General features: G+C 34.9%; 2 protein-coding genes across 13 annotated transcripts; both read left to right on the forward strand.

Moving 5' to 3' along the window:
* The first annotated feature begins 48489 nt into the window (after positions 1 to 48489).
* Positions 48490 to 196882, forward strand: ANKRD17 (ankyrin repeat domain 17). 7 transcript variants are annotated; one of them, XM_079152680.1, is made up of 34 exons: positions 48490 to 49032; positions 116871 to 117024; positions 123436 to 123592; positions 127239 to 127386; positions 127649 to 127796; positions 128874 to 129107; positions 131305 to 131399; positions 133249 to 133486; positions 135076 to 135267; positions 135630 to 135739; positions 137645 to 137732; positions 139166 to 139293; positions 139535 to 139678; positions 140179 to 140281; positions 141729 to 142481; positions 146698 to 146846; positions 154956 to 155067; positions 155229 to 155374; positions 158749 to 158891; positions 159689 to 159902; positions 160636 to 160811; positions 161900 to 162062; positions 164655 to 164750; positions 166452 to 166568; positions 175572 to 175743; positions 177678 to 178125; positions 178587 to 178742; positions 180073 to 180222; positions 182488 to 184121; positions 188422 to 188619; positions 194478 to 194726; positions 195232 to 195410; positions 195765 to 195929; positions 196763 to 196882. In XM_079152680.1, exons 1-34 carry the CDS (start codon positions 48640 to 48642, stop codon positions 196820 to 196822), a joined length of 7812 nt encoding a protein of 2603 aa, XP_079008806.1. In that variant the 5' UTR covers positions 48490 to 48639; the 3' UTR covers positions 196823 to 196882. The 7 variants fall into 7 exon arrangements, with proteins under 7 accessions (XP_079008806.1, XP_079008808.1, XP_079008807.1 ...); XM_079152682.1 differs by having other exon boundaries at positions 177681 to 178125; XM_079152681.1 differs by having other exon boundaries at positions 146701 to 146846.
* A 5226-nt stretch (positions 196883 to 202108) lies between these two features.
* Positions 202109 to 218305, forward strand: COX18 (cytochrome c oxidase assembly factor COX18). Of its 6 annotated transcripts, none has more exons than XM_079152960.1 (6): positions 202109 to 202625; positions 204428 to 204528; positions 207245 to 207408; positions 207768 to 207892; positions 210014 to 210121; positions 216758 to 218305. In XM_079152960.1, the coding sequence occupies exons 1-6, from the start codon at positions 202200 to 202202 to the stop codon at positions 216806 to 216808; spliced, it is 975 nt and encodes a 324-aa protein (XP_079009086.1). In that variant the 5' UTR covers positions 202109 to 202199; the 3' UTR covers positions 216809 to 218305. The 6 variants fall into 6 exon arrangements, with proteins under 6 accessions (XP_079009086.1, XP_079009085.1, XP_079009083.1 ...); XM_079152959.1 differs by lacking the exon at positions 216758 to 218305 and adding an exon at positions 212876 to 215705 and having other exon boundaries at positions 210014 to 210125; XM_079152957.1 differs by lacking the exon at positions 216758 to 218305 and adding an exon at positions 212876 to 215705.
* The last annotated feature ends 70053 nt before the right edge of the window (positions 218306 to 288358 follow it).

Here is a 288358-nt window from a genome sequence, read left to right on the forward strand (position 1 = left end):
CTTAACCCAATTAATGAATTAATCCATGATGGGATTAATCGAAGTGGTAGGCTGTGGCTGAAGGAGGTGGGAATTGGGGTGTGGCTATGGGGTATATATTTTGTATCTGGAGAGTGGAATCCCCCTCCCCCTCTCTGATCACTGTGATGTGAGCTGCTTCCCTCTGCCGCTCTCTCCTGCCATGATGTTCAGCCTCACCTCAAGCCCTAAGGAATGGAGCTGGCCTTCTATGGACCAAGACCTCTGAAACCATGAGTCCTCAAATAAACATTTTCACTTCTACAAATGTGCTGGTTGGATCATTTAGTCACAGCAACAAAGAAAAGCTGACTAAAATATGTAGTATATGAATTATATTTCAATAAAACCATTATTAAAATTTAGTTATAGGTGATGGTCATTCAGGAATATTTCTCCTTGACACAGAAACAGAGGCAGATGGTGATTCTGAGAGTTATAAATCGGACATCAATGTATAAACTGCAAGTCTCTAACCCTCATGTAGCTGCCTCGTAGAAATGTGCTTAAGATATTATTGGTTTTAAAACCAGGAGAGTTAGTGAACAAATGAGGCAAAGACATATAAAGTAATAAAATTGCTGCAAAGTTTACCTTGATGATATTAAAGACACAAGTTCATGGGAATAAATATAACTGCCATAGATGAAAGGAGCTTATTCTCAGGTTCCCTTTGCCATGGGAAGCTGAGAAAAAGATGAGTCAATGTTCCTGTGCTAATACTAATGAAGTATTGTTAAATTTTGAGACATTTCAACTTCTTTAACCAGAAATGACACCGAAAGAGTCAGGAAATCACATTAATTCAGGAGAATCCCTACTTTCCAAATAATCTTTAGAAATCAGGAACTGTTAAAAAAAATCAGAATTTAGGGTAGACCTGTAATATCTTAATAATAATGAAGAATTACTCTTGAAAAATGCTCATTTTTACTCAGAAGAACCATTCAAGGATTCAAGGTAGAAATTGCAAGGTCAATTTTTTTTTTAATTTTTTTTTAGTCGTAGACGGACACAACACATTTATTTATTTATTTATTTATTTGTTTGTTTGTTTGTTTATTTTGATGTGGTGCCGAGGATGGAACCCAGGGCTTCACTTGTGCTAGCCAAGTGTCTACCACTGAGACACAACCCCTGCCCTGATCTTTTTAATATAAATTCTATACCTATGTTTTATTTTTAAAGTTGCTTTATAATTCATTTGTATAATGATATATATATACACACACATATATAAACTCACATACATATACACATGTGTTTTAAACTAAAATTTAATTGGGGACTATTGCTTTTAAATTTTTTAAGTGTGAACTGATATTCAACTATTGGTGAACCTATATACTAATTAGCTCAACACCTGTCTCTTGAATTGTACTAAAGGGAAATCTGCAAGGAAAATTAATAATAAAATAAATATCTGTATGGGAAGATACTGCCAAGGATTGGGTCAAAGAAGAGGCTCACTGATAACTAAGAAGGAAAGTAGCAAGGGCATAGAGCAGAGATTCTTTTAGGTACACCTGAGATAGGTCTCAATGGGGGTCCCAGATGGCATTTGGAACTACACTGTAATTTGAACAGTCTCCTCAAAGTAACAGGGTTCAGGGAAAAGAAAGAGAGATAAATCAATTTATTCTGGTCTCCCATTTTGAAAGGCAAACTTCAGACTTCTTTCAGGGACTATGAGTTAGTTTTGTATGCTTCCTAAGACTTCAGAGGTCTCACTGACTCCCCTTCTTAATATATTCTTTCTTCTTGTAAATACTTTTTAAATCTACAAATAGTAGGATTTAAATGTAGATGAATGGTCAAAATTCAAATTAGAAATATGGAATCAACCCAGGTGCTCTTCAATGGATGAGTAGATAAGGAAAATGTGTATACATATATATACATATATACAATGGAATATTATTCAGTCACAAAAGAATAAAATAAAATTTACAGTAGTGTAGATGGAACTGGAGGTCAGTATTTAAGTGAAATAACTCAGGAAAAAAAACGCCATATGCTCTGACTCATTTATTGAAACTAGTAAGTCAATCTTATAAAATAGAATGGACTAGTGATCACTAGAGACTAGGGAAAGCAATAGGGAGGGAGCAGAAAGGAGTTTAGTAGAGGGATCAACAATAGTCAGAAAGAAGGAATTACCTCTGGTTCTTCCTTAAAACACTAGAGTAACTATAGGTTAACACAAATCTATGATATAGTTCAGAATGACAAGGAAAAAATAGTACATAAAATGATTACTGTTTGAAGAGACAGAAATGCTTATTACCCTGATTTGATTATTACCCATCATACACACATATTGAATTATCATAAAGATGTACAAACATATGTCTCAATAAAAAGAAATTCAAATTAGCTTCAGATTAAACATAATCAAATGACAATAAATATGAATAATACATTCCCAGACTTTTCCTGGTTTTAATAAGATAAATAGATAAAAAGAAAGCATGAAGAATCTAAGAAGGGAAAAGACAACAAAAAAGAGGAATCTAGGCACAAAACTCTGAGAATTCACATCTTTGACAGAAAAATATCATAGACTAAGATATTTGTGACATAAATGCAACAATAACTTAGGTTATATAAAGTAGGTTTTGTTTTATATCACTTTCTAAGTTGAGAAAATTCCCAAAAAATTTAACTGAGGCATTGAAATGAGTAGATTTTCATTTTTATTCATTTCCACATCAAAATAATGTGTTTTAGTCAGCTATTTCACTGCTGTGATTAAATGATCTGACCAGCACAATTACAGAGGAGGAGGAAAGGCTTATTTGAGGACTCACAGTTTCAGAGGTTTTAGTCCATAAGAAGGCTGACTCCATTCTTCTGGGCTCGAGATGAGGCAGAACATCATGGTGGAAGAGTGTGGTAGAGGGAAGCAACTCACATCATCAGGAAGCAGAGACTCCATTCTCCAAATACAAAATATATACACCATAGCCACATCTCAATTCCTACCTCCTCCAGTCATACCCTACCGCTTCATTTAATCCCTTCAGGGATTAATTCGCTGATTGGGTTAAGTCTCTTACAACCCAATTATTTCTCCTCTGAACTTTTCTACATTGTCTCACATGTGTGCTTTTGGGGGACATATCACATCCAAACCATAACATAATGCATCTATTCTTTCATTTCATAATGTGGTACATGGAAAAAAGAAACATAATATATAGCTTATTGCATCTGAAAGATTAACTTACATATGCAACATAATTTTTTAGATTTCTTGAACAATAAAAGTAACCTTGATAGTTTCAAAAACAAAAAGTAAAGTACTATATCTTAAAACCTCTGGAAAACCCTAGAGTGCATCTAAAGGGAAATTTAAAGTATTAACTGCATTTAAGAGGAGTTTAAAGAGTGAGGGAGAACTAAGTTTGTTAAGTAAGCATACAAATAGAGAAAAAGGAGAGAAAACTAAGTTTCAGTAAGGAAATAATAAAACTGCACCCAGAAACTTAAGAAATATCAAAACAAAACAAACAACAAAATAAATAAATAAATACATAAATAAAAGGGAACAGAATACTGAAAACTAATTGTTTGAAAAAAACCTAAATAAGCTTTTAGTAATCAAAGAAAAAGATGAAAGTCAGACAAATAAGCAGTACTGGGAAAAGACTAGTCATAAATAAGGAGAAAATTTATAAAATCATAAAAAAATGGTTGACGTTTTCACCAATACTTATGCATTTTTTAAAATATTTTCTCCACAGTTTTATTGAGGTAAATTTGAAATACAAAGTATAATAAAATGCATATATTTGAAATATGGAATTTGATTAGTTTTGACATGTATGTAACCAATACAATCAAAATAAAAAGCATCCCATTACTATTTCAAAATTTGAAATCATGCAGACTATGTTTCCTACATGATTTATTACATTAGAAATGAGACAGATATCATTACCCCATGTACATATATGATTACATGAATGGTATGAATCTACATTGTGTGCAACCATAGAAACGAAAAGTTGTACCCCATTTGTGTATAATGAATCAAAATGGGCGATCCAAGATGGCGGACTAGAGGGTAACTGCATCTCCAGTCGCTCCAGAACCCAGGATTCAAGAAGGGGAGGCATTGAGAGACTCAGACTAAAATAGAGCCACGGGGTGAGTCTCACCCACCCGGTGAAGTGCTGCCTGGGAAGCAGGCACGAATTCAGGTGGCTTATTAGAGTAGGGTAGGGCAGCTAGAGTCTTCCCCAGGCAGCCCTGTGCACTCCAGCAGGGGGCTCCTCCCACAGGGCCAGATTCTCCAGCATCCCTGAGCAGGCCCCCCAGTGAGAGCCTTTCTGCACAGAACCAAGCTTCAAGTCCCAGAAGCAGGGCAGCGAGTTCCTGCCTGCAGGTTGCTTCAGGGACCAGGACAGGGCAGCCAGGGACTTCCCCAAGCAGCCCCCAGCCTGGCCCCCTCCAGCGGGAAGCGCCTTTCCAGGCTAGCTTCTCGGAGCAGGCCCCCCAGTGAGAGCCTTTCCACACAGAGCCAGCTCCAAGTCCTGGAAACCAGTAGCGGGCTAGGGGCAGCGTTTCTTGGAAGCACTGCATTATCAAGTTACTCCAAGACTTCAGGCTACTGAAGGCAGGAAGGTGATACACTGGAAATCTACAGGAACACAATAAGCCAATAGAAGAATTCTGCAATATCACAAAGTCCCACTGACATCTGACCAATATGAGAAAACAAGGGAAGAAAATGTCCCAAACAAACCTAGATACTATATCAATCAAACCCAATGACAGCACAGCAGAAGAAATGTCAGAAAGGGAGTTCAGAATGTAAATAATTAAAACAATCAGGGAAGCAAACGAGGAGATGAAAGAGCAAATGCAGGCATTAAATGATCGCACCAATCAACAGTTAAAGGAGCAAATACGGGAAGCAAGAGATCATTTCCATAAGAGTTAGAGATATGGAAAAAAAACAAACAGAAATCATTGAAATGAAATAAACAATAAACCAAGTTTAAAACTCCATAGAAAGCATAACCAATAGGATAGAACACCTGGAAGACAGAACCTCAGATATTGAAGACAAAATATTTCATCTTGAAAACAAAGTTGACCAAACAGAAAAGATGGTAAGAAATCATGAACAGAATCTACAAGAATTATGGGATATCATGAAAAGGCCAAATTTAAGAATTATTGGGATTGAGGAAGGCTTAGAGAAACAAACCAAAGGAATGAACAATCTATTCAATGAAATAATATCAGAAAATTTCCCAAATCTGAAGAATGAAATGGAAAACCAAGTACAAGAGGCTTAAAGGACTCCAAATATACAAAATTACAACAGACCCACACCAAGGCACATTATTATGAAAATACCTAACATACAAAGTAAAGACAGAATTTTAAAAGCCGCAAGAGAAAAGAATCAAATTACATTCAGGGGGAAACCAATAAGAATATCAGCAGATTTTTCAATCCAGACCCTAAAAGCTAGAAGGGCCTGGAACAACATTTACCAAGGCCTGAAAGAAAATGGATGCCAACCAAAACTTACTTTCAGATTTGACGATGAAATAAGATCCTTCCGTGATAAACAAAAGTAAAGGAATTTACAAAAAGAAAGCCAGCATTGCAGAACATTCTCAGCAAAATAGTCCATGAGGAAGAGATGAAAAACAACGATGCAAATCAGCAACGGGAGGAACTAGCCTAAAGGAATAGCCAAATAAACTGGAAACCAAATCATGTCAAAAAACAAAAATGAGTCAAATGACTGGGAATACAAATCATATCCCAATAATAACCCTGAATGTTAATGGCCTGAACTCATCAATCAAAAGACATAGACTGGCAGATTGGATTAAAAAGAAAAATCCAACAATTTGCTGCCTGCAAGAGATGCATCTCATACAAAGAGATACCCATAGACTAAAGGTGAAAGGATGGAAAAAAACAGCATGCACATGGACACAGCAAAAAAGCTGGAGTATCCATCTTCATTTCAGATAATGTGGACTTCAAGCCAAAACTAGTCAGAAGGGATAAAGAAGGACATTACATAATGCTTAAGGGAAGCATAAATCAGCAAGACATAACAATCATAAATATCTATGCCCTGAACATTGGCTCATCCATGTACGTCAAACAAATCCTTCTCAATTCCAGAAATCAAATAGACCACAACACAATAATACTAGGCGATTTTAACACACCTCTCTCACCGGTGGATAGATCGTCCAAACAAAAATTGAAAAAGAAACCATAGATCTCAATAACACAATCAACAATTTAGACTTAACCAACTTATATAGAATACACTATCCAAAAAAGAATGAATACACTTTCTTCTTAGCAGCACATGGATCATTCTCTAAAATAGACCATGTCTTATGCCACAAAGCTACTGTTAGCAAATACAAGAAGATAGAGATACTACCTTGTACTCTATCAGATCATAATGGATTGAAATTAGAAATAAATGACAGAATAAAAAACAGAAACTTCTCCAATACCTGGAGATTAAATAATACACTATTATATGATGAATGGATAACAGAAGACAACAGGAGGGAAATAAAAAAATTCTTAGAAGTAAACGAGAACAAAGACACATCATATCAAAATCTCTGGGACACTATGAAAGCAGTACTTAGAGGAAGATTTATTTCATGGGGTGCATTCAACAAAAGAAGTAGAAATCAACAAACGACTTAACACTACAGCTCAAAGTGCTAGAAAAAGAAGGACAGACCAACACCAAACGTAGTAGAAGACAGGAAGTAGTTAAAATCAGAGCCGAAATCAATGAAATTGAAACAAAAGAAACAATCGGAAAAATTAATAAAATAAAGAGTTGGTTCTTTGAAAAAATAAACAAAATTGATAAACCCTTAGCCACACTAACAAAGAGAAAGAGGGAGAAAACTCACATTACTAAAATTCGGAATGAACAAGGAAATATCACAACAGACACGAGAGAAATACAAAACATAATTAGAAGCTATTTTGAAAATCTATACTCCAACAAAACAGAAAACCTCGAAGACATCAACAAGTTTCTAGAGACATATGAATTACCTAAACTGAACCAGGAGGACATACACAACTTAAATAAATCAATTTCAAGCAATGAAATAGAAGAGGTCATCAAAAGCCTACCAACAAAGAAAAGTCCGGGACCAGATGGATTCTCAGCTGAGTTCTATAAAACCTTTAAAGAAGAGCTCATTCCAATACTTCTCAAAGTATTCCATGAAATAGAAGAAGAGGGAACCCTCCCAAACTCATTCTATGAAGCCAATATCACCCTGATACCTAAACCAGACAGAGACACATCAAGGAAAGAAAATTTCAGACCAATATCCTTAATGAACATTGACGCAAAAATTCTCAACAAAATTATAGCAAATCGCATACAAAAATATATTAAAAAGATAGTGCACCATGATCAAGTGGGTTTTACCCCAGGGACGCAAGGTTGGTTCAACATCCGGAAATCAATATATGTCATTCACCATATCAACAGACTAAAAGTTAAGAATCACATGCTTATTTCAATAGATGCATAAAAAGCATTTGATAAAATACAGCATCCCTTCATGCTCAAACCACTAGAGAAAATTTGGGTATTTGGGTATTCCTTAACATTGTAAAGGCCATCTACGCTAAGCCCATGGCCAATATCATGCTGAATGGTGAAAAACTGAAAGCATTCCCCCTAAAAACTGGAACAAGGCAGGGATGCCCTCTTTCACCACTTCTATTCAATATCATTCTTGAGACTCTAGCCAGAGCAATTAGACAAACCAAAGAAATTAAAGGGATACGAATTGGAAAAGAAGAACTCAGACTATCCCTGTTCGCTGATGACATGATTATATATTTAGAGGAACCTGGAAATTCCACCAGAAAACTCTTAGAACTCATAAGTGAATTCAGTAAAGTAGCAGGTTACAAGATCAATGCTCATAAATCCAATGCATTTTTATACATAAGTGATGAATCTTCAGAAAGAGAAATTAGGAAAACTACCCCATTCACAATAGCATCAAAAAAAATAAAATACTTGGGAATCAATCTCACAAAAGAGGTGAAAGACCTCTACAATGAGAACTACAGAACACTAAAGAAAGAAATTAAAGAAAACTTTAGAAGATGGAAAGATCTCCCATGTTCTTGGATAGGCAGAATTAATATTGTCAAAATGGCCATACTACCAAAAGTGCTATACAGATTCGATGCAATTCCAATTAAAATCCCAATGATGTACCTTACAGAAATAGAGCAAACAGTTATGAAATTCATCTGGAAGAATAAGAAAACCAGTATAGCTAAAGCAATCCTCAGTAGAGTGAAGCAGGGGGTATCGCAATACCAGATCTTCAACTCTATTACAAAGCAATAGTAACAAAAACGGCATGGTATTGGTACCAAAATAGACAGGTAGATCAATGGTACAGAATAGAGGACATGGACACAAACCCAAATAAATACAATTTTCTCATACTAGACAAAGGGGCCAAAAATATGCAATGGAGAAAAGATAGCCTCTTCAACAAATGGTGCTGGGAAAACTAGAAATCCATATGCAACAGAATGAAACTAAATCCCTATCTCTCACCCTGCACAAAACTCAACTCAAAATGGATCAAGGACCTCAGAATCAGACCAGAGACCCTGCATCTTATAGAAGAAAAAGTAGGTCCAAATCTTCAACTTGTTGGCTTAGGATCAGACTTCCTTAACAGGACTCCCATTGCACAAGAAATAAAAGCTAGAATCAACCACTGGGATAGATTCAAACTAAAAAGCTTTCTCTCAGCAAATGAAACTATCAGTAATGTGAAAGGAGAGCCTACAGAGTGGGAGAATATCTTTACCACTCATACTTCAGATAGAGTGCTAATTTCCAGAATATATAAAGAAGTCAAAACACTCTACACCAAGAATACAAATAACCCAATCAACAAATGGGCTAAGGAAATGAACAGACACTTCACAGAAGAAGATCTACAAGCAATCAACAGATATATGAAAAAAGGGAGCTATCAAAATAACCCTACATATGCTAAAAATATATTAAGGTAATATTACAACTGTATGCCAACCTATGTGACAGCTTATACAACATGGTCTTAATTAGAGCAGGATCCTTTTGCTGCTGAGAAGAAAGTATATTCAGTCATTGATGGATGAAATATTCTATATATGTCTGTTAGTCTAAATTATCAATTGTATTTTTTACTTCTATAGCATCTTTATTTAGCTATTGTTTGGAGGATCTTTCCAGTGGTGACAGAGACATGTTAAAGTCACCCAGTGTTATTGTGTGGTGGTCTATTTGATTCTTGAAATTGAGAAGGATTTGTTTGATGTACATAGATGCTCCATTGTTTGGAGCATAAATATTTATGATTGTTATGTCTTGTTGATGTAAAATTCCCTTAAGCAGTATGAAATGTCCTTCTTTGTCCCTTCTGATTAATTTTGACTTGAAGTCCACTTTATCTGATTTGAGGATAGAAACCCCTGCTTGTTTATGCAGTACAAATAAGTGATATTTTCTTTTCCCATGTTTTCACCTTCACTCTGTGGATGGCTTCACTGCTGGGGTCCAGCCCTAGCAGGGGTTGGGGGTCCTCGGTGGATGGGAGGGCATCGGTGCAGTGGAGAAACAGCACACAGAGAGAGACATCAATTGTTCTGAGGCTGAATCTGTCTTTATTTTTTATGCCAGTCTTTTTATAGATATTTTTCTTTACTAATGATTACATCATTTTTGTTTAGTTTAAAACAAGAAAAACCTTCAAAAGTACAATCTATGCTTCTTCTCAAAGTACACATTCTCTCTGTATGACAGTCTAGACCAAAACAATCTTATTCCCCAACTAGATTAAAACAACCTTGTCTCCCAGCTAAACTGAGGGCACCATGATCTGCCTGCCTTAAACCTTCAGAAAAAACACATCAGTAGATTTTCTGAGAAACCACCCCCACCATGAACTTCAGCGTTTAACAGTGAAAAGTTTTTACTATTATTAAAGGGCAAAGAAATCAAATTATGATTAATATTTAGTCTATTTTAATTTCACACAATGACAGACTATAATCTTATTCTGATTCTCAAAGAATTAGACTAAACTTAGGAAAAGCACAAATTATATTTATGACTAACCTAAATGTTTTTATTATGTAAAATATCTCTAGCATCAACTATTGAAACTAAGAAAGCAGCAAAGGCTAAACACTGCATCCAAGCTCAGAGGAATGCCTCTTTATTCATCTATTATTATATTAAAGCAATCACAGGCTCCTTTAAACTCAAGCACAGTCACAAGTGTTTATTTTCATATATTTTATTTATGTACTACTGCCAAATTTTTATTGTGCACTATTTTGTGTCCCAATAAAGTAAAACTTTGCCAATGTTTTTCCAATAAGTTCTAAATGATATATTGATTATGAATATTAAAAGACAACTACACATGGAGACATGCCACACTTATGGCCCCCAAAAGGGAGGACGATCAACAGAACTGTGTCCAGTGTTGAGTTCTTTATTCCAACAGACCGTGTCAAGTGTCGGATCCTCTACTCCAACAGACCGTGTCAAGTGTCGGAGTGGCAGGAAATAGACACAGCACTTCACCTATGAGGTGAGTCTCTTAGAGGCAGCATATTGATGGGTCTTGTTCCAATCTGCCAGTCTATGTCTTTTGATTGATGAGTTTAAGCATTAATGTTCAAGATTATTATTGAGATATGATTTGTGTTCCCTATCATTTTGGTTTATTTCTGGTTTTTAATTTGACTTAGTTTCTCCTCTGCTTGACTATTCCCTCAGTGTAGTTCCTCCCTTTGCCAGTGTTCACTTTTTTTTTTTTCTCATTTCATCTTCATGAAATATTTTGTTGAGAATATTCTGTAGTACAGGCTTTCTGGTTGCAAATTTGTGTTTGTCATGGAAGGTTTTTATTTCATCTTCAAATCTGAAACTTAATTTTGCTGGATATAGGATCCATTTTCCTTCAGAGCTTGGTATATGTTATTCCAGGACCTCCTAGTTTTGAGGGTCTTGGTTGAGAAATCAGCTGAGATCCGTATTGGTTTCCCCCTATATATAATCTGATAGTTTTCTTGCATAGCCTTTAAAATTCTATCCTTATTCTGCGTACTAGGCATTTTCATTATACTGTGACTTGATGTGGGTCTGTTGTAATTTTGCACATTTGGGGTCCAATAAGTCTCTTGTATTTGATTTGCCATTTCATTTTTTAGATTTGGGGAAATTTCTGACATTATTTCATTGAATAGATTGTGCATTCCTTTGGTTCAGATCTCTGTGCCTTCATCTATTTCGATAAATCTTAAATTTGTTCTTTTCATGTTATCCCAAAATTCTTGGAAGTTCTGTTGATGGTTTAACATCTTCTCTCCATGGTCAACTCTATTTTCAAGAATATATATTTTGTCTTCATTGCCTGAAGTTCTGTCTTCCAGGTGATCTGTTGGTGATGCTTTCTATTGAATTTTTAATTTGGTTTATTGTTTCCTTCATTTCAAGAATTTCTGTCTGTTTTCAGAATCTCTATTTCCTTATTGAAGTGATCTTTTGCTACCTGTATTTGCTTTCTCACATCATCTCCTTTACAGATCAGTTTATGTAAATTCTAAACTCCTTCTCTGACATTTCTTCCACTGTGGTGTCAATGAATTCTGTTATTGGAGTATCTTGGTTTGCTTGAGATGATTTGTTCCCCTGCTTTTTCATGTTGTTTGTGTGTCTACCCATCTAACAGTATAGATCTGAGGCAGTAGAGTTTCTGCCCTGTGGACTTATAGTGTCCCTGAAGGTTTTTGGTATCTCACTGGTTAGAGGGAGACAAATAACAACTACCAATTTAAAGCATTAAACCAAACAGTTCCTACTATGATGTCTACAATGTTAATTATGACCAAAAAATTATATGATCAGTTATTGCCTGTAATAAAAATAACAAGTTTGCAAAAGGGCTTATAATTTTAAATGATAAGCAGGAAGAAAACAGAAATGATATAGGATATGATGTTTATGAGGGAGACAGAAGACAGAAGTAAAAGATTAAAGGAAGAATGAAAGAGAACAATACAGATTGGCTGTTAGCAGAAGAAAAGAGAGAATGGAGGGAAACAAATAGGAGAAAAAATATATATAAAGCAAAAATTTTTTTTAAATTAAAAATAAGAAGAATACAACACAAAACTAAAATATACTAGTCAAACATCCTAGTTCACAAAAAATTAATTCATGTGAAAAAACTGGCCTCAAAAATGCTAGAGATTAGAAGAAGAAAAAAAGAAAAAGAAAACTGTATAAATGTCTAAGTATCACTAAGGTCACAATTAAACAGTGAAAAGGAATTGGGATAAAGAAAAGAAAAAAATCTTGATGAAAAGATAAAGAATTTTTTCTTTTGGGGTTTAAAATATTCTCAGCTTCTCTTCTTAGCAGTTTAGTTTTAGGTGGGGTCTTCTGGAGTGTGATGTTCCACCCTCTGGGTTGCTAGAGTGAGAGTGATAATCCCATAGGTGGAGTTCCTAGAAGCATGGTTCAGGTTTAGGTAGGCTTCAGGCTCTTCACTGAATGCTAATTGGTCTGGAGATTTTACACCAGTGCACTTCCAGTGCCCAGTATGTGTTGGTCCACACTGGAGGACTTTACCTCAGGATCTCCCCTGGGTTCCATTCATGTGGTAGGGGACCCAATTCTTAGGGTCCCCTATGTCACCTGCAGACCCCATGTAACCTGGTCTTGGGTTCAGTCTCCAAACAATTTCTCTTGCCCCTGCCCTTCGAAGTTCCCAAACAGATGCATCTCTCCCAGCCAGACCTGCAAGCAGTCGAATTGGAGGGGGAAATATAGTCAGGTTGGTTTCTGCGACCAGTTTTCCCCTGTGTAAACCTCTCTCCACATTTGGTTTTCTTCTGGTCACTTAAGCATACTCTACGTCATGCAGGGTGGTTTACTAGGTCTGTATATCAGGCCTAACACCTGTTTGCCAGGAATCAGCTTCCTCAGTTGCCAGCTCCAGTGCCACAGTTGAAAAAGGTCTCTTTCTTTGTCCTTCACATGCTACCTGGAGAGATGGCAGTTTCTTTCCCCACACTGATATTGTGCAGCATGTCCTTCCTTCAGCTTTGTTGGACAATGTCCTTGGTCTCTAAACATTTTGTACCCAGACACATCTTGGGCCTCACAAAAATGCGGCTTCCTTTAATTCCTTTATCTCTCTACTATACTCAGGGAGGGACCTCCCCCACTGGAGCTTCTGGCCCTGCTGTGGCAGCTGTTATGCCCCTGGGGATTTTTTTCCTTATTTTATTATATCCAATCTCCTGTGTCCCTGGTCTGCTTTAAATGTCCAGTTTTAACTTCCAATAAAGTCCACGCCCCTTTTTTGGTTTATCCACCTTGCAGGGAAGCTGCCTGTCTTCTTTCTTGGTTTTACACCACAGAGCAATCAGGAACATGATTTCCTCTATTCTGCCATCTTGGATCTCTCCTTCTGTTTTTTAATAATTTTAATAAATAGCCCATTCATATGGTTCTAAACTCAAAATACTCCAAATGTACAGTGAAAAAAAGCATTTCTCATACCATGTCCATCTACTACCCAGTATCTCACCCTAGGGCATCCTAACCTGTCATTTGCCCATGAATAATTCCAAAGATGCTTATTAATTTACTAGTTAATAAAAATATAACTTCTCTTGCTCCTTTTCTCACACATAAAATAATTTTAACTTTTTTTTGGTACCAGGAATTAGCTCAGGGGCACTTGACCACTGAGCCACATTCATAGCTCTATTTTGTATTTTATTTAGAGATAGGGTCTCACTGTGTTGCCTAGCATATCAATGTTGCCAAGGTTGGTTTTGAATTCTAGATCCTCCTGCCTCAGCCTCCCAAGCCACTGGGATTACAGGTGTGCACCACTGTGCCCCGCTAACTGGTACATTTAAAAAGATCTCTCTGACAAAAATTTGCAAACATATTTCATACAACCTTCATGAAACAGATAATTCTGGCCTTATACAAGTTGTTTCTGATAATAGAAAACAAGAGAGGATTAGCTTATACAGTACCTGTTCTATCTCCTTAGAGTAGGCAAAGCCATAGAAAACTGCATTTCCCATAATCTCTCTTGCTCTGATACCAGATGTGATTTGGGTTCTGCTATCCAGCTTTATTTATGTGAAACTTTAATTCTGAAGTAAAGCAAAGGGAAGGGAACAGAGAACAGTGCAACCATTTTGCTATAGTAAATTGTAATCAAATTTACTGTGATTCCTGAGCCAATAGCTGAGCAATGCATCCTGACTCTGGATAACTTCCTGATTAGCATAGGTTATGAAATCCGGGGTCTGCCAACCAGCAAAGCTTCTTCGTCCTGATTTGGCAGGGAACTTCCTGATTCAGTGGCTTCCTAATATGGCAGAGATTGCAGCTTCATAATTTTTCAAATGCTTGATTGCAGCACCAGCAATATTTTCCTTAATGACCCAGTTCTGCAATATACATTGGTCACAGTTTTTGAAATTCAAATAAAAATCACTTTTTTAAACTCTTTAAACATATTTCTAATAAGCCATTTAACTTTCCACAGGAAGGGTTTTGCATATATCTCAGTGTCACATTGCATGCTTAGCATGTGGAAGGCCCTGGGTTCAATCCTCAGTATCCCAATTTACCTTAAAACCAAAACTGGAAAAGGATAATACAAGAACAGAAAATTATATATAAATGGCATTTATACATATAGATTTAAAATCCTATAAAATATTAACAAATCAATTCTAACACAGAAGAAAGGATATAGAGGTGATCAAGTCAGTTTTAGTTCAGGAATTCCAAAATGGCTCAATCACAGAAAATCAATTGATGCCATTCACCACATTAATAAATTAAGGGAATGTCTTATGATTATTTTGATTGATGAAAAATGCATTAAAAAATTCAACATGAATTCATGATTAAAAAATAGCAAATAAAGAACAGAAAAAATGTGTATTAACTAAAAGTATTAACTAAAACCTTCCTCAACATCATGCTTAATGTTTAAATATTAGAAATATTTTCTTTAGAGACAGAATACACAGAAACCTACTATAATCTCTGCTTTGCAATAATATGCAGGAGTTCTCAGAAAATAAAATCAGAAAAAAATAAATAAGAATTGTAAATATTGAAGAACTTTATCCATATTCTTCTTTGCCCTCATTGTGTGGCAACAAGCTTATTATCTTTTATAAATAGAATCAATCATGTTTGTTGGCACCTGAATTCCCTTTTTGCTTTGTTTTTCCAGTAGCCTGAATTGTCTTAAATATTGAATTGTCCAAAATAGCCAATTGGCAGAGTCCACTTTCTATACAATTGAATTTTGTGTCCCCTGATGGAAATAGGTAATACCTTTTAGAAATTAATATCTTTTAGATAGTTATCTTTTAGGTAGCAATATTAATACCTATAAAACCTATAAACCAGTAAAAACTGAGATATTAATACCTATAAACCAGCAAAAACTAATGTTTTGAAGACAAGATGTAAAAAATTGATAAGTAGGACATTTGGTGCAATTTTGTGAACCTCCATTGATGGTCATTGCTTCCCAAATTATGCATTCTGGTTAGCAGAAAAAACTTCCTACTTCCTCATTCCTGGTTCAACTATATTATGCACCATATAGAACAAACAACCTGATCGCCCAAGATATTGTTTTCTCACCTAGCCCTATAAGTCTAAGTCCTCAGTAAGAACATTCCGACAACCTATAATGCAGGTGGTAAGGGATCAATTGTAAACTATTAAATCAATTTACTGGAGGCAATACTGTGTGGGATACAATGACTGTGAAAGAGATACTCAAAAATTCAAAGAAAGAGTAGTGCTAGCAAAAGAATAGCAGATAGAGAAATTCAATCTAAATTCTTTCTAACTACTTACTTTCTGATTGTTTTACTTCAATTTATGATGTTGTGACAAAAGGAAAGAGAGAGAAAAGAGAACCCAGGGTGACCCTCATAATCCCTATCTTCTTGTGTTCATATTCTTCTATGATTTTCTTCCCTTGACTGTGAGTGAGACCTATGACTTGCTTTTAACCAATAGATTGCGACATCGTGATGGGATGTCACTCTTTTGATTATATCATATGGGAAAGGTGATGGATGGAATTTGTGATGACATTATGTTATGAAAAGTCTGTATTTTAGTGGGCTGGAGCTATAAACTTTCCTTGCAGATAAACAACTGGCTATAAAATTTGTGAGCCCCAGTAAAAAAGCAACATGCAAAGTCCTTTATTCAAATGTTATTAAGAATTTCAAAACAGAGACAAGAGAACATTAAATCAAGTGTGGACCTTCTAAGCACAGGGACCCTTGCACCAGCATAGAATACATGCCCGTAAAGACAGTTCTGCTTGTGGGTATGATAAAGTATGTGGCCATGTTCAAGAAGACCATGTATGAAGGAACTATGAACAGCTTCCAGACAACAACTAGCAGAACTCCAGTCCCCTGAGTCATACAGATAACAGTGTGACTGAGCTTAGAATTGAATTTGTCCCTAATGGGCCCTCCCTGTGGGAATGCAGTTAGGCCAATGTCTTGATAACAACCTTGTGAAAATCTGAACAAAACACTCAGTTAAGCCATGTCCTGACCCATGACCCATGGAAAATGTGAAATAATAAATGTGTGTTGTTATAAGCTGCTAATTTTGGAGGATTTTTTTAATGTGACAATAGAAAATTAATGGAGATAGCACATAAAAGATTGATATTAGTTCTTGGTGTTGGCAAGTTGGACACTCAGCAGTAATGGTACACAATTTTCATGAGTAAAAATTAATGTTGTTCAATTCTTACAAAGCCTTCATCCCTACAGGACTGCCATTTTATTTATGAAACTAGTTTTGATTTTCATCTTGACTGATTAATAAGAGCCTCCTCTATGATAAGGACCTTGATGGTGGACTTTCATTTGGGACAATATTTTCATGTTCTGAGTCAATCAGAAGAGGTCCATTCATGTATTTGACCAATCGAATCCCTTAATTCTATTAGCCAATAACTATGAATGAGCACTGATTCTTGACTCAGCTACATCTTCCATAAAAACTGGAAAATCACTTGAAATACACTAAATTCTACTCATTAGGAGGTGTTCTTTTTGGGGAAAGGAGGGGTTCTTTCTGACAAACTCTGAGTGGGTTTGTAAAACAGGAGCAGTCCATTTCCACCTGGTGTCAGTAAATCATGTTAACCAGGGTCAGACATTTAGGTCATAAGGAACTCATCATGAGATCATAAATGAGATTGAAAGAAAAATGACAGTGTGGCAGAATAGCATGCTTAGAATGTGAATCATCTGCACATGTGACTTACTTGTGCCTCTAGACATTTTCAGGTTCAGTTTCACATAGCATACTATTTCCATTCGATGATGGAATACTTCTGGGACTAACATTTTGGTAATTTTCATTAATAATATGTGGTTTCTCATGATCAGCTGAGATCAAGTAGTTATCTAGTCTCATGGTCAGATATGTATTGTCCATCATTATAGTAATCATGTAAAGTTACCTCTGTTGATTAAGTGGTTTTCATAACTATTGTCAAGCTTCAATAGTTTCATAACTATTCTCATTTTCACTGAAATCAAGGGATCCTCAAGATGTTGGCATTTTCCTCTCCAGTATTTTTCTAAAGGACTTGGTGAAGAAATATATTCTGGGCTATCTTGAGGTATTTAATTAAAAGTGAGAAGAGCAGAAGGCAGATAACAAATTAACCCAATTACTTCTACCTCCCAAGTCTTTTTTAATTCTTTTGTCTTTTTATAGTAGGTCATTTTCTGTTCATATATGCTATTATCTAGTTTCAGTCGAAAAAAACAAGAAAACAAATCTCCTCCCAGGTGTTTGAGCTGTTGCATTAAAAATCAAATTTATGATGTTTGTTTATATTGGTAAATTCAGTTATATCTTAAATCATATTTTTCCTTTATTTGCTTAATATGCTCAGATCATATGTATTGATCAGATTTATATCTATAAATTAGCCAAGTATTTTTATGAACTAAAAAAAAAATCTTTAAAATTTTTGTAAATTTTGAGCTTTATCATCTTGAGTCCCACCCTTACCAAAAATACAAACAAGAATCTGGCTTTCATTATTAGTTTAGAGAAAACGAAGGTTAGGAGTGGTACAAGAAGAGGGCTTCTTCTCCCAAAATGACTTCCTTAGCCAAGATTGAAACAGTATCTTCAAGCAAAGTAAGAATAATTTCATCAGTCAGATGAAAATAAGCCCTTCCGCAGACAAGAGAGTCTCTTTGGGGTGAAGGAGTCAGCAAAATTAAGTCCTTCCATGTACCTTACTCCAACTTGGGGGATAACAAGGACATTATTTATCAAACTATAACTTTCACAAAAGACACTAGGTAAGACTGAATTCAATTGAGCTGGCATTTGGAGAAATCTAGAAAATTAAACTTTGAGTTTGGTCCTTGGCTCTCTCAATCCTATAGCAACAAAGAAAGGGAGTATTTTTTAAGCTGGTTTTCAGTCTATGCTATAAATTAGACATCTGAGAATGTTGCTCCTGGTTTGTTTTTTTTTTTTAACTGCTGAGCATGTTTAGAAACAAGACCACTAGTTTATTCCCTAAACCAATTGTATCAGTCAACATTTTTAGTTAGAAACAAAAAATAACAAAGAACAACTGATTTGGGAAGAATAGAAAATTATTTTTTAAAGATTTTCAGGTAGCTCATAGCATTATTTGGAGACCTAGCCTATTAGGAACAGGGCTGTGCATGAAAAACCATGCACAAAAATCACACTGTAAGAGTGATCTAACAAAAACTCCACCGTAGCCTTCACCAAACAATAGTCTGCACACAAACAGAGCTGATGCTGGATACTAAATACCAGCATCACAGCAGTCACTACCACTACAATTCTGCTGCAAGCAGCTACACAGCTGTCCACAGTTCCTCTCTTCTGCATTGACTCCCAATTCCAACTACAGAGCCAAGATTCAAGTGCTCACACCCTAGGTGCAAAAGAAGCTGAGAAAACAAGTACTTGACATTTTCAGTGTTTGTAGTGGGAAGCAGGATCTATCTCTCCCATTATACTGATAGTTATGGGGAGTTCCAAAAACAGGAAGGCAAATGAGTTGATGAGTAGCTGAAATGAGAAATGTCATTCATGAATAAGTCTGTGTGTGCCATATGTACCCTATGATTCACAAATTCTACCTCTAGAATTTCTAAAGAAACTTTCAAACATGCACAAAAGAGAAATCAGGATTTTTTGAATCATTATATGTGATAGAAAATGTGAAAAGAATTAAAATGCCTTTGGTAGAAGATTAGATAAGCAGGCTGTACTATGGTGGTGCCATATCATTGTTTTTATTTAGGTCTTGAGAAACTATTGGGTCAGACATCATGCTAAGCACTATAGACAGAGACTGGGATGGGATGGGGAGAGGACTACATATATGAATTTAAAAGGTGCTCCCTTTCAAATATATGTCACTAGGAATATATACTGTATCAAAAACTCAAATGGATCACATACGTGGTGCTGAGATCTAATTGCCTGCATTTGTGGGAGAGACGTCACAGAGGGAAAAGTTATCAATGTAAGTTAGGATTTATAACATAGAGAAGAACTTGACGTAAGGGAAGAGACGTACATTCCAGGCAGTAGGAATTTAATTCGTAAAGTTACTAAAGCTTTCTAGAGAGTGCTATTAAAGTGTTTGCTATGCTTGATGCTAAATAAACATTACTTTGTGACAGAACTGTGGCATGAAGAAAAACCTCTAGGAAAAAAACAAAATAAGTTTCATAGAAACTCATCTTCCACCTCAAACTGAAGTAAAACGCAGAGTAAACAGACACAGCACTTGACACTCCTGTTTTTGTACCACTTAAAAATGCTACAACACTGCTAGGTTACACAGTTATGTTACACCACTGGAAAAGTTTCCTGCAAAGAAAGGGATTATAATTTAGCCAATAAAAGAAATAAATCACTCGTAAAAAAACCAATCAATAATAAAGTTGAGTTACCTTTGTATCTTACAAGATTAAAAAAAACTTGAAAATGTTGCCATCTAGTGGCTTCATGTTTTAAAAAATTAAGTGAAATCCTTCAAACATGTTTCCTAGAAAACATTTCCTTACTAATTGTGCAAGTATTATACTTGCCTCTCTTTAAGAGACAGCATCCTGGATTTAGGGTACTAGGTTTTTTAAAGTTTTGTTTCACCATTTATTAGTTGAATGACCACAGGAATGGTGTTTAGTTTCTCTGTAAAATTCATTTATAATAGTAACTACCTCCTAGAGTCATTAAGATTTATTAATTAAAAGATTCATATAAAGTTGTTTAGCACAGCATTTGGCTCATAGTATACACCAATGGATAATAATTATATTACTTAATAAGAAAAAAGTTGCAAGATATTTGGGCTGTCACTGGGATTGAAGTTTGAGTGATAACAACACTTAAATGGATGGTAGGTATTGGCAGTTATAGTTGAAGAATTATGTTTTTCTTGAATGATTAGAAACTTTGTGTCAGCACATGGCTGCTATTTAGATAGCAGCTATTAATGAATGGTATTCTCTAACTTTGAAAGATCCCTGAATCAAACTATGATTGCAATTTACTGTTACAATATTTATAAAGTCCAATTCATGCCTGATTTGGTCTCTGAGCTATTCTACAAGAAAACACAAATTTTTCTATGAAAGCAGAAAGAAGGAGGGAGCTGCACCACTTGGTAAAAATAGTTGGGGCTCATATAGAAGGCAATGAACTCTAAAACTGTCAGTCATGAAGACAGATGGGTGGAATTCATCTTCTCTATTTCTGACATCCTTTGAGCAATAGTATTGCTGTAACTTATTCTATTCTTTGAGATGGTCCTTGAGGCATAGTTTAACTTGTTTTCGCCTGTCCAGTGAAACAAAAATAGCATTTCTTTAAAAATATAGTTGACAATACATCTCCTAAGGTGCAAGGATATGATGATAAAATATTAGATGACATCATAATTGAGAATTTAATTCAGTAAGCAGCAATAATCATAGTATTAATTCACATACTGGAGTTAATAAGGGGGAGCATGCCACAGAATATCATGAACACCCTTCTTCAATGTTTTTATTAACAACTTGGTTAAATAAAATGTGCTACTTCTAAGTTGCAGAAAATTCTGGGTGAATAGGTATTGTAGGCAGCCTTTAAGATGGCTCCAGTTATTCTTGTCTCTTGATATTCACGCCTTTCCCCTCTTGTGTGAATTGAACCTAGGATTCACTCCTAGTTGATATAATACAGGGAAAATGATGGCAGTCACTTCTGACATTAGGTTATAAAAAGGCTGTGACTTGCATCTTGTGCATTCTTTCTTGATCTGTCTTGCTGGTTCACTCTAATGGAATTTAGTTATTAAGTTTCAGAACTGCCCCATGTGGTAAGGAACTGAAGGAGAACTCTAGCCAACAGAGTTGGCCCTCAGTTGGATAGCCCCTGAGGCATCATGAGCCTCATGTGGCATCATAGCCACATGAGATACTCAGAAGCAGACTCTCTTAGTCTAGCCTTCAGATAAGACCCTAGCCCCAAACAACACCTTCATTACAGCCTGATGAGGACCTTGAGGCAGAGGCACCCAGAAAAGCCATGCCCTGGATTTCTGACCCACAGAAACTGTGAGATAATAATATCTGCTAATTTAAGCTATTGAGTGGTGGGGTAATTTGTTATGCAGAGATAAATAACGAATACAGTTGGTCAGAAGTTGGCTTGTGGGCCAGATCTGCTCTGCAGCCTGTCCTTGCATGGTCTTAAAGCGCAGAATTAATTTTTACACTTAAAAGAGTTTTCTTTCTTTCTTTCTTTTTTATGAAAGAAGTGAAAACACACACACACACACACACACACACACACACACACACACACACACACCATATTATAAAGACCCATGGTCTACAAAGACTAAAATTTTCACTGCTTGGCTTTGTATAGATAAAGTTTGCTAACCTCTGCAGTAAATAATGTGACCAATGACAGAATAAAGATTCAAACAATTGCCAAAACTGCCTAGAATAAAGAAGTGATGTTAATGAGATAAAAAGTCTCTGCAGAATAAAAGGCATCCAGAAATAAACAAAAAGCAGATAATTTTGACTAACTCTGAATTTACATTTTTGTATGTTATGAATGAGGAGCACAGAGACTAACAAATACATTACAATTTATTTGCATTTAAAGTGCTTTGAAGACTGACTAGAGATATTATGTATGCATAGACATAATTATCTCCATTTACTCTTTAATTAGATTAAAATCTACTCTTTTCTCCAGAGAGATCTTTTAGCTTATTTGAACTTTATAGGCCACAATTCCATATTGTTCAGTTTAGTCCCTGAGACATTGTTCTGAATATGGTACACAGTGACTGATAGATCCAGGGGCTCACTTAGCCTTGTGGCCACACCAGCCAGGAGGAGAACAATCAAGGAGAACTAGTGATAAAACGTCTTTGATGTTGAATTTTAAAAAGCAAATCTATGTGGATGCTAAGAAATTTCCTCTTGAGGATTATTTCTGCTTCAAGTGAGTGAAGAATGACTATTTTCATACTCTAGAGGGAGATGCAGACTTCCACAAAGCTGATTCAGTATGGTGAAAAAACAAGAGAGATTGAAAGAAAAGAGAACTAGAGTGATAACACTTTTGCTTATATTAAATTACTACTTGAATAAAATAAAATATTTGAGATTAAGATTTAAATCTCAAACCTATACAGTCCTCCATTATTATCTGACAGTGGGGGTTGGTTCTAAGATTTCTGGATTCCAAAATATATGGATACTCTGGTTCCTTATATAAAATGGTTTAATATTTGCATATAATCTATGCATATCCTCCTACATACTTTAACTTGTCTCTAGATTACTTATAGCACCTACTAGAATTAAATGCTACGTAAATAGTTGTTAAACTTTAATGTTAAGGGAATAATGATAAGAAAAATGTATACATGTTCAGTACAGATGTAATTTTTTTCCCAATATTTTTGATTCAAGTTTGGTTGAATTCATTGGTATGGAACCCAAAGAAATGGAGCACTGACTACTTTGGGGTAATACTTATATTTGAATTTATTTTGCTCCAGAAATACAACACTGGTAGCCCTCAACAATAATTACTCATTTTATACTTAAGTTATAGATCATGATCTACTATAAAAAATCTTTAACTACTAAAGATGCAGGTTGAAATCATCATTGTCTTAATTATGTCCTAATTATGAATATCTCCATAAGAAATTTATTTCTAATATATTTGAATTTGGCCACTGTTTTAGTCAGCTTTTTCACTGCTGTGACTAAAAGACCTGACCAAAACAATTTTAGAGGAGGAAAAGTTTATTTGAGGGCTCACAATTTCAGAGGTCTCAGTCTATAGAAGGTCAGCTCCGTTCCTTGGGGCTCCAGGTGAGGGAGAACGTTATGGTTGAAGAGTATGGTGGAGGGAAGCAACTCACACAATGATGAGGAAACAGAGAGAGAAAGAGATCTCCACTTTCCAGATACAAAATATACGCCAAAGGCACACCCCCAATGACCTACCTCCTCCTGCCACACCCCACTCACCTTCGGTTTCCACTCAGTTAATCCCATCACAGGATTAATTCATTGATTGGGTTAAGGTTCTCACAACCTAATCATTTTTCCTCTAAACCTTCTTGCATTGTCTCACACATGAGCTTGGGGACACCTTACATTCAAACCGTAACAGCTACTAGGGATTGCAAAAGAAATTTAAGTGATTTTAATAACTTAGTAAAAAGAAACAGAAAACCAGAAAGCCAGGAGTAGATCTGCTTATTAGAAGAGAAACCGTAAAGAAGGGCCAATTTGTCTATTGCTATATTTAGTAAAAAGTAATTTCTCAGAGATTATTTGAAATTTTCAATATATTTAGAAAATGACTTTGAATGCTTAACGTTTCTACTTGTCCAAGAATTGGAAAGTCATATCTACAGAAAATACTGTTTTTGGAGTGAGGTAGATAGTTATGTGACCATTGTAGGTTCACTTTGAACTTGAATTTTCTTGGTTGCTATGTGATTGGTAGTACACAGATTTTTGGGCCAATTAGAGATAACACACTTCAACATGTTGTTTCCTTCATCACTTGTTTAGTGACCATGAACTCTGTGATAAATGCTGTATTAAACATTATTAGATTTCTTACCAAGGTGGTACTGTACTAAATTGGTAACAAGTTTGATTGCTTCAGGGATTTGGAAAAACCATTATAGAAGAATCATCATAAAATAGAATTATATTGAAATATAAAAATTGAAGGAAAAAAAGAGAGATAACAAACTTCCAAAATTAGTCTTGCCTAATATATATTTTTTTCCTTCCTTCCTCCATTCTTGCCCCCCCACCCCCATTATGTGTCCTCATCCGCTTATCAACGAGATCATTAGTCCTTTGGTTTTTTTGAGATTGGTTTATCTCACTTAGCATGAGAGTGGTCCTGGGTTCTATCACAAAAACAAACAAAATAGATGCTAAATTCTGTTGTTTATATCAGTTATCAAACTATACTGATGGAAAAGTGGAGGGAGAAAAGGAAAAAGAGAGGGAACTACAGCAAATGAGAATAGAACTTATATATTTTATAGCATATACATGAAAATATAAACTTTTTCTTATAGATAAATGACTGTTGTTTTTACTCTAAGGATACAAGATCCTCTGTCATTCTCAAAAATAAGTTCTGTGACAGGTTCTGATCAGACTTAGACATTCTACAATGTAAGGTAGTCCTTTAGTCCTAAATTCTAAAACGAGAATGTATAGATTTAGATATATGCTGCCAAGGGCAACAAAGAGAGTCACTTATGCAAAGACAAGTCTTTTCCTGTTATTTTGGTCTCTTCTAGAGCCACTAGAACTAGAGTCACTAGAACTCTTATGCTTATCTGAGAGTTGTCACCATAAGCATCAGTGGCATAAATTATGCACACTGAAGAGGGAAATGGAGGAGGGATTGTAGAACAGAAAACAAAAACCTCTGAAATAATTAAGTCACTTTGGGTAAGAACAGCTGGAATTAAAGAAGTAGATATTGTTATGGTTTCTTATCTATTAGAGTAACATGAGTAAAAATTGGGGTTAGGGATTGGGAGGTAAAGGAAGAAGTGCAATGGTGCTTATGATTGTGATCATCTTTACGTTGTCACTCTCATATTCACCCAATACAGTCAAAACACTTTGGAAGACAATTATTTCTAAGTCATTACTACTCTCAACAGGAAAGTCCAAGATAGAATTTCACACTTAGAGATTAACAATACAGATCCTTCAATTTGCTAGTGTGATGACTGGATGTTCAGGCTATTGTGTGAGATGTGCCTTCCTCTAAACCTTGCTATTACCTGTCTGATGTGAAAAAAAAAATACAGTTTTCCAGTTAAGACAGTTAAACCAATAGATGTCTTTGCAACAAAAAATCATGTGCCTTGTGAACATTTAACCATTAGAAAGCACTCAAAGTTATAGATTGTCACAGTTGATTTTAATATTTTGGATTTAACATGAACCCTACAACACTAAAATTAAAAGAGGTTTTCAAAGAGGAATTTGTCAAAAAATATGAACGGTTTTGGTAAGGAGTATAATAACTTAAATTCTGAATAAGACATGATTTATGCCTAAATATTTCATAAAAACTAAGTGGTTTGAAAATATCTATTCTTATTTTAAAGATAAAATCTTAATCATACACTAAAATTAACTGAAAAAGACATACTTTCTGCTTCTTTAAAAATCTACAACTTTTAAAAATATGATTTTCAGTTAAAAAACAAAAACTTTAGCCTTTAAAATTTATGCATTAAATTAATGAATTTTTTCATAAGTGTTTAATCATGGCCCTTCGCTATGGTTGGGATATAGTTTGAGTGTATACCCAATGATTCAAGTGTTGAGATTTAATCTCTATTATGAGGTATTAAGAGCAGAAACTCAAGCCAACTATGGTATTTAGAGATGGGGTCTTTGGGAGGTTGAGGATTAGATAAAGTCATTAGGGGATTAGTGGTATATCTGAAGTGTATGTGGCAAAGATTTTCTCCCACTCTGTAGGCTCTCTCTTAACATTGTTGATTGTTTCCTTTGCTGAGAGAAAGCTTTTTATTTTGACTCTATCCCAATTATTGATTCCTGCTTTTATTTCTTGTGCTTTGGGTGTCATATTAAGGAAGTCTGGTCCTAAAGCTGACACGATGAAGATTTGGGCCTACTTTTTCTTCTGTAGGGTGCAGGGTCTCTGGTCTAATTCCTAGGTCCTTGATCCATTTTCAGTTGAGTTTTGTGCAGGGTGAGAGATAGGGGTTTAGTTTCATTTTGCTGCATATGGATTTCCAGTTTTCCCAGCACCATTTGTTGAAGGAGCTATCTTTTCTCCATTGTATGTTCTCGGCACTTTTGTCTAGTATGAGATAACGATATTTATGTGGGTTTGTCTCTGTGTCTTCTGTTCTGTACCATTGGTCTATCTGTCTATTTTGGTGCCAATACCATGCCATTTTTGTTACTATTGCTCTGTAGTATAGCACTGTAGAGCACTAATCTCCAGAATCTATAAAGAACTCAAAAAACTTTACACCAAGAATACAAATAACCCAATCAAAAAATGCGCTAAGGAAATGAGCACACACTTCACAGAACTCTACAAGCAATCAACAGATATATGAAAAAATGTTCAACCTCTCTAGTTATAAGAGAAATGCAAATCAAAACTACCCTGCGATTTCATCTCACCCTAATTAGATTGTCTATTAACAAGAATACAAGCAACAATAGGTGTTGGTGAGGATGTGGTGAAAAGGTACACTCATACATTACTGGTTAGTTGGCAGCCACTCTGGAAAGCAGTAGGGAGAGTCCTTAGACAATTTGGAATAGAACCACCATTTGACCCAGCTATCCCACTCCTTGTCCTATACCCAAAGGACTTAAAATCAACATACTACAGTGACACAGCCATATCAATGTTTATAGCAGCTGAATTCACAATAGCTACATTGTGGAACCAACCTAGATGCCATTCAACATATGAATGAATAAATAAACTGTGGTATATATACACAATGGAATATTATTCAGCCATAAAGAAGAATACAATTATGGCATTTGCAGGTAAATGGATGGAGTTGGAGAATATCATGCTAAGTGAGATAAGCCAAACCCAAAAAAACCACAGGACGAATGATTTCTCTGATAAGTGGATGATACATAATGGGGGGTGGAGGGGAGGCAAGAATGGAGGAAGGATGGATAGTATACAGGAAAAATAAGGGGTGGGGAGAAGGAAAAATAATAGAATGAGACAAACATCATTACCCTATATACATGTATGATTACACAAATAGTGTGACTATACTTCATGTACAGAGAAACTAAAGTCGTACCCCATTTGTGTACAATGAATCAAAATTTTAAAAATTAAAAAAAAATAAAATAAAGTCATTAGGGTGGAGACCCTGTGACTGAAATCTGGTGGCTTTATAACAAGAGGAAGAGAGACCAAATGAAGCATGCATACACATGTGCTCCCTGTCTCTTGCCATGCAGTGCCCGAGGTTGCCTCGAGACTCTGCCAGCAAGGCTATCACCAGATGTAGTCCCTCAGAACCATGAGCCAAAATTAACCTCCTTTCTTTATAACTCATCTACTCCCTAATACTATATTATTGGCAACATAAAACATACTAATATACCCCTTTCCCTTTGTTAAAACTTCAAGTTGAAGGTTGATATAGAAGGCATTCCTGAGAAATTGTGCAAACTATTGCCAATCTAATCTTCTTTTTAAAATATTTTCAACAATGAGTCTCTATTTCTAAACACTTTCAATCTAAATAATTTCTCAGGGTCCCAGAGTCTCCCTATCTGAGTCTAACTTTCCTTCTTGTTATGATTTGAATGTGTGGTATCCCCAAAAAACCTCACGTGCGAGACAATGCAAGAAGGTTTCAGAGGAGAAATTATTGGATTCTAGCCTTAACCTAATTATTGAATTAATCCCTGATGGGATTAACTGAGTGATAACTGGAGGCAGGTGGGGCATGGCTGGAGGAAGTGGTTCACTGAGGCATGGCTTTGGGTATGTATTTGTATCTGGGGATTGGAGTCATGCTCTCTTACTGGTCACCATGTAAGTGTCTTCCCTCCACCAGAGCCACACTCTCCTACCATGATGTTCTGCCTCACCTACAGCCCCGAGGAATGGAGCCGGCCTTCTACGAACTAAGACCTCTGAAAGGGTGAACCCTCAAATAAACTTCCTCCTCTACCATTATTCTGGTTAGATTCTTTAGTCACAACAGCAAAAAAAGCTGACTAAAACACTACTTTATTCTCGATAATCTTGACTGCTTTACTCTTCTGGTTGAGTAGCATTGGTTCATTTAATAAATGTTTGGTGAATTTATTCTATGCGGCAGACACCACAATGAAGTGATGGTACTGACTGTAGAATCAAATCGACCAGGTTAAAATATGGATTTTACCATTTACTGAGGTCCCTTAACCTTCTCTTTGTCTGTTTCCTTCTCTATCAAAAGGGAATTGTATAGTATATTAGATTTACTATAAAGACTAAGGGAAATGGTACATGTCCAACGCATAGAACAAACATTATTACTGCTATTAGGGAGTTTGCAACTTGGCAAAAAATTAAAACAAAGTTGGGGAAGTACTATTTGAAAAGAAAGGGTATTATAACAGGAACAAACAAGGTGACTGCATTGTTAGGAAAGATTTCCCAGAAGGGTATTAAAGTTGAGTCCTAAAATATAAATAGGAATCAGTTTGGTGATAGGAGAAAGGTCAAGGAAAGGGGAGATATAGGTGGAATGCATTGGCATGGTAGCTTCATAAAAACTTAAATTCAGTAGAGTTGAAAAATGAGAAAAGCCAGAGAAGTGAAGTAGGACCTAGGGTCAAAAGATTATTTAAGGAATTTTTAATGTCAAACCAAGAGTAATGAAGAGCAATGTGGGGATTTTAAAAAGAAAGGTAATCTGGCCAGATTTAGATTTGATAATATGTAGCTGCAGAGTGAGACTGGATTGGAGGACAAAATGATGGACAGGAGTACCTCGTGTCCTACTGTCTTGACTGCTCTGCTATTTTTCAAAGAAAAGATAAATACCATAATTTTTGTTAAGACTTCTTTTACACTTGAGCTCTCAGTCTTTTTGAACTCGAATAGTACTGTTCCAAAAATCTGACAACGTGCCTTTAATTCATAACCTCATCCCAGGTTAGTGCCTGAGGAGAGGAAGGTAAAATGGAGGATTAGTCATCTCTTTACAAGCATAGCTCTAGGAAGGAGTCCTACAAGCTACAAAGGTATTGCAGATGAGATTTTCAGAAATCAGACTCTGAGGTAGAGTTTAGTGTGTCATGGGACTAAGGAATATTCAGGGAATGACATCTGTGGGAGAGGAAGAATATAAAAGTGGGGAGAGAAGTTAGGCAACATTGGCAGCCAACCCCTGAGGAAGCACTGGAGTTAGAATAGCCCTTGAGATGGCAAGGACTTTATGCCTCACATCAATCAGCTATTGACTTCCCATGTGGTTGTCTGAAAATGAGCAATCTCTGAAAGTGCTGATGGTTAGATGTGATCTGGTGATAGATCCTTCAGTAGCTGGAGCCAGATCTTCACTGAAGAGAAATCCAGGTGATTATCACAGTGTCCACCATACTGGAATGAGATAGCTTGAATTGCTCACTGAAGAAACCTGACCAAACTCATCAAAATCCTCAGCAGATTTTACACATAACTGTTTACTCACACCTTCTAGGAGATCTGACCTTCTCAGAAGAGTATGGATGAATTCTCAGTTAGATAGACAAAGGGAAAGGAGAAGGGTAGAAGAGGACGTGGAAATGGAAGTGGAGGAGAAAAAGGAAGAAGAAGAGGAAAAGAAAAAGGAGAATAAGCAGAAGTTCAAACTAGTTAGAACATATCTAGGCATATACTTTAGACAGGCAGCTGCTGTTAAAAGGGCTTTAATCATCAACTACAGCTACATGATGCTGTGAATTCCTGGAACACTTTAATATTGAACTTTACTTGAGCCAAACATTCCATTGAGCCATAAAACAACCACTTTACCTGATATTCCCATTTTTGAGGCTCCTATAAAGTACAGTTGGCCTAGTGAATGTTGTTCTTGAAATGGGAAGCAGATATTAACTATAAATCAATAGTGGACTACATGGTCTCCTTTGCATCAGTGGCTCAAACTTTAAAAAGAGGAATGTACTCGATAGTTAGAAGTTTATTATTCCTTTGAAATTACATAGATTAAATATCTGTGGCAATCTCTTAACCCACTTTGCTTCTTTGCAGGACCCTGGTATTCTTTAAGAGAAGAATGAGAAACTCAAGTTCTTTCAAGAACTATTGTAACAGAAATGCTGTGCTGTTGTGACACTATTCATCCCCAAAGTCTGAGACCAATTCAGAGGGAGCATAAAATCTGATACACATTCAAGGGAACTTTTACCAGGGAACCATCCTTCCAGACTCACTTGGGGCAATTCAAATACATGCAATATTCAGGAGTCTTTTTATTTTTCATGATCTAGACACATTAAAAATTCACTCATATGATTTCCTTCTTTTTGTGACCCTACTACTACTATAGCATTTTCATATCTTAGAAAGCCCCAATAAATGTATATTTGAGAGTTTTGAGTTTAAATGTCTGTGCTAAATTCCCTTTCCTCTATGGTACTAGGTTGGAGTTGGAAAAAAGAGGAACTGCATGAAATTTGGAAGACAAAAGTGAAGCAGAAGCCTGGCACAGTGGCACATACCTGTAATCCCAGTGACTTGGGAGACTGAGGCAGGACAATCTTCACAAGTTCAAGGCCAGCCTGAGCAGTTGAGTGAGACCCTGTCTCAAAATAAAAAAGTAAAACAGATTGGGAATGTAGCTCAGTGGTAAGCAACCCTGGGTTCAATCCCCAATGCCCAAAAAATAAAAAGTGAAACAGAAGTCACTGCTGTCAGAAAGTCAATGTGGTCAGAAATAGTTATTAGATCTCAGTCTGTCCTCCCGTTCTTCTCCTGCATTCAGCTTATCTTCCCAGTTACTGGCCCTGCCTGACAACAGAGGCAGTAGCTACAGATAATAACCTTCCAGAGGTTTCCATAGACCTCACCACACGTTTCCCTTTACTATTGCTGTCTGAAGCAATCTGAAGCATTTGGTTTCTTGCTCTCTGCTGCAAGTAGTCTTGTCCATCAGGTAGTTATTTAGAGAATAAAGATTGATGATGATTTTTCTGAATTTCTGATTATCTTCTCCTAGACCTTCTTTTCCACTGTGGCTCTCACATGTAGTAAATTCTCTTATTCTGATAATGTTTACAGCGGTTCTATTGACCTGATAGAATCCTTAATGATACCTTTTCCAGCGGGTAAGTTAGACAAGCCAGATATTACTGGTCCACAAATGGTACTGATTCAAGAATGGAAAGAGTTTCTTACCTCAACTTTAATCATATCATTTGACCCATCCATCTCCTCCCTTCATGATAAAGAGAAACCTCCATCATCTGTATGGAGGAATCCCTGCCATAAGGGTACTTCGGGTCAAGGTAAACTTGGTCAGTACATTTATTTCTAAGAAAGTTGTCTACAGCAATAATTAATTGCATAAAATGAGACCAAATATGTTCACTGTAAACACTGTTTTTAAAACCTGGATATATTAATTTAAGAGGCTTTAGAAGTCTCTTATGACCTCCACAAGAGAGAGTACAATGACAAGAGAACTAAGTACATTTGAGATACAGTGTGTCATATTCTTTTGAGGAGTAAAATTTCACATCATATGTGCAGCAGATATACATACAAAGAAGGAGGAATCTATGAATTGATTGATTAACAAACCTATTCATACATGAGAGTTTTTACTGAAAGACTGACATAGCCCTAAAACCACAGGTAGAAGTGAAAAAACTTCATCATAGGCACCAAGAGGCAAACACTTGGGAGGGGCAGTGTTTGAGGAAGCTCCAGAATGACTGGAAGGATCCCTGAAACATACAAGTATTGTTTCACTCGAAATGAAGCCGTGACAAATGTGTTATGCTCATGTCAGAACACTGACCTGGCATGTTACTAAGGTCTATTCAAGACCCTGAACATACCCCTCAAGGATGTCTGGCAATTCTTTTTCTGATAAAACTTTATTATCTTAGTGCGGCTTAAAGTATTTGCAAGTAGAACAAAATCAGACCCTAGGAAAAATTATACTTTGATTTCCCAGGGTTTGTTAAGAAGATTTTACTATGGTTTGTCCTAGTCCCTCCCCTTTATAAAGACTTAGCATAATTATTTGAGCTTTCTCTAAGATGTGGCACAAAGTATCCTTTATACTGAATCATATTCTTCATCCCCTGCTGCCCTGCTAATTAAGGAAGTATTCCATCTCTACAAATAACCTGAAAACTTAGAATGAAACCATGTCTTACAACTAATTATTCTTGTGTTTCTAGATTACATCCCTCAAATCCTTCCATGTCTGAATTCACCACTTTCTTACTCACTGTCAATAGATGAGTTTTTAAAAGAATGATCAGCCAAATACAGAAAGACAACTTTCATGACTACATATCAGGTTTAAAAATATAACTAAGTCACTCATCCCAACAGAGAAGTTGACCTTTAACAACTTTTTTATACCCTTTTTACAGAAAATATGGAATTCAATTCCATTGCTTTCCTTCATGCCTAGTACATGGCTACTTTTGCCACAAGTAAATTCCTGGAAGAGACCCAAAACAACCCAAAGGAGTAATGGACATTGCCTGATATAAGTCTTCTGCAATTTTCATATTCACTTCACCCAAGTCCTGTAGTACATAAATCTTCAATTTTTTTTTTTTTTTTTTTTTTGTTATGTAGGTTGCCAATTTCTATGTATAAACACCCTGGTCAAATCTTCTCGTTATCTCCCACTGTCTTCTTCTTTCAAAGAAATTAACTATGGCTTTCACCCATGCTGCCAGTGAATAACAAATTGTATGGGTATCTATCTTTCTATCTCATCATCATCACTCTCTTTCATTTCCTTCCTTCCTTCAGATATGAACCCTCCCCTTCTCTGTCTTCTAAACTTTAGTGAAGAACTGGCACAGTAACTAAGACTTATCTAGAAATTTCCCCTATATCCTTGGAAACCTCTCTGAGCTCTCCCTTCACTCTCTTACTTTGACTGAAATCTGGCTGTCCCCTGAAGAAAGCACTTCCTAAATCCCTTCTTAAGTATATGTTTGATGGCAGATAAGCAAGGACATTCTTGTCTGATTCCATTTTGTTAGTAAAGGAGGAGAGGAGATCAACTAAAGTGATCAAGTAGGTAGGGCATCAGAAAGATAAGTAGTGTTATCTTCTATTTCTGCTTCATCAGGAAACCCTAATACTCATATTTCAAAATTTATCTTGATTTCAACTACTTCTAGCTACCTCCTTTGTTAACAGAGTGGTCTAAGTCAGTATTGTATATTTCCAGGATTTACTAAATCAGTCTTGTGACTAGTCCCCATGCATCCTTTTGAACTATTCCACATAAGCAACTAGGATGATAATTTCAAAACACAAATCATAGTGCTCTCTGGTTTAATACACTTCAATAACCTTCTATCTTTCTTTGGATAAAGACAGAAATCCTTACAAAGGTTCTTTAGGATTAGTTTTTCCTGCTTCTTAGACTCATCTGGCAATACACCTTCCATAGCTCCCTGACACAAGGGCAACAACAGTCTTTTTTCAACTCCTTGAAGCTTTCACAATTCCTATAACCACAGGAACATACAGTAGTTATACTTCATCCTTTCTTTGCCTAGTTAATTCTACTTTCTCTTAAGATCTCAGTTCAACCATAATTTGTGGAAAGTAATATTATACTCTCTCACAGTACCATGTACTTCTTCCTTACAGCACTCAATATAGTTATAATTTTTCATTAATTATATTTATATTAGTATATTCATACTTGGTTATATGACATAGACATTATTATATTAAGTGCAGCATTAATTTCCCTTTAAAAACATTCAGAATAATATATAAATATATTATACATTAATGTATAAGGTCTTTGTCCCACTTAGCTTGGCCATTATTTATTGTTTTCTATTTGTCTTATTGCACTAAATAAACCTTGTTTCTTGAGAAATGGATTGATTGTATATTACCTCTCTAATGCTTCTAGTACTGAATGCCTTATAAACATATTGAATTTGCAAATAATAACAAATTGTTGATGAGGTACATGTGTATGGCAATGTTAACTTAAGTCCAAGAAGTCTTCACAGTTTAGTGCTGTTTGATATGTTTACAATAAAATTTAATGAAATAGTATAAGTCTCAATAAGTAAGATATTTTCAAAATGTTTTAGTTCGTTTTGAGAGTATGTATTATGTCATCTCATAGAAAATTACAAAGACCCTCAGAAAATAACATTACAGAGTGTCTCTTAATGTTAGTGTTCATTTCCAAGTCTATGGAGACAATCATAAAAACATAACTATGATTTCAATATGGTTTGAATTTGTGTCCCAAGTCTTCATGTGTTGCAAGCATGATTCTTAGTGTGATAATATTGGGAGGTAGGACCTTTAAGAGGTGGAACCTAGTGAGAGGTTCATAGGTCAATTGGGGCCTTGCTCTTAAAAGAATTGTGGGATCTCAGAGTCTCTCTGGATTCCTGTTTCATGATGTGATCTCTTGTTCCCACACATGCTCCTACCATGATGCAATCTGCTATGAAGTGAGGCAGCCAAGGGGGCCTTTATCAGAAGCCAAATTGCCTCTAATGGGACTTTCAGATCTTGGACTTTCAGCTTCTAAAACTGTGAGCTAAGTAAACCTGTTTTCTTTGTAAAATTAGCCTGCCTCAAGTATTTCAATATAATAACCAAAAACTGACTGATAGGGCAACTTATGGAGGGAGGCCAAGGATTGTTTCCCAGAAAAATGATGTTCAAAGCATAACAGGTATAAATAATGATGTGAAAGAGGGAGCACAAAGTATGGGGTAAAACCTAGGGGAGGACAGGGAGAAGTGTTTACTGAGTTTGGGCAACTCAAAGAAGGCTTGAGTAACTGAAATAGAGGAAGTGTGGCAGTAAGATGTACAACCATCCGTAAGTTTTGAAGACCTTACTAAAAATTATAGACTTTATCCTAAGAACAGTGAGAAAACAATGACAAGTTTTATGAGAAGCATAACATAAAAAGAACTGTGTTCTTTAAAACGGCACTTTGGACTTTTGTCTCTGGTCAAAATGAGTAACTGAAGACTGGATTTCTCTTTGTGATAACTGAAACAATGAGGAAAAAAAGAGGTAAATTTATAAAACAATAGCTTTCAAAACATCAAATATCAGCAATGAAGAGCAATGATCCCTGTCAAATGAGAACAAAACAAATGAGATGAGATATACCATAACTCCAAAAAATTGTTTGGAAGAAGTTTCTAGGCTACAGTGTTGGAAAAGGAAACCCAGCCTTGAGTGGAGGAGAAGGAGCTGGGAATCTGGAGAAGTTAAAGAAGATAGAGTTGGCAGTGCAAATTCCCAGAAACAGAACTGCAGAAAGAGAACTACAGAGATCTGCAGAGAGTGCCCCTTGAATGGTCATTTGAGTACTGATGAGAGTATACACGTGAGAAAATTACCCAGAGATGGAGAAGAAGGATTAGAAGAAATAGTGCGTGTGGCTCACACACAAGATCAGGGATAGCACCTGTTCTCAGCAGTCAGAGTGGGAAATCTCAGTTTAGAAGATATCAAACAGGGTATTAAAAAGATTTTGCCTCAGTGGGGAGATTTAATCCTAAAATAAATGCTGTGTAACATAAAATCAACAAAAAGAAATTTCATAGAACTAGTGATAAAGAGCAAATCTTAAATCACCCACAGGAAAAGATATTTGATGTAATGAGACCAAAGATAATTTCTCATCAGAAGCAATACAAACTAGAAGGCAGTAGAATGATATTTTAAAAGAACAAAATCCCTATCAACCTAAAATTCTTTACTCATTGAAAATATCCTTCAAAAATACAGCTGGACGAGGTGGCACATGTCTGTAATTCCAGCAGTTTGGGAGGCTGAGGTAGGAGGATTGAGAGTTCAAAGCCGGCCTCAGCAAAAGTGAGGGGCTAAGCAACTCAGTGAGACCCTGTCTCTAAATAAAATGCAAAATAGAACTGGGGAATGTGGTTCAGTAGTCAAGTGCCCCTGAGTTCAATCCCTGGTACCTAAATAAATCTAGATAGATAGATAACAGGGAAGGACTTTTTCAGACAAAGAAAAAAATGTTGAAAGAATTTATTACCAGTGATCCTATACTGTAAGAAATGGTAAAGGAAGTCCTTTGAACAAACCAAAAACAAAACAAAAACAAAAGCCCCCCAAACAAACAAATAAACAAATGGAAGGCTAAATCCACATTAAAGAATGAAGAGCACACAGATGGTAACCCTATAGGCAAATAGAGAAAGTTTTTTACTTAAATGTCTTTAAAAGATAGTTGGCTCTTTAAAGAAAATAAATAAAATAATAATAATGTATTGTGGGGTTTTAAAAATATGTAGAAAGTAAAGTGTAAGACAAATATGGCAAAAGCTAGGAAGGGAAAATAGAATTATTCTACGGTATGGTTCTTATGCTATATATTGAGCAATGTATCACTTGAAAGTAGAAAGTGGTGAAGATGTGTAATATAAACCCTAAATCAACAACAAAAATTTTATAACCTTTTATTGTGAGTTACAAAGACTTATTGCTAATAATCCAACAGAGGAAATAAAGGGGAAAAAGGAAAAAGAATAACAAAGAACAAATGGAACAAATAGAAAACATATAGCAAGACAGAATTAAACCCAAAACACATTAATCATATTAAATGTAAACAATCTAAACTCTGCTTTTTAAAACCTATAGATTAAAAGATTGAATTTTAAAAAGCAAGATTACCCAGCACAGTGGTGCACACTTGTAATCCTAGCAGCTCAGGAATCTAAGGCAGAAGGTTCACAAGTTTGAGGCCAACCTGGGCAACTTAGACTCTGTCTTGAAGTAAAAAATAAAAAGGCTGGGAATATAGCTCAGTGGTAGAGTGCCCCTGGGTTCAATCCCTAGTAGTTAAATAAATAAATAAGTGAGACTCAACTATACCTAACACACAGGTAGAAAGTTAAAGGAGCAGAAAAATATAATATACTGATAATAATCATAAGAAAGCTGGGGAGGTTATATTAATACAAGATAAAACAGATTTTCAAATAGTATTATCGGGGCTGGGGTTGTGGCTCAGTGGTAGAGTGCTTGCCTAGTATGTGTGAGGCCCTGAGTTCAGTTCTCAGCACCACATAAAAATAAATAAATGTCCATTGACAACTAAAAAATAGTTTTAAAAAATAGTATTATCAGAGATGAAGGACATAAAATAAACAACAAATGCATGTGTCTTTGAAAGACACAAACTATTGAATCTCATTAAAAAAATAAATAGATAACCTAATTCTTTAGTTATTAAATAAATTGAATTTATATTTGAAAACATTCTCACAAAGTAAACAGTAGTCAAATAAGAATTCACTGATAAATTTCACTAAACATTGAAGCAAGAAACAATACCAATTAAATACAAACTTCTAAAAGTTGATAAAAGGGATCACTTTCCACTTCATGCAGTGAGGAAGAATTGTTTGATACCCAAATCAAATAGTGATATTATAAGAAGCAAAAACTATAGACTAGTATATTTCATAAACATACATGGAAAAATTTCTAACAAGATTTTAGCAAATCAAATAAAATAATATACAAAAGGATAATACATCACCACCAAGTGGGGTTTAATTTAGGAATGCAAAATTGATTTACTACTCAACAAGTCTATCAATGTAATTCACTGTAATAACAGATATGAAAAATTTTATATTATCTTAATACATACAGGTAAAGTTTTGAAAATACAAAAATCATACATGATAAAAACTCTCAGAAACTGAGAGTAGAAGGGGAATTCCTTATTTTTAGTTTTAAAATTTGAAGATCAGAATCAGAATCTTGTTTTCAAGGAGGATTGCTCTAGACTGAAAAGATGTAAGAGCTCCACTTAGGGTAATTGCAAAAGTTCCCTGAATCTTTCATCATGCCTGCAGTCAGGAATTTAAATACTGAGTATGTCATGGTAAAGCTTCATGTAAGCTTTTTTTCTTTCTTTTTCTTTTCTTATTCTGGTATAATTAAAAGTGAACAGTCCATTCTAGAAACCTTATATTTCTCTTTTTCACTGTTGCCATGTGATTTACTCAAGTCTTCAATTCAGTAGTTACCGTATTCTAAGTGATCATAGTGATCATTTACATAACAGATTTCCTGGGTTAAATCTGCTGATGCTAAAAAGAATTTTGCTTCTATAAGCCCAGCTGGGTTAAATAACCAATCACAAGTTCCCATTTTCTTGAGAGAATATTGTCTATAGGCACTTCTGGTACCACTCTATTGGGGAGAGATTACAGAGAATAAAATACACCCTAATTCAGGCAGAAGGGGTATATTACAAGACCTTGAATGGTTTAAAGAATTATTTTGATTAACAGATGAATTGGATTTTTAGATAAGCTCCCAGAATTAATACCTCAAGTCACATCTCAGAATAGGGTCACCAGGAGAGCTGAGGCTTCTGCCAAGATCAGGAAAGCACCTGCTGACTTTTTTATTGCTAAAGCATCTGACTTCAAAAACCATTGCTCCTTTGTTACTAGAGCTTTTAGGTGAAAAACCATACTATGTTACCTACAACCAGAAAACTTTCTGCCAAATCTTGTTATTAAAAGGAACTTTGTTTTTTAATATGCCTCAAGATTTTTTTTTGTGAAAAGGTGGACATGATGCACTAGTAAAAGAAATTTCAGTAATGTAGTGGTAAGGTAGGGGAAGGGAAACATTCTATAGTTCTGTGATCAGGTCTCAGTCTTTCATTGAGACTGCATTGTGACCATCACCAGTTTTTCAGGATTTTTTCTTATTTGGGATGAATAGAGGGGTCAGGAATTTAATATTTTCCTTCAGCACATGGAAGCCCAGACCCAACTGGATACTTTCCATCCCCCAAGTCAGTTAGGCTTTGATAAAACAGCAAGTTAGGCTGTAGGAAGACAGTTTTTCTTGAGGGCAAACCTTGTTAAGAACAGAATGCTCTGGAATATTTTAAAATGGTCGCCACCTCTCATGCCCCGGTTAGCAGTATGAAGGAATTTTTCTCTAACATTCACCATAATGAAGACCTAGTAGTGCGCAGGGAGGTAAAATGCAGAAAAGTGTGGGACCCACATATGACTGGGTTGCCCTGGGGGTTTTCCACTCTCCAGCTTGTCCACATTGAGCCTCTATCAGTTCATCAATTACGGTTCAGGTTTTCCTGCCCCAACACTGGTTCCCATAGAGGTTTCCGCACCAGTTAAATTATGGTTCTATGTATCTGCCTGTCTGTCTTTCCAACTTGGGGGACAACAATTTTCCCTATGAACTTACTCTTCTGACAGTTCCAAAAAGAGTTATTGACTTGTTCAGCTTTTTACTTGTAATTAGGATGGAGTGGCAACCTCTAAGCTCTTTCTATGCCAGGTTAGAAACTACCTGCTTTTTAAAACTCATTGTTATATGTGAGAATTTTAACGTTTTCTTATACTTTATTTTCTGGGGTAAGTGATATGATAAAAAAATTTGCATATTTGAGGTTCCAGGAGGTTTCTGGGTGACTTCCTATATTTCAGGGTATACTATACTATTGCTTACATGTGATGCATTCACGACTATGCATTTTTAAATAAGCTGTATCTAGTGCCCTAAATAGTGTATAGAATACAGTTTGTTATTTAATATTTGTGGAGTAATCAATAAATAAATGAATGAAAATTTTTGGGGATTCCTTGATTCTTCCTGATATCAGCAGCATACTCCCCAACTTTCCAATGGACTCAGTTTGTCTTGAGAAAGATACAAGCCAGGAATTGTTCTGACTTTTAATATTGTTATTAGTTGTTATTCTAACTTGCTCTGAATCTGAACCCTGAAAATGTTTCTCTTGGTGTTCAACTTGAAAGTTACAAAATTCAGGAACTCACAGATACTCTGCATAGGAGTTCTATGCAATAACCACTTTGTCTTCTAAAAAGACAAGGACAACAATTGCCAAACTAGCAAAGGTAAAATGGAACACCAAACTTAACCATAGGTAGCTTATTTATTAATAACCAAGACTTAGTGTACATTATTTTGTTGTAGATTATCCTTGGAATATTTTTGTTATCAGATTGGCTTTCTTTGCTATCCAGTTTCCCCATTCCTTTATTTCCCTTTTTACCCAACCTAGGAGTACAGCAGAAAAATAATGATGATTTTAATTTTAACCTAAATAAAATTTTAAACAAAATAAAGTTTAACATGAAAATATATTATCCTAACATTTACCTGATTTTAAATTATTTATGGAACAATTCAGTTTTAAAGTGCCCAGCAGTTAATTATAACCTGTGTTAGATTATTATCTTCTTAGCCCTCAGCTTCACTATTACTTGGTTTCCTCTAGTTGCAGAAGAGTGGACTAAGAAAATAATTAATTTTAGAAAACTGTGATAAGATGAAAAGGGAATCACAAAGTCATGTCGTATAAAAAGTGAGTGACTGAAAAGAGAAGGAAGTTTATTTAGGGAAAGGATGAGGGTCATTGGGGACTAAAATTTAGAGGAAGATAGATTCCATATCAACATCTTTGCTAAAATCATTAGCATGGTCCACAGGCCCTGAAAAATTTGTCTTCTGTTTACTTTCCTACCCCCATCTTGCAAATACTTTTCCAGTCACTTTCTGTTTCAGCTCTTTTGACATAGTTTGATGTCTTCTTTAAACAGATATTTTGCACATATACTTCCCCTGGCTAGGAATATTCTTCTCTACTTTTTTTTCCTTTTCCTAATTACTTCCTACTATGGATCTCTATTTAAAGAAAAGTCCATGGTTGATACATCTTAATCTGTTCTCTCAAAGTGTAATTATTATTTCACTGTCCTTAACCTCAGGAAAGGCCCACTCCCAAAAATAAAAGTTCCTAGTTCCTGCTTCTCTTGTAGCAGTCATTCCAGGCATGTGCCTCTCACATCAGATTAGTATTAGTTTCAAAGGACAAGCAAATATACTTTGTTAAAGATTTTCTCACCTAACACAGTGCCTGGCACATAGCACATATGCAACAAATACAAAGCGAGTGAATGAAAATTCATCTTTATTTTTTGGGTTAATTTTTCAAACTTTATGTCCAAAATTAAAACACACAGAAACAATAAGAAAACAAAATAAACACAGGTGGTACAAATAAGTGAATAAGACTAGGCATAAGATAATGGAAATTAGGGTAGACTGGGGAATTGAAGAAAGCATGCCTTGTATAAGGTATTCAAAATTCTAACAACTTTGAAATGTCATGATGACAAAACATAGCATGTTCATATGCCAGATTCAGGTATAGGACAACATTTATTTGAAATGAATTGATATATTCATTACAAATGATATTATAGATGATATTTAATGCCATAAGAAAATGGAAAATACTCATATATATTATTTTTTTAAAAAGCATGCTAAATAGCAGTGGCATTCTCATTTTGCTTAAAATACACAGAAAACACTATAAAGGTTTGTACTAAAATGTCAATAGCAGTTCTCTTTAGTTGATGGAATTGTATGTTCTTGTGGGTGTACTTTTTTGTATTTTTTAATGTTGTACAATGAGACATATTGTTTTTGTATTCAGAAACAAATAATTTTTACAAGGAGAGAAGAGCAACAAAGGTGGCAATGTGGACGGTACAATGGAGAAAAGGATCAGAGGCAGGGAAATAGATTAGTGTAATAGTATGAGTGAAAGGTGGTAGAAACCAAATTAAGGCAGTGACTATGGGGGGGAAGTAAATAAATATTAGTACTTGTAGCAAACAGGATTTGGTAATCTTAGTCTGTTTAGGTTGGAGAAAAAAATTAGGGAAACTTTACATATGGTAATTCCATCGACAGTTCTGAATTTATAATGGTTGGAAATAAAGTTTATGGATTGGAGTATAAATTAAAACAGAGCAAAAGCCTGATTAGAGGGAAATTCCTGAAGTTTAAAAGCCAGGTAGAAGAAAGACCTGTCAGAAAATAATAGGAATTAGGGAGATAAAACCATAACTAGGAGAAGTAGGTTTCAATTAGGAACTAGCCAGTGATACTAGTTGAAAAAAAAGCATCTTGAATGGGTCTGTTTCTTGTGTAAGGACCTCAACTAGTTCCAGGTCTTTCTCTATCCAATCTTACATAGTATCCGGTTAAGCACTGCTAGAAATTCAAGGCATAAATCTGACTAATACTGGGGAGAGTTGGCAGGCCTATTTGGTTTTCACACTCTTATTAGTGACACAAGTAGACATCGGTCAACTTATTTTTACCACTAATAAAGTGAAGGTTTGGCCCCCATTTATTCCCTTATTACCTGAATTGTTGGTAAACTAGGCAAGACAGGGGAATTATTTTATTGGGATTCCCTGGGAAACTGCATAACTGATGTCAAATACTGGAAGGGTCAAGTAAGATAGAGGCTGAAAAATAAATCTGACAATTAAGTAATCACAAAACAGTCTTAATAAAGTCAATTTCTCCAAAGAAAGTATTTGACTAAATATCCATGATGGGATGCTATAGTTTGGATAAAGTCTGAGTGTCCTCACAAAGTTTCGAATGTTAGAGGCTTGGTTCTTATTGTAGTGGTATGGACCTTTAAAAGGAGGGGCCCAGGGGGAGTTCCTTTGCAGGGGTTTCTCCTCTTTACGGCATTGCTGGAGAGGTACCTGGTCTGCATGCTGTCTAGGTCCTTGTGACTTATCTTGCAAACTACTCTCTGAGTGTAATTGGTTTCCCTCTGTCTTTACCTTGGAACTTGGGAATTTTGTTTTAATATTTTTTTTTCAATTGTAGATGGACGCAATACCTTTTTTGATTTTCGTGGTGCTGAGGATTGAAGCCAGCACCTCTTGTATGAGGCAAGCACTCTACTGAGCTACAACCCTAACCTCAGAACTTGGGAATATTAGCATCCTTCAATTCTCAATTAGCATCCTTCATTTTGTAGATTTGTACCATAGATTTTGTTATGGGTTTGGTACCCTCTACTGTTGCATGCTATTGGTAACCAATTGGGTGCTTATCATTAACCAAATTTACATGTCTCTTACAGAATTTTGCACCCTCTTTTATGTACTGTAATTCAAGAAGGTGCAGAAGTGGGAGTGGTTCTGCTTAAACACATTATCCTTCCATTTCTACTTGAAGGTAGCTGTCCATGTTACACAATTTCCAGGTGGAAAGCAGGGCATTAAACCAGGAGCTTCATTTTTTAATTACCAAGTCTTGGCAGTATCTATTCCTTACTGCCTGAGGTTTCAACTCTGAAGGCAAGGAAATATGTCCAGATCCTGGGTTCTTGTACCTTTTGTAATATCACTGAGACTGCCTGCTTTGCTGTGATCATCTAATTTTTAGACAGATTCACTCTAAATCATGACCAAATGTAAGATGCAATTTGAGTTTTTACTTAATTCTAGTTAGGTGCTTCTTTGTCAACATTGTTAGCCAAAATGGTGATACTGGTTAGCTTTGTTTTGTTAATCTGCCCATTCCTGGCCTAACCACTATGAACGAATAGGGCATTTGGCCAGCCTGAATTATGGGCCTACCCATGTGGAACGGGAGTTAGGATTAGGCAATGGATAAATGCTCCTGAGAAAAGGGGGACAAGTCCGTATTAGAACAAATTCTCAAATATTAGTGGCTCAGTCACAAAGGAATATATATGAACTAATACAAAATCAGCATTCCTATAGCAAGAAGATATCCTCCATGTGAAAATTCTGGAAACCAGTCTTGGGAAACCAGTCTTCCATCTGTGGCATAACTATCTTTGACCATGGCTTCCAACGCAAATGTATTCATTTGCCTCAAGTTGGAGGGGTGTGGGGAGATCCCGAAAAACTGTTCATGTGTTTTCATGGGCCAGCACTGAAATAGGAGCTTATGACCTCTGCTCACATTCCACTGGTTAGAACCTAACTGGCTCACCTAACCCACACATACTTACTTGTAAGAGAGGCTGAGAAATATGTAATTATGTGCCCAGAAGAATATAGCATCTGTGAGACTCCATTATTCTGATCTAAATGTGTATTTTACCTCTTTTTCAACTCAAAGAACATATTCCTGAAGAGAGAAAAAGCTGAAGTTCTCTTCAGTCATTGGATCAAGCTCAAAGTCTGATTTTCAAATAATGTGCAGCCCTATTCATTAAGTGTAGATGTGACCTATGAACTAAAAAGACAAATTACCTCTTTAAATCCAATGTACAGTGGTAGATCAGGGAAGGGTAATTATAGTATGTTCCCTCACTTGGAAAAGAGAAACATGTGAGACACTGTGGAATACTGATGCATAAGAATAATGAAATACTACATAAGTATTTTATAATACATCTCTTCTGAGAGTACAGGGAGTTTTGGTGTGATCCCAACTCTAGTCTTTGGGAGGAACTCTCTTGTCCATTATTTTGTATGGCCTGATACCAATCTCTGAAATATCTTTTGTCCATATACTCCAGGGTCATATACTATTGGGTATTGCAGAGCTGTTGAGCTCTTACATTCTACTTCCTACTTATGGGGTTAAACAGTTGCTCCACTGTTTTAACACTTGAACAATGATATATGAGCCAGTTTCATAGTTTATTTAGAAATAAATTTCTTTCAAAAATGGGGCTTCTGGTTTATTTTCCTCTAGTAACTACTACAAAGTTCTTTCTTATATAATTCTCAAGCCTGATTTATTTCTTTGCTTCCTTACCCCATGCCACCTTTTCTAGAACTTTACTACAACTACCTTGAGGTCACTTGACATAAAGGTTTGGAAGGGACAACCAAATCCTTGATCTGATCTTTCTTGCAGGACTAAATCTTAAGGGAATTGTACTGTTTCTTTCTTTCTTCTTTATTATTTCTACTGTTTTAGGTCTTTAGGTCTAGAGAAAGTTTTTCCAAATCTTCCAAATATTCCTACATATCTTTATTTCTGCCAATTATTTCCTGAGTTTCTATGGTAAAACTTCGCTAAATATAAAATGTAAAATCTAACACACACTATTATTTTTAATCTTTTCAACTATTTCCTCTAGATTTAGTCTCAACAGATAGGTAATCTGCTTTTCAATTACTCTGCGACAGTTTTACCAACTACTTTCCACTTCAAATAGGGGTCTTCTTCTAGCCTCTAAATTAATTTCTCTACTTGCTGAATCATTGCTAAGCCAAGGAAACATTTTGTTATTGTCTTGGCAGAACTAAAATTCTGGTACCAATTTCTGGATAACTTATGGTCATTTCAGCTCCTATAACATATACATTTTCAAATCTCATTTTTTTTCCTGACAATTAGTCTAAAAGGGGGTGCTTCTAATTGGGGTGGTTCTTCTGATTCTGGAATCCCCAACCTATGGTCCTCAATGTCATCATGCTCACTGACACAAAGCAAATGGAGAAAGAGGGTGGACAGGAGGACTTCATTTAATTCTGAAAATGAACATATTTCTATTCATATTTCATTGTCTAGAAATCAATCACATGGCCACAATCACAAGGAACTGTGAAATTTAGTTTAGGTATGTACCCAGGAAGAAGAAATAAGTCTCATGAATGTCTAGTCAGTTTCTGCCACAGTGTTCTAAAGGAAAACAAACAAGCAAATGCTATATAACAGAGTCACTCTAGGGTCCTCGTCCATTGTAATAGTTTTGATCTTATCCTACTAGTCCCAATAGGATCATCATTTCCCTACTATACAAAAGAACAAGAATTCATTTTCTTCCAAGCCCTAAGCAACTGAGCAAGACCCTGTATCTAAATAAAATATAAAAAAAGGGCTGGGGATGTGGTTCAGTGGTTGAATGCCTCTGGGTTCAATCCCCAGTACGGGGGAGGCGGGGAGTAGATGGGGGTGCAGGAGGAATTACTTTAAAGAGACCACTTTTGATAGTATAGAAGATAGGTACAGAAGCTTGACTGAAGAGGGCTGACCAGTCAATTTTAGAAAACGAAAAGACACTGAAAGTAGAATACTTTTTAAAGAAAGCTTGATTGTGAAGGAAATACAGAGAAAATTACATACAGATAAGGAACCAGTGGTGAACTAAAGACAGAAAATATAAGTGGAAGTTGGGGGCATGGTGGCGCACATCTGTAATCTCAATTATCTGGGAGCCTGAGGCAGGAGGATCACAAGTTCAAGGCCAGCTTGGGCAACTTAGTGAGACCCTGGTGTCAAAATAAAAATACTAGGGATGCGGCTCAGTTGTAGAGTGCTTGCTACCATCCTTGATGTTCTGGACTCAAAACTCAGCACTGCATAAACAAACAAATAAATAAGAAAGATAGGAACTGGAACTAGAATACGGATGAAGAGTTAATCTTGCACATAAAAAAATAAGTTTCTCATTTTTCTGATACTGGTGAAAAGGAAAGATCAGGAAATTTCAAGCATTTGGAAAACTGAAGGAATCTGTGCTTAATTGTCCCAATCTTTTTGTGAAGTGTGAAGTCGTATAATGGAATTGCGTTGGTATTTAAAGACTGCAAAAAGTATTCAAGTGGAAAGGGAGACAAAAGCCCTGAAGGATAAATAAAATGGGAGGAATCAACCTGACATTATAGACCCTAAATACGTAGTGGTAAGGTACACATAGTAGTGTTCTGTCCTACATTGGAACTCAGAAAACGCTGCAGAGAGGAATAGGCAAATGCTGAGCACTTTGTACACACACACTTACTATAGCACTTATTACACTGTAAAACCCCTGGAAACAGAGGCTTTGATTTCATGAGTAATGCACACAGTAGGCACATGATGAATTTCTGCTTGAATGAATTGATTTAGTCATCGCCAATTGTACTGTGGTACTCTCTAAAGTACTGGCAACTGCCCACATTTCATATGGCATGCTAGTGCTAAAAAGAAGAAAAATGTTAAGAAAAAAAAAAAATCCAGGCACACTTGTCTAAACTTAGCAGTCTTAAAATGGCAACTATGTCAGTTGAGACACACTTTTTATCTTGTGCCAGTACATCTGTCTTTGATGTTTGCTTCATTTTCCTTATACCACTATACTCGTACTAGATCAGAAATGGGTAATTCTGAGCTCATTAAGGTACATTATCATTTTAAAAGTTCTGCAAGTTCTTCAGATACTTAAAAAATGATCTCAGAATCCCCACCACAATATTCTTTCAAAGAGATGTATGGAGACAAACACGATTATTTATGACGCTCAATTCACAGATAAAAGTTGTGTTGCTAAGGAGTGGAACAGCTAGATTAGGGTCAATGGTCTGCACACTTTGACACAGATCCCACATCCTTTCTCCTTTTGGGGGTTGTAAGGATCTTACACATCGCCTAACTTTTTTCACGTTACACGCGTGTAATATTCAGGTCCAGGAAGTCTCTGATTCAAGACTTAAACCTAGGCAAGGAAAACGCTTTTCCTTACACGAAGCCACATCTCAAGATCCAGAGCCCTAATTCTCCATTTGGCAGTGGAAAAAAATGGTCAGAATAAAACTACGTACAGCAGGTCCAGAATGAGGCCCCACCTTCCGGATCTGGAGGACCCGGCCGACAGCTAACAAAGTGTGGGGACCGCGCTTCCGCACTCGGCTATCCCTCGGGGGGCCCGCCCCCGCCCTCACGCCCGGCAACTGCGCGCCCGCGGGCCCGGGTCCGGCCCTCGAAATCTCCCTTTCGACTTTCAGCCACCCGCGCGCTACGGCTCAGGCGACGGCTGATGGCGTCACTTGCGCTTCCGCCTGCGGCTGCGTTCTAATCTCAAGCCAGGAAGGAAGCAGGGAGGGCTGCTGGGCTGAGCGTGGGGGAAGTAGCGGGGAAACAGAAGAAATCCCGGCGCTCGCGGGCGCTCAGGCGGAAACCGCGATCCCTGCTCTGCCCTGCCGTTCCCATCGGAAGCCGCCCTGGGCACGCTTCCTTTGCGTCTTTTTAGTTTGCCCTCCTCGGGTCCTCAGACATCCGTCTCCCTTTACGCCTCGGCCCCCCCTTGCTCCCTCACGCTCCCTTCCTCCCATCGTCAGGCTCCCCGCCCTTAGTATCGCGAGACGAGGTGAGAGCTGGCGGAGCGGCGGCGGCGGCGGCGGCGGCGGCGGCGGCAGTAGAGGTGACCGAGGCGGTGGCGGCGGAGGCGGCACCAAACGCTGTGTCGGCCCCGGTGCGGCCGAAGTCGCTGTAGAGCGTAGCCCCCAGGCCCCTCCCCCGCCTGCGCCCTCCCTTTTTCCCTGGGGATGGAGAAGGCGACGGTTCCGGTGGCGGTGGCGGCGGCTGAGGGAGAAGGGAGCCCCCCGGCGGTGGCGGCGGTGGCGGGCCCCCCCGCGGCGGCGGCGGAGGTCGGCGGCAGCGTTGGCGGCGGCAGCGGGGCTCCCTTGGCCTCGTCTCCTCGTGGGATGGTGCGAGTCTGCGACCTGCTCCTGAAGAAGAAGCCGCCGCAGCAGCAACACCACAAGGCCAAGCGTAACCGGACTTGCCGACCCCCCAGCAGCAGCGAAAGCAGCAGCGACAGCGACAACAGCGGCGGCGGCGGAGGCGGCGGTGGAGGAGGAGGTGGCGGCGGCGGCACCAGCAGCAACAACAGCGAGGAAGAAGAGGACGACGACGACGAGGAAGAGGAGGTTTCTGAGGCAAGGGCCTGGTTTCAAAGGAAGGAGGGAGGAAGGGACTGTAAAAGATAGGGGCCAAAGGTGGGAGGGGACTTGCAGTGGGACAGATTTCTCAGGGTTGGTCTATCTTGGGGACTAGGCTTTCGATTGCCCCCTTTCTTTCCTCGGCCTAAATCGTGAGGTGTGGGAATGTGGGGGAGGGTAGTTGACACGTGGGGGTGGGAGGACCACAGAGTCCACAGAGTTGGTGAACAGCCTGTTATCCTGGGATGGTTCACATGGTAAGGATGGAGGGAGTTGGTTAGATTCCCCGTTTGCACACCCAGGAGAAGGGTGGTCTGCGTGGGGCCAGTAGGGCCACTTATTTCTGAGGCGGGGGCGGAGCTAAAACGGGAGTAAGATAATAGGTAGATGAGTCTTTCTGGGAACCCTAGGAGGCGGTTGATAGATTTCTCCCAGTTGTGAAGTAGGGGGGAGCAGTTTGGGAGGGATTCTAAGATTGTAAATGAACTTGGAGTTAAGTATTTTGTGTGAGAGACACGTGAGAGGCTGTACTTTTCCATACTGTTGTGCTGCAGGCTTTTTTCATGACCCTTGTGGCTGCTGAAGTAACCTTCGCATTTTGAATCTCAAGGATTTTAGATGAACTCATCTTATATCCATACACATTTATAATAACTCTGGATGAAAAATGTATTCGATCTTTACATATACATACCCATACATCGTCAGGTGTTTCCTTAGTGGAAAGAATTAAGCTAGGACCTGTTATTTTTCAAATAATAAGAGGCAGCGAACAGTTGCTTTGGAACTGTGGTGAGTTGAAATAGGAAGGCCTCTGGATTTGTCCTAGTGATCTGGTTTCATAATAACTGTTTATAATTTTTCCTGGGTCCACAGACAGGCGGCGTTGCAGGATCTTATTCTTCAAAGAATGGCTTATAAACCAAAAGCTCAGTACAACATACCACACTGATCAACTAAGAGTCAGCCTTAGTTGTTATCAGCTCTTTTATAACTCTCTTGTTTCCTTCTGAAATAGAAGTTAGAAAATCTTAATCTGGAGAAAGAAGTTAAGGTAGCAGAAGAAAACAGCTTTAAAAGTTGATTAAAACTTAGTTCTAAGAGAACAACAATTATCTTTAAAAAAATTTTCTTTTTAGTTGTCAGTGGATCTTTTACTTTATTTATATGTGGTGTTGAAGGTTGAACTCATGGCCTCACACATGCCAGGGAAGTGCCCTACCACCAAGCCACAACTCCAGCCCAACTTAATTATCTTGAAGTAACACTTGCCACTTTTTCTCTTCTACAAACACAGAGCTTGGTGAAAACAGTTTTCTAAAAATTGCATTTATTGCATACAGGTTCTAGTCAAATAAATATCTTTTTAAAAGTGTTTTGAGACTTCCTGACACCAGATTATTTTTTTAATATCAGAGTGGATGAAATTATATAGGTAGAGTTGGAACATGTATACTAAAAAGATGGACTTCTTGCTATTGTTTGTGTGGCCTATTGGATTCTGAGGATAGGTTTGCCTTTATATATTTTATATTGGCCTAATGGGATGTTTTGGTATAGTGTGTTCAGGTGGCATTTGAAGCAATTAAGAGAAAGGTGTGATAGGATCCTTATCTCTACTTAAATATGTTTCAATACTTAGAATCATTCCGTTTTATGATTCTTCTCATAAGTAAGAAACATTTTAGAAAAAATTTATCCCAGTCTCTTTATTTTATAAATGAGGACAAAATGATTTAGAGGAAACTGGTTGTAGTTGGTAGCAACAAAAATAGAAATCAGTTTTTTAAAGACTCAGACCAGTGCACTTAGAAGTAATTTTATTTCCTTGTATCTTCCTTCTGACCCTTTTTGAAAACATAGGCACTGAATTGAAAGTTAACCCAGTTATGTAGCAATGAGCAAAATAGCTGGGGTATTTTATTAAGATTTAAAATAACAAGCTCTGGTTTAGAACGAGTTCATGATACTTGAATGCAGTTTTTGCTGGAATAGTGTGTTGCAAACTCCGTGTACCTATGTAGTTTTGTCCATTAGAATGTGTTCTAATCATTTCTTAAATCATCAATGACTATAAGTTTGTAGGTATGTTAATTTTGTGGGTCAGGTGTGTTTTCCTTGGAAAATAGAAATGGTATATGTTGACTAGGGGAGTATTGCTTTGTTTTCAGCGTGCTTTGTACTGTATTCTGCAAGTGGTGTAAACAATTTGATTTGTATTTCTTATGAAGATGAGTCAGGAGAAACATGTAAGAAAGTGCAACCATTAAAAAAAAAATCTATACATACACATGATAAGAAAGGAACAGACAGAAGGTAATACAGTTTGCATTGCTGCACTTCCCTCATTCTTTGATCAAGGCAAGGAAATAAACCACATGGTTATTGTACACCCTAGGCTAGATGGGTGAATTGTGCAATGTTTTTCTTTTGATTACTGTTTTCCTGACATGTCAGCAGAAGTTTAACTATCTGGAGTTAGGAAGTCTTGTGGCTGGAATCATAGTATTTAAAAGTTTTTTTTTTTTTTCTAATGTGGATAACATAATCCTTGAGCTAATCCTAGTAAAAATCATCAAAAGATGAAAAAGGTATGAAAGATTATATTTTTGCAGTATTTAATTTGAAAAAGTGAAGGATACATGTATTTAACAAAAATATCCTGGTTCATTATAAAGAAATGATAGCTAAATATTCTTTTTATCTGCTAAAAGGAAAATTGGGAGGAAAGAAGAATCAATAAAAGACTTTAAGTGTTGAAGAACCTAAGTGTAATTCTTATTGAACATTAGAGTAAGTTTTTGAGAATTGGATTTTCCCTAAAGTATTTTACAGAGGATAATCACATTTTATATAATGTGCATATTTCAGATAGATCTGGGAATGAAAATATAAGGCCAAGAGCTGTCCATTTCCTGTTCCTCTTGTATTTGACACAAGACTTTAGATCAAAAAACTGAAAATGCATAATTGACTTTTAGTGGGTGACTGACCAGTATGGAAAAGAGAAATGTATTTCCCAACATAAAAGCCACTATGCACTTCTTTTGAAGTTAGTGGACTAAATTAAATTTCTTACTCAAATATTGCAAAGCAAATGTTGAAGAACTTATACTTCATTTTCAAAAATAACATTGCCTTCTACTGAATGAATTTTTGAGTAATTGAATGACATCAGTGTTTTCTAAAGCAAAATTCAAAGTGGGAAAAACTTGATCTTAAAGGTAGGACTTTATTTTCAAAAGTAATACTTTTGTTAAAGATGCATAAAATGTAAATAGAGTAGGATTTGATCAGGATTCCAGCCTAGAGAGAAACTGTAGACAAGGTAGTGGACAAGTAAATAAATTAGTACTGACTTAGTATTGAAAGGAGTTGCAAGGCTAGGGAAAATCTGTTTATAGACATAATAGAGGTAGGGTTGAGAATGAAGGAGAAATAGGATAATATTTCAGAATTACTCTCTTCGTTTATTTCCCAGTCTTCTGTTTGTTTTTTTAATGTCAGAATGCATAGAACCCCACATTTGGCCATCCCAGAGAAGCTTGCTTGTTCCCAGTTTCATTTGTTAATGAATATAGGAGTATTTGTAAACCAGATGTTAAGATCTTTGAAGAGGTAGTTTTGTCTTATTTTATTCCCTATCCTGTTTCAGCATAGTAATTGATACAAAAACATTATTAGTGAATACCTAGTACCTAGGGAGGATCCAGAGTTCATTTTGGAAACCTGGAGAAGGGATAGAATTTTTGGTTTTCTTGGGCTTGGGGACTCTGAATAGCAGATGTTTGGTTTTCAACATCTTTCAGTTCAAACTAAATAGGCATTGATTGTTGATGCCTGATATGCGCCTTAAGCCTCCTAGATATATTTAGATTTTAAAAACATGTAAAGGTAGTAAGGGTCAGAACAGGATTTAACCTGGATCTTTTTAATTAAAAGCATGCTCCTTTATTTATTTATTAATTCACTTATTCACATGCTCTATCATGCTGTATGATAGAGTGCTGCATCACTAATATTATTAACATTTTCAGATAGTGTTCAAAGAAGTTCATATAGTATGTAGGGGAATGTATTTTTTGGCAGCAAAATAACCAACAGAGACAGACTGGCTACCCCAAACCTTTTTTTCCTTGGTCTAAAAAACACGTTAAAAAAAAATAAAAGGGAAAAGAAATACAAAAAAGCATAGATAAATGCATCTACATATATATTTCCAATATATGTAGCTAACAATTATTAACAAAATGAAAACTATAGTGAAAGCTACCCTCCCTGGGATTATTGCTTCTCCCTGCCTTTCAAGATTTTTACTTCTCAAAATAATCTTTTCTTAACTTAAAAAAAAAAAAAAAAATCCTCTTTAAAATAGGGAATTTTAACTTGTATCCTGGTTAGAATGAATACCATGAAATTAAAGACAAGATTTTGTTGAAGGTGCTTATAAGAATTTTTTTTTTTTCCTTCTTCCTCCCCACCATCCCATAGTATGTGTGGAGATCTTTTATTAGACACCCAGAGACACCTACTACCTTGTAATTTTGAATTATTCTCGCAACTGGGGTAGTAGGGAATCTGGCAGCAATTTATTTGGATTGTTGCAAGTTTGGAAACTGCTTCTAAGAAGGTAGTGTGGTAATAGAGAAGGCCTGTTTGTGAAGAAGTAGATTAAAGATTTCGTAGTTGTTTCTGATAAGCCAGCCCTGCGCCAACTCTCTGTGCTTTTAAGTCTTCAGCCCTTTAATTGATGAAGCAATTTACGTCTAGTGTGCCATGGGTGTCAGATCTGAAGGCAGAAACCTGCCTTTTTCCTACTCTATGTCTTTTTCCATCTCTATGTCTCCTACTGTGTAGTGCTGTGTTACATATGTCACACATCTTACCTCTTTTAACTTTTCATGAAGTCAGATGTATGAAGTAGGATTATTTCATAAGTATATTCCTTTATTAGCCCCTTACTGTGGGAGTTACTTGGAACCCTAGATCTTAAGGTTACAGTACTTGGTTGTAGTTATTTATGGTGGACCCTTGAACCTTACCTGTCTGGTAGAGGTGTGTTTATCAATTTGCTACCCAGAAACAAGATATTCTTCCTGATTTAGGATGCTTAACTACTTTTTTTCTTTAATAGAAACTATTTTTAGTTATGAGGGGAAGTGAAATTGTGGAGCAATATAGGTAGAATTTTATGATTTATAATATTTGATTTTAATTATTGAAAAGGAAAATTTTACTTGAATTGAATTTTCCCCCCAAAAGCTATGAAACTGTAATATAGACCTAATAATTGAAAATACAACTTAGGTTATCTTCCATCATCCTACAAAACTCATAAATATTACATGATCTATTGAGATAAAACAGGGATGTGAAGAGAAAAATATGAAGATGAAAGTCCTTTAGGAATTCCTATGGGAACCAATATTTCTTAGTGTTTTTATAAATAATTATATGTAGTAAAATCTCAGTGCTTGCAGATATATCATACTGAATTGTGCTGATGGAAGTAGACAACATGATTATTGAGAATAACTTGAAAACTGTTTTTATGAGTCAAGAGTTAGAAAATGTGCTTTTTTTGGGTAAATGGTCTGAAGTACAGCATGCTTTTTTTGGTAAAGGTTAGTATGATGTAGAGTGAGGCTAAAAAAGGTACTAGAGATAACCAAAACCATAATTCTTACTTTAAATAATGCTTTGATATATCTATACAACGTAGATTATGTATATTTCTGGTTGTTATACCCTGAAATTGAAGACTAAAACAAGGGAATGTGTAGAGAGGATGTGTAGAGAGGAATAACTTAAAAATGATTGGAGGGTTTAGGGATGGAATCTACCATTGAGGAGGACTGCAAATTTTACCTGATTATATTTCTTATTGGTTAGTACTTAATATTCAAATTAATAAATTACTCAGTCTGAGTTATAAAATGGAGAAAATACTGAGGTATATCAGATAGTGTTATTTTGAAAAAAAAATAAACTCATTTTTCATTTCTTGATTATTTGAAAGTACAGACTAGGGGTGGCGTATTTATGGAAGTAGTTAATAGCTGTGTATCTCCAGCAGAGAATTTTGTGAACCTCCTGCCTTCCCTAAAGACATAGGTGGTCTAATTTAACCTTTCATACCCCACTCCCAAAAAAGAGGAATAGAAAAGTAAAAAACAAACATTGAAGAGATAAGAACCTCTCCTAAAATTAATTCCTCTGCTGCTGCTGCAGATTGAACCCAAGGGCTTTGTACCTGCTAAATATGTGCTCGACCATGGAGCTTCACCCATGTCCCCTCCTGGATCCATCTCCTAAATACTTTAAAAGCATTTGATTGAAAAATATTTCAGAGGGGTCTGTGGAGAGATTGATTTCATTAATTTTGAATTTAGAATAGGTGTGCATTAACTTGGGGATATGATATCCTTTCCCACTGTCACCCTAAGCTTAAAACCTGAGAATAAAAGAAAGTCATCCTGTTCATGTTTTATCAGAGCTCTTTCTAGTTCCTCCTTCGACCCTATTATTGTCTCTTTCTCTGTGCTGTTTCTGTTTCACTTTTATGTGGAATTAATAATGAAAATAGTCCTGTTGCAAAGTTTCTAGTAGAGCTCTTACTAGTGTGAGATGAAATGTAGGAGTTATTTCTTTTATTTGACAAACATTTATTTAGTGTTTCTTATGTGTGGCTGTTTTTAATATCTAATAGTCTCAGCCATTTCCTTCCTGGTGAATATGATAAAATTAGCTCTATATGAAATCATTGCATGTGTTAAATGTGTACAAGTTAAATGAATTTATACATGTTATAGTTAGTAAAATTTACCTCTAAGGGAACTTTGCACAATGATAGAATTTAGTTTTATATATGATTTTTTTTTAGGAGTAAATTACCACTATTAGCATAATTTAAAAATTATATTTATGAAGCATTATTAAGATCTCCCGAAATCAGCTAGGGATATTTAGGGATTTGTACAAAACATGTTTTTCCTAGATTCATAACATTTAAATCTGGTTGAAATGAAACTACTAATAAACTGTGTAGATGATTTTAATCATGTATGGTTACTTTATTTGGAAGTCTGTATTCGTTTTCTGTGTGACTTAGTAATTTGGGGTGTTTAGGATAAGATCTATACCATTTTTCCAAGTTTCCTTGACAACTAAATAACACTTAGGAGTAATCCATTCTAATTGTACCCTGAAGATTTTCTAGTAGCAAAAGGGTATCTGTATCAACATATTTGGTGATTGTTACAGATAGAGATTTGTTAAAATAGGAAATTGAATTACAGGTCTGTGTAAGGTGGAAAAATAATCTTTTAAATTAGATTTTAAATATAGCATTTCGTATTATTAAACATTATTTGTTACATATTATATATACTTGTAGAAACATATTTGTAGAAAATTTGACAAAAATTAAAAAGGTCTAAAAAATAAAAAAATCACCCAAGATTTTGTTATCTAGAAGTAATGATTTTCTGTAATCTGTCTTTTCTTTCTTTTTCCTTGAGTTATATCAGTGAAGTTATATCTATCATGATTAGCAGAATTGTCACTTAGGAATTTTGCTGAAAGCTTCTTTGAGTATTATTCAAATGTCAATCAAAGAGAGTCTTCAGATAGTGATCTTTTACTTATAGAAACTAATGAATGCATTCATACTTAAAAATTTTGTAGTAAATAATGGTTTTTATCCCACTTTCTCAGAGTAAATGCTGTTAACAACTTGGTCCATAATCAGATCTTCTAGTTTTTTTCCATGGAGAGAATGAGAGAATATATGTGTGGTGTTCGTGAGTGCGTGCATGTGTGTTTGAGAGTACGGTGGGATTTGTCACATTCACATTTATTCTGAATGTTCCATAGCATGAATATTCATACTTTATACCTTTTGTGTGGTGGACATTTAGATTGTTTTTATTATGTTGCTATTACAAATATGTTGAAATATATATACTCTTACAGTTATTTTTGAATACAAAAATATTTCTTTGGGATGGGTCTCTGAAATGAAATTGTTGGACTGGGCCAGAGGATATGCACATACTAAATTTGATAAACAACCCCAGGTTGTACACTATGTCACAGTTTGTGAGAATACTCCTAGATATGATCAGTTTTCTTTGTTTAAAAAATGCTTTAAACAAAGGATTGTATTTTGTTGTCATTTTTACTTTCACATTTACTGTCAAAAGTGAGTGAATTTTTATGTTTATCGTTCATTTGGATTTCTTTTGGATTTTTCCTATTTTGTCCTTAACCTTTTATTCTACTAAGTTTGTCTTTTTCTATGTCATTCATTGGTGTTATTTATATTTATGGGTATAATGTTTTATGGTATATTCATTGCATATATTTTTGGTTCATATTCTTTCACAATATAGACAGTATTTTTCTTTTGGTAAATTTTGTTGTTATTCTATGACTTACGGAGATGTTGTTCATCCAGTATGTAAAATTTTTTAGAAAGTTTCTTTTGACACTTCAGTATTTTGTTTCTCAGGGATACCTGGATCTCTTTTTTTGCTTATATTATTGAGTTATTGTGTCCATTCATAATCTACTTTTTTCAGTAGCCATTGACCAGCCCTTGCTTCTTAAAAATTCTTGCTTCTTTGCTTTTGTAATACTACTACTTGTGTTCTTACCTTAGCTGCCTTTCGCTGATCATTTTGCTTCTTCTTATGGCCTTAGTATATGTTCTTTGATTTTTTTTAGCACCTCGTCTCCTTACCCCTTTTTTTCCCTGTCATGTTTCTGTCTCCACTTGGGTGATTTTATTTAGTTTTCTGTTCCATTATCTATTCCCCTAACTCAGATCTACATCTCCAATCTAAACTTGAGCATTGGGTTCAAACTTCTGGCCATGCAGCATTTTATACAAAACACCCTCCCCCACATCCTCTCTTTTCTCAGTAAAATCAATTCAAAATTTCATTTCATTAGTAGTTCAGTGGAAGATGAAAGTCAAGTACATTAATCATCATGCCTTTTCTTTTAATTCAGTACAATAATCTATAATCTTTCCTAACCTATTGTATAGTGGTGAATAGAAATGGGATAACCATAACAAAAGCTTCTTTAGAGAACAGGAAATGTGCAGCAGTCATTGGTCCATGATAATAATGAAATTCTTTTAGGCATAAGTTTGTGATGACTTCACATTAGCAAATTCCTTTCTTATTTTGCTCTATGAAGGGGATGCTCTTTTAATTGCCCTCTGTGTCTTGGCTTTGTTCTTTAGGTGTTTTTACCTGTTTGTTACCTTTCTTGGCCACATCTGAAGTATAGTAGGTATTGGAGAGTAGTATATCCCTAGGAACTGTACAACTTTTGTAGCCTCCTGCCAGTTGGTATATATTGAGGGCTTGTAGGATTTAAGTTTAATCATATGTTTCTTTAGGTCATTATTGTACTTTGGCGGTAAAACTCTTCTCAAAAACTTCATAAATTATTTTTGTTTTCTTAAAACAGGACCATGACAGTAACTATATAGTAAAAGATCTTTCAGTTGTACGTTTTTGAAACCTGCTGATTTATTTACTCAGCTCTGTGCTAGGTTCCACTCTCCCATGTTTCCTGGCTACTTGAAGACATCTAAAATAATAGTTCTGGACGATGTATCTGTCAAGGTTAAACTAGAAGAGAAGCAGAGGATTTTTGTATATTGATAAATGGCATTCAGAAATTTATTACAAGGAGTTGGCTTATGTGATTGTGAAGGCTGATTAGGCAAATCTGAAATCTGTAACGTAGGCAGGCAGAAAGGGATGATTGTGGGCAAGTATAAACTAATGGGCATAGGTGAAACTGTTCTCCACAGACAGTCAAGAAGGCAAGATCAAGTGAAGAGAAGACAGGTGTAGAATTAGCTATTTGGAGTCCCCATATTTGCCAGGAAGAATCTATCTCTTTTAAGAGAACAAATTCAGGCTCACTGATGATGTTCATCCCAAATTCACAGCTGCATCTAGATTAGTTTTTAATTGAATAACTGAGGGAAGATATTTATGCTTCAAATAGCTGCTGCCCTTCCTTCTTTTTTCATAGTTTAGCTGCTATCTTGTAAAGAACCCTAGCTGTCACATAGAGCATTTAGAACACAGAAACAGTTGCCTTTTCTAGCCTAAAGAGATCCAAGTTAACTGAACTCTCAGTAGGTTGAGCTTCTCTTAGTCTTGCTTTCTTATGTCCACTTTTACTTGGAAACTACCTTATTTGTAACTGGATTGATTTTTAACCAATATCCAGCACACAAAAAATAAGTCAGTTTCTCTAACTGACTTTTCTCAGAGCTATAGACTTCGTGGACATGATATATCCTCCCTGTTATTGTAGTCAGGAGTTTTACTAAATATTTTGGAACTGTATAACATGGGTCACTAGCTCTCCAGCTTGAGATTCATTTTCTTGATACCTGTTCTATAAGCTGTATCAAGAATTTTTAGGAGTTTGTTATGGTAACACCTCACTTCTAATTTACTGTATTATATAAGGTATTAGTTGAATTGTTTGAGCAAAAAGACTCTAAAACACATGTGGTTCAGATAGGAGACAAGTATTTTTCTCTCTTTTTTTGATATTCCAGGCATAGTACCAAAGTTCATTCATGGATCTAAGTTCCTGCTATCTTATGACCACTCTCTCCCTTAAAGTGTGCTGTGCTGTCTGGTAGACACTAGCCACATGTGACTCTGAACCCTTAAAATGTGGCTAGTGCATTTGAGAATCTGAATTGTCAATTTAAATTTAAATAGTAATATGACATCTGTCATATTTAGAAATTGTGGATTTAGAACATTTCCATCCATCATCATAGTGTTTCATAGTACAGCTTTACCTTGGGTGTTGACTTCATTTCATCTACAAAGTTTAACCTGGTTGACCAGCACTACATCCATGTTCTAGCTTGTTACGGGTTGAATTATGTACCGTAGTATTCATGAACTACCTCAGAATATGACTGTGTTTGGAGATCAGGTCTTTAAAAAGGTAATTAAAGTTAAATCAGGTTACATGGGTAGGCCCTAATCCAATTTGACTGGTTTCCTTATAACAAGTAGAAATTTGGACACAGAAGGAGACTCCAGGGATACATACACAGAAAAGACTGTGTGAGGATACAGGAAGAAGGTGCCCATCTGCAAGCTAAGAAAAGAGGCTTCAGGAAAAACCATATCTGTAAATACCCTGATCTTGGACTTCTAGCCTCCAGAACTGTGAGAAAATGAAAGTTTGTTGTTTAAAACACCTAGTCTGTGGTATTTTATGACAACCTTAGTAAATAGCCCATGGAAAATAAGAAACAGGTGAGGACAGTTTCCTTTTTAAGGACTTGACGAGGAGTTGCAAACATCACTTCCATTTTATCCCATTAACCAGAACTTTGTTACACAACCACACCTAGAACTTAGCTCTTGCTGCATGGTGGTGCACTCAGGTAAAACATAGAGAAGTAGTCTTTTAACAAAAGAAGGGGTGTAGATATTGCGGGATAATTAATGTCTTGAATAATTCTAGGATTACATTTTCTTTGTGGTTAACAATACAAGAGAATAAATCATTCCTGGTTCCAGAAATAATCTTGTTGGCCTAAGGTTGGTTATGTTTCCATTCTTGAACCATATAGTCATTAAGGAAAAAGATATTTTGTTCAATACTATATCATGTTTTTGTATCCTAGGTAGGCAGTGAACTAGGAGAGGTCATTCCTACCTACACCTTGTAGAATGGTTTCCTAAAGAAAGAGGGTTTCTGTTGCTAAAAAGCTATGTTGGGATAATAGGAAGTGAAAGAATATTGTATTTAAGACCTCCAAGGTATACCCTGAAGTTTTACACTTCTCTCCATTTGTTACCATCACCCTAGCACTGACTGTTATCTTCTTTTGATTTGGTCAAATTTAGTCTTCTAGTTCTCTCACTTCCCCATACTTAGTCTTCATGCCAGAACTAGGCAAATCCAGTCTTCATGCCAGAACTAGACGAATCTTTCTGAAATGTGAATTGTTATTTGACTTTTCATTGCTCATAGGGTAAAATCTAAACTTTTAACTTGGCCCTCAAGACTTTTTATTACTGCTTCTATTGTTCTAGTCTCCTTTTGTATCCTTTTCATTCACTATCTTCTTGTTACACTGACCTTTCTGTTAAGAACATGAAGACTTTCTGGCTTAGTGTTTGATTTTACTGTCTAGGATGTTTTTCTGTTGTTTTGTTTTTTTCTTGTCTTTTAAAGCAGATATCCTTCTCTCCCTAGGATTGTTGGAGAAAACTTAGCCCTCTATATCTCCTCTTCTACCTCACTTTCATTTTTTGTCTGGAACTGGGTAAGATGAACTGGGCTGAGAAAAAGAACACCTGCTAATTTTTGTTCAAACTTTGTTGGTATTAAATACTTTAGTGGACTCACTGAAGTCTGTTTCTTAACTACTTAGAAAGGGGTTTGTGTATGTGGAAGGGTGTGAGGTGGAGAAATTTGAGTGTTTTAACATCCTCAAATTCCTAACATTCTTTTGTTTATTTTTATGTCTGCATCATTTTCACTTATTATTAGTTGAAACTTAGGAAATTGCTTTTTTAATAAGTCAGAAGTCATCCAATGTTTGTGATTTCTTACGATTCATCATGGTACATTAGCATACTTTGATGTCTTAGAAGATCTGTCTTATTTATATTGTTTGTCGGGAGTTTTGATATTGTGCATTTAACTTGTTAGAGGTGCTTTTGAATCATACTTTGTAAATTGCCATAAAATATCCAGATTTATATTTTGGTAAGATATAATTACAATTTGGATTAATTGGGGGACAAGATGTGTAATACTGAATAGTCTCATCCAGAAATATGGCATGCCTCTTGTATTTTTTCAGGCCTGTCACCTGTCTTTACTTAGATTTTATAGTTCTGTATAAGTTTATTTCAGATTATTTCGTAGTCTTAATTGCTATCGTGAATTGTCTTCTCTTCCTTACGTGTTCTAATTAGTCATTGTTTGTGTAGGATCCTATTGATTTTGATATTTTGTTCTTGTGTCTAGCCACTAAACTGATTTTTTATATTAAGGCAGTTGATGCTGTTGAATTTTATGACTAAACTCATTGATTTCAGTGAATTACTTTGTATTTTTTGATACTGATACCCTATGTGTTTCTTCTCTTATTTGATGTTGAATGTCACTGAAGCCTGTCCTTGTCTTTCCTATATTTTAATGGGACTGCTGTTGTGCCACTGTTAAATTTAGTATTTCTTTTAATCAATTTAGTGTATCTTTTCTCTTAGCTCACTAAGTTTTATCAGAAATAATATAATAAATTTTATCACATGTTTTTGGTATCTACTGAGATGATCATTTCTCTCCCTGGCTCCCTCAAGCTATTCATATTGCAGTCGTAGATTACCAAATACTAAATCGTGTTTGGAATACTTGATATTATATGATATTTTCAGTATTGGATTTGATATCAGTAGCATTTTCATTTATATATTTTGTGAAGATTATTTACTGCATGTTAGATTTTCAGATTTGTTAGGAGAAATATTTTCTTTCTTACATTAGTCTTAGGAAGATTTATGTTTTGCAGATGCAGTTTATACATATCCCTTTTCCTTTTACTCTTATATGCTGTTTTTAACCACATTTGCCACTGAATTGCAAGAAAGGAGATTGATCAAGTGCTTTGTTTGAGCTGTATAGTTCAGTAATTTTTTAACGTAACATACAATCTATTGCATACCTCTTTTTAAATAACAAATAAAAAATTTTTAAATAGTGACACACTTAAAACTTACAGTTCTCCTTTTAAGTGTATGTTTCAGTAATGTTAAGTGTGTTCACATTATTCTGCAACAGATACCTAGAACTTTTCATAAAAAACTGACACTATTACTGTGTGCCCATTGGGTAACAAGTCCACATTTTCCCCTCCTCCTACTCCTAGCATCCACCATTCTATTGTCTGTATATTTGTGTACTTTCAGGAACTCATACAGGGAAATCATACAGTATTTGTCTTTTTGTGACTGCCTTATTTGAGTTAAAATAATTTTCTCAAGGTTCATGCACATTGTACCATGTGACAGGATTTCCTTCCTGTTTGAGTCTGAATAATATTCCATTGTATACATATGTCACATTTTGTTTATCTGTTCATCAGTTAATGGACATTTGGGTTGCTTTCACATTTATCTAATTAATTTTAACATTTACCTAATTTATTTCAAATTTATATGGGTACATGAAGGAAGATAGAAACTTAATTTTATATTTCTAAATACTTAATCAGTTGACTAAGCTATTTTGTAGTCTATCATTTCCTTCTATTTGAAATGCTATTTCATATATTTACACAAAAGAGTAATAAATTCTATCTGTTTAGAATATTTATATATGTATTGCATTTGTGTAAGCTGAAGTTCCATGTAAAATTTGTTGTTTGTACTAAGCAATTCCTTTATTATTTGGTAGATTATTTGGTAAACAGGTAACATCTATGTAGGATTTCATGGTTAACAAACTAATTTTTACATATTTTTCAGTTAATCCAGGCAGTGGTCTTTGTTTCATTTTGTTGTACTAGGATTAAACCCAGGAATATTCTAACACTGAGCTACATCTCCAGTCCTTTTTATTTTGCTAAATTGCTGAATCTGACCTCAAAACTTGTGATCCTCCTACCTCAGCCTCCCAAGTTGCCACAATGCCTAGATTCAGACAGTGGTCTTCGGAAGGAGTTTTCTTCCTCCTATTTCTAAGCCTTACACACTTGGAATCTTTTCTTTCCTTCCTTCTTAGAGATTTCTAATAAGAAAGTTAAAGTGCTTTTATGAAGAAAAAAAGAGAAGCACTAGCATCTGCTTAGTATTCTGACCAACTTGGGTGATGTCATTAGTCTTATTTAGCCTATCTTTGGGCTCAAACATCCTCCAGTGCTATTAGTGTTGGACCAACAGACTATAAATGTTTTATAGTTTTCTTGCATTATCTTTCTAGTGCTCTTTTGTTTGTTGTACTGTTCATTTTATATAAATTTCAGATAAACTGGGAATGATTTATTAAAACAAATTGAGGAGCTTCACTAAGATCTAATGTAAATAATTTTAATTCCGTTGGGGAATAGTATAACATTCTTTAAATCCAGCCTGTTTTAAAGTTCATATCAATAATACTACACTGTGAGTAGTATTTTTCATTTTTTTTTATTTGTTTATTTTATCTTGGAGAAATCTCACAGCATCTTTTTCTATTATATTTTAAATATAATATAGTAAATGTACACTATAAATGTTCAAACACTAGAGGAAGATATAAAATAAGTTGAAAATATCCCTCCTTTTATATCCTATATATAAAACTTAAGTATATGTAATTCTATACCTTCCTCTGTACATTTTCACACACATATATACATAAGTATCTATATAAACAAATTTTTATTTTGCCTAAATGGGAACATTATAAAAATATTGTCTGAAATTTTCTTTTCTTTTTTGGTACCAGGGATTGAACTCGGGGGCACTCAACCACTGAGTCACATCCCCAGCCCTATTTTGTATTTTATTTAGAAACAGGGTCTCAATGAGTTGCTTAATGCTTGGCCGTTGCTAAGGCTGACTTTGAACTCAGGATCCTCCTGCCTCAGCCTCCGGAGCTGCTGGGATTACATGTATGTGTCACTGTGCCCGAATGAAATTTTCTTTTAATTAATAGTATCTTTGGACTCTTTCCATGATTAAGATATCATTATTGTAGATCTGTAAAGACCTAGATGCAAAATGGAATAAGTGAGTTCTGCAATTTATAGGACACATATTTCTTGAGTAATTACACTAGAGAGGCCATAAAAGGTAGTAAGGAGGCTCTGGAGTATGAGAATAAGAAAGCTGACTTTGATGTGAGACTGACCATATTCCATTTCCATAATTTACTGACCTTTAGCAAGTAACATCTTCACGTTGATTTTTTTCAACTACAAATTGTGGATAAAATTGTCAACCCCTTAAAGGACTGTGAAGATTAAATGAGATGATAGCCATAAAAGCAGTTAGAACTGTGTCTAGCAAACAGTAAACATTCACTAAGATACTATTGTTATTTATAATTACTCAGTGTTAGGTATTATAAACATGTGCAGAAGTGGTGATATTTGATCTTCTCATTTATGTATAAGGCAGTCAACAGGGACACTCAGGAAGAAAAAAAATGTGTGTGTATATATATACATATATATATATATACACACACATACATACATACATCAAAGATAGTCAACTACAGCATGTTTGTAATGGCAAACCATCAGATGCATTGAATTTTAAATAAATTGGAAAACAGGTCACGATACCTAACAAGGGAATACTCCACAGCCATTAAAAGTAATTTACACAGCTAGCACAGTATACTACCTTACATGTTGGAGGTACTTGTTAACTTATTTTGATATTTCTCTGGATTTAATTCTTAAATAAAATTCTGGAATAAAGTTGTCCGTTCAATCAGAAATAGTTTTCTTTACTATTTATAGGTTATGGACTTCAGTTAGCTTCTGTTGAAAACTATAGACCTATTCTCCCTCAAAACATAATTACATCATACTGCATTATGCAAATTATTCTAGGGGGTTGTAGAGTTTTTGAGGCATAGGTCTGTGAACCATGTATAAATTCTAGGTCAAGAGTACTGGATTTCATTTTTTGTCCATTGAGTAGTTCAATGCCCTTTCCTCCTTTATATCCCCCTAAAATAATAAACAGTCTTTCTCCTATCTCTGTCCCAAATAATCACACTAACAGCTACAGAATTTTTCTTTCATGGTTTCTTTCCATATGATCTTTCAGAGGGTTCTTAAAATTTTTTTTTCCTATTAATCAGTAATAAAATTATAAATAACTACCAGTTATCCTTCCTTCCCTTTTCTTTCTGAAACTATTGGAATCTTGACTTAGGAAAAAAACTAAAGGTTTTTATATCTGTTTCTTTTTTCCCCTAGATATTTGAAGATGGTGTATATGGGAAGATAAGATCCACTTAATAAAGTGTATAGCTATTTCTTTGTTATACGTTTAACAAACTATAAAGCTTGATGTCTTCGTGTTTATATTATAGTTACTGGACTTTTGTTTTAAATAGGTGGGTTCAGCATATTCCTTTTTTTCCTCACAGTGTCCCGCTGATATTGTTTAAAGATTGAAAAGGAGGAACTGACAATATTACATTAATTTAACTCCCCTAAAGAGGAACAGAAGGACTTCCTTACTTTATAATATAACCTTAATGTGTACTCACATGTGTTTGAGGTGGGAAGTAAGAGGATCTAATTTAGGTGTGTGGATGCATCTGGACTTGAATAATGCCATCAAAATGGTTTCTCTCAACATTTTTGGTTTTTCTTCTTTTTAGCTTTATTTTTAGCCAAGATGTCTGTCAGTCAAAGGAGAAGGGAATAGGATTTCTAGGCAGACCTGGGTTTTGAGGTTACCATTTATACAAATCATATGGAATATGTTCCCCACAGAAAAGAAGGATTATGTTATTTGAAAAAGGGGAAAGGGAGAAAACATGTTGAACAGTAAAATTACAGTTCATAGTCCACTACAGGTACCATGAGAGAACCAGAGATTTTGAAGAAGATAGAAGGTTCATGAGATTGGATTGAAAACAAATCTCAGAGGAAACTGGAATCCAAGATACCCAAGGTAAGCCCAGGTTTTCCCAGGCAAACTTCGGAATGGCTCCAACCTGAACTCAACAAATATAAAGAACAGTACTGTACAGTTGAGTAGTAATCAACAATTTTTTGAAGAATTACTTTCCCAAGTGCTGGATCAGCCTTTTTCCTGACCCTTCTCCAGCCTACATAGCCCTAGACAGTGATGTCTGCCTTCAGGCCCCAAGTTTAAGAACTGTTCCCTTAAAAAAGTTGACCTGCATTTCCTCTGATTGTTGCAACCTGAGAGAGAAGTACGCCCTCTAAAGCATGTGCTACACCAGGGAACAACAGTTTTGTCTGTTCCCTGTTAACTGATTTCCTATCCATGTGTTCTGCCTGCTTAAATAATATTGCTTTCCCATTTAAGGGAGAGACTATTTGGAAAAACAAAACTGAACAACCTTAAGAGAACATCCACACACTGTACTCTCTAAAGTAAATCTTTTATTCACCAATGTAAACAGGGATAATCAAATACATGAGGAGAATCAAGAGGATGGAAGAGGATAAGATGAAAAAAAGAAGAGCTGACTTCAGATATCATTCAGAAGAAAACTTCAAAGAAAAACAATTGATATTTAAGATTTAAAAGCACATTGTAATGATTAATCATAGCTGCACTGAAGAAGGGGCAAAGAACAGATAAGGTTTGAATATTATAAAAAAAATTAATGGATAGACCGAATACCAATTTAGCATGAATCAAGACTGAGTTGTGATTTGTAATTAAGAGACAAATTTTGTGCATATATGAAACAAAAAATCTGGAAAAATTTGAGACAAAATTTAAGAGGTTTGGAAAACACAGCACACAGTGTCCACATCCATGAATATGGAGCTTTAAAAGCAGAGCTCAAAAACTAAGGAAAACAGAATAATTTTTAAAAATGAAGAAAATTTCCTAAGTTGGAGAAAAATGAATTTTTAGATTGAAAGAGCCTGTGTAGTACCAAGCAAGATGAATGAGAAAAGATACACCTCTAGACACATCAGCTAACATTTCAGAATAATAATGATAAAAAGAAAATTCCCAAATTACTCACAGGGAGAGGGAATAAAATATAGAAAATCAAGTAATTTTAGTTTTTAGCAGCCACATTGAATGTTTAAGGATAGTAGAATGGTGACTCTTTTGTTCAAGGGAAAATAGATTTGGACTTAAAATTCCTATGCCCAACCACACTGACATATGAGGACAAGTACATTTTTTTCTACCCTATATGAAAGTATTTGAAATACTATATTACAATGAAAAAGATAAGAGAGGATATGGCTGTGGTGGTTGTGGGGAGTGTTAGAGAATAGTGCCTGCAGTGGCAGTCTTGGCCCTTCAAAAATAATTGAAGAAAGCTAGACACTTCAAGACTAATTTTATTTGTCTTAACTATATGAAGAGTTCTTCAACCAGTAATGTATAAATGATAAAATTATATTTGACTTTGGTGACAGATATTTTAAATCATTACAAATGTACTTAATTGATCTTTAGTTTTTAGAATCTGTCTAGAAAAACAAAATGGGCTTAATTATAGTCATGGAGTATCATGTCTGATAAACCTTTAATATATGAAAATAATATCTATAAAATTAGGAGATGGAGGAAAACAAAGGAGAAGACAGTGCTCATTTCTTCAACTCTCAATCAGCAAATAGCAATGTAACAATATTTTTGCCATTTTGATGCAGGAAGATAAAGAAAAAGATCTTTTATTCATGTTATAGCTTTGTCGCACTGTAATTTTTTAAAAACTCACAAGTACATGCACCACACTTATAATATTAAAAAGATTGCAGATTTGGTGCATTTAACATGTCTGCCTACCAGTAGTACTCTTGGTAAACCTAATATATTTCAGGGCCATGTGGTTTTTAGAAACTAGGGTAGAAATAGAGGAAATATAGAGGTTAAATCTAGGAAATAAGCAAGTTATATTAGAATACAAATGTGCCTTTTTATTTAGGGTACAGGATTATTTCTTAACTGACTCTGGAGTGTGAATGTTAATTCCTGATTCCTGTCTGAAATTTAGGAAGAAACTTTTCTTTTTTTTCTGTCTCTTGCTCTCCCCTACCCCCTCACTTACTCACTCTCTCACATACCACACAAACGCAATTGCGAAAAATTTAGAAATATGGGAAAATTCTGAGTCTTCCTTCTCTCTAGTGCCTCTAAATAAAATGACTTTTTCTCTCATGTGTTAAAGACTGTGATTAGAAACCTGGTTTGTCCTTAAGGTAGAAGTAATTGGATCAAGGATAACCATAGCTACTGGGAGTCAGTGTCTTCTGGAAGCTGGAAGAAGTGAGATGGAAATAAAAATTGCCTTTGTACCTTCCCTTCTAAAGAGGAGACTGAGCTTAGTTCCTAGCTCTCCCATCTATACTGAGGCCGTATTGTGTTTCTTTTCCCTCAGACAGTACTTGTTGAAAGAAAGAATCTTATTTTGATGCCACGTTAAAAGTCATGTTTGTATCCTGTTTATGCTTTATGTAGGTAAAATATTTTTCAAAATCTTGGTTTTAGATGTGACATGATCTTTGAGAAGCAGATTTCTAATTTGTATTTTTTTCAGAGTTCATATTAAAAAAAACAAAATCCTATAAGCCTTTAAGGATTGAAAATGAAGACTGCAAAAACTCTGTAAGACCCTTGTATATTCTATGATTCTACTTAAATTTGTACACAGCAATCCAGAGTGTTGAAAAATCAAGTCATATGCATATATTACCTTAAAGTAACTTCATTATGAGAAATACTTTAAGCATTTTACTGGAATTGTGAAATTTGTGTGAGGGGGGATAGTTTCCTCAAACATACAAAAACAAAATAAAGATAAAATTATGTTGTGTAGTTAAGTTATGTTTTTGTTAGCTGTTCTTTGGTGTCTAGCCTTCCAAAAATATAGTTACCTTCATTGAAAGAAAGGGGCCAAAAGATCCAAATGTGGGTCAAATTTGATTTCATAAGGCACACTAGTGAGATAAACACACATAAAGCCTGGTAAATGTCTCTTTCTGTTTTCTTATATGGCATTACTTATTTTGGGAAGTTTCATAATAACTAGATATCAGAAGTTTATGAGGGAAGTTGAAAGAAATTGTAACATTACTTCTAATGTAGCTGTGATCTGAGAGATATCCTCATGATGATCCAAGAGGTAGTTCAGAGATACTACTGATCAAATGAGATCAGTATGCTTTGTTTTTGTTTTGAAATGGAGTCTTGCTATGTTGCCTAAGCTGGTCTGGAACTCCTGGTTCAAGTAGTCCTACCTCAGCCTTCTGAATAGTTGAGACTTCAGGTGCGTCCACCTTGCCCCAGCTGAGATCAGTTTTCTTTCTTTTTTCTTTTCTGTTTTTTTGTTTTTGTTTTTGTTTTGTTTGTTACCTGAGCTTTAGCTTAGGGATGCTTAATCACCCTTTTTACTTTTTATATTTTATTTTTAGACAATGTCTTGATAATTTGCTGAGACTGCCTATGAACTTGTGGTCCTCCTGTCGCAGCCTTCTGAGCTGTTAGATTTCGGGTGCCCAGCTGAGATCAGTATTTCTTTAAGTAAATATGCCTGAGGATAGTGATAGAATCCTGTCTGTATATCCACCTGGGGAACTTTGGAATGTCACAGTCATGTCGAGATTCTCTTTATGTAACAACCCCTAATAATTATGGGTGGTCAGGATCAGGTTAATGGAAAAGGGAATGGTGTCCCAATTTGCAATTTCTAGCCTAACCCTTGATAAATAGACAGTTTAATACATTTTTTAATAGGTGGAATTGAGTTTGAAAGGGTAGTGTTTGGTAATTGAAGCAATTCCTTGCAAACCATTCATGATTGGTTAGGAATAGATTAGTTTAGAAATAAAGTAATAACAGATACCTTGAGACCATACTAATCAGAATTTGATATTAGGGACCCCAGACCATTTAAGATGAGGAAGAGAGAAAGTGACAGTAGTGGGATGCATCAAAACTTGGGTAGTTTTTACAACTCAATTATTGTCCTTGTCTTTGACTTGGGTTTAAATATCTTTTTATAATTTAGATTGCTGTTCCCTGATCTTTTCCTTTGTGTGTGTGTGTGTGTGTGTGTGTGTGTGTGTGTGATTATCTTTGTGTGGCATGCATATCTTTTAGTAGATAACTATTACCTATAGCTTTGTAGCAGAGAACAGTTAATATGTTGCTAACCAGATTGAAAGTTCTATATCTATAGATTTAGCTTATTTAAAAACAAACAAAACCATTGAAATAAATCTTACTATGCATGGACTAGTTTTTATTTTATTTTTTTGAAAATGTACAGTACACAGTGTAAGATGGGGTGGCATTGGTGGCGGCAGTAGATTGGACAACTAGACCTGGAACAGTTGGAGCAACCATTTGCAAAAGGACAACCCAAGAGGGGAAGTGGGCTGCTGAGCCTCGCCAGCTCCTGTGCTAGTAACTGCCCAGCTAGATGTCCTGCCCTTGAGCTGCCTGTCCTTCAGTGAACCTGTGGACCTGTTTTCTTAGGAGCTCAGCCTGGCCTTACTGATAAAAGGAGGAAAGGCTGGCAACAGCAAATATCAATCCAAGATGTCCAGCAAAGACGGTAACACAGATGGCAAAACATACTTAGCTAATGGAAGCCTGTCTCACAATCCAGAGATGTCTAGAGCTGAAGTGGGAAGGGAGACATCCTTTAAAAATAGAGACCTCAGACCAGAGTTTGAGCTTGACTGAGGATGTTGGTGGCCCCAACTGCACCAGCAGAGAAAGTTGGGGCAGAGAGCTCAGGTGAAGAAACAGACTCTGACAGCATGGTGGACAGTATCACTCTTATCAATGATAATAACTGAGTCCATAACTGCTCAGAGGAAAGAAAGAAGGAAGAATAATCATGGCACTGTGTTTAGCACAAGCAAGCTAACCATGAGTATGTGGTCCCTGGAGTCAATAGTCCTGCCCCAACCTCACTACTGGAAAGCCCCGCCTCCCTTCCAGAGCAGGAACTGGGTTAAGATACCTACTTTGTATATGAGGCCTGTGGGGCAAGGTGGAGTCTGTACAGAGTTTCTGCCTGCAGAATAGACTTGAGGGCCATACTTGATTATGTCAATACCCTGTACTAAACTAGTGTGGCAGCTGGCTGGCTAGTGGCAGCAGTGACATGAAGGTGGTGGTTTGGGATTGGGTATGCAGCAGCCAGTATTCAACTTAAAGAGTAGCCACAAAAGTAATATCTTCTAAGCCAAATTCCTTCCTGTTGATTTCACCCTGACCATATGTGCCAGGGATGGGCAGGTTGTGGTAGCAGAACTGTCTGCCACACAGTGCCACACAGTACATACAAAATGTATGGCCCAGCACAAGGGAGCATCCTACAAGTTCGCCCTGGAACCAGACTCTCCCTGTGTGTTCCCTATACATTCCCATCTGTATGTGAAGATACAGTTATCTTTACCATTGACCTGAGACAAAGACTGGCCAGCTTTAAAATTGGTGGTGACGAAAGAAAAAGAGGAAAGTGGTGCAGTATACAAAGGATGTGAATCCTGCCAATACCCACTGATTTTCAGTAGGTAGAGGAGACTGGTTTGTAAGGATTTATGACTAGAGGAAAACTGATGAAAATGAAAAAAATGGAGTACTCAAGAAATTTGTTCTCATCGGAATTTACTTGTAACCAGTGAGTCCAAAGCAGCCATCACCTGTTGTGTGTACAACCATTATGGCACAGAACTCTTGTCCAGGAGCTCTTTATAATGATGAAGAGATTTACCTCTTTCAGCTCCTCTCAAAGTGATGGGGCCCAGTATGTGAAGAGATATAAGGGCCACAGAAATAATGCCAAGGTACCAGGTGTCAGTTTTTGTAGCCCCAAGACTAAGTTTGTGGGAAGTGATAGTGACTGTGGGTACTTCTTTCTCTGGGAGAAATCATTCTGCCTGAGCATTCAGTTCTTGGAGGGGGAAAAGGGAGGTGTGATACATTGTCTTACGCTCCACCCTCACTTGACATTGCTGGCAATCAGGGGCCTAGACCATGATGTGAAGATCTCTGCACCCACAGGTGAAGCTTCCACTGAACTGATAGGGTAGGGTTAAAGGGTGTAATTAAGATGAACAAGTAAGAATGGGATGAAGATAGCTTACAACACACTGACCTGTTTGATAGTCATATGCTCTGGTTCCTTATGTATCACCTGAATCAGAGACACCATCACCAGCACCTGGGGTTGGGGCTGTAGACTCGGATTCCAAAGAATCTCTCAGCTCCTCAGACACATTGAACTAGGAGGAGGGCCCTGATGGGTGCGGTGCGTGCCATCTTGAGACCTCATACCTATGAGGGGCCAGCTGGGGCTCCCAACCTTAGACTGCCTGAGCGCCACTTTCCTCTCCCAGGCCTTTACATCCAGGAGAAACACACTTTGGACTTTATATAAAGACATCCGAGAAGAATGACAGACCAGAGAAGACTGAACCAACAGAGACCACCTAGGAGTGGGAGTTGAGCCCTGGAGTGGGTTCTGTGAAGAGATAAGGACTCAGAAATGGCTTCTCCCTGAAGCCTTTTTTGGGGGGGATTACTGGAATGTTAACTGATTTAGGGGTTAAGGAATGGGACTTCTTTTTCTTTAAATTTCCTGTGTTTCCTTTGTGGGGATAGGATGAGGAACAACTGGCTTTCAGTAACAAAGGGCCAGGGTGAAGAGCAGAAGTGCCACTCCCTCTTAGGTTTAGGTTTTGATCTTTTTTCCTTTGATTTTTAAAGTCTATGACAGTTTCATTGTGTTTTTTTATCCCTGAGCAACCCTATCCCAGGATCCTGTTTTTCTGGGAAGTCTTTAGAGCCACTAACCATTCCACACTTTTCACTTTCTGCCTCATTCATTCTCTGTACTTTGCAGTGTTTTGCACTTGATTATGTATCCTTCAGTCTCTTCTCTTCATCCCATCACCCCATTAGGTAGGTCTGATGAAGGAGGCTGGGGAGATAATTGGAGGAAGAATAGGAAGGATGTTACCTCTTCTGAATATATTTTTTTAAATAAAAGAATTGTTTGATGGTCACAATCTTTCTTCCTTATCACTGTTATAGGCCTAGTTTTATGTATAAAAAAGCAAATCAAACTTGGAAAAATGTACAGTACAGATAAATTGGAGGTGAATATTTTTTCAGTTTTATATACATAAAACCTATTGTGAAATATTGGAAAAATATTGAATTCATGGTGTGATCCCTTATGGTAACCAATACAAATGTCCAACAGATAGAACTGTTACTAGAGATGTGAAAAGAGGGACTAGCTACTTCATTTCTTACTTTGGTTAGTATCTTATTTATATTTGGACAAGACTGGTCATATATTCCATTCCGTATGTAGGATACACCTGGGTGAAATATTTTACATTTAAATATAATTATTCTCTTCTATACTACTCTAAATTGCATTTTAAATTTTATTTGTTAATTGGAGTAGGGAAAAATGGACAGACTGTAATTGATCAGAGAAAAGGGAAAAAAACCTTTGAAGATTTTAAAGTTAAACTTTGTCAGAAGTCATGTTCAAGTTTATATAGATATTTAAAAATAAGAATAATTTTCACCAGAGTCTCAAGAATAATGACAACACATCTCTAGATATGTGGACAATATTTAAAAGGCTTAAATAACAAGCCTTAAATTGGGAATATATAAATTGCAATTCATTTTTTTTTTTAAAGGCCATCCATTAGTATATTGTACATATGAGGAAGGGTATGTACTATTTTGTAATTTTTATTTTAAGGATTTTTAAATATTTTATTGCTGAAATGATTTTTTTTCAACGCTAGATCATTCATTTGTATAAATATTTACTGAGTACTTGCAAGGTGGCACATGTCTGTGATCCCTACAGTTTGTGAGGCTGGAGTAGGAGGATCACAAATTCAAGGCCAGTCTTAGCGATTTAGAGAGGCTTATGCAATTTAGCTGAGACCAAAGGAAAAAAAAAAAGAATCTGTACATGTTCAATACAAATGCAGTTTTTTTGTTATTGAATATTTTTGATTTGTGAGGTAGAATCCATGGAAGCTAAACCATTGAAAAAAAAGCCAACTGTATGCATAGTATGCTTTCATTTGCATAAAATTTAATCTTACACTAAGAAGTGCTTGAAATATGTAGGTTATTACACTACTTAGTTATGTCTCAGGGTTTGGTGAGAGGTTTATTTTTCCCTGCATGTATTTTCTTTTATACGGGACTTGTTTTCTTTGTATAGTGTTTAACCTTATAGGTAAAACTATAGTTAATTAAAAAAAAAAAAAAAACTAGTGATAATAAAAAGAATACTATTCTGCTGCTTTATATATACATCTAGAACCTTTAATCATTTATAGCATAACAAGTTTAGGAGAGCTTCATGTTAATATCGTGGTGATACATTGTTGTTTTAATTAAATGTATGGACATTCCAAAGTTTTTCCAGACTTTATTAGCTTTTTAATTTTAATTCTGTTTATGTCTTTCATTTATGCTTGGTCTAGGCTGTTGCATACCTTCGGTTTTATATTTCTGGTATACCTTACACTGTAGAAAAAAATTTATAATGACAAAATTCATATATTTTAAATTAAAATTTGATTTGTATTTTTTCCCTAGCTTTTAAAATTTTTTTTTTTTTTTTTAACTGTTTTTGGTGGTATGGGGAATAAACCAAGAAGCTTTCTACTTTAGTAGTTTGTTTTTATGTTGGATGATTGGAATCATTACATTTGTCTATCCAGTACTTATCTTTATTCTGTTTGAAATTGTGGGTTTTGAGCCAGGGGTAGTAGGTAACTATAATCCCAATTACTTGGGAACCTGAGGCAGGAGGATTTCAAGTTTGAGGCCAGCCTGGGCAATTTAGGAGACCCTGTCTCAAAATAAAAAAAAAAAAAAAAAAAAAAAAAAAGGTGGGCAGATTTAGCTCAGCGGTAAAGCTCCTGTAGATAAATCTGAGTATGAAAAGAAGTTGATTTTGAAGTCTCTATAGTCCTTAAATAGAAATATATAATTGATGAAAACAGAACTTCTTTACAAGGAATTGTTGATTTTAAAAAGTTTTATATGTGGTGGTGCTTGCCTATAATCCCAGGGGCTCCAGAGGCCGAGGCAGGAGGATTGCAAGTTCAAAGTCAGCCTCAGTAATTTAGCAAGGCCTTAAGCAACTCAGTCAGACCCTTAAATAAAATATAAAAGGGGCCTGGGGATGTGGCTCAGTGGTTAAGTTCCCCTGGGTTCAATCCTTGGCACCAAAAATAAATAAATAAATAAATAAATAAAAGTTTTATGTGGAGGAACAAACTTCAACAAGGTGTTAAGTCATAAAAAATAGGTGCCTGTCAGAACATTTCTACATGTTTTTTATTTTGGTTTCTTTTTCTGTATTCTGTGAGACTAGCCCTGGTTCTAGACATTTATTAAGTTTCTTCTATCCTTTTCCTCCTTTTTAATGTGAAACCTCACTGTGGACATTTGAATCTTAGTTAGTCAATATTTTCAGTTGTGATTTTTACATTATTTTTATGTGGCGGTTCACATTTGTTTTCATATTATTTGTATTTCATATTTAACATTATTATTTACACTTTAATGTCTTTGCCAAAAATGAAAGGTCTTTTGCCATTGAAATTCATTTTAGACAAATGGGAAGGCAATTTTTTTTTTTTTTTTTTTTTTTTAACCTGTAAAGTGAGTTTGAACTGAAGTTGGCTCACTTTTATGATGATGGCTACGACATAGGGTTATGAATCTCCTTTTATACCCTTTTGCCCTGTGCTATGGCACAGGCCATCATATTAACAAAATAGGCCATGATATTAATAATTGCTTTTAGAAAGCACAAGATATAATCAAAGAAAAAATGTTTTTGTCATCAAAAGTTATTACTAGTAGGGTTAGGGTATGCTCAGTGTAGGTAGCATGTTGCTTAGCATACACAAGACTCTGGGTTTTATTTCCCTTTTAAATTATCACTACAACCATAATCATTACTGGTGATAGTGATGATTTAAAAGGGATTAGAATTCATTACTGGACATCAGATGATTTCTTTATTCATGCATTTGTTTATTTGATCAACAGTACTTCACTGCCTGCTCAATCAGACTTCTGGTCCTGGGTATGCATTGTCAGATTGGCAAGCTGTTTTCATCGATCTTCTAGTCTTATGTGGGAGACAGATATCTGTAATAATACAGGTAAACTGTAATCACATACTGTTAATAAAAACTTGGGATTGGGAATGTAACTCAGTAGAAGAGTGTGTGCTCAATCCCCAGCACCACCAACTGAACAAAAATAAATAAAATTTAACAGAAAACTCTCACAAGAGCAGCACCCCATAATCATAACAGAAAGTAGGGGGAAAGTGAATGATTTGATTGACTTGAGTCTTAGGCATCTTCATTTCTTTTCAAAGTCTTTGAAAAGTCTGTTCTTGGCTTATGGGGGAAATGAGTGCTGCATTATGACCTTCTTAAACCTGACTCTGGTTGCTTACATTTAAGGAAGACAGACTCTTGATTACTTAATGAGGAGATGGAAGCAATCTATTTGAAGCATAGAAATAACTGACCTGGAAGGTAGGAAATAATAAAAGGCAGTTTATTAGTTCCTTTTTAAGCCAGGTCTCAACAATAGAAATTACTTTTGAGAAGCCACCAAGTACCAAGCATACCTGTACATAAGTGAAAACAATAGGTATGGTCTGAAGGAAAACACTTATATCGTTACCATTAATTCCACTTATCCTTTTGAGTCACACAATTCTGGATTTGAATCTGAGTTTGACTCTCCTATATAACCGTGTACCCTGTCTGAGTCTTGGTTTCTTTATATGTAAAATGAGAATAGTACCTTACTTACTTTATAAGTAAAATGAGAATATAGTTGGTGTTTCTGATGGTAGAAATCGGAGCTGGCTGCCTAGCTTCAAGTCTTAGCTTCTTAACTGAAGTAGTTTAGCTGGGAATAATTGGGCAAGTTGCCTAGTCTCTTTGTGCCCTAGTTTCCACATGTGTAAATGGTGATAATAATAGCACCTTTTAGGATTAATGTGAGAATTAAATCAGTTAGTATATACAAAGCATTTAAAATGACATATAGTAAGCACAATAATACACTTATTATTTTAAATTATTATACGTAGATTGATTGTTAGGGCTTAATAATATGTCTAAAAATACCTTATATGTTGCCTAGCATAGTCCTAATGCTTCCTAAATACCAGAAACTTAAATAGTAGATACTTTATTTCATATAAACCTGTTTAGAAGAAACCTTGCCTCATTGATTGCATCTATCTTGTTGATAGAGTAGATATCCCAAATTTTTTTATACTACTTATAAGGGAAAGGGAAAAACAGATCATTTATTTGGTTAGTAAATGAAGTTAAAGGTACTACCAGAAAGTAAATGTACCCATGGTTTGTAATTTCTTGTTTTAGTAATCAAATGTCAGTTCAATGTTAATCTCAAAGTATTTACAGATTATTTATTGAAAACCAATTTACTGTTAAAAAAAATCTACATTAAGGTAATTACATCTGATGCTCTCGTCAACAATTGTATGAATTATATAATCCACGTGCTAATATCGCAGATTCCTAGCTTGACATTATCTTCCTTACTTCTTTGCGACTTTAATACAGCCATTAATCTCACTACAAGGCTTCACTAAAGATAAATTGCTGTGTAACCCACTTCGGTCTCTTTTGTTAACCAGGAAGTCAGATGTGTTAAATGGCTTTAAAAAAAATACATACACACACACACACACACACACACACACACACACACAAACACACAAGTATGTATATATACACACACATATGTGTATATATATAATTCTTAGTTGAAATTTTAGTATTTTAAAGTTTGAAATGGCAAAATAAGAGGCTTTATCTATTTTGTCTGTTGAAATTACTTAACATAAGTTTGCTTTGGAATAGAGCTTCTGTATCTTTAAAAAATACACAGTGAGTCACCCCCCTGCTCTTTTGGTAGATGCCTGGCTAGTGAACAGCTAAGCTGCTTTAGGCATGTAATAGAACATTCCATTTCCTGTTCCCTTGCTGACACAGAGGAGTGTTCCTGCTGGCAATGATCTAATCATAGTGCAGTAAGAAACATGGCAGTTTGATAAAACATGGTGGAGACAGCGGCTGAAATGGAAGCATATGTTCTAGAAGACATTCTTGAGGTAGGGTTAGGTTTGTAAATGAAATGAAAGTTGAAATCTGAACAAAGAAATCTTATCTGCTGGAATTATTTTACAGATGAATAGATTAGAGGAGAGAGCAAAAGAGAGGCAGAGCATAAAAGCAGGACACGGTCAGACCTTATTCCGTGTGAGAATGTTGTCAGTCTGGTTCACACTGTTACCAAATAAGTCTAGAATTATTTTATTTAAACTTCATGTTTCCTAAATTATAGATACATGTTTGGTAGGGGAACAAAAAAAAGGAGAGGGCATTTGGACTTAATAAAAAGCCTTGTGCTGGTGGTGACCTTTAGATTAACTCATTAGAAGGTGGGGTCTGCAAAGCAGCTTTGAGTAGGTTTAGTATCTTATGTCTTAGAATTAATTTACATATCTAAGCCTAAAGCTGTGCTTGCAATTAACTCTTTAAAAACGGCTGGTTATTTTATCTTAAAACTAAGTATATAAATCTAATTGCTTAATTTAGGTGGCACACTCTGATCCTAGATTTCTCATGTGACTTTGATTACAATTAAAAGCATTATGAAATTTAAAAATTTTAAAACTAAAATTTTAGGTTATGAATGCTATAGTGCTAGCAATAAAGATTTCCAGTAATTCAGGTTGTGAGGATTTCAAATATTTTTTGATTGCATCAGTTTTATAAAATTTGGAGTATGAATCAAGGAAATACATGTTAAAGTGAAACTATAATTGATTTTGGCCTTGGTTATAGTATATTGCCCAAAATTTGTATTTATAGGTAAAGATAATTAAATCCTATTTTCTTATCTGCTAGGTATAGGTTTTTTTTGTTGTTGTTTGTTTTTGTTTTTGTTTTTCCTCATTAAGGGAAAAAATCTAATTCAGATAGAGGCTTCTTGATGGTGAGTGATATTCCTAATACTTAGACTGCTAGGATAATTTTTATTAACTATTTTGCTGTCTCCAGGAAAAGATTTTATTGCAGGGTCAGGGATTGGGAGAAGCTGCAAAGAGAAGCTAGGCGGGGTTAGTAGGAGAAAAAAGCCTATGCGCATTATAAAGTGCTGCATGATCAATGAGCATTTTCTGGAGTCCCTCAGTGTGTGCCTGGAGCTGACATTGCAGCAAGTCTCACGGTTGTTCTGCAGAATGAAAACTGATTCCGTTGTATTATCTACCTCCTTGCAGACACCTGCCAACATACTCTTTTCCCCCTGTCTTAAAAACTATGTTGTGGTTCATTTCCATTCTTTTCCTCTCCTTTTTTGTTTTCTTTCTTTCCCTCTTTCTTTCTTTCCTTTTTTTTACTTTGACTAGTAGAGAGTTCCCATAAAAATGATGTAAAATTAATCTACTTAGAAATAGTGGTTTACACTTTCAAGAGACTTTTTAGTAATTATGAGTGTTCATGTGACTTTTTTATTGGCTCAGTTTTTAAATTCTAATTAGATTATAAAGTTATAGTGGTACATTTTATTTTGCACTTAAAAATTATGCTCTGGATTTTACGGTGAATCAACAGTTTTCCTTGACCATTTAAAATTTCAGCATGTAATAGGTTTAAGAAGTTTGTTTATTTTTGGTGGAAAAAAAACTACTTGGGCATAGTTTTGTGCTTCAAATTCCGAGTTTTTAAACACTATCTTAATAGCTTTTCATTATTTTCATTAAAATTGGTCAAGATTTTGTATCACCTCATTTATTCGTTATTAGTTATTAAAACAACCTCTGCATTGTTAATTATTTGTCCTAAATTTTCATCTATCTTAATTCACTTGGTATTTTTGTACCTGTTGCATTAAATCAATTGAGTAGTATTCTCTATGTAAGTATTATAATTTAATTAGTGTTAATAATGGGTAGGCTAGCTCTGAAAATTTTCCAAGTAATAATAAGAGGATTATTTTCCAAAACAATAAGTACTTATAATGACCTAATGCTAAAAATAAAAGTGTAGACAATACATTTGATAACCCTAAGGTGAAGTGTACTATTTTCTAAAGTATCTCATATCGTTAGTACATAGATACATATTAAATGAGCTTTCCAGAAAAATAAATTTAAAGGGATATATCTCCTTGTATAAATATCTAAAAATGAATAATGAAGTTTTTGTACATACCACAGTGACACTTTTATTATCACACCTAAATTTGAGCTTTTTAAAAGTTGCTTCCTATAATTTTCACAATGTGAACTTTTATGTAATGAAGTTAAAATAAAGTTGGACTTCTGTTTTTTTCTGTCTTTGTAACTTGATCTTTGAATCACGAATTTTTTTAAAGGTGCTCTCATTAAATCTTGGTAAAAAGGGAACACTGTTCTAAATGAATGTAGTACAAATTAGTTCTCATAATACTGTGGTTTACCTTTTAAACTGATTTGTTATTTTATATTCCCTCATGAATTTAAGTTGTTTTTTAAGTCGAAAAACGATGTTTCTAAATTAAACTAGAAAAGGTTGCTTTCAGCATATGTGATTACTTTTCAACTGTTCAGGGTAATGGATTAAAGAGAATAACGTGGCTAAATTTAATTCTTTTTTTTTAACCCAAGTAGTTAAGGTATTTCTGTTCCTTCACACTCTTTCTGTAAAAGGAACTCTTAATAGGAAAATAAATAAATGAAGATGTTAGAAATAACCCATATACATATCTCTTACAGTGTTTGTTATTTTTCCTGAGACATGATCAAATTTTAACATTTTGATATGTCTTAGATTAATAGGAAGAAAAAGTATTCCAAATTTTTGATTTTTTTTTTTTTTTTTTTGTAAATCCTACCTATGTTTGTATGACCAAGGACTGTGTATATAAACTTGAAGTCTATAAGTACATGCAGAAGGAAACATTTCAGAAACTTGACTACCATATATTCTTATTTATAATTGAACCAGTTTAGTAGTTTCCTATAAAAATTGACTTAGAAATGAGGAATTTTCATAAATACTGTTACTTTTAATTAATTTCAGATGCTTTTCTCAGAATATAGTATTTGATCCTTTTTTACTTTTAAAAATGGCAATTTTGGGCCAGGAATGTGGCTCAGTTGTAGAGCTCTTGCCTGACCTTCAGAAGGCCCTTGGTTGGAATCCCAGTACTGCAAAAACAAAACAAAAAAGTAGTTTTTATGAAAATAAGAGTATTTCTAGTAAGATAAAGCCCCAATTCTGTGGTTGTTTCTTAGGCACAGTGGATTGGAGATTTGACTAACTCTTTAGGTGTGAACTTTGAATAAGGGTCAGATCTGAGCAATTAAACAGGTTTGTTATAGAACTGTTTCTTGCTTTGTAATTATCTTGGTATCAGAGTTCTGTTTTGCTTTTTGATTTTTAAATAAGATTGAAATAGTTACAGTGAAGTTATTGTTTCTTTTTCGTTTGTCAAGGCTATGAACTAATAGTGGTAAAAGGTGGGTAAACAGGGACAATCCACATGCTGTTCACCATTATTTTTTGTAATAATACCAAATCTCCCAAGTAATAAGTAGTCTCTTTTGACAGTTTCTTGGTATATTTCTTTTTATTCTATAAAATATATTAGCTTATGTAATATACACTATTTATATGCTCTACCAATAAATCTTTTGTGGAATCTTAAAGTTATATTTAGTGTAACCATGGTGACATTTTTTACTAGGAAGAGTTGGAGTAACTCTTAAGGGATAAGTATAAGTAGGTCTGGAGATTAAAAAGTTGGTAAAAACACACAAATTATTTGAGTCATTATAGAGAATATTTTCCATTCATTGAAAGGTTTTGGAATTAAGGTGAGACATGTTGGACCATTAAATCTCATAATTTCACTCAAATATTTACTAAGTACCAGCAGTGTGCTAGATGCTTTCGAAATTCAGTGAGGTTAGTCCAGCTAATTTTTGTTTCATAAAGTCAAAGTGCAGAAAAAGAAATGTCTATCATTGGTATTTTAAACAGTCTTGAATGCAGGATGCATACAGATGGATATGTGAATATTGATATTTTACTTCATTGGTTGCATCTGAATAGTTCAGCAGTGCCTTTAGAAAGTCAATATCCTGTCATGTATTATTTTTCTTCACCTTTAGATTCACCTTTAGATTTTCTTTTCTGCCTGTCCATCTGTTACATATACTTTTAAGAATGTGTGGCTGTCAAGAACATTCTCGGAATCTCATTTTCATCTCTTTATTTGAGGATTTTTTTAATCCTTATATAAAACAGTCTATATATGCATATAACACATACATGCTTACATGTATTATACATACATATTTTTACTACTATGTTACATACTATAGATGGTCTTATTTGGAATTTTATCTTGGAAGGATTGGGCAGAAGTTACAACATTACTTTCATGCATCAGCTTTGGGAGAATGCATGGAAGAGTAGCAGAAGGTAGCTAATGTATGCATTTATGTTAATTAATATCCCCCTAAAGAAGAATTATATTTTAGTGGAATATGGAGACACAAACCAGCTTACAGAAAAGGCAGTGTAACTAGGTGTTTGTGAATTAATTTATCATGGATTATCTGCAAATCTGTGTAAAAACATTGACACTTTTCATGATTCTTAATTCATACAATTTTTTTGACACTTAAAGAACTCATTCAGATATGAAATAACTTGATCACTACAAAATTGGTGAACATCAAAGTCCTACTTAACCATTGATTTGGTTTACTATGTATAGCTTCCAAGTCTATCAAAACAAAGGACTATCATGAAGTATTTCTGTTAATGTCTGTGAGATTATAACTTTCAGTTTCATGAGTAGTTAAGTTATTATTGGCTATTAATAATTTGGTCTTGGATGGAATAAGCCTTATAACTAGCTGGATATGTCTCATTAAGTAGGATGTAGGATGCCCACATAGCTGTATGATGGCAATAGTAATTAGCAAATTAGCTACCATGTATAATTTAAGTTATAAATGAATCTGTGTCAAGTGCTTCACAAACACTTGGCTTTATTTCGTCCTCTGGTTCTGCAAGGAGACAGTTTCCTACTTCGTAGAAGGTTTGGAAGGAACAAATGAGGTAATCTATGTAAATGTTTATAGTATAGCACTTAGTAGTTGACCCTTAAATATTCTTTTTTAAAGCAATGATAACCTTTGATAACTATACTTATGTTATCATCACCCCTTTGATGAAAATTTGAGTCTCAGGGATGAGGAAAGCTGTTGCAATATACTGTTTTGGTTGAAGTCTCTGAAAAAAAATCTATTATGAGTATAAAAATGGGAAGAATATGTTCATAGCCCATTGAGATAATTGTGGATATTCTTTAATACCACTTAGGCAGGAGTGGTAATTTCTTAATGATTAGTTGCAATGTGGAATCTGAAACAATATCAGTAAATTTTGTGAACTATGTTAGATTAAAAATCACTGGTTTATGCTGTACTTCGGAAAGCATCAAAACCATGCATGATTTTGTAATATATACTTCATTTGGAAAATATACATATATTTTTTATTCTACAGTATTTTAAAAAAATCACATTTCCTAATATCACTGGTTTTGGAGAATTCAGAAACTGGAAGTTGTGACTTGCATAGTATCAAATATAAGTTTTCAAAAATTCTAATTTTGCCTTAAAACTTGAATTTAATCATTAAAAACAAAGAATGTGGATTTTTTTGAAACGACAGATTTATTTCATTCTTTTTGTAGAAAATGTCTGCCAGATAAGTTTGAATAAATAGTCTGTCTTAAGAAAAAATGGTGTTCTGTGAAAAAGTGTCTTGTTCTGTTCACATTTGCAAGTTTTTCTTGAGATAGCTATCGTACTTAAGTATGCAGCAGAAGTGCTTCCCAGTTTGTCATGCAGAATATTAAGAAGCCATCTACTCAAGGTGAACATTTTAGTAATTAATGCTTTTTACTGCTTCGTAAACTGGTTTTGACCCCCCCCCCCCGCCACTTTGTCACTTTTTAAAGAATTTTAAGTTCATGACAGAGAAGAATCTTTGATTACTAACTAACATAGTTTGGTGTCATGTCTTGATGTGGGTTAAAAAACCAGCAATTTTACCCACCACTGCTTTTTTGTCAGTGGGAATGTCAACATGGTAAAACACACAAATAGCCATTTTTGTATTATAAAAATAATTTTGACTTCACAGCCTCTCTGAAAGAGTCTTGGGGATTGCCATAGATCCTGTAGATCACACTTGAATAACTTTTGGTTACCAGTATATTTCCCAAATTTATAGTTTGTAAGAGGACAATGTTAAGTCTAGTTGATTGAAAGACATTCTTTTACCATGTTGTTTTTAATTTATTACATACTCCCAACTTTATCTCTGACACTGGTATATTTCAGCCTCCTTTCAACTACCATATAGCAAGAAGGGGAAGAAACTTGGCATGGTAGATAGTGGTTTGAATGTTGCTTTAAAATTGTAAGTCCTGTCCTAGTCCTTCAGAAGTTCTAAAAGTAAGGAGCTTGTGGACTCCAGAGTGGAAGGAGAAATTGGAAATAACTAGAAAATTGTTTTGCTTGTGGAACATTAAGTAGCAGTGATGTTTTGATATTAAAGTTAAAAACAAATGAATTTGTAATTTTTTGAGGGGGGAGTGCACTGGGGATTTTACCCAGGCGTGATTTACCATTGAGCTATCTCTCTAGCCCTTTTATTTTTTTATTTTGAGACATGGGTCTTGCTAAATTCTTTTTTTTTTTTTTTTTCCGGTACTGGGGATCGAACTCAGGGCCTTGTGCTTTCGAGGCAAGCAGTCTAGCAGCTGAGCTATATCTCCCCAGCCCCCTGGTCTTGCTCAATTCTGAGCCTGGCCTATAACTTGCTATTCTGCCTCAGTGTCCTGAGTCTCTGGGATTATTGGTGTGTGCCACTGAGCCAGGCATGCATTTGTAAATTCTATTAAATGTCATATGTTACAATTCTGTTGAATGATTAAGAATGGAGTTCATAAATTAAAATTGTTTAATCACTCATTTTGGCAGGCAAAACAAATATATGAAGTATTTGCCAAGTTTGAATATTTTTCATTTTGAAGGCTATAGGTTTCTTTCTTATCTTTCTATTCATTACTGTCATAGGTGCCTCTTTGGTTTCCATCTAGTCAGGAGAAGTTTTATCTCTGAGACTAGTTCAATTTCATATTGTCTATAAAAGTGAAAAATAAGATTCTAATAATATGTACCTTCTTTTATCCAAAACTAAGTTGTTTCAAATTTTTTGTGTAGTAACAAAATAGCCATTTAAAATTTACTTCATACTTTCCTTGTGTTTATTTGTTTATACATACTGTAATTTTATCACAATTTACTTTGAACATTGGTGTTGGAATAAATAATGTGTCTGCTTAAGAAAAGAGAAATATCAGTAAATAACATCTACATCTCTGTTTTTCAACTTTTCAAAGGCCAGTTTTTCTCACTGCCTCCAAATTCCAAAGGACACTTAGATAAGAAACAGTGTTGGACCATTGTTAACCTGCTTTGATGTTTTTGTGTTTGTGTGTGCTACGTGGTCTTTTGTCATTTACTCTCTTTCTTTCAGCTTTGGTACCCACTCTTTTCTTTGCTACAGATTGTCAAGATTTTGATCCCCCACTTGGTGTTTGAATATTGCTGCCAGCCTAATTCAGTTTCACACAGACCTTTTCAGTCTGTTAACCTTTTTCATCTTACTGATATTTATTCTTAACTGGTTTTAACCTTGAATTTGTTCAATTACCATGTCTTCAGTCCTTGTCACATCTTCTGTATTTATTAATTATGACCTCCATCATAAGGTAAACATATTTATATGAAGTATCTAAGCAAGTTTGGAAATATAGTTTCTAAATTTCTTAAGAAAACATTTCTTAAGATTTTCCCAAAGCATGTTCTGCATTTCAGTGATCACACACATTGAAAAATTTCTATCTCAGCTGCTTTGGAAGGGATAAGTAAGGGGGGAGGATCTTAAGTTTGAGGCCAGTCTCAACAATTTAGGGGAGAGCCTATCTCAAAATAAAAAGGCCTGGGGATGTAGCTAAAGTGGTCAGGCACCCTTGGGTTCGATCCCTAGTACCAAGAAAAAGAAGAAAGATTATGTGTTGTATTTGTACAATATTTTGTTATCTTTTTCAAATATTTTTCTCAGTTTGTCTCCTATTATGTTTTTAGTTTTCTTCATGAAATAAAGTAATGGCAAATAATGTTGAATAGAAAAGTACTCTCTTCTATAAACTATATTCTGTGTCCAAAATATTGGTGTGAAATCCATCATTTGTCATTGGAAAACTATTTTGACAGATAATCATTTTATATTTTATGAAGAATTCATATTATGAATTACTGAAGAATATTTATTTTAGAAAGTTGAGTAAATGGGAATGCGAATTATGTTGGCATTAATTTTAAGTACTTCTAGACCAGTGGGCTTTCATTGGGTTGAGTTTATAGTAATATACTCTGATTTTCTGTTAATAGCTTTATTCTTGATGACTACAGTGACCTAGGATCATATTTTGAACATGGTGAATATTTGTTTTTCATTTTAACTTGTTATTCTTGTACAGTGAATACATCCTATCTTTTTTCCTTTGCTTTGGTTACATGAATATATGAAATGATGATGTAGAACTAAAAGTCATTAATATTAATGTAAATCAACCCAGGTGATCCGTTGGTTGAGATTTTTAAAGATTATAAGCTTCTTGTCTATTGTTTCAAAGAAGTTTTTTTAAAATTGCTGTATTTTTAAATCTCAGAGTCTCACTGAGTTGCTTTGGGCCTCAAGACATTCCTGAGGCTGGCTTTGAACTCCCAGTCCTCCTTTAGCCTCAGAGATTCTGGGATTACAGGAGTGCCCCATGGGGCTTGGCTGTGTTTAAATCTCAAAAATTAGTTTGTACCATATAGTTTCTCTGAAACCTCATCTAGTTATTAAATTGTGTCTTCAGTGACTTTTCTAAACAAAAAGTTTGAGATGATGATATGTATTTTATATTTTTTTAAAACCTTAAGAACTTGTTTTACTATGTTATATCACATTTAAGAATCAAATTCAAGCTCAATTTGGCATCTGGGCTATATATATTATTTGACTTCATTCTAACCACCCAACTTTATTTTTACAAGACTTAGTCTAACTGTTTGCATTTTATTTTACCTAATATTCTGTTGCTGTTCTAATTGTCTACCTGCTAACCTCTTTACCATCATCATTATTCTAAGTCCTACTTACATCCCACCCCATTTTCTGTCCCTTTGATGTGCATTATGCCTCATCCTTTTCCATGCTGAGGAAGTAATGAGACCACATACATTTAAAATTTTTTATAGTCTGTATTATATCTTTGATTAAATGATAAATTTTTAAATATAGGAAACTTGGTTCTCTTTAAATTATAAAGATTATTTATATATTTTTATTAAATATACTTAATATACCCTAAAAGAATAATGTAGTTCATAAATACATATTCTATAAAAAGTAAAAATATGAAGACAAAATTAGTAAATTAAGACCAGGGGCAAGCGTAGAATATAGAAAAACATATACAATATACACAGATCTAGTTAACTGGCAACCAAAGTGAAATTGGGAAACTGAGTTTTGAGGTTTGTGTAGTCCATAGCTTCATACATATGCTAGGTGATTTGGAGGACTCATAATCTCTAAAGCGTGGGTCTATAAAAAAAAAATTCTCTTTGGGTCCTATAAAGGAGTTACTTTATGTAGTTGTAGAAAACTTTTCAACATTCCTAAAATAAACAAAAAGCTTCATATTGTTTTTAAAAGCTTTATATTGATTTAAAATACAATTTGGCTTAAAAAAAATTTAAGCACTCAATTTTCTGTTGGACTGGATTGTTGCAAGGTAAAAATTGAGAGCATCTGGAGCAGAGTCTAGACCGCAAACGGATGACTTTTTGGCCTCATACTTAGAAATGTGTTTTGAATATCCCACCTAATTTTGGTCCTTAGAGTGAACATGATAAATTCAAGTGTGTATGTGTGCGCACATGCACACACAACTATTTACATTTTCTTTCTTTCAGCATTGTTACGTAGTCTTCATTGTTTGGGTCTTGCAGATACTTTTCTAAATTTGTCCCTGAGTGTTTTATGTTTTTGGTATTGAAAGTGCTAATTCTTTGTATTTTGCAGTTTGTTGCTGTGTATAAGAAGTATTTGTATATTGACCTTGTATTCTGTAGGCTTACTAAATTCACTTAGTTCTACTCTTGAGTTTTGTTGTTTCTTTGTTTATTATATCTTAGGATTTTCCATGTATCTGACCATATATACAGATAAAGTCAGTTTTTACCCTCCTGGCCATCTCTATTTTGATTTTTTTTTTTTTTTTTTAACTTATTGCCCTAGGTAGTCTACTAGTAAAGTTTAAAATAAAATTCTCGACTGTGGCATCTTTTTTTTCTTCCTGTTCTTAGCAGGAAAAGTATAGTCTTTAACCATTAAATATGAGATTATCTGTTGTTTTTTCTTGATTCTCTTACTTGGTTGGTGATATTCCCTTTAATTCTTAGTTTACTAAAATTCTTAGTTTTTATCCTTAAAGAGCATTGAGTTTTGTCTGGTGCTTTTATCTGTATCTTTCAAGATCAATCCTGACATTTGCCTCCTTTTATTCTGTTATTGTGTGAATAATATTAAATTAATTTTGGATTTGAAACCAACTTTGTATTCTTGGGATAAATACCACTGGTGTTTATCATTCTGATAGATGACTTTTGTATTTGACTGAATTTGATTTACTGGTACCTTATAAAGGATTCTTCTTCTTCTTATTATTATAATTCTTCATTATTTTTCTTTAATTTTCTTATAAAAATGCCCATGATCACTTCTTGTATCAGAGAAATGTTACTATTATAGAATAATATGGGGTATATATCCTTTTTTGCCTCCTTTCTGAAAGTTTATGGTTTTTTTTTTTTTTTTTTTTTAATTCACTAGTGAGACCATTCGCTTCAAGAATTTTTTGGAAGGTTTTAATTAAAAGTTCAGCCTTTAGTACACACAGGAATTTTCTGCCAGTGTTTTTTTTTTTTTTTTTTTATTGTATCGATGATTGAACCCACGTATACTCTACTGTGGAGCTTTATGAAAAATAAATTTTATTTATTTTCATTCATTCTGAGAATTTAACCTAGGTCATTTTACCCCTGAGCTACATCTCCAGCCCTCCTGTCTCACTCTCCCAAGCCACTGGGATTGCAGGTTTGTGCTACCATGCCCAGCTTTATTTTTTTTTTATTTTTGAGACAGGGTTTCACCAAGTTGCTGAGGAACTTGCAGTCCTCCTTGCCTTAAGCCTCCAGAGTACCTGAAATTTCAGGTGTATGCCACTGGGCCTGACTCTTTTATCAGTTTTGATAAGTCATGCCTTACAAAGAATCTGTTTCAATCTAAGTGGTTCAGTTAGTTAACACAGAGTTGGTCATAGTAGTGCTGTACTCTTTTAGTGATGGTAGAATCTTTTTCTTTCCCGATTCTGACAATTTGTACTTTTTCTTCTTACTATAAATCAGTTTTTAATTTATTTTTCTGTTTTGTTCATTTTCTATTGTATTGCTTTCTGCTTATTTTCTTTCTCCTCCTTTACTTTAGATTTGTTTTTGTTTTTCTAACTTCTTTATGTGGAAGCCCAGATTATTATTTTTAACCTTTCTTGCCTACAAGCAATGTTAATAGACTATATATTTCCCTTTGTGGATTACTTTAGGTCTATATCACAAGTTTTTTGTTTGTTTGCTTATTTTTTGATACTGGGGATTGAACTTAGGTACATTTAACCACTGAGCCACATCCCCAATCCTTTTTATTGTTTATATTGAGACTGGATTTTGCTAAGTTTCTTAGAGCCTTGCTAAATTGCTGAGGATGGCTTTGAACTTGAAATCCTCCTGGCTCAGCCTCCCTGGTCTCTGGGATTGCAGGTATGTCCCATCATACCTGGCTACACCACAAATTTCGATATGTTGTCTTTTTATTAGTATGTAGTTCTGAAAGTTTTTAACATCCCTTGTGATTTCCTCTGATTCATTCTGCTTTTCTTAACTAGGATGTAGTTGAAAGTTAAACTGTAGTGCCAATTACTTTTTGTGTCCTGTGCTTTTATTTATTTATTTTTTTTAAGGTATGGGTGATTGAACTCAGGGGCACTCAACCACTGAGCCACATCCCCAGCCCTATTTTGTATCTTATTTAGAGATGGGGTCTCACTGAGTTGCTTAGCGCTTCACCGTTGCTGAAGTTGGCTTTTTACTTGAGATCCTCCTGCTTCAGCCTCCCGAGCTGCTGGGATTATAGGCATATGCCACCTGTCCTGTACTTTGAGATGATTCTATTTATATACCAGCTTTGGGAGAAGTGAGATTGTAAGTTGCTCAGGTCTTTTTTTTTTTGGTACTGAGGCTTGAACCAGGGAAGGTACTTAACCACTGAGCCACATCCCCAGCTTCCTTTTTTTTTTTTTTTTTTAAATATATATATTTAGAGACAGGGTCTTGTTTAATTGCTTAGTGCCTCACTAAGTTACCTGGGCTGGCTTTGAAGTATCCTCCTGCCTCAGTTTCCTAAGCTGGGTAATTGTTTTCTATTTGTCCCATTTGTTATTCATTTTTCTTTGGTCATGCATTTTCTTATATTACCTTATTCAGTGTTTAAAATTTTAATTGACAGATAAAAATTGTACATATTTATGTTGTACAGCATGATGACCAAATCAAACTAATTGACCTGTCCATTGCTTTACATACAACCTATTTGTGAGAACATACAAAATCTACTTTTAGCAGTTTTCAAGTATACAATACATTGTTATTAGCTATAATCATATTGTAAATACATCTCTTCAACTTAATTCTTGTCTAACAGAAATTTTAACACCTCCTCCATTGCTCCCATTGTGCTTCTATTAACTCAATATGGTTTTTTGGGGGGAGGGTTCCTCAAATTAAAGTATATTTGTTTCTCTGTGCTTGTCTTGTTCCCTTAGTGTGATATTCTCCAGATTCATCCATGTTGCCTCAAAGGACAAGATTTCCTTCTTTTAAAAGGTTAATAGTATTTCAATTTGTGTATATATATATATATACACCTTTCTTGCTAACTCATCCATCAGTGGATACTTAGATTGATTCCTACATCTTGGGTTTTGAGAAAAATGCTTCAGTGAGCTTGCAATTGCAGTTATCTTTGTGAAGTACTGATATTATTTGCCTCAGATACCCAGATGTGGGATTTCTGAATCATGTATTAATTCTTTTAGTTTTTTTTCAAGAACTTCCATACTGTTCTTCTTAATGGCTGTGCTAATTTATGTTTCCACCAAAGGTGTATCAGGGTTTCCCTTTCTCTACATTGTTGCCAACACTTAACTTTTGTCTTTTTGTTATCAACTAGCCTAATCGTTGTAGGATATCATATCTTATTGTGTTTTTAATTCACATTTCTCTGAAAATTGATGATATTGAACACTTTTTCTTATGCCTGTTGGCCATTTGTATGCTTTCTTTGGAGAGATGTTTATTCAGGTCCTTTCACCATTTTTAAATTGAATTGTTTTCTTGCTATTGAATTGGGTTCTTATGTTCTTATTTTAGATATTGACCCCTTGTAGATATATAGTTTGGGAGTGTTTCTTCCCATTCTGTAGGTTGTGTTCTCACTGCATTGATGGTTTGCCTGCAAGAAACGTTTTAGTTTGAAGTAAACTCATTCGTTTATTTTTTATTTTTTCCCTGTGCTTTTTGGGTCATATGCAGTAAATCATTGCTTGACCACTGTCATAGAATGTTTTCCCTGTTTTTTCTTCGGGTAGTTTAACAACTCCAGATCTTATGTTTAAGTCTTAAATAAACATTTTGAGTCATTTTTTGGATGTCATGTGAGACAAGGGTATAATTTCCTTCTTATAAATATGAATATCTATCTAGTTCTCCCAGTATTATTTGTTGCAGTGACTGTCCTTTCACTGTTAAATGTTCTTGGGTTCCTTGTTGAAAATCAATCGACTGAAAAGTAGGTAACTATTCTCTTCCAGAGTGTTCTGTGTTTTATGCTGGTATGACCCTGTTTTTATGTTAATACCATATTATTTTGATTATTGTATGTTTGTAATATATTTTGAAATGAGGTGGTATGATTCTTCCAGCTTTGTTCTTTTCTGCTAAAGATTTGTTTGATTATTATGAGTCTTTTGTAGATATTTTTAGTATTCCATTTTATATTTTCATAGGCTTATTATCTCATTTTATTTGTGGTGGTTCTCTTGCTTGCAGTATGTATGTGTTAGTTTATCATTGTCTTTGGATAATATATCATTTCCCATATAATGTTAAGAATATTATACCACTTTTTCTTTCATTTCTTTCCTTATGTGTCTGTTCTGATTATCATGCATTTAACTTCTACGTGTGTTGTCAATCTCCTGAATAGATTGTAATTATTTATTTTCTTAAACAAAGAAAAGTTAAAAGACATGCATGTTTATATAATTTCTGTATTCATTTTCACTGGATCCAGTTTCATCAGATATCATTTTCTATCTACTTTTTGAAAATTTCCTTTTAAAGTTTCTTTTTTTAGTAATGTATATTTGTTGGAACAAATTTAGATTTTGTCTAAAAATGTATTTCTCTTTGATTTTTGCATATTTTTATTATGTATGTATTTTTCATTTGAAGATTTTTTTTTCCTTTAGCATTTTAAAGAGTGTTTCCTTTGTCTTCTGGCTTCCAGTCTTTCTGATGAGAGAACGTCTGTATATAATGTCGTTTTTCCTCTGATCTTTTTTCCTTATTGTTGTCTTTATATGGTTCCAGTGTGATGTAATTTTATTGTGTATTTTTCTTTGTCTTTATCCTTCTTGAAGTTTGTCAGACTTAATGAATTTGTAAGCTTATATTCTGTCAAATTTAGAGTTTTCAGAGTATTAAAATATTTTTTCTATGCTTGCACCTGTGCTTCCCAGAATCCCAGTTACATGCTATTAGATCATTTGATACTGCCCCAAAGATAGTGTTGCCTCTGCTTTTATTTTATTTTATTTTATTTATTTTTTGATCTTTTTCTCTTTGTGCTTAAATTTGAATAACTTTCATTACTATCTTAAAATTATACTGGTCTTTTCTTCTGTATCATCTAATTACCTGTTACAGGCCATTTAGTGAATTTGTATTTCAAATACTGTTTTTCAGCTCTAGAAATTCTGTTTGATCCTTCAGTTTCACAAATTTCATTTCTCTCCACCTTATGTTCTTATTTTCTTTAAATCTTTGAGCACACCTAAAGGAATGTTCTCAAGCCCTTGTTTGCTAATTTATCATTTAATATCTTTCATTGCAAGGTCTGTTTCCACTTAGTTTTTCTCCCCCTTGGTTATGGGACATATTTTCTTGGTTTTTTTTCAATCTAGTAATTTTTATTTGATGTTGGACATTGTGATATTACAGTATTGTTAGAATTTTATTGTCCTCTTTAAAAAGTCTTGAATTTATTTTTAACTGATGATTGGCTTATTTGAGAATTAGCTTCATCCTTTTGAGGCTTGCTTTGAAGCTTTGTTAGAACATTTTTTCTTGTAGTCTGTGAGTGGCCCTGCTCCTTTGGTTGGCCTTTTTTGAGTTCTCTACCAAATAACTCAGGTGTTTAGTGAAATTACTCCTTTTTTTTTTTTGCTTAGTTTGATCTTCTTATTTCCCAAGTAACCTTGTGGAACCTCCTGTACTTGTTTAGCTTACAGCTCCCCAGTAGTTCTTTTTTCAGTCTGTTCTTCATGATTTTCTGCCCCAAGTTATAGCTGCCTCAGCTTTTCCAAACTCTACTGTTTGTCTCGTGTACTAGGTAGTACTTTGGTTCCCTCTCCCTGCCCTGTGTTTGGTAAATACTGCTGGATTCACAGAAAGTGGGGAAGCGACAGATCTCACTTATTTTTTATTGTCTGTGATCACGCCCCTGTTTTGCCTGTTGTCCATTGTCTGAAAGAGATGGGATGTCTACTTGGATACCAGTTAAGTCTGTTGTGACTACAAATACATAGTTACTGTATTTAAACTATTGACTTGTGGAGACAGTTGTCACAAACCCACTGTTCTCTGAAATATCTTTATTGGCTAATTGAGTGCTATGTCTTAAGTCTTTCTAAATCTCTTCTGTTTCCTTATAAAGTCAATTCATTTTGTGTGCATGGAGAGTATACTTAATAGATATGTCAGTGCAGTGCCATTGCAGATGCTACTTGCCATAGTGACCTGCCAGTGTTAACTATTGGTAATGTACCATACCTGTATAGCATCATCTAAGGTACTTTTGTTTCTTCACACATCTTTGGGGAGCTTAATGTATTGAGTGAAAAATTAAAAAAAAAAATTGCTCCAACCAATTTAAAATAAACTGTTTCAGGTATTATTAATAGCAATCATCATATAGTTAGCTCTTTAGGTATGTATTGGATGGAAAACTTTATTAATTAGAAAATATTTTGGAAAACTTGGAAAAATCTATATAGAAAGGTTCAAAGAAAATGAAAATCTCAAGTATAAAAGATGAACATTGTTAAATTTTGATATATTTCCTTTCAGTCCATTATGCAGATATGTACATTTTAATGTATTATGATCATATTATGTAAAAATATTTGTTTTTTTGCTTGTATTGTTTATATTTTTCTGGGTCCTTAGATATCTAATGGAAGTACCACTTTAAATCTGCATGCCAAATATATTTTTATCTTTTATTTTTTCTATTTTAAATCATACTGCAGTATTTTTTTCTAGTCTTCATCTGGTTTTCAGAAAGTTTTTAAAAGGTAGATAACTTTACAATTACAGTTTTCTCCAAATGGAATTCACAAAGATCTTCTGAGCACTCAGCTTTCTACTTAAGTTTGTCATTACTACGTTCTTTATGAACAACAGCCCTTCTTCTCTATCCTCGTCTACCCTATCACCTTAGAATGTTTTACTTTCTTGTCTACTGTATACTGTTGGTCTGCCTCTGTAGTTGATATTTTGAAGGGGGTTGAGAGAAGACAGAATTAATGGGAATATTTTATATAAAGTAGTGGGAAATTGAAAGTGTTTTCCTGAGTTAAGAATTCTTTTTTTTTTTTTTTTAACCAGGAAATTGATGAAGAAAAGAAATGCCTTGAAGCTTGCCTTTTCTTCTATGACTTCCTAGTTGACTTTTTCTTTCTTTTTTACTTTCGTCTTCTGCTTTTCTTGTCTTCTACTCTTATGCCCGTTGTTGTACCTCTGCGTACAGCACGTGTGTGCACGGGCACACACATAAAGAACCAGACTAGATTTTTTAGTCAACCTCTGTAGTATCAGGTATTACTAACCATGTGATGAGGACCCAGGACAAACATGGAGATAACGTCTTTGGCTGTAACATGATTTCTGAGTCTTATCATCTTGAGGCATAATTTAGAGTGATCACTAGATGAGATGAGTTGGAAATTGAATGGAAAATTTTTAGAATTTGAGAAGACTACAACCAGTTTTCTTTCAAATTTATATTCAGGCAAGAGAATTTTTTAAGTTTTGATCTTGAACATTTTGAGGTATCTTTTTATATAAAGTTTTAGATCATATTCCTTAACAGTATACTTCACTTCCACAATTCCTTAACAGTATACTTCACTTCCACAATTCTTGACATTAGTAAATTTTTTTTGCTTGTACTCATCTAATTTAGTGTAGAATTCGTGAAGAATGTATTTGAGTATCAATCTGGAGGAAAAGGATGACATGATTTTGTTGGGATGTGTGTGCAAGCCAGATGTGCAGTGAAAGGAATACTGATAATTTGATTTAATCTACTTTGTGACTTTGAGTGAAGTTGTAATATATTGAAATTATCTTTAAAATTTTTTTCTTTCTGATGCTAGTTTGTACGGAGTTCTGTGGGTTAGTGTTGGTTCATGTGACTGTCAGCATTCATGTTCTTTTTTCTTTGACAAAAATAGGAGTTTGGGTTGAAAATCAAACTTGTATTTTTTGCATATGTGTGTTTCAAAGACATTTTGTAGCATACCATATTGGCAACTTAATCAAATTTCTTGGGGATTCTTAAAATTTTTATCAATTAGACCTATCCTTAAATAATTATCAGTGAAACACTGAGTTGACAGCTATTGAGTACTTTGTGTCTTATACATTTGCAGTATACCAAACATGATTTTTATTTGCATTGAGAAACTAAACAGTTTGGGTAATTTAAGGGTATAAATATAAATTTTTTATTGCTAATTAAATAGTAATTGGTATTTTGTCATTAGGTAATGGATGAAAATCAGTGATATATTAGTATAGGTGTTCCGTTGCATTGAATGTTTCTATAATGTAAACCTCATATACTATTAGCAGGTAGATGAGTGACCGTATATTTTAGTATTCTTGGGACAGTTCTAGTATATGATGATGGTGGTCAAAATCTGAATAAACATTAGTTTGTACACAATAGTTGCCAATATTTTTAATTTTATACTATCAAATAATAGTGGGTGAATTACACAATATACTGTCATGGTTGAATATACCAAGCCATTGACTATATTTAATGCAATGTCTTTTACCTTAATTTCTTCACCTTTACTCAGTTTGTTTTCTCATGAAGTACTTCTTATAGGATTCTCCTTTCTTTTAAAAATCATGACATAGGTTTAATATAGTATTTTATTTGTGGAAATTTAATGACTTTTCAGTTGTGCTAGTATTTTTATTGCTATTTGTTTTAATGTTCTGAATACAGAATTGCTTAGGTATCCTCAGTCCTATTTTCTCCCTTAAACTTGTTATTTTTAGTGTGCTGTTTTACAAAATGTGAAGCTTAATCACAGTATGTTTATTGCATTATATCATGATGGTTTATATTGATGAGTAAGTAACATGTAAACCTGAATTTCCATAATGTAAACAGTATTCATTATATGGCTAGTGATAACTAAGACTTGAATGGTATTTGTGTAGTAACTTGCATTTCCATCTTCTATTACCAGTATCTTTCTCATAGTTAAGAGGTATTTGTACCTACAAGGTATGAGAACAATTTCGGAGCTTTTCAGTTTAGAGTGATTGGGAGTTGTTGGCTTAAGCACCAGCTTAAGTTGAGACAAGTCAGTTAATTCAGACAGACATTAGAGTTAATTGGATAATACTTACTGATCTCTTTCTGAAAATTGAATGTATTAATTTTTTCACATATTTTAATCATGGAAATAAAAAGTGGTACTTATGTTAATTTTAAATAGCATTTTATTTATGACATATGATGTATGAAGTGCTGTGGGGTAAACAAAGATCAGTAAAGATAGGCTCTACCAGTCAGAAGTAACTTTTCTCATCATTGAGACCTATGTCCAAATAATTTAGCTAAACAATATGTACTGGATCACCTAGGAAGATCTTTTTAATAGTGCAAATGATAATTAATTTTTAATCTTTGTAAGTTGAGATATTTCAGTGTTATATTTATTTAAGTCAGTTACAAAATAGTCCTATTTTAGCATGAAGGCAAAATTTTTGTGTAAATACTCGGTGTGACTCAAACTTTGTATGCTGGCTGCTGCTTCTCTGACAGCACATAACAAAAGTAGTAGATTAGAACATAAAACATCATTGGAGAAACCAAAACAGGGCCAGTTAAGATTAATGAGAGTTTTTTTTTCCTCCTTCTTCTTCATGGGCATGGGTTTTTGTGATTGTGAATTCATGTATGTCTAATAAAATTATTTCAAAATAAGAGTTATTTGGGATACCTTGCAAAGTGCAGCTCAGTTTCCAGGAATTGTTTAGTTTGCAGACCTTTTTGGCCATGCCAAAAAATAACCAATAAACAACAAACAACTAAGTTATGGAAATCTTAATATTTCAGCCATGTGAAATTGTTCATGAGGCCAGTTTTTAAGCAAGGAGACCAGTGTCATTGCTACTTAAATATAAATTTTAGAATATAGAGGAGCTACTTAACTGTCTACTTATTTTATAAAGTAATTGTTAAACCAGTCTAACATTTTGTGAAATAATTTTATACAGATTTTTATATGTACCTTTATCATAATGTCTTAAAGTTTTCATCTCATCTGGCACAATTTTCCAGAGCTCATCTTCCCCCTCATTTAAGATTTTTGTAAGGAAGCTCTTTCATAGTTTGTATAATGCTTATATCTCAAGTCAAAAATGACTACTCTTAAAAAAGTAGGCATTAAGACACTTGTGGTTTTCATTTTTCCCCTTATCCTATCTTCATTCTATCTATTCTTCATAACAGAGTCATTTAGGGGGTAATTTTTCAAGTTCTCTTTAAAAGACTTGTTTAATGATACTCAGCACTTAGAATTGACAACCATATTTTCAGGAATAAAGTTTTAATCTTGATACATTTCTTTGCCTTAAAAAATATTGCAAGTGACTTTTAATATTAACTATGTACCAGACTTGAATGGTTTTGGACTACTGTGTCGTTTTCATACAAAGAAGCCAGCAGTCACCTTGAGAGTTTTTTGGTGGTAAGGGAGGAGCATTGATTTACATTTGGTTGTATATGGTATTTGGCATCTTTGTGTATATTCAGCTTTTTAGGAAGTAATTTCTATGCAATATACATTTTATTTTAAACTTAGAAGTTCTTTCTCGAATTTCATCTAGATTGATGCTAATACAAATGTTCAAAAGCCTTGCCTAAAAAGAAGTTCACTATTTTTCCCAATTTTTTAAATTTTAGAATTTAATGGAAATTCCAAGTAAACATAATTATAGTTTATTTTTGTTGCATGACACAAAATATACCTTTTTATATTCTCTTTAGAATCATATAAAGCAAAATTGATGAGTAAAAAGAAATACTAGTTATAATTGATAGCACTGGTCCGTTTGGATAAATACTGAAATTTATTAAATATGGTACATGTATACACATTTGATTTTTAAATTAACAAATAAAACATCAGTAAGAAGCTAGTGTTCTGTGCTACTTCTGTTTACCATTGTTTGATATGCCAAGGATATTCATTTTGTTGGATCTCATCCAAACATTGAAAGTTATTTTAACAATTAAGAGCACCTGTACTGTTCTTGGTGCTTGGACTACATAAATGACCAAACAGATAATAATTCTGGCTATTTGGGGACATTGTAAAGACTTTGGCTTTTTATCTAAGTGAAATAGGAGTCATTAGACAGTTTTTAACAATAATTATAAGATCTGATTTATATTTCAAACAATTAGAATACTTATTAAATCTTACTTTTAGCTATTTGAGCTCAAGTTTTAGGTTACATCTGTGTATGTATGTATGCATGTGATTGTGTGTATATTTATATAATAAACAGTTCTGTAATTTATTTGTCTAATGATAACCTATTAGAAATCCCCTGTTGTTGCTGTACCCTGTGGAGTATTACCTCTGGTTAGTGGAGTCATTGAGGAAATAAAAATAATAAAGGCAAAAGTCTGTTGTTTCCTCTGAGAAAAAATACCGGAGGAAGAAGAACTCTCTTTTGTTGGAGTTGAGGAAGAGGGTACAGAAAGGTTGGAGATATGCTTAATTGAAGTATCTATAATATATCCAGAAGATAACTGTTTAGTGAATAACAGAACTTAACCTCAGCTGAGACTGGGGAGAGAAAAATATTTCAAGTTATTGATGTAGTACTCATGGTTATGGTTAAAACTTCTAAGGATGAAATCACCCCAGTGTATAATTTAACAAACAAAAGAGTCCAAGGTGTTATAGAGGACATGTCAATATTTAAATTAGTTGACCAAAGAATAGTAGCTTATGAAGTTACAGTTTGAGGGAGCTATCCAGAGAATACTCTTGAGTTATGGGCACACTTAACTGTAAACTAGACAAGAAAGAAATGACCCAGAAGAGAGCAGATAGACTGAGTGAAAGAGAAAACATTTAGGTTTCTGGATGCTGTTCAAAGTTCAGATTTAGTAGATACAGCAAATGATAGAATTGAAGTGTAAGACATTTAAATATAGCACTTCAGAGTTAGAAAAAATATACATGTTCAAGAGATAATTGTGAGGATAGGCATTTTCAGTATATGATCTTCAAGAACCTTCTACCTTTAAATGTTTTAGGATTCTTAGAATGGTGCATTTATGTTTTTTTCTATTGAATTTAAAAGAAATACTGGCAATAACTATTTCTTTTAACTTTTAAACCTTTTTCTCATATTTGATAGTTATTGAATAGGAAAATCTTTAAGGATGATTTTTTTTCCTTGTTTTTGCTTTTTTTAAATTGTATTGCAGTATACATAACATAAAATTTACCACAGTATACTTTTTTGTCAGTTATCTTTCCATGAACTTCATTTAAAATTCCTACCATAAAAGTAATTATTTGTTCTAAACAAAATTTCCAGGGTATGTTGACTTCAGTTAAAAGATGGTATGTTCTCTGACCATAATGGAATAAAAATAAAAAGAGAAAGATACTTTGGGAATCTCCAAATATTTGGAAATTACTTACAAGTAAAACATGGGTCAAAGAAGAAGCCACGCAGGAAATTCGACAATATTTTGGATTGAATGAAATACGTCAAGTTTTTTTGTGTATCATTCATGCTATGCATAGAGTGAAATTTATAATAGTAAATACATATTAGAAAATAGGGAAGTTTTAAAATCAGTGATCTAGAGTTCCACATGAAAATAAAAATAAGCAAACATACCAAAACACGACCAGTCATGGTATTACATGCCTGTAATCCCAGTGATATTGGAGGCTGAGGCAGGATTGCAAGTTTGAGATTACCCTCAGCAGTTTAGGCCATAAGAAACTTAGCAAGACCACTGTATCTCAAAGTAAATAATAAAAAGGTTTGGGGATGGTGGCTCAGTGGTAATATGCCCCTGGGCTAAAGCCCCAGTAACTGCCTCCCCCCCCCCCCCCCCCCGCCAAAAAAAAAAAAACACACATCAGAAAAGAAGGGGAAATTAAATCAAAGCAGACAGATGAAGGAAATAATAAAGATAGAAACAGAATCAATAATGCTAAGAACAAAAACAACAAAGGGGAAAAAAACTTCTATGTGTTGGTTCTTTGAAAGAATGATTAAAACTGATAGGGTTCTAATCAGATTAATAGAAAAGATACAGATTGTCACAATCAGCTGTGAAAAAAATGATCTTACTTCAAATCCTATACATATACATTAAAAAGCTAATAAGAGAATAATTCTGTGTAAAAAAGGTTCACTTGGATGAAATGGGCAAATTGCAAGAAAAAACTACCAAATCTCCTTAAAGAATGAATACTCTGAATAATATAATCTTTAGAAAATGTGTTTCTAATTAAAATTCTTTAGCAAAGATAGCTTTAAGTCCAGATGACATCATTCACAAATTATATGAAACATTAAAGGAAGAAATAATACCAGTTCTACACAAACTGTTCTGGAAAATAAGACACTGAGGGTTGACATCCCCTTACTTGAAACCAGCATTATCTTCATACCATAACTAAACAAAGATATTAAAAGAAAATTATAGACCAATATATATCATAAACACAGATACTGAATCCTAGTAAAATATTAGCAAACTACCTAGCAATATGTAAATATGATAATACCTCATGACCGAATGTATCCTAGGAATAGAAACTTGGTTGAATATTTACTGCTTGATCAGTATCATTCATTGTATCAACACAGGAAATAAAGGATTTCATAATCACAATCGATATAGAAAAATAATTTGACAAAATTCACTTCCACTGATAAAATAATTCTCAGCTATGAATATAAGAGAACTTCCTACCTGATAAGGGGCATTTATGGAAAACCCATAGCCGCCATCATACTTACATAGTCAGTTAAGTCAAAATTAAAATTAAAAAAAAAGGAAACAAAAGATTAGAAAGAAACAAAGTATCTTTTTTATGGATAACATGATTGTCTACATAAAGAATCTGATGTAATCTATTAAAAATCTCCTAGAATTAGAGAATTTTAGCAAAGTCTTATATTTCTATATATTAGAAATGAACATTTAGAAAATGAAATTTTAAAACTACCAGTTAAAATAACATCAGAAAATGAGATAGTTAAGGATAAGCTTAATAAATTACACACTTGGTTTACATGTAGGAAACTAAACAGTCATGAGAGAACTCAAAGATGGCCTAAAAATGAAAAAATATAGTGTATTCACAGATTGGAAAATTCAGTACCTCTGAAGATGTCTGTTCTCCCCAGATGGCCTGTACATTGATCATAATTCCAATGAAAATCCCCCCAGTCTTATTTGTGAAGTGGGGGAGGTAGAAATTAATAGGCTTTCTCTTATGTAGAAAAGACCCCAGAATATTCAAAACAATTTTGAAAAATAAGGACTTTGTTGGAGAATTTCAAGACTTGCTGGAAGTGAAGCTTTATTAACCAAGACAGACTATAAAGATATACTAATCAAGGCAGTGTGTTATTGATGAAAGGATAGGTGCATATGTTAATGGAACACTAAAGAAGGTCCATAATACCTGGTCAGTTGACTTGACAAAGATGCCAAGGCATTTCAATAAAGAAAATGTCATTTTCTTATCAAATGATATTGAAATGTTTGTAAGTATCTTTTTACAGAAAGGAATTAACCTTAACCTTGCCCTGTGTGTAAAAATTAACCTAAAACAAATTGTAAACGTAGATGTAAAAGACAAAACAATAAAACCTTTAGAAGAAAACATGAGAAAATCTTTATGATCTTGTATTAGGTTAGAGGATTTTATATAGAGATAAAGAACACAAACCTAAAAAAAATTATTAATGTGAACTTTGTTAAAATTAAAAACTTGTTCCTAAGAAGATACTGAGAAGATGAAAAGACAAGCCACCAGCTTGGAGAAACTATATGTCTAATAAAGGGTTTGTATCAAAAATATATTAAGAATTCAAACAACTCAGTAATGAAAAAGCAACCCAACAAATGAGCAGGTTTTAACAGACACTTTATCAAAGAAGATGTACTGATGGCAAATAAACACAGGAAAAGTTGTTCAACACCATTCATTAGGAAAATGCAGAGTAAAACCATAATGTTATTTTAGTATAATTTTATCCTAAGAGATTAGAAGGGTGTGGAAGGGTGTGGAGATTAGAAGGGAAGGGAGTGGGGTACAGAAAATACCAAATATTAGAGTTTAAAACAGCTAGAAGTTTCATTCATTACAGATGTATGTGAAAAATGATACTCTAATTTAGAAAATTTGAGGAGTTTCTTATAAATATAAACATACACTTGTCCATATGACCTGTCCTTTTCTTATGTATTTTTTCAAGAGAAAGGAAATGAAAACATGCCTATAGGAAGCACTGTGCTCAAAATTCATTAACTGGTAAATAACCTAAACAAATTGTGGTACATCCATATGATGGAGTACCATTCAGCCATAAAAAAGAAATGAACTAATGAATGCAACAACATAGATGAATCTCAGAACATTATGTTTTTGAGAAAGAAAGTACACTCAAAATGTGTATTATTCTATCTCATTCTGAAAAAGATAAAATGCAAATAACAGGAAACAAATCATGATTTTTGTGGACAAAGGGAAGACCTAGATGATAGCCTGCAAAGGGACAAGACAAATTTGAAGTTTGAAATACAGTTCATCATAATTCTAATGATGATTACTTAACTATTTATTAAAATTCACAGATTTGCACAACCAATAAAAAACTCAACTTTACTCTAAATGATACTTAAGTAATACTTTCAAAAAAGTACTGAGAAGGAAAAAGAATGCAAAGTAAAATCAATTTTTAATTTTTGAAAAAAAGCGGTTTAACTGAGTATTATGAGTGGGTATTTTGATGTCAAGACTTTTTATTGAGCTTAAAAATAATTATGTGGCATATGCATAATTACAACTGAGTTACCTATCCCAGCAAGTTATATTCAAAATAGCATATATTTCAAAATAATGCAAATTGATAGCTCTCTTGACATTTTTGTTGGATGTATGGAAATGGTTCGGTGATTATTGATTTTTTTTTTAATAGTCTTTTAAGAAATTTGACTTACCCCTTGATTATTTGCTAAAAGCCACACTGAAGAAAACAAGAGGGTCATCTTTTTTTTTTTTTTTTTTAAGGTAAACAATGTAAAATGGTAAAAGAAAAAATTCCCTTGTTGATTTTCTTCTTTGATTACCACTGTTAATAACTTGGGTTTATTACTCTGGAAATTTTGTGTACAGTCTTGCACATGCATGTTTTGTTTTGCTTTTTAACTCAAATAGGTATATACTCTGTTTTTGCTGCAGCTTGTTTTTTCCACCTAATATATGGAGAGATCTCTCTAAATCAGTATTCATATATTTATCTGGTGATTATTTTAAGTACTTAATATTTGATAATTTTTGATAGTTTTCACTTTTTCTCATTTTCTTTGATGCTGTATTTCCATTTTCTTTGATGCAAGGAGTAAATCAAAAAAGCAAAATAGGGTCTTTTCTATTCATTGTTAAGAAAGATACACAAATTGGAGGAAACTCACTATCAGTGAGTTCATGAAGATAATTCAGGCAAAAGACATGAAGTATGATGGGACAGAATGAGTATAGCAGGTGCATTAGGTAATTGAGGGACAGGACTTCATATATTTATTTACTTTATTCTTCAGGTAGCTATTGATGAGTACTCAGATTATTTAGTTTTCCATGTATGTATTTCTTTGCTTACGTGTTGAAATATTTTTGTAGACTTAATTTCTAGAAAGAAAATTGCATTTGTGTTGATTTTTAGTTTCTACCAAACTTTCCTCCAAAACATTAGATATTATTTGTCAATGATGAAAAATGATACTTTATTTCAGTTGTTTTAACTTGATTCCCAGTGAAGTTTAGCATCTTTGTATTTCTCCAAAATTCTGTCAGTTTATTCTTTTCTTACTGAAATTTTAAAATTTTATAGTTCTCTTAACAATATATACAATATAATTCATAATATTTTCTTCTAATCTATCAGTTTTCTTTTTTTATGACATCTTTGGATTTTCATTTTTACACTGTCAATTGTTTTTTTCCTGAGGTTCTAGGCTTTGTGTCTTTTCTAGAAAAGCCTTCTTTTCTTTTGTATCAGTTTAATTTCTTACATTTTTCTTCTAGTTTTATTTATGTTTCATGTAGATTTTAATTGATCTGTATTTTCTTTTAATACTCTGTGGTGGAAGTCTTAATTATTTTTCCAGCTTCATAGCTATTCTCCCAAAATAATTCAGTGAGTGATATATCTTTTTTCCCCACTGTTTTGAAATACCACCTTTTTCACATTTTAAATGTTCCAAATATATGTGTTCTGGATTCAGTACTTGATTTTGATTATTATCATTTTATATTTGACATCTGGTAGGGCATCCCCTCCCCCTTGTCTTTTTCAAAAAAAATGTTGGCAATTTTGTGTATTTTCTCTTCCAGATGAACTTTAGAGTCAACATGTCAAGTTCCATTAAAAATCCCTTTGGGATTTTGATTAGAAGTGCATTGAATTTACAGATTTATTTGGGGAGAATTGACATCTTTATTGAGTCTTCCCATCCAGGAACATGGTATGCCTCTCCATTTCTTCAGGTGTTCTTTTATGTCCTTTAGTAAAGTTTTATAGTTTTTTTTTTTTTTCATGTAGGTCTTAACGCTTTACTTGTTAGGTACATTCTGGGTTTCTTTTTGTTGTTATTGTTTTTAGTTTTTGTTGTTATTGTGAATTACATCTTTTCTATTTTACATTTTCTAATGTGTTTTATTGCGGGTATGCATAAGACGTCTTTTTATGTTGATCTTACAACTTTAGTTTAAGTTGATTATTTTGACATTTTTAGAAGGATTATTGATTACTTTTGCTGAAAATGATGGTACTTCGTTATTTTCTTGTTCAGTATTGATACTTCTGCGGTTTTTTGTTTTGTTCTGGTCTTATTGCATTGGTTAGGTTTTTTTAGAACTGTTCACTACTATTTCTGATTTGATCTGTTCACTACTATTTCTGATTTGATCTTTTTGTTCCTGACTTAAGTTAATATTAATTTTTAAACTTTAAAACTTTAGAAGTTATGTATATGTGTGTATGTTTGTGGATATGTATATGTAGTGTGCACATATACACATGTATTTGTGTATGTATTTCTTTGCTTATATGTGCACATATGTGTGTGTGTGTATACGTGTTTTATACTTTTGGTAGAATACCAAAAACAAGTTTCCCTCTTAGGTTAACAAGTATTTTTATGGTAATGGCTATTATATTTAATAATATACTTTTGTTGAGATGATCTGTGTTCTTTTTGAACTCTTAATATCTTAATGTGGTACACTAATATATTTACATTTACTAATGCTGGTCATAATATATTTTAGTTTAAATAAATATTCAATGAAGATTTATTAAGATATTATAATGTGCCCACAACTGTGCCACATATAAGCAATAGTGCAGTTAGTTATTCAGAGTGGCCTGAAAGGGTTCTCTTTTTTATGTGATAAGTAAATAAAGATAGATAGGTAGATAAAGAAGTACCCAATAACAAGGTAATTTCAGGCTATGATAGTATTAAGGAGGACATTAAGAGAATGGGTAGTATGGTAAAAAAAAAAGGTGAGGAGAGAGCCTCCTTTGATGATACCATTTGAGAAGGCAAAATAAAGGCTAAGACCCGAAGAATGAAAGTGTTGGGAAAACCTAAGCAAGGGGAAATTACTTTTTCTTTCTTCATAATTAATTCTGCTTCTTTGTCTTTTCTTTCATCCTTTTTCTTTCTTGTAGTAGTTATATTACTTGTGCATTTAATTTGCTAATAAGTATATTTTATTTAGGTTTTTTGTTTTGTTTTTAGTTATTTATTTTAATTCTTCTTTGGTTCCAGTGAATATATGTATAGCTCTAAATTTTTTGCAAAGACAGATATGTTAAATTCTATAGGAAATAATTTTTATTTCTTTTGATTTCTGAGAGTTACTAGACTTTTTGTATTTCCTTTTTAAATTTTCAAATATCATGACATCCTTATATTTGTAAATTTTTTTGTGTCTTTTGGCTTTACATACCAAAAACGTCCCCTTGTATAAATTCCTTTGAAAACAATTGAGACTTTCTTTTTTGCATAAAGTTGATAAGGTTTTTGTTTGTTTGATTTTTAAGGACTGTATACTCTGTTCACAAAGTTCTTTTTTCCAGAAATATAGGTAATTCTTTTTCTTCATCCTCTATATTCTTGCATCGTATGCTTGCCTCCTCCTTTTCTAACATAGGTATATGCAAAGTTTCTAAGTTATGTGGATTTTCTATTGCTTAGATTTCTAGTATTTTTACTTTATTATATTGTTTAGTGCATAGATGTTGGCTTTTACATACTCTTGCTGTGTTTTAACTGTTATCAGTATAAAATATCTCTTTTATTATTTAATGCTTTTTGTCTTGAATTCTTTTTCAGCTGATACTAATAATGTCACCCTTGACTGAAGTTGGTTTTTATTCCTCTATTTTCAACCATAATGATTGAAAATCAATCTCTCATAGTAGAATGTGGTTGAGTTTTTTTCTTATTTTTTTCTTTTAAACCTAATCTGTGTGTCATTTTTATTTTTTTTAAACAGCAATATTTTCTCATTTAATTATATATTAACTTGGTCTTCTGGTTTGGGTCTTTCTCAACTTTGAAGGTTATAGAGAAAATATTATATTTTCTTATTGCTTTGATTCCCCCCTCCCTTTCTTGTCTTTAGTTAAATCTATTGACTTTTCTTTCTTCTTCCCCATTTGGGAATTGTGTCTTATTCCTGTGGTAGATATTGAATTAAGCTAACTAGCATTTGAAACTAATTCCTCTCTTCCTCTGGAACATAGGTTTTGTCATATTTCATTTCACTTATGACTTTTATATTTATAAAAATAATCTTACTAATATATTTATGTCCTAATGTACTTCCATTTTTCTAGCTTTAAGGAATTATTTGTTAATAATTAACCTAAGATGTTGAAGATATGATGTATTTTACTGGTTTCTTTTCTAAATGCTTAGTTTTATGATTCCAAAGGTGTCCCATTCTTGGACTGGGAAATCTGATACAAATATGATTTTTAATTATCTTAACAGCCTCCCCTCCATCACTCCAAAATCTTATATTTTATATCTTTAGAATTTCAGCCGGTTTATGCCTGTAGATTTCATAGTATGTGTGTCTATATGAGTTTTAAAGCCATCTCATAGGAATCATTAAATTCAGGAGCTGATTTCTGATAATTGATGAAAAATGATTATACCAGAAACAAGGTAAATTTGAACTAAATTTTATCTCACTACTGAACCTTACTGTTGATGAAGAGTTTGGTAGAAGTTTTTGAATTTTTGAATTTTGAATTTTTTAAATACTCTCTAATTCTTCTACAGTAAAATCTACTTTTAAACTAGATTTGAGAATTCATGGGTTTTGTCTTACTTTAAACATTTGTAATTTGCCTACTTTATAAAATTTATAATAATAAATTTTACATTGAATTTTATTGGTACATACTCAGTGCTAGGTAGATAAGCACTTGGAAGCATAAAATGGAACTCATTTTGTGTCAAATAAGACTGTTAATTGTATCACTGATTCTTAGAACGTTTCTAGATCATAGTACGTGCTTATAAATATACTTTTGAAAGCTGAATTATGTTTAATCAGGTTCACTTTACTTTTAAGCTCAAATATTATAGTATTCATTGACATTCTTTTTACAAGAAGACTTTTATTTCATCTTTTTAATCTTAATGTTATACATAGATTAGTTCTCAGTGACTTTGCTGAGTAAAAAATTTCTATTCCAGTTATGTTAATTTTGGAACAGTTTAGTCTTTATGAACAAGTACAGTATTTTCTAGAAGTTTAACTCTTATTTAAGACTATAAGAAACACAGACCAGAAGAATTTTTATTAGGATTTGGAATCATGTGCAGAATAAATGAATGATGAGTTATATACTATTATTACTATGAGTTATTATACTATTTTTATTTTATATATAATTCCATCCCAGCACTGATCTGTGTTTATCTGTATTCAAAGAACAAGGTGCATTCTACTGTCACATATAATGAATTAGAACAAATTAAAAAAAAAAAAAAAAACCTTGCAAAAGTAATTTTTTCTGGACTTCAGAGACATAAAGTGAACCATTAAGAATTTCTTCAGGGAGTTGGCATTTTCATTCTTTGATACAGTACTTGCCTATGAGTATGTGCAAGTGTGGCTTAATCACAAGCACCACACACACAAAAGTGAATGTATTCAATTATTGTCATAAAATTATCATAGATTGAAGTTCATTTTTTAGCTTTAATATTTTTTTATATCCAACTTTTTAGTATCTTTTAATCCTCAGCAGTATCTTTTTACATGTAAAATATATGTTCATGATAATAAATGATATCAAGTTTTGTAAAATGTATTTAGCATTACGTTCACTTAGCCTGTGATTTTAATATCACTGAGTAAGCGACATCTTAGGTTATTCAGTTCATGTCAGTTTCAAGTTGTTTTAAGGAAGTTTTTTTTTTTTTTTTTTTTTGTAGGTAAAATGGTATTATGGATGCATATCTGTACACCTATTTAAGTCATTGAAATGACCAAATTGGTCATAAAAAAATCAAGTACTGACATTTAGTAAAAGAAAATTCAGGGAAAAAAATACAAATACTTTATCATAAATATTCTTTTAGAGAGATTTTTCTGCATTGACTGAAAATACTTTCCTTTCCTGAAATAAGTTTGGAATTATTTGTTGTTCCAAAAAACTTTTGCAATATAATGAAGATTTAGATTACGTTTCTTGGAAGATACATTATCAGTTTAAAATTCAGATTACAGTCTTGAAATTCAGTGACAAATATACAGGATATATGTTTGTTTAGAAGCTTTTTTCCTTATTCTCATATCATTTAATCTTATATTTGATGTATTGCAGTAAATTCCTAATTGGTTTCTTTGTCTTTGATATCACAGTTATTCAGAATCACCTTTCATAGAGTGCTTGCCTTGCATGCACAAGGTCTTGGGTTCAATCCCCAGCACTACAAAAAAAAAAAAAAAAAAAAACTACAAAATCACCATTCATGTGGTCTCTAATTATCTTCCTAAAACACTGATTGTTTGCCTTACTTCTTAAATGTTTGTAAGCTCCTACCCTGATATTTAAAGTCCTCATCTTCCTTAAGCATCATCCTTTTACCACTCTGTAAGAATTGTGTTCTTCTTCCTCTGCACACTATATTAGTATCTGTTTAGCACTATTTTCAAACTTGTTTGGTAGTTGTTTGCACTTAGTGTTGTCTTTTTGTAGAAGGCATTGATAATAATAAAATCAATTTTTGTATTTCTTTTCAACAGTGGCTAGGTACTGTTTTACCCATGATATGTAATTGGTGGTACATATTTACCGAGTGGAGTTTGTATGTATGATGTCCAGTTGATCAAAATATATTGTGTCCTTATCCTTTGGACTGTTCTTTTCTAATATGTCAGATAATGTATCTCCTTTGAAGGAGGAGTTAGTTTTAATTGTAATGCTAATGTTCACAGTTGTTCAGATGGTCCAGCATCTCCAAATTTCTGTGTCTTTGTGTTTTGAGTATTAAGTTAGGTTTACTTTGGGGAGTTTGGTTTGGTGGGGAGAGTTTTTCTTTAGAATGCTTAGTATTTTTAGTAAATAACAGTTTTTTCTTTAAACAAATCGACCTCTGCAATGAAACACCACCTTTACTCTTTCAAAACCAAAAGGATTTAACATGCACAAAACTATAGAGACTCACAAAAAAGCCTCTTTCTATATATGCATATCTCAGTTTCAGTATTACTGACAGCTTTGTTTTCCTCCAGTATTTTGTGACAGAGCCCTAACATTATTTTTACATTCTGCAGTATGCATGTCTAAAAGATAAAGGACATTTTTACATTCTTTATATTACTACAGTAATATCTTTATAGTAACTAATAGCTAGTACTTATGTATATTTCCTGTCATCTCAAAAATGCAATCTTTTATAGTTGGCTTGTTTGAATCAGAATTTAAATGTCCATATTTTGCTGATTATATTTTTCAATTCTCTTTAATTTAGAGCAGTTCTTTTTTGGTTTGTTGTTGTTTTTTTGCTCCATTCTGTTTAAGAAACTGGTTGGTGATACTATAAAATGTTTCACATTTTTAGATTTGTCTATGTTCTGTTAACTCAGTGATTCTCAACCTCCTTGCTCCTTCCAGGGTTTTATGGGGTAGGGGGTTCTTTTCTCTTCCAAGGGGATATTTGGCAATATTGGAAACATTTTTGATTGTCACAAGATGGGGTAGTGTTGCTACTGGTCTCTAATGAGAAAGGACCACAGGTGCTGTTAAATATCATAAAGTGAAGAGCACAGCTCCCCAGCAAATAATTGACTCAAACTATCAGTGGTACCTATTTTGAAAAACTGATTTATCTTGTTCTCAAATGCCCCCTTTTTTTTCTTTTTTGAAAACAGGGAGTTATTTCTGAAGGCTTTACTAGATTATTTTTTATTTGTAGGGGCAAGAATTCTTCATAGGAGGTGCTGCTTTTTTTTTTTTTTTTTAATGTCGCATAAATCAGGGACATGTAATGTTTGGTTCTTCCACTCTTAGTAGTTAAATAGTAGATTCAGGTGGTGGCAGCCTGGTTTTCTAAATGAAAAATTTAAACTCTTCTAAAATAGTATAAAAGTAAAACCCTTTATTATTCCAGCATTGATTTTTCTGGTGTTAAGAATAATGAACTAATTAATTGGATAACTAGCCCCTTTGTGGTAAATATTTACCAAACCTGTGATTTCTAAGGCTCTTGGCATTGTCTTCTCTACCCCCTCTTCTTTCCCTTTGTTTTATCTTATCTTTTGAGGTACTAGGGGTTAACCTAGGACCTTGTGCATACTAGGCCAGTGCTCTACCATTGAGGTAATAAGTCTCTAGCCTTTTTTGAACCAGGGTCTCCCCAGTTGCCCAGTCTGGCCTTGAACTTGCAGCCCTCCTTCTTTGTTTTTTGTTTTCTTCCTTTCCTCTGGCTCTTGCATTTTGATGGTTCTTCATACATGAATTTGATGCACGTACCATTTCATAAAATATCCAACTGGTTAAAACAACGCATCCAAAATACTTTAATTGTAACTTTAGTTGTCATGCTTTATGTATTATAACCTTTTTCCCACCCTTAGGGAAAACTTAAGACATTCCTTTGCTCTTTCTTTCTTCTCTCTGTATTTATTATTATTGTTTTTTTTATTTTTACGGACTGTATTTTGATTCATTAGAATTATTTATGTTTCATTTAAAGAAAATATAAGGAATATAAAATATAAGAGTATAAAGAAATACTCTGTAGCTCAGAGTAGAGCCCTTGCTTAATATGTGCAAGGCCCTGGGTTCAATCCCAAGAATTGTATATAATAAAAGAAAGTATTTAAAATATTTATTTAACTTTCTTAATTCAGAACATTTTTAATGTTTATTTTCCAGAACTTGGTTGTGAATCATAATAAATTTTTTATAGGAATCATGTAGTAAAAATGAGTGAGTTTTCAGTGGGAAAAAGCATTCCGTTTTTAGTCTGAACTACCTCAGCTGAGGATGTAGTAGAGAGCTGTATGCTCATAATTTGACTTAGATTTAAACCACAGATTACTTATTTTTGTGTTTATGAGATTGTACCTTCATGTATGTCAGTCTTTTTTCACTTATTCTATAATGTAGTATAAGATCCCCCCGCTCCCAGATGAAGAGGACTGAATATTATTTTATGACACCAGGTATCAAACCTGGAGTCTTATGTGTGCTACACCCCACTGCCCTTAAGTTGGAAAACCAGAAATTGATGTTAAAGGAGGAAGTGCTCTTCGACTTTCTCTCTGAACTTGTATGGCTCTTTTTTTTTCTTTATTTTTGGCCTTGTTTATTTTTTCATTTGTACACACTTCCATTAAATAAGTTTCTAGATAGTAGGGTTGGTTTTTTACAAATCTCTATGTCACCGAGTACTTAACAGTATCTTTTGTTCATAGAATGTGTTAATCTACTTTTCATTGCTGTGACAAAATACCTGAGAAAAACAACTTAAAAGAAGAGAAAAGAGGGCACTGGGGTCGTGACTAAGTGGTAGAGCACTCGCCTAGTACAAGTGAGGCCCCGGGTTCAGTTCTCAACACCACATAAAAATAAAATAAAGGTATTATGTCCACTTACAACTAAAAAAAATATATATATATATATATATATATTTTTTTTTTTTTTTTTAAAGAAGAAGAGGAAAGATTTATTTTGGCTTAGGATTTTAGAGGTTTCAGTCCATGATTGACTGCTTCATTGTTTTGGGGCTGTTGGTGAGCTGAAGGGTATGACTGAGCAAATCTGATCACCTGATGGCAGCTGGGCAAAAGAATGAGTGAGGGAGAGGGGCCCTGGGACAAGAAATAACCCTCAGGGCATATCCCCAAGTGAACAACTTCCTCCAGCTAGGGCCTACAGTTTCCACCGCTTCTTAATAATGTCATCAGCTATGAACCTACCCATGGATCAATCCATTGATGAGGAGAGTCCTCCTGATCCAATCTCTTCCCAGGAATCTCACCTCTGAAAATTGCTGCATTGGGACCAAGCCTTCACACCTGAGCCTTTGGGGACCATTCCAGATCCAAACCATTAAAAAAAATGATTTTTATTAAATGTGTGTTTAATTAAAAAAATGAAGATAGGATTTTGTCCCACTTGATACTTCAAAGTTCTCTATGTAGAATTTCATAGTCATTTAAATTTACTATGCCTGATTCCTTTCTTTTGTCTTCTCATTGGATTAAAATGATTATGGATATTTTAACAGATAAAATTTCATTGGGAAGTAGCTTTTTCTTTAGAAAGACTCATCTTTTGGACCATGTTTCAAGATAGGAAGGCACTTTTTACCTCTGTGTAGTTTTGAATCATACCTTGCTGTGACTAACCATGCCCAAAATTTAATTCCCAAAGTGTAACACATTAGTCTCTAATCTTCCCAGACTATAACAGTTTAGTTACCCTATGTAATTTTTGTTTTATCATACCTTTCCTACTGCATTTGAAAATGACTGAACATTTAAAGAATTGTTCTTCTATTTTTCTTACCTCCTTAACATCTTAACAGTGGTTTTTGATTGGTAATGTACTTTAAATTTTTATGAAAAATTTCATACAGTTAGACCATTTTCAGACAATTCTGTTTGCTTTTGAAGTACTAGAAATCTCACTTAATAGTAAATGTGTTTATTAAAAATTATAGTACATAAGGTTACTTGATAGCTGACCATTTATCATCTCATTTAAAGATGGAATATTTAAGAATTCTGATGATTGTTACAGATTTTTTCCTTAAGGTGTGTTTCTTATTCATGACCTTGTGCATATTAGGCATGAGCATGATTGTGGTCTAGGTTGTTAATTGTTTTTATGTATATGTTTTAGTTACTAATAGTGTTAGCATTACCTTAGATTTAACAAGTAAGTTTCTTTGGGTCATGTTAGTAATATCATAATAATTATTAACTTTATACGAGTAAACAGAAAGAAATATATTTTAATATCTCTTTGTAAGTAGCACTATGATAGGGATTTTCAGAATGAAAATTTCCCCCATGTCTTAGGAGTTTATAAATCTTTAAATTTCTTTTAATTGAATCTGATTTTTTTTTTTTTTTTTTTTTTTTCTTTTAAGGTTAGTGGTTATCAACATATTATCTGTGGACTTCTGAAGGTCCCACAGTTCATTTCAGGGTGTTCAAGAGTTCAAAACTATCTTCATCCTAATACTAAGATATTGTCATTTTTACTGTTAACATTGCACTAGTGGTACAAAAACATATTTGTAAGTAAATGTTCTGATTTCTTAAGGTCATGGCATCAAACTGTACTAGTTTCATTTTATTCTTTGTTGCCATGCACTTATAGTGAAAGAAAAATTAAAAGCCAATTCCACCTTAAAATGTCCTTGATGAAGCAATAAAAGTTATTAATTTTATAAAAACTCCAGTGTTTAATGCATGTCCTTTTAATATGAGTGGGTGTGACAAAATGGGAGGTATACATAAAGCACTTCTGCTGCATTAAAAAATAAGGTGTTTGGAAGAAAAACTTTTTTTTTTTTAAATATAAGGTGTATTAGCCATATTTTTTTGTGATATAACATCTGTACTGAAAAGTGCAGCTGATAAACTATTATTAAAACTTGGTGTGTGGCAGACATTCTAAAACTGAAGTGAAACGGTCACTTTCAGTAACAATATTTATTTCTAATGATAAAGATTCCAAACAAATATAAGAATTTTAAAATTTGTATTTGCCTAGGATTGATATCTTTCCAGTACTTAAAAACTTTTTTCTGATGAATTTAAGCGTGATATTAATGAATATGATTTTTTATATTATAGTTTCATTTTAATATCAGTATTTAATAAATATTAGTAAATATAACCCTTAGATGAAGTTCTTGGAGCATAATAGTTCATAAATGTATAAAAGCATCCTGAAAATAATGTGTTTAAAGACTGATTTAAGGTCTGAAGGAGGGAGGGACTGCTGATTTATGTCTACTCTTCAAGTCAAAGTTTCATAGCCTAATAACTAACTTCATAACCTCATATATATATATCATAACCACAGTAAAATTGAAAAGAATACATATGATCTCAGTAAACAAAGTTAGAATGTTCTTGAATAATAAATTCTTACACAAATAGAGTTTTCTTTTGTTAGGCAAGGGGCTTAGATATCCTTTTGAATTTATTTAGGATTATCATAATATTTATCACTGGTAATTATGTTAACATATTTTTCTGTCCCTTCTTCCTTTTTTCTCTTTACTCTTTTCCTTTCACCCCCCCTCCTGTTTTTTTCTCTTTTTCTTTTTTGTATTTGTTTTCTAGGTGGAGTCTTTCATTTTGGATCAGGATGATTTGGAAAATCCAATGCTGGAAACGGCTTCCAAGTTGCTCTTGTCAGGTACTGCTGATGGTGCAGACCTCCGGACAGTAGATCCAGAAACACAGGCTAGACTGGAAGCACTATTAGAAGCTGCAGGTATGTCTGTAAACTCTACATAATAAGAAGTCTACTTTATTATCCAAGGTTGCACATAAATCTAATAAAAGCTCTTGTTATAATAAATGTGTGATTTTTATGTATTTAGTATGATAACTATTCATAAAGATTAGTCATTTACTTTCTAGAGAATTACATGGAACATGTATTAAAATACGCTTTAATTTTCATTACCTGAGTGAAATGCACAATCTGTAGTTATTTTACAATAAAAGAACTTTGAGTTGATTTTCTTTATTCATGAATTCGTATTTGTGAATTTGCATACCTATGTGCCAAAATGTACTTATAAGTCCCAAATCAGTATTCAGACTTATGTTGCTCAGAACAGCAAAATTTTGAGTCACCATACCTGCATGTTCCCAGCTAAAGTCAAACAAGATGTTGCTTTCTACTGCCTTGTTTTAACTCTTATACTCTTGTACTATAAGCAAGTGTTTTTTGTTTTTTGTTTTTTTAAGTTCGTAGATGAACCCAATACCTTTATTTATTTTTTATGTGATGCTGAGGATCGAACCCAGTGCCTCACATGCTGGGCAAGTGCTCTTCCACTGAGCCACAACCCTAGCTAGCCCTAAAACAAGTGTTCTTTAGCAGTCCGTCTAGTGCCATATTTTTCACATTTTTGTCCCCCACCCCTTTATTTTTAAGTACTGGGGATTAAACCTCAGGGTGCTTTACCAGTCAATGAGCTACACCCCCAGCCCTTATCATCTTTTTATTATGAGACAGAATCCAGTTGTTGCTTGGTTGCCCAGGCTAACTTCAGATTTGCAATTCCTGTGCTTTAGCCTTCCAAGTCACTGGAATTAAAGTTGTGCGCCATTGAATCTGGCATATTTTTGTGCCTTTTTTCTTTTGTTACTAGTGATTTCAACATTTAAAATGACTCCTGGGCTGGAGTTGTGGCTCAGGGGTAGAGTGCTTTCCTGGCATGTGTGAAGCCCTGGGTTTAATCCTCAGCACCACATATAAATAAATAAATAAAACAAAAGATCCTCAGCACCACATATAAATAAATAAATAAAACAAAAGATCCATTGAGAACTAAAAAGTATTTTAAATAAATAAATAAATAAAATGATTCCCAAGCATAATTCTGAAGTGCTACCTAGTGTTTCTTAGTATGAAAAGGTGTACCTTAATATGAGAAAGCCTTATGGAGAAAATCTGTATGTTAAGTAAAGTTTGTTCAGGCATGAGTTATCGTGCTATTGACTGTGAGTTCAATGTTCAACAGTACATGTCAAATAAGATGTAAACAGAAACACACATGAAACAGGTGACGTATTACTGAAAATGCTAACCAGAGACTTGAATTCACCTAATCCTATATTTGTCCTGGGAGCAGTGGTTCAGTATTTACTAATTCAAGTTTGCAGCAACTTCATAGAACATAACTACCATAAATAATTTTAAGTGACTATATATAATTTACCCTGGGTATTGGTATAGGCTGTTTTTTGTCACCTTGCACAGTGAATCATCATATTTTTGTAGTGAATCGTAGTGTCCCCATAAGTATGTTTTAATTAGAGATTGTGTACATAATCAAAGATTTGGTACCATATATAAAAAATGTCCTAAATGTAAGATGATAATAACTCTGAATCTCTATAATCATTTTTAAAAACCCTGTATTAGGTTTTTAAAAATAGGCATAAATATACTGTAAACATTGTGGCTTGAAAACTGATACACTATATATATTGTATATTGAATGCATGTTAACTGCTATATTATTATTGCATAAAACTGACTTATTAGTGTTCAGTAATTCTTTCAGTACATATCTTATAACAGCATCTAAATGTTGGAAGGACTCTTGATTAAGTCATAGAATGGATTATTAATGCAAGGTGATGTTTTTGAATATAGAAAACTATTTTTAAAGAATAGTAGAGACATAATTTAGATTTTGCTAGAAATTTGCTATTGCTATGGAAACGAGAATTATCCTATAGAAGTGAGAATTATGAAATTATTTGAAAATATGTCCCCAATACGAGTAAAAGGAAATATTTTTTCTACAGAAAGATGACTCAGGTTGAATATATTGCAGTTTAAATGCTTAAAAGACTAATACAAGAGGGATATTTGTTTTCTGTTGGCTCCAGAGGCAGAACCAGGTTCAAAGATGGAAGTAGATTTCAATTGATAGCTGACTTTTGGAGATTAGAGTGCCTCTTTGTAGGATGCTATTAGTTGCTTCACTGTTCTTATTTTTGTATTCTTTTTTTTTTTTTTCTTTTACAGTAGCTATCAAGCTGACCTCCTTTTCCCCTTTCTTCCTCATTTATCTTTCTTTCACTTCTCATCTCCCTCCTTTTCCTTCCTAGTAATGAAAATTTTCAAACAGAAGCTTAGAATAGCAAAATAAGCCCTCTGTATCATCATCCATTTTCAGTAGCTATTCCTATATGGGTATTGTGGTTTCAGGTTTATCCATTTTCATTTCATTTTACATTTGATTTGTTTGAATCAGGATCCAAATAAAGTTATCCTATTTTAAAGTATTATTTTTCCTAAGTGTATTTAATCATACTTCTCCTTTTTTTTCTCTCGTTAAAGCAGCAGTTATTTGGACCACTATGTGGATTTTGTCATTATTCCTCTATGAGTTAAATTTTCCATAAACCAGGATTTAGATCCAGATATTTGATTAATTCCAGTTTATTTTGTTTTTGTCAAGAATAGTCTTTCATGGTACTGTATATTTCCTTATGTATCTTATAGATACTATCTGGTTGTTTTCTTTTCGTGATGTTGATATTAAATAAGGTTTAAATATCTAATGCTTTATTTGAGAAAGGATGCATGGGAGGTAAAAATTGTTGAGACCTGTCTGAAAATGTCTTTCTTACTATTTTTGTGCTTAATAGTCTGATTATGTACAGAATTCCAGTTTAAAAATAATTTTCCTTCAGACTTTTAGAAGCTACTACACCATTGTCTTCTACTTTCTGGTGTTGCTTTTTGAAAAGTTTGATAGCACTTTTATAATTTTTCTCAATCTGTGCCAGTTTTCCCTATTATTCTTCAAAGCTTTAGAATTTATGTCCTTTTAAAATTTTGATCTTGTTTGGAATACTTTGGTTGTTTTTCACGCTTAGTATTTTCCTCAGATGTCTGGTGATCACTGTGTTCTATTTGTAGTCAATAGCAATGACATAAAAAGATAAATTAGAAAATTTACAAATATGGTTTTCTCAATTCGTATGCTTCTCTATAAAACATGTATTGGTTTCCTGTTGTAGCATAACAATTTATTTTAAAACATGGCTGTGTGAAATGGCATCCATTTATTATCTCTTAGTTTCTGCTATGATTCTCTTGCTTAAGGTCTCATTGGGCTAAAATTGCCTGTGGTGAGTTCTTAAATGTTGGCTTTAAAAAATAGTTCGCTTCCTGTTTCATTGTTATTAGTAGCAGAGTTCCCTTTTTTCCAGTTAGAACTGAGATCCCCCTCTTATCAGCTGGAACTCTGCTTACCTCTCTTAAGGATGCCCACATTCCTTGATACACATTGATCTCTTAATAAATCAAGATCTCCTTGATGGAGATCTTTAAGTGAAGAGTGGCACACACAGTTCTTTTATTCCCCAAATTTCTAACTTCCAGCCAAGGAAATCTTTCTGCCTTTCATGAGCTTGCATGATTGGTTTGGGCCTACCAGGGTTATCTATCTACAGCTGAACTGTGCCCTATAACATAATCTAACCATGTATCAAATTCAGTGTCCCAAGAATTGTGTAAGATGTGTGCCAGGCGTTGGTAATGTTGGGAACATTATAGAATTCCTAGCACTGATTAGACAGAGACCTTTCATTATTTGGGAACACCTTAAGTGTCAGTGTCTTTAGACCTTTTCTCTGTGTCTGTTCAATTTCTCAAAGAAAATGTCTGCTAATTTTTGTTTATGAACAATAAACCTGGCTGCCAGAATTCTGGGTACTGAGACGAGAAGAGGACTGAGAATTTCACTGCTCATCTTGTAGGTGTTCACTTATTCTTCATTGTCTATTTAGTACTTTATCACCCTTTCCACAATACCTGGTACCTCCTAGACTGGGGCCTTTCTGGTTCAGATTGGAGATGGAGACTTATGTTCATTGACTCATCACATTTTTTAAACCACTTTTATTGTTTTACAAACAAAGCCTTACCCTTTTATCTGGTACTTCTAACTCCTGAGTCCTGTTAGGGTGATTGCCTGTTTCTTTCTGATAGTGTGTTTCAGCTTGTTCTGTTGTTAAGTCAGTTACATCTACAAATTTGTCTTCATAAATGTTTTTTAGATTTAAAAATATTCCCTAGTTTTATCAAAGATGGAGTTTCTGTTGCATTCTAGTTCTCTTTTAAAAATTATTTTAAGGGGGAAAACAGTTATTTACTTCCTTATCTTAAGATCAGAAATCTAGATATTTTAATGTGTCTTCTTTCTTAAGTTTTGTGGTTCTGTTCACTTGCTTAAATGTCAGAAGTCGGAAAGAATAATGTGGTCATCATCTTCTTTCTTGACGGGTGCTGATTAATTGGAGACAAATGATCATTATAATGCAGAATAGCTAGACTAGTATAATTAGTTTTTGATCACTACTTATTAATTCAAAAGGTTACCATCTATATCTTTAGTTACTTCCTGTTTTAGTTCTAGAATTTATTATGAAGTATTTTGATCAATATTTATCTTGCCTAGTTCCTTTTGCTATCACTGACAATTATTTGTTATACAGTTAATCTGGGTTGGCTGCAAAATTGAAACTAATTCTCTCACATGGAAATCTGTGACCTTGATCTTAGTGGTGCCATAGTATTCTTTTAACTAATAAAGATGATCTACTGAATAAATATTACTGTAGCAGATTCAAAAATATAGTATTACTTTTAGTATTAGTAAAACAAATTATATAGTAGGTATTTCTTAACAGACTTAAGACTTTATTATCTTTTGCACATTTTGATTAGCAGATAGGAAATTTACTCTGAACATCTTGTTATAGCTAAAATCATAGAGTCTTCTTGCCAGATTATCTTTCATCTTATAGGATATATTTGATATCTCAGAATTTTTTTAGAAAAAATGTAAGTATAAAGTTTCTTTTTATAAACTTTAAACCCAAACTTATATTTATTGTACCCCTTTTAGTGTTACAAAATATATTTATTTGTACAGATATGTTTATTACCAAATGGTCCTTTTTATTTCTGCCTTTGTTATAAAACCTATATTGGTGTCTCTTAAACCTCACTTGGCATTTGAATCACTTGAGGATCTTTAAAAATATAGGTTTTAGATCAGTAAATCTTGGGGTCTGAGATTCTGAATTTTTGACAAGTCCCCAAGTGATAGCAGTGCTTCTATTCAGTGGACCACATATTTGAGTAACAGGGTTCTATAATATCCTGATATATTGGATATTAAAGATTCTCAATCTTCACTGTGCATCAGAATTGCTTTAAATATGTGACTGCCAAGGCCTTAATTTCTACCTGCTGCAATAGATCTGTAGGAGAGCTTAGAATCTGTATTTTTGAAAAGTACTGCAGTGATTCAGTGCCTGGATTAAGCACCACTGAGTTATAATGGTTAGAGGTAAGCTTGCTTTACAGGGATATCTGAAAAAGTAATAAGTGATGTTTCATTTAGATGGTTACTAACCATTTCTGCTTTTGAATTTCTTTTTCCTTTTGCTCTTCTGAATGATTTTTAGAATGGTACTTTTAGATACGATTTTGACTGTATGTAGTAGGTATATGTAGTAAGTAGACATAATTTGAAATAAGAGATACTCATATATAGGTTATAGTCTAAAACGTCTTATTAGGTCATTTTTGGTCACAGGTCAGCTAAATATACTTGAGCAAAAGTGGACATTTACCAAAAATACAAAGATGATGCTTGTGCTACTGTCGTCAGTGCATCAAAAATAACGTTTTCAGGATGCTTTCTCCTTTCTGTTTTTCTACTCTCCCCTGTGTTGACTTTATTTTGGACTTTTTTTTTTTTTTCATGTGGTATTAAAAGTAGCTAAGTAGTGCTTGACTCATACCTTTCTAATTTAACAATCTTTGAACATACGTTCTTTTTCCAAAGACATGACAGACTTCGGAGGACCCCTAGTTGCCCCAGCATAGGCTAACGACCCATTTCTGACATGGAGGGGGTGATAGGATCACAGAGTTATGAGCCACATGGGAAGAACAAGATTTTTAGAAAATTTCAGGAGTTTCTCCCTTGTAATTCTAGAAAGACAATATATATGGCCACTATTCCATTTGGAGGTTTTTTGTTTTGTTTTTTTTAACATTCATAGATTTAAGTAACATGAATTTTGCTTTGTTTTTCCTTTTGGGTGTATCCCTTTGGGTGTCAAAATAATATAATAGGAATAGGAAAATTATCCACGGCTGATGGTAAAGCCTTTGCAGATCCTGAAGTGCTTCGGAGGTTGACGTCCTCTGTTAGTTGTGCGTTGGATGAAGCTGCTGCTGCACTTACCCGTATGAGAGCTGAGAGCACAGCAAATGCAGGGCAGTCGGACAAGTAAGTACTTTTTTGCTGTGATCAGTATAAGAACCATATTTTTAATAGTAAAAATGACTAACTTATTTGGCCGCTTACTTGACACTGTGCTAATTACTTAACATGTAATCTTATATATACTCATAAAAACCTTATACATCATAAATTTTACTGTGATTTTTTTAGATCAAAAGCTGAGAGAGATGAATAACTTGATCAAGATCAAATAGTGACAAGTAGCAGAGCAGCAGTGTTTGTCTTACTGAAAGACCAACTTCTTAGACAATATAATAAAAAAAACTTTTGCTTACTTTTTTCTTTTTGTGTGACAAAGAGGTAAATCCTTCCCAATTAGTCATCCCATCTTTCAGTTCATGTGCATAGTTCTGACTGTTTTAAAGGACATGATTTCATTTGTCTTATTACGTTTTTTAAAAAGTACTAGCTCTAGTTCTCATAATGTGAATGTGAATCCAAGGGAATTAATTTTTGAATTTCTTATAATTTTTTATATCTAATACTTCAGAGTTAGTAAATATTTGTGAAATAGTATTCTAAGATTTCCTGATAATGTTATGTAATAAAAATCACACCATCCCATATAAACACAATTTGTGTGTGCATGTAAATGGATATAAATTCTAAGGTGACTACAAAATAGTCATTTATATTTTAATTTTTTCAGTCCTCAGTTACATTCCCCCCACCCCTAAAATAAAGCCATTTTGCTTACTTTAACAATTGAGAAAATGGGAGTATTCTATTATAGCTCGCTTCATGTAACAATGGGGATATATTCTGAGAAATGCTTCTGTAGATTATTTCATTGTTATGTGAGCATTAGAGAATATGCTTGTTGATTTAAGACAGCTAGTGCCTTTGTAGGTGATAATCTTATGGGGGTCACTGTTGTATATGTACAGACCTTTGTTGACCAAAATGTCGTTACGGCATGTGTATTTTTGTGTGTATATGTATGTTTGTTTTGTATATGTGGGGTTAGAAAGAAACAACAGCATTTAAGAACCATCTTAATAATAATCGTCTGCTACTGTTTTTATGCAATGTCTTCTGAGAGTATAAAGGAGGTTATATAGAATTAACAGATGTATGAATTTGCTGTTTCTATTAACTTTGTTAGTTGTGACCTAGATTTTTGCATTTTTATTAATTCACCACTTTTCTAGATGGACTTTCTTTACTTAACATTGGGTTCTATTGCTAGTTAATATTCAGTTCTTTTAGCCTAAAATATTATTGATCATGTCTAAATATTTTTTAATGATATGTCTGCTGACACTATTAAGAGAGAAAATTAAAAATATGTTGAAGTTCTTAAGACTAGTTCAAATTGAAAATAAAAAAAAATTATTTTACATTGAAACAGTAAAGCATGTTTATAATAATCTTATTCAACAAAGCTTGAAAAATATGTAGTTAAATGCAGTGAGTTCTACGTGCCTCTTTTTATGTTGTGTGGTGCCATGTGCCAGATTTAATATGCCCTTTTCTCAAAGTTCTGAAGTTCAACTATTCCTAGAGTAGATCCTATAAGGTTGTTTTAAAGTTAACATACACATGGATATTGAATGAAAAGTCAAAATGGTGGAGGAGGAAGACTGCATGAAAAAGTGAGAGATAATACCTTGAAAGAGAGAAAAGATGTTTTTTGTACAAGAAGTGTATAGTGAGAAGGATTTATCTTAACTTGCTTACAAGTTAAAACCTGGGTGTGGGTACTTTCATTGTCCTATGAAGTGATAAATTAAGAGACTTTTAAGAGGCAAACTTGTTGAGCACTGTTTGAAACTTTTTCTTTGGTGAAGAGAAAATACAGTTAAGAAAATGAAATGATATGGTGTGGCATACATTGATAAGAAATATTGGTTAAAAAAAAGCTAGTCTAATGGGGACTAGTACTAGGGTACTAGAGTAGTGTTTGGTTTGGGGGTCATGTTGCATTTTTAATTTGGGGGAAGGTGTTAAGGAAGCCCCCATGGCTTTTATGGCAAAGACCTGAAATGGGTAAAGGAGAGATCTGCATCTAAAAGAGGAGCTACCTTGGCAGAGGGGACAGCAAATGGAAGTATGTTTAGGTTGGTACTTATTTAGCATATTTGATGAATAGCAAGACCACTGTGGCTACAGTGAGAAGAAAACTGTGACAGAGGAGGAGATGGAGCCAGTGTAAAAGGGAGAAAGCTCATGGTATCCTGCCACTGATGAGATCCTATAAGGATCTAAGTTTTTACTGTGAGTGAGATTAGAGGATTTTGAGCAGAGGAGTGGTATGATTTACTTTCCTTTAAAATACTTGTCCTTTTCCTTTGCCTGCCTTTTTGAAAAGAGTCTATAGAGCAAAGGTGAAAGCAGAGCAACTGGTTAGGAAATTTTGTCATAATCCAGGCTAAAGCTGATGTTCTTGAATAGCAAGCAGTGAGGAAAAGAGATTGATTGTGAGTGGTTTTAGTGACTGAAGTGACAAGGCCATGTTTCAGAGGATGATATATGAATTAAGTTATGTTTGAAATAAAGTTAATACTACTGGCCCTGTATTTTTATTCAGAAGTGAAAAGAATGTCTAATATACATTCTTTTAGAAGGCTTAAAGGGCAAAAATTTTGTCTTAGTCTAATTTTGTGTTTCATTTTTTCCATTCCTTATACTTGAATCTAGTTTCTTTTTCTGCCTGAAATATGATTATATAAATAAATACCCCCAAGATTCATTAGTAATTATTTTATTAGTATAACATGCCCCATGTTTTTTTCTATGCAGTTTCTGTTTACTTGATCAAAGGACCTAGGTCTTTATAATTAGTACAAATTTTCTCCATTTTACACTTTTTTTTTTTGCTAAAGTTCCATGCAGTTTTCAAAGATCTGAAAGTATAATTATAACCTGTATTTTATGTGAGATATCTGTAGAATTTTTTTTTTTTTTTTTTTTTTTTTTTTGAACCTAGGGTTGCTTAATCACTTTGCCACATCCCCAGCCCTTTTTTTATATTTTATTTAGAGACAGGGTCTTGCTGAGTTGCTAAGTGCTTCACTAAGTTGCTGAGACTGGCTTTGAACTCACGATCCTCCTGCCTCAGCCTCCCAAGCTGCTTGGTTATAGGTGTGTGCCATGGTGTCCAGCGAGATTTCTATAGAATTTTATCTTAAAATTTTTGTTAGTTCTCCCCTTACAGTAAGTTAAATTAGATATACTTTATCTTTGAGTTGCATAACTAAAAATATTTTAGAATATTTGATTTTTTGTTTGTTTCATTGGCTTTTTTCTTTTTGTACTGGTGATTGAACTCCGGTACTGTACCACTGAACCTAAGACCTTTTTTTATTTTTTAATTTTAAGATAGAGTCTTGCTAAGTTTTCTAGGCTGGCCTCAAACTTGCAGTCCTACTGCCTCAGCCTTCCAGATTGCTAGGATTACAGTTGTGTGCCACCACACCCTTCATAATATTGATAATTTTAATTTATTGACTTTCATGTATAGATTTTAAGTTCAGTGAGCTCCATTTTAGATTTCTGATATGAAATTTGTTATGATTATTGAAATAGTTCTTGTTTAGTGCTGTTATCAAGAGTGACATCCAAAATCAAGTTAAACTGTATAATTTTTTTATATTATCTTCTAATCCTACAATATTCTTCACCTAAATAGCCGCAGTTTGGCAGAAGCCTGTTCAGAAGGAGATGTAAATGCTGTGCGGAAGTTACTCATTGAAGGCCGAAGCGTAAATGAACACACGGAGGAAGGGGAAAGTCTTCTTTGTTTAGCTTGTTCTGCTGGCTATTATGAGCTTGCACAGGTTTGTCTCATCAAAATAAATTTCTTTTTAAAAATCTGGCCTACTTAGTAAGAAATAGTAAAATAACCCTTTCAACCATTAAGTTCATTTCCACATATAGTTTTGTTAGATAAAGTTTGTATGTTTATTGACTTATAAGTAGATGTTAACAGTGTTCATTTTTTTTCATGATGCCCTGGGTTCTATCCCCTATACTGCAAAATGAAAACAAAAAATAGATAAAATAATTTTTTAATATTCTTTACACTTTATTTTTCTTAAGGTTTTGTTGGCAATGCATGCAAATGTGGAAGATAGGGGAATCAAAGGTGACATTACACCTTTAATGGCTGCTGCTAATGGAGGACATGTCAAAATTGTGAAGTTGCTGCTAGCTCATAAAGCGGATGTCAATGCACAGTCTTCAACAGGTCATATCATGCATATTTCTTTTTAAGTTTTTCTAAATAGCATCCTTTGGTAATAAATGTTTCACATGGAAGTGGTCATTAGTTTTGCTTTCACAGTTCCCTTATTTCTGAGACTTGTGTAAGAGGTTTAAAGTATATAGAATATACTTTGAGTGAAATTAGTCCCATTTTGTTTATGAGGACTGTTACTTGCCCTTTTAAGGTGCCTTTAGATTAGATGAAACATTAATCCAATTAGAAGTACCACCATCTTGCAAAGTGGAAAGGTATGGGTGATATCTCTCAAACCTTGGTTTACTGCTATTTCTGGGGAGAGCAAGAAGGGAGATGGGAAAAATAGAAGTAATAAGGAATAAAAGGCCAGCCCATCATTCCCTACGGTTACTAAACTGTGCCCTGTGAAAAAAGAAATTATAATGAAAAACTGTGTCCCATGGGGACATAACTTTAACCTAAACTCATTTTCTCCCTAGATAGATTTATGTAAAAGTTCTAAAATTAAATGAAAATGTGTTTTGTTCATTTCCTCTGTGTAAAAATTTCAGATTTATAGATGTTTCAAATAAAATTTAAAATCTACATGGAATTTTTGTTTTAATCAGACATGGATTTTTTTATCATCAGGAAAGAATGTTTTTAAGATCACTTTAATTTTAAATCAGTTAATTAGTGTTGCAGTTTATAGTGAAAAATTTATATGATTAAAAGGAATAGTGTAAGATACATTAAAATGAATAATTTTAGATATATAATTAATTCATTAAAAAGAATGCTTATGAAACTTTTTGATTCAAGTTACAAAAGCATGTTTCTCATTTGAAAGGATAGTTTCTGGGCACCTCTGCTGTCATTTCACAACTCTACAATACTGAAAAATATATGTGATTTTCCTCACTCTTTGACTGGTTTTAAATGGAAAGGGAGTTGATTTCAGAAAGATAAATTGCAATTAAAAAATAAATTATATACATGTTATTCAGTATTTATTATGATTATGGTTTTCCCTTTAAGTGTTCTTAATATAGATTTTTTAAATGTTTTATGTTAATGTATTTTTGTTTTTCCTCAATAAAATAGGCAATACAGCACTTACATATGCTTGTGCTGGAGGCTATGTAGATGTTGTAAAGGTGCTCTTGGAATCCGGTGCTAGTATTGAGGACCATAATGAAAATGGTCATACTCCTCTTATGGAAGCTGGAAGTGCTGGACATGTGGAAGTAGCCAGATTGCTGCTAGAAAATGGGGCTGGCATTAATACGCATTCCAATGAATTTAAAGAGAGTGCCCTTACATTAGCTTGTTACAAAGGTATAGTATGGACCTTTTTTAAAGCAAAATTTTTAAACATGTGAAACTAGTTATTTTATGTGATCTTTTTAAATCAAATAACAGGACAACATAATAGTATAGTAAGTAACATTTTTAAATGTTAAGTATTTAAAGTATTTTATAGTTTATGTTTACTATGTAAACTTTTAAAATATAGACTCAATATTATAAATATTTTCAATAAAAAGGACTTAATTGATTCAGTTGTTTTTTATCAGAAACAGTTATTTGATTTTAATATGCACTATACTTTAAGAGGATTTTGTATGTTGGGAATATTTTACCTGGTACAAAAATGGGTACATGATATTGTAAATGCCAACCAACCTGAAAATATTGGTAATACAGAAAATATCCTCCTTCAGGTAGGCCAATTGCCTGAAAAGATGCCTGCTGCAAATAATAATGATCTAGATTCTTAAAAAACAGCCACAGAATCAGACAAGTCTCAGATTCCCACATGTATGACAGATATATGACAGATAAGTGACTTTAAAGTGTTTTTTTTTTTCCCACTTTAAAGGAACTTATAAAAAAAAAGTAGATGCCAACCAGTTTTGTGTCTGTAAAGACGTTCAGTTCAGTGCTCCATACTATTTGCAGCTGTGCCATATTTTTACCTTAAACAACTGACTTTGATGTATAATAAGAAAAAGCTTTTGGAAGATCAGGCACAAAATTTAAGGAAGTGCTCACTCAGTCTCAAGGACTGACCCTTCACTTGCACAGAATTGTGAGTGGGTGACTTCTTAAATTTTGCACCCTTGTCCTAGATTTTTTCAATTTAGTCCTAGCCTTGATGTCGTTTTGTTTCATTCTATTTAAGAGTGATTGTGGTTGTGTAATGTCTTTTGGAATAATTTACTTTAAAAAATAAGAAAACAATGCTCAGATACATAAATGACTAAAACTTAAGTTAAATTTGAAAACATATATTTAAAGTCCTTCTGGTAACTGATTTTAACAGATTTTCAGATAGGGAGCCCTTCTGAAGTCCTTTACTTCTCTAACCCTATTTGGTAATTAGGCAAAGACTGATTTTCACTGGGGAGCAGAGTTAACCGTTGGGATAGGATGATTGGGTTATTCTGCCTTTCACAAATACTTTTAAACCCAGAACTGGTCGCCTTTCACTAAGTCTACAGGTAGCCATTTTTACCCCTCCCCTTTGCTTGCAGCCCCACTCTGCTTTTCAAAAGTAGCATCCACAATTGGGGCGTGCAGGTTTTGATTAGAAACTTGATAGAGAACTGAGTTGGTGGAGAACATCTCTACTACTTCCAGGGATCCATGAGCCTATTTCCTTTTTTTGGTGAGGTTTCCTAGGATATAGATTAATAAGGAGACAGAAAAGGTATAAAACTCAGGCTGTCATTGAGTTTTGTTGTGGGTCTTCAGGAGGGAAGAATGACAGGAAAGGGATATGTTGATAGTAAAAATGAGATGTGCCGAATGCTATACTTACTGACCTAATTTTTCAGTGTTTGCCTATGACTCTACTGTCTCTTCTTTCCCAATTCCAGTTCATTAAAATTGATTATAGCTCGTTTCAAATAAACCTGGGGGAAGAGTCCTTTTTCTTTATTTTGTTGCGTAGTATCTGAAGTCCTTTTAAAATACCTTTAGTCTTTAACCACTCCTAAGGTATCTATATCATATGGTTTATTTAAAACTATATAAATATGTGTGCATTTGTATGTATATTTATGTTTCTCTCTAAATAAGTGAGTAAATATAAATTAAAAGATGTTTTCAGGAATATTTTTTTACCTGCAATTCCCAGTGTTTACAATTATTCTGAAAAGTTTGTGAATTGGTTATTAGAATTTAAAACATTTCCTCATAGAAATAGCTTGAATGATGATCATCTCAGGGTACTAGTTTATGAAAGCTGATTTATTCCACAGCATAAATAAAATAACTGTAAAAAGTTATTCTGGATGTGGGAAAATGCATCTTTGTTCACCTATAGAAGGGATTTTAGGCAGTAGAGTAAGTAATGAGTAGAGCAGCATGGTCACTTACATAATTTGTGTTTGAAAGTTGAGGGTGGCTTATAGTTGACTTTAGTATTATATTTATAAATTTAATACTATAAGATAAATATAACTAAGTATGATTTCAAAACATTTTTAAATGAAATATTTTTAAGTAACTCTACACAATTTTGGTTTAGGACACCTAGAGATGGTGCGATTTCTTTTGGAAGCCGGTGCAGATCAAGAGCATAAAACAGATGAAATGCACACTGCTCTAATGGAGGCTTGCATGGTAAGACTGGTGAATTACATACATGAAATGTATACTAAATAGGGAGAGACAGATCTAGTGTATGATAAGTTCCTTTTCCTTTTGTTCAAAGTTCTGTTTATTATAATCTTATTGTTGAGCAGAACCTTGGCTATCTGAATAATTTTTAGGGCTATTAACTTCTCTTACTTTTTTTCTGAAACTTCATGATATTTCTGTGTTTTTTTTTTTTGTCTCATAATTCTAATCTGGTTTATAGTTGACACTAAAGTGACTTTTTAAAAGACTGGTCAATGATATTAAAGAGAAAAAAAAATAAGAGTAGAGTATTATGTGTTACATGATTGCCCTTTTGTCATGGTTTTTTTCTGAACCATAGATTCCTCTGTTAAGAATCTCTTTTTAGTATTTGTACTTAGGAATGTGTCGTAATAGTATCGTTAAACTTTTGTATCTTAGTTTATGATAGATGACAAAGAAATGGATTAGAGTAAAATTATAGATTTATGAGGATGACATATCAAAAATAGAAAAAGACCCCAAATGAATTTGGAGTTTCTTATCTCAACTTCTCATTCCAGAATGATTATTGAAAGGATGTTAAGTTTTATTTACTGATTTTTTAAAAATATTAGAGACCATTATTTAAGGCTCCAATTTTCTATTATTTTTCCTTTTGTCCAAATTCCAGAGTTTGCTTAAGTAAATTATTCTTTTGAACAAATATAAGTTGTTTATGAAGATTTTGAGTTCCTTATTTGTAAAAATGAGAACTCTGGCATTCTTTTGAGGATTCAGTGAGCTTATGTGTGTAAAACACATCAATAATATTAATAGTTTCAATAATTCCTTTTGATGAGGAAAATTTTAATCATATTGCCACCCTCCACTGGGGGGGAGGGAGACAACTTAGGTATCAATTAAGAGATTAAAATGGAATATTCTGTAGAACTAACCCACATGCCCTGGAAATTAATATAAATAAATGAAAGGTATTAGTAGAGGCCAGACATTTGAAAGACTTACTGACAATTAAGGTTTTTAAAAAGTTGAACCTCAATAGAAATGTAGAAGTGAACTTTTCAGGGAGGATTCAGGACTAAGGAAATAGCAAAGTAACCATGATAATAAGATGTTAGAATTGTATGTGACGAGTACAGAGACAAAAATGGGCAGGACAAATACAAAAGACAATGAATTGTCAATGATGGAAAGTGGGAGGGTGGACATTTTCATTGACAGGAAAAGGAAGTTTTTTAAGTTGCCAGTAATTAGATAAGCTATGGGAAGAGTGACCAGGTAGAAGACAAAAGATGATAATGTTTTCTTTTCACTGGTGTTCAAATGATGAACAGCAAAGGAAGTAACATGTATACTTTGGTTCCTCTTAGCACATGTATCCTTCCCACATTCCTCCAAAGAGTACTGCGGGGTTTCTTTTTCTACCTAAGTAGAAGTTTGCTTACTTTTACGGTTTTTATGAAAATCCTGTTTTCCCTCTCTAAATTTTTCCTTCAGCATTTAAATTTGTATGACCCAGTGTTGGTACTATTTACGGTTTCACAATAGTGTCTTGTTTCGTGTACTTAATATTTTTTTCCTAGTGATTAATAAGTCTCTTGATGGAAGTTATCATTTTTCTACTTGTTTTATAGTCTTAACAGCTGTTCCTACTTCTGAACTAAATGAATATAGGGAGAGACTAATAAATACTGATTTATTCAACTGTTAAATGTAGATTTATTCATTCTCCTTTGAGTAGAGATCATAAAGCTTTATTGTATAGTAATTGAGAAGTCTTCAGAATTTTAAAGGTTTTTTTTTTTTTTTAATGGTTCTGATTTAATTTTTTAAATTGCATTATGATTAGGATGGCCATGTTGAAGTAGCCAGGTTACTTCTTGACAGTGGTGCCCAAGTGAACATGCCTGCTGATTCATTTGAGTCACCATTGACTTTGGCTGCATGTGGTGGGCATGTGGAACTTGCAGCTTTACTTATTGAAAGAGGAGCTAGCCTGGAAGAGGTCAATGATGAAGGTTATACACCTTTGATGGAAGCAGCACGGGAAGGACATGAAGAAATGGTGGCATTACTTCTAGGCCAAGGTAACTGTACCAGCCAAGACACTAAATCATAAATATGTAAAACAAAAGAATATAGTTCTATAAAATTAAAACTGAATATTTTATCTTTTTGGTAGATTTAGAATAAGATTATTACTTAAACTTACGATAAAGTATTTGATCTAAAAAATGACTTCCATACTATTTTAAACATAGACTAATTTGATGTACAGTTTTTAGAGTCAAGAGCTATGTGAGGGCTGGGGTTGTGGCTCAGTGGTAGAGTGCTTGCCTGGCACTTGTGAGACCCTGAGTTCAATCCTCAGCGCCACATAAAAATAAAATAAAGTTAAAAAAAAAAAAAACTATGTGAATTAAAATACAATTAAGGTCGACGTAGGCTTGTGTGTAGGGGAATTATGAAATTCAACATTACTCAAGCTAATATATGGAGAGAATTTTGGGGGGAGCAGAACAATTATTAATGAATGTCATGGAACTAGTGTTTCATAGAATAATATGGAAACCCCACCATAAGGAGAAAAAGAATGTATATCAGAATCTGTTGGGCTGGGGAGATAGCTCAGCTGGTAGAGTGCTTGCCTCGCAAACACAAGGCCCTGAGTTCGATCCGCAGTACCGCAAAAAAAGAAGAAAGAATCTGTTAAAATATCCCAGTATATAAAGAACTTGTCTTTTGGGAAAATTAAAAGTTTATTGTGTTAAAATTAAGAAAGTAATCGTCCATCTCTGTAGTTCTCTGATTTTATTTTTTAAGCAGTAAAGTTTACTTTACCATGTAAAGTTAAAATCTGAACAAATTTAAGAGCAGTGGCAATTTTTTAAAAGATTGTTTATATTTAGAGGCAACACTGACAAGAATTTTAAAAGTGTAGGTTTTGGAGCAGACTTCTTAGGTTTGAATCACAACTCCACTGCCAACTTTGTAGCTTTAAGCAAGTTTATAACCTTGTGTGCCTCAGTTTTCTCATCTGTGAGGTTGGTGAGACAGAGGAGGAGAGAGAATATATATGTATTTATGTGTTTATGTGTTTATGTGTATATATGAATATGTTTATATATATATATATATTACATACGCTTAGAACAGTGTTTATTATATAGTGCCTGTTAAACATTAAGTATGGTTATACTGGTAGTAGTGATGATGGTAATGTTGTGATGTTTTATAAGCTAATTAATCAGTTTTCTTAGGGGTTAAATGGAGCAAATGGTAATATCTAAACAATTTATAAAATCCTTTGAATATTTCCTGGCAAATAGTAAGAGCTTACTAAATGTTAGCTACTATTATCATTAATGTCTTTAATCATCATTTTTGAATCCTTATAATGAGTAGATATAGCTTATTTTTCTGAGTTCTTTCATCATATGACTTGTATTTTCTGGCTGAACAAAATATTATTGTAGCTGTGCACATCAAATATGGACTTCTGAATATAAATTTTTTTTTTTTTTTTTTTACTGCCTCAGGAATAGGAGAATAAACACTTATTTAGAATAGTAATATACATGTTCATTTATCAGATTTCATTTATTAGGCAACAACCAAGTTTGCTTATATCTGGAATGAGTTTTATGAATGTCATTCATTAGAATCTTTATTTTAGGAGCAAATATCAATGCACAAACAGAAGAAACTCAAGAAACTGCCTTGACTCTAGCTTGCTGTGGAGGCTTTCTGGAAGTAGCCGACTTTCTTATTAAAGCAGGAGCTGATATAGAGCTGGGGTGTTCTACCCCTTTAATGGAAGCTGCTCAAGAGGGACATTTGGAGTTAGTTAAATACTTACTAGCTGCAGGTAGGCGTTTTTGCATTTTGGAAAAACTTTTTTTTAATGATTTATTTAAGTAAAAATGTCATTATGTTAATCTTTTTATTTTATAATACACTGTATGTTGAAAACAAAGTGTTACTCTTTATATGTATTCTGAATAATTTACCTTACTGTCCTATGAAGTGTCTGCATTTTTAATTTCAAGCAGTTTTTATTTGTAATTTTTTTCTTTTTTTGCTTTTAACGATCCTACCAACATTTTCTTTCTAGAAATGGATAAGATTATTTTGTCTAATTTGAGGAGATATGGCTTACCCAGAAGACATTTCTGAGTCCATTTATGTCTTTTGGTTCTTTTTTTTTTTTATTTGTTAACACTGCTATAGGAGCTAATGTTCATGCAACGACAGCAACAGGAGATACAGCACTAACATATGCCTGTGAAAATGGTCATACTGATGTAGCAGATGTCTTACTTCAAGCAGGAGCAGATCTGGTAAGCTAAGCCACTTTTTAAAATGTTCATGTTTAAAACTAAGATAAGAAATTTATTCAAAACTAAATGGAGATTCTAGAAAAAGATATTTTATTTCAAGGTTTTTGTTTGTTTATTTGTCATTCCTAATCTCATTTAGGCAATTTTTTTTTCTGTACCAGTCTCTGTTCTTGTTAATAGGATTATCCAATCCACTATGCCTCATCCCCCAAAGAAAAAGGAAAATTTTTGTGTTAGAAAAGCTAATACAAATTATTTTTTACTTAGGTATTTTCTATTTTTAGAAGCTTATAATTACAATACCAACTTCGTAATTTGTTATAAAAAGGCCAACATGGCTTAAGGGCATTTCTATGTAGCTTAGAAAATAAATTTTGCCTACAATAGTCTGAGCATTATTAATTAATAAGTGTTAAAGCACGAAGTATTTTATAAATAATTTTCCTCCAAAGTTGTTTATAATTTAGTAAGAAAGGATAAAATAGTAATGTCATTATAAGGTAGATTCTTTGTAGATGTTATATAGGTAAAGTGCAGAAAGTAAAAAGAAGCTCAGTGGGGGTCAAAACAGTATATATTTTTGACTGGTTAAAGTTTAGAAGGGGGAAATATCAGTGTTGTGGCAAAAGAGATAGCCCAGTTGAAAAAGAGAATATGGCATGACTATCGCCTATAGCCTGAAAAGTAGAGAACATAAATAAAGCACATTAATATGCAGAGAAATATCTTGTCTTCCAGTTTAGTCTATGGTGGAGTATGAATAAGACATTAAAACATAGGTTTTGGTTAAAATGTAAGCATATTTTCATGGGACTCAGTTTCTAAGACTAACAGACATTGTGATTTCCTGTAGAAGTTCATAGTTTATGACAAATTCGTATGCAAGCAGAAACAGGCCTGTTGTAATTAACATCAAAAACTTAATAATTTTAATTTCTCTTACTTCATTTATGAAAAAGGAGGGCTGAATTAGACTATTGTTGTGGCCTCTTTAACTCTGAATGTACTAAAAACATTTAATATACAAGTTATATTTTAGTTTTGTATAAAGATTTCCTTGTTAGACTTTGAGTCACTTCAGCTTAGGAATTCTATTTCTAGAGTTAACCACGATAGCTATGAAACATACAGTAATATAAGGTTTAGTACCTGCTTAGTTAAAGGTAGGAAGAACCACGTAGGTATTGACTTGAGAAAACTCAATTTTTTATCATTTGTGAATGTTAAAATATATATATATATAAAATCCTGTCAGGAGATTTTTTTTTTTTTTTTTTTTTTTTTTTTTTTTCAAATTAAGACCTGAAAATTTCTTCACTGATTCTCAATTGCCCAGCAATATCCTTTGATTCCTCGTCCTTTGTTTTGGATTCTCCAGAAAGCTCTAGTAACATAATTGGTGGTTTTAGAAATAAATTTTCATTTGCCTTGTAATTTTTACATAAGGTTAAATAGAAAATAAATATACTTGGAGTGGATGGGGAAAATGCTCATTATGTGCTAGAGTGCCATGCACTATTCCAATTTCCAGTCTTTTTGTAGAGGAGAAATTACAAGATGGATTTCGATGAGGGTGTTACCATCACATAACTATAACTCTGGCACTTTTTTTTTTTTTTAATTTAGTTGAACTGAGATGGGTCTCACTGTATTGAACTCTCAGTCCTCCTTGCCTCATCCTCCTAGTAGCTGAGATTACTGGCACATACCACCATGCCCAGCTACTCCATTTCTTAAATTATTTCCATAGAACATGTTTCTAATTTGAGATTTCTTTAATTTAAAATTATATTTCATTAATTCGTTTTAGAGTATATTTAATGTATTTATATCGAGAAATTAATTGACCTTATTTTTATGAAAAAGGACATTTTAAATATCAATTAAGTGCATTTTTTAAAACAGGAGCATGAATCTGAAGGTGGAAGAACTCCTTTAATGAAAGCTGCAAGAGCCGGTCATGTTTGTACTGTTCAGTTCTTAATTAGTAAAGGTAAGTTTATATATAGCCAGGATTTTTTCCCCCAAAGATGTCTACCTATATCCTTAAGCATTTAGAGACTGAGGGACATGGAGCATTTTCGGGGTATAGAATGATATGGAGGAGGGTTACTATTAACTTTTCATTAGTGGATAGTTCATAAAAATCCTGCAATGCACAGAACAGTTCCATATTACAAAGAATTGTCATACCAAGTAGCACCCTTGTTGAGAAATACTTATGTAATGAAAAATATTTCTGTGTAAAACTTTGAAGATTTAGATACAAAGTGTGTTCTGTTCATTTTAGTATTATCTTGAAACATGGGGTTTTTTGTGTTTGCCACTGAAAAATTTGGGACAAATCACGTTTCTGCTTTATATTTACTTGGGCCTAAATTTTCTTCTTACAAAATGTAAGGAAATGGTTATATATACAGCACAGAAAATTGTTCAAGCTTAATATGTGGCAAAATGCATGATTTTAATTCATGACCAATAATTCTAGTTTGAATACCAAAGACCTTAATGTATTACTTCCTTTATTAATTACTTCTTAGGTATATCTACCCTCTAGTTTTTCAGGAAGAGTTCATCACATTTTTATCTTTAGGAGAGTTAAAGATTTTATTTTTTAATATATATTGATAACAAAGACTATACCAATACAACATCAAAAGTCATTATATGTCATTTTCTTACAAAAATATTAAAGAATTCACAAATTTGTAATGGTTTATAGGTAAAAAGTCAATAAATTACTGGTCAAATTATTTTAGGCATTTTGAGCACACATTTGTGATAGGTTTATAGCAGTATTTTTAAGAATAGAATTAGGTACATAAATACTATCCCGTCTCTTTGGTTGAGTTTGATTAACTTGATTCCAGTTTCTTTCTACTGTATGCCACATTTCTTTACAGTAATCCAAATCAGGGATAGATATTTGTGGGGTGGGAATGTATCTTTTTATTCTTAGACATTTTCTAATTTTAAAAAACAAGATGGTACTCTTACTTTCTTTTGTTAGTACTTCACGTATCTAACCCATAGAGAGCAGTGTGGGCTATGTCCATGAATTTTTTTTTTTTTTCAGTCATCTTTTCTGTCAAAGAACTTAAAATCTAAATAAAGTTTTGTATTTTTTTTTTAATGTGATAATTACACTGAGGGTAATACATGTTTTTATTATCTTTTACTGGTACATACTGGAATATTTGTGGATAGAATTATATTTGGGGTTGACTTTTGCATAATTTAAGATGGCAGAGAATTGATGTGGATTTATATGAAATGAGGTTGCCTTGTATTTATAATTGTTGAAGCTGACTAATGGGTACATGGCGCTTCATTATTGTACTCTTATGTACTCTTCGTGATTCTTAAAATTACTGTATTTTTAATAATGAAATGCCTTATTAATGTGATTTTTCTTGTCTGTTTCAGGAGCGAATGTGAATAGAACCACAGCTAATAATGACCATACTGTACTGTCCCTGGCTTGTGCAGGGGGTCATCTGGCAGTGGTGGAACTACTTTTGGCTCATGGGGCAGACCCTACCCACCGTTTAAAAGTATGTAACTCAAATGTATTGAGTTGTATTATGAATTAATTCTTCACTTTTGAACACCACAGACTGTCATGTCTAAGTTGTATTTATAATGCCATTCTAAATATTAGTTTTCTTTTGTTTTACTAGACAAAATATTCCTTACTAAATTCATTTTTTAATGTAGCCAGGACCTGTTAAGCTTTTTCTTTTTAATGATTCTGTAAACTAACTTATTTTCCCCCCTCTATATGCACTCTTTTAGGATGGCTCGACTATGTTGATAGAAGCAGCAAAAGGTGGCCATACAAGTGTTGTTTGCTATCTTTTGGACTATCCTAATAACTTGCTTTCAGCCCCTCCACCAGATGTCACTCAGTTAACTCCCCCATCCCATGACTTAAATAGGGTAAGATTCAAAACTAAAGCATTTTATATTGTGTCTCCTTTATTTTCTTTGGCTTATAGTTTAAATTTTAACTGGATCATTTGTTATAATATGTAAGTCTATGTGTTTTATTTTATGAACGTCTGGTATCATTCGGATTCTAGATTGATGGGATTTTGTTTTAATTTCTTCTGAAGGTGAGAATAGCAACTTAAATTCAAAGCCCATTAGAAAAATATGTCAAAGGAGTTGGGGGCGGGTATAGCTCAATGGTAAGAGTACATGGTTAGCATGCACAGGGACCTGGGTTTAATCTCCTAATACCATCCACACCAACAAAGAACATGTCAAGCAAAATAATAATAAAAATAAAATAATGACTCAAACATATTTTAAGTAAACACGTTGTCTGAGATGACTTGTTAAAAATTTTTAATAAATCTCTTATTGTTCATTAACATATTATTTAATGTATTATGTAGGCAAAGATGAAATAATCAATTTAGTGTTCTTTGTCTTAGGCACCGCGTGTACCAGTTCAAGCACTGCCCATGGTTGTCCCACCTCAGGAGCCTGATAAACCACCTGCCAATGTTGCCACTACTCTTCCCATCAGGAATAAAGGTCAGTTATACTTCTAAAGACAGTTCTTACATGTTGCCTATTTAAAAATAAGATTACAAAAATTCTAGCCATTTAAAATTATTTTTCCATAAAAACATTAATTTTATTAAGTTGGCATACAGATTTTTTTTTTAACCAATGAGAAAGCATGTTATTGGGAGAGAAGTTAGCTAATAGTGCTAATCTATGCTAGAATTAGAAGTATTAGGAGAAATTCAGATACTCATTTTTAGTGGAATTCTAATTATTCATGATTTCCTTTAATAACTAGTAATATTTATTTATGTAAAATGTTAAACTGGGTATAGTTGGTTGATATTTTTATAAATTACTTAAGTCTCTAGTGATATATGTCAAAAGATTAACAAGTTGAATCAAATATTAAAATTATTTTAAAGTAACTGGTTTAATATAGATTTTTATATCTGGGATACCTTTTCTCAACCAATAATTCAGAGTTACTTCAGAGAGACTTGTTAATTTCTCTAGAATTCTGAGGTCCATATTTGACTTGTGGATGTTATACCATGTATGTTCTTAAGTTATGTCCCCAAACATTATACCTACCAGTTTGAATCAATTTTTTTTAAAGTTTAACCTGAAGAACCAATGCAATTTTTATTTTTTTGGTTTTGGCTACCAATATTCTTTTCCCAACAAGAATGCTAAGTATTTCCACCAGCTCTTTTCAATCACTACTACCAACCTAGAGCCTTGGCACCTTTTTCAATTGGTTGCTAAACCTGTAGCCAGATCAGTCTATTCACCTGGCTGTCAGAAGATAACTGTGGATGGCGTAGTCCAGCATCTTTTCTTCCAGAAAAACTGAATTCCAATTCTCTACTGACCAGGTAGCTGTGTGAATATTGAATTTGACTGCCTTTGTCAGTCTTGAAGATGGTAGGCCCTATCAAAGAAAGATGTTATAGTTGGATTTTAATTTCTTAGAACTTCTCAGTGGTTTGGGCACTGTGTGTGTGTATGTGTGTGTATTTAAAAGGCACAGACTATTAAATGTGGAAAAACCTTGACTTAGAGGTGTAAGTTTTCTCTGCACCATAATAATTTAGCGTTATTTTTCTGTTCTTGTGATGAATTTTTACATCTTTATGACCATATGAAATATCTACACATAGTCTTAGATTTTTCTTTAATTGCACCACTTAGATACCACAGACCTACATCCCTCTATTGTCTAATTTTAGCCATGTGATACTTTTAAAATTCTGAAATTAATTTTCAAAGATTACTCTATGCACATAAAATACATACATTTTATATTTATGATAAAGAAGGTGGACTTGTTTTTAACTCCTTAAAAGTGCATTTTCACCTTCTATGAATATGATAACTTGGTGCATACTGTTGGCACTAAACCTCCCAACAGTAACTCTGTAATGAGGATGCCATTCATGTGCACTTCTGAGGGGGTTTCTTTTTCACACAGCTGCTTCTAAACAAAAGTCCAGCAGCCATTTGCCAGCAAACAGCCAGGATGTACAGGGTTACATCACCAATCAGTCTCCAGAGAGCATTGTAGAAGAGGCTCAGGGAAAGTTAACAGAACTGGAACAGAGGATAAAAGAAGCCATAGAAAAGAATGCACAGCTGCAGTCCTTGGAACTGGCACATGCTGACCAACTTACCAAGGAGAAGATCGAGGAACTGAACAAAACGAGGGAGGAACAAATTCAGAAGAAACAAAAGATTTTGGAGGAACTACAGAAAGTAGAACGAGAGTTACAACTCAAAACTCAGCAGCAGCTTAAAAAGCAATATCTAGAGGTTAAAGCTCAAAGAATTCAACTTCAGCAGCAACAGCAACAGTCTTGCCAACACCTGGGACTACTAACTCCTGTTGGGGTTGGAGAACAGCTTTCGGAGGGAGACTATGCTCGGTTACAGCAAGTGGATCCTGTTTTGCTTAAAGATGAACCCCAGCAGACTGCTGCTCAGATGGGTTTTGCACCAATCCAGCCTCTGGCGATGCCTCAAGCTTTGCCTCTGGCGGCAGGTCCCTTGCCTCCAGGGTCCATCGCAAATCTTACAGAACTGCAAGGAGTGATAGTTGGACAGCCAGTACTGGGCCAAGCACAGTTGGCAGGGCTGGGGCAAGGAATTCTGACAGAAACACAACAAGGGTTAATGGTAGCCAGCCCTGCTCAGACCCTCAATGACACGCTGGATGACATCATGGCAGGTGGGTTTATATTGTTATGAGCAGGTATCAAATATGATTTGCTTAAGGCGAGTAAGAGTGTGCCAGAATTTTTTTGCCATTGCCCAACTTGAAAACTACTTTTGGACTCTTGACCCATGTATATCTTTAGAAATACTAGTTCAATCTCGAAGTTTTCAGACGGATACAGGTTGAATTAAAGATTGGTTTCATTCAATACAAATGACTGAAGCTTTCTGGCTTAGCTGAATTAGCCAGGGGGTCTAGGTTTTTCTGTATTTGGGTTGATATTTGCTTTTTGCTTTTTTTGTTTTGTTTTGTTTTTGTTTTTGTCCCCCACCCCACCCCCGCCCCACTTAAGTTCAGGACACTAAAATTGAATTTTGGCTTTTTTGCTTCGGTATTCACACAAACTGGAAAATTAATAAAAGTTGAAGTAAAAAACTAGTAGGACACATCAGGAAGCTTTTTTAATCTGTGAACAAAAATACTTTATATCCTTATGTATGAGACTTCAAACCTGATGGATATTTAAAAACAAACTACAACAAAAAAAAATTAAGTACCTTTACAACATTAATAAAGTACCAAATAACATAGGGTTTGCTTATACTGTGTCAGTGATTTTATCCCCTGTGAATGTTCATGTATAGTCTCTAACTGTATTATGGGAAGATGTTGTCCCTGACACTATCATAAATGATATATTTTTAAATGTGCAGCAGAGAAATTTTATTTTATTATATTTAGTTTCATTGGCGAGAAGTTCTTTAGAAGGCTGTTTTAATGCTTTTTATTTTGGTGCTTACTTTTTGTGAGTTCTGTAACAAAGTAGTGGAATGAAATTTGATAGGGTTATATACCATAAGAATGCTGTACTGAGAAAGGTCATTTGAAGAAAGGAAGGAAATTTGGAAAGAAAAACTAAAAATAAAGGGAATAAGTTGTATTTTGATAATTTTCTTCTGATTTCTCCCCCATTTTTATTCATTTGTCTATACTCGGATGGCTTTCTACTTTTAAAACTATTTTTCAGTAACACATATTGTGATGAGATTACACATTATGTAAATTTCATCTTTTAAAAGAATAAAAGAAAATGAATTCTGTAGTGTTTAGATATTTGCTAGTATTCACAAACTAAGAAACCAGTTAAAGAGACAGTTTATGTTTAAAACTGGTCTAAATTTTCCTAGTCCCTTTTTAGTACCATCTTAGCAGTAATATGTGGAAGCAGTAATAGGTAAAATGAAGAGTTCTACTTCATTTTCAAATGAAAGATCTCTGCTTCAAATTAAGATCTCTGCTAATCTTAATTTGAAATAACTACATTAGAAGAAATGCTAGCAATAATTAAGAGTAAGAACTGTAAAAATTCCAAATATTGATGAGTGTAAGATTTTTCTATAGATTTGAAAATTACTGCTAATCACCACTAACTGGTTATATAATAAGTCATAAAATTTAAAGTTTTCTGTGAAAACTGGAGCATATTGGCCATAAATCCTTAAGTCCTATGTCCCTGGCCATTAACATAGATCATAATAGTGTTCTATTTTATTAGTCTGACCACCAAAGATATATAGAGTTAAGTGTTACTTATCCACTTAAATTAAGAATGGACATTCTTTACCAGTGTTTAAAATTTTAATATACTCAGTTTACCTAATGTACTTGGGCATAGTTGTCAACAATGATTTGTCAGTTGTATGTTTTTATGCTGTTGAGAATTATCAGATTTGTAAAGTAGTTTTTCTGTTGATTCATAGTCCCCACATAATTTCTGTCTGTGTTTCAGGTATAACTTATATAAGACATACTATAAAAACACTTTATTTCTTATTCTCATTTATGAAAGAGGAGAAACAGCCAGGAGGAAGAGCAGAATTAAATTATCTACCTGCAACCAATCCTTAGTACCACTCATGTTCCCAGGCGCATATGCAGGTGTGCATACTTAATCAAATACACAACCTCATACACTCTTTTTCTGCACCTTCATTCTTTAAACTTCTTTGGTAGTATATATCCTTTCAGTTGACTAATGCTCACTTCTACTTATTTCTTTGGGTTCCTAATGTATTATAGCCACATTAGGCTTGTAGACTTCTTTTCCACCCTCTAGGATAAGCCCGTTATTTATTACTGAGTCCTCGTTTATTAGACTGCTCTTTAAAATTTTGATCTCCTTTTCTCTAGTACTAAGCTAATCAAAATCTCAATCTTTGCTCCATACTTGGCAAAACAAAATTAGTTTCTTGTTTAACCTCCTTAACACCTTTGCTATGATCTTAAGTTCCCCCTTTCCTATCCTGATCTTAAAAATTTTCCTGGGTGTGCGGTTTTCTCTTTCTAAAACTAACCTGAAAATGGAGCCCCACATTTAAAGATTTATACCAGAGTTCCTTCAGGTACTTAAATATTTATATTCATTACTTTTCAGATTGTGATAGGCAGCTTATTTAGTTTTAGTAAACTAGTTTCATAGGTACCTCAAAGTTAAGTAAGAGAATTTGATTTTTTTTCCTGTCTCCTTTTGATGTGTTGATAAGAACAACCAATTTGAAAAAAATGTCATTTTAGTAGACCCTTTAAAATAAATTATTCTAGTTGAAATGTGAATTATAATTTAGTCATTGAACACTAAAACTTAGGGTTTTTTTTAACCCATTTAGTGTCATTGAACAGATATCAATGATTTGGACAGACTGGTGTTCCTCCTGTTTAAGCAACTTTTTGTATTTAATTTTCTGTTTGTGAATATCTAGTCAAAGAAGATATGGAATCTATTTTAAGAACTATATATTTTATATGATTTTTAAATTTATATGTAGAATATGTATATTAACTTACTTGATATTTTTCTTAACCTACAAAATCAATAATATTATAGTCATTAGATAATCATTTTACATGCCCTTTTCTCTTGGTCTGAATCCCTAAGGATTCAAACAGTGTTTTGTTTCCTCCTTAATTTTACTTTGACTTTTAAGTGAACTTTAAAATGTATAATTGTAGAATGTGTGTTGCTATAATGTATAGTGTATGTTTGTGCCTGAATTAAGGATATTTTATGTAAAGCAGATTTCTTAATTAACAATCGTTTATAATTGTTATAAGATCAATTTCAGTTTTATTCTTGGCAGGATCGTAACCTCTTTTCGCTGGATTCAGATCCAGTTGTGAATCATGATTGCTTTCTGTTTGATGTAGTTGATAACTACTTTGGTAACACACATCCACAGTCCTGTTGACCATTCAAAAATTAATGCCCTTACTTATATATTATGGCATTTTTAATAGGGGGGTGAAAAGGAATAATGTTCACATATTAATTCCAGAATTGAGTCAATGAGGAAATAAATTATCTTCAGCTGAATCTTCATTATATCCTATGCACCATCTTTGGCATTCTTCCATTTCAAGTACTGACTTAACTAGCTATCACTTACATTACCTATTTGGATAAAAATAACATCACAGCAAAATCCTAGTTAAAAATACTAATGATAACCCATATTTGAAGGACGATTGTGTGTATACATTTGTTTCTTTTAATTTTGTCCTCATATATCAGTGTGATTGCCAGATTGATTGTTGGACATTTTACCCACCCTCAGAATAATTCTTCATTTGAGAAAATTTATTTCTATTGAGGATCAAGTTTTTATATTTGAAAAATTACATTGTAGGGCTACAGTGTAGAGTCATATTATTCCTCATCTGTAGTTAGTAAAAAAAAAATGAGGTTTTGGACTAATTATCTAACAAGAGTCTCCCCATATAGTGATAATTGCTTTCATTAGTTCTAGAATGTAAGATGAAATTGGCAAGTGAAAAAAAAATAAAAACCCACTTATTTTCCCCTTTTGATCTGGACTATTTTACCTTTTATTTTATTTTATTACTAATTAAGAAGATAAATAATTCTACATTTATATTTAATTTTAGTACATAAAAATATTTTTGTTTTCACTGTTGTTTTGAAGTAAGGTTTTTTGACTACTTTTATAGGGGGGGCATTTGTCTTTCAACTGGATTATAATTTAGAAAATGGATTACTCACTCTACATATTTATATTGCCCAGTTAAAATCAGGAACATGAGTTGTTATTAGTGCTGTAGTAGTCTACCATAGACATTTTATTTTAAAAATTCCTTAATATTTTCTAATAAATAATTAACTTTTACCTAACAATGTTTCATCCTTATTAAGTACAGTTATTTTGTTCAACAGCAGTCAGTGGAAGAGCATCTGCAATGTCAAACACTCCTACCCACAGTATCGCTGCTTCCATTTCCCAACCTCAGACTCCAACTCCAAGTCCTATCATCTCTCCTTCAGCCATGCTACCTATCTACCCTGCCATTGATATTGATGCACAGGTAAGCTCCAAATTAAGGAAGAGATATGTTTTTTACAAGAATTATACTATCATTAAAAATGTTAAGTTTCAGTGATTTAAGCCATGTTAGACTGCTTTGTCAAAGCTTGAGCCACAATTATAAATTTAAAATCATGTCTTTTTTTTTTTTTTTTTTAAATAAAATACCTAATAGAGACTATTACTGATAATTTTGTGATGTTCTGGTTTCCAGAGTTACCACATAATGTTTTTTCTTTTAAAATTTTGTTCTAGTTTAGAGAGTGGTGTAATATAAAAAGAAATATTTAGATTAGTTTTCCTTCTAATACTAAATTAGAATACATACTTTAAAATGTATAAGGGGTTTCATATGAAATAAAAATGTGCTAACATTTATTGACAATATCTCTATCTCATATACTCAGTTGTGTTTATGTATCATTTTTTAAAGATTTTAATCTTGCTAATTGAAACATGTAGTGAATCTCTGTGTCTGTAAAATTTAGCTGTGAAGTGATTCCATGGGGGAATTAGAAGCACTTACTATCTTTTTGGATTATCTGAAGGAATAGTGTGGAGGTGAAAAAAGTTACCATTTTTAAGTTATGCTTTAGAAAACTTGAGAACTATTAATGAAACAATTTCTTTTAAGCATTATTTTACTGTGAAACCCAGGATAAGGTGAAATTGTGTTTTGCCCTGAAGAAAGGCAAAGAGGCCTAACTTACAAGACTGTTGAGCATGGTGAAGGTTTATTGACTTCAGGACTGAGAAAATGTTTGCAGTTTTTATAGTTTTTATATTTTGATTAATACTTAGTCTGAGGGAGTTTATATTATAGAAAAACCTGAATTTCAGGAATTGTGTGTGTGTGCGTGTGTGCGCGAGCACTTGTGTGCATTAAGCATATGTATTCCTAACCTATTAAAAATGAAATCTTTTTTTTAACTCTAATATTTCTTGGTAACACTGTGAAAAGGGAGTTTTACTTCTCTTCTTGTTTATCAAATGTCTGCTATTTTATATGTTAGTGACTTTTTTCCCTGAGTACTTAAAATTGCCAAGACGATTTTTAAAAAGGAATTATCTCTTCCTAATCCTTAGACATACATACATATATGAGGTAGCTAGTCTTCTTTACACTGAAAAAAGATCATGCATTTTGCTGTTAGTCACTTCATTTAGCTAAGAAGTTGTGAAACTTGGACCCAGATTGTCTGTTGGACTTCAAAGACATCACTCTTGGTCTGGGGGTATAGCTCAGTGTTAGAGCACTTGCCTAATATATACAATCCCCAGTTATATATGTTTATTTTTTATATATATAAATATATATTTATATGTAAATATAAAGATATCACTCTTAAGTACCATACTGTATGTTCTTTTTTAAAAAACCAAAACAATTTGAGACATACATGTGTTGAACCATAGTTACTTACAGTTAATGTTGGTAGCCGTGTATAATTGGCTTGGGTTGAACTTGGTATTGAATTTGTATTATTTCCCCCTGTTTTTTTTTACTTTTTACTTACTTATTTTTGTTTGTTTTTGCTTTAAACCTGTTATATTTAGCCATAAATATTTTTTGAATATTTACAGGGGCAAGAATTGATACACAAATAAAATTAAACACTTAAGAAAAATGTTTTCAAACAAAATAGACACAGAAAAATTATGTCTAAGTGTGATCATCATTTTACCAAACTTGAAATTATTGTAGTCAGGATGAAATGATTTTACCCAACTATACCAGTCAACCAGTCATCACTATTTTATAAATTAATTTCCTTGAAAGATAATTTATCAAATTTTCACCTTTTAAGCATAGTAGCAATGCTTAAAAAGAAAGATTTGCCTGCCTCGTTAGAAATATCCCTCTTTATCTGATTCCTGTGTTGAAGTTTTTCATTTGTTGAATTAGCCTAACCTGAGTTAAATTACTTTTTTCTTCTTCTGGTGGTACGGGGGGTTGAACCCAGGGGTGCTTTACCTCTGAGCTATCTATACTGCTGACCCTTTTTATTTTGAGACAGGGTCTTAGGAAGTTCCAGAGTTCAACAAGGACTTGGGATCCTCCTACCTCAGTCTCTGAAGTCTTTGGGATTATAGGTGTGTGGCACTCAGCCCAGCCTGAGTTAAATTATTTTCTGTGCAGGTTAGCCTAAGTGCTTAGATATTATAAATTCCTATATTAGAGGAAATACCACAGTAATATTCAGAAATAATTGTTCACTTTTTGTCTTTTTCATTTATTTTAAAAATTTTACTAGTTTTTATATCAAGCAGGAAATTTTAAGTGATAAAAATAGATTCTTTTGTGTATAATCCATCTGAAAATTTTCAAAGAAACGTTATGTCAGCTCTTACATACTGGATATTTTATATTATATATGACAAGGCTGCTGTAGCAGGTAAATGATATAATGAAAACTACCAAGTGTCATCTTTTTTTGAGGAATTGTATTTTCCTCAAATAATTAGATCTTTTCTTTGTTTAGTACTTTAAAAATAAGATTGTGTATTTCTTATGTTTGGGACCTTCTTAAAAGTATTATATATTTCTGAGTTTTTCAGATTTGAGAATATTTGCATAGATCTTACTAGTTAAGCATCTATCATCAAATCTGAAGTTCCAAAATTTAAGATTTTTCAAGCATGATGTCAGCACAAAATTTCAAATTTTATGTTAGGAATGCCCTGCCACTATTTTTAACTTCTTTAATTTAGTCTTTTTATTTAACCTCATGAAGTAGTTACTGTTATTATTCAGTTTATAGATAAGAAAAGTAAACAAAAGAAATGTTATTTTTTTAAAGTTTCAACATATGACTCCTTTTATATAATGATAATGTTTCTGCAATATGGTCAGTCCTTAAACTCCTTTAATTGAAAATTTTAGGTAGAAATTAATGTTCTTAACAAGAATTAGCAGGAACCTTATATTTAATTTCTGTACCTGGAAGAATACTAAAGAGTTTGCATTCTGTATAAGGTTCCTGAAACCATGTTTTTCAACTAGAAATCACCTTCTGTGTGCAAGTGTGCCATGGGCTTGCCTACTCTCATAATGGTTTTATTGAATCAGGTCTGTCTGGATAGTCTCAATTTTAAGTTTAATACCACATATTATTCTATTACCAAAATATGTGTTCAGAAAAAAATCAGTAAATAACTCAAAGGAATGATTTGGGGTACTATTTTACTATAACTTTAAACAGTATGGCTCTGGTCTTTATTCCTGAGTACTGTACATATAGAAATTAGGTATCAACTAGGGATTTTTTTTAAACCACAGATTTTGGAACTGGGGGTATGACTCAGTGGTAGGGTATGTGCTTAGCAAGTTCAAAGTGATGGATTCAGTCCCCAGAGCCAAATAAATAAACCAATACCGCAGGTTTTGTATGAAATCATAAATCTGACTTGAAGGTTTAGAATATCTCTGAGTTAACTGATGTTTTGTGTATGTGTGTGAAGTTTGAGTCTAGTCACCACTAACTGTGAGAAAGAACCAGTTGGTTTGTCCAGGCTGATAAAACTTACTCCATGGTAGGAGGTCTAGCTCAGTGGTAGAATGTTCACCTAGCATGTGTGAGGCCCTGGGTAACATAGTACCTCAAACTGACCCCCCCCCCAAAAAAAAAAATAAAAAAATAAAAAAACAGCAGCAGCAAAAAACCTCAAGAAGTAATTCCAGCATCATTTTTGTTGTCATATGTCCCTCATCTTTCTTCATATATATTTACACATACACACACAACCAGCCATACACACACATTTATTTTTTGGTGATAGTAGGGTTTGAATCCAGGGAACTGTACCATTGAGCCACATTCTCATCCCTTTTTATTTTTAATTTTGAGATCGTCTTGCTGAGTTGCTCAGGCTAGATCTGGAAGAGCTTTCTGAGTAGATGAGACTATAGGCATATACCACCAAACCCACTTTCTTCATATATTTCTCACCTGCTTGCCTTTGTTTTTCTCATACTTCTAAAACCTGTTATTGATCTTAAGTAAATACTTAAAAATACTTAAAATACTTAACATACTTAAAATAAAATACTTCGTTAGGCAATTTTGCTTTTTTCCCCAGTTTTTAATAATCAACATAAGCATTATTATCTTTTAAGGAGGGCAGATAGTAACTTTAACTTGACTTATATCAAGACTTAGAGGGTGTAGCTCAGTGGTAAAGGGCTTCTTTAGCATTCTTAAAGCTATGGGTTCAAACCTCAGTACCACACACAAAAAATCATCTATGTTTGAAGACTTAAATTGTAAAATATATGAGATTATGTTCTACTTTTAATGTCTTAAATATCATTTGGATATTTTTATCTATTTCTGTTGATTTTACAATATAGAGAAGAGTTTCATTGTAGTGATTTAATGAGAAATTAAGGAGGTTGGGAAAAATTAGTTCAGTGATATGTAATAAACTGCCACTAAAATGTTTCTACTTTAGAATACATGCATTCTGCATATTCATATGTACTAGTTTGAAACAGGTTATTCATTTTACTGATTATTCTCATTTATTGGATACCTTAAAGTGCAATTTTACTTTTTAAACTCACATGTAACCTGACAAGATTAGAGAATGAGATGTTCAGAATTATAACATAGTTTCCAAAGTAATTTAATTGCTTAAAGACTAATTAATAGATATGCATCTTATTTTTTAGAGAAGGTGGATGTCAGCTCATTAAAAGTTGCCTTTTCCTTCAGCCTTGCCATTTGTCTTGTGATTTGGTTTTTTTTTTTTTTCACTGTGAATTACTATTCCAAACTTAAATAGTCATAGGGAGAACTTATATATTATTATTTATGTTGAATACAGTTTTATCATTTTTAAAGACAAACTTCACTGCAATAACACCTGTTAGATATAAATTGCTGTATTGTATGCTATGGGCTAAATGAAAACTTTCTTTGGAATGTAAACCTATATGAACTCTTTAAGAAAGCACTGGTCATCTTTTTCATTTTTCAGGTTTGAAACTTTCTTAGATACATGACAAAGAATATAACTTCTTGACCACCACATAATGTGGGACATACTTCAAGTGAAAGATCTTTCCTTTAAGCAATACTTTGCCTCCAGAAACTCATTGTTTGTACTATTATTATTTTGACTGGCAATATTCAAAATACCTATTTTTTTTTCTGTATCTTGTCTGTCATGTTGCCATCAACCCAAAATTTTATATCAGTTAATTTGTTTATTGATGTATTGTGAAACAGGGTAATATCACTGGGGATTCTGCAGGTTATTTGGGATATGGATACCTCACTTCAGAAACTTGTTTGTTGTTGTCTTAAAAGAGTGTCATAAAATATTAGTTCCTTTAATTTCTCCTTAATGTAGAAATACAGTGGAGCTGTTCTCTTTTAAGTTCGATTCCTCAGGGAATTTGACCTGCTTTCCTTTCTCAGCTTCAAATATTTTTTTCCTTTTCCAAACTCATAATACATTGTTTTTACTTCTTTTAATACTTTGAACTTAAATTTGCCCTGTACAGAAATCAGTAATATCTTAGTGAGCAGGGCCTATATTTTCTTTGTCAACCTTAGAGTATGAAGCAGAGTTCTTTGATTATCAAAGATACTTAATAATTGAATTTTTGTTTTCTAATGCAGGAAAATACGTTACTGATCCACTAAAATTTTTCATGCTTATCTTTTTCAAATTTTGAATGTCTTCTTTTTCTAAATCAGCATAGCTTTCATAAATTGTCCTTTAGCCCTGAAAGAATTTTTAAAACCTTGTAAACTTCATCATAAAGTTGACTTGTCTACAGATTGCATATGCACTAACAGAGAGGACATAAAACAGAAACGCTTAACATTATATTCACCTCAATTTGCAATGTGTTAGGGCTGCTTATGATGTAATGGTAAGAGCAGAATTTTGTTATCAAGAAAATCCTCTTGGTTTTTTAAGCCCATCTCTACCAGTTATTAGCTGTGTGGACATCAGAAAGTTACTCTCCCCATTTTGTCTCTTTTTCTCTGAAATCAGACATAATAATTTTCTTTTTTATAAACCTGAAATGAAGATCAAATACTATAACACAATCAGAGCTGTCACTCATGTAAGTTTCATGTCCTTCTCCATTGTTGTAGTTGGTGCATCTCTCCCTTGTGGCCATCCCTGATCTCTGCAGTCAGTAGCTCTGCTCTCTGCCAGCCTCTTCTGCAGAGCAGCTTTTGCGGTCTCCCTCTTCATCACTGACTAGTAGGCTTTTTCTTATTTCTTGACTCTATCGATTTTGCCTTTTGTCTCGTTTTTATTTTTATAATGGAGTTGGTTTCTTAGAGTGATTTACATTCTGGGAGGATATGCCTTTTTTGTATTTATTACATTAAATATTATAAACGTATAGAAACTAAATATTTCATATATATATATTCCTTTCTTTTATAATAATCTCTGAATCTGTAACATTTTACAGCTATTGTCATTTATTCTACTTAATTATCAGTTATTAATTTCTGGGCAAAGCATCACTTACAGGTGGAGAATTCAAACACTTTCATTACCTTCTAAAAATTTTTAGTCCTTTGAGAGTGATGGGCACATAACACAGTTTTGTAGAGATACATATATGTAATGTGTATTTCTGTAGTTAAGAGATAAACTCATCATGGTTTTTCTGAGATTTTTTGTATTTTTACTACCAAAAGTCCCTCATTCCAGAAATCTACCCTTGCTCCCAGTTCCATGATTATTATTCTTTTAAAATATACCTAATTTGAATTTGCACTGCAAATATTCACATATTTGGTTTTGATTAAATGTATAGTCAGGAAAGTAGATTCATTTATTCAAGTTATTCCATATGCCCTAAAAAGTTTTCTAATAGATCGACTATCAGTTATTCAATTAAAATGAAATAAAAATTTAATTCCCTCAGTCATAGCTGTAGCTGTAGTCATGAGCCATATTTCAAGTTCAAATATGCATATAACACTAGTCATTATCATTTTAGACAATACAAGTTTGGAGTACTAAATGTTTAAAAATTTAGATACTTGACTACGTCAGCAGTTAAACTATGATAGATTATGACTACTAGTAAATTCGGTATTGGTCACTATCATAGCAGATGTTAAATTGTATATTGACTTGTCATGTCTCAACTATAATAGTCTTGGTGTTTCAAAGTACATAGAGTACTTCATATATTTTTTGTTCCTTTAAGTATTTGGGGGCTTTGGTCTTAAACACAGCTAAGTTACTTGGAAACTATTTTTTCATTTCAAGACTTGCTTTTCAGCTTTGTTAGATGGGTCCAGAACAACTAATTTGGCCTCACTACTGAGGATTCTACTTGATACCCTGTGTGTTTTAAGGTGTTTCTACTCTGGTTGGTAGGAACCAAACTATTTATTCCTGGCCTTGTGTTCCAGCTTTGGGTGTTCAACCTGATCCCTTCTGGTGATCTTTTCCTGGCCTCCAATAATTTCCTCATGCACATGTGCTCATCAGAACTCAGCTGAAGATTTGAGGAGACCCCTCTGCAGAACTCCAGAGTACTCTCTTTCTGCAGTGCTCTCCTTTTCAGTAATCTGCGCCATGAATTCTAGCCAACTTGATCTCTCCAAACTATCTTCTCCATTAGGGGAGATTGCCAGGTTCTGGGCACCCATTCCCTACATTACACCTGGAAACTCTTTAGGCAGTTAAGTTGTGTTAATCATTTCTATCTTCAGGGATCCCTGTCCTGCATTACCTGTCTAAACAGTCATCGTTTCAAATAGTCGTCTTTTTTTTTTTTTTTTTAAGTTAAGATAGGGAAATAAATCTAGTCTGTTATTCCATTAATGGCCTGAAGCAAAAGTGAGTCCACACTATTTCATTAATCACGTAGTTGAAATTAGTATATGGTAGAAGGTTATACTTTTTCCCCCTGGTGTTTACTTTAAGAATTGCCCATACAGTTCAAGTGTTATTGGTAGTTTTCTTTTAAAAGTTACTGGTTGGCCACTTTGGGGAGTGGGGGGGACAATAAACCTTACTATTCAAATGCTTGTTATAATAGTGGTATATATGTATCTGTGTTTTTACTGTTGGCATTTTAAAATTATCTAATAAGCTAATAAATACTTATTTTTTACAGACTGAGAGTAATCATGACACGGCACTGACGCTTGCCTGTGCTGGTGGCCATGAGGAACTGGTACAAACACTGCTAGAGCGAGGAGCTAGTATTGAACACCGAGACAAGAAAGGTAGGGCTCACTTTTATTAATTTTATTTTCTGTAATATTTGTGAAAAAAATGTAAGTATTTAGATATATTACTTCTGAGCCCCTTTTTGATGCTTTAGGTACATTCAAACATAGTATTGCTCTTTGGTTTAGCACATAGTAAAATTTCTATTTTTCTCCAGGTTTTACTCCACTCATCTTGGCTGCTACAGCTGGTCATGTTGGCGTTGTGGAAATATTGCTGGACAATGGTGCAGACATTGAAGCCCAATCAGAAAGAACCAAGGACACACCACTATCATTGGCTTGCTCTGGTGGCAGACAGGAGGTAACATTTCCCTTTAGTGTAAATTTTTAACTCTTGGTTTAGCAAATGCTTACATGATTTTTGTGTCTGTAGGAACAAGGGTTTGATGTGTAGTTTATTGCAGTAATTCAACTATTATCTACTAGCAAATACAGTGTTAATATAAGCAACCTTCCCAGAAAAGTTGTGTTTTTTGGAATCCTAAAAAAAAGTATATAAAAGTAGTACCTGCTTTAGGAATTCCTGGGTATTGCATTTAGATAAGAAAAAGACTAAAGCCAATTGCAATGACATGCCTGCCTGTAATCCTAGGAACTCAGGAGGCAAGAAGATTGAAAGTTTAAGGGCAGCCTCAATGACTTAGTGGGATCCCCATCTCAAAATAAAATATAAAAAGAACTAGAGGTATATCTCAGTGGTAGAAAAGTGCTGGGTTCAATCTCCAGTACTAAAAGAAAAGAAAGGCAGAAGACATTTCAAATCAGATTAGAAAACTCCTGATAAACAGGGCTTATTTTCACTTATCTTTTTCTGTCTTAGAACTTAGAATAACTGGTGTTAATCAAGTAGGTCTAGGAAATTATAGCTTTTTACTCACTTGTATGTCTTCTGGCATTTAAAAATAAGCTGAATAGCTAAGTGTGGTGATACATGCCTGTAACCCCAGCTACTTTGGAGGATCACAAATTTGAGGCCAACCTGGGAAACTTGGTGAGACTCTGTGTCCAAAATAAATAAAAAGGACTGGGGATGTAACTCAGTGGTAGAGCAATTGCTTAACTTGTTTAAGGCCCTGGGTTCACTTCCCAATACTGGGAGTGAGGGTGATGGTAGGGGGACAAATTATTTGGGTAACTTAATCCCCCCCACCCCAATCTGTTCTTATGTACTGGTGATATAAGTCTTAATAAACCAGTGTGCTGTCTCTGTAGAGTCACAACTTTTCCAATAAGGAAAAGTTGAATCATAGGTTTAGGAAGCACCCCAAGTCATCCAGATAAGTTTCCTACTGAACTTTGAAGTCATATTTTTTCCCTTCCCTTCTTCTCCTTTCCCATGAAGTTGGCAGGTTTTCCCACTATTCTTAATTCTGTTCTTTGAACAAATGAACAAGAGTTTGTACCCACTTGTATGTTCAGATATTTTGAGTCTGTGTTCACCAAAAGTACCTACATTCTGGGGGTAAGAGGGTCTGTTCTTTTGGTTATTAGCCAGAGATTTCTTTCCATATTGTTCAGTATTCTGGTTATTCCACCCTTTATGTCAGTATCATTCCTGAAATGTTATTTCAAAAAAATAACTCTGACCAGCTAACTGATTATTATCTCCTATTCGAGCATTTTAATGTAGCCCTTCCCTCTTTGTTAGTCATAGCAAAGATTAGAAGCATTGATGACTAACAATAATACAAGTATACATATATATGTACATTCATACATATATTTTTTAATGGACATTTTTTCTTTGGTTGACTGTTCCTTATAATTTTTCCCTGTTGAATTTGGAGTAGATAAAATATGTGTGAATAGTTAGATGCACTTGTTACTGGTTGATCTGTCAAGAAACAACAAAGACTTGTTTCTATTTTGTTTCTTCTGGTTGTGTCATTTCATTCTTCCATAATCCTCAGTGGAGGAGGTAGAATAGAGTCCTGTCAATTCCACATTCAAATATGAGGGCATAAATTTTTACAGTGAAATACCATTGAACTTTAAAGCTTATAATAAAATATTGATCAGAATTATAAATCTCTTTTGAAATGTAACAAAAGTAAAATTGTGCCTTAATTGAAATTTTCAGTTGTTATACATATTGATAATCATACTTGCTACATATATTAACAAAATTTTTTCAGTGTTGAATCAAAGAAGTATGTTGGTTCCTTTGTTTGAAGATAATAAAACCAGTGTGATGCTGTAATTTTTGAATTACATAGTCTTATTGAAATGTAACAGATGAGGTTTATTAGGAAAGTCTTTCAGGTAATAATTTTGCCTAGAAACACCCCATTGCTTTAATTTATTGTCCATGGAACAAGTAAGTGTTTTGAAATAATTTAACTAACTCAGAAAGAAGTTTTTATATAATAAAATTCAGAAAACTTCACATTTGAAATTTATAGTTTTCTACTGTATTGATTTTAAGGAATTAGCCTAATGCCATCTTTTGTTTTGTTTTGTTTTTATACCTTGTCAAGCTACATGAACTTACTGGCTTTGAAGCAAAATGTGAAAGTCATATTTAAAATTTGGCATAGCTTTATTCAAACAAGTAAAGTTTAAGCTGATAAGTGAGAGAAAGCATTGTTTATAAACATTTATTATTTCCCAGTTAGTATTTTCATTAATATGGCATTATTATTTCCCAGTTTTTATACCTTAGTAAAAGTGCTAATGGAATAATATAGTAAATAATGATTATTATGTTTTAGTAATATAACCTTTAATAATATTAGCAAAAACATGAGTTGGGAAATAGTAAGTATTATTAGGAAGAGCAAAGTTAGGAGTTAGCTGTGGTTTGGAGTCAACCTTAATTTTCCTGTGTCTTATTTGTAAAATGAAGAGGAAAATACTAATACCCGTGTCAAAGGATTGTTTTGTACTTTAAATGGCATGGGGCAAATGATGTATGAATGGCTAATAAGCACTTATTTTTAGTTATCAGGGAAATGCAATTAATACCTAATGGGTTACTACCACACACCCTCTAGAATGACTAAAATTAAAGACTGGTTATAAAAAATGTTGCTGAAGATGTAGAACAACCAGAACTCATGCATTGTTGATGGGAGTGTAAATAGCACAACCACTTTTGGAAAAGTTCTTTCAGTTACTTGTAAAACTGTACACCTAGAAATAAGTAGGACTTAGCATAATACAATATTAATGGTAAAATCTAGATAGTTTATAAAGTTTTTTCAACTCTTGTATATTTGTAAATTTTTATAAAATTTAAAAGATAGTTAGCTTTTATTCTGAATTTTTAAAAATATTGAAAGGCTTTAAATTAATTGAAATACATTTACATATACAAATGCAGAAAAAATCTGTCCCATATTACTTCTACTTCACTACTATGTGGTGGAATAACACCGATATACAGATTTTTATACTAATTTCCAGAGTAGCATCTCTTAACAAATTTGAGGTCCAGGTCTTACATGAACATACTACATCTTTTCAGTAGATTTCTAAATGATTTTAACTCGACAAGCTCTCTCTTTGTTGACTGCTTTTGCTATCATTTGAGGCTAGTTTTGGGCAGAGGATAAATGAAGAAAAATTCTATTTTTTGGTTGTACAATAGACCAGAAAAAAAGGAGGAATTACAAATATATACCTTGGAAGTGACTCACCATAAGAAAACACATTTATTTCTTTTTTTCTTTCCAGGTGGTGGAGCTGTTGTTAGCTCGAGGGGCAAATAAAGAGCACAGGAATGTTTCCGATTACACACCTCTAAGCCTGGCTGCTTCTGGTGGTTATGTGAACATCATCAAAATATTACTAAATGCAGGAGCTGAGATTAATTCTAGGCAAGTTTTATTCTTTTCACTGCAAGCCATTTATTTAGATACATAGTTATGTTACAGATAATTATAGAACACCTTTTTTTTTTAATGCCACTTTTAGGCCCTTAAAATGTAAATTATGAAGAGATTTTTAAGATTTATTTAAGTTATTAGAACTTAACATATAACTTGAAAAATATCATATGCTATATCTCATACAATGGAACTAAACACAGACCCTCCTTTCTTAGTTTTTATTAAGCAAGCAAATATAGGCCTAGAGATGAAATGTCCAGCTGGATGTGGTGGCACATGCCTATAATCCTGGTGACTTGGGAGACTGTGACAGGAAGATTCCAAGTTTGAGGGTAGCCTCAACAATTAAGAGAAAAAAAGTCCATCATCATTCAAGAACTTAATATTTTTCTAGCTCAGGTTATTATGTAGAATGAGATAAAGTAATAGATTAAGTTCTATCTAAAAGATTTCTAAAGGAGACTTGGTAATATATGAAAGATTTACTAGACCTGAGAAAAATGGTTAAATTTTTAAATAACACTGCAATATAAAGAATCTTCCATTAAAATTGTATATCACCTTACATGAATGGTGTGAATATACATTGTGTACAACCATAGAAATGGAAAATTGTACCCCATTTATGTACAATGAATCAAAATATGTCTGTAAAAATAAAAAAATATTTTAATAAAAAATAGAATAAAAAAATTTTAAAAATAAAATTCTATATCATCATTTGGTTTTTCAGTGTAAAATATATATTTTTTTCCTTCTATTCTCCCCATAATGCTCACCACCAGAACTGGTAGCAAATTGGGCATTTCTCCACTGATGTTAGCAGCTATGAATGGGCATACAGCTGCTGTTAAGCTCCTGTTGGACATGGGCTCTGATATAAATGCTCAAATAGAAACCAATCGGAACACTGCCCTGACTTTAGCCTGCTTCCAAGGAAGAACTGAAGTGGTTAGTCTTCTGCTTGATAGAAAAGCAAATGTTGAACACAGAGCTAAGGTAAGAAAAATTCTGAGATTTACCCATGAATTTGTTGCTTTCGTATTTAAGGTGTATAGTAACAAGATGATAATTATAATTTTTAGTACTTTCTAGTAACATTTATCTCCTACATATATATTGAATCAAAATCCAAGCAGTGGCACATGCCTGTAATTCCAGTGATTTAGGGAACTGAGGCAGGAGAATCACACATTTGAGGCCAGCTTCTGCGATTTAGTGAAATCCTCATCAATTTATCAAGATACTTTCTCAAATACAACATAAAAAGGACTGGGGATGTTGCTCGTTGATAAAGTGCCCCTAGGTTCAATCCCCATTACTGAAAACTTAATAATAATAATGATAATAATAATATAAGGAAATCATTTGTTTAACTTAGTCAAGCATTAACTCTGAAAATAACTCAGCAATACATTTTTATAGGTCTTAATGTTAATAAGGTTATCAGCTGAAAAAGAGATTCTATTTTGAAAGAGAAGGGAGGAATTTAGTGCAAGATAGAGGTCACGTGCTTGGATCTCATTCAGATTCTTTTTATAATATCATTGATTTTAGGTGTAATTATCTTTTAATAGATCAGATTGTAATTCAGACTAATAAGTTTTGATGCAGAAATTTAGTTGTGAATATTTATAAAAGCTGTCCCATATTGCTTCATCATATTGTTATTCTATACCATTTTGGCTGTTTCTAGTCTGTTACATGTTTTTTTATTTTCCACTAAACCTAGACTGGCCTCACACCACTAATGGAAGCTGCTTCTGGTGGATATGCAGAGGTGGGCCGAGTTCTTTTGGATAAAGGTGCTGATGTCAATGCCCCTCCAGTGCCCTCCTCAAGAGATACAGCTTTAACCATAGCAGCAGATAAAGGGCATTATAAATTTTGTGAGCTTCTCATTGGCAGGTATGATATTACTAAATTATTCACATATGAGCATAAGTATTATTAGTTATTACTATTCTTTCTGGGCAGTTGTACTATTAAAAAATCAAATGTGATTACTTTTTGTATAAACTATAAGTGTTTTTTTCAAGCCTGTTATTTTTCACCCATCCAGGGCTGTGCTACATTGTCTAATTTGTTTCAATGCAACCTAAAATTATTTTTCTTCCTTTCTTGTGTGCATATACTTTTTAAGTGCTATAGTAAGCTCTTTGAGCATCCAGTTGTTTTCATCCACATTCATGTCTTTCATACAATTTGAATTTTGCAGAGTATTACTCCCAAGTCTTAAAAGTCTGGCAATGATCTAAGACATCCTTATTGATTTTCTTATTGTTTACAGTAGTTAAAACTTTTAGGTGTTAGTCGTAGAACTGTTCAAGGTATCAGAGGATCCAGGGTAGTTTCTACTTTCGCATTAAGTTGCCTGCCAGTTTCCCAAATATGTTTGTTTCCTTACTTGGATTTTCTACTTTAACAGTCTTAAAGATCCTTTGGATGATACCCTAAACAGTAGTATTTGGTACTTACTGCTATTAACTATGTTTATTAACTACTTTTACTACCATGAGTCTTCTTATCTACCTTCATGCTGACTGAGTGCTAAATGTGCATTTATTCTTTGACTCATTTTTTTCTGACACTACATACTCCAAGTACATGGATAGAAATAATCTGAAGCAGATATGATTGCCTCAGGATACTGGTTTTGTTTCCAGCATACTGTATTAGTATATTGATTATGCTACTAACAGGATATTCTTCAATTTTTTACTCAACAAAATTTCACATATTCTTACATTTTGAAACTCAGAATTATGCAGTCATTATTTTTAAAATAAAATCAATTATTGGATATATGAAATTTATTTGATTTGCTGGCTGGAAATTGTAATGTAATTCTGAGAGAAAATTCTATTTTGGTCCTTGAATATTAAGAGCAATTTTCATCTTTACAGAAATTTTCACATGGGCATAATTGGTTTTTATTGTTACTATATCATTCCATTTCATTTAAGACAGTGCTCTCTGTGTCATTCATTTTTTAGGGGAGCTCATATTGATGTACGTAACAAGAAGGGGAACACTCCGTTGTGGCTAGCAGCAAATGGTGGACACCTCGATGTGGTTCAGTTACTGGTGCAAGCAGGTGCAGATGTAGATGCAGCAGATAACCGCAAAATAACTCCTCTTATGGCAGCATTTAGAAAGGTAGAATTCTTTCATCCTCATTTTCTTGGGTATTTTCCCTTTCTGCTAGGAAGCATATGGTCTAGTGATCACTGAAGACTCTGAATTTGTAATTTAGCACCTTTGGTGAAACCAAGTGATAACAATATGCAAATAATTACTCTGTTGGCAACAATGGAAGGTAGACAAATACAGGTATTATGGAAAAGCAGTTAATAATTATCTACATTGGACATCTAATCTAAGTAAACTTTTAGAAAGCTATTATAAATAGTATTTTCAAATTTTAGTTGCAGTATTAATCTTTCACTGTAAATCCAATTAAGAGTAACCAATTGTAGCTACTTATGTGTGGTTGTTTTTATTACTTCTGTAGAGAGAAATTGACTTATGTATGTATGTATGTATGTATGCATTTATTTTTGCAATATTGGGGATTAAACCCGAGGGTTCTTTACTAGTGGAGCTCCATCCCCAGCCCTTTTTAAATTTTTTTTTTTTTTTTTTTTTTTTTTTTATTTTTTATTTTGAGACAGGATCTTACTGAGTTGCTGAGGTTGACCATGAATTTGCAGTCTTTGTGCCTCAGCCTGCCTAGTCATTGGGATTACAGGTGTTGTGTGCTACCATGTCAGGCATAATCATTTTTAGGAAAAAAAGAATAATGAAAATCTATCTATTGATACTTTAAACGTCCAAAAATTCAAGCATACTATCTTTAGAAGCAGAAATATGAATTGGTGAAAGTAAAAGAAACTGTTCCTTTTTATAGTTCGTAGTACAAAGCTGTGTATAAGTAAAATGATTTGGTTGGTTATAGATCACTATTTCAGGGATTGTATACTTTTTTAATCCTATCATTTTGTAAACTGTGAGTAAAATTTTCTATAGATTCCAAAATGTTGACTAGTTTTAATATATAAATTGCAAGAAGTCATCTCTTCCTATTACTCTCTGGTGTGTGTGTGAGTGTATTTGTGGTGTGTGTGTGGTGATACTGGGTATTGAACTTGGGCACTCTACCACTGAGGTACATCCCCAGAGCTTTCTTTTTATTCTATTTTATCCCTAGATGTTCTGGACTACCTAAATCTGATTGTCTTGTGTTTTTCTTTAGCAGTCAACTTATTCTTTCTCAGTGGCCACCTATTATCAAGTTAATCTTCCTAATCACTCCACCACTTTAGTAGTTTCTTTTAAGAACTGTTAGGTGTCTCCTAACTCTGAAGTCTTTGAATTTAAATCAGTTTGGTATTCAAAGCCACTCCAGGGTAGTGCCTTTAGGTGTCATCTCCTTTTATGAATTCTCTCCTGCTTGATCTTTTTCTTGTTCCTTTCTCTCACATAACCTTTGTTCTCATCTAGAATGCCATGTGCTTCTTTGTTTTCTACAAAGTTCCTCATTCTTTGGGTAGTTTAAATTTCTTCTATACAAACTATTTCCATCTTATTTGAGCTCACATTGAGATCTCTAATCTCCTAGAGATTATGGAAGTTCTATAGCCCTTTATTGTCTTTATCATTCAGTTTGACAAACATCTTTATGTTATTACTCTTAATTATTAGTAATTTCTCTATTGTTGTTACTCTTAATATCTGGCATTCATATATCTTTGTAATAAGCCATTTTAACTTGATATGAACATTGCTTATCTTTTGTATTCATTCTACTGTTTATTTTTGAGTATCTGTCATATGCAATTGTAATGAATGTGATGTTATGTTACATAGGATACAAAAGCCTTTTTTTTAATGTAACCTAATTAGGGAGGTGAGATCCATGCCCAAGTCAGATAACTGTCAGTTGTCCCGTTGTAAATAGTTAAAGGTAAAGACTAAAAGTTTGAGGGAGATCATTAGGCAATGATGCTAGTGGCATTTGAGCTGTTAAAGGAAAGCTTAAAAAAGTTACAAACAAAAAGGATCAAATAGAGGTAATAGAGGACATATACTGAAGACTATCAGCTGTCTGTTCAGACTGGCTGAATTACAGGTGTTGTGCAGAGAGCAGTGGTGCACGTGGGAGAAAGTGAAGCAACTCTTGAATGTTAAAGATTTTGAACATTACTTAGAAATATTGAACTGTTATATTGAATAATATAATCATAGCTCATTCTGTAGGAAAGCTTTTTTTTTTTCTTTCACACCATGCACTACAGTGCTATGTATTCAGTTTTTCTCTGAAAAGAATGAAAGAACAGAATTGTTATTTTTTTTCTCTTTAAAAACTTAGAATTGAAACTGGTTGTTCATGTCTAATGAGTTAATAAAGAAAAGGGAGATGAAATTTTTTTTATTTTTTTCTTTTTTTCCCATTAGATATAATTCGTACTTATCTTCATACTGATTTTTGGATTTTTGGTTTTTTCTTCAAAGTGGTTTAGAATGGTAGGTCGCATTATTTGGTGCTACTTTGGAAGGTGGAATAAGAATGAACAGTGTGAATTTAACTCCTTAGAAGCAAAGCCTACCTTGTTTTTCATTTATAGTGCTAATATGCAAATAAGTCTTTACTTTGTGGCTCTAATGTTAACTAATGCAGATAGTTCACATTGTGTAGATTTACTGAATCCTTTTAGAGTCTATTCAATCTGACATTGACGTCTTTTCTAGGGGCATGTGAAGGTGGTACGATACTTAGTCAAGGAAGTCAATCAGTTTCCATCAGATTCTGAATGTATGAGATACATAGCAACCATCACTGATAAGGTAATACATTGTTCATGTTTATTCCACTATTTAAGTTGGGTGTTTCATTTGATTGATGTATCTCCTATGTTAAGAAAAATCTTGGTTTGAACAATAAATACATAGAAATTTCATTCATTTTTGTGAAGACAAATGAACTGTGACTCTTAAAGAGACTGTACACAGATTAATGAATTAATGAAACATTCTCTGTGATAGAATTACTTTGCTTTTTAACCAGTTTTTAAGCTAATTTTTATGTAACACTAAACACTTCAAAGCAAAATTATTATTCATTAGTGCTATCATATCTGTAGAGATATATTTATCTAGATTGATAATATATTCTGAAAGAGGAATGAACTCAATGGGTTTTATTACCCAGCAAAAATGAATATAGTACTTTTAATCATGGGCAGAAAACCTTAAAGCCATGTTAAATAATGTAAAAGTTAGGGTTTAACTATCAGTTTAAAAATGAATTGGCAGCTGGGCATGATAGCACATGCCTATAATCCTAGCTACTCTGGAGGCACAGATGGGCTGATCACTTGAGCTCAAAAGTTCATGGATCACCTGTGCAACACAGTAAGACTTCATCTCAAATAAAACAAACAAACAAACAAAAAGTGTATTGACTAGAATTATGCAGGAAAAGTAGGCAAGATAAATAAAATCTTTCTTTTTTTTTTTCTTTCCTTCTTTCTTTTTGTTTTAGGCAGGGGGAATTTTACTATGGATGGAACCCAGGGATATTCAGCCATTGAGCTACATCATCAGCCCTTTTTATTTTTTATTTCTAGACAGGGTCTTGCTAAGTTGCCAAGGTTGACCCCAAAATTGAGATTGTCCTGCCTTACTTAGCCCATCTGAGTTGCTGGGATTACAGGCATGTGCTACTGTTCCTGGAATAATAAATTCTATTCCATTTTGTTTTGTGGCTTATGCTTACATCCAATTAAAATATTAACACAGGCCTCTGGAAATCTAAAGCTGCCAATAAATCTAAAAATATTATGATTATATGATAGTGGGCAGTTTTTCCCCTTAGGTTTTATTTAACATAAACTAGGCAATTCTCTGACTCCAGATTTTTTTTTATGACAATTAACAGTCCTGATTTAGTGTGTGGGGAGAAAAGGGAGATGAAGATAAGTATTTTAAAATAATTACTATTGTGGGAATATTTTTAATATCCAAAAAAATAAGGAAAATACCCCTTTGTCTTTTGAGAATGAAATCAGAAAACTATGTTAGGTACTGTTTCTGTGATTCCTTTTGTGAGTAATTCTTGCCCATAAAATTTTAGCAAAAATGCTTAAATATTTGAGGACAGTTCTTGCCAGATAAGTACTTTGGAAATTTGTAAATTCATTTTCATTGTTGACATTGCCCATTTTCCCTTAGACCATTCATTAACCAGCTGTCATAAATTATTGTAGTGTTTGCTGTATACTTTATGTTCAGATTATGAGTAAATAATTTTATTTTTCTAAATACCAGTCAAATGGCTATTATAATGAAAAACAGAAACTCTTTGCTTGTGTATGTTTTAAAATATGTCATTTAAATTATGGGTTTATTTGTACCCTTTTTACCTTTTTTCTTTTCTGTCACTGATCTTCATTGCTTATGTTTACATACCTCAATAAGATCTTTATATTTTTAGGAATCTAACTCAAGATGTTTTGAGACTGCAAATATGTTCAATTTTCATTACAGGAAATGCTGAAGAAGTGTCATCTTTGTATGGAATCAATAGTACAAGCCAAAGATAGACAGGCTGCTGAAGCAAACAAAAATGCCAGCATTTTGTTAGAGGAGTTAGACTTGGAAAAGGTAATGACAATTCTTTACATATAAAAACTACTCACTTTTTTTTTCTTTCTGATTTTTCTTCCCTTAATTCATTCTTTTGTGATTTTGTTTTTGCTGTAATTATGTAATTACACGATTTTTCTCCCCAAGTTTATCTCAAATAGAGAAGATAGTTGTGAGTATCATTAAAAGCATTTTCTTTGTAATCAAATTTTTAAAGTTTATTACAAGAATCATGGTGATCTGAAAGGTCAGGAAACTTAGCTTCTAATTCTGGATTTTAGTCCTATCTGAACTAATGATCTCTTAATTCTCAATCATGTCTATAGTTCTTTGATCCTTGACCTTATTTTGTTGCCAACATTTATCAGAAGTACCACATAAACTATAAAGGTATAATCACCTAGTGGAATACAACCACTTGGAATATTGAGTAACTACATGTTTTTTAATGAATAACTTCTTTTGTACTTTTTCAGGCAGACTAGAGTATTCTATTCCCTTAGAGAATAAAATCCTCCAAATCAGCATATAATTTGTACAGCCTTATAACTCCTTTTTCTTCCCTCCCCTTTCTGTCAACTTTTCCCCACTAACTCTGTGATCCAAAACTTAATGGAAATTGTAACCATTAGCAGGAAAAGAATTGGTTTGACATTGAATAAATATTAAGGGATACAAAATCCATTGTATCTTGTTTTCTATGAAAAGATAAAGAATGCTAAAACTTAACATGTATTTAAATTTATAAAGGATATGTGCTAAAATTATGCATATGCCCTTTTTGAGTAAGATCCATTCTTTTGCTATATTTGCTGATTTTATTAAGCTATTTTATCCTACAGAAAGAAAATATGAATCATTCTAAATATTTTATTCAATTTAGAAAATATATTCTTCTGAAAAAAAAATTTATGTTGGAGGTTCTTCATTTTTAAAACTTCCTTTTTTCGTTGGACCCAGTAGCATACACCTTTAACCCCAGCTACTTGGGAGGCTGAAGTGTAAGGATTGAAAGTTTGAGGCCACCAACTTGTGAGACCCTGTCTCAAAATAAAAAGGACTAGGGACGTAGTGGTAGGTGGTAAAGTGCTCCTAATTTCACTCTCCAGTAAATCACATCCCCCTTTCCCCTCTCTCTCCATACATGGTTTAGATTCTGACCAAATTAAAATTTACTTTTGGAGCCACTTTAATGTTTAGAAGAATGAGTGCATTGAAAGATGTTGTAGTGAACATTGTAACTATTACTTAACCTGTTCTCTTTCTTTTTCTTTTTTGTTTTTGTTTTTGTTTTTGTTTTCGTGGTACTGGGGATCATACCCAAGTCCTCTTGCTTATATTAGGCAAACCTTGTTGTACCACTGAGCTACATTCCCACTAATGTATTTTCATATTCACTTTTATCAGGCCAAGTTAGGAAACAGAATATTTATTATTTTATTCTTCTTATTAAAACATTATCCTCTTATTACAGATAGGGAAATTGAATCAGTAAGAGGTTGTTAAGCAATGTGCCTAATCCAACTAGGATTTTAACCTGATTTTTAAAATGTAAATTTCCTGGTTCTCTGCCCTCTCTTAATTGAATATAACCTACCTCTTAGATTTTTCTACCAAAAGTATTTTATTATTCTTTTCCCCCATTACTTTTCTACTTGAAAATGTTAGAATCTGTGAATAGTAGTTTTATCAGAAAGTATCCTTTCTTTAGCTGAGACATTGATTATCTGATATTGAATTTTTGTGTTTATTCATTTTATTTACATACCTTTGGATTCCAAGTCAGGAAGCAGCATAGGAAATATCCTATTAAAGCTGTCTGTTTTCAGCTAACTTTAAAATTTTTTTGCTTTTATTTCAGTAGCATGCTCAGTTTAAACTCTGAAATATACAGAGATAAGCTATGTAAAGTTGGAGATCTCTTATGGTAACTAAAGTGTGTACCTCTATAAATACCTAATATTGGGCCTTTTAGGACCCTACACGATCTTCCCACCCACACCGCTTCTTAGTCCTCTTTGCCCTTGTTTGTTTTTATTACTCCTCTTCTTGGTTACTTAACTACATCCGTACTGACCATATACTGACCATCCTTCTTTTTTGTGGGAATGGGTGGCGGGGACTAAGTTTCTTAACATGCGTCAGTAGTAGAATATTTTCCCACAGCCATCAGCAATACATGAGTGTGATTTTTTTGCATTCTTGGCATCATTTCTCAATGTTGATATTTATGATTTCAGGAGTTCTTGATTTAAGAAAAGTCAAGAGAAGCTTCTTTCAGATATCACTGTATATTCTTCCCTAATGTTAAGACTTAAAAGTGTTTAAAAACTTTTTACTCATAAATTAATTAGATGTAAAGCAGTCCTTCCCCATGCACTCTATACTTTGCCATTTTGATAGAGGGTGGTATATAATTCCACATTATAATGAAACCTGTTCTTTTCTGAACTGCAGAACATATTTCTATGTGAAATATTATTAGATGGGACTTAGGATTTTGCTATTTTTTAAATAATGATATACATCTGTGAAAATGTTCTTTTTTGCCTTTTTGGTTCTACTAATTTATGATTTAGAAATGTTGGAATTTAACTGGTTTGAATTGAGTTTATGCATGGATAACTTATTTCATACATAAAAATGTTTCTTTAGCTAGACACAGTGGTACACACCTGTAATTCCAGAGACTTCGGAGGCAGGAGAATTGCAAGTTTGCTGCTACCCTCAGCAACTTTGCAAGACCCTGCCTCGAAATATAAGATAAAAAGGACTGGAGTTGTAGCTCAGTAGTAAAGCCACCATAATTTCAATCCTCAATATCCCCCGTCCCACAAATTAAAACAAACAAACAGGTTTTTTGATCAGTATTTGTAATTTGAAATTTTTGGATTATAAAAAATTTAGTGTTGAAGACTTAGTGTTAGAGTCTCTTGTACTTAATAAATATTTACTTATTGAACATACGGTATGTGGAAGGTTTCTTTCTCTGAAGTAGTTCCATGTGTTTGAGATTCAAAATGCTCTTAAAATTAATTTCTTGCCTTTCTTAGTATATTAACATCTAAGTTATATTCTTGGCTGTCAGAATCCCTAGCAGATATTTTTAATTTGCATTTTAATACTGATCTCACTCTTTGTACTTCATTACTTACATTACTTTTTCCCTCTTTTTATTTTGTACATTTTTATGACCTTTTATTTATCTAACATATATTTAATGTACCCATCCCATTATCTCAGTTTTGCACCCTCCATTCTGATTATCACCTCCTATCTTTTCAAAAGCTTTACTCCCTCTAGATTTCTACCTCCAACACTCTGTCTACCAATAAATGGTAGAATTCATTTATATTGTATAATCCTTATACTGTTCTTTACCCCCTTTTCCTTGTTTTTAACTTCTACCCAGTAATTAAATGTGTCTAGAAAAAAACAGCTATGACAGGTTTTACTTTGAATGTATAGCAGTGATGATCAGTAGTCATACAGTTGGCACTCTGTATTTGCTGGTTCCACATCTGAGGATTCAACAATTGTGGATAAGAAATACCTGGAAGTTGCTTCTGCCTTGTGGTTGTACAGATGTTTTTCTTCTTCTTATACCTCTAAAAATATAGTAAAAAGGGCAAAAAAGAATAAAGCAAATAAAAATACAGAACTGTTTAAATAGACTACATTGTATTATGTTAAATGTAAATATTTTGCCATTTTATAGAACTTGAATATTGAAGGGTTTTGGTACCTGGGTGGGTTGGGAAACTTCAGTAACCAATCCCCCCACATAAAATAGGGGATGGCTGCTGTATTGTTGTAGCCCTTCATTGCTAACCAGTAGTTAGGACTCTACATCCCCTTAATTTAATTTAGTCTATACTTACCTAGACAATTGTTTCTTTCCTTCTCCTTTATCCTCAGACTTCATCACCTCTTCTCTTTCACCTTTAATAAATTACTTTGCATGATACATTAGTGAAAAAATCAAGGCATCAAAAGAAAACTTCTGAAGACATTCCTCTTTTTACTATCTACCCGTTAATTCTTTCTGCCATATGTACTTCCTACCAGTGACTTGATAACCAGCCCCTCTATTTGTTTACTACACCCAATCTGGTTTCTCCTACTCAACAACATAATTGTAGCAATTCTCTTGTCCTTTCTTCTGTATTGTTTTCTCCCTCTCCTGGATCATACCATCAGCGTACAAGCTTATTTCTCCTTTTTCTTCCTTGCAGTACTGGAATTGAACCTAGGGTCTCATGTGTACTAGGCTACAGAGCTACATCCCCACCCCATTTTGTTTCTATTATATTTTATTTTATTTTAAGACATATCTTACCAAGCTGTGCAGGCCAGTCTTAAACTTAAAATCCTCCTCAGTCTCCCAGTTACCTGGGATTACAGGCATGAAACATCACACCCAGCTTATATCTCAAAGTCTTTAAAAAATTCTTCTTTTGACTCACATGTCTTGTCTCAACCTTTAAGCTACAGAATCTCCCTTGCAGCTACATTCTTTTTTAAAGAGTTCCCTGATTTGGCTATCTCCAATTATTCCTTTCTCTTGAATCTGCTTCTGCCAGGTACTCACTCCTACAGCTCCACCAAAATCGTGTTTCATATTGCAAAATTCAACAGTTACTTCTCCATCCTCATCTTACTAAAGCTAATAAAATTTGGTATACTCTCTTCTCTGGGCTTCCATGCCACTTCATGCTCTTGGCTTTTCACCTACATAAATGAATATTCTTCTGTATGTCTTTTACTGGTTCCTCTTCTCACCTACTTTTTAATTAAAGAAGTTCTTAGTTCATTATGTGGTTATCATCTTTATACATTGGTTGTCTTTTTTTGCTTCCTAACTTTAAATATATAATAACTGGTCTCATATTTATATCTTCAACCCAGACATCTTCTTTTAACTTCAGGCTCATACCTAGCTAGCTAATATGTGCATTTGGATGCTTGATTTAACATCTGTTATTTTTTATATGTTCAAATATGAATTCCAGATCTTTGCCCACCAGAGACCTATAACTATCTTCTGATTGCTCAGACTAAACATCTTGAAGTCATCTTTGATTCCTGTGTCCCCTCTGTTGTTTGAAAATATTGTAGCCTGTGCCTAAAAATGTATGTAAAATTTTAACCACTTTTCATCACTTCTTCCCCTGGTCCATATCATTAATATGATCTCTTACCTGTATTCTTGCAGTAGTCATTTAAAGAGTCTTCCTGATTACATCACTGCTCACAGTATATTCTCTTTGTAGCACTAAGAGTGATCCTTTTAAAACATTTAAATCAAATCACATCACTCTCCTGCTGAAAACTCTAATGACTCTGAGTTTCCCTCCTGGAAGAAGAGAAAGTTTTTTTTTTATGACCTTAGAAGCCTTCCATCTGAAGGGGTTCATTTTGGTGAAGGCAGGGATGATTTGTTGATGCTTATTAGCACATAGTAAATCATCAGTAAATGTTTGTTAGCACTTCCTCCTCCCTTGTTTTCATCACTATTCTATATTCAGAATTTAAATCTTGATATGACTGTCAAATTCTCACTTAATCTTTGCCTTCCATTTCCTTATATCCATTAAATGAGTTGGTATAATAAATTAACAGATACTCCCTGTCTCTTGTCATTTGATGTTTTGCACCACTTCACTATCAAGAAAACCATCAAAACCCCCAAGCCCCACCGCAAAGGAAGGCCTTGAAAGATGTGTCCTCTTGACTTTGGATTTGAACCATGAGTCAAAATTAAACACTTGGGGCTGGAGTAGTATGCTTGTGCACAAGGCTCTGGGTTAAGTCTCCAACATAAAATATAAAACAAACTAACAAAAAGAAAACAAAAATCAAATTCTTTTCTTCACCCTGTAATCTCAGAGACTTAGGAGGTTGAGGCAGAATGGATCGAAAGTTTAGGGCCATCTTCACAATTTAGCAAGACCCTGTCTCAAAAAATTCAAAGAACTGGGGATGTAACTCAGTGGCAGAACACTGTCATGTTCAGTCCCACATAACCAGAAATAAAAAAACAAAAAATAAAACAAAACAAAAAAAACCTCTTGATAACTTTCAAAAGAAAAAATATTAGTTAGAATAATGCTTAGCATATTAAACCCTCTGCATACCAGTTGTATCAATATCATCATTCTCTCTCTCTCTCTCTCTCTCTCTCTCTCTCTCTCTCTCTTTGACTTTGGCTGTCTTTGTGCGCTTTTTCCCATCCTCTTGTTTGAGTTATCACTTCTCATATGACGTTTTTCTGTCTCCTTGTATAAATACCTTTGCTTCTCATCTTTCACATTGTCCACCTTTTGTGCTCCAATGTAACTTCAGTTCCACACAGTATTCTAAATATATACATCATTTGACTCTATTTTTCCCTCCTCAAAAACCTTCAGTGCCTCTTCATTTACTTCATGGGAAATAGTCACATTTTCTTATCTTAGTCTTTTCTATCACCATGGTTAAACTCCCCCTCCCAAAGAATTTTTGTACCAAATTTGTGGATGGTATTTCTTTAGCCTTTATTACTACTCCCTAAATCCTCAGATTCTCATCTTAAAAAGCTTAATTCTCAAATGTCATTTAATTTCCTAAACACTCAGTTAAGAATGACCAATTGGGTTAGTACCCTTTCTTATTCCACAGTGAAGTTATTCTGCAACTTTTGATTTTTTTTTTTTTTTTTTTTTTTTTTTTTTGGTCTAAGCCACTACCCTTTCCTCACACATATTTGCAAATATACAGCCATTTTTCTGTAAGTGAAATGAGGTCTGTCTGTCTGTATATATCTATACACACATACACACATACCTTGTGAGAAAACAGGATGTCAGACTAAATTTCTAACCATTTTCTTGTTCTTGTAGACTAACTTGAAGTTTAATTATTATATCTGGTATCTTTGGAATCTTGTATCAATTTTTAGCACCTCTTTTACTGCTTTATCTTTTTTCTGTTGTTTTTCAGTGCTGGGAATTGAATCCAAGGCATGCTAAGCGTGTATTCTAATTCGCACAACCCTCCCTACTCCCCCCACCTCCCCCAACAAACAGGGTCTAGCTATGTTGCCTAAGTTAAACTTGCCTGAACTCCCCGGGGGCCCAAACAGTCCTCCTGTCTTAACCTTCTGAGTAACTGGGACTATAGGCATAGGCCCAGCTATTCCTATATCTTTAAATCTGCTGTCGTTAACTCATACTCTCTGTCTACAACTTCATCAAGGTAACTGTATCCTACTGAAACTTTTCCTCAAAAATTTGGTATACACAAGTTCCTATCTACAGATTGAACATGGAGCAAAAATATTTGGGAAAAGAAAAATCCTTCATTTGTACTAAATATGTAAACTATTTTTTGTTGTCATTATTCCCTAAAACAACTATTAACATAGCATTTACATTGTATTAGGTATTATAAGTAATCTGGGGATGATTTAAATTATTGGGGAAGATGTGGGTATATTCATATGCAAATACTATTTAATCACAAAAACCACTTTATTGCCAGGCATGGTGGTTCACACCTGTAAGCCCAGCTACTCTTACTTGGGAAACTGAGGCAAGAGGATCACAGGTTTGAGGCCAACCTCAGGAACTTAGTGAGGTCCTGTCTCAAAAAATAAAACGGACTGGGGTTGTGGTTCAGTGATAGAGCACCTCTGAGTTTAGACCTCAGTACCAAACAGACAAAGCCATTTTATGTATTTTTTGAGCATCTGCAGATTTTGGTATCCTGATGAATCCTGGATTGTCATTCCCTGTGGATACTGTTTTGTTTCCAATTGTCTTTTGCTCTAATGAACTAACTACAGTGGAGGTCACCAGTGGCATCTTAACTGTCAAATTTTATTACCTGTTTTCACTTTGTATTCACACTGACCTTTGTGATGTTTGCCTATGTTGACCCATGTTCCTTCTCTCAGTAGAACTTCTTCTACGTGATTATGCCTTCTGTAAATCTCACTTACTCTTTTAAATATTGGATACTATCTCCCTCAGCACACACAATCTCTATCTATACATAAACACACACTTATAGAATTGTACCTTTTTCTCTCTCGTGACCTCATTAATTCATTAGTTCACCTACCACCTACGTACTTAAAATGCCTCTTAAATCTGCATCTTTCAGTCTATACTTCTCTGTTTCTGCTTGGTTTGATGAAATTCCAGGTTCCTTTGTAATCATAGCTTGGGATCTCCTCTAAGAATGTCATCCTTAGACCTCTGAATATTTGCCCCACTCGTTAATGAGCAGAAAGGGTAAGGTCTACCAGATTATCAAAACATGAGCCTTAATATAAAAAATTCAGAAACCATACATACCTCAAACTCTAAAATATGATAAAACTGTAAAACAAGATAATCTAGGCTGTAGTTATTGTGACCAGAGGATCAGCCCCCTCAGACTGAACTTTTTAAACCACAGGTACTTGTATACCTAAGATCCAGCCACAAATACATACTGTGACTTGCCCAGAGCTTACCACTTTCACCCATATCTAGATGAATTGAGTTTAGATAGAATCCTGCTTTCTCATTTAAACTCCTTTCTATATCCTGGGGTGTTGTTGAGGCAGGGGGGTTCCCTCAGCCTACAAATTTGAGATCAACCTGGACAATAAGGCAGAACTTCATTTAAAAACCTGCTGGGATGCAGCAGCACAGCACATAATCCCAGCAACCCAGGAAGCTCAGGCAAGAGGAATCTAGGTTCAAGGCTAGCCTTGTTAGGATTTAGCTTATGGATAAAGTGCCCTTGAGTTCAATCCAAAGTCCCAAAAACAAAAAATAAAGGTTAGATTGTCTTTTATCCTTATTTGCTCTTACTATTTTAAAAGTATTATCTCTAGATTAGTTTGAATATTACTTATCTCAAACAATAAATTGAACTAATTGACTTTGAATTTTAGGTATCCCTGTTCTCTTGTTTTAAGCACTATTCTGTGACAACTTTTCTTAGAGTAAGTTTCAGTGTTGTATTTCTGTTTTATTGATCCTTTAACAGTTAAGGGAAGAAAGCCGGAGGCTGGCTTTGGCTGCCAAAAGAGAAAAGAGAAAAGAAAAGAGAAGAAAGAAAAAAGAAGAACAAAGAAGAAAACTAGAAGAAATTGAAGCCAAAAATAAAGAAAACTTTGAACTCCAAGCTGCTCAAGAAAAAGAAAAACTTAAAGTTGAAGGTATTTTCTCTATAAACAACCATCTAATTCATTTTTGGTTTTCTTTTATAGTACTGAGAATTGAGGATTGAACCCAAGAGTATTGTGCCACTGAATTACATCCCTAGCCCATGTTATTTTTATGTTGAGACAGTGTCTCACCAAGTTCTAGAGACTGACCTGGAACTTGTGAATCTCCTGCCTTATAGCTGGGATTATAGGCACCTGTCAACATGCTCAGCTTGCTTTTTTCATTTATTGACTTCCTCCCCAACTTGGTTTTGGTTTTGGTTTTGAGATTCCTGCCCCCAGTATCCCACCCGTCAAAAAGGGGTTTTGATATGTTGCTCACACTTGTCTTTAATTCCTAGACTCAAGTCATCTGCGTACTCAGTTTCCTGAGTAGTTAAGACTACAGGTGTGCACCATCACACCCAGCTACCTAATTTTTAAATTATGATCAATTTAAAATCTATAGACAGGTTGAAATAATGATAAAATGAATACCTAGAGACCCACCAACTGGAATTTACAAAATTGTTAACATTTTACCTTATTTGCTTTATCCTTTTCATCTCTAAATATGTATACATGTTTGAACTGTTTGAAAGTAAACTGAAGACAATGACATTTCACTTAAAAATACTTTAGTGCACATCCCTAAAATGATAATACTCACTTCTTACATAATTATGAAATACCATTTATAATTTCTAAAAAAATTAAGTTATCCCATAATATTATCTACAATCCATATCATATTCAGATTTCTGCAAATTAGAGAATTGTTTTTAACTACATTTTAGTTGAATGATTGAGATAGAAGAATTATGGGGATGAACAGTTGATACTAAACCACCAAATAAGTTTTGCATGGTGTATGTGAATTTACCCTTCCTCCAGCCTTTCATTTTAAAAATGTCCAGACTATAGAGAATTTTAAGGATTAGTACAATGACCAGGAACAGTGGCACATGTTTGCCTGTGATCCCAGCAATTGGCAGGCTGAGGCAAGAAGATCATAGCACATTCAAGGCCAGCCTGGGCAACTTAGTAAGACTCTGTCTCAAAATGAAAAAAACAAAAACAGGACTGGGTTGTAACTCAGTGGTAAAGTACCCCTGGGTTCAATTCCCAATACCAAAAAAGAAAAAAAAAAAAAAAAAAAAAAGTTATTAATATGATGAACACGTCTGTATTTTACCTGGATTCTTAAACCTTTTGGCACGTGTTGTCTTTTTCTTTTTTTGAGCAATATGCATGTCAGCTGAACACTTTATGTGAAGTCATCCCTAAATACTTGAGTATTTCGCATAGAAAGAACATTTACAGCCATAGTAACATTAATTATACTTAAGAAATTTAATAGTTATATGTAATTTATGATGCATATTCATATTTCCCAAATTATCCCCCCAGCAAAAATAACCCCTGTAACTACTTGTTAACACTTTTCTCCCCTCTATTATGGGGGATCGAACCTAGGTATGCTCTCTACCATTGAACTACATCCTAGTCCTTTTTATTTATTGTTAGATTTTGAGACAGTGTCTCACTAAGTTGCTGAGGCTGTTCTCAAACTTCTCATCCTCCTTCAACCTCCTGAGTTGCTGGGACTATATAGGTGTGTACCACTATGCCCAACTTTTTGTTTTTGTTTTTTGAGGGGACAGGGTCCAGGATGGCTTTGAACTTGGCAGTCTTCCTGTCTCAGCCTCTTGAGCTGCTAGGATATTAGGCATGTGCTCCATCACACCTGGCATTACCTGGTATGCTTTGAATAGTTCTTGGGGGCATACATCAATCATATCCACCTCATTACCAGCACATATTGGAATGAGTGATGATTATATGTCCAATAGTAATGAAATAACTCCTGGGTTTTTACTTTGTTTTTTTCTTAAAGTGCTTAAGGCTAAATAGAACTTGCTAATTCAGTATTACTACTTTCACAGAAGAGCCTGAAGTCTTGACCGAGCCTCCAAGTGCCACAACCACTACTACCATAGGTATATCTGCAACCTGGACAACTTTAGCAGGTTCCCATGGTAAAAGAAATAATACCATAACTACAACCAGTTCAAAGAGGAAAAACAGGAAAAATAAAATTACTCCAGAAAATGTTCAAATTATATTTGATGATCCACTACCAATTTCATATAGTCAGCCAGAAAAGGTGAATGGAGAGTCCAAGAGCAGCAGTACCAGTGAGAGTGGAGACAGTGATAACATGAGAATTTCTAGCTGCAGTGACGAAAGTAGTAACAGCAACAGTAGCCGGAAGAGTGACAATCATTCACCAGCTGTGGTCACCACCACTGTGTCCAGCAAGAAGCAGCCATCTGTACTTGTTACGTTTCCAAAGGAGGAAAGAAAATCTGTTTCTGGCAAGACTTCAATAAAGTTAGTTCATTTTTTTGTTTGTTTGTTTGTTTATAACACCTTATTGCTGAATGTGTTGATAGAACAAGTGAATTCACAACTTGTAAACTAAGAATTTTTCTTTGTGCTAATAAAGGCACATTTTCAGTTGAAAACTAAGCTGGTTTTTAGATTTTGCAATAATAAGATCAAATTATTTTTACTATGAAATATCTTTCTGGTTGTTAAACAGCCCATGAAAAGTATTAATTGTAGTTTTACGGAGAATATTGTAATTCAGCTCTACTAAATTAGTCCTCTATATATCTTCATAAAATTGGCTCTTCATATTATATGTTAAATATTAAGGAGCAGTGAAATAAGGTTCTTGTTCATTTACCTTATTTAACCAAAAAGTAAATGAAATAATAAAATTATATAATAGACTACCTTTATGATTTAAAAATTCTATATTTAAAGTACTTTCCCTCCCTCTCTTAAAGATTGTCAGAGACTATCAATGAAGGGACCAGTAATTCTCTGTCGACTTGCACAAAATCTGGTCCATCTCCTCTTTCCTCTCCAAATGGGAAGTTAACAGTAGCAAGTCCTAAACGTGGGCAAAAGAGGGAAGAAGGATGGAAAGAAGTTGTAAGAAGGTGAGTTATTCTTTGTTTTCTCATTCTTTTTATATGCTGTGAATCACAGCAAAGTGTTAAATTCCTCCTACTATTCCTAAAGTTGAAGCACACTCACGGCATGGTGCAAGGCCCAATCTGGTCAATAGAAACAACCTTACCATCTTTCAGATTAAAATTTTAAAAAATTAAAAAGTATATTTTTTGCTCATTAATACTTAAAAAATTGAGGAAGGTCAGGTATGGAGACACATGCCTCTAATCCCAGGATTTAGGATTATATCCTCTCTTCTGAGGTAATTAAAGTCAGTATTCATAGGCTCCATACAAAAGAAAGATTTTTAGTTCAGTTTTTCTATGTACATACCTGTGGTATACCAAGAAATATTTAATTAACTGGCTGATTTTCATGCTCTTTAGGGGGAAAAAAAAGAATTGTCAAGTAACTTAGTCATATATATGTATATAAAAGGAGAGGGAGCATATTGTTTTAAAAATGACAACTTAATGTTTAATAGGCTATAAATAATTTACTTGTTCATTGAAGCATAACTAACTGATTTCCTTTGTTGAGAATTATACTCTTTTCTTATAAAAGCACTTTTTAGTTATAAAAGCACTTTTTAATTGATTTGTCAGGAATTTATGTCTACCTTTCCAGAACCTGTTTAAAATTAAAATGTAATTTTGCAAGTGTTAAATGAATGTTGCTTTCCTAAAAACAAACAAAAAACTCCAGAGGGATTTTCTTTTTCCTAACATTACTAAATATCTTTTTGTGAGTTTCTATACTTGTGGATATCATTTTAATCCCTCTAGGAGAATACAGAGACGCAAAGAATTTAATGTCATTCTTTTTAGTCATGAAAGTACAGAAGGAAGAATGAGTAAAAGACTAAAAGGAACCCGCAAGAAGCCTTTCTTGATTCTTTTGATTAGATGCCCGGATTCATGTCTTTATGATACCTTATGAGGGCATTCATGATGTGGTATTAGGGTTTCCTTATTTGATGTCTATGTAGTTAGTACATGTGGACAGGAATCCTACTCTATCTTATTCACTATTGGTATTTGCATTAGCCCATTGCATGTCTACATATATGTGCTTTAAGGATGAGAGTCAAGAAAGCCAAAAGTCTCTGATGATAAGATGGGAAGCTTGGATAAAGCTATCACTCCTTGTTGCCTTTTGTATATTAATCTCGAGTAAAAGTAGATATAAAATACTTACTTAATGATAACCTGTTCTCTATAGTAAAATCTTACATTAATACTCTTTCCCTTTATTTTAATCACAAACACTGATATTAATGATTTATCTTCATTTATTTACTTTGCAACTTTTAAACAGGTCAAAGAAAGTATCTGTTCCATCAACTGTAATATCCAGAGTGATTGGAAGAGGAGGCTGTAACATCAACGCTATTCGGGAGTTCACTGGTGCACATATAGATATTGATAAACAGAAAGACAAGACAGGAGATCGAATAATAACTATAAGGCAAAATTTGTCTCTTATTTGTTTCTTTCTGTTTTATCATACTGTAGCTTAATGAAATATAACCATTTAAGTTTTTAATGGAGCTTCGTGTTTAATAGTACACTTTTTTGAATGGGAATTTATGAGTGCTTGAGAGGATAAACTTTGTAAAATTTTTCATAATTAATACATTCTTATGGTATATTTTAAAGAAATTTTGTATAGGTATGTGCATATGGCAAAGGTTTAAATAGGCATTTCTATACATAAACTATTTGTATGGCGTTCTTTAAAATTTATTTTTTGAGATGAGTGAGTTTTTAACATTTTAAGTGGTAAGTTTGTCTCAAATTAGCCTTTTGAGATTTGTTATTCTGAGATTGTTTTGTCCTTAGAACTTGGCCTTCGTAGTAGATTTAAATCTGAAGTGAAATTTTAATTTATCTTAAATAACTCAGAATGTGTTTGTGTCTGAATAGCCTTAAAATAAAAATAATATTCTAAGAAACAATATGATATAAGAAGCTCTGTTGGATTACTTTAAAGTAAACCCAAGTTCCTTTGAAAGAGTTCATGTATTACAATGGCTGCTACAGTTTCGTTTGTGGGAGGCAGGTGTCCTTTTGCCATAGGGCTGATCATTGTAATCTACTTCTAAATAAGGAGGTAATTAACCATCTCTGTTTTCTGCTTGTCCTTCTTTCTTCTTGTTTTCCCTCTGCTGGAATAGTTGGGTAGCCACAATATGCTCTGTATAGTCTAAAGAGAGAAGCAGATACCCTTTTTGGATAGTTTCTTCCTTAGGTTTCCATAAGATTTTCATTGCTATCAAATGTTTTCCTTAACATACAACATTAGGGCTTGATGTTATAGTCATAATGTGTACATAATATAATTTGGTCAGTTTCATTCCCTAAATGTCCCTCTTCCCCTCTTCTCCCTAATCTCCATTCTGTACTCTAGGGATTTCCCTTTTAATTTCACAAGTTCCCCCCGTATCTTTTTTTCTGGGTGGAGGTACTGGGGATTGAACTCAGGGGCACTTGTCCACTGAGCCACATCCCCAGCCCTATTTTGTATTTTATTTAGAGATCGTGTCTCACCGAGTTGCTTAGTGCTTCTCTTTTGCTGAGGCTGGCTTTGAACTCTCAATCTTCCTGCCTCAGCCTCTCAAGCTGATGGGATTACAGGCATGTGCTACTATGCCTAGCATCCCCATGTCTTTTTTTCCCTTTTTTCTTTAGTTCCCACATAGAAGAGAAAACATGGCCCTTGACTAGCTGAATCTGACTTATTTAGCCTAATATAAATGCTCACCATCCATTTTCCTGCAAATTACATAATTTTGTTTTTCTTTATGACTGAATTAAACTCCATTGTGTATAATACTGTATTTATTTGTTCATTTATTTTTAATTTTCTTTTTTATTCATCTGTTGTTATGGCTAGTTCCTAACTTGAGCATTGTGAATTGCACAGCTATATCACTAGAGCATGCTGACTTTAATTCTTTTCTATAAATACCAAGATTTGGTATAACTAGGACATATGATGGTTCTATTCGTAGTCTTTTTAGTAATCGCCATACTGATTTCCATAGTTCTTACTTTGAGATACTTTCCCAGAGGGATTCTAAGAATCATCCTACTAACGGAGAAACTACTAGTGAATGTGTAGTAATTGAGGCACCTTAGATTCCAGGATTTTGACTTTTTTTATGCTTTGCTAGGAATTGAACCCAGGATCTGAAACATGTTAGGCAAATGTTCTACCACTGATATACATCCCTAGCACCTATTTTCTTAGTTATATTATTTTCCTTCTATTACTTTTATTTATTTATTTTTGCAGTGCTAGGGATCAAACCCAGGACCTTGCACATACTGGGCAAGCTCTACCACTGATCTGCAGCCCTAGTACCTCTTGTATTGTTTATAGTATTGATTAGCTCTTTAACTTGACAGTAACACTATGGATTACAGAGACTTTTATGTGCAGTCATTTTCCTAACCATAATGTATTTTACAGTAGGAAAATGTTTTCTTTAAGGAAGCAATAGTAAAATTAATTTTTAGAAAATAAATCACTCATTCCTCTGACACGTATAGTGTTAATTCAGGACAATTTGTTGCTTTGTTTGCAAAATACCTAAAAATGTGCTTAGAAGATTGCTGTTTAACTTTTATCTGTTCTTTGTGTATGTGTGTATTAAGTTCATGTAGATTTTATATTGTTAGTAAGTAGGAAAAAATTAGACCTAATGATTTTGTTTTGGTCAATATACAGGGGTGGCACTGAATCAACAAGACAGGCAACTCAGTTGATCAATGCTCTTATCAAGGATCCAGACAAAGAAATTGATGAACTTATTCCAAAGAATCGTTTGAAAAGCTCCTCAGCAAATTCCAAAATAGGGTCATCAGCACCTACCACCACTGCTGCTAACAGTTCCTTAATGGGAATTAAAATGACGACTGTAGCTCTGTCATCAACATCTCAAACTGCCACAGCTCTCACTGTGCCTGCAATTTCTTCTGCATCCACTCACAAAACCATTAAAAACCCAGTGAATAACGTGAGACCTGGTTTTCCGGTTTCTCTTCCATTAGCATATCCTCCTCCACAGTTTGCACATGCTTTGCTTGCTGCTCAGACTTTCCAGCAGATCCGTCCACCACGGTTGCCCATGACCCACTTTGGAGGTACTTTTCCACCAGCTCAATCCACTTGGGGTCCTTTTCCTGTCAGGCCTTTGAGCCCTGCCAGAGCTACTAACTCGCCTAAGCCTCACATGGTGCCTCGCCATAGCAATCAGAATAGCAGTGGTTCTCAGGTGAATTCAGCAGGTTCTTTAACTTCAAGTCCAACAACTACAACCAGTTCATCAGCTTCAACGGTGCCTGGTACATCAACAAATGGTAGTCCAAGTTCACCTTCTGTCAGAAGGCAGCTTTTTGTCACAGTTGTAAAGACATCCAATGCCACCACAACAACAGTCACAACCACAGCAAGCAACAACAGCACTGCACCCACAAATGCCACATATCCTATGCCTACTGCCAAAGAACACTATCCAGTATCATCCCCATCTTCCCCATCACCACCAGCCCAGCCAGGAGGGGTTTCTAGAAACAGCCCTTTGGATTGTGGATCAGCATCTCCAAATAAAGGGGCATCTTCCTCTGAACAGGAAGCAGGTAGTCCACCAGTAGTAGAAACAGCAAACAATAGACCTCCAAACAGCAGCAGTTCTTCTGGGAGTTCATCAGTTCATTCTACTCAGCAGCAACCTCCGGGATCTGTTTCCCAGGAGCCAAGACCACCTCTTCAGCAGTCTCAGGTTCCTCCCCCGGAAGTTAGAATGACTGTTCCTCCTTTAGCAACAACAAGTTCTGCTCCAGTGGCGGTGCCTTCTACTGCCCCAGTGACTTATCCTATGCCTCAGACACAAATGGGATGCTCCCAACCTCCTAAAATGGAAACCCCTGCTATTAGACCACCCACTCATGGCACAAGTGCTCCTCACAAGAATCCAACTCCAGTGCAGAATTCATCTGTTGCAGTCCTCAGTGTCAATCACATCAAAAGACCTCACAGTGTTCCCTCCTCTGTCCAGCTACCTTCAACCTTAAGTACACAAAGTGCTTGTCAGAATTCAGTACATCCGGCAAATAAGCCTATTGCTCCCAATTTCAGTGCCCCCTTACCATTTGGGCCCTTTAGCACATTGTTTGAAAACAACCCTACTTCTGCTCATGCCTTCTGGGGAGGATCTGTTGTTTCATCTCAGTCAACACCAGAATCTATGCTATCAGGAAAGTCCTCGTATTTGCCAAATTCAGATCCTTTACATCAGTCTGATACTTCCAAAGCTCCGGGTTTTAGACCGCCATTACAGAGACCTGCTCCAAGTCCCTCAGGTGAGTTTCTATTTTCTAATATTCTCTAAATACTTACATGGGTGAAAGGAAAACTCTGGATCACTTTATAATATTTTAATTCTGTGACTAGCTATGTGGGCAGAGATTATTGTTACGGTTGTTTTCTTCTTGGGTCCTGGGGATTTAACCCAATGTCTCAAGTATTCTGTCACTGAGCTACAATGAAACAAGATTGTTTTATTCAGTTAAATCAAACGCTGTTGTGTTATGTGTGTCTAACATAGTGGTATTTTTTTTAAACCTTTTGAAAATATAGATTTTATTTTGAATTTCACATGAATACGTTTATCAGGTCAATTTTTTTCTCTCAAAATAAAAAAAAAAAAATCTCTTGTGCTCTAATTTAATAAGGTATGCTGCCAAAACTTTTATTTCAAAAACCAAATAGCTAACAAGAATTTTAAAAATTTGATTTCAGTTCTGCTTGTCAATTTTGTTTCTAAAAAGATGAGAAAGTGAAGAGCTAAACAGTCTAATAATGTTAACTGCTAGTCATCTATGCTATTTAACTTTAATGAAAATTAAATAAAATAAAAGTGCATCCTCTTAGTTAAACTTGTCAATTTCAAATGAGTAATAAGTACTTGCTTATTGGCTGCCATACTGGACCACACAGATGTAGAACATTTCCATTATTACAGAAAGTCCTGTTGGACAACACCAATATTAACAGTTTATAGGGGATCTCAAAATCCTGTGATTTAAGCTATTGGTTTTGATTTTTAACTTTTTACTTTGAAATGTTTTTAGATTTATAGAATTCTTCTGTAATTCCTCTAGCTTCCTGTACGTAAACATCTGTGAATCTGCATGTGTGTGCATGCTTATTTACTGAGGATTGAACCCAGAACTGAGCCATACCTCCAGCCCCTTTTATTTTATTTTGAGACAAGGTCTTATTAAGTTGCTGAGGCTGCACTGAGATTTGTGATCCTCCTGCCTTAGCCTCCTGAGTCATTGGGATTCCAGGTGTGCTCCACTGCTCCTAGCATGAAAACATCTTATATAACTATGGTACCTTTGCCAGAACTAAAAAATTAATATTGGTACAGTACTACTAATTAGACTACAAATTTCACCAGTTTTTCCATTAATGTCCTTTTTCTATTGCAGGATATCTAATAATCTAGGACACCCACTTGCATTTAGTTATTGTGTTTTTATTATGTGCATTTCAAGTAATTAAAGACAATTCATGTGAAAGATTGACACTCAATGGTCTGTGGGGCAAATTTGGCTTACTGTCTGTTTTTACATTTTAAAAATTTGTTTATTTACCTATTTATTCGTGTGTTTATTTAAAACGGAGTCTTGCTTTGTTGCTCATCCTGGGCTTAGGTGGTCCTTCTACCCCAGCTTTCCCTGAGAGCCTGTTTTGGAGATTCTAGCAGGGTAGCACAGCTACTCGTATACCCTTGACTAGGAACAGTCCTCTCTGTTGGGGAAGGTTGTCCTCTTCAACTGAGTGTGCAGTTGCAGAGGGATACTTTGTGAGAAGCACTAAAGGTGCACACTATGCCTTGCTGAAAATTGGTTTTAGAAAGAATATGTGATTCAAATTTCAGTGTTTATAAATAAAGTTTTATTGAAACAGTCATCCCCATGTGTTTGCATAATATTTATGACTGACTTCACACCAACAGAATTGCATAGTTGGGACAGAAAACATGTGACCTTCTAAACCTAAAGTACTTGAAGTTTTTTTTGTTTGTTGTCAGTACTGGGAATTCAATGCAGCACCTCACACATGCTAGGCCAGCACACTTTACCACTGAGCTACATCCCCGACCCTTTTACAGGCATGTCTTTCACAGAAAAACTGCCATTTCCCATCTCTATTTTTGGAGATAAAACATTCTGGGACAAAAATCTCCAAATTTAGTAGGAACTCTGTGTTATTTTTACCTATTTCTGTAACATGTAATTAAAAAGAAATGAACATGGTCAGTAAATATTTTTTTGCTGGGTACTGATTTATGTATACTTTCAAAAATAGTTCCTCTTGAGTACTTAAATAGTGCCCTTGATTTAATTGCACAGAATACTTCTAAATTTCATTTTTATGACAGCTAGAATTTAGTAAATACTTTACCATTTCTAAAATTGTCATAATCTAGGTGATATGTTTCAAAAGCCTAAAATTAAGATTCAGAGAACAAGGAAATCAGTTTTTATTTTGTAAAAAGCTATAGAAAGCCAGGTGTGATGGTGTACACCTTGTAATCCCAGTGGCTGGGGAGATTGAGGTAGAAAGATAGCAAGTTCAAAGTCAGGCTCAGCAACTTAGTGAGGCCCTAAGCAATTGGTAAGACTGTGTCTCAAAAAATAATAAATAAATAAATAGGGCTAGGGTGGTGGCTCAGTGACTAAGCACCCCCCCCCCTTCGATGATCCCTGATAGAAAGAGAGAGAGAGGGAGGAAGGGAGAGAAAGGAAGAAAGGGAGAGAGGAAGGAAGGAAGGAAGGGAGGGAGGGAGGGAGGGAGGGAGGGAAAAAGAGAGAGAAAGAAAGGAAGAAAGAAAGAGAAAAAAAGAAAGGAAGAAAGAAAAAGGTATAGGGACACACACAAAAAACAGCCTTATAAGAGCAGATTATTTAGGTGAATATTCAATTGATTAGAGTTAAAATTAGCTTTGAAATTTAAGAATTTCTCGAAAAAGAATTTGCTAGCAGTGTAGGTCATTAGAGTTAAAAAATTCTTTTTTTTACACAGGAAGTGCCTCTTAAGTTTTCCTAAACCTCTTCCAGATCTTAATTTTCATTCCTCTCTTCTTTTTCCTGATTCATTTTGTGTTCCATTGTTTTACGCTTTCTTTGCTTAACTGATTTTTCTTACATAAATAATTCAGCTATTTGAAATCTATTTTTATGATTTTTATTTTGAGAGACTTTTTCTGAGGGGGTCAAGTACTGGGGATTGAACTCAGGGGCACTTGACCACTGAGCCACATCCCCTGCACTATTTTGTATTTTATTTAGAGACAAGGGTCTCACTGAGTGGCTTAGCACCTTGCCATTGCTGAGGCTGGCTTTGAACTCATAATCCTCCTGTCTCAACCTCCCAAGCAACTGGGATTACAGGCATGTGCCTGCTCGCCCAGCTGAAAAACTTTTAAGGAAAAAAAAAAACACACACACACAGAAATAGTACCCAACTCACAGTACCATTCTCCCAAATATATTCTTTATGCTTGTTTTTTTTTTGTTTTTTTTTAATCACTCATTCTTTTTAGCAGGTATGTCTCTTTAGTTTCTCCTGATCTCAGCATTCTCTTAACTCCGAGGTTTTGTTTTTTGTTTGTTGTTTTCATTTTTTGTTGTGGTGGTGGTGATGGTGCTGGGGATTGAACCCAGGGCCTTGTGCATGTGAGCCATATCCCCAGCCTTGTTGGGTTTTTCTTTTGTACTGGGAATTGAATGTAGGGGCTCTCTACAACTGAGCTACATCTTCAGAGCATTTTACTTTTTTTATTTTGAGGCAAAGTTTCAGTAACTTGCTGAGGGTGGCTTCACACTTGGAATCTCATGCCTCAGTCTCCCAACTAGCGATGGTTTACAGGTGTGCACTACCACACCCTGCTCTCTGCAGTTCTTGACATTGAATCCTGCTAGGAGTCCAGTTGTTCTGAAAATGTTTTCAGATTCATCTGTTTCATCAATTCATTATTAGATTCAGAGGCCAGACATTTCCGAGAGGATTACGTAGGTGATGTTTCAAAACTCACTATGTATTATATTAGTAAGTACTAAAAGACAGAATGTTGTGTTACTGGCTGTGGAAACCAAAGCCACTTGGTTAAACTTCTAACACCAGATTTCTCTATTGTAGAAGTATACCTATGACTCTGGGGGGGGGGGGGGGGGGTCGGGGGGGGCAGTGGCTGGAGAATCAAACTTTAATTAAGGCACTACGCAGGTGCTCTCCCAGCTACATCCCCAGACCCTTTCCTATAGGTTTTTAAAGATAAAAATTTCCTACAACTCCTTAACTCTTAAAGCTGTTCAAATTAAAAACTGATATTAAATCAGTACTTCATAATAGTTAATAATAGATGAAAAATTAAAATTAAATATGAAATCATTCCCTTGATTATTTTTTCTTTTTATAGTTATCTTTATAAAATGAAGAAGTAACAAATCAATGGACTGAAAGAAGTAACCACAGAGATTTTTTTTGATAACAGTTTCAGATATATCTGTAGCCTCTTTAAATTTTGACTTCGTCTTATTCTCTCCAAATGGTAACTATTATAAATTATGATGGTCTTCTCTTTTATAGGTATTGTCAATATGGACTCACCATATGGTTCTGTAACACCTTCTTCTACACACTTGGGAAATTTTGCTTCAAACCTTTCAGGAGGTCAGATGTATGGACCTGGAGCACCCCTTGGAGGAGCACCCGCAGCTGCTAACTTTAACAGGCAACATTTTTCCCCACTTAGTTTGTTGACTCCATGTTCATCAGCATCAAATGGTGAGTATTGACAGGTATAATTCCAAAAGAAAAATCATATGTGTGTTGCCTTTTTTTTTTTTTTTTTTTTCTTTTTCTTTTTCTTTGTTTTTGTTTTTGTTGGAGTGGGGGATTACAAGGGGTTGAACCCAGGGGTACTTAACCACTCAACCACATCTCCAGCCCTTTTTATTTTTTGTTTTGAGACAGGGTCTCCCTAAGCTGCTGAGACTGTCCTTGAACTAGAGATTCTCCTGCCCCAGCCTCCCCAATCACGTTCATTACAGCCTTGTGCCACCATGCCAGACGCTTTTCTTTCATTTTGGTGCTGTGAAAGAATAGTTCAGGAAACTTTATATTTCCTTTACTTGAACTAACCATTTATTTTAAAGATTCATTACATTTATTTTCCCCGTTTGCTTTTTCGTTGGTGTTTTTTAACCATTCGAAATCACATTTAAGACGTAGATATACTTCGTATATAAAAACATGCATTACTTAAGAATTAAGACCTTTTCTTGCACAACTACAATATTATTATCAAATACCTAAGATTAACATAAATTCAGACATAATTATATATTAATTAAAAAATAATCATGATACACAGTCCATATTCAAATATTCCCAGTTGTCCCAATTTTTATAGGCTTTTTCTTCCCTAAAACGAGGAATATAACATATCACATAAAGATCATGTACCGCATTTGATTGTATCTCTAGAATCTGACTTTTTAAAAAAAAAAAATATTTTAAACTTGGAAGAATAGCTACCAACAACCTTCGTATATTTTCTCAGCTTAACTAGTTGATAGCATGTTGCCACATTTCTCCCACTCCCCACCATTTTGTGTGTGTGTATGTGTGTGTGTGTATAAAAACTTTTTTCTGAGCCACTTTATTTCTTTTTAAATATTTGTCTTTATTTTTTTCTTGAGTCATTTTAGAGTTGGTTGCAGATATCAAGTTCTCTTACTCCTAAACACTTAATTTCATAAGAATAAGAACATTCTCATCCACAAATACAGTGTAATTATCAAATTCAACACATTTTACCTTAATACAATATTATTAGTCCATATTTATAGTTCACTAATTGTCCCAGTAATACTTTTATGGTTTCCCTTCACCTAAGATTCCAACTAGAACTGTTTGTTGTCTTTCAAAGACCTGTTTTGAAAGACTACAGCTCACTTGCTTGATAGAATTTCCCTTATTTTTTTTTACTAACATTTCTTCATGATTAAATTTAGGGTATGTTTAATAAACACTGAACTAAACCATGAGAGAAATATGGTCTAAATTTTCTTTAGGAACCTTTTTTTCTTTTTAATTTTTAAGTGATATTGCTGTTTAAATTTTTAGCTCAGGACCCTGTCTTAATTTCCTAAATTGAGGTGGATTCACTGAGTTGTGAATGATGCTTTACTTCAGGGTACCTTATTTGCATGGGTTCTGAACCTCCAAGGTCCTGAGCATGATTTTTAATTTGCATTCTTCTCCTAAAAATGGTTCCCAAAACTGTGTAAGCTTAAGGCCCCACAAAAACCAGATCTGACCCATTCTCTAAAACCTGTTTTTTTTAAACCTGTTTTTTTCTCTACTATTATCAGCTTGTTTATTTTATAACATGACTCGGAATTCAATTTTGCTTTTTTTTCTATTAAAGAAATTTTGAGAGATGAGAAAACTGTTTTCGGTAGGCTCTTTTCACAGCAAGGAATATAGGTCCATCCAAGGAATCCTGAGGAAAATGGTCTTTGTTTTAAGGCTATATGGGATCATTTTTAGAACCATCCAGGACTTAAAGGTAGCTATGTTCATGTCCCCTCCCTCTACCGCTTCCATTGTCTTTTTCTGTGGATCTTCTGTTTTGGTCTTTTACTGATTTTGGCTTAAACTCTTGACTTTTTGGTCTTAAACTGATTTTGTTAGATGTGAATATAGTTGCTACTCCTGCTTGCTTTAGGATTCTATTTGAAATATTACTTTCTAACCCTTTTGCTTACAGTCTGTGTATGTCTTTGCCAGTGAGTTGAGTTTCTTATAGGCAGCATAACATTGGGTTTTCTTTTTTTTTTTTTTTTTGGCAGGGGTACCGAATCCCGGGACGCTTTACCACTGAACTATATCCTCAGCCCTTTTTTAATTTTTATGTTGAGACAGTGTCTCACTAAGTTACTGAGGCTGGCTTTGAACTTGTGATCCTTCTGCTCAGCCTCTGGAGTAACTGGGATTACAGTTGTATGTCACCATGCCCAGCTTGAGTCTTATTTTTCAATTCATTAAGCCAGTTTTGTCGTTTGAGAATTAAGATCATATTTAGGGTTATTATTGAAAGATATGGTCTAGTTCCTGTCATTATTTGTTTTTCTTCTTATAGTTTTGAACACTGTCCATGTTCTTTATTTCCTGTTCATATGTGAAGGAAAATTTTACTTGGTATAGTAATCCAGGTTGTAGTTATTTTCTTTAGGACTCCAAATTATCAAGGTCCTTTAGAGTTTGTGCTAAGAAATCTGCTGTTGTTCTGATGGACTTGCCTTTAAATGTGATTTGGAGCTTTTCTCTTGCAGTTTTTAATATTTTTTTTTTTTTTATCTTTACTTTGGGAAGTTTATAATATGTCATAGAGAGGTTCTTTTCTAGTCATGTCTATCTGGGGTTCTAGATGCCTCTGGTAACTGGATATTCATATCTTTTCCAAAGATTTTGGATGGTTTCTATTATTAATTTTACTAAGTAGGTTTTCTATGCCTTTACTCTTTAGTTTTTCTCCCTGTTCCTATTGTACATAAGTTTTGGTCTTTTAATGATGTCCCAGAGATCATGTGTATTCTGTTCATTGTTTCTTTTTTCTTTATTGCTGTCTGAATGTAAGAATTGATTTACCTTGTCTTCAAACTATGACATGCTTTATTCCACTTGATCTAGTAAGGCTTTCAGCTGCATTTTATCTGACCTATTAACTTTTCAGTTCCAAGATCTCTTTTTCATCATTTTTCAGAATGTTTCTTTATTGAATTTTCTTTTATATCCTGCATTGTCTTCCTTGATACATTTAGTTATTTACTTATATCTTCTTGGAATTCATTGATCTTTTAAACAGTCATTCTTTTGAATTCTTCTCTCAGCTATTTATCTACTTTGATTGTCTTTTGGAATCAGTTACTAGTGAGTTACAACCTTTAGGAAATGTCATATTCTCCCTTCTATTTTCACATTTCATGCATTTTTATTGAGTTTGTGCATCTGTTAGAATGGATATCTCTTCTTTTGTGAAGATATTAGGAACATGTTCTTGACAGTTGTGCCCTGGGACATCAGCATATTGTGTAATGTTTGCATAATTCCAGTTGGAGGACATAGTGTGGTTTCCATTACCTCTTTTACTGTGATTAGTGGGTTTTAACACAATGTGTGCTGTGTTGGAGCCTGAGGGACCTGCTTTTTCTGTAGGTCTCATGTGCATGGGCAGATGTTGTAGACAACAGAATATATGGTATGCATAGTATACACTGTCTGTGATTACTCTTCCAGTTTCATTAGTAATGTGCAGTCTGATATGTTATGGAAACAACCTGTTTTGAGGCCCCTCCACATAGGGAGTGAATGTCCAGGAGCAGGTCTTAGGGTTCAGTACCACATAAAGGAAAGCAAACATGGACAACAACAAATAAAAGCAGCCCAGATAAACAAACTTTTTTTTAAAAAAAAGCAGAAATGAAGGAGGCAACAGTAATAGAAAATAAACTAAGAAGTTTAAAAAAATAATAAAAATAAGCTGGACATGGTAGTGCATGCCTGTAATCCCAGCAGCTTGGGAGGTTGAGGCAGGATTGCTAGTTCAAAGCCAGCCTCAGCAAAATCGAGGCACTAAGCAACTCAGTGAGACCCTATAACTAAATAAAATATAAAAAAAAAGGGTTGGGGATGTGGCTCAATGGTTAAGCGCCCCTGAGTTCAATCCCCAGTAACCCCTACCCACCCTCTGAAAAAAATAAATAAAAAAATAACAGGTGATGCATGCCTGTTATTCCAGCTGCTAGGAAGGCTGAAGCAGGAGGAATCCCAAGTTCAAGGCTAGCCTGAGCAACTTAACAGACCCTGTATCAATATAAAAAATAAATAGGGCTGGGGATGTTACTCAGTGATAGACCACTTGCCTAGGTTGTACATGGCCCTGGATTCAATCCCCACTAACTGAAAAAAAAAAAAAGAAGAAGAAGAAGAAAAAGGAGAAAAAAAAAAATCACTAGAACTTATTGAAAGGTGCAGTCAGTTAAATGTGTAATCATGTAATCAGTTTAACTTTACTAGATCCCTGTGAGCATTAGCAAGATGGAATTGATCACCACAACACTTATTAACTCTGTATAAGTCTTTTTAAAAGCTTATTATCACCACGTCTGGTAGTGCAAGCCTGTTTGTCATCCCAGTAACTAGGAAGGCTGAGGCAGGAGGATCGCAGGTTCAAGGTCAGCCTCAGCAATTTAGAGAAGCAATTTAGCAAGATCCTGTCTTAAAATAAAATATTAAAAAGACTGGATGTAGCTCAGTGGTAGAGCATGTGTGTTCGCATGCATGAAGACCTAGTTTTAATTCTCATCATCACCACAGTACAAAACAAAACAAACTTACTATGGGTTATAGTATAACTGAATTTTTCTTTGACTTCCAAATTGCCCTCAAAAATGCCTTGGCAAATGGCACTATGTTTCATGGTACAGGTATGTATGTGTAGATAGATGACTTCATAATTCTGCATATGTCATCTATCCTTATCCATCATCTTCCTATACATGCATATACAGCAAACTTAAATGTATAAATAATTAAATGGAAAAATATTAAGTGATTGTCTTTGGGCAGTACAGTAAGGTAGTTATGAATAGATTGTGGATCTACATGTTCAGTTTTTATTTTTAAACTATACCAGTCATAGTAGGTCACAGCAATAGTCTAGCAACTCAGGAAGCTGAGGCAGGAGAATCAGAAATTGGACCAGGTCAGCCTGGGTAACTTAGCGAGACCTTATTTCAAAAGTAAAATGACCTGGGGTTGTAGCTCAGTGGTAGAGTGCACCTGGGTTCAATCTCCATTAATGTAAAAAAATGCACTTCAAACTTCTTTACCTACTTTGTTTAAATGAACTTTAATATTGTAGCTTTCACATGCAATAATTTTGGTTAATTTTGTGTTTTCATCTCAATAATGTGTAGAGTTGGAATCCCTAAAGAGTATTCTTCAACTGGCTATATTAAAATTCATACCTTATTTTGATAAGTAAAGTTTTAGATTGTCATTACCAAGAGTTTCTTTTATAGAATACCCAGGAGAGAATAAAAGAAACTAGGACAATGAAACATAGTTTCCCGTTGGTATTTTATGAGCATGTATCAATTTCTGTAAAGTCTATTTAAAGAAACATTTTTTTCCTTTAAGCTAGGTACTCCCAATTTTTGTAGATAGTGAATCTCTTTTATTTTTTCATAAAAGTAAGTGTTCCCAAAAAATACTGTTTAGGAGTTTCCAGTGTAGGCAGTGATTTTCTATTTAAATTTTAATTTAAATATCATGTTTTCATTGCTCTGGTGTTATATTTTAGGTAGTGTAAAGGATTCTTTTATTTGAATATTAATTGGTATTAATGACTTATTACATAAGTAGTTAACCACCTTGTGGCATTGAAGTTTTTACATCCTACCACAATGTCATGGAACTTTAACCAAATTTTAGTATGCATTAACTTATTATTCATATATTTAACTTTTCCTCAGTGAATACATATTTGAGATGCCTTCTCAGTTTAAGATTTGGTTTTACAAAATTGTATCTGTAGATGACCTGTATTCAATTTCAAAATCTTTCTTCTCCAGATTCTCCTGCACAGTCCGTATCCTCTGGAGTTCGTGCACCATCTCCTGCCCCATCATCTGTACCTTTAGGGTCAGAAAAGCCCAACAATGTCTCTCAGGACAGGAAAGTTCCAGTCCCTATTGGGACTGAACGCTCTGCTCGTATCAGGCAAACTGGAACTTCAGCTCCATCCGTTATTGGAAGTAATTTGTCCACATCAGTAGGGCATAGTGGCATTTGGTCCTTTGAAGGGATTGGTGGCAGTCAAGGTAAGATATGCTATCCTACTCACTAGAAATTAAATTTGTGCATTTAACTATAATATTTAAGCAGCATCTAACTTTCATGATTTTAAAAAGATCTTTATTCCGATCTCTGTTTGGACTAGTAAATCACTTTTTTTGTTCAGTTCCCATATGATCTCTCCAATTGCTTTTATTTATCAATGTTTACTGAAAATAGGCTAATACAAGAAGCATGTTGATTTTTTTTTTCTTCATCATATTAAGATGTTAACATTTCTTTTGAGGTCTTTAGGTTTTATCTTAGCTTGGTTTTGTTTCATAACACTAAGTGCTTTATTATTAGGCTTTTATATCATTACCTACAAACATGGAAGTGCTGCTGTAAAAGTATGTTTGTGTGTGTGTATACATCCTACTCTGAAAGAATCCAGAGCCCAATGTGACAACTCTTAGAAAAATATGTATTACTTCATTTTGCTGTCCTTCAGTTTTAAATATTACCAATTTTTGTTTGTTTCTTTTCCCTCAGACAAAGTAGACTGGTGTAACCCTGGGATGGGAAATCCCATGATTCACAGGCCAATGTCTGATCCAGGAGTGTTTTCACAGCATCAAGCAATGGAGCGAGATAGTACAGGAATTGTAACTCCTTCTGGTACATTCCATCAGCATGTTCCTGCAGGATACATGGACTTTCCTAAAGTTGGGGTATGATGATTTGAACTGGCATTTTCATTATTTCAAAATGTTTCTTATCATGAACCCTCTTTTACTTCCTAGTATATGAACATTGATTTGTAAAATGAAATAATGTACAAATATAAGTCAAATTCTGGCTAAAATATAACTTGTCTTGATTTTATCTTAAATGAGTGTTTTTTGCCAAATATTTTCAATATAGTAGACATAACCTAATGTTAAATTAAAATAATTCTTATATTCCCTATATAACACACACATTCCCAAAATAAAGTTTTAAATATCAGTTTTAAAGCTACTGACTTCATTGGCAAAAGTAAATAGTGTATTTGAATGTTAATTTGTTTTTTTCCTTTTTATAAGGGTATGCCTTTTTCTGTGTATGGGAATGCAATGATTCCTCCAGTAGCTCCTATCCCTGATGGTACTGGAGGACCCATTTTTAATGGTCCTCATGCTGCGGACCCCTCTTGGAACTCACTGATAAAGATGGTTTCAAGCTCTACAGAAAATAATGGTCCTCAAACGGTAAGACTGATTATTCAGCAAACATTTGTTTAATGTTTATGAAATGAAAGGACAAAAAGATTCAAGTAAATTATGGTAACAAAAGAATATAATGAATATGGTCAGTTGAGGAAATAGAGGGGGATTTAATTTAGCTGAAATATAGCAGAAAGGTGGGAAATGCTATAAAAGATAGTGGTTTGGGGCTAAAATTATGGAACACTGTCATATATACCATTGGGTAGCAGATAGTAGGTAAAAGATTTTAAGTTACAAATTGCTTATCTTGTAAAATAATTTTATGTTGATCTAAAAATTTACTAGTGATGTGAAAAGAGCCATCTGGAGATTATTTGTTGAAAGTATACACATGTCAAAACTATAATTGGCTAAAAATTCATAGAAATGGTTATATATTTTTAAATTTAGTTTATTTTGATATATGTTTAATAAGATGACTCATTGTCTTCTACAACCATAAATCTGGATGTACTCAAGTAATGATTTTGGTGGGGAAAAAATGTTGGTAAATCAGATCCTATTTGAGGGATAAGAGAAGTAGAAAAAACATAAAATTGGTTTGGGGACTGAAGTTGTAGCTTACTGACAGAGCACTTTTCCACCACACATGGCCCTGGGTTTAATCTTCAGCACTGGAAAAAAATAAAAGTGGATCTTGTCAGTGTTTTTCTCCATTATTTTCTACTACATTGCAAATTGAATACAATTTAGCTGTTTAGGACATAGATACTAAGAGTATTTCATTAGTCTTTAATGAAGTATATTGTTAAATATGTATTTGATAAAATATATGTAAAATATGTATTGATAAGATATATGTTCTCTATTCATAGGTGTGGACTGGGCCCTGGGCACCTCACATGAACAGTGTGCATATGAACCAGCTTGGCTAATGAGGATCAGCTTGTTAGCCTGCAGATTCCTTTTCATTCAGAGGAAATCACAAGTGGCCGCCGGAAAAAAAAAAAAAAATTTACGCTCCCAAATCATTCTACTGATGTGCTTGACTGAAGTGTGTAGGCTTTTTGCAGAAGAACTTACTAACTGACCTATTTTCTGTGAACATTTGTGACTGCCCATTCCCCATCATCATCTGTTTTGCCTTAGTTAGCATTTTTCTTATCATTTTTCTTTTTTTCTTTCCCTCTTCCCCTTTGGACATAACTTTCTGTTGAAGCTGTTCTTTGGCTGGTTGGTTTTAGTACTGTAAACTGCTTCTGAGCAAACACGGAAATTTAGCAAAATTATGTAAACTTGATCCTGAAGTTTTAGAATGGCAAATAAATGTACAATTGTTTACATAACAGAAAAAGGCTAAGCAGAAAGTAAATTTCAATATGTCAGTATAGAGGCTCTACTTTATGTAGACTTAAATTAATGTGAGATATGTACCTTCATATTCAGAAATCTGGATGTTTCCTTCATACATTAAACTATTAATAAGCATAACTTTTCTACTTGTGTAATTTAAGTATAAAGTAAAATAATGGGCATTATCAGTGGATGTTTCCTTACACTGGCTTTTAAAACACTCACCTTTTCTCTCTTTTGGGTTTGTTTGTAGCAAGGCACATACAGAAGAAATTTCTGACTTTTCCTTGTCTTGTTATTACTTTTCCACACTCTTAGAACTAATACATCCTCTCTTCACCTTCTTCTCCTTTTGCCTTTTATCACTAATACCAGTAAAATTCTCGTGCTAATAGTGCAAAAATTCTGTAAAGATTTTCACTATAATGGTTGCTACGTAGATGGAGCAAATTCATCATCACCAGTGGTTTCTTCTGACCACAGAATGTTTAGACTTTTTGAGAATTTAAAAAGCCACCACTGTTACAGTCAGCATATACAAGTTTCCTAATATACTGTTTATTATTAAACAATTCAATGTACTATTTTATATTGGATAATATTGATTCTTAACATTGGCTTTCCATTTATCAATACATCATAAAATTTTTCAATTTTTATTAATTTAGTGGGAAGTATTTCTTTTTTTCAGTTTGAAAGGCTTCTTGCTCTATACATGTATATTACTAATGAAAAGGATCAACAGCTAACTTGGGTTCAAGTAATAAAGTTTACGGTTGTCATTAAGACAGTTTATGGTAGATACATGAATACACAGATTACAATATAAAGTCTCCATTTATCCTGTTTATATAAGATACAGGTCCACACTAAACTATTCAGTGGGATTTATATATTCCATCCACTTGAAACAATAAACAGCAATGTATCCAAGAAGAATACGTGTCCTACCCTGTCTCCTATGGAAAAATAAATTATATGGTTGAAATGTAAAAGAAAACATAAAATTGAAGCAATGTATATATCAATTTGTCTTTTTTTTTTTTTAATTAGACACAAAATCTACATTGGTAAAACAAACATTAACTAGAATCCAAGTAAATTACCCAGAGTTAATAATATGATTCCTTGGCTTTTCAAGAAAATGAAGATTTCTTGCCTCTGGTAGTAGGACATTGATTTTTTTTTAACACATTTAGAATTCTATAAACAACACCCTCTTCTTTTAATTTAGGATATGATCTTAAAATACATAATTTGTTTTTCCATGTGTCTATGATGACTATTCCCAAATTTAAAGGAAAATCTAGAAGATCTACAAATAAATAGTTATGAAATAAAATTATGACCCTTTACTAAAAAGGGGTGTAATGTTATTTAACAAGTATATATGACTTGCCAATGTTCTATATTTTTTGCCTAATTCCTTTCTGTGTTAACTAGGATTATTTTCTACTTAATCCTCCTGGAGAGCAGATACTACGCAGTATTTATTACAACACATGAATTGTGTTCTTTCTTCACTAAACAATTTCTTAATATAGGTTGACTTATTCAAAAGAAAGGGGAAAATCCCTATATTTTCTTGACTTTAAAATTTAAAAAACTGTGGGACAAGGGAATATAGATTGGAGTGCTCCATATTTACATTTTGGGATCAGGTTTGTTAAGTACATGATTTAGAAGTCTGTACTATGAACATTTTTCAAATACATTTTTTATATTTCACATGTAATATAGTGCATATTTATTTGGACAATAAAAACGTTTTTTTCGAGACCTTGAAGGTCTTTTCCTTTCCCCAAAATATCTCATATATATATTCTGCATATATGCAGAATATATTATATGCTTATTTTCTCTTTTTAAGATGTGATTTAATTCTTGGAAATAATCCATGTGTTAATTCATACCTTAATTCCCCAAATAGCATCTCAATTACTCTGAAACCTGTTTATACCAACCATTCATTTTAGAAATGATTGCTCAGCATTTCCAACAAAATCCCCCTTTCATATCTTTTGACATACTATCCACCAAACATTACTATTCACCAAAATTGATTTTATTTATATGAAATTCTCCTTGTTTCCCATTACTTTAAAATCATTATTATTTTACTAGTAAGATAATATTTTTTTTATAAATCATTAATAGTCATTTTTGTTCTCTGGGGAAACAAAATAGGTAAATAGTGTATTAAATAATCCTGCTTGTTCCTCAAAATGATAGTATTCCATTTGTCTTAAGTTACCTAAGTATACATTTCATTAAAATAATATTGCATACTATATTAGTCACTTTATTTTTAAAATAGTATAAGGTACTATAAATTGGGAAACTTGGGATAGCAAAACCTTCAAATCCTCTGATTCAGTCTATTTTCACTTTGATGTTTTTCAAAAATACTCATATACTGGGCTTGCAGATTAGTGGTATAGTGCTTGCCTAGCATTTACAAGGCCCTGGGTCCAACCCAACACCAAAATATTTTTCACTCCCACAGATCTGGTATTACAGAATATTTAAGTGTACCAAAACTTTTATAAATAAGAAATTTTCAAATCAGGGTTTTAAAATATCAAGGGAAAATTAAAATATCAAAAGAAAACCAATTCACTTTTTAATCACTCAAATTCAGAATTACATTAATGTATTTTTACTTTAGATATATGAATCTATCTAGATGTTTTACACTAATTTTATGTTTTGTATATATTAGATTATGCTTTGTAAATTTGGGATGGTCCTAGATTTCTTTGGAAATACACATCTCACTGAATGTTTGCTTAAATAAGTCATAGGGTTTAATCAACCCAGGTGACTGGAATTTAAGATGAGAGCAACATTAGTGCTTTACAATGGCATTATATTGGACATCTTGATTGCAAAAGTACCATAACTTGAATTTTGAATAGGTGAACAGAGAAGAATATCGCACTTCTTATAAAGGAACTTGGACAGAATTCCTTTATAATGTGACACAGTAAAGGACTAAGATTTCATTTTAGAATTAAATTCTACATTTAAATGGATTCACACTTTTACAAAGTAAAAGCTAACTTTGCATGTTCAGTTTCTGAAAACCAAAGATAAAGATGACAGGATATTTTTCAGTGCAGAGACGGAAACTGCATTAGGTAGCTTTAGTTTTGAAAAGTAATACCTTATAGAAGTAGCAAAAGAAATCTAAATCTGATTCCAAGGGGTAACTTTTAACAACTGCTCATGAAAATAAAGGATTTTGATGCATTTCAGAAGGCATATATATTTGGGAAATGAAAAACATGACAATCTGTATTGGCATTTTGAAAATTGGGTCAGTTATTACAAATCTGTTGACTGGGTGGCATCAACAAATTTTACTTCTTTTAGTTCTGAAAGCTAAGATAGCCAATATAAGCCTGCTGGCCTACTCTCTTCCTGGTGAGGACCTTGTTTCTTCACGGGGTTGGGGTGGGGGTAGTTCTCTTTTTCTTGTCTCTTATGAAGACACTAATTCAATTTAAGAGGTCCACTCTTGCAACCTAATTACCTCCCACAGGGCCCACACCCGAATAACATCACTCTTATATTTTGATAAGACTTTGTAAGTTGAAAAACTGTAAATAAAAAATGCATTTAATACATTTATCAAACATAATAGTTTAGGAACACAGTAATGCTGTAGGAGTATCTTTCAGGGAGGGTGAGTTGTTTTGTGCTGGAGATTTAACCCAGGACCTTACACATGTAAGCTATCACTGAGCTACACCCACCCCCACCTAGTACAAAGACATGGCTAAACTGGGAGCTGCTTCAAGAGTATAAATGGCTTATTATTGGCCCAGGAAAAAATTTTAAATGAGTACAGTTTCCACTGAGTGCATATAAGCTTTATACGATCACAAAACAGAAAGTCTAAGTGGAACCACTCAGGCCTTTATGTAGTTACTCTGTAAGGAACTCAAAGCTGAGAAGACAATTAGGTGTGTGACATAACCCTAGAGTGCTTGCCTAACATACATAAGGTTTAACCCAGCAGTACCCACCCCCGCCAAATACTCTCCTGTAAACCTGGCACAAAAACAAACAAACAAAAAAAAACCAAAAACTCATTCCCATAGATCTAGCATCACGCAATGTTTATATTTAAAAAAAAAAAACTTTTTGAATCAAAATTTTAGAATATTATTTCAAAATGGTTACAACATCGAAGGGAAAACGATTCATTTTTTTAATCATTGTAGAGATTCAATGTTTCATTCTTTTGATGTATTTTTACTTTAGAGATATACACTGTGCTGCCCGTGATCCATCCTCTTTTTAAGTCTGCATATGATACTGAACTCAAGATTTTTGCTACTATTTATGAATGAAATGTACCGAAACTCGATTTGCAGCTGGGATTTAAAACGCTAGCTGGAACAGATGAACCAACGAAATATTATACCACAGACTAAATAATGCCTAACGTTTAATTATGCTGATTAATACTTTGGGGAAAGCCAGAAACAAGGGTCACTGTGAAAGCCGGCACTTCAGCAAAGCATTTGACTCTTGGGCACTATAATTGTACATAACCTCTAGCGGAAGCAGTCGGATGCACGAAAAATGGTGAGCAATCAACTTCCGGACACAAAAACCACATAACAAGCATAATTCACTACACATAACACGATTAGCCTTGTTGGAAAAAAAGAGAAAGGTGAACGCTGAAGACGAGACTACAAGGAAAGCTCTCCCTACAGAACGCCCCGCCCCTGTCTCTGCAGTTCGGGTCGGGACTCGGAGGAGCGAGTGCCACCCCAGCCGCTGGAGTTTCCCGTGTGAGCAGCAGAACTCCCTACTGCCGCGTGGGAAAGGTGGGACTTCCTTATCCCTGCGTCATCTACAGCGCGACACAAGACGTCACCAATTTGGGAAGGTCAATCCGGGCCGCAGACCTGCGAGCGCTGCAACGCCTAGTGCAGCTGGCGCATGCGCAGGGCGGTGTGGGTTGAGGGGTGCGAATCGCTGGTCCTTGAGTCCGGCGACCTGGGCTCCGCTCCAATAAATACAGACATGCTGTGTCGGATGGGCGGTCGGTGGCAGCGGTTGCTGTCTACCCTACAGCTCCGGACTGGGGGCCTGCCTCTTATGCCATCCCTCAGGAGCAGCGCCGAGCCCCCGGCTCTCCCAGTGTGGGCGGTGGCGTCAGTCTCTGCAGTTGCCCCGGGCGGTGCGGGCGGCTGGTTTGAGGCCCTGGCAGCATCCGCGCCGGTGCGGGCGGCTGAGGAAGTGCTGCTCGGCGCGCACGCCGCCTCGGGCCTTCCTTGGTGGGGCAGCATTCTGCTCACCACTGTGGCGCTGCGCGGCGCGGTCACGCTGCCCCTAGCCGCCTACCAGCACTACATCCTGGCCAAGGTGAGGAGTACCGAGCAGCGCGAGTACCTGCGCGTCGCCTTAGCGGTGGAAGATAGACGTCTTCCAGGGCTTTAGATCCCGCGATGTTACCGGAGTGCTTAGTATTAATCATCATGGCCACTTTATTGCTAAAACTTTTAAGTAGCATTGGATGTGCAAATATTGGGCCACACGTGTACCTGAAATTTCATTTGTCCTATTGGGTTTGTGCTCGAAGTGATACCGCCATTTACCGGTGACGAGTTCTGCTCCTTCTAATGTTGAAGATTGAACACTAGAGAAGCACGCCAAGGCAAGCAGATTAAGCAGGTTTTATTTAAAGCTAATACTACAGACTTCTCCCGGCAGGGAGAAGGGGGCCATGGCTGATGTTCAAAAGTCCCAAGAAGTGAGCGCACCCTACATCTTTTATAGGTTAAATTCTCTTTTGTTCTCCAGTTCTCTCCCCCCCTTATCTCTCCTTCCTGCCTACGTGACTAGGCTAGGTTTTGCATTAAGTGAGAAGCCATGGGCAGGGGGAGGGACAAGGTGATTCAGGCAGGCAAGGGCCCAGGGGGCATTAATTAGCAGCTTCTTGCTTGCAGTTCTTGATAAAGGCAGGTAAATTTGGTAATCAATGGGCTCCAGAGATCCTTGACATTCCATTCTTCCAGGGGCAGTTTCCAACTTCCAGAGGCTGATGATTTTATGGCCTCCATTTCCTCGATTTGACGGGATCCCCTATTTCTACACTAACTACCTGTTCCCAATTCTGGCTTCAGAAGTACAAGTGGTTACTCGACTTGTTAATGATTGAAACCAGTAAAGAAATCAGAATATCGTTTGTATGTACAAACGTTTAAGGACAAATTCTACTTTGTACAATTATAATTCACCAGTAATTTTTTTCACTCTACAAAAATCAAAGTCATTAAATATTACACTTTAAAAAAACAGAAGAAACTGTATGCAAAAAACTGCGTGACCTTAACATCTTAAAAAGTTTTATCAGGCAGTATGTCAGCAGCATCTTTGTCCAAAGTATACCAACTTTTGTTTCTTATTAGAAAGAAATTACTAAGGTAGCAGTTTGCAAATGATATCTTATCTTGGCACTTAACCACCTACAATAGTTTTGCTGTCACCTGACTTTTTAGGACTTCCTTCTCTTTTCTGTGGTGTCAGTATAGCAATCCCTTCCTTTACTTGACAGTTTCTTGAGATGAAATCGAATAACTTGGGTTTAAGTGCTTTGAAAACAAAAATGGATTATTCATGTGTGAGATTTCAGAAATATGGTGTTCATGTTTTCAGATGATTATAGTTAGGAAGAAGTCACTGGGAAGCAAAACAAGAAAGGTAGCAACAGCATGAAGGCAGTGAGCTGCTTTACAGAAAGAACACAGGGCAAGAATAAATGTACTTTTTATTTTTGGTGTTGTGGCTATCAGCATACTAAAGCTTATTAATAGTGTGCTGTTTTCTCCTTTTATTCTACTGGGAAATCTAGGGGTGGAACAGTGAAACCCTTGGTGCAGTGTTCATTTAATACTTATAGTCCTGTGCTGTTATGTCTTTTGTAAAAGTGAGGGAGCAGGATTTTAGGGGTTAAATAACTTGCTTAAGATTAAACAACTAGGTGTACAAGCCAGAATTCGAATTTGTAACTAAGGACGTCTTAGGCGAATGGACATCTTATGCTTAAACTTAAAGTTTCTTGACATAGAACACAATTTTAAAATGAGGTAAGAATAAAATTATGAGAGGTTATGAATGAAGATCCTTTATGTGCTCATAACAAGTTCTACTTTTCCTTTAGCTAGGTGGAAAATTTGCAACCAGAAATAAAAAACATTGCCAGGCATCTTAACCATGAAGTTGCAGTTTATGCAAGTCAGTTGGGATGGTCCAAAAGAATTACCAGGTAAGTAATTTTATGCATATAGACCACGAGTGTGTGTGTGTGTGTGTGTGTGTGTGTGTGTGTGTGTGTGTGTGTAAAACATGTAAATGATGTTAATTATAGGTTTGGGTATGCTGTAGATTTGTCAGGAGAGTAGTTCCTATTTCATATTCTAATAAATCAGTATGTAGCATAACAGTTTTATATATTGAATAGGAAGCAAACAAATAGAACAAAGATAAGAGCCTACTTATGGATGTGTGTGTGTGTGTGTGTGTGTGTGTGTGTGTGTGTGTGTGTGTGTTTTGTTTTTGAGGTGGCATCTTTCCTAGTTCTCCAAATCCTGAGCTCTAATGATCCCTCCATCTCAGCCTCCCAAGTTCTGGGACTACCTTACTCAGCTTTATTCCTATACTCAAGGGACTCCAGCCCACTGAAAAATGCCTATCATCAAATAATGATAGTAGCAAATTGAGGAGTGTATAAAGGGTATGGGCAAAGAACTAGGGCATCAAGAAAGGCTTTACAGCATGAAGATACTTTGTCATTTTGTTGGAATATGGGTCCCCAAATGACAGAAATTTGCAAATTTGACCCTTTTGAAAAGATACAGCAGGTAATAACCCATATGAAAGGGGAAGTAGAAAACGTTAGTGCCATAGTGAAAGCACTTGTATAGCCAAGGTGCTGCGGATCCACTGTGGTTGTTCTGTGCCTCTTGGAAAGCCCTTGTCCAAGGGTGCTTTATTGTGCCCAAGGATGTCTGCAGTAACTTGTAAATCCTGCTTCAGGCCACCTAAGCTACTACCTAGTCTATTTCAGTCTTTACTAGACTGTGACAAAGTAGTCACTGGTTCACAATAATGAGAAAAATAAGGGTTTTGTAGTACAAATATGTGTTAAGTATAGTTATTCATGTATTCTATATAGGTATATATTTGCTAACTATCTTTAATGTAAGTTTGTGTCTATATTTAGTGCAAAAAAGACCTGACATTTAAAAAAATCACTGTGATAATTAAATGTCTATTTGGCAAAAGCTGGCAATCTTATAGTTTTGCAAATTTACCTTTCAGAGAAAACCAATGACTTTAGCCAAAGGTCAAACCAACAGATAAATTGCTAATCACCTAGATTATGAACATAGACTAGATAAGACATGTGGCACCTTACTTTTGTAGTACTGGCAGGATTGTTGTCTTTATCCATCCTTACACAAATTGTTGACTTTGTAGGAAGACATATCTGATGAAGACTTCCTGTATTTTTAGCAGTATTGTCTTGGGAGTCTGTTAGGTCATATAATACTTCCAAAACTATGCTTTTGTGGAAGTCTGATCTGTTGGATGACTTAAAGTCATTCAGGCCAGGCTCAGTGGTGCATGCCTATAATCCTAGCGGTTCTGAAGGCTGAGGCAGTAGGTTCATGAAATCAGAGCCAGCCTCAGCAAAAGTGAGGTACTCAATGAATTCATTGAGACCCTGTCTCTAAATAAAATACAAAATAGGACAGGGGATGTGGTTCAGTGGTCAGGTGCCCCTGAGTTCAATCCCTGGTACTCCCCTGCAATTAAAAGTCCTTTAGGAACCACAATATGCAGGTGTCTGTAGAGAAGTAATGAGGTAAAGTTGAAAAAAGAGGAAGGCCCAGAATGTCTGTATGTACTATCTTAATCTAATACTATAGTTTGATTAAGTTAAACAAAACTATTGAATGCCTGCCTTATACAAAATGTATAAATACCCAGGAAGCCGGGTACAGTGGTGCACACCTGTAATCCCAGTGACTCAGGAAGCTGAAATAAGAGGATTGCAGGTTGGAGACCAACCTCGGCAACATAGTAAGATCCTTTCTCAGAATACAAAAAGGGCTGGGGATGTAGCTTTGTGGTAGTGCTCCCTTGGATTTAGTCCCTAGTGCCGCAGGTTTATGATGTAAGAGATTTAAAGATGAATAAAACTCAACACTTGCCTTTCAAAGAAACTAGACTTTTGAACAGAAGTAATTAATATGGTAAACAGAACAGATTGAGAGACTCTTCATGAGAGTTGACTGAGAAATGGAGATCAATATACAGTACAAAGGAATATACAGTACAAAACCATATAGCTATAAAAGTTAAAGAAATCAAGTGATAAGGTATAGCCATGCAGAGATTTGAATAAAATGGACTTCCAGCTTTAATGTTTCTGATATTAATTGTAATCAGACCATGTCAGTAGTGAAATTTCCTGTTAAAACCTAATTGGCCTCCAGGCACAGTGATGCTGGCCTGTAATCCCAGCAACTCAGGATGCTGAGGCAGGAGGATCCCTAATATGATGCCAGCCTCAGCAATTTAGTGAGGCCCCAAACAACTTAGACCCTGTCTCAATAAAATATAAAATGGGCTGGGGACATAGCTCAGTGTTAAGGCACCCCTAGGTTTAATCCCTAGTACAAAAACAACAACAAAAGGAAAAAAAATACCTAATTGACTAAAGACAATAGCCGATAGAGACAAAGCCTATGGTCTAAAGATGTCAGATTTATCACATTGTTATGTAGTTTTGTACATTGCTATTAAAAGTTTCAGTAAAGGTTTAATTTGCCTTTTGCTTAGCTAGCCCCTTGCACAACTTATGATAATTAAGATCCCTTTTAACCAGTAATCATAACGTGTGTGTTTGTGCTTTGGGGATGAAGAACTACTAGTAATCGATTGACATTATCTTCTTACCCTCGTCCCTCAACTAGGCTCACTTATCTAAAGAATATGAGGAGGCTTGTTTCAGAGCTGTATGTTCGGGACAACTGCCATCCTTTCAAAGCCACGTTGTTGGTTTGGATTCAGTTTCCAATGTGGATCTTCATTTCTGTTGCCCTCCGGAATTTTAGCACAGGGGCAGTACACACAGAAGGTAACTATTATGGAAGTTCTCCTTTCCCAAATAAATTCTCTAACATTGTTGTACTCAAGAAAAAAAAATCATAATTTTCATAATTACCATTTACTCTCTTTCATATAAGGTATAGAATTTAAAATCTGAAGTGTAAATAAGCTAACTCTGTTAAGAAACATATTTTGTGTTGACCAAAAAAATAACAAAAAAAAAAAAAAGAAAAAAGAAAAACATATTGTGAGTGAAAATATCCTTATTTCAATGCAGGTCTTTAGTGTGAGGGATACCTTATTAGAATTGTCAAGCTACTTAGGTTTTGTATACTTCCCTCTGGTATTTTTAAGAATTTCTTTATGTTATTTATAAAACTATTTTAGCAGGTTTTTCTGTTCAGGAGCAGTTAGCTACTGGTGGGATCCTCTGGTTTCCTGACCTCACTTTGCTGGATTCCACTTGGATTCTTCCTGTCTCTGTTGGTGTCACCAATTTATTAATAGTTGAGGTCAGTGATTTTAAGTGATATTTGTTTGACATTTAAGTTATTGGGACTTTGTGGCTGCCGTTCTGACATCCTGTGTACATATGTTTGAGTTGGTGGAGATACCTCTGAGCTACAATTGAGACATTAACTTATGCCAGTCCTGTAACCTTTCTTCATCACAGCATTCTCATAATTAAAATAAGAGCACTGAATTAGAACACTTCTAAAGTCTCTTTTAGCTCTCAAATTACCCAATTTTAATACATTGAGTTTTATAATTTACTTTTGGTAAATATAATAATTAAGATGCTTGATCAGTTTGATTTTTATAAATATTTTTTTAGTTGCAGATGGACACAGTACCTTTATTTTATTTATTCATTTTATCTGGTGCTGAGGATGGAACCCAGTGCCTCATACATGCAAGGCAAGCACTCTACCACTGAGCTACAGCTCCACGCCAATTAATCTGATTTTATTCCCACAATAGAGTAATATTTTATATATATGCTTAAAATGTGAATTTGTAGGGTTGGGACATAGTCAGTACCTGACTGCCATTTTCTGGCTAAATGATCTTGGAAAAGTCATTGAATTTCTTTTACAAGATGAAGTGAGAAAATAAATAAATATAAAGTATGACTTCTCAGTCACCTCTAAGCCATTATCCCATGCTGCCTTATTCAACAGTTTGAAGGCATGCTTATAATTTCATAAAGACCTTTCTCAGCTGACTGTGGTGGCACATTTCTGTAATTCCAGCAACTCAAGAAGCTGAGGCAGGAGGATTGCAAGTTTGAGGCCAACCTAGGCAACTTATTAAGGCCCTGTCTTAATATTTAAAAAAAAAATTTTTTTTAAAGACTCCCCCGTAGCTCAGGGGTTAAACTCTCCTGGGTTCTGTCCATAGCAACACACACACAAAGCCATTCTCAGTCTCAGACTCAGGCTCTGAATAGACCATACATGGAACTGGAAGAAACCTTAGTTTTTTTTGTTTTTTTTTTTGACACTGGGGATTGAACCAAGGGACATTCTTCCACTGAGCTATATCCCCAGCCCTTTTTTATTTATTTTGTAAAGTCACTGAGGCTGATCTTAAACTTGCAATTCTCTTCCCTCAGGGTCCCTAGTTGCTGGGATTACAAGCATGTGCCACCATTTCTGGCTAAAAATTTTTTACCCTGGTTGGAATCTTACAGACCTCAGATCCACTGATCCTTGTTTGGGAAATCTGATACATCGGTTTAAAAATATTTTTTGCATACTGTTTATTTATTTTTTCAAGGAAAAGTTTCTTGAGGAAAGACTTCATATGTAGTCTAAATATGTTTCCTAAGAGCACCTAGCACAGCCCTCTGAATTGGTTGATAATGAATATTTGCTATAAAAAATGTAGCAATAAACAAAGGTTAAAATGAATTAATATCAGTGCTCTGGTCTTTTCCTCCATACCATCTAATTACTAATAAAAATTTGTTTTTATTTAATCTACAATACGTGCTAGGCATTTTTGTAAGCAATGTACATGAATTAACTCATTTGATTATTAACCCTGATTATTATTACCCTATTTTAAGGAGGGGAAAAAAAGGCACAGAAAGATTAAAAGTGGTGCAAGGTTATTTAGCCACTAAAACTGCAGAGCTACTGTCTGACCCTAACTAGTTTGGTTCTGGATGATCATTACACTGTGCTTCCTCTTAAATAAATAATTCACATGTCATAACTGCTTTTCCTAGCCTTGGCTCTTCCCTTTACTCCAAGTAATCAGATCACAAATCTGTGAGATATTTATTGAATGCCTTTTCTATACCAGGAACTATAAGTAGGGATTCTTTAAGCTCCATTGAAGAAATCTGCATAATTATTAAGTTTTTTTAAGATGGATGATCAGTCATATAAATTTATCTTTGTTTTAATTTTTCTTTGCTTTTCCTTTTTTTGCAGTACTGGGTAGTTAACTCATGGCCTTGCGCAGATAGGCAATGACTTCACCACTGGACTATACCCCAGTCCTTTTTTTTACTGGGGGAGGCCAGTTAGAAATCAACTTGTATTGTAAAGCTTGTCTGATATCATATGCATTGTACTAATCATTGTGTGTGTGTGTGTGTGTGTGTGTGTATTCTCCCCCTTCAGATTTTTGCTCTACAAAAAATTGGAATGTCTCGATTTCAGAAGTATGTTACATACTTTGTCCGTGCTGTATCAATATTGATGATTCCAATTGCTGCAACAGTACCTTCCGTGAGTAAGCACCAGCATTGTGTGTGTCATATGCTAAATATTCTCTGTCCTGAGTTTAACTGGGATCCTGCCTCTTTCATTGAATTTCCTCTGGCTACTTGATTTCTTACTGATTTGGGAGTATTTATAGTAACTAAGCTACTCTGTTTCTATCACCAAGAAATTTGGACATTTCTTGGGATTGATTAATCTTCTTTTATGTGAATGTGTCTTAACTCTCCTACTAAATCAAACTCCTTTTCCTGCCTCTGTTTTTTCGATCTTGCTAAGTATTTTGCATCATACCATGAATATATTTGCCTTATTTGATTAGTTGATATATTGAACTTTTTATTTCTGTATAGACAGACTAGAGGAATTAGATAATATTAGATAATATTGTTCTGATTTATGCCTAATTAAACTTTAGATAAAAATAGTTCTTTGTAGTTATTCCATTCCTTTGGTATTTCCAACAGATACTTTATAGCTGTGGCAGGTAGCTCCATGTTTACTCAAAGCCAACACAGACCATTAAGTAGAATATACTGGTTGCTTGTAGTTAGGGTTGTATCAGCAAATATTAAAGTAATTCACAGTAGTTGTTTTAGAGATTAGAATAATATGTTTTTTACATCAAAATGTTTTTTAAGCTATCACTTGAATATAATTCTGTCCTTAATCCTGTGTAAAATAAATTTCCTCATCTCTGAGATACACAACATAATGTCTATGAGAATTAATGAAGTAGTATCAAGTATGTTTTATAATCCTTTTTTATAATGGTAGTATTGTTGTAAAATATTCCATAAAAGTAGACTTGTACAGATTTCTGGTAATAAACAATACCAGTTCAACCAAAGAACTCCCCCCACCACCACCAATGAAATAAAATAGGAGCAATGAAGTTTCAGTGAAGAATTGGGTTTTGAATAAGTTAACACATCTGAAAAACTGTCTTGAGTACCCGAGTTTATTCTGTCAAACATAGGAAACCAAGAGTTAGATGGTTTAGGAAAGATGTGCAGAGTCCATGAAGACAGTTGAGACCCACCCTGCTTTTCTTTTTTTTTTTTTCCTTCTTTTGTGGTACTGAGGATCAAACTCAAGGATGCTTTACCATTATGCCCCATCTTCAGTACTTTTTAAAAAATTTTTTGAGACAAGTGTTTCTCTTAAGTTGCTGAGACTGACCTTGAACATGTTATCCTCCTGCCTCAGCTTCCCAAGTCACTGGGATTACAGGTGTGCCTACCTGTCTCTACTCCATTATCCACACCTTCTGATTTCTCTCATTAAGTATGGTCATGATGACTTCTAGAGCTTGTTATTTTGCTGGATTGGTAAAGGGTGCTTTAAATACAATCAGCTTCTTTTAATAAGCATTACCAGCTGTCCTACCAAACTATTGTATTTACATCTTAATTGTGTGGCCAAACTTGGCTGCAGAAGAGACTGAGAAGTACGTATATTCTTTCTTTTTTTCTTCCCCTGTAAGATGGTAGTGTGCCCAGCTGAAAAATCTGGATTTTGTTGCTCATGAAGAAGAGGGATTGATATTTACATGATAGGTTGTAGTCCCTGAGACAATGATACCTGTTTATTCAGTGTTGACTTCATGCCAGGCACTTTAAAATGTTTTAGGTACATTACCTCATTTAATTCTCCCAAAAGTACAATGAGTTAGGTACTCAGAATCTCTACTTTGGTACTGAGGAGATTGAGGCACAAGTAGGTTAAATAACTCCAAGGTCACTTACTTGCTTAGGCTGGGTTTTAACACACATCTAGGCTGTTCGGTCATTGCTCCTAACTGGTGTGCTAATCTACTTTTGATGACATATTACTTTCTACCTGAAAGACTTATTTTGGAACATGCAAGTGCTTAACATAGGCCACATACTGTGCTTATCACACTGTATGAAATAGCTCATTTATTCCTCAAAGTAGTCTTCTGAAGTACATCTGTTTCTGGCCTATTTTAGGTGAAGCAACTGAAACAAAAGAAAAATAGTTTATGAAAAGTCAGATACAAGGCAAATAGGATTCAAACTCAAGCGTTTTGACTCTAGAACCAGAACTGAGCAACCACATGGTTTTGCTCGTGGGGACTGACCTGATGCCAAAGAAAGTTTGGAACAGATGTGTGAATAGTAGGGTTTTGAGAGTCTGTAGAACTTGGTCATCAACCTAAATAGTCTGGGTGATAACACAAAAGAAAGATGCAGATAATGCTGAAACTGTCTCAAGAAGGCAAAGATGATGCATTCTTGACTCTGCTGAGAAACTGGTTATGGGGAAAATTGGGGGAAGATAAATGAGTACATGGGGGAAAATAAGGTCTAGGGAGTCTTAATGTTGTTATTGCAAATGCCACAGCCCAATTTTCATTATTCCACCTCAATATATAACCAATTTATCAGACCTTTGGTGGAGAAAAGTGTGCTTTGTTGCCAAAGGGGAAGTAAGATCACTTCTGGGCCTCACCTGGCAACTGCTTTCTGCCATCCACTTGATGCTATAAATACTTTTTTTTTTTTTTTTTGCTTTTTGGTTTTTCTTTCTAACTTTATTACCTATTAAATCCCTCACAGTATTTAATAGCTGCACAGGTTTGCTTGGTCCCAGTGTACTTCATTTAGAGATTGTTGTATATTATATGTGTGTATATATATATATATATATATGTATTTATATTTTATTGCTTCTGTGTCTCTGGACTTTGGTGTCCTTGAAGAATGGACAGGCACTAATATCCATGTTCTCTCTTTTTAGTCAATTGTTCTCTACTGGTTATGCTCCAGCTTCATGGGCCTTTCACAGAACTTGCTGCTGCGTTCTCCTAGATTTCGCCGACTTTGCCAAATACCATTGACCAAATCCGATTCAGATACTCCTTATAAAGACCTCTTTGCTGCCTTCTATGCCAAGTTCATTTCAAGAAAATGACATATTTTCCAATAATGTTGAAATGGTTGTGTCATTATGACCTTAATATATTTAGGTTGATATATTGATATATTCAGATATTAATTTGCCTTTATATAAAAATCATGAACTCTAAGTTCTATGGGTTAAGCTATAATCCAGATATCTTTGACAATAATTAAAATCTTTGAAGTGCTAGAAATGTAGTATGTTTAATTGTGAAAGAGTGTAAGAAAGGAATTAAAGTACCTGCCCTAATTTATAAAATTCCAACATGTTAGAGGTGTTTAGAGAATGGGATCAGATACTGAATGATGTCAAATTGTTATAAAAAGTTCCACATATTAAAGATTTTGTAAAATAAAAGGATATAGTGAGGTGATTCTTAGTATTTTGGAAGGGGGCAGAATTACAGACTCTTTTGGGTATCTGATAAAAGGCTGTGTTTGGTTTCTCTTCAGTGAAAACTTGAACTCACTTTCTAAGGACCTTTGTTGTTACCCCAAAGGTCTTTTGGAACTCTTAATCAAGAAATCTTAAAAGAACATATGTTGCTGTTCATATGTGGTTGAAATACCTGCAGTAGAATGGTATACTCATACAACTACCTAATATAGATAATGTCTTCTGGCCCTCCTCTGAAAGAACAAAAGGTGTACAATTTGCGGGACGCAGTGGCTCATGCCTGTAATCCCAGTAATCCCAGCAGCTTAAGAGGCTGAGGCAGGATCATGAGTTCAAAGCAGCCTCAGCAAAGGGGAGGTGCTCAGTGAGACCCTGTCTCTAAATAAAATACAAAACAGGACTGAGGATGTGGCTCAGTGGTTGAGTGTCCCTGAGTTCAATACCTGGTACCCCACAAAAAAGTACCTTCTACTGGGTGTGGCATCACATACCTGTAATTCCAGCTACTCGGGAGACTGAGGCAGGAGGATCAAAAGTTTTCTTCCAGCCTGGGCAACTTAGGGAGATCCTATTTCAAAATTAAGAATGAATGAATAAAAAGACTGGAGATGTAGTTCAAGTGGTAGAGCACTTTGCTTGGACTTGTATGTGCTAGGACCTGGTTTTAATCCCATGTACCACAAAAAAAACAGAACAAACAAAAAAAACCAAACCCTGTACATTCCATTTTCTATTTAAGAACTCTGGAATACAGAGTATGACACTGAATACTGCTAGAGACTAAGGTAGAAATTTTTTTTTTAGGCATTAAGTTTATGTAGTCAAAGGCAGAAAACTAGAAGGGCAGTTACATATTATGAAGATGATTTTAAACTGTTATTATTTGGAAGGATAAAATACTCCAGTGGGCTTATGAAAGAGACTCAGCATAGGAAAACTTCACAGATAATTGAAATTATGACTTCAGTTTGCTTAATTTGGAAACATGATAAAATTAATTGTGGCTGAATATTTAGGAACAAATTTGACAGATATTTGAGAAGATTATAAAATTTCCTTGAGTTAAAATATGGACCTGATTCTAAGAAACCCTGTCATACCATCTTGATGTTTTACAATAAAATGAAAACTAAAGCAAAATTGATTTGTAATTTATTTGATATCTGTTAACTCTTAGTTGGCCCATTTAATGAATTTAAGCAGTTTTTAATATAAAAATGAAACCTACAGAGGTAAGAATCGGCATTACCATGTTACTCTAGTTCGCTGAGATTTCAGAGATGAATGGTGGCAGTTGAGACTAGGTTCTTTATTTCCCAATTATGGTGTAGACTGCCTAATTGAAGCAACTACTGCCCAGTCACAGTGAAGGAATTGAAATTTAGGTATAGCCAATCATTATTTATGGATTTTGTATTTGCAAACTTGCTACTTATTAAAATTTATTCACGTCCCCCAAAATCAATACTTAGAGTCAAAAATTGGAGTCACATGAAGCACATTCTTCCAGAGGAAACAAGGTGACACTTTTAGTTCTCCTTTGCAGATTGCTACCATGTTCTTGTTTCTTTGCTTTTTGTTGGTGATTTTTGCAGTTTACAGTGGTCCTGAAGTGTTTATCTAATGTTTTTAAGCATAAGACTAATGGGCCTTTCAGAGAGAATAAATATGTGTCCATGAGTTACAGAGCTGTTGACAGAGTTTAGTGTTAATGAACCAATATAATGTACTGCTCTGTTGACAAAAATGTCAGAACTTGCAGGATCTTAATCTCATATGTTCCCCAGGAGCAATGATTCAGTATTCACTAATTCAGTGTTTGTGAATTTTGTAGGAACAACTACTGTGAATAAAGAAAAATGACTATACATCCTGATAAACCCATTGTAAACTGAAAATAGCATAGGTCAAAAATGCATTTAACACACCTATTAAACATCATAGCTCAGCAGCACAGTACACTTTAGAGGATCAGTTGTTTACCCTTCTTAATGTCTGTCTAACTGGGAGCTACAGCTCCCTAGGCTAGAAAAGATCAAAATTAAAAGTTTATAGTATCGTTTCTACTGAAGAGATATCTTTAATATCAATTTTGCATCATTATAAAGTTGAAAATTGGAAGTTGGACCATTATAAGTCAGGGGTCATTTATGTTTGCAACATGTACAAATCAAGGAAGCAGAGGCAGAAATGTGTTTACTGATTTTATCATCGTAAAAAGAAAGGGAATTTGAGAAATATTTTGGCAGGTACAATTTCTGGAACAACTTGGCCTTTGATACAAAGATGTGTATTTATCTTTTTTCAAAAGATTTTACCTAATTTCCTATCGCTTTTTCATCTTTAAACCTTCAGATTTGAAACTGCTTTTCAAATATACACTAAATTTGAGAGTACAAGGCCCTTCCAGATCTCAACATAATTTATGATGAGGTGTAACCCAGAGGTTGATAAGAAAATCTTTATCCATGTGTAAATAAAACTGGTGTGTTATGAACTTTGGTGAAGCAGTCACCTGACTTAAAAGAAAAGACTCCATTTCTTTTTAAGTAGAAAGAGATATTTCAAAAAAATCATAAGTCCATAGCCTTTTTTCCTAATTCTGCAATAGTTATATACTGCAGCAGTTCCAGAATCTGAGGTCAGGGGAGGTGGTCTGCTGAAAAGGGATAGGACACAAATACTGTTAAGACCTTTGACATCTTGCTGTCTGGCCCACTTATTTCCCCAGAGTTAGAGGAACTGGTGGCAGAGCTCCACCTTGGGCCCTGCAGAGTTCAGGAAGTCTGTATTGGGGACCATCATGAGAGAAAACCTAAACAATTCCTATACTGGTCAGATGTCATAGGTGGAAATGAGAGGCTTACAAAAGAAAAAAAAATCAATTTCCTTAATAGCCACATTCACAGAAACCCCAGGAGATGTTGCAGAACCACATTAAGGAACTTAAGGGGAAATAACAGACTTGGTGAAAAACCCCCTTTCAGTTAATTTTTTTTTTCTTCTCAACTGAAGATTGAACCCAGAACCTTGATATTGCCAGGGAAGTGCTCTATACCTCTGAGCGACAGCCCTGCTCTTCAGTTATCCTTAAAAGAATTCAAGAGCAAAAGACCAAACCAAACCTCATGTCAGAAGGTAGAGCAGTCCTCATAGACCACATTGAAGAAATCGGTGTGAAAAAAAAATGAGTGTGCAGGTACACTTCAGTAGCTTCTATATTTTAATGTGTCTTTTAAATCATCTTTATGCCTTCATATTTTCCTACTCTGTGGATTCCAGGAATTACATTGTTTCTTTTTACTTTTTCTTCTTCTTTTTCAGAAATCATCTCTGAAATTGCCTCAATATCAGATTCAGCCCTGGAACCAGTAGGAGTGCAGACTCTAGAAAAAAAAATTAAAAGAATGTAGTTTGTTTTATTCTCTTGTGTATTATCCTAAAATGACCACAGAATGTGGACTGTTAAATTTTGAGGCAAAATATTTTTGAAACCATGCAAAAATTTATATTTTTATATTAAAGATAAATATTTAAAGCTTCATATAAATATGCTATAAAACAGTGAGTTTCCATTAAAAACACTGTCTTATGAGCTGTCCTAGCAGCACCCATATAATATGAATATTTTCGGTGTGGGTACTGGAGATTGAACCCAATAGCACTTTACCACTGAGCTACATCCCCAACCCTTTTTAATTTTATTTTAAGTTGGTCTTGCTAAGTTGCTAAGGCTAGCCTCAAACTTCTGATCCTCCTGCCTCAACCACTCAGGACACTGGAATTACAGGTGTGCACTACTGTGCCCAGCTATAATTTGGAAGTTATATGAATTGATGGAAATTTTTCTATTTGAACCTTACAAAATTTTACAAGTATAATTTAAGTTACAATAACATTATTTTCTAATTTCTATTCATTATATTTATATATACATTCTGATAGTATTTTATGAAAGCATTTAGCTTTGGAAAGTTGGAATTCATGCAGCATTTAACCCATAGATAATTTTATTTACCTGGAAGTTACTAAAACTTTTGTTGTTTTTACTGGTTATACAACTAAACTAAAAAATTCATACAAATATAAGAATATAAGAATACATAATGTGTATGTATGTATGCATGTATGTCTTTATATCTGAATTTGGTTCATGAATATTTCAAGCAAAGTCCTAAAAAAATCTGAATTTATATGTATTCTTCTTTGCTAATATAAGAAGTATGAAGCCTCCAGATATCTCCTTAATAATTCCTTAAGAAAGTGAAAAACTAATAATGGGGCAAGTTAATGTTACTGGAGAATTCTGTAGATCTGTAATCTTGGTATAACAATACATAAGATCAAGTTGGTACGTGAATCTCGTGTATGATGAAATTTAAAAATTCATAGTTTATAAAAAGAAAGAACATAAAAAGCTCAAAAGATCAGGATTCAGCAAATTTTCAAAATACTGAATAGATGAAAATATTTTTTTCTTTAATTTACAAAGTTTGATTTTTGTATATGTGCTAAATATTAAGAACTGTGGACAGTCTTCCTGCCAGTGAGCTGGCTTGTAAAAATGTGTGATTGAGGTGGTGAAATTTCTTTTTAGGAATCTGGAATCAAATAAAAATAATGTGCATTTATTTGCAACTTGAAAGTGTGGTGCACTTCTCCTTCCTTTTACTTACACCTATAAATCTGGAGGAAAAGTGCTGCATTTCTGCAAATAAAATAATTGTTTCAAATACAGTCGGCAGCAAGTTATTAATACCTTAGCATGTCTGTAGTGATCTGTCACACCCAAAACATTGTTTGCAAAACTAAATTCTCATGTAGAGGTAGTATCAATTCTGGTTGAGCCCTACAATATAACCACTACTGAATGGTTTTGGTGCAGAGGGTGTTATCTTCCTTTATGTACAGTATGTAGAAGCTTCAAATTATAGACTAAAACTGGGTACTAATAATGAAGCTGCAGGGCGGGAGTGGGGAATAACTAACATTCACTCATATCAAGCTCTTGAAAGCCTACCGTTATCTACCCAGAAGAACCCTAGAGTGGTATATCAGCAAATTTATTTATTTAGTTATTAGTTTTATAAACCACTAGGTCCAAACTAGCTATTATAGTTAGAATAAAAGATACAAGCTTCGAAATAAGATTTGAAAAGACAGTATGTTGTCAAGATGTTTTCTGAGTATAATTGTTATTTTTAAGAAACATTTTAAGAATCTTTCAAAAGATGGTACAAGGAAATTAGTGTGGCTTCCTACTGAGCTTGGTCTCTAGAACCAGATCTTGTCACTGTCCTGCTTCTGTGATCTGGGACACATTCAGCAATACAACCCTATCCACAGAGGCACAGCTAGGGCTAATTATTTTGGGAAACTTGGGGTTGGTTAAATCTGCTATGCCTGATTTCTGGTGCTTCCTGTCATTTACTGTCTCCCAAACTTTTCTTCTCATCTTGATCTAGGGTTCCTTTTATTTAATGAATCTCCCACTGCACCCCTACCCTCCCAAACCTTCCCACTCTGCTCTTCTTGTCTCTACTACAGAGTAAACAAAACTCTCCTAATATTTCTGCATCCCTTTCAAATCTTTCTTCCCTCTTTTTCCAGGTAACTTAGGATGGTGGAAGGGGGCACATCCAATTTTTGTTTATAGATCATTAGTTCCCTGCTCTATGTAAAAGTAGCTTTCTGTTTACGCACATGCCAACTGGCTCCCTACTCCCTACCTTCCTTTTTTCTGACATCTATCTGCTACTTGGTCATCCCTCTCCTTTCCTGGCTCCCCCTCTCTCCAATCCTGTCATCACACTGGGTGACATCAGTAGCAAAGCAGATGATGCATGTGACAGCTTCCACTCAGCTGTCTCAACTACTATGTCAGATATGCTAGTAATTTCTTTCCTACCCTTCAGGAATAAATCTCACTTGATAACTCAGTCTTACTCTAAGCCATAGGTGATTGGGCCAGGGTTGATCACACAGCCCCAGTGGAACCAATCAGACCACTCTTGGAAATATGAACTAAGAAGATGTGCTGAGATCAAGTCAGCTGGCTGTGGGGAATTGAATCATGTGCAGTGAAGGCCCAACCAGCCTTCCTACTAGCCCAAAACTGAATGTATGACAAAGTCAGGGTGTTGCCCAGAAGACACTGATAGCAAAGAAAGCTTGTATTGCTGAAGAAAAAGCAAATATGACACCTCAGGAGAAAGAGCCAAAGCTAAGAGATCTCACAGGTCCCTTGTCCTAAAATAGGTAGCCAGAATTTTAACATATGAAGTCTCAGCTGTGCATTAGTTTCTGGTTGCTGCTGTAGCATATTACTGCCACTTACTGACTAAGGCAACACAACATATTATAGTTCTGGGACTCAGAAGCTGAAACAGTTCTGCAGGGCTATGTCCCTTCTGAAGGACTAGTGGAGAATGCTTTGCCTATGCTAGTTTCCAGAGGCTGCCCAAACTCCTTGGCTCACAACCTGCTTCACTCCAACCCTTTCTGTGGCTGCATCTGGTCTCTCATCCTGATCCTCCTTCCCCCCCTCATAAAGTTCCACATGAGTACATTAGACCCACTCTGAAAATCCGGTATGATTTTTATATTTCAAAGTCCTTAATCAGTCACATCTAAAAAGCCCTTTGGCATTTCACCTGAAATATGTGCAGGTTTAATTGATGAAGACGTGGCCCACTTTGGGGGCAGACACTCTTTTTATACCAAAGCCCTCAGCTGTTCTTAAATTTCAGTCTTGGGTATTCACGATACAGCTCTGTGCCTTTGTATTATCTCCACTCCAACCCCATCCCATGCATTAATTTCCTAGGGCTACCAGAGTAGAGTCACAAACTGGGTGGTTTACACCCACAGAAATTTATTTCTGTTTCAGAGAAAGAAGTCTGAAATCAAGGTGATGGCAGGGTTGGTTCTCTCTTATATTATAGCACTGAGGGAGAGGTTTTTTTCATGAGTTTCTTCTCACTTCTTATGGCTGTTGTCAATTCCTGGTATTGCAGGATGTTAGCTGTGGCACTCCAATCTCTTTCCTTACCTGGCCTCTTCCCCGTATATCCTGGGTCTCTGTGTTGAAATTTTCCTTTTCTTTCTCTTATTAAGACATAGTTTGGGATTGAAGGTCCACACTGATCCAGCATGACCTCATCCGAAATTGATCACATCTGAAAGACTATTTCCAAATAAAGTCACAGGTACTGGGGGTTAGGACTTGAACATGTCTTTGGGGGAGAGGAGACATAGGTGAGCAAACCACACGTTATTTTGGGTTAAATGAGTGTGGGTAGGTGTCTTTCCTTGCTCTGAGACATGCTCAAAGACATAATTTCACATGGTCAATCACCCATTTCCATGCCTTCTGCCAGTATTTAATTCAGTACCAGGAAATGGCCCACCGCTTACATTCTTCTTTAATTATGAAAATCTTCAGAGAATGGTGAAAGGAATAGTATATTTTACCTTTATTGCCTTTAACATCATAAATTCAAATATTTCATTCTTATCCAAAACCATTTACAGTTCAGAATTTCTGACCTGGCTACTCCTAGTACATCTGCTTTGTGTGTGTGTGTGTGTGTGTGTGTGTGTGTGTGTGTGTGTGTGTGTGTATTTTACTAGGGATTGAACCAAAGCGCACTCTAACACTAAGCCACATTCCTACCCCTGTTTAAAATTTTTATTTTGAGACAGGGTCTTGCAAGTTGTCCAGGCTGAGCTTCAATTTGCCATACTCCTATCTGGTCTCTGATCCTGATCCTCCTTCCACCCTCATACAGTTCCACGTGAGTACATTAGACCCACTCTGAAAATCTGGTATGATTTTTACATTTCAAAGTTCTTAATCAGTCACATCTAAAAAGTCCTTTGGCATTTCACCTGAAATATGTGCAGGTTTAATTGATGAAGACATGGCCCACTTTGTTTTACTAGGGATTGAACCAAAGCGCACTCTAACACTAAGCCACATTCCTACCCCTGTTTAAAATTTTTATTTTGAGACAGGGTCTTGCAAGTTGTCCAGGCTGAGCTTCAATTTGCCATACTTCTGTCTCAGCCTCCCAAGATGCAGGGATTATAGGCTTGTGCCAGTGCACCTAATGTTGCATATCTGTTCTCATCTCACCAAGACCTTCAGTTCCTGTTTCCTCTGTTTTCTCCCTCTTTACTTTCTTCCTATGCAGTTTCCATCCCCTAATCTGAAACTTGAACTGAATTTTTGCCAATATCCCCTTTTGAGCCATTCTCTTTGTTGTTTCCACCTGGAAAATTTTAAGTCTAGATCTATCTAGTTGCCTTCTCCTTGCTTATACCTGGGCTACTGAGCTCTATTGGAGAAAATTTCACTTAGGCCTTTGAACAGACCTGGCTTCCAACCTCAACTAAGTCTTCAAGACTGTTTAGCACTCCCAAGAAGTTAATAGTTTTCTCTCACTCTTCACTGTCACTTTTTAAACCTAATTGATTCAGTTTATAGGCGCCTCATGTCCTTTGATACTTCATGTCTTTCCCTGGAGAGTAGAGAGGACTTCACTAATGAGGGAATGTGGTAGATTTCTCAGCCTCCTCTAATCCCCCCACCAAACTTAGCTTCCATCTCAAGTCATTCTCAAAGCTAACAAATTAAAAGAGGACTGGGATAATCTTATACAAGATTGGGAAACCCCTGATATTCTTTTTTTTTTAAATAATTTATTTATTTTGATTCATTGTAAACAAATGGGGTACAACTTGTTCTTCTGGATGTACATGAAGTAGAGTCATACCATTTGTGTAATCATACATGTACATAGGGTAATGATGTTTGTCTCATTCTGTTATTTTTCCTTCCACCCACCACTCTCACCCCTCTTTTTCCTCTATACAATTCATCCTTCTTCCATTCTAGCCTCCCTCCCACCCCCCATTATGTATCATCATCCACTTCTCATAGAGATCATTGGGCCTTTGATTTTTTGGGATTGGCTTATCTCACTTAGCATGATATTCTCTAACTTCACCCATTTGCCTGCAAATGCCATAGTTTTATTCTTCTTTATGGCTGAGTAATATTCCATTACGTATATATACCACAGTTTCTTTATCCATTAATCAATTGAAGGGCATCTAGGTTGGTTCCACAATCTAGCTATTGTGAATTGAGCATCTATGAACATTTATGTGGCTGCATCACTGTAGTATGCTGATTTTAAGTCCTTTGGGAATAGGCCAAGGAGTGGGATAGCTGGGTCAAATGATGGTTCCATTCCAAGTTTTCTAAGGACTCTCCATACATGGCTGTACTAATTTGGAACCCCACCAGCAATGTGTGAATGTTACCTTTCCCCCCACATCCTTGCCAAAACCTATTGTTGCTTATATTCTTGATAATCGCCATTCTAATTGGGGTGAGATGAAATCTTGGGTAGTTTTGATTTGCATTTCTCTTATTACTAGAGATGTTGAACATTTTTTCATATGTCTGTTGATTGCTTATAGATCTTCTTCTGTGAAGTATCTGCTCGATTCCTTAGCCCATTTGTTGACTGGCTTATTTGTATTCTTGGTGTAAAGTTTTTTGAGTTCTTTATAGATTCTGGAGATTAGTCTCTATCTGAAATATGTGTGGCAAAGATTTTCTCCCACTCTGTAGGCTCTCTCTTCACATTGCTGATAGTTTCCCTTGCTGCAAAAAATTTTTTTAGTTTGACACTATCTCAATTATTGATTCTTGCTTTTATTCCTTGTGCTATGGGAGTCCTGTTAAGGAAGTCTCTTCATAAGCTGACATGTTGAAGATTTGGACCTACTTTTTCTTCTATAAGGTGCAGGGTCTCTGGTCTGATTCCAACATCCTTGATCCATTTCGAGTGGAGTTTTGTGCAGGGTGAGAAATAGGGGTTTAGTTTCATTCTGCTGCATGTGAATTTCCAGTTTTCCCAGCACAATTTGTTGAAGAGGCTATCTTTTCTCCATTGTATGTTTTTGTTACCTGTGTCTAGTATGAAAAAACTGTATTTATCTGGGTTTGACTCTGTGTCCTCTATTCTGTACCATTGATCTACCTGTCTATTTTGGTGCCAATGCAATGCCATTTTTGTTACAATTGCTCTGTAGTATAGCTGAAGCTCTGGTATTGTGATACCCCTTGTTTCACTCTTCCTGCTAAGGATTACTTTAGCTATTCTGGGTCTCTTATTCTTCTAAATGAATTTCATGATTGCTCTATTTCTGTAAGGTACATCATTGGGATTTTAATTGGAATTGCATTGAATCTGTATAGCACTTTTGGTAGTATGGCCATTTTGACAATTTTAATTCTGCCTATCCAAAAACATGGGAGATCTTTCCATCTTGTAAGGCTTCCTTCAATTTCTCTCTTTAGTGTTCTGTAGTTCTCATTGTAGAGGTTTTTCACCTCTTTTTTTAGATTGATTCCCAAATATCTTTTTTGAAGCTATTGTAATGGGGTAGTTTTCCTAAATTCTCTTTTAGAGGATTCATCACTTATGAATAAAAATGCATTAGATTGATGAGCATTGATTTTATATCCTGCTACTTTACTGAATTCATTTGTGAGTTCTAGACATTTTCTGGTGGAATTTTTTGGCTCCTCTAAATATAGAATCATGTCATCAGCAAATTGGGATAGTTTGAGTTCTTCTTTTCTTATTCGTATCCCTTTAATTTCTTTGGTCTATCTAATTACTCTGGCTAGAGTTTCAAGGACGATGGTGAATAGAAGTGGTTAAAGAGGGCATCCCTTCCTTGTTCCAGTTTTTAGGGGGAATGCTTTCAGTTTTTCACCATTTAGAATGATATTGGCCATGGGCTTAGCATAGATAGCCTTTACAATGTGAAGGAATGTTCCCACTACCCCAATTTTTTCTACTGTTTTGAGCATTAAGGGGTGTTGTATTTTATCAAATGCTTTTTCTGCATCTATTGAAATAATCATGTTATTCTTAACTTTTAGTCTGTTGATATGGTGAATTACATTTATTGATTTCTGGATGTTGAACCAAACTTGCATCCCTGGGATAAAACTCACTTGATCATGGTGCACTATCTTTTAAATATGTTTTTGTATGCGATTTGCTAAAATTTTATTAAGAATTTTTGCATATATGTTCATTAGGGATATTGGTCTGAAATTTTCTTTCCTCGATGTGTCTCTGTCTGGTTTAGGTATCAGGGTGATATTGGCTTCATAGAATGAGTTTGGGAGGGTTCCCTTCTCTTCTATTTCATGGAATACTTTGAGAAGTATTGGAATGAGCTCTTCTTTGAAGGTTTTGTAGAACTCGGCTGAGAACCCATCTGGTCCCGGACTTTTCTTTGTTGGTAGGCTTTTGATGTCTTCTTCTATTTCATTTCTTGAAATTGATCTATTTAAATTGTGTATGTCCTCCTGATTCAGTTTGGATGGATCATCTATCTCTAGAAACCTGTTGGCGTCTTCGAGATTTTCTATTTTGTTGGAGTATAGATTTTCGAACTAACTTCTAATTGTGTTTTGTATTTCAATAGTGTCTGACGTTTCCTTTTTCATCCTGAATTTTAGTAATTTGAGTTTTCTCTCTTCTCTTTGTTAGTGTGGCCAAGGGTTTATCAATTTTGTTTATTTTTTCAAAGAACCAACTTTTTATTTTGTAGATTTTTTCAATTGTTTCTTTTGTTTCTTTTGTTTCAATTTCATTGATTTCAGCTCTGACTTTAACTATTTCCTGTCTTCTACTATTTTCAGTGTTGATCTGTTCTTTTTCTAGGGCTTTGAGCTGTAGTGTTAGGTCATTTATTTGTTGACTTTTTCTTCTTTTATTGAATGTGCTCCATGAAATGAATTTTCCTCTTAGTACTGCTTTCATAGTGTCCCAGAGATTTTGATATGTTATTTTATCTTTGTTCTCATTTACCTCTAAGAATTTTTTTATTTCTCCCTGATGTCTTCTGTTATCCATTCATCATTCAATAGCGTATAATTTTATCTCCGAGTGTTGAAGTAATTTCTAGGTTTTTTTGCCATTGATTTCTAATTTCATTCCATTATGATATGATAGAATACAAGGTAATATCTCTATCTTTTTGTATTTGCTAAGAGTAGTTTTGAGACATAACATATGGTCTATTTTAGAGAAGGATCCATGTGCTGCTGAGAAGAAAGTGTATTCACTCATTGATGGATAGAATATTCTATATATGTCTGTTAAGTCTAAATTATTGATTGTGTTAGTGAGATCTATGGTTTCTTTGTTCAATTTTTGTTTGGAGAATCAGTCCAGTGGTGAGAGAGGTGTGTTAAGGTCACCTAGTATTATTGTGTTGTGGTCTATTTGATTCCTGGAATTGAGAAGGATTTGCTTGACGTACATGGATGAGCCATTGTTTAGGGCATAAATACTTATGATTGTTATGACTTGCTAACGTATGCTTTCCTTAAGCAGTATGAAATATCCTTCTTTATCCCTTCTAACTTTGGCTTGAAGTCCACATTATCTGATATGAGGATGGATGCCCTGCTTTTTTGCTGAGTCCATGTACATGGTATGTTTTTTCTCATCCTTTCACCTTTAGTCTGTAGGTATCTTTTTCTAGGAGATGAATCTCTTGAAGACAGCATATTGTTGGATCTTTCTATTTAATCCAATCTGCCAGTCTTTGTCTTTTGATTGATGAGTTTGGACCATTAACATTCAGGGTTATTATTGAGATATGATTTGTATTCCTGGTCATTTTGGCTTATTTTTGGTTTTTAATTTGACTTGGTTTCTCCTTTATTTGATTATTCCTTTAGGGTAGTTCCTCCCTTTGCTGATTTACATCATTGTCTTTCATTTCTTCCTCATGGAATATTTTGCTGAGAATGTTCTGTAATGCTGGCTTTCTTTTTGTAAATTCTTTTAGCTTTTGTTTATCATGGAAGGATTTTATTTTGTCGTCACATCTGAAGATAAGTTTTACTGTGTATAAGATTCTTGGTTGACATCCATTTTCTTTCAGAGCTTGAAAAATGCTGTTCCAGGCCCTTCTATCTTTTAGGGTCTGGGTTGAGAAATCTGCTGATATCCTTATTGGTTTTCCCCTGAATATAATTTTATTTTTTTCTCTCACAGCCTTTAGAATTCTATCTTTATTTTGTATGTTAGGTATTTTCATTATAATGTGCCTTGGTGTGGGTCTGTTGTAATTTTGTACATTTGGTGTCCTATAAGCCTCTTGTATTTGATTTTCCATTTCATTCTTCAGATTTGGGAAGTTTTCTGATATTATTTCATTGAATAGATTGTTCATTCCTTTGGTTTATTTCTCTAAGCCTTCCTCAATCCCAATAATTCTTAAATTTGGTCTTTTCATGATATCCCATAATTCTTGTAGATTCTGTTCATGATTTCTTACCGTCTTCTCTGTTTGGTCAACTTTGTTTTCAAGATTAAATATTTTGTCTTCAATGTCTGAGGTTCTGTCTTCCAGGTGTTCTATCCTATTGGTTATGCTTTCTATGTAGTTTTTAATTTGGTTTCTTGTTTCCTTCATTTCAAGAATTTTTGTTTGTTTGTTTTTTCAGAGTCTCTATCTCTTTATTGAAATGATCCTTTGCTTCCTACATTTTCTCTTTTAACTGTTGATTGATGCATTCAAAGCCTGCATTTGCTCTCTTATCTCATCATTTGCTTCTCTGATCATTTTAATTATGTACATTCTGAACTCCCTTTCAGACATTTCTTCTGCCATGTTTCATTGGATTTTATTGATGTAGCATCTAGGTTTGTTTGGGACACTTTCTTCCCTTGTTTTCTCATATTGCTCATGTATCTTCCCCTCTAGGAGTGAAATTCTGAGGTATTACAGTTTCCCTCCTATAGACTTATAGTGTCCTTGCAGGTTTCCAATAACTCACCTCCTAGCTTTCAGTAGCCTGAAGTCTTGGAGGAAATTGATAATTCAGTGACCCAAAAAGGCTGCTACTCCTCTAGGGATGGTGGCCTCCAGGTGAGGTATATTTCCTGCTAGTTGGCAGAGGCACTTCCACATGTTGACAGATGGTCAATCACAGGGGCACTAGACTGTGGGCTGGGGCCCGGCTGGTCTGGGCCTGGGTCTGTGGGCCTACCTCCCCGGTGGGCCTGATATTCTTTTAACATTATAAAGTACAAGAGTGTCCCAGGAGGAGGATTATGGAGTATATATGTCAAAGTAATTGGCACCACAAGCTAGGCAACATCTAGCTACACCGAGTACCTTTTCCAGAACCACCCAGTATTATGAATTAACTGAGGTCCAGGGTGGATTTTCGTCCTCTGGGGGGAGATGTCACTGTCTTCTTTGGTTCAGATACAGAGACTTCTTCCTGCTGTGGTGTTTCCCTACTCCTCAACACACCCTTCTGTTCAGATTCATATTGATTTTGTTCCATAGGTTCAAGAGTTACCATGTCAAGAGTAAGATCTGTGCAATGAACCCACTTTCTCTTCCATGTTAACTGATAATCAACCCACACTATGTCCAAGGAGTCACCCCTATCTCCCATCATCTCCTCCCTTTTTCTTCCTCTGTTTCTTTTTAGTGGTGGTATTAAGAGAGAGAAGTACAGCTTTCTGACTCAGGATAATCCTTCCAATTTTTGTCTTGGATGTTAATGTCAGTGTCTCAGGCAGAGTATGTTGGCCCTGCCCATTTTCCTGTGGGCAGGATGCTTATTGAAATGCCTAACAGAGATGGTCCCCACCCTGGTATCACCCATCTCAAGGAGTCTTACCTGTTCACCACTAGATGAAAGGAGCTTCCAGCAGTCAGTTGGTTCATCTGTCTGGGATGCACAGGTACGGTGGTTGGACCTGCTATTTGGCTTACCATTCCTGCTGCTGCACCTCAGTAGCAGGTGTCATTTCTGTGTCTTGATGGACTGCTCAGTGCTCAAAGGATATGATTCTCATTCTCCCAGCGCCCCCTGACACCTTTTTGCTTACTCTAAAGCTGTTTAATGGCAGCAGCCACACATTCGAAGATCCAAAACACCGAGGTGAATTGTGTTGGCCCTGCAGGACAGCCACCCCCATCTTGGCTATCTTGTCATTTTGTTGTTCATGCAGACTTGCTAGCAGTGCCGATGAACTTCTATTAAAATTCTCAGGATCTAATTCCCACTAAATATAAAAGAAAATAGCAGAGAATGGCATTTAAAGAAAAGAAAAAGTTTCCAAGTTTACCCCAGACAAAACGGATGCTTAAAGTACAGTTTGTATGCCTCACAGGAGTTCTCATCAGCATCTGATTTATACAGAACAGAGAGATCAGAAAGTAATTATGAGTTCACTCTTAAAATTATGCTCCTTCAAACCATAAATTCATGTCTTATAGCCCACTTCAGTGCTAAAAGTTCATTAGTTGTATATGAATGGAATACAAAGTTTTGGTTCTGTGATTTCCATAGGCCCTTAACTAGCAAAGAGGACAGTTCCTGTTCTCTTGGACTCTTCTTCATGTAACACTGCACACAAGCCTTCCCACTCATGTGTGTGATCATCTGGCAGAGGTGCCAGCTCAGTGACACCGGGTAGTCAATCCACTAACACAGAATGCTTGCCCGCTGGCTTCCTCTCTGCCAAGGGACCAAGAAGTAGTAATTCTACCAATACAGAAGGCCACTAGGGACATGAGTCAGGAGGCACATGATTACCTAGTGACATGGTAACCTCAAATCAAAATGGTGAGAAGAATTGGAGATCCAAGTCCTTGAAATAACCCACCTGTAGCTCCTATAACATCTCTAGTTCATTGGAGACCTAAAGTGGATGGTACAGAGCCAGCATTTGAGCAGAATTCTTCCAAGGTCTGTGTTTCCTGAGGTGATATGTGTCTCATATACCTCACAGGGATTCAATACAATTGTGGATTATCAAGGAAAAGTTTAGAATTTCCCTCTTTGAGGTAGTCTACTACTTTAAAGCCTCCTCTCTTTCTCTCTTTTTAATCAAAGACTTACTAAATATGATGAGGTTGTCTAGATGCACTATGATGTCTAAGGAATTTATATTCCCAATCACTCTCTCCATTGCTGTTGCTGAAAGGCAGGTGAATCTCACAGTTTTTTCTAGACTTGATGTTTTTCTTCATAGACCATTTTTCTATGTTGCCCAAACTGGCCTTGAACTTCTGGGTTCATATTCTTAAGAGTTTGGCTCCCATGGTGGTGTGCTCTTAGCTTAGTTCTTTGTTATTATTTTATTCAGGTGCAGTGGGACACACTGGTTACATCCCAAATGGAAGTCCCTAAATATAATTTTGTCACTCTCCTCTTGGAAGTGGAAGGTTGTGATGATCATTGGAAAGAAATAAGAAAAATCATCAGAAGAAAGTTAGGTGCTTGTTCCAACATGCAGTTTTTTCCATTGAAGAAAGTTAGGTGTAATGGTTAATTTGAATTCTCAACTTGATTGGATTAAGAGAATGATTGGATGTGGGATAGTGAACTGAAGTGGAGACCTTCCCTAGGCATGGGCAGCACCACCCAATGGGATGGTGTCTTGGATGGAATGAAAGTTGGAAGAATGAGAAAGCAGATGCAAAGAAGTTCAACTCTTCTTGAGCTGGTTCTACTCTCGCTTCTTCACTCTTCCAAAGCAAACTCTGCTAGTGATTCTTCAAATAGTTTCCAGAAGCCTTGGTCTCTGACTAGGGTAGCTTTGTTGGTCCCGCTTGTTCTGGAGCTTCGCCCCCTTGGACTGCATAGCTACTGGTTCTTCCAGCTCTCCAGCCTGCTGATGGCCATTGTGGACTGTCCAGTTTCTGGCCATGTAAACCAATCTAATAAATTCCCTTTTTATGATTATACTTCCTGTTGATTCTGTTCCTTATCTCTAGTTGATTCTGTTCCTCTATCCCTAACATATTAGGGTTCTGCAATTAATGTTGGGGGAAAATATCTGAACTTTGAAACATCTAAACTCTTACAGGACATTCCTTCAAATGACTAGGAACAGCCAGGCTTGGTGGCACATACCTTTACCCAGCTATTCTGAGGCTGAGGCAGAAGGATTGCAAATTTAAGGTAAGCCTGAGCAACTTAGAGACACCCTGTCTCAAAATAAAAAATGACAACCAGGGACGTAGCTTACTGTAGAGTGCTTGCCTAGCATGAGCAAGGCCCTGGGTAGTGCACACACACACAACTCAAGAAAGATGAGGGGCAAGGTATATAGATTGAACTTAAGGTTTCCTCTGCTTGAAGAGATTGGATACAGGCAAATCCAAATTTAAAAGACAGAATAATTATGGAAGGAACCTGGATTATATAATAGAAATTATTACCCAGATTTTTAAACCTTGGGTTACATGTGGGCATCAATGATGTGAACAAATATTTAGCAATAAGAATATTTGTTTCACTGTTCTGAAATTAGAAACAACATAAGGTTTCCAAAATAGCAACTACCTGACCTTTCCCTATACCTATAATGTAATAATGTGCAGATATTAACAAGCATGATGGAGGAGAGAATTAATGACATGGAAATATTCATGACACAATCAGTGGGGAAAGCAGATTATAGAAAAATACATGTAATGATTCTACAAAAGCAAAAGCTAAATGCTCACACCATGAATAAGTCAGTGATATTTTCAAAATGTTAAAATTTTGGAGATTTAAGTAGCCTTTTTGTGATCTCTCTGAATTAAAAAAATTAGCTGAATACATTTTTTGTCATTATAAAAGTGTTGCTACACACATTTTTTGAGAAGCACACCTATTTAGACAAAACAAGTACCTATATAATTTTTTTTTCATTTAAACAGATCTCATGCAAGGGGTGTAGCTCTGTGGTAGAACACCTTCTTAGCTTGCACTGGGACTTGAATTTAATCCCCCAAATCAAATACACACAAAAATTTTAAGTTTTTCTTGAACAACTATAGTTTTAACAGAATTTATATGTTAATTTTGAATCTTATTTTTGTTTGTTTTTGGTGGTGCAGGGGTAGAACCCAGAGCCTGAGTCTGCTAGGCTAGCACTCTACCACTGAGCTACACCTCCAACCCCTTACATGATTATTTAAGTGATTAATAAAGGTTAAAATAAAAATTAGATCACTGAGAGTAGGACCTAGTGACAAATTACAGTGAAAACAAAAATCTAAATGCTGAGTCTTTAATTCTTTAAACTTTTGAAGCTATCATTGGCTGGAATATCTTATAGTGCACATGATATAATGATTATAGAAATGGGTAAGTGAACAGCATAAAATTATAGTAATGTTATGATTATTCTATGTGGTTTGGGGATCTCTTTATTCACCTGCAGATTGTCTCAGGTAAATAACCCAACACTGCCCACTAGTGGTTTGCAGAAACATAGTCTCTCTCTCTCTCTCTCTCTCTCTCTCTCTCTCTCTCTCTCTCTCTCTCTCTAAGGGGTGAATGGGAATTGAATCCAGGGCCTTTTGCATACAAAGCAAGCACTCTACCAACTGAGCTATATCCATAGCCCCAGTCTCACTGTTAATTAAGGACAGTTTGTCTCTTCCTCCCTCCTTCCCTCTCTTCCTTCTTTCTTCAGTTTTTTCTGGTGCTGGGGATGGAACCCAAGGCCTCTCACATGCTGGGGAGATGCTCTACCACTGAGCTTCACCTCCAGCTTAGGACAGCTATTTCTTATAGGTTTTATTACACCTTGGACTTTCCAATTATAATGTTTATGCTTGTAGGGATTTAAAATTCAACAAATGAGACAACAGTCTCATTATTTTATAGATGAGAAATATGAGAGGTTAAACATGTTGCCCTAGATACCATACCTAAAGATGGAGTTAGAACCTGGGATTCCAGTGTCTCTAGCCAACATGATTTCTGTGGAGCTGAGTGACCTTCTAAATTAGGTTACTCACACCCTAGATGTCCAAGGTACTTCTCATGCATAGTCCTAAGCTGTGAACTCAATTATGCAGAGGAATCTCCTACCTACTTATTTTCAACTCTCTCTTAACTTTCTATAGTGATTTTTAATACCTTGAGTATACATAGACAGGTCTTTAAAACGCAGTACTTTATTTACTTCAGTTAATTTTCCATGGATGAGATATGCAGGTGATTATTTAAACATAATCTAGATATTTTGTGTTGCTGATAAAAACTGGCAAATGAAGGAAGAACTTTCTGGAAATGCACTGCTGTCTCCTACAATAGCAACAGTTACCAGCAGAATCTCATATAACTTACTGTAGACACATTTTCATTGTTAAAAAGGGGTGGGTATTATTTTAGTTAAGACTTACCTGGAACTATTGCGGTTTCCCTTTCATCTTCTACTGACTGCCTGAAGCATTGTGGCCTTTATGTTGTATATCTTCCTTGCTGCATGATCAAAGCCATAAGGGTGTTAACCAATGAATGGGGAGATGGCTAAGTCTGAGAAGTTGACAGCATATGTGTATTTGCCCATTCCCTCTTCATTGGGTCTTACTCGGGCACCTGAAAGCATTTGGAGATGGGAATAATTTACTTGATTAACTAACTCTGAAGTCTGTGACTCGGTGAAGAACAAGTGAATTTTGAACTAACTCACATCAGAGTTCACTGACTCAGCTTATGCGGCGATGCCTCTAGGTGGTGCCTGTGACCTGTGAATGGCTTCAGCAGCTCTGTCAGCAGCTTCACTGTAAGAGGCAAGATGGGACAATGTGAGAATGCCCTGGGTTTTTGTGTTTTCATTTCCCAAACTGTGGGGGAGGCAGAGTTAAAGACCAAAGAGTCAGCTCAGGGAGCCTAGTAGTTACTCATTTTTCATGCTTCCAATTTCTTTTGTTTTCTCCTCCTTGGGTAGTGATTTCATAAAGTCGACACTAATAAGAGGGTGAAACACTAGGGAGAAATTTGGAATTTTAGAAGTTTACGACTAGAAGTTCATGTTTTTACGGGTGCTGAAGTGAAAGTTCATGTATGTATAATCATATGATATTTGTATATTAAGCTTGCATAGAAGGCATTCTCTTTGAATCCTGGTAGCTTTCTCCAGATGCTTCTATCTCACCTGTTTGTCCCTCTCCCTCATATTTTGGTTCTGGAGTATCCAGATTCTCTAGTGTTTTGTCAAGGTTAATTTGGTCACTCAGTTTTCCAAACTAACCTCATGTGTGGTTGTAGGTTCTGTTAGTGCCACAGTAGACTAACATGCATGTCCATGTATTAGGCTAGCAGGTAGAGCTGGGAGGTCTGGCAGAGGTCAACAAGGACAGGAGTTTTCAGACCCTTGGTTTCTGTGATCAGTAATCTTTCAATCACTGAGCATGTCATTATATCCTGGTTTTGGAGTGACTAAGTAAAGCACACAAAGTCTCATGGTCTGTAATGAATGGAGTGTATTAAGTAAAGTCAACTGGTTTCCAGACTCCAGCTGCTATTGTTAGCTACTCTTTCAGCAGATCTCAGTGAATTTTTAGTGATTTTCTACACAAAAGTGTGAGGATCAGAGTAGGGTTGGCAATGTTTTATAGAATAAGACATCCAAGACACCCTGAAAATCCAAACCATAGATCATGTCACCAGTACTTCATAAAAGAAAGGATACTTTAACACTACATAGATAAAAGTTTAAACTATACAGACATATTTTAATTTAATAACTTAATTAAAATGTTATATTTGCTTAGTAATTTAATTTTATCTAAAACTCTACATTGTTCATTTTAGCAAGGACAAATGAACTCTAAGGTGTTTGGTGAAATGGACAAAAATCCCTGAGTAACCAGTTTTCACTAAAATGACCACCAGGGGGCGGTAACGGTCAGATTGTGGTCATTCTGCAAAATTACAGAACTGACGCTTTTCAGGTAATTAGGTTGTTTCTTTGTCCCCCCCTTTCTTCTTTAGAATAGGTTCACTAGGCATGTTTTTTTCCTTAACGTGTCTTGATTCCCAACACTTTAATATGATTCCATGGACAATAAATAGTCCTTTAATGAGATTGGACTGCCTGTATATTACAAATGAAGTATTAAACTTGCTTGTTGCCTTGACCATAGCCTTTTGGGATAGGTTTCTTAGAGCTTTTCTCCAAGATGATGCTGTTAAGATGCACACATGCCAATGGTATGCCTCCTGCTTCACACCACCAATACTCTAATTTAATTCACTTTTAGCCCATCTTTTACAGTCAAAATTAAACTCCTTTCCACTTAATAAGATACTCTCTGGCTTCTTGGTTTTCTGAGAACTTTCTTTTAAACTCTTATATCATATGAGTGGCAATTCCTAACTCTCCATTTAGTCCTGGACTGCCTAACACCATCACTTCTCAAGTGTTGCTTCATTTCCTCCACAGCATTAACAGTTCCTGGAGGAGAAGCAATGGAAAACTTTCTCCCCAGGCCACAAGTCTCTGGGCTACACAGGGGTCTCAAGGACAATGGTGAAACATATTTTCAGTCTCTATACTCATTTGTTTTGTAAGAACACCAGTTTCTCCGGATCTTTCCAAGTCAGTTCTGTGATTCTGAGTTTCCCTCCCTGTGCTAGCCAGCAAGTCTTGGTGGCTGTCAGGAGGAGTCTGTGCCCTTCTTCCCTTCTGCAAGATGTTGCTGCTGCAGTTGCCTGAGAAACCTGGTTCCTGCTGTACAGGTGGCTTGAGCCAGCTTAGCCAGCACCACCAGGGCTGTTCATCAGAACTGAGGTCCTCCCTGGCTTCTGCAGATGTGACCTCTTGGATTTTACTCCTCAGGCTTCTGCGCTGCAAAGGTGACCCAGACAGGGAGAATCTCATCCTTGTGAGTGCTGTTCTACAGGATCACTCCACATGGTATAAAACCTTTGGGAATCTTAAAGAAGTAGGAATTTCAGTGTTTAACACCATTTATCTATCTTTTTTGTGTTTCAAGAAGCTATCTTTATTTTTTTCTTATTTACAAAATAAATCCAAATCCTTAACAATAAATTTTACAACATAGAAGTGGAATCCTACATGCCCATTGAGATGTGAATATTTATGTACTTGTGTATGTTTATGTGTCTATTTAAGACTTTGTGTTTTTACCAAACAGTCTGCTACTGTGTAATTTAAGAAATTTATTTTGAGAAAGATTGTCTACAAAATACAACTCTCTTTCTTTAAAATTCACATAATAATGACTGTGACACCAATCTGACAGTGTGACAGATAGTTCGGGCTTGTCCCTGGGCTCTTTGTTCCAAGTGTCCTGAGACTTCCCTAGGTCACCTGCATTCATATTTCAGTTACTTCTTTGATTATTTGTGGCTGCCTTCTGACATTCACTCTTGCCCCTGAGGACCCTCTGCTGTCTTCTCACCCCCAGCAGAATTCTACCTGTGGACTGAGTTACCACCAGGTGTTTTCCTTACTGTGGAGTCACCATACCAGGGGTTTCCTAACACCTTATTGCTTTTGTCCTTACTATTGTTGCAAATATCTTTGAACCTGCATTGGCGGTTTGAAGGAGGTACTCCTCAGCATCATGCTTAGGTGGAAGTGTCCACAGCAAAAATGCCTGGTCCCATATGAAAAATTTTTTATTCCTTTATTGATTCAATGACTTCATTCAAGAAAAATGTTAATTGAGTACTAGCTTTATGTCAGGCTCAATGCTAAGGCTGGACAGACTTTTCCTTCATGGTGTTCCCACAGGGCCTGTGGGTAAGCTGCTATGTTGGATCAGGTTCTAGTACTAGGTGCATGTTGATCATCAAACCCATATTTCCTTGCATGACTTAACCCTCACTTCTGATCACCATGATCTTACCTTTCTTTATATGGGTTTCTTTGTTGGTCATGATTTCCTATGTTGACATCTGCTTTAGTTTGCATATATTCACCCTCTCCTACTCTGGTTCATCAGTTGTATTTTTCTATCTTTGATTATCAGGAGTATGATTCTGGGATCCCTTTTTTCTTTTACTGTGAAGCACCATTTACTCCATATACATTTACTAAAATCAAATGGCTCTATTCAATTCACCAAACAGATGTAAGCTCTAAATTCAACTGCTATGTTGAGAGAGGTGACATAATTTTTTAACCTACAAAAGCCAAGTCCTGTTTCAATTATAATATCATGTAATAGCTATGCATGTAACTTTGAATTCTTTTTCTCTTCTTCCTTCTTCTAAATCCCAACTTTAGAAAAGTCTTAGTAGATATTATTAAATAGTCCTTAAAAGCAAAATTATCTATTATGTGAATATATTATAAGTGATTTCATCATGTTATTGGTTAGTTTGGCTTTATACATTTTTGCTGCTATATGAAATGCTATAATGAGAAATTGCAGATATAAATCTCAGCCCATATTAATTATTTCTTTATGAGAGATTTCTAGGAGTAGAATTACTAGCCTTTATTAAAGAGCAAAATAATTTTTCAGAATTATTCATCAATCTTCCTTTCTACCATTATTGTATGAGAAACTGTCCCATGGTATTATTATTAACAATGGTTAGCATTTACAGTGTTGACATTTTGATAACTGCACTGTTTTAATTGATACTTTTGATTATCATTGAGAATAGACATTTTTATACACCTGTTGGATTTTGTATTTCTATTAGTTTTAATGCATTTCATATTGATTTATAACCTTCCTTTGTGTGATCAACATAATGGCCCTTTGTTATAATTCTGCCAAGAATTGTTTCCCATTTTATTGTTTTTTAATTTTAGTTAATAGTACTCTTGATATGTACAAGTTTATAATTTTATGTGTTCAAATGTTTTCATGTTTTTCTTTGTGATTGCCTAAAAAGTATCATTAATATTCAAATATCAGGAAAATATTTATGTTTTCTTATTTGATTGGTTTAAGACTTTTTAAAAACAAATATATAATAGTCTCCTTTTTGTCTTCATGGGTTTATCAGTCTATATTTATCAGTCTAACATTGTTTATTGAATAATAATTATTTTTCCAATTGTTTTGTAACATTGTGTTAACACGCACAAACACAAAATGGTAATTTTTAAAAATCTACCTATCCCTTTCTCAGTACAAAGTGTACTTAATTTCTGTGATTTTATAATAAATTTTAGTATTTGTTAAAGTAAGATTTCTTTGTTATGACATTAAAAATCATTGCATAATCTTTTCTATTTATAATTTATAATTCCGGGTTAAACTGAGAATAGTTTTATCCAGTTTGGATTTTTCATTATCCCACTAAGTTAGTATTTGTGGATCTTTTTCTGTGTCAGATATCCATCTAGATGCTGGGGAATGGGATGTGTACCAGACAGTCATTGCCCTCATGAGACCCACATTCATTCTCTCTCTCTGTATATATTGTTTTCAAAAATGTATTACTAGGGATTGAACCCAGGGGAATTCTACCACTGAGCTATATTCCCAGACCTTTTATTTTTTATTTTGAGACAGAGTCTTGTTAAATTGTCCTGGCTGGCCTTAAACTTGCAATTCTCCCAAAACCTCCTGACCCACTGGGATTACAGCTTGCACCACTGTGCTTTGTCCCCCCCCCCCCCATTTATATAAGGGTGATTTACAGGTACTGCTCTGGACAGTTTACACTAGCTGGGATTACAGGTGTGCACTATCACACCCAACTTCATGTTTTCTTGAGAAGAGACATACTAGACAAACCCAGGAATGGATTTGGAATGTACAAGGAAATATCAGTTAGTGATACAAGTGACAAAAACCATCAGGTAAAGGCAGAGAAGGATGGGGATGGTATTAGTTATGCCTTGACTGTTTCTTTGAGGAGATGACATTTAAATAAAGGTGGAGGAGGAGGAGCAACCTGAAGAGGAAGACAGGTGCAAAGGCCTTGAGGTGGTAGAGTGCCCATTGTGGAGGAACAGAAGGACTTCAGTGTGTTTGGAGAGAGTGGGGAGTAGATATGCAATTAGGTCAGAGATGCAATTAGAAGCCAGAGGATACTGAGCTCTGAAGGCCCTGGAAAACACTTGGGTTTAACCAGGTATTTTTATTAAGGTTGTGAAAAAAATATAAACTAATTTGTGAAGGAATTGAGGAAATATGTGTCTCTTAGAGCTTTTGTACTTTGGACTTTTTGGTCACCTTTGATATTTTTTGTTTATGCTAATTTCATAAAAATTAACAGAATTGCTTACCAGCAAAGTTTTCTGGTTCTAAAATCTTTTATTGGAGATTATTAGTTGATCACTTACTTTCAAGCTCATTGACCTTTTCATGTTTGATATTTTCCTCGAATCAGTTTTTTATTATATTTTCTCTGTCAATGTTCTGTTTCATTGAGATTTTGGAGTTTATCAGCACAGATTTGTATATAGTTATTATCTAATTTCAGGAAAATACCTGTCTTTTATTTTTTTCTGTAAGGTCCTTTCTGTCCCTGGAACTTATGAGGCCATAGAGGCAGGATTGGGAGGCTGACATTGGGTTCCACTTATTTGCTTTTCTCGTATTGTTGTTATAGTTTGATTGCTATTTGCTTGTTGTTAGACTTTGGTTCTAATCTCCTACTAGTGATATAGCTAGTTTTTCCTTAAAATGAGCAGCTTCTTTCCCAGAAATCTCTCCAGTCCCTCCTACACACTGATGGATCCCTACACGGTTCTATTCTCCAGGCAATTCCAGGTAGATTTGAGTCTTAGAGTGATATTTCAAGTATAGCTCTTCCTTACATGCTTTGGAGCTCATGAATATAACCCCAAATTATAAGAGGACTATAAGAAGAAACTGAAGGAAGTTATATTTGGACTCTATAGAACAAAGAATTTTTAATAATCTTGTCCCAAACTGAAATGGGCTGTTTTGGATGGTGGAAACTGCTCCCTATCAAATGGGAGTATTTGAAAATTGATTGCATTTTCACTTAGTAAATGTCATAGAAGAGAATCAGGGAATCAAGGGAACCAATTCAACAGGCTAGTAGTCTCCTATTAGGAGAGTTTATGATCATATCTTTGAGTGTCCCACAGTTCACTGATATAAGAAGTCAAAAGAAATAAGAATAATCTGCAAGAATATTTCAATGTTATAGGAAGCAGAGAAATGGACATGCATGGTGAATCTGGCCCAGGCATAGAAAGCCCAGAGAAACTAAACAAGTATGACCACTGGTGTTAACACTAATTGTTAGGCATGATGGTGACTACTGTCAACTAAGCACCTACATGGTAACAGAGTCTATCGTAGACACAGTGGTCTGTGAAATAGGCATCATTTGCCCCTTTTCATAAACTGATGCTCCATTTCAAATGGTAAGAAAACTGGATAAAGCAGTTTCCCAAGAGTTGTAGATGTAAATAGCTTGGGGGAATGCTCAGATATGATCGCAGTGGTAGAATCAGGTGAGGCAGCTGAATACCCAGGCCAGTGACCTTAGACTAAATTCTACTTTGGTCATGTGTGCTGCACAAATACAATTCTCTATGCCTACTGAGATGTGGAAATAGGGAAGCACTTAAATTACCTATTCAAGGTGACAATTCTCATGCAGAGCTCAAGTAAAGATCCAGACCAAGACCTGCATTTCACGAAAGTCCATTTTCTTTCCACTATGACTCATTTTCTTTGAAGATCTGAGGAGTGATGCTTCAGAAACATCAAGTCCTTCAGTTGGAAGTGAAAGGAAGCAGAAGGAGGGTTTAATTATGGAACACGAGTTTATCACAGAAGATGTAGGACTTGAACACTTTAACACCACAGAGCTGGCACGTGTTGTGAATTAGTGTGTGGTTAAGATTGAGGGTTCCACTGCATGTTAGCTAAGGTCCTGGTTTTAGAACAGACTCTATTACTTACTAGCTCTTGAATCTAGGCAAATTACTTTGCTCCTGTGGGTTTCATGTTCCTCAATTGTGAAATGAATATTAATTTATTTTTTGATTCAACAAATCGTTGTTGGGGATCTCCTATGTGTCAAGCCCGAGTCTGCAAATGCAGCAGTGAACAGAGTACCTGATCTTTGAGTTGATTCTACTTGGTATGCTTTGAGCTTCTTGAGTATGTAGGTTAACTTTATTTTCTTAATATCAAACTTGGATTGTTATTGGTTATTATTTATTCACATTTTTCCTTTCCTTTCTTCTCTCCTTCTGGGACTTTCATTATGCATGTGCTGGTAGCTTCATGGTTTCCTGCAGGTGTCTGAAACTCTGTTCACCTTCTTCATTAATATTTCTCTCCACCTCTTGGTCTGTGTAATCTCAATTGGACTATCTTTAAGTTTTTGGTTCTTTCTTCTGCCTGTTCTGCTGTGAAGAGGTGGTAGAGAGGAATTTGGGATCGGCACTACTACAGATTTGTATATATGTAAGGAAAAGAATTTGAATGTGACCAATTTTTTTCAAGAAACAGGAAGAGCATTGAGAGATGTGAGGGTAGAAAGGGGTCTAGATCACTTAGGGCCCTGAAACCTGACAATAGTTTTGGATTTTTTTTTTTTTCTGGTTGTAGAGAAAAGATAATGGAGAGCTTTGAGTAGGACTTGTTGGGATCTGATTTAGACCTGAAAGAAAAATGAGTATGATGTTTGCAGAGTAGTGGATCATTAGGGAGTAAGATTTGAGGCTGGGAGATGACTGAGGAGGATGCTATGCCATACTTCAAATCACAGATGATGGTCACTTGGGCAGGGTTATGGGTTGGAGATTGTGTGAAACTATCAGTTTGGGAATGTAGTTTAGAGGTAGGATTGACAGAATTTACTGATAGATTGGAAGCAGGCTGTCCAGTAAAGAAAGAAATCGTATGATTCTTCGGATTTAGATCTAAGGAGCAGAGGGATGTCAGAGCTATTTCCTGAGATAGGGAAGGTTTTGGGTAGAAATGGTGGAGAAAATTAGGCAAAGAGAGGTGAAAATAAATAATATTGTTTGAAGAAATATAGGATGAATATTCCATTTTTTCCTGCAGTACTCATTGGTTTTTAGCAATTTTTTGCTGAATTGAATAGTTGGCAGCCTCTCTTATCATTTCATTGTGCTGCCTATAAGAACATCTAACTATATTACTGTTTGAGCAATGAGAAATAAACTTTTTAAATGTATTGTTTTTCCAAGAGGTTGTATTTCTTTTTATGTGTATGGGCACAAAGTTGCAACCACAGAACATTTTAAAAGCCCTATTGTTGAGAAAGAATAAGGTTTTCACTTTGGTTAAGAGATTTTTTTTGAATACTTATGTCTTTTTAATTGACAAACCCATACTACATATTTATAGGAGATTGTGAGATGTTTTGATGCACATATACATTGTATATAATGTTCAAATCAGAGTGAGCATGTCTAGGTCATTTCTTTGTGGAGAAAGCATTCAAAATTCTTTCTTACAGCTTTTTTTGAAATACATAATACATTATCATTAGCTATGATTACTCTAGTGTGCAATAGAACACCAGAACTTACTTCTAGAAAGTTAGATTCTTAATACTTTTCTTAATATGGTAAAATATGTTTGCTAAAGATGGTTGGATATTCTCAGACAGAATTGTAGCTTCTTCTTGAAATCATGGGTTGGAGAAAGGGATTGATCATTTCTTGGGGACCTCCATAAACCAGAATATTCAATGGGATTTCTGTAGCCCCACCTGAGCTTTCCAGATGTACAACACAAATAAATGTTCTAGTTCTGGGTGCTTTATTTATTTAATTTTAAACTCATTTCAAATTGTTTTAACCTCCCCAACATCTGCAAAGGAATCTATTATTTAGGCAGACTTGAATTTTTTCATGGAGAAGTGGGAGGACTTAATTACAGTTTCAACACACATTGGCATGCTTAGAGCAATTCAGAAGGAAGTCAGAGAATTTTGAAAATTTAAGCCAAACTACTTATTCCATCTTAATAAGGTTGTGACTTGATGTTTATTTTACCAGAAAATATTCCCATAAGTACCAAGTAATTGGGCTTTATTCTATAGCCTGAAGGCCAATAGCCTGTGCTTGGTGAAACCAACTGAAAAAGTGAATTCCAAAGATGGAATTTCTCCATGGAAAAATGTGCTCCTTACAGCCCTTGGTATTCACACCTAAGGCCTGTTGGCAGATGTTCTTTGGCCAGCTAAAACAGGCATGGTGGTACATAAAGGCAGTTTCTATGGAAACCTGAACCCAAATGCTATTGGAGTTTTGAGATCAAAGGCAATGTCCTGAATTGTTTGGAGAGCCCAATGAAGGTTTTAGAACTTTATTGTACTCCACAGAAAACAGTACAGTCAAGGCTTTGGAATGCTTTCTTCTCCAGGTGCACAAGAACTATGGGCACAAAGTAGAAGTTTGTAGTTTATTGTGAATTTATCTGTTCTAATTATTTTACCAGCCCCTTTCTAACATTCACCTCTGCCATAAAGAAAGTTGTCATCTTCCATTTTCCCTTTTCTCATCTTTGTTTTAATAAAAAGATGAAGAAACAAGGCTCACAGGGCTTGTAAACTTGGCCACAGATAATGGTTCCTTTTCACAGATCATGAGAATATATTCAGGGTACCATTTTTTCACATATGATTATTAATATATACAAATAACTATGTGGCCAAGTATAATTCAGGTGAATTTCACTTCTGCCTATAAAGTTTTGGCCTATAACGGTGTCCCCCCACATAGGTATAATCTTTAAACTGATTCCTTTTATAGTATTTATGACACAAATTCCATTATTGCAACATTAGTAGAAATTAAAGTGGAAGAAAATACTTTTCTTGGATGTATCTTTCCCAAGAGTACATTTTTTTTTTTGGTGGATCTCAACTTGGACATATTTATTCTGACAAATTCCCACTTGATAAAAGACTCCACATCCTGACTAACAACAATGGGACATATTCTTTCTGACTGATGGAGATGGCAGCATGAAGCATCAGAACATACTGTATTTGTCTGTGGAGATTCACTTCCTCAGTTTTGACTTTAGAGTCAGCCAAGATGTGCTGTAATGAGTCCTAGTATTCAAAAATCATCATATTCATCATGAAGTAGTGAAATGAAGATTGGGAGGCTTCATCAAACTTTATGGTGATATTAATCTGTGCATATGAAATGTTGAGAGAGTGGTAGAATTTGGAAAAGCTCCCTATCAAGCATTCATTTACCCTTTAAAGGCTGTGCTTCCAGAACCAACTCATCAAACTGCCTAGACTGTATACTAGAATCCTCTGTTTTCTGAGCTTTCCTGTTGGAAGGAGGCACCTCCTTCTCTGCTCCATTTTGTCTCAGCCACATTCCCAGGTTATATCTAGATAATATTTTCCTTCTCACTCTTGCTTCATGCGTCCCCAGTGGAAAACTTACAAGAATCTTCTCTTATTATAACTCAATTTTTTCCTTCCCCTACCACCAAAATGGACATTTGACTTTGAATTGTGATATGCCTTAATCTGTAGTTTTAATTTCTCTCTATGCAGTGCATTATTTTAAAGTAGTGAGCTATAAGTAAGGTTTAAACCAAATTGGAACAATGGCCATTGGTCACTTAATACATAGAATCATAAGATGAAAAGGTATAGAAGGGACTATGGGGACCATTTATCAGTATTTTGCCATCGTTTTGATGGAAGAACTTCTAATAGCAGTGGAAAGAGTCTATTTACCAGATGTCTGGGAGCATAGAGAAAATTCCACCCAGAATGTGCATAATGACTTTGAGGTCTACTATTTTATCTTTGGAATGCTGCAAATTTTAAAACTTCCAGATTATATGATTACTTATTTTCTAACAAAAGTAATGTTTAATATTACTTATCATTGAGCACAATAGTCCCTGTACATAACTCATCTTTAGGTAGCAGCAAGTGCATATCCATATACCTTGAGAGGGTGCTATACACCCCCCCAATAAAAAAATCCCACTATCTGGGCAATTATGTTGTATGGTAGGTGAAGGAACTGAGGTCTAGAACTATAAAGAGATTGATTTTCAAGATAACTATGCAGAACCAGCATGAAAATTCAAGTCTGATGACTTCCAGCCTTCAGATCTTCCCATCAAACTTTGACGTAGTTTCAACCTGATGTCTTTTCCACATGGGTTCCTGGAGATTCGATTTTGGAAGGTAAATCTGTGGAACCTGACTGACTCCATTTAACCTGGTCTGTGGTATACAAGTAAAGTTGGAAAACTGCCCTGAGAGTGACATCTACCTACACGTGCCTCTGGTAGCAGCCTGGCTCAGAAGGGGACGTGAGGATGATGTGGGGAGGGGGTGAGTGATGTTGGTGGCAGCAGTGGTACGTAGCCTTCAACAGTAGATCATCATATTTTCCCAATTTCTGAGACCCTTTTCTGAAAGCCATTATTCTACTTTAGGCTTCAGGCTGCTGGAGGGAAGTATTACTTAGTGAATGTGGCAGGGGCTGATTCTTGTGGAACTCAACGAGAGTCAGATTTGGCTGATGTCAAAATTTTCAAGACTTTGGATTTTCAGAGACATTTCTTACTCTCCATGTGAGTTTGATCTAAATAGTCCTGTTCTCTATCTCTCATATGAAATTAATGGGTATAAAGAACTGATTTCTTCCATATGGAAGACATAAAAAGTACTTGAGTAACTGAATGAGTAGATAATGAATAACCATTACTCAGATTAACATTGCCATTTTCAGAGGAGTCCAGTCTAACTCTAAAGCTATGTTCAAGTTTTCAGGCCTTTATATAAAGGGAAAAATTTTGCAATTCTAAAATAAATTGATGAGAGATAGGTTATATTATGTCCCTTAAAAGATTAAAATACAAGTAAAATGTACATAGTATATAAAACCAGACAGAAATAAGGAGCCATCTTTACTCCTCTCCTGGGTGAGATTAGAGAAATCTGGTCCTCTCTTTGGTCATATGAACTACTCTTGGGTGTTCATTATGTGAATGCATTCATGGAATGATCCTGACCTTCTACTCAGTGTCAGTCACTCTAGAAGAAATTGGAAATGCAAAGATGACCAAGGTCAGCTGTGTCCCCAGATTTTATAGTCCAGTGGAAATGAATAACTAACTAATGCATACTAAATATAATAAGCATTTACAAGTGGTATAAACTGCAAGAAGGACTATGTTAATTTATATTATTTTGGGAAAGGGAGTTAAGGAGGGTTTTACTGAGAAGATAAATTGAAAGGCAAAGGTATATGAACATTTTTCCCCTAGTGGGAAGAGGGGAAAAGACACGGAGGGAGGCAATGCAAGGACCAGAAGTGGAAAAGTACCACGATTTATTGAGCAATGGCAAGGAGAAAGGTCGAGCAGGTAAGGCTGAGAAGGGCATCTGCTGGCCAGTGTGCATGTTGGTAACAACCACAAGATCAAATATGGGCTTTTTAAAATGATGTCTCTGACAGGAGCTTGTAGAATTGATTGGGTGGTAGGTGTTGTGAGAAGATTGGGGAGAAGGGAACCAGGGTCATATAATTCTATACTGCCTTTTTTTTCATACAGATTTTTAAAAGTCAGCTTAAAATAAAGGCAGACTTTAGGAAAGTCTTGATTGATAAGATGACAATAAATAAAGAGAAAATGTAGTTGCATGCAATAAGGAGGAGTATAGGTGCAAGAGTTGTGAGAATAAATAAGAAAAGGTTCTTCTAAATAAGATTTATGGGTCTTTTGGCTGAAACCAGGGGAAAGTGAGGAGGTCTGGGCCTGGTGTGGCTTTAGGTTTCCAATTGACTGCACCTATTGAAGTGAGTTGACCTAAAAGAATGTCTAGGTTTCTAGAATGCTTGAAATGCTCTGAATGCATTGGCTGGGGGATAGCATGTGGCTGTTGCTTCCATTAATACTCTGGTGGATTATCAAAGATGCAGCAATTATTTATCCCACTGTGGGAGAATTCAGTCACTCATAACATGCTTGTGATGTTATTGCACCTTACCATTATTATAGTAACAGATGATTGTACAAGCCTGGGTGACAGTTACAATGAAGGTTATCTGAGTCAGATAGCACTCGCACTTGGCTGTTCACAGGTTTAGTGTAGGTCTTTGGGTCTCTGATTGCATCAGTGTACTCTCTTTGGAAGTTATATTGGTAAAGAAAAATCCTTTGTAACTCTGAAATTGCTGTAGTTTTCCAGGATGCCTTTAGCTTGTTTGGAGGGCTTGTTTTAAGTTTGGTTGCACTAATGGCAGTAAAAACATCTGAGCTCCTACAGCATGGGTTGTTTTTAACCACTTATTCTCAATCTTTTGCAATGCCAATTTCTCAAATTATTTCTAATTGTGGTCTCATCTTAAAGTTGTGTATTACTGAAATCATGGAAAGTCCCTGCTTACACAACAACAACAACAATAATTCTATTGTGATAGGCATTTTATTAACTTCTCTAATGTTAAATGAAACTATTTTGCATGAGCAATTTTTGTCAGATTTTATCATCATGTCATTTGTAAAAGTTAAGAATTATAAAGGGGAAAAAAATGAGACTTTCAGAAACAGTGGTTTTTCCTAGACTTTAAGGATTTTGGAAGCAGGAACTTGCCCAACTAGGGAAAAGCAAGAGAACACACAGAAGGCATGGCCTTACTGTAACATTAAAACATTATTATCACCCTGTCTTTATTTGTTTGTGGCCATCAGAATACTCTAGACAAGAGCTTATAAACAACAGAGGTTTATTTCTCACAGTACTAGAGATTGGGCAGGCCATGATCAGGGTGTGGGTTTATTCAATGTTGGTGAGGGCTGGCTTTCTGGTTCATAGATGCTGTGATCTCATACAGTGCAAGGGGCAAAGGAGGGAACTTTCCAGGATTTCCTTTCAAAAGGCACTAACCTCAATCATGACGGTTCCATCCTCATGACCTAGTCAATTACCAAAGCCTCACTTCCTAATACTGTCACTTGGGGGTAGGGGGTATGCTAAAACTAGCATATGGATTTGGAAGGGAGCACATTTAGTCTACAGCACACTCAAAGTCCCTAGTTTCCATTAGGGCTCACATTTGGTGTTGTACATCGCATGGATTTTGACAATGTGTAATGACATGTATGTCCCACTATAGTGGTCTATTCAATAGTTTCACAATCCGAAAAATCCTCTGTGAGCTGTAAAACTTTTTTTTTCTTCCCCTCTGAGGGGCCAGGGATTCAATCCGGGGTCCTCGCGCATGCTAGGCAAGCGCTCTCCAAGAAGAGCCACTTCTTCAGCTCCCGTAAAACTTTTTAATAATATTTTTTAGAAATATATATGAATGTGTGTGTATTTTACACACACACACACAAATGATAGCCTGTTGTATGATTACATCTGGGGTAGACCAAGTTCCTGGACAGTTTGGTAAGATAAAAGCTGATATTTTAATTGAATTCAAAATAAGAAGATTAGAAAAGAGGAAATGATTGAAAGTGTTTTGTGTGGTGAAAAGAATCATTCTAGGAAGGCTTTTTTTTTTTTTTTTTGGTCCATCACCACCCACTTTCTTGTGAATAAATGTGGGCATGATTTTTTTCTTAGGAACAATGAAATGTCACTTTTTGGGCGTAATTTCCATTTTTTTGTAGTTTTAAATAGTGATGTGTCTTAGATATGCTTGAGAAGTCAGGGAAGATTAGATTGCATGGAAATATACATGCAGTTATAAAGCCAGTGTCTTTATCTCTCGATATTTGAAGACTGTGATGAGAGCAAGCACAGCATGTGGTAAATATATGGATAGAGACATGAAAGGATTCCTTGGTCTGATGTGTGGCCAGTTCCCTCCCACTCTGCCCCTTTTCTGGAGTTCACTGAAGTCTGTTATAAATGAAATTTTAGTGAACCATGCGAATTTCTTTTCTTTATTTCTTTGTTGTATACAGTGCTAATATGAATTCTCCCCCTGAGATGCTTTTATGTAAATAAAAAGTGCTATTTAATCAAAATCAATATGTGTAAGCATACAAATAAATAACATCAAACCTGAAAAGTTTCTCTATGATATAAACTAACAGTGCTGAGCCTAATTGATTATTTTTGTAGCAAAAGTTTAAGAAAGTATGGGTAAGAGGCAGCAGAGGAGTAGGGAGAATCTTCCTGCTCACATCAAAGGTGTTAGGGTGTTAGGATATCAGGGACTGTTATACCATTGCTTTTTGCAAAAGAGTCTCCAAGACTCCTGGGAAAAGCAAATTAACTAGGTAATGAACTTGCCAGTCAACTGACCACAGAAAAGAGATTTGTTGAAGTGAACACATGCTGTGCATACCTTTCTGAATATATTATAATTAGCAAAATTTACACTAAAAATAGTGCAGTTCACTTTCGTATTGACAGATACCCAGGCCACTGAGATTAGAGCATTTAAGCAATGAAGAAAGATAAATATTGACTACTAGTTTCTGGTAAAAATATGACTCATAGATTAGAAACAGCGACATGGTTTGATTGTAGTTGGGAAGAGTTTTTTTTTTTTTTTTTAAGGATATCATTTAAAAATATTTTCCAACAAAACTCTGGATAAAAGTATCCTAAGGTCTATCAGTGAGAGGATTGTAAAAACTGAAATAACAATTTGTCCTTTTGTTGTCAAATACTTGTACTTTTAGGAATGAATGCTTATGTGTTGGAAAGATAGATCCACCAAAGGTGGGGTATGAAAGCTTTTCAAAACATGGACCAGCAATGGTAGAAGCATGACTGCTGGGAGAAAGAACGGAAATAACAGTAGCAATAACTGAATTGCCTGGAGAATATTATCCAAGAAGATGAGCCCCCAGGACCCAGACACATCAGTATTCAAATGCCATCATGATTCTTATCTATAGGACAGCACTTCCTCTTTCCCACACTATCCCTTCTCTCTAAGTGGGAAAATGGGTGTCATGTTCTCATTGTCATTTGAATTGCCATCTCATTTTGGTTATTTCCTGAACTGGAATGACTTCAAGAAATAGGTTTACAATTTGAATTACAATACCTAGTGTATGCAAGGTGAACATAAATGTGTAGCCGGGTATGTTGGTGCATACCTGTAATCCCAGCAACTAAGGAGGCTAGGCAAGAGGATCACAAGTTAGAGGCCAGCTTGAGTAACTTAATGAGATCCTGTCTCAACATAAAAAATATAAGAACTGGGATGTAACTCAGTGGTGTAGTGCTTCTGAGTTAAATCCCCAAACCACTCCCCCCCAAAAAGACACGTGTGTAAATGTAAATATATACATGTGTTTAATCCTATTTTATGGCAGAGTTCAATTCACATATGGCTAATATGTAGAAGATTTATTTAGGGCATTATGGTAAGTATTAAATCAGGCACCAACATGGTAAGACTCAGTGTTAAGTCTCAAAAAGTTTAGTGAGGGAACAGTTTTGGAACTATGTGGTAGGTTTATGGGGTAAATCATTCACTGTTGTGCTCACTGTTACAGAAACAAAATGAAACAATTATAACTCCCAAGTTGAACAGTGGGTGTTTCCCACTTTGTTGCAGGTCAGTGAGGGTGAAGGGGTCTACTCCATGCAGTAACGTATACCACCCGCCTTCATTCTGTCTCTACCAGCATATCAGCCTGGGAGTCCTCCTGAGATTTTTCTGCATCTGGTTTTTAGTTAAGGATCAAGCGTGGATGTGCCAAATGTCACTGCTCCCACATTTCAATGACCAGAACTGAGCCACATGACCCACGATTGACAAGGAGGGTTGAGAAATGCAGTCTTCTGGTGTTCCCAGAGAAAAACTGAAGTGGGGTCATGGTGACACACAGCATGTTCACTGCCATTAGAAAAGGGATTTCTCAGGGTGACCTTTCTTAATTTCTTGGAGCTTGAATTGGATTTGCTTATTATTCATTAAATTTCCCATCTTTTAATAAGACATTGGAGCAGGGAATACAACTAAAATTTAGTGAAAAAACTCCTGTCTACACACATGATCTCAATCAGCTCTCCCACTTCCACGGTGTCATTCTGGATCACATGCAGAGTTACAGAGTCTGGGGGCAATTAGGCAGCTCACTGGAGGACCTTTCCCTACAGACTGGTGGAATCCATAGTTAGATGTTTGTTTCTCAGGCATCTGTTCTCTCATTGTTCTGAAACAGGAAGTTTGGTTCAGGATGAATAAATATTTGTCGAATGAATGAAAAAGATACAAAACTTAAGTTATGCAAAAAGATTGAAATAAGCAATTCAGAAAAAAAATTCAAGAAACACTTGTGGGATTTAATAATGAAACAAAACAAACAAAACCCCCAAAATCCCAGAAAATATAAATTATGTGCTTAGAATGAAAAGCAGTTAGCTTGTACTTCATTCCCATGCTGAGTCTAGCGAGTAGTGATTGGTCCATTTTCTGAATCACACATTCCTTCAACAATCAAAGCATAAATCATGAGATATAGGGATAAAAAAGACAGTTCTTTCCTTCATGAAGCTTACACATACGAAAGGCACAAACTACATTCATGTTGCTATTGTTGGATATGGGTAGTACTTTCCTTTCTGCAAATGCTACAGTTCAAACCTGCCTAATAATGATGTTATTCTCTCCAGGCAGAGTGGAGAACTACTTCTTATAAAGCTGAGTTTTGAGAATTCCTTCTATGGAGGAAGCAGAGTAATAAGAAAATTGTTTCTTATGGTTACTTTTCTAGAAATTGTTGAATAGCTTTTCCCAACAAAGGGGAAGCTCAACATTTAATTATAGTTCCCCATCACATCTTTGCTTAGGTATGGTTCTATAGGTTAAATATATATATACTATATATATATATATATACTTATATATATGTACATGTTCTTTTATGTTCTTTTCTTTTTTTTTTTCCTTTTTTGTATTGGGGATTGAACCCAAGGGTGCTTAACCACTGAGCTACATCCCCAACGCTATTTATTTTGAGTTAAATAAGGGTCTCACCAAGTTACTAAGGGCTTTGCTAAATTACTGAGGCTGGCTTTGAACTTGTGATCCTCCTGCTTCAGCCTCTAGAGTCACTGAAATTATAGATGTGTGCCACCATGCCCAGCTTAAATAGGTTCTTAATGGTTTAAAAATTATAGCTTTACAGCTCTGTAAAATCACTTCTCCTCATGCTCACATTTCTCCTTCTCAACTACATTCCATGATTTCGCACTTCCTAAACTGATCTGTTCTCAAAGCTGGTGCTATTGAAGAGGAAATTTCAGGTGCTGGGCAAGACTTTTTCACTAATTTTGTACCTAGTGTGTCTCTGAGTGAAAATTATACAAATAAAACAAAACAACAAAATAAAGCAGAATCATTATTATTTTTTTATTTTAAAATGACTCTACTTATAATTTTAAAACACATTGAGATACTAATTGAATTTATAATATAATTACTTTTAAGTCAGATTAAGTTATAGCCATAGCCTGTGTATATGATCCTTTCACCATATACTACTCCTGAAGTTTTCTGAAATTTGGAAAAGCACCTTTTTCCTGTTTAATGGCTGGAGTCGTAGCCCAGTGGTTGAGTGCTTGCCTAGCATGTGTGAGGTCTTGAGTTTGATGCTTAGCACCACATATAAATAAGTAAGTAAATAAATAAATGTCCATTGATAACTAAAAAATATCTTAAAAGAAATGTTAGTCAGAATTACTTAGTTTTTCCATTTATTAGAATTATTAATTCCCTCAATGCTTCTTGAATTTTCCACAATTACTCACTTGGGACTTTTAGTATAGATAAAGTATCATTTTTAGTCTTAATCATTCAACATAATTATTAAACATTTCCTAGGTATCCAGGCCCTATACTAGGTGCTTGGAAACCACCTATGAACCAACAGGAAAAAGTCCCTGCCCTTGGCCTTTGTTCCAGCACAGGGAGATAGTGTAATAAGTAAATGATGTGGTTGGGGATAGGACTCCTTGAAAGGCAGCATTAGAGCAAAGACTTGCAGGGTGTGAGAGTTGACCTGTGTATATCTTGGGGAAGAGAATTGCAGGTATTAGGAGCACTTCTTGCAAAGGTCAGAAGCAAAGCCATATTAGGAACAGTAAGGAGATGAGCGTGCTGAGAGCAGGCAGCTGGGGGTGGGTGGGAGGTGGCTCAGAGCTGTATAGTGGGCAGTGTAGACCATTGTAAAGATCTTGGGTTTTACTCTGAATTAACAGACTACTGTTGGTTTTTGCCCACAATAGAGTCTTTATTTTCCTCTGTTCTTAGGCTCTTTTGCTGTTGTACGTTTCTGTATTACTTATAATACTCTGCAATCATGAGTACACACTTTTATCTGGGATCTTTTACTTGCAGGGTGGAAAATCAGGTCCTGGTACAGCTTAGTTATGTAAACAATTCTCTCTTTGTGGATTTCAAGTGATCAGGAATTTTTGAGTTCTGAGCAAGTGCCATTGCTTATGACCCCATTGTTCAGCCTATCCGCCTGGATGCAAATTTACAGAATGCAGATTTTAGTAAGCAATCTTACAGTGAGGTGATGTTTGCATGTTTTATGTTATTTGATTCTATTTCTTCTAGATGTATCTCTGAAAATTTCCATTTTAATTACCTGTTGGCTCAGAGAAAAGCATCTTCCCTGAACACAATTTCCCCTAAAAATGAAAATGTGAGCAGGTCTATTTCATAGTTTACACCCACTTCCCTTTTGTGAATGGATTGTAAGACACTTCACATGCTATGAGGGAATGTTCTATATTTTTCAGGTAGTTGCTGAGTCTTGCTGCAGGCTCATGGTTTGGAGAGGGTGTTGCCCAGTTTGCCCAAATCACCCCAGGGGTAGACCAGCCGTGGGTACAAACTTTGAAGACTACTGGGCTCATCTGAGGGAAGAAGTACTATTTGATATATTTCTGTTTGTACTACTTGATATATTTGATTTATTTCTATTTGTATAAAGAGTTGAGTGTTTAAAGTATTGAACTAGTTGTTAGTTTCTTCAACTAATGAAAGCAATCTTATTTTAGCAGCTGGTGAGGTCAAGTGGGTTGCTGATGGTCACTGTACACTGAGGAAAGGGGCAAGAGAAGCCTCAGTCTGCTCATCAGACATCCCTCAAGCAACAGGCACAAAAGCCATCCTGGAATTTTCCACATGCTTCAACTCCCTTATCAGAGGTTCCACCAGGCATGTGAGATGATTCACATTTCTCAGCCTTATCCTCTGCACACATGTGACTTTTCAGGCACTCAGCAGGGCTACATCATGACTTTGGGCCTAAGGCACTATTTATTTCTTTGACTCTTTCCTCCATAAAATGTATTTAAAATTATATTTTACATCTGTGTTATAAAGAATACATTTATGGTTAGGTGTTAACAATGGGGTGCATTCTAAGAAATGCATCACAAAGAGTTTTTGTCATTATGTGAACATCATAGAATGTACTTATACAAGCCTAGATGTTGCAGTCAATCACTCCCTGTGGTCTCTTGATGCAAACAGACAAGGTAAACAACTTAAGGCTGCTACTGGCATAACGGGGCAGACTGCCTGACAGTAAATTAGGAAGTATACACAAAAATAATGATAAAAGTGTAATATAGTAAATATACAAACTCAAAACAGTTGTTTATTATCATTATCAAGTAGGATGCACTGTATAAGATTATACGTTCTATACTTTTATATAATTAGCAGTGCAGTAGGTTTGTTTACACCAGCATCATCAGAAACATAGTGATGCTTTGCATTACATTTTTACAATGGTTCAGAGGTCACTCAGAGATAGGAATATTTCACCTCCATTATAATCTTGTTGGATCACTTCATATATGTGATCTGTCATTGACCGAATTGTTCTGTGGGACATGACTGGATATTATATTTAAATTTTTAAATCTAAAAGTTTATTATTGATTTGCAAAACAATGAGAACATTTTCATTACCTTGTAAATATACTATGGAACCTGGACCCTGGGTTACTCCTGAGCCTAATGAGTAAGGTGGTCCTGACCCAAGCTGTCTGGGGATGTCTGTAGTTATGGAAGGCAGCTGAGGATTCTGGAATTTTGGTATCAGCCAGGTATGATTTGATGATCAGTAATAATTTGATTTTGGGAATAGTCTAAACAAGGATTGAACTGAACAACTTGTTTGGAAAGTTTTTGCTTGGGTTAGTGGCATGTGACTGTAATCTCGGCAACTCAGGAGGTTAAGGCAGGAAGATCACAAGTTCAAGGCCAGTCTGGACAGCTTAGTGAAACCCTGTCTCAAAATAGAAAATAAGAAGGGCTGGGAATGTAGCTCAGTGGTAAAGACCCCTGTGTTACATCTCCAAAACTACAAAAGTCTGAGTCCTCTAACGACTATGAAGGCAAGGAAGTGTTTTTGTTGGTTTGTTTATCTTTATCCCACTGTTTCTTTTTATGCAGTGACTGCAATGAGTGTCACTTTCGGAAGTGTAACCACATATTAAAAAAATGGTCCAGGGTTAAACAGGAAAACTTTGGGAGGAACACATGAACCAAAGACTTTTCTACTTCTATCTACTATTGCAGCACAGAACATTCTAGTAGAAAGATTGAATCAACAACCTTTATTGAGAATTTACTTGCTCAGACACTATGTGGTGCTAGAGTCCTTGTAAGCATGATTATCAGGCTCCTTGATTGATCTTGGAGGATGTGGAGTGGTGTAGGGTAGAAAGAATGGGAGAGAGATTAGAGACCAGGCAATTATAATACAGAGGGTGATATGTGATCAAAGGGGAAATAGGAGTCTAAGAAAACTCATGGGAAGGGTACTTAACCCAGATTTGCAAAGAGAGACAGACAAGGCTTTCCAGAATAAGTAAAACCAGAACTGAGGCCTGGAGGGTAAGTAGGAGTTAGCCAGTTAAGTAAAGAAGAAGAAAGAGAAAGAGGAAGAGGAAATCATGACCTCAAACAGCCAAGCAGCTGAGCAGCCAGAAGAGAACTAAAAGTAGGGTAGGAGGCAAGAAGGGGGCAGGGACAGGGGACAAAAAGAGCACATTAAGAAGAATGACAGGGAGTTTGATGTGGGTGGACCATAGAGTGCATTTGGGAAGAAGCAACTGTAGAGTTAGACACAAGCTGTAGAAGCAGAGTCCCATAAACCATGGTGAGAGTTTGAAGTTCAAGAGCAGCAGGGAGCCACTACAGGGTTTTAAGCGATAGAGTGATCAGTTTATGTTTGAATTTAAAATTCTTTCATTGTAAAAAAAAAAAAAAGGTAGTTGAATCAAGGGGACCTAACAAACATTTGCAATAAGACCCTTGTGCTGACATGAGGAGACAATGTAAGTAGGGTTCTTCTTTGTGGATTAATACTGAGTGCTGCTTACTCATGTCTGGGTGTGATGACTATACAGTTGCTGCTTAATTTGTCTCTTATGACCAAATTCATGACAGCATGACATCTTCGCAGACTCTTATGTTTCTTCCTTTCTTCTTCATTTGACTTTAACTCTATAACCTTCCAAAATTTGTCCCAACTTCCATCCCTTTTTAAAGAAACAGCCCATGAATGCCAACCTCGTGGTAGGACTGTATTTTAGCAGGACACTCAGGATCAGCTCCCTTTGGCAGAACCTTGGTTCTTGGATGAAAAACAAAGACAAGAATGAGCTGTACTTTATTTGGGTGTCACCTGATTTTTTTAATTGGCCAATGAATGCCACTGCCTTAGCAATTTTCAACATTGCAGAGTGTTAGCAAGTCGTCACTATTGAACCTCTAAAGCCGCCCAACTTGTCTCAACCTGGATCAGAGGTGATTCCATCTCTTCGGTTTAATTTTAGGGAAGCGAGTCCTGGAGTAGAGGGGATGAGAAAGTTGAGTGGAAGTTTGACATACAAGTCCTACCAGAAGTTTATTTTATTTTCCTTCTCTTTGTTCTTCTTTTCAAATTAATACCTGCTTTCCACCTCCTCTAATTACAAAGTCTTGCCATCCACAGATGTTGACTTGGTTAGTGTGAACAAGGCGGTCAGAAAACTAAAGCAGCAGGGTGTGTGTATGTGCGCCAGACATGGTACATGAATTTTCAAGGAAGCAACACCTTCCTGGTTCTCTAGTGAACAGCAAAAGCATTCTACCCTCTGTCCTGTTTTCTTTGGGGTGTTAGAAAAGGGTTGGGTGGAAAAATTGGGTTGGGCTGGGGAAGAAAGAAAGAACTGCAGAGGGAGTTTTGTATTGAACCGTTGGAGTCTCTGTCCCCTATCTTGGGTTTGGTTTGGTTTTATAGGGCCACAGTTGAAATTCATAAAAGCTAGGTGCCAGAAGGATTATAAAGTCATCCGGAATGAAGATAGGAGCTGAATGTGATGTCCTCCAAAGGATGTTGCTTGGTGGAGATAGTGGAAAACTTATATAGATGTGGTGGGCTGACACGCTGCTCACTTTACAGGGGATGGTTTGTTGGGGTAACATGCCAAATGCTGGTAAAATGTTCCAAAGGACAGGCCTTACGTGGCCTAAGCATTTGCAATTTTTCATCGGCTTCTTCTTACTGCCACATTTTTCAACTCTTTCTTGGCATAGGAAAGCTCTCTTCATTTCCTTGCAGGCTGTTAATTTTCTAATATGTCATCCTTTGTCTCATTGATTAAATTCAAGCCACAGATTATCAAATTAGAATTTGATTGTGTCACAGTTTTCTCTGAAGACTGGAGTTACATTGCTATAAAACAGAGAACTATAAAGCAGAGGCTGGGAGAGGGACCTGAAGCAGATCCTTCCCTAGCGCCTTAGAGGGAGCATGGCCCCATTGACTCCTGGATCAAACATCTAGCCTCCAGAACCATGAGACAATAAATTCCCATAATTTAAGCCATTCAGTTTGTAGTACTTGAAGACAGTCCTAGGAATCACATATACAACCTAAACCTTTTTTTTGGGGGGGTGGGGGATGGAGGGCACCAGGGATTGAACTCAGGGGCACTTGGCCACTGAGCCACCATCCCCAACCCTATTTTGTATTTTATTTAGAGACAGGGTCTCACTGAGTTGCTTAGTGCTTTGCTTTTGCTGAGGTTGGCTTTGAACTCACAATCCTCCTGTATTTTCCTGAGCTGCTGGGATTACAGGCATCTGCCACCACGTCCACCACTGCACCCAGCCTAAATATCCACCACTGTACCCAGAGCTAACATGAGAACCTGAGTCTTGAATGCCTTCTCTCTGTCTTTTGCAAATGTGTTTCAGAGTATGAAGATAGTTTGGGTGGAGCCTGTTTGCAGTATTGTTACCAGCAGTTATACTTCCATGAACCCTGGGCATTTGTGATCAAGTTGGGTTTGCAGAGTTATGTAAATCAGGGTGCTTAAAATGAATCACAATATGAACTCTGGATAAATATGTCCTTTTGAATCAGGAAAAAAAAATCATTCTCAAGTTTTGAAAACTACTTTACGTTTTAAGAGGGATTTCAGGAAAATTAAATGTTCTAAATTTAAATAACTGCTAGAATGAATATAACTGGGCAACCTCAGGTAAGTTACTTCTCTAAATCATACATTTTAAAAATGATGGTAACAACAGTTTCCTGCTTACATTAAAGGGTTGCTTTTTGAAAATAAAAGGGTGAAAGTCCTTTGTGAATCGTAAAATACTACACCCTTTTGTTGACATTAGCCAGATTTATGATTTGCTTTATTTATAATTTGTACTCTACTTCCTATTAAGATGAATTCAAGACTTCTTATAATGAAATATGCATAGTCCAAGAGAGTTAAAATAGAAAATAAAATAAACCATCTTGGGGAAAGTACAAATACTCCCAAACTCCAAACTAAAATAGTATGGTGGAGATGACTAAGTGAACAGCTGGACTACACAATTCCTTGTCTTCCTTGCAGTTCTAGATGTGCCACCTTGTTGGCTTCTAGCCAACAGGTCTTCTGAATGGAAGGGGTGTGTGCTCCTTCCAGATCCAACTGGTAAAGCCTCCCAGTGCTGTGTTTCTACTAGCCAGAAGCCATTCACAAAGACTGAAAGGAGATCATGAAGACCAGTGTGACCTTGGGAGCCATCTGTTGAATATAGCAGTTCTTTGTTTACCTAGAATTACTGTGAGGAACAGATCCTTTTTGTCCTCCAAAGGGCCATCAGGAGCATCCGCTCTGGGCTGCTGAGAGGATAATGAACTTCTGCTTTCCTTATATTTTTGGGTCTGTTTGTTATACCAATTTAGTCTACTCTAATACGTATAGTTACTCTATTTGAACACTAAATTTAGCATTCAACATTTCTGAATCACAGACTGCTGAAACTGGAAGACAGTTTAAAGGTCTAGTCCACCCCACTTATTTTTCTGGTTATTATCTCTTTGTTTCAAATCCTTCAGTGTCTCCAGATTGATTTCATAATTAAATTCAGAATCTTTAATGTGGTTCACAGCACATGTTCCAATTTCTCCTTACTTTTCTTACTTTGTTTTTTTGTCAATCTTTCTTATAGACTCTTATTAAAAAGAAAAAAAAAAAAACCTTTCCTTCTTATCTTGCTCATTTCTATGTTTTCTCTTTTTCTTGCCTATTTTGAGATTAACTAGACCATTGACTCCTCTGGGAAGCTTTTCCTCCCTATCCTTCTGGTCCCGATTTGCTGGCTACCCACTTCTATTTCCCACAGCACTCCTATGAATGCTTCTCAAAACATTCACCCTGTTCTACTGTAATCTGAAGTTTGATTTAGGGACTTTCAGTTGCACTACAGATCAGTGATGGAAGAAGACTTTCTTTGAGGTATCTTTGTATCCCTAGCTTCTAGTATGGTACCTGGACAGTTTTTCAAGCAAATGAAAAAAACAATGTCAGCAAATATTTGTCAAGTGCTTCCCAGGTGCCATTTTTTTAAAGTGATGGGACTGTAACAATAGTTAAAAATTGACAAGGTGCTTACCTTTATGAACATATAGTCCAGCAGGGGAGATAGACATCAATCAAAAACACACAAATAAAAATACAATGTCTGTTAGTGTTACAGATATACATGTCAACCATAAAACTTCTAATTTCTCAGCACTTGAGCAGAATAAATTTGTGATTAAGTATTCAAAAATATTGCAGTTTCAGAATATGCAGAATTATTGAATTTCATAACTAATATCATCACCTACTGAGCTCTTGTTATGGGTGAAGCACTTTAAAAGGATTACCACATTAAGAATTTGTTGAATACACATGAAAACTGTATTAGGCACAGACTCCAACTTCAAATAAATGAATGTTATTATGGTCTTCAGCTCATACTCGGAATCAGAGTCATCCACTTAAAACTGTGGTCAGAAATGACTGCGGAATTGATTTTTAAGGAACCCTCAGACCTATCTCTAATAATATACATCCTATTTTGCCTGGGAATTAACCTGCAAATCACTTTTATTCATGGGGAGAATATAATATGTGATAAAGCTTGAGATGTTAATGTGATTTAACTAAATTGAGTTATGGAAAAATAAAGTGCTCTATTTTCATTCATATTGGAAGTAATGGCTCAAAGAGGCAATAAGAAAAAAATACGTAGGTTTATAATTTTAGCTATCTAGAAAAAGGCACTCAAGTTTCTCAGGTGATATATTTTTGTTCCTTAATTATAAATGGGATTGTTTGGAATTTTGAGATTTTCATTCTTTCATGAACGGGAGTGAAAATGTTGTGTAGAACAGTGTTTATCTTGCTTTGGAGGAGGGTGAAACACATAAACAAGCAAATGCTGCTCATAGTGCTGAGTGCTATGATAGGGTAACTGTTAAATGTTACGAAAATGCAAAGAAAGTAGCAGCTTTGTTTCCATGGGATGGTCAGGAAGGACATGAATGAGGAGGCAGCATTGGTGGTCCTTCTAATACAAGAAGAAATCATGTAACACACAGAAAGAAAGGATATTCTAGTCAGAACAGAGTATGCAAGAACTTGGAGGTATTACTGGGCATATGGAGGAGGAGAAAAGAATTGAGTTAAGTGGTCATAGGAGGGGCTAAGTGTGTGGTGGTGATGGTGAGAGAGTGGCCAGGGACAAAGGAAGATGAGACCATGGAAGTCTTGATAAACTATATATGTTCATTTATTAGTAGTAGATGTAGTAGTAGTAGTGGTACCAGGGACTAAACCCAGGGGCACTTAATCACTGAACACATCCCCAGCCCTTTTAATTTTTTTTTTTAAATTTTGAGACAGGGTCTTGCTAAGTTGCTTAGGCCCTCGATAAGGCTGACTTTGGACTTGTGATCCTCTGCCTCATTCTCCCCAGACTCAGATATGATCTTATATAAAATATAAAATGTGAGGTTAGTGAAGACATCTGGGGAAAGAATGGACATAGATGGTGACAGTGGAGCTAGGAAAGGCGGAATGCTTTGAGAAGGCTATTTTCAAGATAAATTTAGGAGCTGGAATCTGAATGGGACCTAGTGGCAAAAATAATTTAGGTAAAATGAAAAACTACTGATGTGTTCTCTAATAGGATAGACATATGTAGTTACTTAAATTTGAACTGATTAATATTAACTATGTTAAAAACTCATTTCCTCAGTCACACCAGACACATTTCATGGCTGTGTGCAGCCAAAAGTGCCTGGTACCACCATAGTGCATAACAGAGAAATTCCAACATCACAGAGAATTCTAGTAGACAGCATTGGATTTGAAAATGACTGTTTTAAATTTGGACAGTAAAGGACAATAGCATTTATCAAAATAGGGAATATAAGACAAAGTTTGAAAGAAAAAAGGGATTGTTTTAGGACACGTTGAGTTTGAGATGGTTTTGGGCATCCAGTTAAAGATATTAATTTAAGCTTTTGGAAACTAGGTCAGGAACTCAGAGAGAGGCAGGGGTTAGAGATGGATTTCAGTCTTCATTTTATAAATATTAGCTGAAGTCAGGTAGATGGGTATGAGAAGAGGGACAGGAATATTCCATAGACCTCCCTCCCTAAAGGAGTACAAAGGAATTGTAATATAGTAGGAAGAAGCAATCTAAGGAAGAACAATCTGAAAAACCAGAGTTGTTTTATTTTTTGGGTACTGGAGCTCAGGGAAGCTCTATCCCTGAGCCACATCCCCAGCCCTTTTATTATTTATTTTGAGACACCATCTTGCTGAATTGCCCAGGCTGACTTAGATTTAGAATCCTCCTGACTCTTCCTCCTGATGAGGCCCTGGGATTACAGGTGTGTGTCACCATGCCTGGCAAAACCAGAGCATTCTAAGAGTGTGGTAATTATAAAGTTAATGATGAATTAGGCAAAGATATCCAAAACCTTAGAACACCAAAACAGGATTTGCCCTGAAAAGACTCCTTTGGTTTTGGAGGTCAGGAAGTCATTAGTAATCTTGCCTGGAGTCCTTTCAGTAAATGGTGGGAACAGAAGCCAAGTTGCAGTGGGGCAGGGATGGAATGGGTATGGGGGAGTGGGTGGGTGGTATGGGAGATACAAGCTTTTCCTCCTTCAGGAAGTCTGGGCATGAGGAGGAGGAAGAGAGGTAATTAGCAAGAGGACAGAAAGGGACAAGGTAAAGTTATTTTTTAGAAAGTGTGAAACTTAAACAAGTTTTAATTGTAAGGAAGGAATGGGTGGAGTGGAAACGTCTTCTATGACCTTAGAGTAAAGGTACAATTACTAAGCCAAATGTCAGAGATAGTGGAAGATGGGTGAGCCTTGGAGAGGGAAAAGGACACTTCTGTTTCTCAGTGCCAGAATGGAAGGAGAGAGCGATTAATCCTTAGGGGTGGAGGTAGAGATTTGGAACTGCTCACCTCTTTGTTTTATAACATAACATCTTCAACTATGACTTATAGACCATATAGACATGTTATGTATGTGACTTTTATTGAACCTTGGTAAGAGCCAATGGAATGACACCACTCTGTCACTCAATTCATATGATTTTACAGTTGAGAAGCTCGGGCAAAAGGGATGATTTTCCAGACTTGAATGACTTGGTAGCACATTCCTTAGGCTAGCTCCCCATGTGTCAGCGTTTCAGCTGGACCCTGTAGAGCCAATTAATAATCATCCACCTAAAGTTGAACTCTGTGGTGAGCACCAGGGAAGACAAAACAAATAAATCACTCCACACCTGGATGCAGCACAATCAAACTGCAAAATACAGAAAGGAAAAAAGTAAAAGAAAACCTAAAAATAAAAAGAGAAGACTATTACCTACAGAGGTAGGTCATTAGGTTGACTTGACAAGAGAGATCAAAAGAAAGAAGGAAAATATCTTTAAAGAAAACAGTTTCCAAACTGGTTTATACCACTAAACCATGATTCAAAGGCATTCAATGTATGTTAAACGAAGATATTTAAAAAATAACTTAAAAGAATTTACCAGTTAGTCATTCTCACCAAAAAAAAAAAAAAAAAAAAATTGCTCCAGGATGAACTTTAGTAATAAAAACAGTGTATGTAGAAGGAAGGAATGAGATGTAAGAAAATTTTTATAAGTATCTCTATAAAACAAAAGTAATACTAAACACATTGGGAGCAAAACATAAAGAGAAAATAGTACTATGTAATAATATAATGTGTAAAACAGGAGAGGTGTGTTTGGATCTTTTAGGAGGAAGATAAATTTATTGTTTCAATTTTTGTTGTCAAATTATGCATGTGGAAATTAAGGGTAAACTTTCTAAAGCAATAAAAAGAAAATATACAAAAGTTCAAGATAATTCAAAATTTGAATACAGAAAATAAAACTTAATTCAAGCAAAAGAATAGAAAAAAGTGTGGATTTTTCACATTGTGACTTCAGACTCTTTTTAGTATGTGTGTGTGTTGTGTGTGTGTGCACATGTATATGTGTGTTACTAGGCAAGCACACTACCATTGAGATATGGATGTAGCTGTACCTCGGCCCTTTTTATTTTTTATTTTAGGACAGGGTCTCACTAAATTTTTAAGGCTGGCCTCAAACTTATAATCCTCCTGTGTTAGCCTCCAGAGTGGCTGGGATTACAAGCATGTGTTACCACACCACGCTCTCTTATAAATTTTAATAAAAAATAATTCTTCACTACCAACCATGAATGATTTTGGGTAAATGTGTTGAGGGAAAAGGGAACATATACATTGTTCCTACATGTCTACTAAAATACTGATGAACCTAGTGTTAAATGTTAGTGTTACATAGTGTTAGTTTGGAGATGAAATGATCATGTGCTAGAAATTTCAACATTATTAAGAGAAAGATATTCAAACTAAAGGAGAGTTTAGTAAAAATTTAGGTATAACACCAACTCATAATATCAATATTATCTTCTAATACCATCAATTATCAACTAGAAAATATAGTAGAAATAAAATACTATTTAAAATATCAACCAAAATGAATAAATTTTTAGGAATCAGTCTCACAAAGAAGGCAATTATCTTTTGAAGAAATATTTAAAATTCCATTAAAAACACATAAGAAGCTTTGAATAAATGGAATGACTAATTTAATGTAATGAAGACATTGATTTCTCTCAAACAAATCTACAATTTCAGTCAAAATTTTATTGATCTTTTCTGAAGAATTAAAAAAAAACTTTCTAAAAGTTGCTTAGAAAAATAAGTGCATTAATAACTGTGCCACATTTGAAATAGAAGAAAGACTTTACCATAACTGATATTAAGACAACAATGATATGGTTTAAAAAATTTGGTTAAGAAACAGATCAATGGAATAGAAGAAAACTCAGAAATTGATCTGTGTATATGGAGAACTTATTAAATAGCTGACAGAAAAAGTAGCATATAAAAATGGAGAAAATTTGATTTTTAGTGATATTGAGAAAATTCTCACTCTAGAAGAAAAATAAAATTAGCTCCCCATTTTACACTACACATAGAGGCAATTCTACATGAACTAAAGTCATCACTGCAAGTTAAAAATTATGAAGGTAATAGAAGAAAATATTTCTGTGCCTGAAGGGTGGTAAAAGACTTTTTGTATTTAAAAAATGGAAAAAGATTACTGGCTTTGACTATATTAAGATCAATGATTTCAACAAAGGTCACTTTTGAACTCTGCTAGCAAGAAGGCCTTCACCAGATAAGGCCCCAAGACTTTGTAAGTCCAGAACTGTGAGTCAAAATAAGCCACCTTTCTTTATCATCCATTTATAAATATTTACAAAAAGATCATAAAATCAAATTCCAAATCATTTTCCTTTGGAGGGGGGAATAACTTACTGATAGATCTCAAATCACAACCAGAAACAAAACACAAAATCAGGCAAGGAAAACAAAACAAAATAAAAACCTACAGAAACCTATAGAGTTAGTTAAGTTCAAGTTCTATTGGACACTGAAATTCACTCCATAAACCAAGAAGGTTGAGTTTATCCCTGCCTGGGAGTAACCTGCTCCTGAGACTCCCTTCTCCAGCAGTACTGTGGACTTGGTTTTGTCAAGTGGATCCAGTTAGTGTCTCAATGAAATCTCTGAAGCTGAAGGGATAATGTTTTTTAAGACAAAAGTTGTAGCCCTCCTTTAACTTTACATGACCAAGTGTCAAAACCTTTTATTTAAGGTGTAACTTCAAGAATCAGAGCTTCTAAAAAATTGTTCAAAGGAGAAATCACAGAATAGACACAATCAGGAATATTGAAGTTAATTTGCTAGCAGATTTATTTGCCTCTTCTTTAAAACAGATCCAATTTCATTGGACAAAATCTATTTATGTTTCAATACACAGGAATCATTTGTACCATCACTGGTTTTTTACAACTTGAAGAGTTTTAAAATAGTTCAAAAACAATAAAAACTACAGACCTCTATAAATTCAAGTAATCTGAAAGGTATATCAGACATTGACAGGTATTCCATATAGAAGCTGGAAGACTGAGAGCAGCTTAAGATCATGGAGCCACTAAGAGTCCTAACAGCAGACAGCTATCAAAGATCAGGCCTGTTGTCCCATTGCCACTTCCAATTTTGCCTTATCTTTCTATTCCTACCTGTGGAGATTACTACCCTGAACCAGGTATCTACAAACTTGCCAGGCATGGCAGCACATGTCTATAATCCCAGCAACTCTGGAGGCTGAGGCAGGAGGATCGGATCACAAGTTCAAAACCAGCCTCAGTAACTTAGTAAGGTCCTATCTCAAACTGAAAAATGAAAGGGGGTGGGGATGTGGCTCAGTGGTTGAGTGCCCCTGCGTTTAATCCCTGATCCCCCCCCCCAAAAAAAAATACACAAACTAACTTAAGACCTAGCATTTTTACTGATTTCTGCCTGTTAGCATCTAGAATGTCAAAATGGGAGCAGAAATAAGGAATACTGGGAATGAAGCTCAAAAACCCAGGACACATAAGGATTGGACCGAAGGGCAGGGTGAAGTTTGCCTGATTGTATACATTTGAGAAGAGGGGAGAGAGGGAGAGAAAGACTTGGAGGCAGGAGGAGAGAGAAGACAATTTGCTACTCAGTCACCCTTGTATTCTTGGAGATTCTAGAATGCTTACCACAGTCTGAACTTACTATATACCATACAGGTATAGACATAGGCTTACAAAGGTGTGTGTAACAAAGAGGGAACAAAGAATTACAATATCTTAAAGAGAAAAACAGCTGCTCAATTTTTTTTTTGTTTTGTTTTCAAATTTGTGGGTCAATCCCTGTTGACACACACCAATGATATTAAACTTTCAGACTTAAAAAGCAGAGTCAGAAAGTTATCAGAAAGACCTAGTGACCTCTTGCTTATTTTTCTTTCTTATTTGCACTATAAATAATGCTGCACTGAGTAGATCTGTGGGCATAAATGTGTCTGTTCTGTGATTTCTTTTTTGAACAATTCTTTTAGAAGTTCTGATTCTTGAAGTTACACCTTAAATAAAAGGTTTTGACACTTGGTCATGTAAAGTTAAAGGAGGGCTACAACTTTTGTCTTAAAAAACATTATCCCTTCAGCTTCAGAGATTTCATTGAGACACTAACTGGATCCACTTGACAAAACCAAGTCCACAGTACTGCTGGAGAAGGGAGTCTCAGGAGCAGGTTACTCCCAGGCAGGGGTAGACTAAACCTTCTTGGTTTATGGAGTGAATTTCAGTGTCAATAGAACTTGAACTTTACTAACCTTATAGGTTTCTGTAGGTTTTTTATTTTTATTTTCATTTTTTTATTTTCCTTGCCTGATTTTGTGTTTTGTTTCTGGTTGTGATTTGAGCTCTATCAGTAAGTTATTCTCCCCTCCAAAGGAAAATGATTTGGAATTTGATTTTATGATCTTTTTGTAAATATTTATAAATGGATGATTAAAGAAAAGAGACTTATTTTGACTCATGGTTCTGGAGGTGCAAGGTCTTGGGGCTTTATCTGGTGAAGGCCTTCTTGCTGGCAGAGTTCAAAGGTAGTACAGAGTATCACATGGCAGAGACAGGGAACTTGAATGTCTGTCTATATGTGTCTGGTCTATGGCCCTGTGATTGTAAAGCCGCAGAATTTAATCATGGAGGCTCCTCCTTAATCACCTTATCTAATCTTAATCACCTTCCAAAGATCCTATCTCTAAACACAATAATCAGATACTTTCCACCCTATTAATATACAACTTTGAGAATTCAGCTTCCATGGGAATTTGGACTGGGGGTGAGGAACATACCATATTCGAAATATAGACCTGAATCTCTTTTTTTTCATGAGAATATATTAGTTACCTACATTTGCTTGAAAATCTCTCTCTCTCTCTCTCTCTCTCTCTCTCTCCCCTTCAGTGTGCATATAATAGGACAAATCAATTGTGTAACAAAGGTTTTACCTGCAATGTTATATTGGAAAATGATTTAGTCATGTGTGACTAACCACTTTAAGGAACAAAGATTGACTTAGGTATGAGGCCTCCAGTTCTTCTAGCCCCTACCCAAGAGAACTGGCTTTGTACTCAGCTTATAAGTTTCCAAGTTTTCAGATGATAAGGAAAATTTTATCTTTTCAGGTGGGCAACCTTCCAAATTTAGGGAGTCCTCAAGAAGAGAATCATTCAAATGAACTTAAAGATACTCCTGAGCTGGGAGCTATGTCATGTTCCTGTAGACCCTGCTACCCAGGAGACTGAGGCAGGAGGATTGCTTGAGCCAAGAGTTTGAGGCCAGTCTGGCAACATAGTGATACCCTTCTGAAAATAAATAAATAGATAAATAAATAAACAAACAATGAAGATACTACTGTCAAAATATATAATTAGCTAAACATCTTACAGCAACTGTATAAACAATCAGATCAAAGTTGATAAGAACAGTCTCATTTTGTGATTAAAAACAATCCTTAAGATTATTACAACCACAGGTGAGCAATAGTCCAGGAAAAATTGTGAAAGACTTTGGAATGAGTGAGAAGAGACTAGTAGATTAGTACCCTTATAGGTATACTGATTCTGTGAGAGACTGTGCCTTTCATTGACTTTGAGCTACTTCACATTACTGAGTTGTAGAAAACCAATGGTGATTCCTATTTTAGAAATGCAATAGGCTTTATCCAGTGAAGATACAATTGATTCTGGCCCCTGTATCCATTAGACCATTCATTTTGGTATTCCTGATTATCTTTGTGTGTCTATTTGAATTCTCTTTCAATTTGAAGCAGTTATTTTCATATGTTAATTAACCCCCATTAATTAACCAGGTAAGTATGTAAGAATGTAAAGTTGGTTATTTGAGAAATTTTGGTGAACTTTTTGTTGTAACTTCTCTCAGAATTTGAGAAAATGACTATAAAATGAGTAATAAGTGAATTTTCAAAATGAGGTAGCTCCCAATTTTTTAAAAATATGTCTACTGATAGATCTTTAAACATGTTTTAGTGATAGATAATTGTTTTAGTTTCTTAGGACTGTTATAACCAAATGCCACCATTGGAATAGCTTAAAACAATACAAATTTATTATATTATAGTTGCAGAGACCAAAATTCTGAAATCAAAGTATCAACAGGGCCATGCTTCCTCTTAAATCTGTAGGGGAGAATCCTTTCTTACCTCTTCTAGCTTCTGGCATGTGCTGGCAATCCTTAGTGGTCCTTGGTGTGTGGATGAATGAGTCCATCTCTGCCTTTGTTATCACTTGGGTGTCTTTTCCTTATGTATCCTCAGAGAGACATTTTATGTTCAAATTTCCCTTTTTAATAAGGGCACCAGTCATTTTGGATTAGGAATCCACCCTTCTCCAGTATGACCTCATTTTAACTATACTTGCAACCACCTGTCTCCAAATAAGTCATGTTCTGAGGTACTGGGGGTTATAACTTCACCATACAAATTTGAGAGGGGGAATACATTTCAAACTATAATAAAGAGAAAGTCAGAATTCTAGAGGAAAGAAATAACTAACTGATACCTCAAGAATGGACCACGAAACTGGACACTTTTCATGATCTCTTCTGTATTCTTTAAGACTGGAATCAATACAAATTGAGGTCTTATTTGGGTCCCAGCATATTTATCCCTGGTTAATGAACTGATGGGAGGTAGGTCCATCAGAAGTATAATTCGACTTCAGAGGTGGTCTGGCATGTAGGGTAACAGCAGTAGTAATGTCTGGGTGACCCAGAAGTAGAGATGGATGAGTCCAAATACAGTTGAAAAGGACCTTTCTGCTCTAGTCTGACTTCCCAGAACATCACAGAAATTAGTTCCTACTGGACCTTGGAAGAGTGCCTTCTTTCCCAATAGAATCTGACCCTCTCCTTCCAGAGTCACTGATTTATGAGTTTTCCTGTTGGTTGCTTTATTTTCATCTTCCTAGTTGCTTAGAGGAAAATCAGGATAATTCTGAAAGTAGAACTTTCAACCCAAGCTTTTTTATTGCTCCTAGGTTTGTGGTTTTGGGTATTACTCATACATTTACACCCACAAAGTAAGCTTGAGCTGTTGAAATGTGGTCATTAATTAACCAATTAATCTAAGTAAAACCTTCCCTGTTAGGCATTTCTTGTCTCATCTTTCCAGTGAGTTTGAAACCAGATTTCCAATAATTTTTGATCATGAAGGTTCCTCTGGCTTAGGATGCATGGTAGAAAAGTTCATGGAAAGCCCAGGGTGTTAACTTCTTTCCTGGCTGTCTTCCAGCTGGTTTAAAATCTCTTTGCTTGCTTTGGCTTTCCCACATTACCTCTTTATGTGGGTGTTACAAGAACCTTCCTCTCAGTGTCCAATAAAATCCACCTCTACCCTTCTCAACAAAAGGTTGGAAAAAACCCGGTGGTGTTCTTACTTTAATTTAAGGCCAAAGGATAGACAGAGGTAATGAGGAGGATGGAGTGAGGACTGGTTGTCATTTTTCACACTGAACTGCTCCAGCAAGGAGCAGTCAGTAAAGAGTTCCACAGAGAAAACCTCCCCTTCTGTAGCCAGCCCTCTGGAGGAAATATGAGTCCCATGAGAATTTGAGGTTCACCCAGCAGTTTAAGAAAGGATTAGCAATTCATAGTAGCTAAAAGCCAAGGGCAAAAAGAAGTCATTTTTGTGTTGTGGGTGGTAAAATGTCCATAAAGCTATGGAATTGTCTAAAGGACATACATAGCAATGAGGAATAAAGAAGGAATTTCTAAGCAGACATCATACTACAAAGCCATCCAGGAGAGCACTGGGCATCAATGGGAATGTTTTGCTGTAGAGAGCACCATCCTCAGAGCCCAGAGACTGGGATTCCTGTCTCTGTTCTGCCATTGACTAGTTTGGGGATTGAGAGCATTCCCTCAGCCTCTTGGACTCTCACTTTCTTACTTAATACTCTTTACCATTTCTACTGGTTTTGCTAGCTTTTCTCTGGGTCTTTCCTACTGTTTGAAAATGCTTTTGAATAAAACTTTGTTAAAATGCACATGCACATCATTTTGTTTCTATGGTTGTACATGATGTAGAGTCAAACCATTCGTGTAATCCTCATTTGTGTAAACAAATCAAAATGCAGTCTGTAAAAAATAAATAAATTAATTAATTAATTAATTAAATAAAATGCACATGTATTTATATGAGAGGAATGCTACGAGAACTGTTACTGGAATTGTGAAATGGGGGTGATTTTAGTGGGTACCATAACTTGAAGGCTTTCTGTTACTTTCTTTAATCCTCCCAATCACTATATAAAAAGATATTATCATCATTGTTATCTTTTATAGCTGGGAACTGAACCTCAGGTAGGTCATTAAAGTGTCCAAGTGGAAATGGATAGTTAAAAAGCACCCATCAGTGGACAAAGACAGTGGAAATGAGACTCAGATACATTTGGGGGTATTGTAAACGTAGGAAAGGTCTCTGAAGGTAGGGTAAGACGGGCTCCCTTGTAAGGAAATTGGGGCAATTATTTTATTACATATTACTTTCTAGTTTTTGTCTATTTAATGATTCCATTTTCCTCAAGTTGCAGTCTATTAATAAACATTTTCCCAAACTGTTAGTCTTTATCATTATTTTACATGGCAGCATAATAATCTGTATTATTTTATATAACAAGTCATTTCTCCATGGTTGACACTAACAGGCAAGTACTGTAATGGATAATTTGAGGGATCCCCTCTTGGCCTACCTTTTTGGGCTCATATATAAATTTGTTAAAACTGAGAGTTACCAAGTATTTAGTCCATCAGTCATTTGTAGAGGATGAATACTAGAATTTTGAGAATATAAAATTAGGTTTCTTAAAAAATAGAATTAAAAAAAAAAAGCAAGAAATGAAAGGTGCTTTTGGGGTGCCAAGCAGAGTCAAAGAGAACTTTAAGGTATTAATAGAGAGATTAGTGACTGTAGTATTGTTTTTCTGTGTTCTGCATAGGAAGGTATTCAGCATGGTCTATGCAAAATGAAGCCAGAACTTCAAGTAGAAATGCAATAACTTTAAGAAAACTTTTCTTGGCACTATAAGCTCACACATGTATTTTTATATGCTACAAAGTTGGAAAAAAAGTTAAAATTGTGAAGTATTGAGGCCACAGCTATAAAAAAAATTAAAGTTTTAAGCCAGATATGTGAGGATAAGAAAATATGTGTTACGGTATGCTAGATGCTATTCTATACAGTCTTTTTTTCACGCTGGCAAATGTTCGACTTTTGCCAATGTGAACAATTGTTTTTGCTGGCAAAAACGATTCAAATAAAAACAGAAGCAAGACACCATTTCTTAACAGAGTAAAGCTGAAAATTTCAAACTTTTAATGGAAATCATCTACACATTTATTTCATTGCTATTTAAAGAAAGTAGTAGGAATTCCATGAAAGTTTGTTTGTGATAAAAGTAGATTGCTAAGTAAACAATAAAGGTATTTTTAAGTTAGAAGTATGATCAATAGGAGATAAGCTAGGAAGAAACAAATATATCTATTTTTAAAATATTACTGTCAGTTTTGGCCTTCTCTGACCCTCATAGACTAGGTAACAGCCTGGAAAAGACAGGATGAGTTAATCAACCAAATATTCACTCTCTCCCTCTCCCTCTCTCTTTCTCTCTCTTTCTTTCTCTCTCTCTTCCTCCCTCCCTCCCTCCCTCCCTCCCTCCCTCCCTTCCTTCCTTCCTTCCTTCCTTCCTTCCTTCCTTCCTTCCTTCCTTCCTTCCTTCCTTCCTTTTTCTTTCTTTCTTTCTTTCTTTCTTTCTGTCCTGGAGAAGGATCCCAGGGCTTCACTCATGCTAGGCAAGCGTTCTACCACTGATCTATATCTGCTGCCCCCACTTCTTTTTCTTGTTTAAGAAACTGAGTTTTACTTAATACATCCACAGGTCCAGCTAAAATACTTTCCCAGACTTGCTTGTAGTTGGGAGTAAGTACCTGATATCTCAGCTAATGAAATAATTGAAGAATCCTGCTAGATTCTAGTCCTTTACTTTTTCTTCCTTGTTCTTTCCAGAAAGCAGAGAGTAAGGTTGATGGTAACAGTCCATTTGAGATTATCCCACAGCAAAGATGAGACATTGTCAAATAATAAGAATGGCAGTATGGAAATGAAGTAGATCTTGGGATTCTGATGATGTCCTGGTCGCTGAGCTGCTTGCCTCTCTTTTCTTTCTCCGTGAGGCTATTTGGTCAGTCCAAAATGCTAAACGATGCAGAGCCCTTGACATATTCTTTTTCTGTATGCCAAAATTTATTTATAAGGTAGCCATTATGATAATGATGTTTTAGTGATCCTCAAATCCTCTGAGCTATTAACTTCATTAATTAGTTAACATTTGTAAAGCATTTCCTCTTTCTCATATTGAATTTAAAGCATAATATATGCCTGATGTATTATGTACATTTAATAAATATGTATTTCCAGGTAATTGGAGAGTTGTTTTGACTTAAAAATGTCCAACACACACACACATACACACACACACACACACACACACACACACACACACACACCCTTATGTAAATATATGTATATGGAAATACTCTGCATAGTTATAAATTGCTTTTAAATACTTGTGTGGATTTAAAATGCTCGCACATGAAAAATTCACTCTGTGAAGGTAATTACCACTGTTTCCTTTCCAACTAGAATTTGTATATTGTAATAATGGACATTTGTGTGCTGCCATGAATTCTCAGATCTTGGAGGAACAAAAAAGTGCTGATGTGGCTGAGAGGGAGATAAAGAAACTTAGTGCCTCTAGATTCCCTCCAGCAGCATATGCCAGACCCCCTGTATAAGCATTTTGTACAAAGAAAACTCACAGCATTTTAAATTTAAATAACTTTGGGGGAACATAGCATATTATACCATGGTGGTTCATGGGCACCGTAAAGTTGCCTACAGTAGAGAAATCTTCTTAACCTTGTTTAATTCAGCGTTTCTCAACCTTGTGTGATGAGAAACCCTTCTATTCAAGTTACATCTATTACTATCCAGTGGAAATGTTATGTGAAACACCCTCTAGAAATCCTATAATACAGGAGTCAGAAAAAGAAACATCACCAGTATTCTTTAATATCAATCTAGAATATGTAGTGTAATTAGTGATCAGATACGACTTCTGGAAAAGGGGAAGAAAAGACTTTTCAGTAGATAGAAATTTCTATTTTGCCACAAGGTCAAGATATTTATCTTTTTCCTTTTTTATCTCTGGTGAGTACTCTGGCTGGAGTACCTATGCTAACACAGAGGTGCTCAATAAATATTTGTTGAAGGAGGAATGTTTGATGGAAGAAAGGGGTAGGAAAAGAGAAAGGGAATCTCATGGGAAATCAGTACTCCAGAGGTATCTGGGAAAGCCACCCAAGAGTCATAGTTTTATAAGCATCCCAAGGACCTGAATGTGCCTCACAAATAGCTTTTTGTCTAAATTCTCATTGTTTGATCTTTCAAATATTTTTTACTCCAATGATAGAAAAATATGAGAACTTGTTAACTGTTTATCAGAATCCTTCTTAACTTGGGACTCCAGGCAACTATGCCCCTTGATTGGAGTAGGTCAGAGAGCTAAAACCCAATTACCATCTCTAATGAAAACCTTTACATTCTTTTCTTCCTGGTCAAATAGCTTATGATAATCAGCCTCATCTCCCGAGCATTATAAGAGAGGAATTATCTTCTTTTTTATTTCTTCAAACATGGTTGTGGTGGTTTTAAAATGCCATAAATTCTTAAATATTCCTCTCTTCAGTAGGTAGAATTTAATTCCTCTTCTTTTGACTGTGGATAATATGATGACAGTGGAAGTAGGAGACTTCAAAGGTGATATAAAAGGCACAGTGGCCTACGGCTTATTCTCTCCTCTTCCTCCTTCTCCTCCTCTCCCTTCTCCTCCTCTTGCTCCTCCTTCTCCTTCTCCTTCTTCTTTTCCTTTTCCTTCATCTTCTTCTCTCTCATAATTCACTGAGGGGGAATCTAGCTTCCGTGCTAGGAAAAGTCCTTCTGGCAAGGAATTGAGGCCTCCTGTAAATAGCCCTGTGAGTGAGCCCTCCGGAAGTGGCTCCTCCTCCCAGTTAAGCCTTCAGATGAGATGCAGCCCCTGCAGACATCCTTACTGCAACCTTAAAAGAGAGTCTGAGTCAGGGCCACTTCAGAATTCCTGACCCACAGAAACCAAATAATACATATTATTTCAAACCATCAAGTTTATCTACCAAGGTAGATAACTAATACACCTATATTAAAAAATGTTAAAGAAATAAAACTCCTTTCCCTTTAAAACTCACCACCTACCCCTTTCCTTCTGGTTTCACCACTTTGGTATGGCTAAGTTAGCTAGTTGTTCTTCAGTATTTGTTTTTTTTCTTTCTTCTAAAGTAAGGTAAGAAAATCCTTTTTATAAAGGACCATATAAGAATTCCTTTAGGTTTTGTAGTAGCCTACATAAGTATTCAACTCTGCCAGTGTAGAACAAAAGCAGGCAGAGATCATATCTAAATGAGTGAGCATAGCTGTGTTCTAATAAAAGTTTATTTATGAACACCAAAATTTGAATTTCACTTAATTTTCACATCACAAAATAGTCTTTTGATTTTTTTTTTTTTTAGCTACTGAAAAATGTGAAAACCATTCTTAGCTAGTAGGTCACTTAAAACCAGACATTGGGATAGATTTGGCACCTGGGCATATTTAACCAATTACTCTACTAAATTAATAGAGTTCTTGATATTTAGCTGGCATATGAATTCTCAAAATAAAGACAACATTTTTTTCACACTGTGGCCATGAAACAATGTAACAGGTAATAGGATGTAGGTAGAAATGATAAGTGTGAATTCTGAATCTCTCTCTCTCTCTCTCTCTCTCTGATACTGGGGATTGAACCCAGGAGACCTCTACCACTGAGATACATCTCCAGCTCTTTTTATTTTTTATTTTAAGACAGGGAATCACTAAGTTACCAGGCCGACCCTAAACTTGTTATCCTCCTGCCTCAGCCTTCTGTGTAGCTAGGACTACAGGCCAGAGCCACCACACCCAGCCTGAGTCATCCTCTTAAGGGGAAGTGGTGAATTCTCCCTCTTTTCTTACCCTTTCCCTGGTTCTCATTGGCTGGAACAAAGATCATCTTGGACTGTGTGGTTGACAGAAATGTCCTTGGGTGAGATGGTGGAAGAAATAGGAAGAGCCAGAATTCTTGGCTCTGGACTATGAATAGCCAATTGTTATGAGAGTGAAGAAAAAACAACAACATTGCTCAAACCTCTAGTTTTAGAACCCACCTCCTCTTCGCACGTCACCAAATTTATATTTTAATTAATTCATCTGGGTAGGCTTGGGCTAAGATCTCTTCTTAATATAATAAAAAGCATGTTATATTTTTAAGAAGTGCTATAGACAGCGGTTAATAGCTATGTGTGGAGTTAAAAAATTCATTTCTGGTTAGTTACCAAGTTGGAATAATTTGAGCATAGGCTAGCTTTAACTTTTTTTTTTTGAACTAGAATTTCTAAAAAATTGAAGGTATTGGCCTTTTCTTCCAATTGTTGATTTCCTTGGATTTGGAAGTGAACAAATGTGCCTTTGTATCCTTTTTCTCCTACCTCTATCATACTTATAAACAAGGGAGGAACAGTATTAATTTGGAGAAACATAAATCACTCCTTGTAATCACTGAGGAAGAATAAATTCACATTACCCTTTGTGGAGCTGATTTATATAAATGAATGGGTTTAAAATTTTACCCCAGAGTATCTCATGGTTCTAATGGCATTCACATTCTTATCATAGGTGAAAAAAGTTATAGTAGTAATAGTTATGTTGTATTTTTTATTTTCCACAGCGGAACTTGGGGGGTCCCGGACTGTGAACAACAGTTTAAAAAGATTCCACAGTCTCAAAGTCTGAAAAACACTATGAGAATCATCAACCTTATCTTGGCAGCACAAAAGCACCAAGCATTGTCCAAACACAATGGTTTGAATTTTTGTGCTGACACAAAGTATTTCCCATTCATTTCTCTCCCCCTTTCTCTTCCTCTTTCTCTCCCTGCCAAAAACCCAACTCGATTTGAGTAGGCACCGTCTTCCAAGTCCTGGCTGTTAGTGTCCCTCTGAGGTTTCAGGGAGAAGCAGTTTTGGCTGAGAGAACGAGAGGCTAGCCAGTGAAGGGAGCAACGTCTGGGTTCTGAGAACAGCTGGAGCTTCAGAGGGAGAAAAGCAGCTTGGTGAATGAGGAAAGAATGTGCTTGTCACTTCAAGAAGCAAGAAACTTAGACTTCCCTCCTGACTCTGCCAGCAAGTGTTTATTGGAAAGGGCAGAGCAGTAGTGATGGCAGGTGACTTTTGGTTTGGATTTAATGGAATTTTTCATGTTTATTTTACCTTTTCAAAGAGCAGATAAATGTACAAATCCCACACTGTAACAATTCTGAATTCTCCTCATGTTTTTATTGGATATTAGTGGTGTTCCTCAGAGTTATTTTTAAGAATGCCGCCCCTGGCCCATTTTGAAACTCTACTTGCTTTCCTTGCATGTAAGCTAATATTTGTTGCAGGGCTTTTGGAGAAAATCCGAAGAGAGTATTAAACAGAAAGTAAAGGCCCTGGGGGGAAAAGGATCCTGTTCTGAGAGCATAAACCAAATTAATATTTGGGCAATGGGATGGTCTCACTTAGACAAAACGGGAACTTCAGCTGAAACCAAAGCTATGCCTCTGAAAGTTAGGGGAGAAAATTGTAAGATGTCACACTTTTTGGTCATGTTTTGATTCTCTCTGATTTTCCTGGATTCTTATGGAAATGGATAGAGCAACAGAGACTATTTTCTCATTCTGAATTCCATTTGTTAGAATTGGAAAGTGAGATCGATTTTGAGTGTCACTTATAAAATGAACCAAAAGGCAGTCCAATATTTATATTTAAATAATAATAATTGTTACCATTTTAAGATGTCTTGCCTAAGATCCCTTTCTTAACTCTCAACATTTTTTCCTACTTCAGATTGGAACAAATATTCTTTAGCTCCAGCAATCGTAACAGAAGCCTGTAGTAGGTCCTTTTCTTGTAAGAACTCACGAGGTAAAGCTTATTAGGCACATTTTAAAAATGGGGAATGAAAGCTCCTCAGGGGTCCTCAGAGTTTGTCTAATATTACCTCATTGTCTAGTAAATAAAAGTCAAATTATCAAGATTTAAACATGATTTTAATTCAAAAACCCATGTTCTTACTAGTGCCCCAATTTTTGTGTATGTAATACAGTAGACATTGATTGAGTTTCATTTAATTAATCATTAAAAATGGACTGATCATAAGTAATATATAATAATATGATAATATGTAATATAATATTAATAATATTAATTAAATATTTAACATTAATACACAATATGTAATATTAGCACTCCTCTTTTGTTGTGTTATGATTTCAGGTAATGGAACTTTATCATAAGAATGCCATGGGCCACGGAATCTTCAACTAGTCACTTTGTGTCCCCAAATTTTCAAGATTTGCATTCATACTTCCAAGAAAAAACAATCTGATGTGGTCTGTTTGTCACCACCCACAGTGGTGTTCCTGACCTGGCGCGTTTCATACAAGTCACCTCAGAGATAGTGGCTTCTTTCAGTTTCAAACTTTTTGGTTACTTGACTTCAGAGTAGAAGGTTTCACTAGCACATATAGCATGAGTCAGAGCTGCTTTTTGCAGGAAGCGTTTCTTGGAGTTGCTGCTTTTAGAAGCGAATTGTGAGCAAAGCAGAAACTTAGGATTTCACAGGTTCCTTCCCAACACAAGTATAATAAGATAAACAACATGTAAATAAGTCAATAAACTTTAGAGAAAATCTTGGGAACAAACTCTTTTGTAGTTTTCTTTATCGACACTAAGAGTATATCAAATTGATTGATACTTTTTTTTTGTGCTGGTGTGCTAGTGGTGGTGACAATATTAAGAATAATGTTCAGAAATTGGCAACATTCTCGACTCTTAAAAGATTATTTTCCTTTGTTGTATTACTAAGGTAAATTCAACACAAATGCTGTTTAAGTAGCATCTCAGCCATTATAGACATGTAAAAAGATTTCTTAAAATCCAGAATATTTAAATAATCAGTTCTCCTACTCCCCTAAGCAATCTGGATAATCAGTATTTTCCTCTGTGAGTTTCCGATAAAGTTCATTTGTCCTATGACATATCTGGATTGTTCAATACTCTTTCTTCTGAATCTTTAACACGATATGAGGTATAGATGAGAAATGCACAAATAGAGCAAGAGAGCATCTTAAGAGTCACAAAGCCACTAAGAGTCCTAACAGATATAGGGGGTCGAGGAGGAGTAGGAGGAGGAGGAGGAGGAGAGAATGAATATTTGGTAGATTAACTCACCCTCTTTTCCAGACTAGTCTATGAGGATCAGAGAAGGCCAAACGGACAGTAATATTTTAAAAATATATACCTTGTGGCAAAATGAAGTCCTCATGCTCTAATTCCCATGAGTAGAAGTATACTTTTTATGTTATTATTTTCTATAATAAGACCTAAAATAAATTGCACATGTCCAACAATTTAAAAGTTTCAATTTACTAATGCTTGATAATAATTCTGATCTATTTGTCATAAGGGTTAGCTCAATAGAGACTTAATTTTACAATGACTTTTAAAAACAGTATACATGTTGTAGGGCTGGTGCTAAGGATATACTATTAGACTGTGGTATTCAGTCAGTTTGTAAAATATACATAAAAAGTTTTGTTTCTCTACCAGTACTCTACCTAGAGGGTGAAGTGAATCTGAACAGTTGTGGAAGGTGACACAAATTTACAAGGCTCACATTACTGTTGCCTTTATTGTTGAAATTGAATGTCTTAGTAAACATACTTTAATGTGTCTACAATTAAAAAATCTATTTACAAATATTACACTCAGTTTAATGGTTCACTAAGTAAATTATTAAATATAAGCATATTTATTGAGGTAAGTTTTAATAGATTTCCTAGTTTGAGTGATACCATTCCCAGTTCTTAAAGTCTCACACACTGCACATTAAAGAATAACTAGGTATTAGTATGTTTGGGAATATCAATTCGTCAACATACCAAGTGCAGGCTCTTTTAGAACTCTGGGTTACTACTGAACATGGTCTGGACTCTCACTTTTTGACTTATAAACTCAGTTTTGATGATGCCTGAATTATCTGGCATCAGGAAGATTAAGCTTAGCAAACCTGCTGAGCTTTACGGATAGCGGTTTAGCAGAGGGATCAACCACTCTTACCACTGAAGACAGTTTGCTTGATGAAATCCTGGCTTTGCCTTTTATTAGGTTTTCATGTTGGTTATGATATCTGACCTCTGTGAGTCTTGGTGTCAACATCCAAAAATTTAGGATAATAAAACGATCTTGTAGGTTACTATGAAGCCTGAATGAATTGATGCTTGTCAACCACTCAGCCCAATTCCTGGCAATACTAACAGCTCAGTAAATGTTAAAAGTTACAGTGGTGGTTGTATGTGATGAGACTGTTGTGGTTCTGTCACTGGTATCTTGACCATATAAACATCGAAGTTGGCCAGGTGGAGTGGCACATGCCTGTGATCCCAACTCAGGCAGGAGGATGGCAAGTGTGAGGCCAATCCGGGCAACTCAGGGTAACTTTGTCTCGAAATAAAATAAATAAATTAAAAAGAGTGAGGATTAGCTTAGCAGTAGAGACCCCTGGTTTCAATCCCAGCACTGCCCAAACAAACAAACAAAAAATAAATAAACAAAAACACTCCCCATAGGAAACAAACAAAAACCTCACATAAGTCTCATAAAAGTTAATATAGAATAAGTTAGTGCATCAATTTATAATGGAACATAGTACAGTGCCTGGAATGCTCATGCAACCTGTCAATAGCATTTTATGTATTTATGTTTAATATTAAAATTGAAACAATATTTGTACAACTTTATGGGGTACTTTATGATGATGTGATTCATATATACAATTTGTAATAAACATATAAGGGTAATAAGCATTTCAGTCTCTTCAAACATTATTCATTTTTGTGTTGGAAATTTCATACTACTCTAGTCACTTAGAAATTCATCAGAGTTTTGCCTTTTTGTTGTTTTCCTGGGAATTGAATCCAGGACCTTGCACATGTAGGGCAATATGCTCTACCACTGAGCTCCATCTCAACCCCCCAGATAGTCTTAACCAATAGTTACCATACTTGCTGTAGAAACACCGAAACTGATGCCTCTTATTTTCTTTTGATGCTCTTTATCGAACTTGTTTCCATCTTCCCTTCCCCTGCCCTTTCCAGTCTCTAGTGACCACTCTTCCATTCTGTTCTATGTGGTTGGCTTTTAGTTTCCACAATGAGTGAGAACATGGGTATTTGTTTTTTCTCCTCTGGTTTATTTAACATATTGAACTCCATTTCCATCCATGTTACTGCAAAATATTTCTTTTTGTGGTTGAATAATATTTTTTCATCTGTTCATCTTCTGGTGGGTTGATTTCATATTTTAGCTATTGTGAATAGTGCTACAATAGACATGGGAATGCAAATATCTTTTTGGTATACTGATTTTATCCTTTGGTTATATACCCAATAGTGGATTGTTGGAGCATGTGATAGTTCTAGACTTAGTTTTCAGAAGATTTTCCATACGGTCTTCCACAGTGACTCTTCTAATTTACAACCCTACCAATGGTGTGTAAGAGTTCCCTGTTCTCCACGTCCTCGCCAGTATTTGTTATTATTTGTATTTTGATGACAGGCCTTCTAACTGGGATGAGGTGAAATCTCATTGGGGCTTTGATTTGCATTTCCTTGACGATTAGTGATGTTGAGTATTGTTTCATGTCCTTGCTGACTACTTATATGTCTTTTTTTGAGTTCTTTGGCCCATGTTTAATTACATTAGTATTTTTGTTGTTGCTGTTATTTTATTTTAGGTATTAGATTTTGGAGTTCCTATTATATTCTGAATATTGATCTCTTATTAGGTGAATAGTTTGCAAATATTTTCTCCTATCCTGTATGTATGTTACCTCTTAATTTTATTGAACATTTCTTTTGCTGTGCAGAAACTTCTTAGTTTGATATAATCCCATTTGTCTGTTTATACTTTTGGTGCCTGTGCCTTTGGGGTCCTTATCTAAAAAATCATTGCCATCTGGGCATGGTGGTACACATCTGTAATCTCAGCCTGGACAGCATAGTAAGAACCTGTCTCAAAATAAAAAGGAAAAAGTGCTGGGGATGTAGCTCAGTGGTAGAGCACTCCTGGGTTCAATCCCCAGTAACCACACATACACACACAAAAAAAAGTTAAAAATAAGTTTTTCTGGTTAATGAAGATAAAAGAATAGTTTTTGGACAAAGCATTTTTTTTCTTTTAGTTAGAATTAATTCATCTTAATATGTTAATCTCCAATTGTCTTTATTAGTAGAATGCAGATTGGCCAGTATACGTACGTTTGATAATTTCTTTTTATTGGAGTAAAATTCATATAAAAATAAAGTGAACTATTTAAAATGCACAATTCATTGGCATTTACTGAATTCACAATGTTGTGAAAACATTACAAACATTTTCATCATTTCAAATAAAAGCCTATACCTATGAAGCAATCTCTTCTCTTGCTCCCATAAGCCTCTAGCACCCACCCATCTGCTTTTTTCCTTAATAATTCACCTATTCTGTACATTTCATATAAATGAAATATTCTTTCACATAGAATAATATATTCAAGATTTATCCACATTATAGCATGTAGCAGTAATTTATTCCTTTTAATGGTTAATTCTATTGTATTGATACATCACAATGTTAAAATCCATCCATCTGTTTGATGGTCTTTGATATAATTTTTAAAAATGGGAAATAATAATAAATATAGTCCATTAGACAAAAACTTTAAATATGGGATTTATAGGGAAAATGTTAGAACCATTAGACCTACATTTATATAGCCATCATGGATCTCCAATGACTAGCACTGACTATCACACTGTAGGTACTCAATAGTTATTTATTGCATGAATGAACCACTGCAATATGATATTAAAATTTATAGACAGAATCGGTACTTCCCATTGTGTTGAGTTTCCAATTGTAAGACAGAGTAAGGGAGCCCATTGATAAAGAGTCTGCACCAGCCAGCCCATGAAAGTCCAGAGCAGGAAGGAGAAGTGGATCTAGAAGCGGGAGTCTGAGAAGACGACCATGCTCAGGTGAGTGACCTGAGTGAGAGACACTCAGGTCATACAGGGCAAGTAGTTGCCTCTCATCTTATTCTGAGCCACATGAGGATAAGGAATGACCTGTATTTGTACTCTTGCCTGTCAATGCTCTTAAATTCTTCTTGTAAGTTGGAGAGTTTGAAAAGTGGCATATCAATAATAATAACTTTGATTAGTATATTTACATTTTTGGAAACTGCTGAACTTAAGATCCACAGAGTGACAGTAATGCTTAACTTTGAGAAAAATCAAACCTTGCCGCACTATGAATGTCATATATTCTGAATCTAATGGCAAAGGAGCAAGATAAAATTAAGAGAAATATTGCCAGCATGAGGAGTCTGGGAAAGATCCTGTACTGAAAAACTCACCACATATTTGCAAGCATAAATCAACATTAGGATGCAATTTTCCTTGGATGTGATAGTCAAAGACTTTTCTTTGTCAGTCATTTTATGAATAAAATCAGAATACTTTCACCATTCAAGCACCATTTGGTTATTCTGGGGATTATAATGACTGTATCAGAATTGCCTAATGTCTCACTTGCTTAAGGGTTTTATTTTGTTGTTGTTGTTGATGTTGTTGTTTTTGGTACCAGGAATTGAATCCAGGAGCACTTAACCACAGAGCTACATACCTAGACTTTTTTTTCTTTATAGGCAGGGTCTCACTAAGTTGCTTTGGGCCTCACTAAATTGCTGAGGCTGGTCTTGAACTTGGGATCTTCCTGCCTCAGCCTCCAAGTCCCTGGGCTTACAGGTGTGCACCACCACACCTGGCTTCACATGCCATAATTTTTAAAGCTGGGAACAAATTTCATGATACTTTTATCTGATTAGCTTAATTTAAGATTTAAAAATAGGTGCTTATGCTTATGGGTAACTTTTTCAACAAAAGTTTTGTGATTTATGGACTTGTCAAGAACTAGATGCAAACTGTATACATACCACTTTGACATATTTTATTGAGGAATATAGAGAATCAAGAGTTTGGGAGAGAGAAGCATATATGAGTAAAGAGGAAAGCAAGAAAATATATGTGGAATAGCTAAAAATAGATATACTTTAGCTCAGAGAAGATGATATATGGAGTAGAATTATATAGAAAATGCTAATCAATGGGATTCCTCCTTTTTAATTAAGGACACACAACAAACTTAATGAATACAAGTTAAGAATATTAATGTTGGATTTAAGGAGACTTGGGGTTAGAGTCCCAGCTCCAAACACTTACTAGCAGTAGTTAACCTTGGGAGGGATTTCTTAACTCATCTGACCTTCAGTTTTCCCATATGAAAACTATGTAATAGCAGCAATTACCTCATTAGGTGGTTGGGAGGATTTAATGAACTCAGCTTTGCACCCTAATGCACAGTAAATGTCCAATAAATGTAAGCAAATTTTATTGCTGAAAGTCAGGGATGTTGAAATACTGGAGTGGATCATCAAAGGATTAATTAGATCCTTCCCTTGTGACCACTGAGACTATGATAGGGTCACCTCTGTCTGCAAACAACATTATTCTGCATATGATCCATTTAGGTAATTTAGGAGCCCACAATCATAGAAGCTAACTATAAATAAGGAGCAGCTGTTTTAAAAATCCTTTTTACTCTGTCAGTGTTGGCTTACTATCTCTGGGAAGGGAGTTCTTGCTATTTAAATTCCATGTTTGTCATGTGTAGTGGGTGGAAATTAGAGTCTTGCTGTGATGGGGCTGTATCAAAACTTCCAGTGGGGACTCAAAGCCCAAAATGTAGGTTGCTGTGGGTGCCCTCCCCCTCTCTCTCGGAGGTAAGCCTCCAAGGGACAGACCAAATATCTGTATCTCTTTGCCTGTTATTTCCTCCAAAGCCAAGGGTGTTTACTCTGCCTGGGCACATTGTAAGTAGAAGGGCCAGGGAATTAATTAACATGTTCTAGGACAGCTTCACCAATAACTATCCAGAGTTGGTGGATAATGTCTTTGGCTCCTTTAACTCCTCCAATGAGGAAATTTTCTTTTATACAGTTTTCCCACAGTAATCAGTCCCAGTCATTGCTGTGATAACTCTGCCTTTACTGGTTGTCCTTTCTTGATCTCATTTTCCCCACTCTCTTTCCAGTATTTTTGGGATCACTTCTCAAATAAATTGCCTGCATTAAAAATACTTGTTTCAGAATCTACTTTTGAGGGGAGCAAACTGCGGAAGAATGTCAGTACTACCTTTTATGTTTAAATAGCAACAAACATTGCAAAATATGAATATAGGAGATTTGATATGAATGGGAAGGAATGGAATTGATGAAGGAATTGGAAGGATAAATATACATTCATTGAAATTAAAATATCTTATTGAATGCATTATACTAGAGATTGATAGAAACTCTGGTGACATAAGAGAGGGTCTTGACCTGGAGTGATTCATATTTTTCTAGGAAAGACAAAATTAGCAATCCATCATCAAATTCCAAATGATGTGTGACTTAAGAAGACTTGAGCGTAGGGTAGGGGAGTGCAGATGAGGAACGCTCAGGTTGGTCACGGTGCACTTCAGATTCATAAAATAAGCCATGTGGGTGCTGAAGGATGAGTAGGACTTTGGTGAAAAGGAGGTTCTAGGATGGACACCAACTTGCATGGAGATTTGAAGATATGGGGAGTGTTCAGTCGGACAGTTGGAGGAAAGTTCGCTGTGGAGTGGAGAAGTGGCAGGAGGTTAGGCTGAGAGGAGTAGGAGGCTGCCTTGAAGTCTTGCCTCCTTAATTGTAGAACAGATTACAGGAGAGAGAAGGCTTGATGTATCAGAACAAGGAAGCGCAGTGCCTTATCCCAACATTTCTTTTTCTGTGTCTTCAGGGGAAGCAGTAAAGGAAGAGGAAAAAAGACACACAAGCCAAGCTATGCATTTTCAGCTAATCCATTGAGGCTTAGAAGAGATCTTCAAATTGAGTGGGTTCCGGGCTGTGGTTAATTGTTCCTCCTGGAGCCCTCGTTCTGCACCATTATAATTCCACAGCACCTCAAGGTTCATCTTTTGTAAAAGTCTTAAGTACACACAATCCTAGCTTTTCTGCTACACTACCAGTATTTTTGAACTTTAATTTTCTTAAAGTTTAAGAAGTTGAGAGCCAAATGAAGCTTTGTCTTCAGAGCTAATTACATCAATAGAAACTTTGGACATTATCAGTTAACAGTTAACACCAAAGAGAAAGTTTGCCCTAGTTGGTATGACTTTTGAATTTTGTTTATCAATACCATACTTAAATCCAGATAAGTGAAAAGTCAAATTGATCTTCTTTTTTTTTTTCTCAATAAACAATGAAACCCCAGACATATAAATGCTTTTGAGAATCTTAAACAGCTTCATTCTCATGCCATGCAAGTGTACCACAGGGAGTGAAAGGAGGTGGTAAGTGGCTTAGTCTGTTTTGTGCTGCTAGTAACAGAGTAGCTGAGGCTGGGTCATTTATAATGAACAGAAATTTATTAATTCACAGTTCTGGAGGCAGGGAAGTCCAAGATCAAGGTGTCAGCATGCCATGAGGGCCTTCTTGCTGCATTATCACATAGTGGGAGGTAAGAAAGGAACAGAGCTAGAAGTAGTCACACCTACACTTTTAAAAGGGCAACAATCCCATCTAGGAACAGGGAAACCTCATGGCCTAGTCTAACCTTCAGTACAGTAGCAATTACATTTCAACATGATTTCTGGAGGGGACAAACATTGAAACCATACCAGTATTTTTTAAAAATATGACCAAACATCATTCAAAAATTTCTCTAAATTCCAAAGCAATTATTAATCATCTTCATATCAAATGATATAAATCTGTCAGATGATACTAATTTTATTTATATCAGAAAACTAAAATAATGCAAAAACTCCTAAATTTTTCAAGTAAAAACATTATTTGAAGCATTCTCCTAATGTTCATAAGTCCTTTTTAAGATTTATTTCTTCTTTCTAGATATACATGACGGTAGAGTATATTTTGACATATTATACATACATAGAATAAGCATAACTTGTACCAATTAGGATTCCATTATTGTGATTGTATATGATACCAAGTTACATTGATTGTGTATTCATACATAAAGGATAGGAAAAATATGACCAACTCATTCTACTGTCTTTTTTTTTTTCCCTCCCTCCCCACCCCTCCCACCCCTCCCACTCCTCCAACCCCTCCAACCCTTCTTTTCCCTCTATACAGTCCTTCCTTCCTCCATTCTTATCACCCTCCTTATCCCTAACCCTAAACCTAACCCTAACCCTAACGCTAACCCCTCCTACCCCCCATTATATGTCCTCATCCGCTTATCAGCGAGATCATTCGTCCTTTAGTTTTTTGAGATTGGCTTATCTCACTTAGCATGATATTCTCCAATTTCATCCATTTGCCTGCAAATGCCATAATTTTATCATTCTTCATGGCGGAGTAATATTCCATTGTATATATATGCCACAGTTTCTTTATCCATTCATCAACTGAAGGGCATCTAGGAACCAATCTGGCTATGGTGAATTGAGCAGCTATGAACACTGATGCAGCTGTATCTCTGTAGTATGCTGATTTTAAGTCCTTTGGGTATAGGCCAAGGAGTGGGATAGCTGGGTCAAATGGTGGTTCCATTCCAAGCTTTCTGAGGAATCTCCATACTGCTTTCCAGAGTGGCTGCACTAATTTGCAACCCCACCAGCAATGAATGAGTGTTCCTTTTCCCCACATCCTTGCCAACACCTATTGTTGCTTGTGCTCTTGATAATCACCATTCTAATTGGGGTGAGATGAAATCTTAGGGTAGTTTTGATTTGAATTTCTCTTATTACTAGAGATGTTGAACATTTTTTCATATATCTGTTGATATATGAAAGATATATGTTTCATATATCTGTTGTTGATCTTCTTCTGTGAAGTGTTTGTTCATTTCCTTAGCCCATTTGTTGATTGGATTATTTGTATTCTTGGTCTAGAGTTTTTTGAGTTCTTTATAGATTCTGGAAATTAGCGCTCTATCTGAAGTATGAGTGGCAAAGATGTTCTCCCACTCTGTAGGCTCTCTCTTCACATTACTGATAGTTTCCTTTGCTGAGAGAAAGTTTTTTAGTTTGAATCTATCCCAGTTATTGATTCTTGCTTTTATTTCTTGTGCTATGGGAGTCCTGTTAAGGAAGTCTGATCCTAAGCCAACAAGTTGAAGGTTTGGACCTACTTTTTCTTCTATAAGATGCAGGGTCTCTGGTTTGATTTTAAGGTCCTTGATCCATTTTGAGTTGAGTTTTGTGCAGGGTGAGAGATAGGGGTTTAATTTCATTCTGTTGCATATGGAGTTCCAGTTTTCCCAGCACCATTTGTTGAAGAGTCTATCTTTTCTCCATTGCATATTTTTGGCCCCTTTGTCTAGTATGAGAAAATTGTATTTATTTGGGTTTGTGTCCATGTCCTCTATTCTGTACCATTGATCTACCTGTCTATTTTGGTACCAATACCATGCCGTTTTTGTTACTATTGCTTTGAAATAGAGTTGAAGATATGGTATTGTGATACCCCTGCTTCACTCTTTCTACTGAGGATTGCTTTAGCTATTCTGGGTTTTTTATTCTTCCAGATGAATTTCATAATTGCTTGCTCTATTTCTGTAAGGCACATCATTGGGATTTTAATTGGCATTGCATTGAATCTGTATAGCACTTTAGGTAGTATGGCCATTTTGACAATATTAATTCTGCCTATCCAAGAACATGGGAGATCTTTCCATCTTCTAAGGTTTTCTTTAATTTCTTTCTTTAGTGTTCTGTAGTTCTCATTGTAGAGGTCTTTCACCTATTTTGTTAGATTGGTTTCCAAGTATTTTACTTTTTTCAATGTTATTGTGAATGGGATAGTTTTCCTAACTTCTCTTTCTGAAGATTCATCAATTGTGTATAAAAATGCATTGGATTTATAAGAATTAATCTTATATCCTGCTACTTTGCTGAATTCACTTATGAGTTCTAAAAGTTTTCTGATGGAATTTCCTGGTTCCTCTAAATGTATAATCATGTCATCAGCAAACAGGGATAGTTTGAGTTCTTCTTTTCCAAT

The sequence above is a fragment of the Sciurus vulgaris genome (genome assembly GCF_902686455.1).
Source record: "Sciurus vulgaris genome assembly, chromosome: 9".
Lineage (NCBI taxonomy): Eukaryota > Metazoa > Chordata > Mammalia > Rodentia > Sciuridae > Sciurus > Sciurus vulgaris.

What these genes read in the sequence shown, in the direction of transcription:
- ANKRD17 (XM_079152680.1), top strand. Translation starts at nt 48,640, where the DNA reads ATGGAGAAGGCGACGGTTCCGGTGGCGGTGGCGGCGGCTGAGGGAGAA. An exon ending in AGCACTATTAGAAGCTGCAG is followed by an intron (nt 117,025 to 123,435) that starts GTATGTCTGTAA and finishes ATAATATAATAG; the next exon opens with GAATAGGAAAATTATCCACG. An exon ending in TTCAAGCAGGAGCAGATCTG is followed by an intron (nt 135,740 to 137,644) that starts GTAAGCTAAGCC and finishes TTTTTAAAACAG; the next exon opens with GAGCATGAATCTGAAGGTGG.
- COX18 (XM_079152957.1), top strand. Translation starts at nt 202,200, where the DNA reads ATGCGCAGGGCGGTGTGGGTTGAGGGGTGCGAATCGCTGGTCCTTGAG. An exon ending in AGCACTACATCCTGGCCAAG is followed by an intron (nt 202,626 to 204,427) that starts GTGAGGAGTACC and finishes TCCTTTAGCTAG; the next exon opens with GTGGAAAATTTGCAACCAGA. An exon ending in TGGTCCAAAAGAATTACCAG is followed by an intron (nt 204,529 to 207,244) that starts GTAAGTAATTTT and finishes TCCCTCAACTAG; the next exon opens with GCTCACTTATCTAAAGAATA.